This window comes from Loxodonta africana, chromosome 2, assembly GCF_030014295.1.
Source record: "Loxodonta africana isolate mLoxAfr1 chromosome 2, mLoxAfr1.hap2, whole genome shotgun sequence".
Taxonomy (NCBI): Eukaryota; Metazoa; Chordata; class Mammalia; order Proboscidea; family Elephantidae; genus Loxodonta; species Loxodonta africana.
Window position 1 is genome coordinate 216,102,340 of NC_087343.1, and position 213,854 is coordinate 216,316,193.

At 40.5% G+C, this 213,854-nt stretch overlaps 2 protein-coding genes across 5 annotated transcripts; one reads left to right on the forward strand and one right to left on the reverse strand.

Moving 5' to 3' along the window:
* Positions 1-11,396: 11,396 nt before the first annotated feature.
* Positions 11,397-27,213, reverse strand: PIGP (phosphatidylinositol glycan anchor biosynthesis class P). 4 transcript variants are annotated; one of them, XM_010598644.3, is made up of 5 exons: positions 27,099-27,213; positions 26,237-26,342; positions 20,218-20,290; positions 15,610-15,728; positions 11,397-14,268 (listed from the first exon to the last, which is right to left on the reverse strand). In XM_010598644.3, the coding sequence occupies exons 2-5, from the start codon at positions 26,316-26,318 to the stop codon at positions 14,138-14,140; spliced, it is 405 nt and encodes a 134-aa protein (XP_010596946.1). In that variant the 5' UTR covers positions 26,319-26,342; positions 27,099-27,213; the 3' UTR covers positions 11,397-14,137. The 4 variants fall into 4 exon arrangements, with proteins under 4 accessions (XP_010596946.1, XP_010596943.1, XP_010596945.1 ...); XM_010598641.3 differs by lacking the exon at positions 27,099-27,213 and adding an exon at positions 26,734-26,896; XM_010598643.3 differs by lacking the exon at positions 27,099-27,213 and adding an exon at positions 26,612-26,896.
* TTC3 (tetratricopeptide repeat domain 3) lies at positions 27,027-156,583 on the forward strand. Its single transcript, XM_023559091.2, has 46 exons — positions 27,027-27,130; positions 46,583-46,737; positions 47,133-47,175; positions 47,497-47,647; positions 48,147-48,234; positions 49,301-49,354; positions 53,154-53,274; positions 55,947-56,032; positions 57,333-57,427; positions 58,865-58,927; positions 63,496-63,550; positions 70,972-71,134; positions 72,221-72,269; positions 73,131-73,248; positions 74,390-74,486; positions 76,667-76,742; positions 79,962-80,037; positions 82,838-82,972; positions 83,637-83,717; positions 86,993-87,105; positions 91,264-91,384; positions 93,102-93,224; positions 94,313-94,414; positions 95,971-96,063; positions 96,716-96,780; positions 98,316-98,452; positions 99,559-99,885; positions 103,509-103,760; positions 106,809-106,855; positions 108,044-108,100; positions 109,508-109,587; positions 110,919-111,089; positions 121,152-122,202; positions 123,574-123,639; positions 125,607-125,756; positions 131,438-131,577; positions 136,532-136,600; positions 137,837-137,933; positions 144,121-144,221; positions 146,144-146,231; positions 146,826-146,915; positions 150,393-150,670; positions 152,388-152,505; positions 152,694-152,843; positions 153,256-153,348; positions 154,499-156,583. Exons 1-46 carry the CDS (start codon positions 27,082-27,084, stop codon positions 154,559-154,561), a joined length of 5,997 nt encoding a protein of 1,998 aa, XP_023414859.2. The 5' UTR covers positions 27,027-27,081; the 3' UTR covers positions 154,562-156,583.
* Positions 156,584-213,854: the final 57,271 nt, after the last annotated feature.

Genomic DNA, 213,854 nt, shown 5'->3' on the forward strand with positions numbered 1-213,854 from the left:
AATCTTTAAAGTGTTGAAGAGCAAAGATGTCACCCTGAAGACTAAGGTGTGCCTTACCCAAGCCATGGTATTTTCAATGGCATCATATGCATGTGAAAGCTGGACAATGAATAAGGAAGACCGAAGAAGAACTGATGCCTTTGAATTGTGGTGATGGCGAAGAATATTGAATATACCATGGACTGCCAAAAGAACGAACAAATCTGTCTTTGAAGAAGTACAACCAGAATGCTCCTTAGAAGTAAGGATGGCGAGACTGTGTCTTACATACTTTGGACATGTTGTCAGGAGGGATCAATCCCTGGAGAAGGACATCATGCTTGGCAGAGTACAGGGTCAGCGGGAAAGAGGAAGAGCCTCAACGAGATGGATTGACACAGTGGCTGCAACAATGGGCTCAAGCATAAGAACGATTGTGAGGATGGTGCAGGACCGGGCAGTGTTTCGTTCTGTTTTGCATAGGGTCACTATGAGTCGGGACCGACTTGAAGGTACCTAACAACAAATTTTGAATATAAATTTTTGTGTTAATGTCCAAATTCAAATCTAAATTTTGTTTGATAGATTTTACTTGCCTTATAAATTTTGTTTTCAATTATTCAAATTTATTTGCCATGATAGAACCAAATTTAAAAAGTGACATGATTTTATATCCAGGTAAGATGAAATGGCAACAACTAAGTGGAGCACAAAAAACAAAACCTCGCAGAAGATAAAAAGGATTTGTGAATCCCTAAAGACAATTCCAAAATTAACTTCCGTTATAAAATGTAATGAATCAGAAGAGACTTCTTCCACTGAATACTTGAATTTAATGAGTGCAAATTGTGGTAATAGTACCACTAGTGCTGACGTTACTAATAGCAATACGAATATAACAGAATTTTTCACAAATTCTGCATCAATTCCTTGCTGTCAAAAAAATTAATAATAGTGTAGAAAGTGCACCTATTTTAGAATCTGAAATTGTCACATCTGCAAACCCTGTAAATAACAGAAATACAGATCCTGCTTTGTGGAATAATGTTTCTACTAATGACGTAAATTATTGGATCAAAAGAGGGCCAAGTGATTGTCAGCATCACAGTGGGCCATCTGAAAATTCAGGTTGAAAATTTCTGGATGATAAACAAACAAGGTTCTGTAGCCAGAATATTTTTCTTGGGTGCAAAGCTAATGGTGAAAATTATAAAATGGAGCGGCTTCTGCATTCTCCATCGGTTGGCTCTGTAAAATGTTTTGTTTGCAAACCATTCAGTCCTAAATCATTTAATTCTCGATTTGCTACAGATGGACTTAGTGATTCATGCAACTCGAATATGATTGATAAGCATGAAAACAGTCCAATTCACAGAGACTGTACGCCGTCATATTCAAACTAAAGACATGGGTTTGTCTTAACTCATGAACTGGAAACACAAATTAATGGAAAATGTCAGTACTGGAAAGCCGTTTTGCAATGCGTTGTGGCTGTCATATTGCTGAACGTGGACTATCTTTTCGAGGAAGAAATGAAATGTTTGGGTCCCCATAAAATGGAAATTTTGGGAGTTTACTTGAACTTGTTGCTCAATTTGATCCATTTTTAGCAGGTCACATCTCAAAATATGATAACATAGGAAAGGACAACCATTGTATATGTCTAAAACAATGTGTGAAGAATTAATAAACTTAAGTGATAAAATTTGAGCAACTATTTTCAGTGAAATAAAAGTATAGGTTGATATTTCAGTTTGTCTGTAGATCCCACTCCTGAGCTTTCTCCTACAGATCAGCTAAGTATTGTTTTAAGATGCGTGTCTCCAATAGACAGAAAAGTGATTTATCACATTGACTAGCTTAAAAAGTCATACCGGTGAAGAAACGGCAGATCAAGTACTTCACTATTTTTGTGAAGTTTGCAAAGTGGATTTTTTGAAGTACAGGGGCCAGTTCTATGACAACGCTGCCAGTATGTCAGGGTGTTATAAAGGCACGCAACAGAAAACTTCAGAACAAATGAGTATGCCATTTTCATACCATATGCTGTAGGACATAGTGCAGTAGATTGTTGTCCAGAAGCAGTTGATTTTTTTTTCCTACTGTTCAGTTGCTCTACACATTTTTTTTTTTTTTTTGGCCACCTCTACTCACCGATGGGCAATTCTTAAAACATATTTAGGCAATGGTCCAAAAGGGAATTAAAATGTCTTTCTAATACACACTAAGAAGCACATGCTGTAGCAACAAGTGTAATCCTGAAATCATACACTCAGATTCTAGATGCCTTAGAAAATATTGCTAAAGGCTAGACACAAAAAGGAGATACCAAAAGAGAAACTCAATACATTGCCAACACAGTGGAAACCCTTGAGTATGCATTTATGTTGGTTATGCGGAATAATATATTGCAGCATTTTCATGGGCCCAGTCCAGCTTTCCAAGATTCAGAAGTAAATTTAAAGACATGCACAGACCTCTACCACTCATTAACAGAGTATTTACATCATTTAAGAGATTTTGAAAAATTTGAAAACACAACAAAACGACACTACCAAATACCAGTTATCAAGCAGTTCACTGTTACAGAAGCATCAGAGAAAAACAAGTAAATGCTAGAAGTGCTCCAGAAGTATCGCTGAAGGCCAGAGATCAATTTCGCATAACCAACTACACCATTATTGATGCACTTGAATCTTGCATGAAAAGAAGGGCGAAAGTGTATGAAGTTCTTTCAAACAGACTTTCCTTCTTTAATAATGTGGATATACCTGATGAAGAAGGCATGAAGGCATCCAGAAAATTAGTGCAGGCTTATCCCGATGACTTAAATACAGACCTTTATGGAGAAGTGTGACAATTTCATTCCTACATGAGAACTAAGTTTACAGATTCAAGAAAGACAAATATTACTCCTGTAGCCATGTATGATTCCATAATAGAAGATAAAATACGATGCGTATTTCCCAATGTTGAAATTGCTTTATGCATATTCCTAACTGTAATGATCACAAACTGCACAATAGAACACTCATTTTCATCCCTAAAGAGACTCAAAAACCCTCAGCGTACAACAGTGATTCAAGAAAGACTCAATTCATTATCCTTCTATATATGGAAGCTTGGTAGCTTAATTGTGATGAAATCACTGAAGAATTTTTAAGAGCAAATAATAGAAAGATGTTTTTAACTGTAACATGGTAGAGATGAAAGGTTTATCTAAAAAATAAAATATAGTAATTTGTTGTATTTTTTTCTGATCATTAGATTTTCTCTTATGACATCTTTTCATTTATAATTACAGCATTTATTATGAAACAGGCATAAAAATGAAGTATGAACCATTTAACAAAAAATCCATGAAAGTTGATTTTTTGTGGTGGGAGACCAACAGAATTTTACTTTGATTGTTGAAACAACTAAGTTCACCGACTCATTTTCTTTATTGTAGAATATGTGAAATATTCTTTTTGTAGAAAATGTGGCATATAGTAAAACTCTTAGCACCACTAAAAATTTTGTAATCTGGTTCACCTCATTCCGCTAAAATGGCAAATGCCACTATCTTGTTCAATCTCCAATATTATAGTCACATTTAAAAAGAAATTACATCAAGGATAGCTAAAACACACACACACAAGCTCGTGTGCACGTGCGCGCGCCCCAGGTGGTACAGTGGTTAAGCGTTGGGCTGCTATCCAAAATGTTGGCAGTGCAAATCCACCATCTGTTCCTTGGAAACCCTATGGGGTCAGTTCTACTCTGTCCTATAAGGTCGCTATGAGTCAGAATCAACTCGACAGCAATGGGTTTGGGTTTTTTTTTTTTTCGGTTTTTTATATATAATCAAATATCCCATTTAAACGCATAAGCAGAGAAGGCACCACAGATCATCAGTGTCTAGGGCCCTTACGTGCCTCAATCTGCATGCGTTAACAATACTTACCAGCATGAGTTATCAACACTCATCCAGTCAAAACAATCCAGCTTAGCATTAAGTGACCAACTTTCCCAAAAGGAAAATTAAATGTGATTAACCAATCAAAGCAAAGAGCAAGATACTCATCTAAGCTTTCAAAGGCCTTGTAACTGTGTAACCTCAACCTCCTCACCTTCTTCAATTTGAGGTGCTCTCTGTTTGAGAACAACTTCTCACTCAATAAAAAAAATAGACCCTGTTAACTCTAATTGACGTGTTAATTTTTTTTTTATTTCTTTTGACAGCAGGTTAACTTTCCAGGTATGATACAAACCCCATTTCATTTCTTTCCCCTCCCCCACTGATTTTTCATGGGCAATGTGGTTTTTTGTCTCTCATAGATTCTTCACAGAGCTATTATGAAGCAGCAGGGAAGAGCAATTTACATTTCAAATATCAGCGATAAGGCAGCCAAATAACGCCTAGACTGCCGTCCATCTTTAGAGCCAGAGCACAGGAGCTGAGAAGTTTTTGGCTGGAAAAGCCTTTGGATGCTGTTTACCTCTCTCCATGCTAACCTCTCCACTTGGGTTATTCACTCATTCAACAAATATTTATCAAGTGTTCTCCTGTGTACCAGGCACTGAGCCCAGCTTTGAGGATAAGGTGATAAACCCAGCAGGTCTCTTACAGCTTGTGCAAATGGGCAAATGTGAAATGATATTCTCTCCCTGTGGGTGCTGCCAGAGAGAAGGAAAGAACTCACTAATGGGGATCAAGCTTCCTCTGGAGAGCTGGAGAAGTCACTATGAAGGTACTGAAATCTGAAGGATTAAGTGAAGGGTGGGAGGAGGAGTAAAGGAGTTCAAGGCAGAAAAAACAGCACACATGGCCCCAAAGTGGGAAGAAGCAGGGCCATGGGATGATCTAAAAGAAGGACAGTGTGGCCCCGGCTCTGGGACAGAGGAGGTGCATTAGTCAGGGTTCTCCAGAGAAACAGAACCAATAGGACACACACATACAACTATAGAGAGAGATTTTTTTCTTAATTGGCTCACATGATTGTGGGAGCTGGCAAGTCCAAAAAATCTGTAGGGCCACTGGAAATTCCAACAGGCTTGTCAGAAATTAGTAGGCCAGGTGGCAGGCTGGAAACACCAGTAGGATGTCTATGTACAGCCTTGAAGCAGAATCGTTCTCCCTCAGGGAAACCAGTTTTTGCTCTTAAGGTCTTCAACTGATTGGATGAGGCCCACCCACATCATGGAGGGTAATCTCCCTTACTTAAGGTCATCTGATTTATATGCTAATCACATATAAACACTTTAGTAGATTGTGTTGGACCAAACAATTGGGCACCATAGCCCAGCCAAATTGACACAAAAAAATTAACCCTCCCAGAAGGGAACAGGAAGTGAAATGAGGCTGGAGAAGTGATAGGAGGTCAGAAAATAAGGGGCTTTTTAGGTCACCATGATCTCATCCTCATCTGCCTACTCTTCACTCGTACTCATCCATTATCCACCTTCCCTCTCTCAGACCATCATCACCTCTCTTCTCTAGAATCTTCCCTTGATTCTTTAAGTCACTCAGATTTAACGTAGCTTAAATAATGTTAAGTGCCAGGGCCCTACCCCAGATCTAACTTTCTTTATTCTGCCTACCCATCCAAGGACCATTGTTGACCTTGCCTATATCACCAGTCTCGTCCCACCTTCCTGCCTGACCCTGCCGCCCTCTGGATCTCCTTGAAATACGGCTTTGAGCTTCCCTGCTGTATAGAAGGTTCTTTCTTGAAAGCCAGAGTGAAATTCCATGACCCTTCCTTACTTCTCATCCTCTGCACGTTTTCTGTACCATTAACCATCTCTGCTTTCTTGTATGGAAACCCTGGTGGCGTAGTGGTTAAGTGCTACGACTGCTAACCAAGAGGTCGGCAGTTTAAATCCGCCAGGTGCTCCTTGGAAACTCTATGGGGCAGTTCTACTCTGTCCTCTAGGGTCGCTATGAGTAGGAATCGACTCGACGGCAGTAGGTTTGGGTCTTTTGGTTTTTGCTTTCTTGTATCTCTCTTTCCTTGGCTTCTCCAATAGTGAACAGTTCTGGTTCTCTGGTGCGTCTTTTCAATCTGCTGGTGTTCTCCCTCCTTCTGCCTCCCAAATTCCGTCTCAGTCCTCTCTCTCATGGCAAATGTATTAAACCAGTGGTTTTCAGCATTTTCTCCTAGGGCACAAGTCTCCCAATACCCAGTTCCTCATTTCAGCCACCTTCTGGATGGCCTACCATTAGCTTTGGCTTTCCAACCCACCTTCAGCCTCCTGAGCTTTACTGGTCTTCCCCTTACACTGCTTGCTTTGCATATATTCATCTTTCCATCTGGCAAACTCCCCCTCTGCCCCCTTTTCCACCTAGCTGTTACTTGGCTTTTAGGATTCTGGCAATGTATTACCTCATCGGTTATGCACCAGCAAGGGTAGCTGCTCTTGCTCGGTGTTCCACAGTGCTTAGAGTACTTCGCTGTTATTAAGTCCTAAGCCTGATGTCATAAATGCTCCATCGCCTGTCCCTTTCCCCAAATGAGCTGGGGGATATTTGAAAACAAGAATTCTGTCTTTCTCTCTGTGTCCCCCACCCCTGGAATATGGTTGATATTTGACGCTCAACTGATGTTTGTTGAATGAAAGCGTGTATACTTGGATGACTGCAATGAATAAGAGAGACGTTTATTGTTGGGAAGGCAGTGAGTCACCATGGTAACAGCATCGGCTCTGGAGTGACTCTGACGCTTGTAGGCAACATGACTTAGTGAGTTGCTTACTTTTCTTATGACTCCCCTGAAACTGGGCATCATACTCTCACCTATAAAGGGACTGTCTTAGTCATCTAGTGCTGCTGTAACAGAAGTACCACAAGTGGGTCCCTTTAACGGACAAAAATGTATTATCTCACCGTTGGAGGCTAGAGGACCAAATTCAGGGCTCCAGCTCTAGGGGAAGGCTCTCTTTGTTAGCTGTGGGGGAAAATCCTTCTCTTTCGGCTTCTCTTTGTTTCCTTGGAGATTTCAACGTGACATCAATTTTCCCCATTTGTGCTTCCTTGCTTCTGTGCCTAATCTGCTTTTTATATTGCAGGTGACTGGTTTAAAACATGAACTGGTGGCGCAGTGGTTAAGCACTCAGCTGCTAACTGAAAGGTCGGTGGTTGAAACCCACCAGCCACTCTGGGGGAGAAAGATGTGGTAGTCTGTTTCTGTAAAGATTACACCTTTGGAAATCCTGTGGGGCAGTTCTACTCTGTGCTATAGGGTCCTAGGAGTCAGAATCGACTTGATGGCAATGGGTTCACTTACATGGCCTCATTAACAGAAAACAGAAAACCCCATTCCCAAATAGGACTATATCCACAGGTATAGGGGTTAGAATTTACAGCACATATTTTTTTGGGACACCATTCAGCCCATAACAGGGACCTTGCAGGGATAAAGAGAAGGTAGAGTACTTAGTGGAGTGTCTGGCCCTCCTGTAATGCACTCATTAAATGAAAGCTTTATGTTTAACCACATCCAAGGACAGAACCAGAACAAGAAGCGTTCCCTCCAGGCTCTGGGACTCTCGGGGGCCACAGCAGGAGGATGGGAAAATTGTAAAATGGTTCCTGTAAAAAAGCCTTGGTTCCAGGAAGACTTTAGCATTTCTAGATGTTTTTCTTGTTCAGGAACACAATTATGTACGGTGGATGTGCAAAGAACAGTTGGTAAAAATAACGACCAACGGATATAGGGCAGATGTCAGTGTTGGGCCGGGGCCTTGGTCATTTCATCAAAAGGCATCTCCTCTGTGAGTCTTGGCACCCAGCTCTATGTAAGAAGCCCTCTGCTTTGTACAAAAGACCCAGCGTCCTATCTTTGGGGAGTTTAGACAAGAGACTAGTTACGATGGTGAGATTAGAGGAACCATATGCACGAAGAACCCTGACTGGATTTATGAATATGGTGGGACTACAGAAAAGGGAGGACTCCTGGTGGCACAGTGGTTAAACACTCGGCTACTAATGAAAAGGCTGGTGATTTGGACCCACCAGCTGCTCTGAGGAAGAAAGATGTAGCAGTCTGCTCCTGTAAGGACTTACAGCTTCAGAAACCCTGTGGCATGAGGTAGTGCAGTTAGAAGATATTTCTTTTTCCCTTCTTTCCTCCTGGTTTTCTTGCTTGCTTTCACATGATCATAAACCCTTGCCATCAAGTTGATTCTGACTCAGCGAGTGATAGGACAGAGCAGAACTTCCCGGTGGGGTTTCCAAAGTTGTAATCTTTAAAACAGCAGACAGCCACATCCTTCCCCTGCAGCGTGGCTGGTTTGAACCACTGACTTTTCTTAGCAGCCAGGTGCTTAACCACTATGCCAGCAGGGCTCTTTTGCTTTCATATAGGGATTGATTATCTAATTTAGTAGCAATTATGGCAGTGGGTGCCTCCAGGTCTGGGGTATTCAGTGGCACAGCCTTGTTGACGAGGACAGGGGCATTCCTTCTTTCTGCTGTGCCATCCTTAGCATGCTGCTTTCATCCTCAGGCTTGAGGGAATACTCTTTTTTGTTTTTTTTTAAAGATGAATTTTAAACTCCAGTTTGAAAGATGATGATTGTAGGAAGCTGGCTAATAGCCCCTCCAAAGATATCAGGTCCTAATCCCCAGAACCTATAAAGGGGACCTTATAAGGAAAAAGGGTCTTTGCAGGGTCTTGACTTGGAGGGACTGTCCAGGGTTATTGGGTGGGCCCTAAATCCAATCACAGGTTTCCAAAGGCAGAGGGAGATTTGACACATATAAAAGAGGCCACGTGACCACAGAGACCAGAATGATGCAGCCACAAGCCAAGTAAGGCCAGCAGCCATCAGAAGCTGGAAAATGCAAGGAACGGATTCTTCCCTGGATCTCCAGGAGTGTGCCCTGCTGACACCTTGATTTCCGTCCAGTGCATCTGATGTTGAACTTCTGGCCTCCAGAACTGTGAGGCAGTAAAGTTCTGGTGTTTTAAGCCACTAAGTTTGAGGCAAGGCCACAAGAAGCTACTACATGGAGGGACAAGAATTGGTGGACAAGGTTCCAGGACAGGGGCCACCTTGGGGAAAAGCCTGAGGTGTCGTAATGCTCACCATTGCTTCAGGGCCTACTGTGTGCCAAGCACCATTTTAACTATCTTATATGCTTTGTTTTCCGATAGCCTGTAAAATGGGTGTTTTTTTTTTTTTAATTAATATTTTAGTATGTTTAAGGTGAAAGTTTACATAGCATGTTAGGTTCCCAATTGACAATTTCTACACAAATTATTAGTTTGTGATATTGGTTACATTTTTCACAATGTGTCATCATTCTCATTCATTCCATTCTGGTTGTACCATTTCTAGTACTCTGGTTTCCCCGTCCCCTTAACTTCTCATCTTCACTTTCGAGTAGTTTTTGACCATTTGGTCTCCTATAGATGATTTTTCTTAAAGAAGCTCATTGCTCATGGGTGATATTCTTTATTTTATGAGCCAATCTGTTATTTAGCTGAAAGGTGACTTCAAGGGATAATTTTAAGTTTTAGAGTATTTCAGGGTGATAGTCTCTGTGAGTCTTCTAGTCTCAACCGGTCCAGTAATTCTGGACTTTTTAAGAATTTGAATTCTGTTCCATATTTCTCTCCTGTTCCATCAGGACCCATCTATTGTGGCTCTGATCAGAACGGCTGGTAGTGGTAGCTGGGTACCATCTAGTTCTTCTGTCTCAGGGTAAGTGAGGCTGTGGTTCGCATAAAATGGGTGTTATTTTACAGATGAAGAGGCTGAGGCTCAGAAAGGTTAAGGTACCTACCTAAGGTCACATTGTCAGGAAGTCGTGGGGCTGGGATTTTGGAAATTGAACATTTAAATGTGTATTTAATCACTATTTGTATTAAAAAAATATATACATATATATATAAACACACAAATATTTTTAGTATTCAAAATTATAAATTAAAACTACACACCATTACTTGGAAACCCTGGTGGCATAGTGGTTAAAAGCTACTGCTGCTAACCAACACGTTGGCAGCCCAAATCCACCTGGTGCTCCTTGGAAACCCTATGGGGCAGTTCTACTTGGTCCTATAGGGTTGCTATGAGTTGGATTTGACTTGGCTGCAACAAGCTTTTGTTTATCATTACTTACTATATATATATATATATTTTTTTTACTATATTAGCTATATTAGCAAAAGTGGGAAATACGGTGATTACTGCGCTGCCTTCTGACATCTTGCTCATTTTTTGCTACTATAGATTCACCAAGGAGTCCCCAGGTGGTGCGAACAGTTAATGCGCTTGGCTGCTAACAAAAAGGTTGGAGGTTCGAGTTCACCCAGAGACACCTCAGAAAAAAGCCCTGGCAATCTGCTTCTAAAACATCAGCCATTGAAAACCCCATTGAGCACAGTTCTACTCTGACACACATGAGGTCGCCATGAGTTGGAATTTACTCAAAGGCAACTTTTTAAAAAATTGATTCAGTGAAGAATACATACAATGTCTTCCATTCCCATCCCAGGAAGGACAGGCCAGCAGAGGGCTGAGGTTTCCCTTGGTGGGGCAGTATGTTTGTCTGTCTGTCTGGGGAGTATGGGAGTGGAGCGAGGACAGCAAACAGAACTTTTCATGTAGATAGGGGAGGATTTGTAGCATGCTGGGACTCAGGTAGCGATGAGGCAATGTGGGGGAGAGAATATCGGGTCCTTGTCCATGGGGCCCCATTCAGAGCTATCTCAAAATGCTGTTCTTTGAAAAATGAACGTTCATTATGCTAAGCCACTGAAGTTTTAGGAGGGTTGGTTTCAGTGGCATCACTCAGATTATTTTGATGTTAAAAGATGGGATAAGTCAATTTCCACCTCCTCCAAAGCAGCAAATAGCCCAATTGAGTTTAAACTCAGTGACTGAGAATCCCAGCAACTACCACAACTCAGATGGTATCCTGGTAAGACAAATCTAGAAGAATCTCCATTTCTTCTTGCTCTTCCTTTCCCCACATTCTATCAAGTCTGCACCATGGCTGTTGGCAAGTAAGGCGGGGTCTGTACTGTACAGCATAATGGATTCTGGGGACTACAGCATAATGGATTCTGGGGACAACAGCTGCAGGAGCTGACTTATTTGGGTTTTCTCAGTTCTGGGGGTATATAGGGCTGGTAACATGATATTCTTCTGTCCTACTGACTTTGAAAAAATGGGACACACAAGAAATTCTGGGTTGGATCAATTTGCTTAAGGAGAGTCCAGCAGCAGCTTCTTGAGGAATCCCTGGCTCCACCCCTGCATATGACTGAGACCCTTCTATGTAGAACATGACAAATTAAGAAAGCAGGGAGACAGAATTTTGGCTATGAATTCTGCTGGTGTGTAATTTAGATTTCATATTTGGACTTTTAATTCCTCCCTGGGAGCTTAATCACCAGAAGTGGATTTGTTAAAATTCGAAACACTTTTTTTTTATTACCGACATTTTTTATTTGGGCTCACTGGAAAACAGTCTTTCAAGCGTTTTTCATAAATTAGGACACACAGCAGGGAAATGCATTATACATCATGGCCCTGTAAACACACACATACACATACACCTGAAGAAAAAAAATCTTCCAAAATAAAAACATCTTTGCTTGTGTTCCTGACAACAGAGCCCATGACAAAAGGCTTGTGTGGAAGCAGCTCATTTGGAAAGCAACCCTAGGGAGCAGGCAGGGGAGCAGACCAGAGAAAGACAATACAGGCATGCATTACTGACTTCACGGTTGCCATGGTGACTGCAGCTCAATTCCACTAGGCCTTCAGAAGAGTTCATGAAGCACAGAACCGTCTGCTTGAGAGATGAAATGGGGACACAGTGATCCACTGACTCCTGCACCCATGGTGGGGTTTCGGGTGGCCCTATGGTATTAACTTCCCCTTCTTCCAGAGTGCACACATATGGGCCCCCGAGAGGCCGTGTCCTGTGGCACCTATGTAAATCTTCTCAAAGCTTGCATGGAACTTGCTGCGTCATCAGTGGCTGGAGTAAGAAAAGAAGCTGACAGGATCTGAAGTGATGCACAAGAGGTGTTCAACAAAAATACCCTTACCGAGTGCAGTGCAGTCTGATACAGTCTATTTCACCCTAGTTCACCACACACATACTGATGCTGGCTGAGGTCTGCTAACCAACAGTCCTTCTCAAAAGGTGGTGTGGAGACCCTTTCAGTGACTCTGCTCGGCCAAAACCATTTTTGTAGCAATTGTTGTTGTTAGGTGCCGCCCAGTCAGTTCCAACTCATAATGATCCCAGGTACATTAGAATGAAACATTGCCTGGTCCTGTGCCATTCTTACGATAGTCGTTACGCTTGAGCCCAGTGTTGTAGCCTCTGTGACAATGCATCTTGTTAAAGGTCATCCTCTCTTTCACTGACCCTCTACTCTATCCATAATTTATTATGATCCACACAGTTGAATCACTTTGCAGGGTCAATGAAACACAGGTAAACATCTTTCTAGTATTCTTTGCTTTTAGCCAGGATTCATCTGACATCAACAACGATTTCCCTGGTTCCACAGCCTCTTCTCAATCTGGCTTGAATTTCCGGCAGTTCCCCGTCGATGTACTGCTGTAACCACCTTTGAATGATCTTCAGCAAAATTTTACTTTTGTATGATATTGTTCTAAAATTTCCGCATTCTGCTGGATCACCTTCCTTTGGACAGGCATAAATATGGATCTCTTCCAGTTGGTTGGCCAGGTAGCTGTCTTCCAGATCTCCTGGCATGGGTTTTGACGTGGGTTGCTACAAGTCAAAAACTGACTTGACGGCACCTACCAACAGCAGCCCTACCTACCCTGCACAATCATATCCATCTACCCAGTCAGTTAGCTGTGTCTCCAACAAAGGCCCTAAAGCTATCCACTTCTCCACTGCTATGATTCTGGTCTAAGTTGCAATAATTTCTTGCCTGGACTAATGCAACAGACTCCTAACTGGTCTCCTTATTTCCACTTTTGCCCTATTCCCAAGCCTTGCTCCCAATCCATTCTCCACCCAGCAGCCCGAGTGCCCTTTTAAAAACAGAAATCAGGCTATGCCACTCCCTTCCTTAAGCCTCCCAACAGCTCTGAACCTAAAGTACTTCAAGCTCATCACACTTACACTTAAATCCAAATGTCCTATCCTGGCTTATCAAGCCTTCCTGACCCAGACCCTGCCCCTCTAGATCACCTCAGACCACATTCCTGACCCAGGCCCTCCCTCTCCAGGATCACCTCAGACCACATTCCTGCTCGCTCAGCATGCACTAGGCCCACCGCTAGCCTTCTCTCTGTTTCTAGGACACACCAAGTTCTTCCCCACCTCAAGGTCTTTGTCTGTTTGCTTCATACCAGTAGCTCAGCCTGCCCCTCTAATCTTTTATGACTGGCCGCCTTTTTTAGCTATTCAAATCTCAACCTAATGTCAAGTAGTAATCCCTTTATCTTCTAGAACATTGTGGTATTTTAACTCTCTGCAGAGCACTTATCACATATGATGTTTTCCTTGTTTATTTGCTTAGTCAGTCTCAACTTGCCTCTAAAATGTAAGCTCTTTGAGAATCTTGTCATTACTACATCCCCAGCGCCTAGAAAGATACCTGGCACAGAGAAGTGCTCAGTAAATAATTGTTTGTTTCTTTAAATATGAATCTCATGGCAAGGACAATAAATATTAAATGTACCTTTTCCTCACATTTGAGAGTTTGAATTCTGGCCCTCTAAAGGCAAACCTGGGGGCATAGTGGTTAAGTGCTACAGCTGCTAACCAAAAGGTCAGCAGTTCTAATCCACCAGGCACTCCTTGGAAACTCTAGGGGCAGTTCTACTCTGCCCTATAGGGTCGCTATGAGTCGGAATTGACTTGATGGCAGCGGGTTTGGTTTTTTTTGTTTTAAAGGCAAATAGGAGGAGGGATACCTTGCTTATACTGACATTTTATAAAAAATCTGGTGTATAGCAATGCAGTATTTTATGTATTCTGTTCATTAGTAACTAATATTTTAGAACATTTACAATATTAATGGAACTTAAAAAAATCTAAGAGAAGTTCAATTTACTTTTTTTCCATCTCAATACTGGTTATTAATAAGAGATAATTAAAATAATGGTCAGAACTAGTATGTTAAGAATTTATAAATAAATGCTTGGCATTAGTATGTCTGTATGCAGCTCAGTTTTTGGTGTAAAGTTCTTTGGCTGCAAGAAAGAACATTTGGTTTACTTCACTAATAGGAATATCTCTTAATGCTGGGATGGCTTCTTCTTGGTATTTCTTCTGCTGTTGGTTTTTAGCATAGTTATCTGCAAGAAGAGGACAAAAAACTTTGCTTAACGAAGTAACTCCTTCTACAGTCTCTGTGGTCCCTAGAGATCCACCATAGTTTACTAGGCTGACGTTTGGTTAATGACAAAGATTATGTTTAACATAACTAAATGAACATTTAAATTCTCTTTAGACGGAATGTCCTAATCAAAACAAAATAAATCCAGTCGGCAAAGTGGCTTTTCTTTGAATAAGGAATTAATATCTTATTCAACTGCACAATGACGATTGAAGTTCTATCTGCACAGCTCTCCTAAGGGCAGAATTATAACCAGACTCTGAAAATCTATTTCACTCAACACCCCGAAGGCTATTAAACCATTTGGCATAATCATTCATGCAAACTTAACAATTTTCCCTCTGTGCAAACTGTCTGTTTACTGTAATTTCAGTCAACAATGCAGAGAATATAGCAGGTTATCAGGAAAGAAATACTATAACTGATTTTCAAAATAGACTGCATAGTCTCACCAAAAAAAAAAAAAGTGTTCAAGTGTTGAAAAACTAAACCACTTCACTTCCTAGAATCTAAGTAAGCTCAGAAATCTTATTTTAATCTTTGTTGCTGTTGCTGTTTGGTGCTATGGAGTTGGTTCCGACTCATAGTGACCCTTTGTACAAGAACGAAACACTGCCAGGTCCTGCGCCAGCCTCACTTTAATCTTTAGACTTGAAATAAAAGAACTTAAAAAAAAAAAAAAAAACTACAAAAACTTGCCGTGGCTCTTCAACCCACTTAATTGGGATAAGGTGTACACAGTGATCCTGGGGAGGACATGCCCCCCTTACCCCAAATCCCTCCTCCCAAACAAGGTCTGCATGACCCTATTTGCCACCCCTTGATCCACAGTGAGAGCCCTGGAAGTGCAGTGGTTAAAGTGCTCAGCTGCTAAAAGAAAGGTCTGCTTCCATCAGATTACAGCCTTGGAAAACCCTAAGGGGCAAGTTCGACTCTGTCCAATGGGGGTCACTAAGAGTCAGAGTCAACTCGATGGCAATGGGTTGGGTTGAGTTTGGATCAACAGTTCCTATGTAGGAAAAAAGGAGTTTCTTTCAGGCAAGCTGCTGAAGAACAAATACTTGTGGTTTTTATGGGAAAATACACCTGTCAACTAGTGCTATAAACAGCATATTCATCAGAAGTTATTTCCATGTAAATATTTTCTCTCATATAACTTTGTATTTGTTTTTCGTAGATTCTTTTTACTGTGCCAATGACTGTTACCTATTACAGTCTATTAATCTCAGTTGCGTTTCTTGAGAAAAGTGCTAATACTCCACTCCTCCATCCCTAGCACTTTCCTTCCACATACACTCACCTGTGATCGTGTGAATGGAATCAAGTGGAGAGGTGCTCATCATGTTAACTCCAAATAAGAGTACATACCCGATTACTATTGTAATAAGGAGGTAGACAGGTAACGCGACTGCCCAGTATCTGTGGAAGAGAATATCATAGTAGGTAATAAAACCAAAAACCAAACCCATTTCTGACTCATAAGGACCCCATAGGACAGAGAAGAACTGCCTCATAGGGTTTCCAAGGCTGTAAATCTTTATGGAAGCAGCCTGCCACATCTTTTTCCCACTGAGTGGCTGGTGGGTTAGAACCAATGACCTTTCAGTTAGCACCGGAGTGCTTTAACCACTGTGCCACCAGAGCTCCTTACAGTAATAACAAAAAAAAAACCAAACTACTGCCATCATGTTGATTCTGACTCATAGCAACCCCACAAGGTTTTCAAGGCTGTAAATCTCTGCGGAAGCAGACTACCCCATCTTTCTCTTGCACAGCCACCAGTGGTTTCGAACCACCAACCTTTCAGTTAATAGTTGATTGCTTTAACCACTGTGCCAGCAGGGCTCCTTACAGTAAATAATAAACACCCTAAAAAGTTATAATTCTCAAGAGTCAGTCACAAAGCTAACATTCTAGCTTTTTAAAATAAAAGCTTTGTATGTTACATACACATATTACTTTAATTTTTATTAAAGCAATACATGAGAATATAACAAATAGTTCCACAAGCCTGACAGTGAAAACCTGTAGTCCTGTATTCCACCCATCCCTGTCCTGGCACCTCACTCCCTAAAAGCGAACACTTTCAACACCTTTGCTGTTTCTTCTGGTATTTACCTCCACATTTCTACATAACATGCCCCTATTATTATTTCTTGATTTTTTCCAATTTCAGACATTTTCTCTTCGTGGCCTAACATGGAGATGAGGGATTCAGCTCTTTTACTCTCTGCCCTCTCACATTCCTCCTATCCTCTTACTGTACTTACATCATAGTTTTTGGTTATGTCAGTTTTTTAAAATTATTGTGACTGTATAAACAATGTTTGCAACTGAGCACTTTAGTGTATATTTTCTTTTTTGTGCAACTATTTGTTTTTCTTGTAATTAGTCATTTCACCTTTTTTGTCTGTTTCCTTGGTTTCCCATGTACCTATCAGTACTGTATACTCAAATCCTGACAGGACTCTGAAATGCCAGGTTTTATTGGGTGCAGCCCTCCGGGAGCTCCTCTCCCTCCTGCTCCCATCTGGCCAGGTCATGTTCTCAGCAGGCTGCAGAGCCAACAGCCTAGAACTTCCTCCCTTGGCCTCTCTTCAGGGTTGGATCCCGTCTTCTTCTTTCTTGCTTTACCTCCTTGTTTCCATGGTGCGTATTCTCCAGGAACTTTCTCATAAAGTGTACACAGGAGGTAGATCATTTAGAACCATTTGTGTCTGAAAATGCTTTCATACTCCCCTTTTTTTTCTTCACTCTTTAATTTCAAATATTTTAGATTTAAAGAAGAGCTGCAAAGGTAGCACAGAGCATGACCATGTAGCTTTTACCCAGCTTCCCTGAGTGTTAACATCTCACATTTCTATGGTTCATTTACCAAAAGTGAGATTAACATTGGTACAACACTGTTAACCACAGGCTTTATTCAGATTTCACCAGGTTTTTACTCCCATTTTTCTGTTCTAGGGCCAATTTGGAGGCCTAGTGGTGCAACGGTTAAGCATTCAGCTGCTATCCAAAAGGTTGGCAGTTTCAATCTACCAGCTGCTCTTTGGAAACTCTATGGGCCAGTTCTACCCTGTTCTATAGGGTTGCTATGAGTCAGGATTGACTTGATGGCAATGGTTCTTTTTTTTTTTTTTTTAGAGCCAATTCAGGTATAAAATGATGCATTTCATCATGTTTACTTAGTCTCCTCCAGTCTGTGACAGTTTCTCAATCTTCCCTGGTCTTTCATGGTCTTAACACACTACTAAGGTATTTTGTAGAATATTCCATACCTAGAGTTATTAGGTTTTGGAGACGAACACCACAGAACTGAAGCACCCTTCTTACCACATCATACTGTGCGTGTGTGAGTTATCACTGTGACTTACTATTAGCAATGCTAACCTTGATCACTTGGTTAAGGCAGTGTCTGCCTGGCTTCTGTAAAGTTACTATTTTCTCCTTTCCTTAATCTGTTTATTAGAAGTGAGTTGCTAAATTGAGATCACTCTCAAGGGGAATTAAGGCACACTCCTAAAGGGAAAAGTATCAAAAAATTTATGGACAGATGTTAAAACTACCACAGTAATAAACAACTATCGTATGGGAGATATTTTGGGGCTATGCAACTGTTAAATATATCCTTGAAGTTTTACCCACTGATTTTGGCATTCATTAGTGGATTTTGCCTGTGGCCATTATTATTGTGGTATCTAAATGCTGATTTCCTATTTTCCTCATCACTTCTATATTTGAAATTCTTCTGTAAGGAAGATTTGTCCTTTCTCTCTGAATTATCTACTTGCTCATTTATTTATATCAGCATGAATCCGCAAACATTTATTCTTTGGGTTATACTCATACCATAGTCACTTACTTTGTTGCTCAAATTATTCCACCTTTGGCCATCAGAAGCTCTGTCAGGCTGGTTCTGTGATCTTTTGACATGCCCCAGCCTTTTTCTGTCTTGTCTTCTTTCCTGGGAGGGTAAGGGGCACTTTCTCACCTTCTGGCACTACCGGATGCTACAGGCTCATCTTTTATTTTCCCTACCCCAGTCCTTTTTTTTTTTTTTACCCCAGTCCTAGAAACAGCTAGAAACAGCCATTTCTCCAAGGAGCCTTAGTTCCTTTTATTGGAGAAGAGTTTATAGAAGTCATGACCTGAGTGCTAGGTGTGCTTCCTTCAGTCTTGACTGACAGTGCAGCTGTGTATGAATTATAGGCTGGGAATACTTCCTCTCTATTGCCTTTGTTCACCCAGTGTTGCTGTTGGGAAGGCCATTCTGACTCAGGACTGTATGTGACCTTCTGTGTTCTCAGGTGTACTGGAACTTTACGATGTGCCTTGGTGGGGGCCTTTAAACCATTTACGGAGTTTTAAAAATTACTCAGTGGGCCCTTTCTATCTGAAATCTCATGTGCAGGTCAAGGAAAATTTTTTGTATTTTTTTTTTAATAATTTCCTCCCTATTGTTTTCTCTTTCCGGAACTTCTAACAGAATTTTAGCGGTTATACTTTCACCTTTTCATTTCTTTCACTTTTGTTCTACCCTCTGGAAGATTACCCTTTAGTCTATTGTCCAACCTTTCCATTACATTTTTAATTTTAGCTATTATATTTGTAATTTCCAAATACCATATTTCCCTGAATATATATATATTTTTAAACAGCAGTCTGTGTCTGTTTCATAGTTACATCTTTTCTTATCTAAGGATTTTATGTTACTCAAATTACCTTCTGTTCCCTACATTACCTTCATTTTCTTCAAGTTCCTTTTTTTCTTTTGCCTTTCACGTTAGAGGCTTTCTTCTGACATCTGGTGAGTTATGGTTGTCGATGCGTATTTAGAACTGAAGTACTAACAAGCTAACTGGAAGCCCTGTGTATACGGAGGCAGGAGAGGCCAACTGGTGAGCCTCATTAGAGGACCTCCACATGTCAGAAACTACAGATCCTTTCTCTTGGGCTGGTCAGCTTCCTCAGGGAGAAGCCTCCGATCTTTTCCTGAGAGGAGTAGGGTGGTGTGAACTTGGTAACCACAAGCCTGGGAGCCTAGTAAAGAAAGGAGCTGGAGAATCTTCTCATTCAGCAATGCGGGCTTTCACTCATCCCCGTTTTCAGTTAGACACCTCATTTTTGTGCTCAGTTAGCCCTAATATCCCCAGGCTGGAGGCCTCATTATGTTTCTCTAGAGTGAAAACGTGTGTCTTCTGCCAGTGCAGAGGATGGTTCGCATCCTAGCTCTCAGGCCTTAGGGAGGGGGGTCTGAGGGTCTAACTGCTCCTTAAACAGTTTCAACGCAACCCAGAAATACCATGTTTAGAGATACCTGCTACCTCCAGTGCCTGAGCCTGTCTGTGTTCTAGGGTACAAATATTCTTGCTGGCTCCCCAATTTCACTGCAGTGGAAGAAGTGGAGACTAAGTCAGTTACCTCTCATGTACTTGCTCTTTACTTCCTAAAATCCACCTCTTACCTTCTATCTCTATCTCACTTTGTCCCTGTGGGTTTATACATTTTTCAATTTTTTTTTTTTCCTACAGAGTCATTTTGAAAACCCTGGTGGCATAGTGGTTAAGAGCTACAGCTACTAATCAAAAGGTCAGCAGTTCAAATCCACCAGGCACTCCTTGGAAACTCTATGGGGCAGTTCTACTCGGTCCTATAGGGTCGCTATGAGTCGGAATCGACTCGACGGCACTGGGTTTGGTTTTGGTTTTATAGTCATTTTAGTGAGATTTTGGGGGGAAATGGAGATAAACATATGTGTTCAGCCAATCACCTTTACTTACGGGTATATCAATAAATGACCTTTACAAAGTTTTCAATTTTTATATTGCTATTAATAGATCTTAAGAAAATATATTTAAGACTTAGACAGTCTTAAGGACATTTTATTTAAGAAACATATTAAACTTACTTTTGAGGCCAGTAGGTTAAGCCTAAGGAGTTTAGCCAAGATTCAGGAATAAAAGCCCATACAAGATATAGTACTGTAAAAGAGAGAAGAGGAAAAAAAAAAAAAAAAACAGTGAGAGAAGCATCAGCAAGGCATGCAACCAGTCCATCAAGGTTTAGATAAAAAGCTCCTCTGAACCTTTCTCTAATTTATTCAGAAATGATTTTTCCCTCCTTTCAGTTTTTCTAGCTCTTTATTTGTACCATCCTTATAAAACCACAACTACCTTGTATCAGTTATTATTCAAAAATATACATTAACTCTCACACTACATTTTAGGCAAGTTAAAGGCACAAGTCATGTCTTAGCAATTGCTGTAATTCCTATAAACCTAACAGTTTGCTTTATGCATAGCAAGTGTTCAACAGTTCACCCCCACCCCCACCCGAGAGAGATGGGAATAATTATGACATTTAGTTACTTAAAGGTCAATTTACCTACCCTTGGTCCAATACATTGCAATCTGAGTTTCTACCTTATCTCCCTGGATACAATCTCATTTCCCTTAATGCCAACGCTTTGTGGTACCCTTTGCTGTTTTTGAAGGAGCCCTGGTGGCGCAGTGATTAAAGGGCTCGGCTGCTAACCGAAAGGTCAGTGGTTCGAACCCACCAGTAGCTCTGCTGGGAGAAAGCTGTATGTCATGGATTGAATTGTGTCCCCCCAGAATATCTGTCAGTTTAGCTGGGCCATGATTCTCAGTATTGTGTGATTGCCCACCATCTTATTTGATTTTTCTATATGTTGCAAATCCTGTCACTATGATGTAATAACATGGATTAGTGGCAGTTATACTAGTAAGGTCTACAAGATTAGGTAGTGTCTTAAGCCAATCTCTTCCGAGATATAAAACAAAGAAGCAAGCAGAGAGACAGGGGAACCTTATATCACCAAGAAAGCAGTGCCGGGAGCAGGGTGCTTCCTTTAGACCTGAGATTCCTGCGCTGAGATGCTCCCAGACCAAGGGAAGACTGATGACAAGGACCTTCCTCCAGAGCTGACATAGAAAGACTTGCCCCGGAGCTAGCGCCTGAATTCAGACTTCTAGCCTATTGGACTGTGAGAGAATAAACTTCTCTTTGTTAAAGCCATCCATTTGTGGTATTTCTGTTAGAGCAGCACGAGATGACCAAGACAATGTAGCAGTCTACTTCAGTAAAGATTACAGCCTTGGAAACCCTACAGGGGCAGTTCTACTCTGTCCTATAGAGTCGCCATGTGTCGGAATCAACTCAACGGCAGTGGGTTTGGTTTGGTTTTTTGCTGTTGTCCCTGTGTAGTAACAGATGCCATCTGAGCACTCACTTCAGGCTAAGCACAGTTATAAGCACTTTACATGCATTATTTCCTTTAATCTTCAAACTGACGTATGTATACCATTTTTACAGATGAGGAAATGAAAAGGTTAGAAAGGTTAAATCGTCTGCCCAAGGTAAGCGGCAAAGACAGATTTCCAATTACTTAAATCAACGATGATGAAGTGTTGATTGTTTTTTTCTTGACAAATATGTAGTATAAAACTATGTCAGGACCTTGAGATACAATAATGAACTTGAAAGAGACAACCCCTGCCCTCCCTGAGCTTAAAATCTAGTGGAGAACAGAGTTGAGGAAATTGATATTGTCACTACACTATGATAACTGCTGATGACTGTGTGATAAAAGACGACACGGGAGCACAAGAGAAGAACCTTAGCCCAGACAGGCGCAGGTGGAAATTAAGGTGTGAAGGATGAGTAGGAGGTAAGCCAGATTAAAAACGTATATGGCTAGGGAGCCTGCAGATGACAGGAAGGGAAAATAGATGAAATGATGTTCCCTGCCATGATACAGAGAGAGAACATGAGGGATCTGAAGAGAGATTTGGTGTTTTTTTTTTTTTTTTTTTAGATGGTAGAGGCCAAGGGAAAGGGTGGCCAGGAACTGGCTTGAAGCATTAACATAGCTCTTAAAGTTAATGCAACACAATCATAATGAAACACTATAAATCCATAAGCAGAAGTGATTTATTAGTTTAATTAATGAAATGAATGATCATTTCTTGAACATCTACTACTATGTGCCAGACACTATGTAAGGCCAACGCAATAAAAAAAAAATTTTTTTTTTTTTTTTAAAAAACGTTATAGAGGAAACTAAAACAGTCCTTATTCTCAGGGAACTCACAAACTAGGGTGGGAGACAGAAACAAGCCAAGTGTAGTGGAAGGAACTTCACATGTAGTATCTTACTTAAGCCTCTCAAAACCCTTTTGAGGTGGGAGCTATTATTAGCCCTAATTCACAGATGAAGACCACTGAAGCTTGGGGAATGAAGTAACTTGCTCGAAGTCTCACAGTAAGAGCTACAAAGCTGCAGTGTGAACCCAAACAGTCTGTTCATACTACGCTACTCCCCAGGTAATCATAGACAAGTACAGTGACAAACCTACGTAAGGTATCATTAGAAGAGAGAAAAAAGTGACCTAACACAAATTGGGGAGATCAGGGAAGGCTTCCTGAAGATGATGCCTGAGCTGACTCAAAGGATGCGTGGAGGTAAGCTCCCATAAGGGAGGTCGCTATGCAAAGAGATAATGAAGATGGAAAGAACGTTCCCAGAAGCAAGACCATTAAGAAAAATACGGAGGTGACAAAAGAATGTCACGTATTTGGGGGAAACCATAAACAGTCATACACAGGTAGCTATGAGTCAGAACCAACTTGAAGGCACCTAACGACAACACGAGCAGTTCAGAGCTGCTGTGAGTACTGAGATATAAAAGTGCAAAAGTGGGCTACAGAGAGAGAGAGAACCATCCACACACCCACCAAAGAGGTTTTTTAAGCAGAGAAGTTCAGATTTGCCTCTGAGTGGGTTGCTCTGGTGGCTCTCTGGAGGATGTATTTGGTGGTAATAAAATCAGACAGTAAGAGGCCTACAGCAGATTCTGTGGCAGAAGCGAATGAATGAGTTATGGGCAGAAGGAAAAGGACAAATGGGGAATGACAGCCAGGTTTTCAGATTGGGTGACTCGTAATTTTAACACCAAAGAGAGTATCTGAGAAGTTATTCTCCATACAGCGTTGAATGATCTTCCAAAAATATTAAGTAAACCATATTCCTCAACTGTTCAAGCCCTTCAACGCCCTTACCCACTGCCGTTGAAAATCCAAGCTCTTTACCAAGGCCTACAAGGACTTGAATGATCTGGTTCCTGCCCACCTCTCCAATGTCCTTTCTAATCCTTGTGCACTATGCTCCAGCCACAGTGGTCTCCTTTCTGTTCTTCACACCTTTCCTCCTCAGGGCTACTGTGCTTGAAGTGCCATCTGCCTGGACCTGTCTGCTCCTCCCTTGGCTCTTTTCAATGCCTGGTCCCTTCTCTTTCAGGCAGCAGGGGCTCTCCCCGACCATTAGTCCCTCCATCTGCTGCCCCGCCCCCCACATTACTATCATTTCCCTCTATTTACTTCAAAGCCTTCATCACAATCTGCAATTACCTTGGTTGTTTTCAAATTAGTAAACATTTCAATGTAGACAGAGAATCATGTAATCCTCCTGTACCCAGCACCTAGTTTTATCGTAACTGCCCAGAGCTGGCTTCTGACCTCACTTTTTCAGGCTTCAACCTTCCTGTTATTCCTTGAACTCACAGGAATGTGTCTCCCTCTGGGCGTCGGCACTGGCTGTTCTCTCTCTGGGGTGCTCTTTCTCCAGAGAACCACCCACCTAGCTCCCTCACTTTTCATGTCTTTGCTTAAACCTAATCTCTCAGGTACATCCCAACTGCTCTATTCAAAATCACAAAGTTCTTCCACTCCTTATCCTTCGTCCTTAATTTCTCCCCAAAGGGCATGCTATCATCTGACATTGTGCACGTTTCACTTAATTTGTTCATTGCCTATGTGCCTCTACTAGAATGAAAACTGTATGAGACTAGGAAATATCTGCTTGTTTTGCTCCTCCCTGACTTATAATAGTGTCTGGCATATACTAAGCACTCAATAAATATTTACTAAATTAATTTTTGATTGTAGGTACTATTGAATTTAAGTATTAAAGTCATTGCTTTTATTTATTTGCATAGTTTCTAATCCTTCAAGTACTCTATAAACACTAGGATTACAAAACGATGTTAATAATAATAGCAGTGGCTAATATTTATTGAATACCTGTTGTATCCCAAGCATTGCTGTAAGTGCTTTATATAAATTACCCTGATTAATCCTCAAAACAGCCCTAAGAGACAGCAGAATGAAATGTTTTAGAGCAAATATTCTTAAACAGTGTATCTAGGTTCAAATTCCAGCTAGCTGTGTGACCTTGGTTAAGTTACTTAAACCCGCCTGTGTGCTTCAGTATCGTCACCTGGAAGGTGAGGACCATAACAACAGTATCTACCTCACAGGACCATTTGTGCGTATCAGGACTCACAAGGATTTGAATGATCTGGCTCCTGCCAGATCAACAAACATCGATCAATACACAGATCCAACAAACATTATCATCAGCACTTCCCACCCACTTCTACAGATAAGGAACCTGAAGGCTAAGACAGAGGTTAAGTGGCCCTAGATCACACAGCTAATCTGTGAAGGAGTAAGGATTTGAATTTAGTCATAATGAAAACCCTGTTGATCACAATGGCCTGATCCACAATCAATCATGGGATGGCCCAGGATCAGGCAGTGTTTCATTCCATTGCGCGTGGGGTCGCCGTGAGTCTGGGGCTCACTCGCCAGCAACTAACAATGATGTAACTTCTTCACTCCACAAACTCCCTTAGTCAACAGCTTGGCCATTAGGCCATCTCCAAGCTATACTGATGGTGCAAAGTGGGGTTTTTTTCAGTTAAGATTCCTCCGCACACACCCCTCCCCCCATCCCTCAGCTTTCAGGAAGTTCCAGCAAGTAGGATTAAGGTACCCAATTTTCTCCCTTTTGTTTCTCTCATAATTCCAAAATCCTTTTGGGGCAATATGGGGCCTACTGTGTGACTGGGCAAGGAGCCCTGGTGGCACAGTGGTTAAGTGCTTGGCTGCCAACTCAAGGGCCAGTGGTTCGAATCCACCAGCAGCTACAAGTAAGAAAGATGTAGCAGTCTGCTTCTGTAAAGATCTATAGCCTTGGAAACCCTATGGGGACAGTTCTACTCTGTCCTATAGGATCTCTACGGGTTAGAATCCACTCAATGGCAATGGGTTTGGTTTTTTGGTGTGACTGGGCATATTATGGAAACCCTGGCGGCATAGTGGTTAAGAGCTATAGCTGCTAACCGAAAGGCTGACAGCTCAAATCCACCAGGCGCTCCCTGGAAACCCTATGGGGCAGTTCTACTCTGTCCTATAGAGTCGCTATGAGTCAGAATCGACTCGACAGCAGTGGGTCTTGGGTTTGGGGTATGTCAGTGTCTCAGTGAGAGTCAGTTTCCTTATCTGTAAAATGGGACATTCTGCGGATTAAAGGGTCTATCTTTCAATGGGAGTTCTCTAGCTTAATTGCCATCACTCTCCAGTTCCTGCATGCTGCACTGGAGCCACACCAAACTACTCACTTTTCAACCTGGTTGTGCCTTCCTCCAAGCCCTTCACATTTCCTTCTCTCTTAATTATTCTTCTGTAATAAGTGTTGTGAATAAAGTCTCTGAGAGAAAGCCAATCTGATCTCCCAGTTTGATTTCAACGTCCCTCCACTGTTCTTCCATGATACTTACCACACTGAACATCTGGTCCAGAAGACCCTGACCTCCTTAAGGGCAAGAACCAGATTTTACACACTTTGCCATCATGTCTGGTGCTATATAAATATATGTGTTAAAATTAAAGCTCTTGGGCCAGCGTCTTACATATAAAACATCTTGAACAACGAATTCCCTTAAAAAGAAACATTGCTGTAAAGAATCACAGCTCCTGTGTATACATTCTAAAAAAAACCGCAACGTTTCCTTGTCCTCGACATCCAGAAAGGGTTCCTAGTCACTCATCAAGAATATACTTACTGAAGCCAAATTGGGAGCTTAAAAAAAGCACAAAGCCATAAATCGCTCTTTCTGGCAATGGTGACGGTGAATTTTCCACCATTTTGTCCCTGTGGCTTTAGACAATCTGTGGAAAAGAAGACAAGCCGTCAGCGATTTACACCCCTTTGCCCCTCCTGACTTTGCTTTGGGCAGAGCCCCCGCAGGGGTTTATTTCAGCGGAAACCACTGCAAACGGCCATCCTGCGCACACCCCAGCCCACGCCCGCGTGCACGCGCGCACACCTGCTGCGGGGGGCACGGCAGCGGAGGCACCTACGCCGCTCCAACCCCGCGAGCTTCGCCTGCGCAGGGGAAGGGGAAGGAAGAGCAGAGTGGGGTCCGCGAGGCGCCGACCTGGACGCGCGCGGCCTCCCAGGCCTGGGCCCTGCCCTCTGTTGGGGCTTGTTTCTCATTCGAGGCCTCACTCAAAAGCTGGGTGGGGTATGCCCTCGGCCAGCAGCCCTTCATGCGCTCACCCGGGCCCCTCCCGCCAACTCGGCCACCTCCGCGCCGAGTCTTCTGCGCAAGCGCCGACTAGGGAACGGCGGGGGGCGAGAGAGAGAAAATTGAGAGAAAGGAAAGGAGCGACGGCGCACTCCCGCCCACGCACGCGCGTACACTGCGACCCTCGCAGGGAGCGCGCGGAGGGTGGACGCATGCGCAGGGGCAGGCTAGGGCGCTCAGCTCGCGGCCGCGGAGGGAGGGGGCGGGCTGGCCCCACTGCGCATGTGTGTTCCCTTTCCACGTGACAAATCTGCCTCCCGCCCACCCCCCCGCTCCCGCCCGGCTGACGTGGAGGTCGGGTTGCTGCGGCGGCGGCGGTAATGGCTGAGGGAATTACCAGCGTCCGAGGCTCGCTGACAGCGGGCCCCGGTAAGTGCACCCTTGGCGCGCGGCAGGTCACGTGGTCCCGCTGCAGCCGAGACTCCCGGGGAAAGGGGGCCTTATCCTTCACAGCCCTTGCAGGAACGTGTGCTCGTTGCGGGGTGTCCCTCGCTGTGGTGCCCGCTGTGTGTCTGCGTGGGCCAGGGAACGGTCACGGGGTGTGTCTCCTTTGCCTGGTGTCCCCCTTCTGCAAGCGGGTGCCCCGCTGGGGGTCTGCGCGAGGGTGGGAGCGTTGCTTTTGCTTGCACATTCCTCTGCTGTCCGCGCGCGCCTCGTCTCCGATACCAGTTTGGGGCGGTGGCCGCCCCGGCCCGCTCTCGGGCACGCCCCCGGATCTGCCCCCGGACCCCCTTTGTGGACACCCTTTCTTTTCGCGGCTTCCGTGGGTGGCTCCCCCTTTGCGTCATTGCTCTTTTCTGGGGGTGCGCGTCCCCGCGCCTTGTGCGACGCGACCCCTTCTTGGAGCGATCTCAACCCTAGTGTGTTCCCGCGCGTGTGCGAGTTTTCCGTGACGAATGTTCGGGAACGTTGGTGCAAGCCCACCATCTGTGTGCTTCGACGTACCTGCCACCTGTTTTTGTGAGAACTGGCAGCGGAGTGCGGCGGTCGCCCCTCTCCAAGGAACGGACCAGGGGAAGTCTCTCCCCCCACACCCCCAAAGACTAACCGGGAGGACGGGAGCGGTTCGGGCCAGCTGCTCCGTGGTATTTGCAAAGTTAGGTGTGGCCTGTGGAGCCAGCCTTTCCCGGGAATAGAATTGGGGGACCACAACCGAGCAAGGCATAGGCGAATTTGGACTGGTACCATTGCGGCGGGCGTTTTCCAGAGGAACCCTAGTCACAGTCCTTCAAATTGCAAACCTCCCCCAGAATCCATGCATCCGCCAAACGGGCAATACCTTGTAGCCGACCCTGAGCGTTTTTGGTAACAGCTAACGGTTTAGTTAGGGTTCTATGGCTTTCACGTAAATCATCTCTTTTGCTTCTGCGCAGCGTGCAGGAGAGGGAAATAAAGTAGAAATCTGATAAATCTTACTCCTCCTTTGGGCGCAGTTTTCTCATAATTACTCGGCTCTGGTTAGGACATTTTTGATTGCAAGGAATTTGCATTTTATCTTAAGGAAAATGGACTTCATTATTAGAGTACACAGACAGGGCCAGAAAAGTCAAATGCATCAGGAACTTGACTACTACTCTTGCTCAAGGACTGTGTGCTCTGCGCTCAAGAGCTGCATTTGGTGTTTTTCTCTCGCCATCTGCTCCATTTTCTTATTCTTGCAAAGTTTTCTTTTTAATTTCTGGACTATTTGACGCATAAATTACGGGGAGGGGGGAGTCTACCCAATCCGTAATTCAGATTTTACAGGTGCTTAAAAAAAATTTTTTTTTTAATTGGAATATTTTGCCAAATTTACTTGAGATCCTTTGTTTTTTTTTTTTTTTTAATGAAATGTTGCCCATATGGGGGTGCTTCTCGTTTTTCCCCCTCCTTTCCTAGACAAAAGCCACTGTGTTCAGGTTTGTGTTTGTCATTCCCTTCGATCAGAGTGAATCCATAACCAATATATACTGGTGTGTGTTTTTAAACATTACATAATGGTATTAAACTACATGTACTTTTTTTTGCAACTTGCTATTTTTACTTTGTATCACATTTTGAGATTTATATACGAATAAATCAGATGATTTTGTTGTTTCTGGCTCATTCATTTAAATTACCGGTATAGAGTTCCATTGTATGAATATACCATAGTTCATTTATCCATTTATCTATGGATGGACTTTGAAGTTGTTCCCAGCTTTTTGCTCTTAAAAGCACTCTTGCAATAAACATCTTTTTACCTACCTGTCTGCTTGTACACGCATTTGAAAGCTTCTCTAGGAAATATATCTAGTAGTAGATCTGCTTTGATAGTAAGATACATGGATATCACAGATGCTCTCCAAGCGATTTACCAATTTTCACACTCCCTTGTTTTGAGTGAGAACACCTGTTTCTTGCTAACACTTCATGCTCTCCGACTTTCACGTTTTTTGCCTTCTCTGTAACTTCAGCTTGTTGTTTGGAGCCACGTTGGCTTCTGCTCGTGTCTCCGTCTACTGGTTCATCTCTCACAGCTAACTGGCTCAGTTTTTATCTCATTTGGTCCTCATAAGATTAATTCTAATGAACGTTTATCGTCTTCCTAGCGTGTATCAGTTCCTATGGTTGATGTAAAGACAGTAATTTCTGTGGTATATGTACCTTTTTAGTGTCCAGTGAGGAGATTTAATTAAACAAATTAATATAATGAATGGTTTATCTTAATCTTTTCGGTTATTTCAGTGTAATGTTTGATACATACATGATATATATAACTATGCAAAGCAGTAAAAAATGAGTCTACCACTCAGTCGAAAAATTAAAATTACCAGTATTGCATGTATTCATCTCCAGAGGTGACTATTATCCTGAATTTCATGTCATCACTTGGCTTTTCAAAAATAATTTTATCAGATATATATATATATATCTCTTGACAATGTATAGTTTCTATTGTTTTTGAGTTGGAAAAAAAAAAGGAATCCTACCAGATGTAGTTTTCTAGGACTTATTCACCATTATGATATTCTTGAATATAGATGTAAGTCCATAAATTTTCACTGCTGTATAATATTCCATGCGTGAATCTAACACAGTTATGCATTCTCTTGTTGATAGACATTTTCGTTGTTTCTAAAACGTACTGTTAATGAAGATTCTTGTGTGTATTTTTTGGTACACAGGTACAAGAATTTCTCTTAAGTTTTCACACTGGGGTTCATAACCCCCAGGGGAGTTAGGAAGATTTTTCCAAGGGGTGCTTGGGTACAAATGGTGTTAATGAATCAATTTCTAGATCCTTAATTTTTGTATGTATTCTTTTCTAGGAGCCCTGGCGGCACAGTTGTTAAGAGCTCGGCTGCTAGCCAAAAGGTCAGCAGTTCGAATCCGCCAGGCACTCCTTGAAAACCCTATGGGACAGTTCTCCTCTGCCCTGTAGGGTCGCAATGAGTTGAAATCGACTTGATGGCAACCGGTTTTGGGGGGTTCTTTTCTAAAATTGGTAATGCCTGAGCCTTATGGTACAGGTCACCTGCTAGTTCTCCTTTCTTATCTTCCCTTTCACAGTAGCCTTCCACTCCCCCACATGGAATGTTACCAGGGCATTGTTCCAGTCCAGGCATCTACCCCATTGTCTCAAGAGATGCTTTTCCAATAAGATTTCACTTTTTATAATTATCAACATATATAGTTATGATCAGCTGTATATTAATAATTATAATGACATATACTTGGAAGACTGATGTATCAGTTTTATTTGAAAATGTCACCATGATACTTCAGAAATTCATCCTTTACAGTTACTTAAACTTATACTGAAATCTTTTAAATGTCGTCTTGATGTGTGAAGGGGTTTGTAATTTTTAAAAGCTTTTGGGGGGAGTTTATGAGCCAAAAGAAATTGCTAGGTGGTGCAGACAGTTAATGTGCTTAGCTGTTTGTTAATTGAATGGTTGGCAATTCGAACCCACCCAGCAGCTCTGTGGAAGAAACACCTGGTGATCTGTTCCCATAAAGATTACAGCCTAGAAAAACCTCTGGGGCAGTTCTACTCTGTCACATGGGGTCATGGTGAGTTAAAATTGACTTGATGGTACCTAGCTGCAACATGCTGATACCACACTGGCTTAATCCTTATTAATGTTTTTAGCTTTATAAGAAATCTTGATATAGGGAGGGATTTGAGTTTCAGCTGTTCTTGAACTTTTGTTCTGTAAAACCTCAAAATCAGCTTGTCAGGTGACCTGAAAAACTGTTTGAGGTTTAATTTGAATTAGTTTGGGAGAGAATTGAGATTTTAAGACTTTGAGCCTTCTTGTCTTCTTTTAGGTTTTTAATTTCCTTTCATATGGTTTTGTGATCTTCTCTGCACAGATCTTCCACGTTTTTGTGATGTTGATATCTATGTATTTAACAGTTTTTGTTAAAATTGTTTTGTTTTAGATTTTATTTTCTGTTTGTTGTTTGTAAATAGAAATTGAATGGATTTTTAAAAATTTGATCTTGAGCCAGCCACTTGATAACTCTTATTTCTAATGTATTTTCTAGAATTCTTCTGGCTTTTCTATGTAGACAGTTATATCGTCTGCAAATAGTGACAGTTTGGGCTTTTCCTTTTTGTGTATTTTCCCTTTCTTAATATGCTGGCAGCACTTCTAGATCTGTGTTCATTAGAAGTGATTGTAATGGCCGTACATGTCTTGTTCCAGGTCTTAAAGTTAGTGTCTCCCCATTACGAATGACGTGTGCTGTGAGCTTTTGTAGATATCCTTCATTCAGATAGGAAGGACTTTGTTTGCAATTTTGTCATATGCTTTTCTGCACCTGTGGAGAATATCTTGTGGTTCTTCTCATTTAATCTGTTAAATGTTAAATTAAGATTTTTTAAAATTCTTAATTCACTCCTGCGTTCCTGAGATAACCCAGATTGGTCTTAATGGATTATCTTGATTGTGCAGTACTAGTTTGAGTTGCCTAATATTTTATTTAAGGTTTTTCATCTGTTCATGAATGTAATTGCCTGTCGTTTCTCTTTGTTAACTGTCATGTCTGATTTTGGCAGTAAAGTTAACACTGGCCTTCTATGGTGAGTGAGTTTGTCTTTATCTGTTGCCTGGGAGAGTTTGAATTGGAGTGGTTTGTTTCTTAACAGTTTGATGGAACTTGTACTGTAAAATCATCTGGGCCTAATGTTTTCTTTGCAAAGAATTGTAAATTACGAATAGTTTTTTTTGTTTTTTAATGGCTATGTGCGAAATCGACTCAATGGCAATGGGTTTGGTTTTTTTTCCCCCCAATGACTAATCATGTTGGGCATTTTTTCACATGCTTTTTGGCCAGTTATATATCCTCCTTGGTGAAATGTCTGTTTAAATCCTTTCCCTGTTCTTTTTTTGGGGGGGGCGGGGGTGTCTTTTTCTTGTTAAGTTACAGGTTTTTTTTTTTTTTTTTTAACATATTTTTGAGTATTAGACCCTTATCAGATACATGGTTCTCCAGAATTTTCTCCCAACTGTAGGTTGTCTCCTCACTTTGTTGATAAAGTTCTTTGAACAAAGTATTTGATTTTTGTGAGATCCTATTTATTTTATCCTTTGTTACTTGTACTTTTGGTGTCATAGCTGATAATTCATTGTTAAAAAGTAGGTCCTGTAGTCATATCTCTGTTTTCTTCTTACAGTTTTATGGTTTTAGCTCTCACGTTTAGGTCCTTGATCTTTTTTGAATTGATTTTTGTATATGGTGTGAGGCATGGATCCTGCTTCATTCATCTGCATGTGGAAATCCAGTTTTCCCAGCACCATTTATTAAAGGCACTCTTTTTTCCTCACTGAACGGACTTACCACCCTTGTCAAAAATCAGTTGAATGCAAATGTATGAGTTTATTTCTGGACTCTTCCATTGGTCTATATGTCTGTTGTTATACCAGTACCAGGCTGTTTTGATGACTGTAGCTTTGTAGTTTGTTTTGAAATTGGGAAGTGTGAATCCTCCTACTTTCTTCTTCTTGAAGATTGCTTTAGGTATTTTGGGTACCTTGCCCAGATTGCTTTGGGTAGTATTGACATCTATAAGGTAGTCTATACATTCGTTATAATTAAGCCTTCCAGCCCATGAATGTGGAATGTCCTTCCACTTATTTAGGTTGTCTTTAATTTCTTTTAGTAACGTTTTGTAGTTTTTAGTGTATAAGACTTCCATATTCCTGGTTAAATTTATTCTTAGCTGATTTGTTCTTCTAGGTGCTATTGTAAATGGTACTGCTTTCTTTATTTCTTTTTCAGTTTCCTCATTACTGATGTGTAGAAACCTGACTGATTATTGTGTGTTGTCCTTGTGTGCTGCCCCTTTGCTCAATTCATTTATTAGCTCTAATAGCTTTCTTGTGGAATCTTTGGGGATTTCTGTATATAGGATCATGTCATCTGTGAAAAGGGATAGTTTTGCTTCCTCCTTCCCAGTTGGGATACCATTTTTTTTTTTCTATTTCCATATTTTTGAAGTGTACAATTTAGTGCCATCAATTACATTAATCATGTTGTATAGCCATCACCCATAATCGTTGCCAAATTTCCTATCACCAAAAACAAATTCACTGTTTTCTGAACAGAGACTCACCCAGGTAACCATTAATAAACTTTGGTTTTTATACATTTGTCTGTTCTTATTATCGCATATAAGCGAGATCATACAATATTTGTCCTTTTCTGAGTGACTTCACTTAGCATAATCTTTTGAAGATTCATCTGCATTGAAGCATGTATCAGGACTTCATTTATCTGTGTGGCTGAGTAGGACTCCTTTGTGTGGTTATACCACATTTTGTTTACCCTTTCATCTGTTAACGGACACTTAAGTGTTTCCACCTTCTGGCTTTTGTGAACAGCTCAGCAGTGAACATTGGTGTACATGTATCTATTTGCATCAGTGCTTTCAAGTCTCTTGGGTATATGCCTAGGATTGGAATTGCTGGGTCATATGGTGGCGTAGTGGTTAAGTGCTGTGGCTGCTAACCAAAGGGTAGGCAGTTTGAATCTGCCAGGCACTCCTTGGAAACTCTTTGGGGCAGTTCTGCTCCGTCCTATAGGGTCGCTATGAGTTGGAATCGACTCGAGGGCACTGGGTTTTTGGTATGGTAGTCTATGTTTAAATTTTTGAGGAACCACCAAACTGCTTTCTACAGTGTCTGTACCATTTTGCAGTTCCACCAACGATGGATTGTTGTTGATGTTGTTAGCTGCCTTTGAGTGGGCCCCAATAAGGGTTCCAGTTTTTTCACATTCTTGTCAATGTTATTTATTTTCCTTTTTTTTTTTTTAGCCATCCTAGTGGGAGTGAAGTAGTATCATCGTGTTTTAATTTGTGTCTTTCTAATGGCTAATGGGAGCCCTGGTGGCACAGTAGTTAAGAGCTCAGGCTGCAACAAAAAGGTCAGCAGTTCGAATCCACCAGCCGCTCCGTAGAAGCCCTATGGAGCAGTTCTACTCTGTCCAACAGAGTTGCTGTGAGTTGAAATTGATGGCAGTGGGTTTTAACGGCTAATGATGTTTAGCATCTTTTTATTGACCATTTGAATATCCTCTTTGATGAAATGCCTGTTCCTTTGTCCATTTTTTAGATTGGGTGATTTATCTTTTCCTTGTTAAGTCAATCTCTCACACAAAAACTTTATATAAACCTTGCTACACACTACCAATTACTCTACCCCTCTAATGAGACAGCCTGCTCTTTCCCTCCACTCTCTCTTTTCGTGTCCATTTCGCCAGCTTCTAACCCCCTCCACCCTCTCATCTCCCCTCCAGGCAGGAGATGCCAACATAGTCTCAAGTGTCCACCTGATCCAAGAAACTCACCCCTCACCAGCATCCCTCTCCAACCCATTGTCCAGTCCAATCCATGTCTGAAGAGTTGGCTTCAGGAATGGTTCCTGTCCTGGGCCAACAGGTCTGGGGGCCATGACCACTGGGGTCCTTCTAGCCTCAGTCAGACCATTAAGTCTGGTCTTATGAGAATTTGGGTCCCTTTTTTTTTTTTTTAATATATTCTTTAAAAAAATTTTTTTTTATTATGCTTAAGTGAAAGTTTACAGTTCAAGTTAATTTGTCATACAAAAGTTTATATGCACATTGTTATGTGACCCTAGTTGATCTTCCTATAATATGACTGCACGGTCCTCCTTTCCACCTTATGTTTCCCGTGTCCATTCAACCAGCTTCTCTGCTTTTCTGCCTTCTCATCTCACTCTCACTTCCGGACAGGAGCTACTTACTTAGTCTCATGTATCTACTTGAGCTCAGAAGTGCAGCTCTTCACAAGTATCATTTTATGTCTTAAAGTCCAGTCTAATCTTTGAAGAGTTGACATGGGGAATGATTTTAGTTGTGGGCTAACAGAGAGTCCGAGGGCCGTGTCTTCTGGGATCCCTCCAGTCTCAGTGAGATCATGAAGTCTGGTCTTTTTACTAGAATTTGAGTTCTACGCCTCACTTTTCTCCTGGTCCATCAGGGACTCTGGAATGTGTTCCCTGTGAGGGTGGTCATTTGTGGTAGCCGGGCACCATCTAATTCTTCTGATCTCAGGCTGATGGAGTCTCGATTTATGTGGCCTGTCTTTTCACTTTTTTGATAAAGCTCTTTGATGAGCAAAAGTATTTAATTTTTTTGAGGTCCTGTTTATCTTTTTTGTCCTCTGCTTCTCATGGCTTTTGTTATATCCGATAATCCATGGTAAAAAAAAAAAAAAAAAAAACTAGGCCCTGCAGCCACACCCTTATATTTTCTTCTAAGAATTTCATGGTTTTAGTTTCCACATTTAGTTCTTTGATCCTATTTTGGTTTTTGTGTATGGTGTGAGGCATGGGTCCTGATTCATTCTTCTGCCTGTTGAAATTCAGTTTTCCCAGCACTGTTTATTGAGGAGACTCTTCCTTCCCCATTGAATGCATTAGCACCCTTGTCGAAAATTAGTTGACCGTAGATGTATAGGTTTATTTCTGGACTCATTTCTGTTCCACTGGTCTCTGTGTGTGTTATTATACCAGTACCAGACTGTTCTGATTATTATAGCTGTATAGTATGTTTTGGAAACACTGGTGGTGTAGTAGTTAATAGCTACGGCTGCTAACCAAAAAGGTCGGCAGTTTGAATCCACCAGGTGCTCCTTGGAAACCCTGTAGGGCAGTTCTACTCTGTCTTATGGGGTCGCTATGAGTCAGAATTGACTCAGTGGCAACAGGTTTCGTTTGGTTTTTTTGTATGTTTTGAGATCCGGAAGTGTGAGTCCTCCTGCTTTGTTTTTCTTCGAATTTGCTCTGTCTATTTGAGGCTTCTTATTGCGTGTAAAATTGAGGGTTGGTTTTTCTGTATCTGTAAAGAAGGCTGTTGGACTTTTGATTGGGATTGTGTTGAATCAATAAATGTTTTGTATGGTAATGTCATCTTAATGATACTGTCTTCCAATCCATGAATATGGAGTGTTTTTTATAATTTTCATTGTATAAGTCTTTCACATCCCTGATTAAATTTATTTCCAGGTGTTTCATTCTTTTAGATGCTATTGTAAATGGAATTGTTTTAATTTCCTTTTAAATTTCTCATTTCTGGTATATATAAACTTAACTCATCTATGTGTGTTGACCTTGTGGCCTGCGACTTCGCTGAAGTCCTCTATTAGCACTAAAAACTTCCTTATGGATTCTTTAGGATTTTCTATGTATAGGACCAAGTCAAGGAGCCCTGGTGTTGCAGCGGTTAAGCACTTGATGGTAACTGAAAGGTTGGCAGTTTGAACCCACCAGCGGCTCTGCAGGAGAAAAGACCTGGTGAGCTTCTCCCTAAAGATTATGGCCTACGAAAGTCTATGGGGCACTTCTACTCTGTCCTCTAAGGTTTCTATGACTTGGAATCGACTTGACAGCACACAACAACAGGATCATTTCATTTGCAAATAGGGATAATTTTACTTCCTGGTTCCCAATTTGGATTTTGTTTTTCCTGGCTTAATTGCTTTAGCTAGGACTTCTGGTAAACTGTTGAATAGCAGTGGAATGAGAGAGCATACTTGTCATGTTCCTGATCTTAATGGGAAAGCTCTCAGTCTTTCTGCATTGAGTATGATGTTAGCTGTGGGTTTTTCATAAATGATCTTTATTATATTAATTTTCCTTAGTGTTTTTAATTATGAAACAAAAAAACCCAGAACCAAACCCACTGCCGTCGGGTGGATTCCAACTCAGAGTAGAGTAGAACTGCCCCATAGGGTTTCCAAGGCTGTAAATCTTTACAGAAGCAGACTGCCACATCTTTCTGCCTTGAAATGCCTGGTGGGTTTTATCACGAAAGAGTGTTGAATTTTGTGCAGTGACTTTTCTGCATTGATTGAGACGATTATGTGGTTCTTATCTTACGTTTTATTAATCTGTTGTGTTACATTGATTTTCTCATGTTGAACCACCCTTGCGTTCCTGGGATAAACCCCTCTAGATCACAGGGTATATCCTTTCAATATGCTTTCGGATTTAGTTTGCTAGTATTTTGTGGAAGATTTTTGCATCTATATTCACAGGTGATATTGTCTGTAGTTTTCTTGTGCCTTTGTCTGCTTTTGGTATCAGGGTAATGCTTGCCCCATAGAATGAGGTAGGGGGAGTATTCCCTCCTTTTCTATTGGCTGCTAACCAGAAGGTCGGCAGTTCAAATCCACCAGCCGCTCCTTGGAAACCCTATGGGGCAGTTCTACTCTGTCCTGTAGGGTTGCTGTAAGTTGAAATCGACTTGATGGCAATGGGTTTGGCTTCCTATTTTTTGGAAAGGTTTAAGTAGAATTGTGGTCACTTCTAATATAAATGTTGGGTAGAATTCTCCTGTGCTGTTGTTGAGTGGAGTGTTCTGTATATGTCTGTTAGGTCAAGTTGACTAGTAAGTGATGTTCCCGCCTTTTGTTTATTGATCTCCTTTATACCTCTTTTTTTTTTTTAACCTCTTTCCATTATGGAAGATGGTGTATTAAAATCCCCGATTATTATTTTAGACCTTTCTCCTTTTAATTCTGTCAGTGTTTGCTTTATGTGTTTTGGGGCTCTGAGGTTAAGTGCATTTGTATTTATAATGTGTTGTATCTCCTTGTTGAATTGACCCTTGGCTTTATTGATTTTTTTCCCTTTTTTATTAATTTCATTCGTTTTACTTTTCTTGCATTCTTTGGTTATTTTTCTAACTTGAATTACATGCTGAACTTACGTATTTGCCGTCCTCCCTATTTCCTAATATCATTTAAAGCTATAAACTTCCTCAAAGCACTATTTTTGCTTTATGCCACATGATTTGTCAGTTTATAAACGTGGGTTAGGTTTTTAGTGTTTTCACTAACTTCCGAAATACTTTTAAGTTTCCATTTTGATTTCTTAACTTATGAGTTATTTAGACATTCTTAAAATGACCTTCTTTGTGTTGATTAATTTTCCTTGTGTTCTTAAATTTAAATACTTAAAATTTCTAAATGTGTTTTAAAGCTTTCACATGTTTCTCCAGTAAGATTATTTTCCTTTTGTTATTGATTTCTTAATTTTGTGTCAGAAAATGTGGTCTGTATTTTGTCTTTTAAAAAAATTGTGTTTGCCCTTGCTTCACGGCCTTGTACGTGGTGAATTACTGTAACTTCATGTGCACTTGTGAGGACTGCGTATTCATTAGCTGAAGCTTGTAAATTTTGTTAAGAAAGTCTTTATCTTCATTAATTTTTTGCTTGACCTGTTATTGAGAGAGAGGTGTTGAAATCGCCCACTGTTAGCTAACAGACTTCTTGTAGTTCTAACATTTTTGTTTTGATGTACTTTAAAACTATTAGGCCCATGGAAGCTAAAAATTATTTTCCTAGTGGACGGAGCCTTTTCTTCTATGTTGTGGCCCTCCTCTATCCCCAGTTTTACTTTTTGTCTTGGGGTCTGTTTTGTCTGATTTCACCTTTCATTGGATGGCATATATGTAATGTCCTTTTCCTTCCACCCTTTTTTTAAAAAATGTCTTTACGTTTTAGGTGTCACTTATGAAGAGCATATAATTGAATTGTTTTTTAATCCTCTCAGATAATATGTTTTTTAAGTGATAGGCCATTTAAATTTATTGTGATCACGTGTTTGCATTTGTTATTATCTTGTTGGGCTTTTTAAAATTTACTTTTCCCATTTTTTTCTTTGCTTTTTTCTCCTTTCATGTCCTTTTCTGAACTGAAATTTTCTTTTTTTCCCCATCCTAGTGATTTAGAAAGGAGCCTTGGTACCACAGTGGTTAAGCACTCAGCTGCTAATTGAAAGGCTGGCGGTTCCAACCCGCTAGTGGCTCCGCAGGAGAGAAGACCCAGCAGTCTGCTCCTGTAAGGACTATAGCCTATGGGGCAGTTCTACCCTGTCTTATAAGGTCGCTGTGAGCTGGCATTGACTCAAGGCCACATAACAACAACAGTGGTTCAGAATTTGTATGCCCTTGAACAGAGTGTAAAGTTTTATAGACAATGCAAGGACTTTAGAACAAATTACCTTTCGTCATCTTGTACAGATTTACATGCTGCTGTTGTTCCAGTATTTTAGTAATGTCTTTTTTCCCCCCCTCACACAAATTAGGCATTATTTTATATATGTTCATTTGAATTTCCTTAAATGTTTACGGTTTTATCTGTTCCCAGTTTCATCTTGTATCTTAGCCTTTCTGGGATGGCTTTTCTTCTGCCCGAAGTACATCCTTTATTTTTCTCTTATTCTTGAGAAATAATTTTGATGAGTGTACAGTTCTAGGTTGATAGCTTATTTTCTGTCAACCTGGTTAAGGTAGTATTCTACTGTTGCTCATGAGAAATTTGCTGCCAGTTTTATACATACGTCTTTGATAAAAGTTATGTTTTTCCTTTCCTGCATTGGATTTTCTGCCCTTGATGTCATTCACTTCACAGTCTAGATGGAGGTTACTTTTCATTTATCCCATTTTGGATACACGTATTTTCTGATGCTAAATTTTTTTCTTTAGTGAGGTCTAGAGGATTTTAGCCATATGCTCTTTAAATATTATCTCTTTGGTTTTCTGTACTCCCTTTTTCTGGAACTTAACTGGATGTACATGTATTAGATGGTTTCCAGATCACATACATTTGTTTCATGTTTCTCATCTCTCTGTGTTTACCAGATTTACAATGCTGGGTAATGTCACCAAGTATATCTTCTGGTTTACCATTTTTCTCTTCAGCTGTGCCTTATCTACTCTTTAATCCATCCACCTTTTTTTTTACTTTAACAATTCTCTTTCTAATTTCTGAAAGTTCCACCTGATTCTTTTTCAGATATACTCAGTCATTCTTCATGGTTTCATATTGCTTTTTCATTTTTGAGACTCTATAGCTATTCTGGGAAACCCTGGTGGTGTAGTGGTTAAGTGCCACGGCTGCTAACCAAAGGGTCGGCAGTTCGAATCCGCCAGGCGCTCCTTGGAAACTCTATGGGGCAGTTCTACTCTGCCCTGTAGGGTTGCTATGAGTCGGCATCGACTCGATGGCACTGGGTTTGGTTTTTTTTTTTTAATAGCTATTCTGTAGTCCGTATCCGGCAATTCTAATGTCTGATGTCCTTAGGGTGTCAAAATCTTGAGTTTTTTCTGTTTTCTCTCATTGTGTCTTGTCATCTCCTGTGCTTGGTGATCTTTGATTAGGAGCTTCTGTCTGACGGATCATTTTCTGTTGGACTTTTCAGAGTCTAATTCGGTGATGCTTTCCTTCTAAAAGGACATGTATCGCTTTGGTTGTACCCCAGGAACTTTAACCGGGGACCACTTTTCAGTTCCCTCGCTTTGTTTTTGGCACTGCTGCTTGGCAGTGCTACCCTTAGTGCTTGGCTGCCAATTTTGGTTTCTAGCTGCAAGTTTGTTGTTTTTGGGGGAAAGGGTGGCGTGAACTCTTGCCCTATTTCTTTGAACTCAGCAAAACAACAAAAAGTACTTAAAAAAAAAAATCTAGAATCCTTTTTTTTTTGCAGTGGTAGAGACCCCCAGAGTAATTTACCATTACTGATAGGAGCAGAAGTCTTTTATTTTAATATTTAGTTTTAGTGGTATGTTTATTTTAGTTTGTATGCCAAATGTGGAAATTATAGAACAATATCATTAATACCACACGCAAGCAAAATTTTGCTGAAGATCATTCAAAAACAGCTGCAGCAGTATATTGACGGAACTGCCAGAAATTCAGGCTGATTTCAGAAGAGGATGTGGAACCAGGGATATCATTGCTGATGTCAGATAGATCCTGGCTGAAAGCAGAGAATACCAGAAGGATGTTTCCCTCTGTTTTATTGACTATGCAGGGCATTCGGTTGTGTGGATCATCACAAATTATGGATAACATTGTGAAGAATGGGAATTCCAGAACACTTAATTGTGCTCATGAGGAACCTTTACATAGATCAAGAGGCAGTTGTTTGGACAGAACACTGGGATATTGATTGGTTTAAAGTCAGGACAGGTGTGCATCGGGGTTGTATTCTTTCACCATACCTATTCAGTCTGTATGCTGAGCAAATAATCCGAGAAGCTGGACTATATGAAGAAGAATGAGGCATCAGGATTGGAGGAAGACTCATTAACAACGTGCGTTATGCAGATGACACAACCTTGCTTGCTGAAAGTGAAGAGGACTTGAAGCACTTACTAATGAAGATCAAAGACCACAGCCTTCAGTATGGATTACACTTCAACATAAAGGAAAGAAAAATCCTCACAACTGGACCAGTGAACAACATCATGATAAATGGAGAAAGGATTGAAGTTGTCAAGAATTTCATTTTACTTGGATCCACAATCAACAGCCATGGAAGCAGCAGTCAAGAAATCAGAAGACGCATCGCATTGGGTAAATCTGCTGGAAAGGACCTCTTTAAAGTGTTGAAGAGCAAAGATGTCACCTTGAAGACTAAGGAGCGCCTGACCCAAGCCATGGTATTTTCAGTGGCATCATATGCATGTGAAAGCTGGACAATGAATAGGAAGACCGAAGAAGAATTGATGCCTTTGAATTGTGGTGTTGGCGAAGAATATTGAACATACCATGGACTGCCAAAAGAATGAACAAATCTGTCTTAGAAGATGTATAACCAGAATGCCCCTTAGAAGCAAGGATGGCGAGAGTGCATCTTAATACTTTGGACATGTTGTCAGGACGGATCATGCTTGGCAGAGTACAGGGTCAGTGGAAAAGAGGAGGACCCTCAACGAGGTGGATTGACACAGTGGCTGCAACAGTGAGCTGGAGCATAACAACGATTGTAAGGATGGCGTAGGACTAGGCAGTGTTTTGTTCTGTTGTGCATAGGGTTGCTATGAGTCGGAAGCGACTCGACAGCACCTAACAACAGCAACACGCCAGACATAGAATTTCTTGGTGCTATCAAATTTTCTACTAAAACATGTTTACTAAAGTTAAAAATTGAGTTAAAAAACAAGTAAATAGTAATACAGGTGGCAAGTGGATTTGGCAAAGTTTCTTTTTGTGTGTGTGTAAAAGATTGGGAAAATACTGAGCTGGCAAGTCAAGATGACTAGGGCACAATGTACTCTCTGGACCCTACAGCGGTAAACCCGTGGTGACCAGATGGTGAGAAGTCTGCTGTCAAAGAGATGTGCTCACAGTGCTGTGGATGATAGTGGGAAGATAGGATCTGCTTCGTGGAGTTGTATGTTAAGGAATGGCTGGCGTTAGGTGACTGCAGAATAAGGTTTGTTTAGGAATGACAAGCAGTTAGGCATGGCCGGCTTCTACCCAGTCGGGCCATGGGGTGACTGCAGATTATAGCAGAAGCAGGATCACAAAAGGCCCTTATATGCTGTACTAGGGAGTTGGGCCTTTATTTGAAAATGAAGGGACACTTTTGAATGATTTTAAGCAGTAGGGTGCCTTGATCAAAGTTGTGGAAGATGTCAGGATTCAAGGTAGGGAGACCAGTTAGGAGAATGCTTGTTAAATTAGTTCAGAAAAAAGAAAGATGAAAGTGCAGGTAAGGCAGTGGCACTGAGAACGAATAAATCTGCAAACCCAGGGCCCAAAAATAAGAATCAGTCTGTGTGTGCTAATTTTAGATTTGTTAGGGGAGTGGAAATGACAAGACTTAGTGATCTAGCGGGATAGGAACGTTGAAGGAGACTGGGGAGCCTAGATTGACCCCTCGATTGCTGGTTTGGGTAACCAGGTGGCTATCAGGGTATAGCCCTGATACCCTAATTGGGTAGCAGGACCAGTTACCTGATAAATAACACACAGAAAGAGGAAAGAACTTGGATTCATTTATTTTTGAGGAAAAAGAAAATACGTTTGTTTTAAACTAAATTGAATTTGAGGGACTTGTGGGACATTTCAGTTAAGATCTAGTAGCCATTGACAGGGCAGCTTTAGAAATTGGGAGATGCAGCCCAGCTTGGAGAGATGTGGGATTCATCAGCATTTTGAAGTTTAAGCTAGTGTTTCCTCTACAGTACGGTCTGAGAGAATTTAAAGTGGCACATAGAAAAATACTTTCAAAAATTATAATAGTTAGGAATTTAATGTGTGTGAAAAATACAAGTTGCACATCAAGCCCACAATAAGGACATGATCATTTGTGCCAAGGATAAGTGATAAAAAAGTGAACTTAATAAAAGAAATATTAAGCAAAATACATGTGGTACATGGAAATGCTAAAAATCATGGTGAAGCTATGCAGATAATATGCTAGCGCTGTTTTAAACCTTGGGGTGTGGTGGATAAAGGAACCTCTGGGTGGTGCAAACCAGTTAAGCATGCGACTGCTAACTGAAAGGTTGGTAGTTGGAGCCCACCCAGAGGTGGCACGGAAGAAAGGCTTGCTGATATACTTCCAAAAAATCAGCCATTAGAAAACCCTATGGAGTGCAGTTCCCTGCAACATATGGGATTGCCATGAGTTGGAATTGACTCAATGGCAACTGGTTTGGTTTTTTTTGGGGGGGGGGGGTGGTGGTAGATAAGGTCACCCAAGGAGAGAGTAAGAGTGAGAAGAAAAGAGAAATGACATTTGGGTGGCAGGGAATGGAGAAGAAAAGCCCATGAAGGAGACTTAGGAAGAGCACCCAGAAGAATAGGAGAACCAGAAGATGGTGTTTGGAGTCCAGATGAAGAGTTCTGAGGAGGAGGAAGTGGTCAGCAGTGTCAAGTAAGTTGTAAGCTGAAAAGTGCTATTTGGGTTTAGCAGTTAAAGTAGACGTTTAGCTGGAAGCATCCAGACAGTGGGTTTTTAACAATATTCATCTAATATTGTTACTAGTGATAGAAAAAAAAAAAAACTGTGATAGCTGGTATTTATAGCATTTCCTTTATGCTGTGTACTGCTTCAGGCACTTTGTGCATTAACTGATTAACAGAGTTACGTAGCTTGTCCAAGATCACACACTTAGGAAATGAGAGAGGCAGGATTCAGGCCCAGGCAGTCTGGTTCCAGAATCCATGCTTTTAACCACCATGCCACATTGCTTCTGTCATTAAGATAGAAAATAAAAACTACACAATGTCATAATTACAGCACATTTGGGATAGTGCGTGGTATTAGGAGTATCTGCCAGATTGTGAATGACCAGCAGGATGTCACAGTGGCTCATTCTAGTGGATATGAGCACACTAATTATATTGTAACTGATATTGTCATGGTGATATGTGGAATGTGAGGGTTCTTAACTTTCTGTAGTATTTATGTATAAAAAATGGAAGACAAATGAATTTCAAAGTATATGTGCATTTCTGAGGTAGCATATGTCCCATATTATGCCATACTTTGGATGCTAAAATGTCTCCCCCCCGCCCCCCGTTATTGTTAATTTTTGGATTTAAATTCTCTAAACTCTGGAAATATTGTTAATCCAGAATAGATCAAGTTCCAGACATTATCCACTTTATTATGGAAAATCATTAATGACCTTACTGAAAGCAGTTCCCCTGAATGGTAGAAGTGGAAACCAAATTGTCGGAAACTTAAAGTAAATGAAGACGCAGGATTCAAATGGGAGACAGAGAAGGGGTCTTGGTGAGGTTGGAGAGTGGGCGTAGTAGGAGATGGGGCAGACATGAACCAGAATCTCTTCTGACTGTGGTCAGAGAGGAGCTGCCCAGACCTAGTGATTTAAAAACTGGTTTAGACCTGGGGAGTTACCTGAGGTGTGGCGCAGTGCAATTCATTTTGGCTGAGGAGGTAGTTAAGCGACAAGGCTAATGTTCCGAAGGGGTCATCTACATGCAGCTGGGATGATGATGGAATTTGGAGGAGAGAGAGGAGCACTGTCAGCTAGTTGCCAGTGTTCTTAACCATGAGAATAACCAAGAGGTACATAGATGATAATGACAAGGAAAGGTAGATGTAGTGAAACAATGTTTGAGAGGTAGACTGGCATTGGAAGACCTGAGTTTGAACCCTTCCTAGCTTGGCAACTTGGAGCAAATTACTTAATGTAGTTAGGAAAACACTCTGTACAGCAGAGGCGGTGACGGTTGGACCTGCCAAGAAGAATGGCTCTGAGGATTAATGGGATAATTAATGTATGTAAAACACTTAGTACAATATGTGACAAATAGTACAAACAGTTTGCTAAGAAGGTTGTTAATTGTTCTTCACTTCTGATACTCTCAGGTTTTTATACAGCAAATTGGACATAATAAGAAAGATTAGTTAAATAGATTTGTATTTCAAGGTTTGATGCTGATGATCTATCTAGGAAAAAAGAAACTTGGCTTACCCTAACAATGGCGGAAAGTGAAAGGATATAACAAGTGGTATTAATCATGGTGCTGGTGGTGATAAGAAGGCCATTGCTTGGGCAAGAGTCAGAAGTTGTAAAATGCTGCATTTTTCAGTGATAATTTAGGTTTTGTAGCTATGCTTGCAGAGTTATAAAAATCTTTTATTGTTAAAATTCCTTCAGGGAAAAGCTTTGGTTTGAAACTCCAGCCCTAACTCCTTTCCCTCCATCGAAATCATTATTTTTAAAACTTGGCCTTTGATACTTGAGGGTTTTTTCTCCCCTGTGCAGTCTAGCAGAATTGATTATGCGCTGCAGTAATTGTGAGAGTGTTAGGAGGGTTTGTTTTAGGTTAGAAGGCTTGGATGCAGAATGGGGAGTTGTGAGATAGATAGACTCCCCCTTTACCATCCCAGCCCTGCCTGTTTGTACAAGACAGAAGGACACAGAGACGGATAGGAAGATATGAGCAACTGATAGGAAACGGTTTTCTAAGGGGTTAGGACTTAGGCCAAGAGGCTGAGAAGGTAGCAGAGCTTGTGGGCAGTGGGATGGCATATTTCACAGATTGCAATAAAAGCAGGTGTGGTAAGAGGACAGCAGTAGAAAGACGTTTTTTGTTTTTCCAGCAAACACTTATTTGAGAGCCTACCTTACGGGGCAGGTCTACTTCATCTCATGGGGTTGCTAGGAGTTGAAATCAGCTCAAGGGCACCTAAAACAGCCACCACCATGTGCTAGGTACTGTATTAAATAATAGCCAGGGATACACAGATGAACAAGATGTCCTTAATTATTTTTAATCTAAAAGGGATATTCAGACAGATAAATTCAGTGTAGGGATAATGAATGTGTGAACTAAAGAAAGAAACATTAAACTGATACTTGGAGAGAGTCAGCAGAAGAAGAGCAGCAGGGTGGGGATTAGAATCTTCTAGACCTCAGTGTTGTGATTGGAGTTATTTCCTTGGGGCGTAGGTCCCAGTATTTTCCTAATATACCGCAGAACACAGTGGTCAAGAAAACTGCTTCTCATATAGTCCCATAGAATTGAATTACTGATTTGGGTTTCTGTTGTTTTCTTAGGATCGGACACCATGGATGATTTAACCCTGGAAGAGCTCGCTATAGCGGATTGCGCCTTCTTAGAAGATGACTGTTACGTGGAGGACTGGGATTCTGCTCCGGAACCTATAACCCATAATTGTGTTCGTCTGACTCAAGTTTACAGTGATGGGGTGGTAAGTAGGTTTGCTAATTTATTTTTAGCAGTATCGTCTTAAAGTCTTTCTGGTTTAGATGTATGTGAGTAAGGATGTTTTGGGTACATAGGTTTTGTAGGGAGGTACACGTACTTTTGAAAAAGAGATTTCAGAAGGGACCGGCAGAGAATGCGTGATGGTAAAATCATTTGCCACCTGGAGATTAGAAAAGCTCTTGGCAGGAGCTGCAGAAACAAACTCGGGAAGCTCTGTGGAAAAGGCCTTTTAAAGACTGTTGGTTGAAGATATGTTCAAAGTGTATATGCAGCTATGCACTGAAATTTTTAATTTTGGTACCGATGGTCTCTTAGAGTGAAAATGAAGAACTATACTTTGGCATTTTACCAGAGACAAAATATTTTTCTTCTTTTTAGGGTATGCACTGTGATGATTATATCCAACGTGAGAAAAACTTGGGTAAGTTCTTTGGTATTTTAATGCTAAATGTTTGAAAGACTATACAGGGAGATTCACTATTCACATCAACATAACAGATTTGATACATATCTTTTTTTAATTTATTGTTTTTCCCTGAGAAACCAAAGCCATTCTTTGTTAAAGTTTAAGAGTTTTAGTCAACACTTTATGTACTTAATATTTAACAGGTTAAAGATACTTTCATCCTAGTCTGAGTATCGTGCCTTTCCACACCCATTTTTGCCTTTTCCCAATTAACAGTCTTGATTCATTCCAAAATGAGGTGAAAATATTAATTTAAAACTTTTTTTTTAATTTAAGAATTTGACATTTGCCGTATATGGTGTAGTAAACCAGTTTCTGTCCTGAAAGAGTACTGTGATGCCATTAAAGTGTTTATCTTCTGGCCACTTCTGTTTCAACGTCAGCATGGTTCTCTATTAACACGATTGCATCCTTGTGTGGAGGCCAAGTAAGTTACTATATGTTATTCATTTTGTATGAACAGTGACAAGCATGCTGCCTAGTACTGAGGAATGCCAAGTACAGTGGAAGGCTTATGTCTCATTCTGGTATACTGTTCAACTTGACTCTTGTTTAATAGATTGAGGTAGAAAAAGTAAGCACTTGGGACTTGAATATGAATGAATGATCATTACAACATTATAATGAATGAAATTCTGAATAGTATTAGATGGTAGTCTTGAAGCCGAGTCGGGAAAAATTAACATGCTATTTATAAATATTAAATAATAAATATTAGTACAGAAGAGGAATAAAGGAATAGTATTTTGTCTACTTAATAAAGAACTTATTACTACTTAGAGGGAAGAAATAGAGCACTTTATTTTTCTTCAGTATTTTAAATTGAGGTGTAACATAGTTAGAGATATCTAAATCTTAAGTGTAAATTTCAGTGAATTTTTATATATGAGATCCTAATCTTAAAAAAAAATTAATTTGTCTTTAAGTAATTCTCGTGCTTGTGAGTTAAGTTTGGCGAAATTACAACATATTGAGTTGATGGAAGATATCATGGATTTGGCAAAGAAAGTTGTGGTAAGTGATAGAATGCATTTTTTAAATTTCCTACGTAAAGAATATAAATATTTTTATGGTGTCAGGCTAATGTTACTAATTTGTAGCCGTTGACAGGTAATGCTTTTAGTTTTGGTTAAGCTGAGACTATCTGCTGTTGGAGTCCTTGGTGGTGCAAATGATTAACACGCTCAGCTGCTAACCGAAAGGTTAGTGGTTTGTGTCCACCCAGAGGGTTTGAGTCTACCAGAAGAAAGGCTTGGAGATCTATTTCTGAAGAATCAGCTATTGAAAACCCTGTGGATCACAGTTCTACTCTGACATACGTGGAGTTGCCATGAGTTGAAATTGACTGGATGGCAACTGGTTTATTCTGCTTACCATTCATGAGTTTGTGCTCAATATTCGGAATCACGTAGACAGCTGTTACTATAGTTCTGACATGACGTGAGGACCAGGACTGCTGCTTGTCGCAGAAGGATAACAAGTAGAATGTGTCACAGTCTATTACATGATTAAAGGGGATCAGAACGGTGGGTTCTGTTTCCTGACGTAAAAATACACACGTTCATCGCTACTGCAGTGGATATTTTGTCTTTGGGGTAAACTTTATCCTGTCAGTTTTAAGAAGGTTTCGATTGAGGGTTTTTGTTTTTTTTTCTTCTTCTTCTTGAAAGCCATTTGATAATTTTTATTATTTCAGTTGTTTATGGAGCCAAGTGATTTTCGTGGTACTGTTTTGATTGCAAACTTAAATTAAGAAAGGCATTCTGATGTTTATTTTCTGCTGATAATTCTTTGTAGTAACATATATCAGCCAGTGTACCTTTATAAAAAATCTAGGTGTAATGAACTTTAAAAATTAGTACATGTGAAAGTTACACTAAATGTTTTCATTATTAGAGCTCTTTATAAGACTTTTTCTCCATTCTTGTTTTAGGCCCTTAAGGGGTAAACTGGGCAAAAAAGTACTTGTGGGAAGATTACTATTTAAGTTATTCTAAAATACAGAAATTTTTTTCCACTAGAAAATTCAAGTATAATTGATTAAGGAAAAACATGTATCTTGTTCTGTTTTGTTTTGCAGAATGATTCCTTCTTTATTGGAAGCTTGCTGAGAATTGGTTACAAAATAGAAAATGTAAGTGTTAAATGCGGGAACCCCACTCACCCACTGTGAATAAACGACATTCATCTCACTGCTCATTTCCCCATTGAGTCCATATTTTATATGTAGTATTTGGCGGTTTTGATTTTTGTATCTTGCTCAAGCAGTCACCTGACTCTGGGGATATGAGTGATTTTCATTATTTTACATGTTGTTGTTGTTAGGTGCTGTTGAGTTGGTTCTGACTCGTAGCAACCATATGTACCATAGAACAAAACACTGCCCGGTCCTGCACCATCCTTAGAATCATTGTTAACACTTGAGCCCATTATTGCAGCCACTGTGTCAGTCCATCTTATCGAGGGTCTTACTGTTTTCCGCTGACCCTCTATTTTGCTAAGCATGATGTCTTTCTCCAGGGACTGATCCTTCCTGACACACATCCAAAGTATGTAAGATGCAGTGTCACCATCCTTGCTTCTAAGGAGCATTCTGGTTGTAACTTCTTCCAAGTCAGATTTATTCATTCTTTTGGCAGTCCAGGGTGTATTCAGTACTCTTCACCAGCACCATAATTCAGAGGCGTCAGTCTTCTTTGGACTTCCTTATTGATTGTCCGACTTTCACATACATGTGATGTGATTGAAAATACCATGGCTTGGGTCAGGTGCAACTTAGTCTTCAGGGTGACGTCTTTGCAGCAGATTTGCCCAAAGCAATGAGTATTTTGATTTCTTAACTGCTACTTCCATGGGTGTTGATTGTGGATCCAAGTAAAATTAAATCCTTGACAACTTCAGTCTTTTCTCTGCTTATCATGATGTGGCTTATTGGTCCAGCTGTGAGGATTTTTGTTTTCTTTATCTTGAGCTGTAATCCATACTGAAGGCTGTGGTCTTTGATCTTCATCAGGAAGTGCTTCGAGTCCTCTTCACTTTCAGCAAGCAAGGTTGTGTCATCTGCATAAGGTAGGTCATTAATGAGCCTTCCTCCAATCCTGATGCCCCGTTTTTCTTCATATAGTCCAGTTTCTTGGATTATTTGCTCAGCATACAGATTGAATAGGTATGGTGAAAGGATACAACTCCGATGCACACCTTTTCCTGACTTTAAACCACTCAGTATCTCCTTACTCTGTCCGAAAAACTGCCTCTTAATCTATGTACAGGTTCCTCATGAGCACAATTAAGTGTTCTGGAATTCCCTTTCTTCACAGCGTTATCTATAGTTTGTTATGATCCACACAGTCAAATGCCTTTGCATAGTCAATAAAACAGAGGGAAACATCCTTCTGGTATTCTCTGCTTTCAGCCAGGATCTATCTGACATCAGCAATGATATCCCTGATTCCACATCCTTTTCTGAATCTGGCCTAAATTTCTGGCAGTTCCCTGTCCATATACTGCTACAGCCACTTTTGAATGATCTTCAGCCAGATTTTGCTTGCATGTGATATTAATGATATTTTCGGTAATTTCTGTATTCAGCTGGATCACCTTTCCTGGGAATAGACATAAATATGGATCTCTTCCAGTCGGTTGGCCAGGTAGCTGTGTTCCAAATTTGTTGGCATAGACGAGTGAGCACTTCCAGTGCTGCATCCATTTGTTGAAACTTCTCAATTGATACTCCGTCAATTCCTGGAGCCTTGTTTATTGCCAGTGCCTTCAGAGCAGCTTGGACTTCTTCCTTCACTACCATTGGTTCCTGATCATATGCCTCCTCTTGAAATGGTTGAACATCGACTAATTCTTTTTGGTATAGGGACACTGTGTATTCCTTCCATCTTCTTTTGATGCTTCTTGCATCGTTTAATGTTTCCCCCATAGAATCCTTCACTATTGTAACTTGAGGCTTGAATTTTTTCTTCAGTTCTTTTCAGCTTGAGAAACACCAAGCATGTTCTTTCCTTTTGGTTTTCTATCTCCAGCTTTTTGCACATGTTGTTGTAATACTTTACTTTGTCTTCTTGAGCTTCCCTTTGAAACCTGTAGTTCTTTTACTTCATCATGTCTTCCTTTTGGTTTGGCTGCTCAACGTTGAGAGCAAGTTTCAGAGTTTCCTCTGACATCCATCGTGGTCTTTTCTTTCTTTTTAATGACCTCTTGCTTTCTTCATATATGATATTCTTGATGTCATTCCACAGCTCGTCTCGTCTTCAGTCATTCATGTTCAATGCATCAAATCTATTCTTGAGATGGTGGTTCTTTGGCTTTTGTGGACTTGCACTGGTTTTCTTCAATTTCAGCTTCAGCTTGCATATGAACAATTGATGGTCTGATCCACAGTTGGCCCCTGGCCTTGTTCTGCCTGATGATTGAGCTTTTCCATCACCTCTTTCCACAGATGTAGTCCATTTGATTTCTGTGTATGCCATCTGGCGAGGTCCACGTGTATAGTCATAGTTTATGTTGGTGAAAAAAGGTATTTGCAGTGAAGAAGTTGTTGATCTTGCAAAATTCTGTCATGCGATGTCAGGCATCATTTCTATCACCAAGGCCGTATTTTCCAACTACTGATCTTTCTTCTTTGTTTCCAACTTTCACCAGTAATTATCAAAGTATCCTGACTGCATGTTCTGTCAATTTCAGACTGCAAAAACTGGTAAAAATCTTCAGTTTCTTCATCTTTGGCCTTAGTGGTTGGTGCGTACATTTGAATAGTCAGGTTAACTGGTCTTCCTTGTAGGCGAATGGATATTATCCTATCACTGACAGCGTCCTTCAGGATAGATCTAGAAATGTTCTTTTTGATGATGAATGCAACACCTTTTCTTCTTCAAGTTGTTATTCCTGGCATAGTAGACCATATGATTGTCTGATTCAAAATGGCCAATATCAGTCCATTTCAGCTCACTAATGCCTACAATACCAATGTTTATGCATTCCCTTTCATTTTTTAAGATTTCCAGTTTTCCTAGATTTGTACTTTGTAATTCCAGGTTCTGATTTTTAATGGACGTTTGCAGCTGTTTCTTCTCATTTTGAGTCGTGCCATATCAGCAAATGAAGGTCCTGAAAGCTCTACTCTATCTACGTCACATATACGTAGTATCGTTTTGAGCAACTTTTGTACAAGTTCTTTTTTCTCTTTTAGATTACTTACCTGGTATAGGTTCCTCCAAATGAAATTATTAGGTCCCTGGTATGCACATTTTTTGATGACATAATTAGTGGTTAATTGCCAGATTAAACGATAAACCAATTTTTAATGCTACTGGTGACATAAACATCTACATGTTTCCCTTAAGCCTGATACCAATATTGGTAACTCAGGTACTTAATTTCTAAAGTTATTTCAGACATTCGAGGTGTCAGGAACATTTCTGTGAACTCCGATACTTCACGAAGGTTATTGCACACAGGGCCCGTTTACCCAGCCATGTCCTCTTATTTATCTCCTTATTCTCCTGTTTGTCACATACCATGTAAAACACACATTTCTTTTGGTGAACCTTCATCTGTACCTTGGGCTAGTTCTAAGGATGGAAGTTCTAGTTTAGATGAGAACTGAGAGCACCCCCCTCATCCCTCTTGTATTACTGCACTTCCCTGCTACCCAGGGCAGCCTCCGGTCAGGCCGTAGAGCTAAACTTTCAGGTCTGGAATCCGCATAGAAGCATCTTGAACTCTGATGGTGGCCTGAGGTCGCCTACAGCCTATGTGAGTCCATGGTACCTGTTAGCTTGTATGTTAATTTGGTTGTATATTGGAGTAATGAAAATGTGGGATTTGTACAAGTTTTGTATTATTGAATCTGCGCTACTATATAAAATAAGTTGCTGATGACAAATGACATTTAAAATCATTCTTTATCTCTGTTTTTAAAACAGAAAATCTTGGCAATTGAAGAGGCTGTGAATTGGTTAAAATTCGTAGGCGATATAACACTTCTGCCCAAATTAGGATCACTTGAAAATTGTTGGCCGATGTTAAGTATTTTCTTTACTGAATGTGAGTATAAGTGCTTTAAATTGTACTTGACTTAGTTTTTAAAAGACATTATTTGGGAAAAGGGAATGTGTAAATAATGTGATTTCTTATTTATTTTAGCATTTAAAAAAAGCTTTTGTTATATATACCTGAATAAGAAAACTTTAATTTTGTAGTTACCTTTATTCCATATTTGCTGTCCTAATGCTTTTTATGACATTATACCTTTAAAAAAATCCTACCAAATTGATGTCATATGCTATTATATATAACACCCAAGAAAGAGGCCACAGCTGGGGCTTACATATTCTCAGTCATAAGAGAAATGAGTAATAGATGCTAAGATTATAATATTTTTATTTTCCTGATGAATCTGTTATTTTTATGTATGATGAAACAGCCGTGTATGTATGTTTATATGGCATATATTTTACTTTGTAAAATGGTTTTCTTTGAAGTGTTTGAATGTTAGCAGTGTTTTTATAATGTATCAGTAGGAATCTTGGAACAGGAAATGTTTGGCTCTTTAGTAGAACATGACCAATAATCTGTCATCTCCACTGAAAGGAGAGCAGATTTTTATACTTTTTTTTTTTAATTTTAATGTTTTGTGTGTGTGCATTAAGTGAAAGTTTACAGTTCAGGTTAGTTTCTCATACAAAAATTTATACACATATTGTTATGTGACCCTAGTTGCTCTCCTTGTAATGTGACAGCACAGTCCTCCTTTCCACCCCGGATTTTCCATGTCCATTCAACCAGCTCCTGTCCCCTTCAGCCTTCTCATCTCGCCTCCGGACAGGAGCTGCCCATTTAGTCTCATGGATCTACTCGAACTAAGAACCACACTCTTCTTCAGGAATATCATTTTATGTCTTATAGTCCAGTCTATTCTTTGTCTGAAGAGTTGACTTTGGGAGTGGTTTTAGTTTTGGGCTAACAGCCTGGGGGCCGTGTCTTCCGGGGCCCCTCCAGTCTCAGTCAGACCATTAAATCTGGTCTTTTTACTGGAATTTGAGTTTTACACCCCACTTTTCTCCTGCTCTGTCAGGGACTCTCCGTTGTGTTCCCTGTCAGGGTGGTCATTGGTGTTAGCAGGGCACCGTGTAGTTCTTCTGGTCTCAGGTTGAGGTAGTCTCTGGTTTATGTGGCCCTTTCTGTCTCTCGGGCTCATATTTTCCTTGTGTCTTTGGTTTTTTTCATTCTCCTTTGCTCCAGGTAGGTTGGGACCAATTGATGCATCTTAGGTGGCGGCTCGTTAGCTTTTAAGACCCCAGATGCCACTCACCAAAGTGGGATGCAGAACATTTTCTTAATACACTGTGCTATGCCAATTGACCTAAATGTCCCCCAAAACCATGGTCCCCAGACCCCCGCCCTTCTCTGTCCTTTGAAGTTTTTGGTTGTGTTCAGGGAACTTCAGCTTTTGCTTTAGTTCAGTTATGCTGACTTCCCTTTCACCTGAGATAATTCTTGTCTACTATGAATACCCCTCTCCCACCTTCGCCACCCTCATAACCATCAAAGAGTGTTTTCTTCTGTATTTAAACCTTTTCTTGAGTTCTTATAATAGTGGTTTCATACAATATTTGTTTTTTTGTGACGGACGAATTTCACTCACATAATGCCTTCCAGATTCATCCATGTTAAGAGGTATTTCGTGGATTCATCGTTCTTTATCATTACATAGTATTCCATTGTGTGAATATACCGTAACTCGTTTATCCATTCATCCATTGACGGGCATCTAGGTTGTTTCCATCTTTTTGCTGTTGTGAACAGTGTTGCAGTGAACGTGGGTGTGCATATATCTGTTTGTGTAAAGGCTCTTATTTCTCTAGGATGTATTCCAAGGAGTGGGATTGCTGGATCGTATGGCAGTTCTATTTCTGGCTTTTAAAGGAAGTGCCAAATCGATTTCCAAAGTGGTTGTACCATTTTACGTTCCCACCAGCAGTGTATAAGTGTTCCAGTTTCTCCACAACCTCTCCAAGATTTATTAATTCTTGTTTTTTTTTTTTTTGTGAAAGCCATTCATGAATCTTAGATTTGAGGCATTTTTTTTTTGTCTTGGAAGTGAATGTGTTTGGCTAAACGTTTAGCTGTATTTTTGTTGCAATTAAATTTTTTTCCATTTTGTTAAATCTTTTTAATAGAACAGATTAAAGTACAGACAATAAGCCCTAGTAAACTTTTGACGTAAAGTTTGTTATCACCTGCTCCATTTTAATTAGTTCATTAGATTTTAGTATTTCAAATAACTTCTCGTTTTAACATTTCATTCCTGAGAGTCAAAATGTTGAATAGAGACATTTTAACTTCTTTGTTTTGTTATGTACATTTTAGAAAGTAGTTTTGCAGGTTCTTGTTTTCAGACATTTTTATTGTGCCTAGTTTTTTATTTTAGTGTATACATAGGTGCTCAATTATGTTTACTGAATTGACTTGAGTGAGTTATGAGCCCTATTTGGAATATGTTATGACAGCATTTGTTGTAACTACAACTAATGTAATTAAAAAAAAAATGTAATAATGAAGAAAAAAATTTTTTTTTTTAATGGCAGTGAACTTTATGGACTTGGAGTCACCTACTTACACTAAGAATTAGAACATTACCAATTTGGGCCTTTTTTTTTTAAAGAAATATTCTCTCTCTTTCTCTCTCCACCCTTCTCCCCAAACGTAAAATTTAGACAAGTATCACATAACTAAATTTGTAACGGAAGAGTACAATTTGCTTGAGGAATTTCAAACCGCAGATTGTCCAGACTGTACAGAGGTAAGAATAGATATTTACTTGTAAGTATATTTTAAGATTTACCTGTTAAACTTTTAATACTCAGAGGAAGTTAATAATAAAGCTGCTGTTTGACAACTTTTACAAAGAGCGACTGTAAAATTGAATAACATGTTTGAGGCACAATTTTTAATAAAGTTTGATTTGGAATGTATACTTTTATTTTTGGAAGAAGAAAAAATACTTTTAAGATCAGAATTTTCTACTGTTAGAAATTTTAGCACAGTTAATTGAAAATTGAAAGGATTTTTTTTAACTAAAAGGTTTTTAATGGAGGAAATATATTTTTTGTAACAGTTTTATTGAGATGTAATTGACATGCCATAGAATTCATTCACAGGAAATATGACTTTAATTTTAAAAAAGAGTTTAGGAAAACATTTAACATTCTATTGAAATCACTAACACCATGAGTATGATGATCTAGATAATGTATTTTAGAAGCTTTTTAAAAAATTCGAGTGTTTCAGAAAGTGAAAAGTTTTGGCTATATCTGTACCACCTCTCATACATATTCCTAACAGTTCATTCCTTAATTTACTTTTGCAGTTACTGTAAACAACATTGCCTGTGTCTTTTTCATTCATATATATTTAAGCATTCAGGTTTATTGACTACAGTAAGCCCCGAGTTAGACTTACACAGACTGTTCATACTTGCTCTTTAACGTTACGCAAATTCGCCTTCAGTTTGAAGGGCGTGAACCAACTCTTATTGTCAGCAAATGCTTCCTCCCACCCACCTTCACTTGCTGCACGTGCAGCTTTTAAATCATTGAAAAGGCTTCAAGCCTCTCTTGCACTAAAGTAAGGCTAAGTGAGAAGTGTATGCACCTGTTCTAACCTACCTACAAATTCTTAAAGACACACTTAGGAATGGATCTCGTTCTTAACACGGGGACTGCCTGTATGTCATATTTGCTAAACTAAAATTAAAATATTACCTCAAATGGACTTTTTTCTGTGCCATGTGGTAGGCTTAAGATAAACTTAAAGTGAGCCTTTCAAATATTGTGCAAAAGGGATAAATTGTGGGTAATTTTTCATAATGTGATGGTTTTGTTTACTTTTTAATGTTTTTACTAAGTTAGTGTTGAGTCATTAGAGACAAGTTTCTTCAAATATGTGTACCAAAATGGTATTCTGTCCTCATCTACGTAGTTACCTCCCAGTATATTTCTGTTATCAGAGACAGAAACTCAAGCCCATTTTTCATAGGTATTAGGGGTTCTTGATTGTCTTTGTAGTTAATTGATGGGTCTTCCTTCACCTTGGTTTTTCAGCAAGGAGAAATAATGAAAATAAAAGGAAATGAAGAATTTTGCAAAGAAAGATTTGATCTTGCTATTATCTATTACACCAGAGCCATCGAATATAGGTAAGAGCCAAATAGAAAAATGGTAATTCTTTTTATGTGGCAGGTCAAGTTAGAATGCTTGTCAAGAGAAGTAAAAGATGAGGAATTTGAGAATATCTTCAATTTGCTATGCAAAACAGATTTTCTTGTCTTTAGTCCTTAAGAAGTATTACAGATGGCCTGAGTATATGAACTTAATCAAGTAGTACTATTCAAGCAAATCAGGCAAAACTGGGAATTAAGTTCCAGCCTGACCCATTCTCTTTCAACCTTTCCAGTACAGAGTCATTTAAGAGGGAGCTGTTTAAGGATAATGGAATTGTTAGAATGCCTGTGCCCTCTCTACCTAGTCTTCTGTTGGCTCTGCTGCTAGAATTTTGTAGCATTCCGCCAAGTGTGCCTCAGACTGCTTCCACCACCAGTCTTAGCTGGACCACCTAATTTGGTGGCAGCCTTTAGGGTGCTCTATAGGGTCGCTATGAGTCGGAATCGACTCAGTGGCAGTGGTGGATATAGGCAGCTAAGGAGCCCTGGTGGTGCAGTGGTTAAGTGCTCGGCTGCTAACCGAAAGGTTGGTGGTTTGAACTCAGCAGCTACTCTATGGCAGAGAGATGTAGCAGTCTGCTTCCCTAAAGATTTACAGCCTTGGAAGCCCTATGGGGCAGTTCTACTCTGTCCTACAGGGTAGGTATGAGTTTGAATTGACTGCAGGGCAGTGGGGGGTTGTGTTTTTTTTTTTTTTCTCTGAATGGGCAGCTACTCTCCTACCTTGTCCTTCTCCGGAGGGAATGGGTGGATCACATTAGTATGCCACATCTGCAAGGCTGCTGCTGTGTCTTTCTAAGGAAAAGGTAGAAAAACCCACTGCGATCGAGTTGATTCCGACTCATAGTGACCCTATAGGACAGAGTAGAACTGCCCCGTAGGGTTTCCAAGGAGCATCTGGTGGATTCAAACTGAAGGAAAAGGTAGACGAAAGGGAAATTAAATTGTACCACACATAGATAGAAGTAAAAAGGACAGAATTTGAAATGAAGCTATTTAAATTGCTGTTGCCATTTGCAGGCTTCTGTTACCTGAGTTGTCAAGGTGGTATGGTCTTGTCTGCCAGTTACACTGTCCTTTACAGTTACAGTTAGTTACAGTTACAGTTACAGCATGCTTTGTAGTTTGCAAGGCTTTTTAGTGTGTCTCATTAGATCTGGCCCTGTGAGCTAGGCAGGGAAAGTAGAACTGTTTTCACTTTGAACATGGGGAAGCTTAGGTTGATTGGAACAAAGTTACTCAGGAAGAGAAGCAGCTGAGATTTAGCTGGTTAAGGCTCCAAATCCTATTTCTTTCTGCTCTGCTACACATACGTAAAGTTCTTGAAAAAATTTGTTGATGCCTTATGTTTTCTGTGTGAATTTTGTTTCACATGTAATGTGTTTTACTGACTATACACTGTTTCTTTTAAAGACCTGAGAATCATCTTCTTTATGGAAACCGAGCTCTTTGTTTTCTCCGTACTGGGCAGTTCAGGTAAGTTTCAAATCAGAGATGCTGGTTAGAGTACTTCAGTCACTGAATTACTTATGTTAAATACCCGTGGGGGGAATATTCCCGTTTCGCAGGCACGCGAGAAGATCTTTGCATAGTTCTTTCACAGAAATAGTTAAATGGTTAAAAGGGGTTTATACATACTACCAACAGTGACAGGAGCAGCTATGTCAAGTGTAACGCGTTAAGTGCTTTACATCTGTTATTTAATTCTCAGCACACTCTTAATAGGTAGCTAACGTTACTCTCCACATTTTACACATGAAGAAACACATACAGCTGGTACATGAGATGCCGAGATTTGAAAACAGGTCTTATCTGATGACGTCAAAGCCTGTGTTTTCAACACTTATAATACCTCCTTTTGTTGTATTAATTAATCGATCTAGCTCTGGAAGAAGCATCTTGGCTCTGTTCGTTTCCTCAAAATTAAATATCCTTCACAAGTGAAAGCAAATAAATTTAATGGTGTCAGTATGGGAGTAAAGTCATAATTAATTCTTAGTTCCTTATGTTGACTTAGAAGTAAGTGCTTATTAGTTGAGCAAGATAGTTGATACTGCATCATGATTCTACCGTCCCCTGAAAACCCGAACCCATTGCTGTCGAGTTGATTCCGACTCATAGCTACCCTGTATGAAGAGTAGAACTGCCCCATGGGGTTTCCAAGGAGCAGCTGGTGGATTCAAGCTGCCGGCCTTTTGGTTAGCAGCTGAGCTCTTAACCACTGCACCACCAGGGCACCTCATTGTCCTCTAGTTTTTAAATTTTAGGACATAAATTATAAATGTCAGTACTGAACACTGTAGCTTACTATGCTTAATTATGTCTTGCCTTACTTTAAGGAGGGTTTAGGAAAGCTTCAAAAATACATCCATACAGTCAAAGAATATTAAAAAGAAAAAAACTAAAAAACCTAATTAGAGTTGGGGGGCAGGGGATCATCAGAACAAAGCTTCTCAGGCATAAGGCCCTGCATAAGCTATTAAAATTATATTTTGTACTTGGTCTTGACCTTGCTGTTGCCCAAAAATAAAAAGGGGAAACTTGACAAGCTACATAATTCTCATTGTCCATAAAGAAAATATTGTTTAGGTGAAAACAGTATCTTCCCGGTGTTTAGTTCTAGAAGAAATTTCTTACATGGCTTACAAGTAACATTAATTGAGTGATGGGATAGAGAATAACCTCAGCAGCATTTCTGTTCGTAGCAAACAATTTTCTGAAAATGCAGTTTTGGGTTTCACCAATAAAGTGTTTTTTTTGTGTGTGTGCAGCTTTGTCATGAAAGTTGATGTGTGACAGTTGTTTTTCAGTGAAAGCACTTAAACGTTAGAATGAAGAAGGGTGGGGAGGGGGGTGATAGTATATTCCAAGCATGTAGAATTTAAAAATAACATTATGTTTTTCTTTTATTATAAACAGAACAGATTGTCGTGGTAGAAAATTTGGAAAATACAAGAGTTTAAAAGGAAGAAAATAAAAGTCACCAGTAATCCAACTACCTGGGAGAATACTGCCGTATTAACGTTATAGATGGTTTAAACTGTGGATAAACCAAGGCTATCTAGACTAGAGGAATGGATGGATTTGACACAGTCTTCCATCAGGGCCACTGGCCTCAACTGGTTCTGACAAGAAATGAACTGCAAAAGTTTTTTTAGGTTGTTGCCTCTGGCTAGGTGCATAATCGCAGATTTTCTATTCTGACTGAATGTTAATCTGCTATCAGGATCTGATGAGTAGGTTGTGAACTTGGTTAGTCATCTGTGAAAATTGAGGTGCCTATCTAAAACCTTGACTGGGTGGAAGGTCATCCACCTTCCAGAGGGAGTCCAAGAAGCTATGTGGCAAAACGAAGTTTCTGCTCTGTTTTATGAGGTTGAATGCTAGGTACACAAAGAGGATTGCCTTAAAACACTGGTGAATTAAAGTAGAAATACAGAAACCAGGTAGCCTAGTGAGGTAAAGATTAAGGACAGGGTGTCCTGTCTTCATGATGGTCTAGCCTGTGATTCAGCACCATCTAAGACTAAAGTGAGGAACATTTCATTGTTCATATGACTTGATCAGTAATGTAGGTCCAAATAGTCAATAAATCTTTATGAAAAAATGCTTATCCTGATAGGACATGGCGGACTGAAAACCCATCAGATTGACATTAAAAAGCCTCATAATACCAAGTGTTTGAGAGGATGTTGATCAAAGGAAAATTTCATATTTGGCTAGACAGAGGGCAAATTGATAAAGCTGCTGTGGAGAGCAATTTAGCTAGGTATAGATGTGCACACTCCACAGCCCACGTGTAGGCTCACACCCTCTAAACTCACAGATGTATACTGAAGAAGATAAAATACGAGCCTTCGTTACAGCATTGTGTTTAGGAGTAAAGAAGTGAAACCAATGTGCATCAGTGGGAGAATGGGTAAATAAGTTTCAATATATTCATACAGTGGAATTCTGTAGTTAAAATGAATGCAATGTTGAATAAAAAAGCAAGTTGCTGAATATGTACAGTATGATGTCATACATATGTTTCAAAACATGAAAATTTGTAATTAATACATAGAATGCACTAAAAATATTTAATTCTTGGTCATGTTAAACACCAGGGAAGTGGCTGTCTCTGGGGAGGAGAGAAGAGAAGGAATTGGAGGTAGAAGCAAGGGGGTGGTATACAGAGGATATCGACCATAAAGCCCTTTTGAAAAAAAGATCTGAAGTAAATATGGCAAAATGTTAAGATCTTGCTAAACTGATACCCGTGTGTTAATTATGCTGTTACTCTCTTTTTTTATATATACTTGATATATTTGATAAAAAGTGTAATTTAAAACATCATAAGAGGAAAGAAAAACAAAAGCAGATATGGGTTTGTCTTTTGTAGTAGGAAACTGTTTTGGATGGCTCTAATTTACTCATAAAAGAGCAGAGGTCATCTGCTGAGAAGGGAGGGGAGTTAAAAGTCTGAGGAGAGCAGACAACGTTTCAATTTGTTCTTTTAGGTAGAGAACGATTCGACCTAGAAGGATTGCTTGTCAATGTTGAAGGCCCCTTGGGATGATGTAATAATATTAGTGGTACTAGTGTGCTTTGCTGTGTAATTTCCTCCAGCAATACTTGGGCTTTTTAAATACAGGAGTGGAGAAAGCAGAAAGTAGGACTGATTGAGGGTTGGGGTTTTGCCATTAAAATAAGGTAAAGAAGTAAAAATAACAGTGAATATGAAGTGATGAACCAGCGAGTCTTATATAATTAGGGAAGTTAAAAAAAAAAAAAAAGTGGAAAAGCGAGTTGGGCATCCTGAAGACAGGAATAACTGAACAAGTAATAGGGAAGGAGGGATGCTCCAGGATGAGTGGAATGCTAGAATTTAGTGGTTTGAGTTTGAACAGTTTCAGGTGACGGTAAGTTCCAAACTGAGCAGAAGAGATCATTCAAGATAAGCCAGGAAACAGTAGATATTGGATATGTTACTAGTAGAAAGCTACCAAGTATACTCTCCCCATCATTGTCACTTATTCAGAAGAATACTGTCGCGGAGATGTGCAAATGCTGATGTGGGGTACAGGCTGGCTGAAAAAAAGCCACGCGCATAGATGCACAGATAAACGTAGACTTGCGCAGATACATAGGCAGTGCGGACATACGCAGATATATACGTCAGAGTTACAGGCATGCGCAGACACAAACGTGACAGCGCCAACGTAGAATGCCATATGCATATGTACGCAGACAAATGAAAACATTGTAGCAATGCATTGACGTGCGCAGACAACTGTAGACATACGCCATAGGCACAGGCATGCGCAAACGGAGGCAAACGCAGTAGGCGCAAGCATGCGCAGACAAAAGGAGGCGTACACCTTAGGCACAGGCATGCGCAGACCAATGCAGCCATACGCAATAGGCACAGGCCTGCGCAGACCAGTGTTGACATACGCCATAGGCACAGGCATGCGCAGTGTAACGTAGACATACGCAGTGCAGAAATGGGCGCGCATGCGTGTACTTAAGTAGACTTACGCAACGCGAAGTTGAACACAGATGTCCGCAGAGGTGCGGACATGCGCATATCAATGTAGACATCTGCAGAGGTGCAAACATGCGCAGACCAACGTAGACCTCCGCAGAGAAGCACATATACGCAGACTAGCACAGAAGAGCACACATGCAGAATGGTAAGCAATTCCTATTCTTTAATCGTCCTGTTGACATGCAAAAATGGTGCAAGAAAACATGAGAGTTGTGCATAGATCAGCATAGATAAGTGCAAGAAGTACTCCAAGAAGATTAAACGGCGTTATTCCCAGGTAGTTCTGATTATGATTCTGGGTGACTGATCTCTTCGTTTCACCTGCCTTTTTTTTTTCCTCCAAATTTTCTATGATGGACATATCTTGTATGAATTTTTAAAAATTAAGGTTTACTTGTATCTTGATGAGCTAATGTATCTGGATTTTTTTTTAGCTAAAAGTAGGTATAGAAGGTGTATTTATAGTGAAACAATGAAAATGTCAAAATATTCGTTTTTTTTTTTTTCTTTTTAGAAGTGCACTTGGTGATGGAAAGAGAGCCACTATTCTGAAAAGTACGTGGCCAAAGGTAGGTGTCTTACATAAAATCATATAATGAACAGGTAACACAGCAAATTTGTAAAAAATCTGTTTACTGGATGTATATCTGTGTTTAAAGATACTCAAAAAAATTATGCAGAGCTGAAGAGTATGAAAATACTCAGTTCCATGATCAGAAAGGATGTTCTTAGGGCAGTGAGAGGCTGGGAAGATAGGTAAACCATAGGAATATTTATGGTCTTCAGAGTAGCTTAGCAATTGGGATGTTGACATCTGTATATTTTGGATCAGTTAAAGACCTCAACGTGAAATATGAAACTTACAAACTTAAGTTATAGGAGACTCTCTTTATAACCGTGAGTAGGGAAGGATTTCTTAAATAAAACAATGCAGAAATTGGCAGTGAAAAAAAAAGGGCTGGTAAATTTCATTATGTCAAACATAAACTTCTGTTTTCTCTATCTAGAATGCTTTCCCCCAGAGCATTAGCTAGATCCCTTATTTCCTTTAATTCTTTCCATAAAATCATCTTCTTGTTGAAACCTTTCCGGGTCAGATTGCTAAAATGCAAAACTTAACCTTTTCCGGACCTCCCTATGCTCTTTCCCTAAATTTTTTTTCCCTTAGCACTTGTCACTATTTAAAATACTGTATACGTTGTTTATATTATCTTGTTTATTGTCTGTTCTCAAGTACCTCAAGGAGAGGGGTTTTATTTTGTGCTGCGTAGCAAACTGCTTGGCACATAGAAGGCACTTGTTCTTAAATACTTGTTGAGTTAGCGAATGAATAACTCAAATGTTAAACTGGAATTAAAATGAGTCCACTGGCTTGTCACCCTGAATAGATTTTTAAAAAGTGTTATATGAAAAAAAGCCATAAAAGCATTGCATAACCTGGGAGAATACCTATCAAATTCATGATCATGTTTGCTTTGGGGCAATGGGGGAGGGAGGAAGGAGATTGGAGAAGTTACAAAGGAGATTGCAACCATATTTGTATTCTTTCATTAAAAGAGAATCTAAAGCAAATAACACAAAATGTTAGCAGCTAATTCTGGGTTATGAGTATTGGGTATTTGTTATATTAGTCTTTGCATTTTTCTTAATCATAAAAATGTCCAAAATGTATTTGAAGTACAGTTTTAAATAAAACACAGAAAGACATTCCTGGCTTTACGTAATTTGTTTAAAAAAAAAAAAAAAAAAGAGTGAGTAGAATCATAGAATTTGAGAGTCTTGGGGAGTGTAATCTGATCCATCACTTCTATTACTGCTTTGCAGGTAGACTTCATTAGATTCATTGTAGAAGTTAATTATGTTTTGTTTAATGTTTTTAAAAAACTTAACTTTTCCTCTTTATTCTAAATAGCACGTCGTAAAAAACACAGCACAGAAAGGTAAAAAGTAAAAGGGAAAAACCTTGCGTGGGTACCTTTTTAAAAAGAAAATAGTTTTTTGCCCTTCCCCTAGAGGTTGTGATTCAGGTGACCTGGGAGTTTATCTAGTAGTCTGGAAATTATAAAATTCCCCAGGCAGATTTCTGAATCCAGATTTTGGAATTGTTTTTAAATGCCTCACTTTACAGCTGAAGAAATGGAGCCTCAGGTAGGTAACGTGACTTTTGCAAGGTTTCATTGCAAGCAAAATGCAAAACTGAATTGAGAATCCAGCACTGGATGAGGTTTCTGTTTGAGGGTGGTCGGCCTGCTGCCCCTTTCATTCTAAGTCATTTTTGTGCTCGAAGCAGAATATTTGCTGATCACTGAACCTGACATTTGGCAGGTGCTCTGTAAATATTTGTAGGATGAATGAGTGCTAGAATTCTAAATACTGAAACTCAGACCACAACACTGGTTTTCCAGAGGTATCTGCTGATATTTCAATCTGTAATGTGATCTGAATTGCGTTGTAGACTCTATGTAAAACGTTTATGCTCTGGCTTAGTTGCCTCATCACAGAATCTTCACTCATATTTTTAATTAGGTTATTCTGTGATGTGGCATATGATTATAAAAATATTCATGTACATGAAGACACAGCCACTAGTAGTGATAGAAAAAATTGTGGTGACTATACAATTAGGCCATGTTTCCTTTAGTTTTACCAGAAAGGAATATTCGTTGGAAGATAGTTTAAACTTCAGAAGTATACATACTAAAGTAAACTGTGCAAGGTGTTATAAGAAGTGTTCTACTTTAGAATAATTATGGACCTGATTCTATGGGTTTGTCCTTCTAGGATATAAGCCTGTGTATAAAAAGGCACTCGGTAAATGTCTGTTTTTCTTCTTTCCAGGTAGACAAGATTATCCTACACACGCTTTTAGGCTATAGAGAGGGTGACTCTTTGAGTCCTAAAGAGTGAGAATTTTTATGGTATAGTCAACAAATTTCTGCGTACCAGAGCCCTTTGGTGTATATTATGTAAGATACAAACTAATAGCGTCACAAACGTTCTTAAGCTTTTAACTTTGAGGGATATACTGCCGGCGGGTGGTTTTAGTATACAGAAATTTACTTTCTCATAGTTGGGGAGGCTAGAAATCTGAATTCTGGGTACCAGCTCTAGGATGAGGCTCTCGTTCACTCTGGGGAAAATCCTTGTCTCAGCTTCTCAAGTGTTCTTCTGGGTGTTCCTCAGTTTCTTAGTGATCTCCAGGTAGCATCTGGTTTCCCCTTTTGTGTTTGCTTGTCTCTGTCTATGCTGCTGGTTACATCACACCGGAGTGAAAAAAAAAAAAAAAATTTTTTTTTTTTTGGTTTAAAACCCACCCTACACTGATGTGGCCTAATTCACATAACAGAGAAAAACCCTATTCCCAAACGGGATTACTTCCACAGGTATAGGGGTTAGGATTCCAATACATATTTTGGGGGAGGAGGGGATACAATTCAGTCCTGTAAGTTATCTGCCTCCAAAGTACAAAGGTGGAGAAGAGGCACAAGGTTGACGCTCCCATTCCAAATGGGAAAAATCAAGGGTACAAAGCAAGTCCACAGTCCAGCAGAGTGAATTTCATTAACTCTCAAGGCTTGAAAATAATGCTCTGTTCTCAGGGACCATTTGGGCAATGGCTCTGCCCTCCAGGCTCTGGGCATCGGCCATGCTTTCTGGATTCTGGGTGGAGGCCCCTTAGCCCTGGGCATCAGCACCCCCTTCTGGCCCACTGGGACAACAGCCCTGCTCCCTTGGTTTTGGGTGGCCCCATTCTCCTGATACACCTGAGTGGTGACCCCAGTCCTTCAGCTCTGTGCAGCCCCATTCTCCTGGCCCATGGGCATGGCAGCTCTGCCCCTCAGTTTCCCTTCTCTTGGTGCACCTGAAAGTGAACCTCACCTTCCAGAACTAGGTATTGGAGACTGAGCTCTTTGAAACCTTGGGAGCTCTGGCTCCACGCTTTGAAATTGAGGGCTTGGCAGGCCTGCCCCAGTGCTCCTTCAGACAGTCCTGCTGCTCTCTGGGGTCACTCTCTTCATGTTAAAAAAGACTTTTACCACATAGTGGGGTCCCAATCTTGTATTCTTAAAATATTAGTATCTCTTAATTCTGATGGAAAGAGAACCCCTCTCAGTATCCCCATAGTAAATCTGAGCAGTCCTCAGACGGATCCTGACTGATCCTGTGTCCACCTGTGAATTGATTACTGTGAATGGGGAAAGGGTGTGTTTTGATTGGCCAGTCTCCTGGGTCACATCCATGCCCCCCACATCCATTGTCCAGGTGGAGCTCCGGAATTTAACTCCTGTCACTATTGTGAAGAGCAGAAGAATGGTGGTATCCAAAAGAAGGGGCGCTAGGCAGATAAGCAGAAAAGAACATCCATACGTTATACAGGATGCAATTGTGTCAAAGAGCAACACTTTATGTTGTTATTGGGTTCGAGAAACTTTCAGAGGTATCTTTAAGCTTCATTCAGATAACTTCAGCAAAGCGGTCTGGATAAAATCTTTTCTCAACCACCAGAAGTTATATTGGGTTTTATAGAGTTTAGAGAATAGGACCTAGTAAAATATGAGAAAAGTGAGGATGGAGTGGGGGAGAAAGAAGTACATAAAGCCTTCTTGGCAAATTTAGCAGGTATGCTTTATGAACTATCATTATTTCCTCCGTTAGCTGTGTTTTATTTTTCTATGCAGTTAACTAAACTTTGATATTGGTATATGCCTAGGGGAAAGGATTTTAGAAGCTAGAAATGGTCTTGCAGCATATCTGTACAGGCTCTTTATGTTCTTATGCCTTGCGTGTCAGGAAACACAGGCCACTTACCCTTTGAGGAAAACGTGATCTGAATTTGGATCTCTGACCTGAGCCTAGGTATTTAGCCTGGCTCCACAGCTCACAAGCGTGGGGTGGTGAGCTGGAGCAGAGTTGTGTACAGCACTGAGCCTGCACGAAGAAAGGCCCACGTGACTGTTTTTGGCTTTTTCTAGTCAAAGCTGATCTTTCTTAAAAGGATCGCTTACTTCTGACCTCATATTTTCTTCTTTTTGAAGAGGAGGCTTGTATTATTCTGATTGTCAGAGAATCAGAATGTTCTTTGTAAAATGGGCGGTAAAGGGGAAAGAGCTCTGGACTAGGAGACTTGAGGTCAGGTTTCTTGGTCTACCTCCACCCAGGTGCTATAGTAGGACAGTTTCTGACCTGTTGCACTTGTAAATCCCTCACAAGTGGAGGTGCTGTGCCTGAAATGGGAGTCTGGGTTGTGAGGAGTGGTTGCGTTAGCCCGAGGTTTGGTTGTATTGGTTTTCTAAATTAAAAACCTGCTGCTTGACAAATGCTACCTGACTTGCAGTAGATCAAGATTTCTAGTGTCCCTCCCAATTGTAAGAATATATATTTAGTATTCTATATTAAATAGAGATGAATATTTTTTCCACTTTACAATTATTTCAGAACTTCTATACTACACACCAAACACCTACACCCCCCATGCACATACAAGCCTAGATACTATAGCATTGTTATTGTTTGCATCATTTCAGTCGTATTCTGCACATTTGGTTGTGGCTTGGAGTCTCCAGAAGTATTTAAATAATGTTTATGGGAAAGATTACTACCCTTGTAATTATCGTTGCCTTCAGGATGATATAGTACGATGGTTAAAAGTAGACAAGAAGGAGTCGGATTTCCAGTCGTCAATCCCTGCTCAACTGCTGTGTGTTCTCAGGCAGGTACTTAACCACTCTAACCCTCATTCTCATTCTCTTTAAAATGAAAATAAAGCCCATCTCATAAAGTAGTTGTGAGGATTAGTTGAGAGAATTTATGCCAAAAATTTTATGTGCTGTTATTATGTTTATATAACATTTGCCCAATAAGATGGGCAAAACATCGTGGAGTGACACAGAGGCTGACATAACTGGTATTTCCTATTTGAGTTCATAGCGTTTGCCTCTATCATTTTCAAGAAGGAGAGACACAAGAATATTTACAGAGAAAAATACTTGTTTGATTTAATGTTTATAGTTTAGAGAAGTGACTATAATTTAGACAAAAAGATAATGCAACTTTGAAAACCATTTGTCTCAGCTCAGCTTATATATAAACTTTTTTTTAAAGTAGAAGAATACAATACCATACACACATAAATGGGATCTAAATCTAATTAATTCTCTTATTCCAGCAATTAATTTATAGGAATTACAGGGGGACAAGACAAACAACATAAAGGGCTGCAATGAGTATAATCCAGGCTGTGGGGAAATCTATAAGTAAACTACTTAGTTTTTTCAAGAGGAGGAAAGAATAATAAAAGAGACATATTAACCGATATTCACGTATGACCTTGTTTTGATCCTAATTCAGACAAACAAAAATATTGGTGTAAAATAAAACATAAGTGAGAAGCCATTGAAAATCTGAACGCTGACTAGATATTTCTGAATATTAAGCAATTCTTAGTTGGGATTTAGGTGTGCTAATGGTAATATATTTCAGCAAATATCTCCAACACATATTGAATGTTTTCTGAAAACATTCATTATGTGTTGGAGATATTTGCTGAAATATTTACAGATAAAATGTCTGTAAAATATTATAGAGGGCAGGGAGTGGGTAAAAGGTATGTATGGTTCATGACTGGCCATGAGTTGTCAATTGTTTATTAAGGCTGATGTATCCGTTACACAATTCTCTCTACTTTTGTGGATATTTGGAATTGTCTATGATAAGAAATGTTTTAAAATCTAAGGGAGAAATTAGTCAGTTGTAGAGTTGTACTAATGGTCTAGAAAATTAAATTCTTTATGAACTCTTTAAAAAAAAAAAAGTTGCTGCTCGATATAGAAGATTTCCCAAAGTTTATAAATGGAGCTAGCCAGGAATGTGATATTGTAGCAAAAACAAACAAAGAAAACCAGAAACCCCTGATCACTGTGATTAAGAGTAAATCCATGGTTTTCAGACCTTCAAAGCCAGGAACTACACTTAAGAGATAAAGTAATGAAAAGCCGAGCCAGGCTGGTTGGAGGGGAGGAATGGATGGGGAACCTAGCCAAGGTGCTTCCTAATCTCTTCAGGTGGTGGGTGAGGCCGCCCATGTTCTTCAGTGATGGTAGAAAACTACTGACAGGCTGGTGGTTCCTTCCACTTTAAAATTCTTTTGATTTCCAAAGCATAGGAAATGACAGAGACTTTTATTGCCGTAAAATATTTTGGAAAAAAAAAAAATTATTTCCAACGAAAGACTTGCAATTTATTTGACACAAAATGATATGTAAACTGTATGCTTTATTAGTAAAATATAACAAAGGTTGAATTCTTTGCTGGGGGGGAGGGTACCAGTACCAGAATCTAATAAGAAATATTAACGTCCAGTCAGTTGTGAGGAAACCATGGTGGTGTAGTGGTTAAGTACTACAGCCGCTAACCAAAGGGTCAGCAGTTTGAATCCGCCAGGTGCTCCTTGGAAACTGTATGGGGCAGTTCTACTCTGTCCTGTAGGGTCGCTATGAGTTGGAATCGACTCGACGACACTGGGTTTGGTTTTTTGGTTTTTTTGGTCAGTTGTGAAAAGTTATTTGTGTATTTATAACATCATTTAGCTCATTATGTAATTTTATTTCCTGAGAGGTATGAACATTTTTGGTATCCCTGGGGTGCAAATAGTTAATTTGCTTGGCTGCTAACTGAAAAGTCAGAGGTTGGGGTGGAGTCAGAGGCACCTGGGGAGGAAGGCCTGGCAATCTGCTTCTGTAGAGATCACAGCCAAGAAAACCCTGTGGAGCACAGCTCTACTCGGACACACATGGGGTCACCAGGAGTCCAAGTCTACTTGATGGCAACTGGGTTTTTTAAATTAACGTATTTAGTTTTTTAATTGATTGTGGCCTAATCTAACATTTTTAAGTAAATACTTGGTTTTTAAGCAAAATATTTTTTCCTTATTTATTTTTTTAATTTAAGCATATATTTGAGAAAAAAAATTAAATTTATCTTTTTGGAACAGGGTCACTATCGTTATTGTGATGCTCTTTCTTTGCTGGGGGAACATGAATGGGCCCTGAAAGCAAACATAAAAGCTCAAGAACTCTGTAAAAATGACGGTGAAGGATTAAAGGAGCTAATTGAGCAGCATATAAAGTTCCAAAAACAAATAGACGACCTACAAGGTATTTCACCTAAGATTCTTTTGGTTATAGTCAAATTCCCATTACAACTTTTAAAGATAGGTTTCTTGGATCAGTGGAGGACCATACTTATTTTGTTATATTGTCTTGGTCAAGTCACTTCAGTTTCCCATTTCTTTCTGTGTAGAATTCCATTAGTATTGTATTTTGTTCAGTAGTTATAAAATGATTTGTATTCTTTATTTGAAACAGACAGGAAGTTGTTATTTATTATTTTGTAGAAAAACTTGCCTTTCAAAAATATTGAGTAAAATATAAAATCTCTTAGCTTTTTGCAGCAAAATTATTTTTAAAATTTTCCTTCATCATTAAAATTGCGTTCATTATAAAGTATACACACACACACAGGAGTTCCTGGGCAGCGCAAATGGTTCAACCAACCGAAAGGTTGGCGGTTCATATCTACCCATAGGTGCCATGGAAGAGAGGCCTGGTGATCTTCTGAAAGGTCACAGCCATTGAAAACCCTATGGAGGGTAGTTTTACTCTCTGAAACCCGTGGGGTCACATGAGTTGGAATTGACTTGATGGCAACAGTTTTTTTGGAATATACATATATATATATATATAAATTCTATAAATACATATAACAGAAATGGGATGTGTAAGCTAGGAATTAAAGATTTTCATTCTGCTTTTATTTTCTCTCCTAAGCCATTTTGCTTTTTCTAATACCTGGAGTTCCCTTGCTCTGCATTTTCAGTATATGGGTCTTTCCTAATTTTCTATTAACTTGACTACTTAGTATTCTGGGGCTGAGCTGAGTGACTTTATTTCATTAGGAGATGTCCTCTAACGTAACATGATCACAAGCTTGTGAGCTCCTTGAAGATGGGTATCGTTGCTCTCATCTAGTCAATAGTCACACGTAGTAAGACATCAGGGTTCGTGCAACATTTTGTTGACACCATCCTAAAACTAAAAACATCTAGAAGTGTAAAATTGCTTGGGTTTGTTTATCTTTCGGTTCTCTAAATTTCATGTTTTTTACTGTCAGCTTAAAAGAAATTTGAAATCTTTTAATGTATATTTTCCCAACCCATTGATTACTGTGATTGATTTTTATAGGTCGAACACGAGGTAGGAGTCATTTTAAGAGAGCCTATTACGGTAACAGGTGAGTTAGTATCAGATCAATAGTTCCTACTTGGAGTGGCTCTGATCCCTGAATTTAAGAATCAAGTGTGTTTGACTCTTTAGTAGCTAACAACAGCCACAGTGAAATTGAGGAGGGAAGAGAGGTAGTTTTTTAGTGGTCACTCTTAAGATCAGGTGACTGCGAATTGTCAGATTTATTTTACCAAGTGTTTTACCGAATTGTTTACTTTCTCCCGTAACTTAGGAACTTGAACTGGTGGAATATGTATGTGTTAGAGATCAGTAGCCCAAGCGTGTGGGCAAAACGGGTGAAATGTTCATTGACTGGGACCACTTTTTTCCATGAGGGTCCTTGCATCAGAGGATAAGACAGCCTGGCCCTTTTACCTTTCACCTCTGACCTGGAAACATTTGCCTCCAGCCTCCTGCTATCTTTTCAAAGGTTAAGACACGTCCTTTTAGAAATAGCCAACAGATGGACATGAGTATGCTCACAAGGAAACAAATAGTATCCAGGGTTCTATATTTGCTTATTTGGCGATTAAAGTAGATTTTAAGCTTTTCCACGTGTCCATTTAGATGACTAGAATATTGAAGCTGTTAAATTTAAAATGGGGAGATTTAATTATTTTCCTATTAGAACCCAGAATAATTTTTTTGAATTGTTCTTCATCTATTTTAAGTGTTTGATAATGAGTTTTAAACAAAGTTTATATATGAAACCCAGTCTCAGAGGTGGAGTTTTTTTTTTAAGAACAACAAGGTCTCACTTTCAAGGAAAAAAAGGCTATATGTTGCTGCAGCCTGTTTGAAGGATCACTTTTTAAACACATGTATTAATCAGTAGGAAAAAAATGGTTATCCTTTTCTCCTCCCCTAGGGACTACATACCTTTATCAGCACCTTCATTTTGTGCTTCACTTAACTTTGTGGATCTTGAAAAAGACTCCACATACACTGTCTACGAAATGGCAAGTGGTGGTAGAAGGAACAGAAAGGTAAGCTCAGTTAAAAAAAAAAAAAAAAAAAAATTATTTCACGTATAGTTAGTCTCATATTTTTACAGTAATATTTTGGTGATAATGGAAACCAAGCATTTAGGTAACAAAAAAAACAAAACAAAACAAACAAAAAAACAAAACCCTCTTTTATATATTGATACCAAGAGAATAATTTTTTCTGTCTTTTAAATAGATAATCCAGCTACTTCTTAGAACTACAAAGATAATATTTCAGAGTCACAGAATTTCTTTTGAAGCACATTTATGTGTTTTCAAAGTATTTCTTCTAAACAAGCTTTTACCACAAAGATCATCCTCTTTTGTGTGTCCTCCCATTACCTGGTCCCAGCCAGAGAGTCACTTGGAAATGAGTGACAGAGGGATCTGAGGCCAAGGCTCTCCCAGTCCTGACAACGTTCTGGGTTTGTCTTTCCTCCTTTTTCCTTTTTGCAAGTGACTTGGCTACCTGGCACCGTACCGCCACCCACCTAACCCATGCTGTGCTGGCACTAACACGCCCCATCTCCCCTTCTGCCTGAGCTGTTTCTGCAGCCTTCGGGGCCTTAACAGAAGTGACTTGTGTGCTCAGTAGAGGCCTTGATCTGATGTATTCTTCAGGGCACCTAACTGCCTGAGGCCTAGCTCTGCGATGCCCTCTCACAGATGATCTGTATCTGGGTTTTCTCTAAGTTGTAGTATACTCAAAGCTCAGCAGGTATTGCCAGTGTCCACATTTATATTTCTCTCTAGCATTTGAGGGGACAAATGAAAATGGTGTTTGGGGCTGGGTGAATGGTGGGCATTGAAGAGAACATTTCCAGCCACCCATGTAGTTGGAATTTTATTGATAATTTTGAAAATCTCTAAGAAGCCGTACTCAGGGAGAGACGGATAGGGAAAATGTGATAGTATTAATTCAATACAAACACTTATTGAAAAACCACCATGTCAGGCATCATGCCAGGGGTTAGAAATAGAATTTGAAATTCAAGAACTTCTCATATCCTGCCATAATGCTTTATCATTATTAATCATTTTGCTTGTCTGTTTATTCATTGAGGATTAAGCAGCTTGGATAAATTCTGTTATGTTATTTAGCTATTGCATTAATTCTTCACTTTTTTTTTTAAATCTCTAGCTTTACTATCGTGGGCATAAGGGGGCAGGTGAGGCTTTGAAGGGAAATGATCTTGATGACAGTGAGGAGGCGTTTTATGAATATCACCTACCTTCGAGTAAGTTTTGTTTTCTTAGGTAAACTGTTCGCTAAGCTAATGTAGTGTTGCCTAAACTTGTGTGCCCTGAAATAAGCCTACTTTGCATAAGCCAGTGCCCTTGTTTTATAAGGCTTCTGTGTTGAGAAAACATGGCATGTTTTTTGAAATCTGTGCTCAGTCTCTTCATACTATTTAATAAATTTAATTTTCGAAATTCAGAGGAAAGGAAAGAGCAAAAATCCATACTCCGCCACCTGATTTCCTTTAGGACAGTGTTTCCCAACCTTTTGTTCATTACTGACCTCCCTGAGGAGACTTTTTAGACATTTTTTCCACATCTCCCCCCATGAAATTTTATTACCTTAATATACAGTTTAAGAGTCTCTGGGTGGCTCACTAGACTGTTAGCTGAGAAGTTGGTGATTCAGACACACCTAGAGGCACCTTGGAAGGCAAGTCTGGTGATCTGCTTCTAAAAGATCACAGCCTTGAAAACTCTATGGAGCAGTTCTGCTCTGATATAACATGGAATCCCAGTGAGTCACAAACAATACAATGGCAACTAACAGCAACAACAGTGATACAGTCATGCATCGTTTAACGTCCAGAGTTTAAAAGATACAGGTTTTCTTGATGACTCAAGATGGTGGTGGTTATGCACAACAGTTATTTATATCTTGCTTTCAGGTAGTATTCCTCAGAAGGTTGTTGAGGAGAGATTATTGACCTTGTCGTTAGCGACCCTGCTGTTCTCTCTTCCTTTCTCTTGTTTGTTGGTTTGTCTCTTTCCTTCTCAGTGTTTTTGCTTCTAGCGGCCGTTTTCTTTACCTGCTACCTGCAGTGCTATGTTCTCTCAGGCTCCAGTTCCATGTTTTGTGCTGTTTACTCCTGGGCCTTTCTGTTTCGTTAGCACGTTAGCAGACGTATAGAGAGGGGAAGCCTAGGAGGACGTCTTACTCAGTGTAACCTGAACAACACATGGAAATCTCTGAGCGTAAAACTTTTCTTTGAAAAGCAGTTTTAAATGTATTGCTTATGTTTAGGCCATTATTACCAGATAGCAAAAGTGCTAAGGAAAAAAATCTAGATACTGCCTGCCTTTCGACATCCACATTCAGGTGAAAAAATTGAGGTCCCAGGATTAGGGTTAAGTAGTTTTGGCCACAGTCAGCAGAAATCAAACTGGAACTCTTCTGCCTTTCCAGAGGCCATTTGGTTTCTGGGACCACCAAACCCACCTCAGGCTCTCATTCTCTCCGTAGTGTACAGGCTCAGACTCAGCTCTGTCCTTTCTTCCCAGACCTTCCACCAAATGCATCCTCCCTGTACAGCCTCACACACAGCCTTGAGCTTGTCACTCCTCTACCCAGACATATACAGTGGCTTCCTCCTGAAGCCAGGGGACTAAATATGAGCTCACAGGACCTGAAGCAAAGGGCCTGTAAACTTTCACTCCAGCCTACCTTTGCAGCCCTGTCCAACCTTCCACCCTTATGGATCTTCATATACTCTTGGGTTCTGACCATTCTCTCCAAATCCCATTTGTTGCTCAAAACCAAACACTTGTATATGCACCATCTCTACTAAGGCCTTTCCCAAGCACTTCTTAAATGATTTCTCCCTCCTGTGAGTTAGGAGAGCAATTACTAACTACGGACTTAATAGTAACAACACAGTGTCTTCTTTCTTCTTAATGGGTATTGTTTAATTACTAAAGTGACTTTTTTCTTCCATCTAGATTGTAAACTGAGAAGAGAAGCTATGGGCTCTATTTCTGTGTCTACTCCAAGTCTACTTTTCTTACCATTATAATAACTTACGTTTGTAATAATTTCATGGCATACATAGAAAAACACTACCAGTAATTTCTTTTGTGGCTTACTCATTTGTAGTTGCAGACACACAGTATTGCTTCCTTTACTTTCTTAGGAAACCCTGGTGCGTAGTGGTTAAGAGCTATGGCTGCTAACCAAAAGGCCAGCAGTTCGAATCCACCAGGTGCTCCTTGGAAACCCTGCGGGGGCAGTTCTGCTCTGTCCTATAGGGTTGCTATGAGTCGGAATCTACTCTACGGCAGTGGTTTTGGGTTTTTTTACTTTCTTATTCCAGTTTACTTATTTTTTGCTATTTTACTCTCAAGTTTGTGGTGTATAGTTTTTATATACAGATTTCAGGAACAAATGCTTTTGTTTTCATAGATAAGCCTCCAAGACACAGAGGAAGACATAGATCCAGAAACAACGAGGCAAAGGCGAGGTATGTTTTTTTCCTAAGGTATGTTTTGATTTGTTTTTGCCCTAATGTGCCTCTCCCAAGAAAAAAGAGAAAGAAAATCTCTTTTTCAAGTTTAGCTGCCTTTACATATGTGTGTTATGATGAGCACTGAAATCGCTTTCAAATATCAAAGGCATGTCTTCAGGGCAGGATCTTTGTTTTTTTTTTTTTTTTTTTGGCGAAAGGATTATTAATCCTGGGTATTAAACTGAATTCTCAAGGTCATATAATATGATATTTATCAGTATTAATTTTTTTATTCCAAAGTACATTCTTGTAGGAGGAAACTATTCAAAGAGGTAGAAGGTGAAAACGAAGCCTCGTTGTCTGCCTCAGACCATCTCCTCACCACCTCCCCTGGGAACTCACTGTAAATAACTTCTTGGCCACCTGGAAACTTCCTGTGCATACACAGGCATGGCTGTATGTCTAGTCAGAGGCCCTTTTGGGTAGTTATTATCAGAGGAAAACACTTGTTAATGTAACCACTTACCAATTGGTTCAACCAAACATCTCCTCCCCCAAATTAATAACTATTGCCAGCTGTCTTTATGGTTAATCTCCCACTGCGTACAATCATTCAGATGGTTGCAAAATGAAATTGTAAATCTTAAAATAGACAGAGTTTCATGAAGTTGACGAAAGTGGCTGAGAAGCCGCAAAGCCGTGTTTACCACAGTTAGACCAGTTGTCAGTTTTCTCTTTGTTTGTTAAGACTGATTACATGATAGTTGCTTCAAGGAGAATCATTTGAGTATCAAAGCATTAGGGGAGCCCTAAGGAAATGAATGAAGTCCTAATAATTTTCAGGGAGCCCTGGTGGCACAGTGGTTAAAGTGCTCAGCTGCAAATCGAAAAGTCTGCACTTACAATACACCAGCTGCTCCAGGAAAGGAAGACGGAGCAGTCTGCTTCTGTGACGACCATAACCTTGGAGACCCAGTGGGGCAGTTCTACTCTGTCCTATAGGGTCACTAGGAGTCAGGAATGACATGACGGCAGTGGTTTAATTGTTTTCAAAAATGACCGTTTTTTTTGTGCTGCTACAAATATTAATATAAGGTGAGGATATAGCATATTAGTTATTCTGTTATTTGGTAGAAACATCCTGAATCTTTCTCCTCCCACCCCAACCCCTGCCGAAGAAACCAAAACCCAATACAGGAGCAGTCTTTGAATGTATAGTTGTAATTTTAACTTCTTTTGTTAAAAATAAATCTATTTTCCTAATACTTTAAGTTTTCAAAATAAAGTCTCCCTATTTGCTAATGTCTTTTTTTTTTTTCTTTTTACCTAACGTGGTTATTATTGCACAATTTAGTCAGGCAACCACGTAAAGCACTCAGAGCCCTGGGACATATTAAATGCCCAATGCAGTGTAACTGTCCTTCTGTGACTGTCATTTTCATTGTTACTCGAACCATTCTAGCCCACAGCTTGGCTTAGTCCTTACACAATATCTTGGATATCTTCTCATATCGGACTGCAGAGACCTACTCCCTTCATTTTCATGGCTGCAGCATATTGCATACTACACATGTATTGTATTTTACCTACCAGTCCTCCGTTGTTGTATATGTGGGCGCTTTGTTCTTCTTTGCCTCCCTTCCTTCCCTACCTTGCCTAACAATAAGTAAGACAATACTTCAGCAAACATCCTTGCACATGTTCCTTAGTGTACTTGTCAGTGTATATTTAAAGGAAGTCCTAGATTGAATTGTGTGTTAAAGAGGATGTACAGTTTTAACTGATAGTATTGCCAAATGGTCTTCCCAGAAAGCTGACACTGTTCACACTCCTCTTGACCTGTAACAGGGCCTGAGTCTTCCTTATCTTCACCAACATTGGAGTCAGACTTTCTGACTTTTGCCTCTACTAGTTTAAATGGTTATATGTTATTACTAAGTTTTCCTGTGACATTGACCATCTTCTCCAGGTTTTTTGGACACATTTCTTGTTTCAGGACTATGTTGTTATTGATGACTGTAGGCCTGTAATAACTTGATCATCAGCATAAATCCCTCCTAATTGTTCTTTCTTTCTGAGTTATCTTTAGAATCCACTTATTTGGTCCCCCACCATCATTATTATATAGATATTTTTTATTGAAATTGCATCGACCTGGAGATTAATTTGGGGAGAATATTTCTGTTCAGGAACTTGTGTAACTCTCCCGTACTCAGGATTTAAAATGATCCTCAGTAGCTATTTTTTCCCATTTTTTTTTTTTATAATTTTTATTGTGCTTTAAGTGAAAGTTTACAGATCAAGTCAGTCTTGACACAGAAACCCATATACACCTTGCTACACACTCCCAATTACTCTACCCCTAATGAGACAGCCCACTCTCTCCCTCCACTCTGTCTTGTCATGTCCATTTTGCCAGCTTTTTTTTTAACCCCTTCCACCCTCTCATCTCCCCTCCAGGCAGGAGATGCCAATATAGTCTCAAGTGTCCACCTGATCCAAGAAGCTCACTCCTCACCAGCATCCCTTTCCAACCCATTGTCCAGTCCAATCCATGTCTGAAGAGTTGGCTTTGGGAATGGTTTCTGTCCTGGGGCAACAGAAGGTCTGGGGGCCATGACCACCAGGGTCCTTCTAGTCTCAGGCAGACCATTAAGTCTGGTCATATGAGAATTTGGGGTCTGCATCCCACTGCTCTCTTGCTCCCTTAGGAGTTCTCTGTTGTATTCCCTGTCAGGGCAGTCACTGGTTGTAGCCGGGCACCGTCTAGTTCTTCTGGTCTCAGGATGATGTAGTTTCTGGTTCATGTGGCCCTTTCTGTCTCTTGGGCTCATGATTGCCTTGTGCCCTTGGTGTTCTTCATTCTCCTTTGATCCAGGTGGGTTGAGACCAATTGATGCATCTTAGATGGCTGCTTGCTAGTGTTTAAGACCCCAGATGCCACTCTTCAAAGTGGGATGCAGAATGTTTTCTTAATAGATTTTATTATGCCAATTGACTTAGATGTCCCCTGAAACCATGGTCCCCAGACCCCTCCCCCTGCTGTGCTGGCCTTCGAAGCTTTTGGTTTATTCAGGAAACTTCTTTGGTTTTGGTTTAGTCCAATTGTGCTGACCTCCTCTGTATTGTGTGCTGTCTTTCCCTTCACCTAAAGTAGTTCTTATCTCTCAGTAGATATTTTTGTTTTATTTATATAAGACTGTTATGTTTTAAAATGAATTCAAAATGAACACTTTTCTTTTTTAATTCTAGTTCACAAGTGACCGTAGATTTGAAACGTATCTTGGAGAAACAATTTTCATCTAAATCTTCTAGAGCCTCACATCAGGTAATGGAAAAGGCGTTTTCCAGTGGAAAAGGCAAACTCTTGGAACAAAACATTTTTTCGTGTGTATTAACTTCTGATCATAGATGTCTCTAAGATTTATTTTTTTATAATTTTAGTTGTAGCCAAAAAAAAACCTAACCCGTTGCCGTCAAGTCAATTCCAACCTATAGCGACCCTATAGAACAGGGTAGAACTGCCCCATGGGGTTTCCAAGGAGCAGCCGGTGGATTTGAACTGCCAGCCTTTCGGTTAGCAGTCGAGCTCTTAACCACTGTGCAACCAGGGCTCCAATTATAATTATGCACCCGTTGCCTTTGAGTCGATTGTGACTCATAGTGACCCTATAGGACAGAGTAGAACTTCCCAATAAGGTTTTCAGGGAGTGGCTGGTGGATTCGAGCTGGTGACCTTTTGGTTAGCAGCCATAGCTATTAACCACTGTGCCATCAGGTCTCCAATTTAGGTTATAGGCATATTTAATATATATAAAAAAAAAAAAAAGCCCATTGCCGTCGAGTTGGTTATGACTGCTAAAAAAATCAAACTATCACTAATTTAAATATTAACTTGATAATTATTTTAGCCAGAAGTTTAGCTAATGGATAACACTGCAAAATTATTTGCTTCCCAAAGCTTTAATACTAATATTAAATTTAAAATTTAAATATTAATTTAAATATTAAATTTAAAATTTAATATTTTAAAAAAGATTTAAATAATTTAAAAGTTTACTTAAACACTCAAATTTCATTACCCCTCTAAAGTCATTAAAGAGCAAACTTTTTATTCTGAAAGATTTGACCTTAATCATATACCTCTGTATATAAAGTTCTTGCTGTGGTATTTAGTAAGTGATAAAAAGTATACGTTAATGTGGAACAGAATACTTGTTTGAAAATACATGGGTCATTTTCAAATTCAGTTTTTTAGGTTTATGTAACAGGTATTTCACAGAGGACTGTTGGAATAAAGCATGTTGCAAGCAGTTTACTAAAACAGATTTATACTCATTTGCATAAAAGCAGAGGAGCCCTGCTGCTTTTGCCCAGCTGCTAGCCGAAAGGTTGCCAGTTCAAACCCACCCAGAGGCTCGCAGGAGAAAGACCTGGGGATTTGCTTTTGTAAAGGTTACAGTCTAGAAAATCCTGTGGGGAAGTTCTACTCTGTCATGGGGTTGCTATGAGTTGGAATTGATTCAGCGGCACCTAACAGCAACAACAACCTGTTGGAGATTTTCAAATTATGTTTTATTACATTTGTTGACTCTAAAAACCACAAAGGACTTACACAGAAAAGACAGCCTGTGAAAATCAAAAAGTTATTAAATAAAAATGATGGTTATTTCTGAACCTTCATTTGTTCATTGAAAACGTTTTTATTGAGCCCTGATGACCATAAGAGAGACCAGGTATTCAGTGAACGGGATCCACCCTGTCTCGTGGGGCGTTCAGTACAGATCGTTTGTGTTGTATTGAGGGAATTTCCAGTGGGAACAAGAGGATATATGGACCTGCTTTCTGGTATACAAAGATCAAAATCAAATCGGTTGTCGGGATAACACGTCATCTTCTGTATCTTCAAAACCATACCTTAACAACATAAATGTGGCTATAATTGAGCTTTTTAAGTAGTACAACAAATACCAAGTTTTGATGAGAGCTGTTCTTTCCATGAGTATTCTGGGGAAAGTTCTCCTAGATTTTGATTCATTGAGTGGAAACCAGCAGAAAGCTTTTGTAACCCAAACTATTTTTCCTGCATTGTGTGGTGGAATCTTCGTTTTGGATCTTTATCGTTAGGAACGGTGAGCATGTCACACACACATTAATGGCGCACAACTGTATGGCAAGGGGTTTGGAAATCTAGGCTTAAATTATAGCCTTGCCTCTAGTCTTCCTGGAACTTTCATGACTTAAAGCTGTTGCTGTGTAGCTAAAATCTGAATTCAAATTATATGTGCACATCATGTATTCAAGTTTTAAAATTTTTCTCACTTTATTTAAGGGTGCATTGCAGCAATTTTGTTTTTATTTCCTGTGCTCCTTGTTTTGTCTTTCACCTGCTAACGTCGCTCCAGATATTTTTATCCTATTATATTCAATTACAAGTCAGGCAGGAGCAGAACTAAAGATTGAAATAACCATTCCCTGTTTAGAACTGAAGTTTGTTCCAGGGCATGATTGCAGTTGTTAAAGTCTGATAGTGATCAAGAAATCGATTCCGTGTTCTGAAGTGTGTGGTTATACTTGTCTCAGCCAAACAATTTACTTACCTAAATCGTGGCTAGTGTTCTTCCTATGCTGTTAAAAATTCAAAATACTGTCAGTTTAGTCTGGAGAAATGAACAAGACTTATTAGCACCAGATAATGTAGAATAAGCCACCCTTCCTTGTCACGGTCAACGGCGGAAGCATCGGAATCAAGACGCTGAAGCAATACCTTCTAATTTTCACTTCAGGATGCGTACAGAGAAAGGAATATAATGCATTAAAGGGCATTTCAAGTTTTATTTAGATATTTTATTATCAGTTAATCAAGTATTACTGCTCTGTGATGAACTTGGAGCCCTGGTGGCACAGTGGTTAAAAGCTTGGCTACTAACCAGGTCAGCAGTTTGAATCCACCAGCCACTTCTTGGAAACCCTACTGGGCAGTTTTCTGTTCTGTAGGGTTGCTACAATTTGGAATCAGCTCGACTGCAACAGGTTTGATTTTGTGGGTTTTGTGATGAACTTTGTCATCTTCAGTTTTAGACAGTATATAGATCCAGGTTACTGAAATAAGAACTTCTTTTTGGCAGGATTTTGTTACTTTAATGAAAATGATGAGAGGCCTAATTCAAGATGGTTACACAGCTTTGTCGGACCAGCGGTGTCACTGTGCTGTTCAGGCCTTTACACACTTGCTAAATGGTTTAGATCCTCAAAAGATAAAGGTAAAAGCGACGTATCATAACTTGCTCATCAGCACCAGTGCATCTCAGATGAATGTAGAAGGGAATCCAGGCTTTAACTCCATGGTGTTCACAGGCCTTAGAACGTGCTGAGATCAGCTGGGTCTAATCCAGATTGTGAGAAGCAGGTAGTGCTTCACTTCAGACTTCATGGTTACCTTCAATATGTGATCCATGTTTATACTCGGTCCTGGTAGTGTAATTTGTGTTCCTTCGCACTCCTGGCCTTTTCACTTACTGAAATTCTAAACCAAGGATTGGTTTAGGCACATGTTTGCATCCAGAAAGAAGTATTCGCTCAGTAAATAAATACACAAGGTTGTAAGACAGCAGATATCTTAATCTGCCACTAGTACCCACTTACACGCAAAATAATAAGATTTTATAAATTCTGATCTATTACGAGCCCTAGTTCCCCAAGGAATTACGAGGTAATTATTCTGTATTTTATTTAGATACTTGGTTACAGTATAACTATATCCCCCCCAAAACAAATTCTTCTAATTCTGTTGGTCCTTTAAACCAGTCAGTATTGAAAAGTGAGGTTTTTATTACACTTCTTTCTTGGTTATGACCGGAAGGTTGGTATAGTGCCAATTGGGCAGAATTGTGTACAGACTTTTAACTGGAGCATTTTTATTGACAGCAATTGAACCTGGCCATGATCAACTATGTCCTAGTGGTCTACGGGCTTGGCCTCTCTCTACTTGGAATAGGAAAGCCTGAGGTAAGATTGGTAACAGAGGTAGCAATTAAAATATAATTAGACATTGCCTTAAAAAGGCATTGCCTATACCTGTTGCTGTCGAGTCGATTCCGACACACAGCAACCCTATCGGGCAGGGTAGAACTGCCCCATAGGACTTCCAAGGAGCGACTGGTGGATTCGAACTGCCGATCTTTTGGTTAGCAGCCGAACTCTTAACCACTGCGCCTTTAGAAAATACATAAAAGTCGTTTTCCAATTTTGGCTCATTTTCTCCCCTGTACTTTTTTGACAATTTTATCTGAAGTAGCTAAGATTCATTTGTTTTGTTTTTAGAAAACTTAGTGTGTGTTCCTATTAGAAAAAGCCAGACAACCAGTAGGATTCTACTTTTTATTTGTGTAAAAGTGAAGGCTCTCTGCTCATGATAGATTTCAGAAACATACTGCTGAGGGAAAAGGGAAGTTGGAGGACGCAACAGACATTTTACCACTTAGGTATGATTTGGAAAGCCTACAGAAGAACACTACGATATATTGTTTATGGATATCTGTCCGCCTTGTTAAAGTATAAAAACATGGACGAGACCGACGTCAAATGTAAGATAATGGTTGCATTTAGGGGTGGAGGGAGAGAAATGGGCCTGGGAGGGTAGGAAAATAGACTTCAACTTTGTGTGTTATGCTGTTTTATTAAAAAAAAAAAAAACCAAGGCAAAGAATGCTAACGTCACCGTCTACTAGTTCTGAGTGGTGGGTATTTGGGTGCTTTATGATTTCTGGAGTGCGTAGCCTCCCCCAGCCCATGTATAGGTCTGGGCACACAGCTTCAATTACTCTGGTTTTGCCTTACTCTCCTGGAACTTTTACTTACCTGCACCTTCTGCATCGTAATTTCCTTTCCTGCTTTTGGATTTTCTGTAAATAATCAAATGGCTCTGGAATGGCCTCAGGTATAATAGATCCTTTCTACCAACCTAGGTTCCAAGCCTCCATGGCTAAATGAAGGCTTAACCCTAAATTGCTACATAATTAGGACAGGACCTACATTTTTTTTTTAATTGTGCTTTAAGTGAAAGTTTACAGCTCAAGTTAGTTTCTCATACAAAAATTTATACAAACATTATTATATGACCCTAGTTGCAAGCCCTGTAATATGTCAGCACACTCCTCCTTTCCACCTTGGATTGCCTGTGTCCATTCAACCAGCTCCTGTCCCTTTCTACCTTTTCAACTCGCCTCCAGACAGGAGCTGCCCATATAGTCTCATGTATCTACTTAAGCTAAGAAGCACACTCTTCAGGAGTATCCTTTTATGTCTTATAGTCTGGTCTAATCGTTGTCTGAAGAGTTGGCTTCGGGGATGATTTTAGTTCTGGGTTAACAGAGAATCCAGGGACCATGTCTTCTGGGGTACCTCCAGTCTCAGTCAGATCATTAAGTCTGGTCTTTATAATAGAAATTTGGTTCTCCACTCTACTTTTCTCCTGCTCTGTCAGGGACTCTATATTGTGTTTCCTGTCAGGGTGGTCATTGGTCGTGACCAGGCACCATCTAGTTCTTCTGGTCACTGGCTGATGGTGTCTCTGGTTTATATGGCCATATTTGTTGTTGGGCGAATATTTTTCTTGTGTCTTTGGTGGTCTTCATTCTCTTTTGCCCTGGGTGGGTTGGGACCAATTCATGCACCTTAGATGGCTGCTCGCTAGCTTTTAAGACCCCAGAGGATCTACGTCTTCTTTCCGTTCCCGTCTCTCCCAGCATTTCACAGTGCCTGAGTCTCAGCATGTGCTGTGCTTCCTTGTGCTCTATGTGACGGATGAATGTCTACCTATAAAGCTATCCAGCTCTATTTCTGATAGGTCACTGGGGACAGGGCTTCCTGATCTCATTTCCTTTATTCTTGACAGAACAGTATAATGCATATCTTACCATGCTTTGCCTCACCGGAATTGAAGAAATAATTTATTGTATTTGTGATTTACTGTAAAGTAGTGAGACTGGTCAAAAAGCAAATAGGCATGGTAGAGCTTAGACATTTAAATGAATCTCGTCATTTAGTGTAGGCACGGAAGGAAGCCATCATTTACTTCAATACAACCCTTGCTCGAAACGGTTTTTAGAATGCCTTCTTTGGAACTTCTCCCAAGCTACTCCTTCTTAACTGCGTCAGAGCTACTGTGTAGTGACATTTCCCTTTTGACCCACTGCAGGGTTACCAGTATTGCTTAGAGCTAAGCATCTTTTGGATTTCCCTTTATGCCCCTCCCCCAGCAAGAAAGAAACATTCAAAGCACAGAGGTTTCCCAGTGTCGAGAATGTTCAAAAGAAAAGTACTGTAAGCTCTGTAAAGCTTTTCCTGAAGAGCCGTTTTTAAGACAGCATTTTCAGAACTTTTTGGCAACATCATTGAAATAACGCCTGCCCTCCTAGGGAGCAGCACTTTAGTACATGTTATGGTGTGCTTGCACCTTCACACTTCTAGTTCTGTGGTAGAATTCCTGCTTTCCTTGCCAGAGACCCAGGTTCAATTCCCGGCCAATTCAGCACTTCAAGAACAGCAATCACCTGTCTGTTAGTGGAGGCCTGTGTGTTACTATGATGCCAAACATGTTTCAGCAGAGCTTCCTAAGACAGACCAGGAAGAAAGGCCTGGCAATCTATTGCCGAAAAATCAGCTGGTGAAAACCCTATGGATCACAACAGTCTGGTCCTGTTGTATTTTGGGTTACCATGAGTTGGGGCCAACTGAACAGCAGCTAACAACAGTATTAGCCAGGAGCCCTTGGACGGTGCACATGGTTAAAGTGCTAGGCTGCTAACAGAATGCTTGGCACTTTGAGTGTACCCAGAGACGTCATGGAAGAAAGGCCTGGCAATCTACACCTGAAAATCAGCAAGTGAAAACGCTATGGAGCACAGTTTTACGCCGACACACATGGGGTCGACACGAGTTGAAGTTGACTCAGCGGCAACTAGTACAGGTTTTACTGTTTACATACCGATCTCTCAATGTGTGCCAATGAATAAATGCTCAGTGGGTCGTTGTCTGATGTGTTCGGCTCCCACTGTTAATTCTCAAGCAGAAATTGTTTGGTTGTGTCCTTGACTATCCATATGATGAAAACTTATGTAATTGCTGAGAAAATGAAAAGCAGAAGGTATAATTTAACCGTAGGAATTTTGAGATGGACAGTTACTTTTAATGTTATACACGTTCAAATCAGCCTTTAAATAAAATGTGTTCCAGCATTTCTCTTTTTGTATAAATCATCATTTTTCTCATTGCTATTGAAGGAATTATCTGAAGCGGAAAACCAGTTCAGGCACATTCTTTCATCGTACCCTAATGAAGGACTTGATTGTCTGGCCTACTGTGGAATCGGAACCGTGTATTTGAAAAAAAACAGGCTAGTAGCAACCATACTCCTTTAAGATCTCGGGTGATAAATGATTTGAAGTCTAATATATGGTGATCCGTTTTCTGGAATTATTCTGATACCTTCTCTGTGGCACGCTATTGTCATTGTGGCTTTGTTTTGAAGGCGTGGCATTTCAATACCAATGTTAATTATTAAAATAGCCCAATCAGGTCAGCTTCTGGTGCTTTCTAATATCCAGTCTAACAAGAACATCAGTAATAAAATAACTTGACCCTTAATATTTTATATTTTAATATATGTTATCTGTAAATAGTGATAGAATTAATATAAATTAATACTTTAAAGTCTTACTATGTAATTTTTCAGTTAAATAACTATTTCCCGAAAAACGCTATATGAAAATGGTTTTAATAAGTAATGTATATTTGATTGCCAGCCAGTGCACTTCACATGCAGCAACCAACCCATCTGTCAGTGGAAGTTTGCCTGTTGCTATGATGCCGAACAGGTTTTAGTGGAGCTTCCAGACTAAGGGAGACTAGGAAGAAAGGCCTGGCAGCCTACTTCTAAAAATCAGCCAGTGAGCACCCTTGGATCACAGTGGTTTACTCCATTGTGCATGGGGTTGCCATGAGTTGGGATCCAACTTGATGACAGCTAACAACAACAAATATGTTTGAAAACATTATGGATTAGGAGTAAAAATCTTTTCTCTGAATTTCGATCATAGTTGAAATCCATACTCAAAGTTTAATATGTAACTGTTTTCTAAGTGTTTCATGTCTCTTAGCCTTGTCTCCCCAAATTGACTCTAATGATCCTTAGGGGGCAGGATTGTGTCTTGAACTTAAAAAAGAAAAAAATCTCCCCCTTTCTGCCTCTTACCCTTAATATAGTGGTGAGTATGTTAGATTACTTTATACAGAAATAATTAACTGATTGAACGTTACTCATAACTTTTATCGTCCTTTAATTTTCATCTAACTTTTTTTTTATTAACTTTTATTGAGCTTCAAGTGAACGTTTACAAATCAAGTCAAACTGTCACATACAAGTTTGTATATACCTTACTCCGTACTCCCACTTGCTCTCCCCCTAATGAGTCAGCCCTTTCAGTCTCTCCTTTCGTGACAATTTTGCCAGCTTCCAACTCTCTCTATCCTCCCATCCCCCCTCCAGACAAGAGATGCCAACACAGTCTCAAGTGTCCACCTGATACAAATAGCTCACTCTTCATCAGCATCTCTCTCCTACCCACTGTCCAGTCCCTTTCATGTCTGATGAGTTGTCTTCGGGAATGGTTCCTGTCCTGGGCCAACAGAAGGTTTGGGGACCATGACTGCTGGAATTCCTCTAGTCTCAGTCAGACCATTAAGTATGGTCTTTTTGTGAAAATTTGGGGTCTGCATCCCACTGATCTCCTGCTCCGTCAGGGGTTCTCTGTTGTGCTCCCTGTCAGGGCAGTCATCGATTGTGGCCGGGCACCAACTAGTTCTTCTGGTCTCAGGATGATGTGAGTCTCTGGTTCATGTGGCCCTTTCTGTCTCTTGGGCTCGTAGTTATCGTGTGACCTTGGTGTTCTTCATTCTTCTTTGCTCCAGGTGGGTTGAGACCAATTGATGCATCTTAGATGGCCGCTTGTTAGCATTTAAGACCCCAGACGCCACATTTCAAAGTGGGATGCAGAATGTTTTCCTAATAGAATTCTTTTGCCAATTGACTTAGAAGTCCCCTTAAACCATGGTCCCCAAACCCCCGCAGTCACTCCGCTGACCTTTGAAGCATTCAGTTTATCCCGGAAACTTCTTTGCTTTTGCTCCAGTCCAGTTGAGCTGACCTTCCATGTACTGAGTATTGTCCTTCCCTTCACCTAAAGCAGTTCTTATCTACTAAATAATCAGTAAATAACCCTCTCCCACCCTCCCTCCCTCCCCCCTCATAACCACAAAAGTATGTGTTCTTCTCAGTTTATACTATTTCTCAAGATCTTATAATAGTGGTCTTATACAATATTTGTCCTTTTGCCTCTGAATAATTTCGCTCAGCATAATGCCTTCCAGGTTCCTCCACGTTATGAAATGTTTCACAAATTCCCCACGGTCCTTTATCGATGCGTAGTATTCCATTGTGTGAATATACCACAATTTATTTAACCATTCATCCGTTGATGGACGCCTTGGTTGCTTCCAGCTTTTTGCTATTGTAAACAGAGCTGCAATAAACATGGGTGTGCATATATCTGTTTGTGCGAAGGCTCTTATTTCTCTAGAGTATATTGCGAGGAGTGGGATTTCTGGGTTGTATGGTAGTTCTATTTCTAACTGTTTAAGATATCGCCAGATAGATTTCCAAAGTGGTTGTACCATTTGACATTCCCACCAGCAGTGTATAAGAGTTCCAGTCTCTCCGCAGCCTCTCCAACATTTATTATTTTGTGTTTTTTGGATTAATGCCAGCCTTGTTGGAGTGAGATGGAATCTCATCGTAGTTTTAATTTGCATTTCTCTAATGGCTAATGATCGAGAGCATTTTCTCATGCATCTGTTAGCTGCCTGAATATCTTCTTTAGTGAAGTGCATGTTCATATCCTTTGCCCACTTCTTGATTGGGTTGTTTGTCTTTTTGTGGTTGAGTTTTGACAGAATCATATAGATTTTAGAGATCAGGCACTGGTCGGAGATGTCATAGCTGAAAATTCTTTTCCAGTCTGTAGGTGGTCTTTTTACTCTTTTGGTGAGGTCTTTAGATGTGCATAGGTGTTTGATTTTTAGGAGCTCCCAGTTATCTGGTTTCTCTTCGTCATTTTTGGTAGTGTTTTGTATTCTGTTTATGCCTTGTATTAGGGCTCCTAAGGTTGTCCCTATTTTTTCTTCCATGATCTTTATCGTTTTAGTCTTTTTGTTTATCATCTAACTTTTTAAGGGGAATTTTATAAGAGACCACTGATACTCTTGGGAACCCAGTCTTAGGGCATTTTTTGAATCTCCTTTATAGATTTTTAAAGATTGAAGAAAGTTTTCTTCTTTTTTATTTCCTGGAAGTTACTGTCTGGCCAGGCTGGACTGTATTAGGAATCAGGTAGACACGGGGAAGTGAAGATTTAGGATTCACCTTAATAGTGATAGTAAATGGAATCCAAGGCTTAGGGTAAATTGCTTAGAACACACCTGTTTGATAAAAGTTTAATGCAGTGGTCACATGCAGGTTTTCACAAGGTCTGGGAAAGTAATACCAATGTGTGAAGTAGGTCAGTGTCACACAAAGGGAGTCATGGGGATTGTGGTTCTTACCTCAAAAAGCATTTGTATTTAAATTTCCAAATAATGCATATGGGTTATACGGCTAATATGCTGATTTTGGCTGTTGTAATGTACAGTTTCTGATTAAAAGTCCTTGTCACCAGTGGATGGTGGTCTGGCTTTCTGCCGATGAATCTTTCTATCCCCATAGGCAAAAATAGATTTTGAAATTGGGAAATCATTTTAAGATTGGAGAGAGCAGGAAACCCTCTTCTCTAGACTGAAGAGCAGAACAAAAACTTGGTTATGATCCAGTGTTTTCATATTGTTGCGTGGACTGTGAAATATTGCAATTATTTTTTAAAGCCATGAATCAAGTCAGAATTAAAACATTTTATATTAACAGCTAAAACAATTTGACTTTGTTAGAATAGTTTACTGCGTTGTGGTTGAAGAAAGATATCCAGAATACGTGATCTTTTTAATTTTTTCAGTGGAATGTTTTGTACTATAGATGCCCTAATAGAATTAAGTTAAAAAAGTTTTTCCCATATTTATGATTAATTAATTGAAGTGGAGGGTTGTCATTTCTCTACAAGAACCTACTTAAATTAGCTTAGTATATGAAACAGATAAAAATGAAACAACCAAATTGTTGTTCAGTTTTCTGTTTTAATTGTTCACCTTTAAAAGGCCTGTGTGCCCCTCCCATAGGGGAACCGGTATCCAGGGCAGAGTTGGGTTTAATTTATATTACTTTTATAGCAAATAGCAATAATGGCTTTTTTTTTTTTTAAAGAAAATATGGGCTACTTCGAATATTTCTGTCCTGTTTTTTGTCAGACTTAAACTATTAAGCATAAAATCTCCGTAGGACTTTTGTTTCTGTGAATGAAAATATCATTTCACATCTTTAATACTTACTTTCTAATAATTCTGGCTTTAGATTTTCAGAAGCTCTTAACCACTTTCAGACAGCAAGAGAGGTCATTGGTAACCTTCCTGGAGTGTTAACTTGGCCCACAACTGATGTGATTATTGAAGAGACTGAGCCATCAAAAATAAGGGTAACTATTTGTGCAGCGTTTCTCACTAACTGTAAAAGCCCATCTGCATGAACTAACTAAGGTATCGGAAGACAGAGCCACCAGTACTCAATTGCCATCTCCCCACATGCATTTCCTGTTAGAGACTAATGAAAATCACTGGCATTAATGAGTGTTTCCTGTGTGCCAGGCAGGCACCTTTCATTCATCATTACATTTAATCCTTACGGCAGCTCTGTGAGATGGGTGGTATTCCCATTCCCATTTTACAGGTGAGGAAGATCAAGTTTAGCAAGGTGAAGTGGTGAGCTCAGGCTCAACAGCTAGGAAGTGGTGGAGCTGAGACTTGAGTCTAGACATTCTGGCTCAGCATGTGTTCTGAAGTGCTAGGAGTATTGTTTGTACTTAGAGAAAGGTGCATCATCACTGTTTGCTCAATTACTATAGTTACTTGAAGACCTGGAAGATAGGAATTTACGCCCATATCTGGGAGGCTGTGCCAGTTCTGGAGAAAAGTCTATTATGTGTGAATTTACTGGGATAGATTTTCCCTTGTAGGGAGCCCTGGCGTATACTCAAAATTTGCTTTTGATCAAAGCTTTTAAAAGCACAGAGCTCAGCCCTTACAACTTGATAATAAAAAAACACGTAATCCAATTAAAAAGTGGGCAACAGAGCTGAATAGATATTTCTGCAAAGAATATATGCAAATAGACAAAAAAACACATGTAAAGATGCTTAACATCATTAGCCATCAGGGGAACACAAATCAGGATCATTGGATTTTCCTCTTTTCATGCTAGGTTGAGATGGAGGCATAAACCAAAACCAAACTGGTTGGCGTGGAGTCAATTCCGACTCATAGCTACCCTGTAGGACAGAGTAGAACTGCCCCGTAGTGTTTCCAAAGAACAGCTGGTGGATTTGAACTGCTGACCTTTTGGTTAGCAGCTGAGCTCTTAACCACTGTGCCACTGAGGCTCCAAATGGAGGCATAACCCCCCGTCCCAAAAACAAACAAACAAACAAACACTGCAGTCGAGTCGTTTCCAACTCATAGTAACCGTGTAGGACAGAGTAGAACCTGCCCCATAGAGCTTCCAAGGAGCGCCCGGTAGATTCAAACCGCAGACCTTTGTTTAGCAGCTGTAGCTCTTAACCACTAGGCTACCAGGGCTTCCAAATGGAGGCGTAGGGAGCTATTAATAACAAAAAGCCAGCACTGGAAGCATAAAGTGAGGGGGCTTACATAGCAATAGACTGTCTCCCCAGGGAGTGAACAGGCACAGGTTCAGGGATGCAAGGAGGCGGATGAATGGGACTTCTAGGATCCTAGGTGATGTGAGGTTGAGAAAAGAGAATAGTAGCATCCTCAGAGCTGTCCTCAGGGTTATTCTCACTTATTTTTTCTGAATCCTTAAAGGAGGCTTCTGAGAGCTGTAAATTATAAAATGAGGTTAGATGATTTTAGCACAGGGCAAGATTTTAATTCTGACTCTAAAATCCTGAAAAAAAAGTTTTGTCCAGTCCTTCCTTTTTTCCTACCTCCCGACGTGTGTTCATATTGGCCTCTTCTTAAAAGGACTTTAAAAGTTGTATGTCGTTGGTTCTGGGCTAAAGAAATTGAGTCATTTTTAAGCTAAAAATACTTTGATGGCAAGAAGGTATTGAAATCACAAGCATTTTTATTAACTCATTAGTGTTGTAATAATATCATTTTTGCTTATTTTTGTTTTAGGAACTGTTAGAAAAATTTATTGAAGAGTGCGAGTTCCCTCCAGTGCCAGAGGGCATTTGTTCCTATCATGATCATTGTGGGGCACTCAAAATCCAGATATACATATCTGATCCAGACTTTAAGGTAACTGCTGAATGTACAGTGGGACATTGAATTGCAAGATCACGCCCTAAAATGGATTCAGAATGAATGCTGGAGTTGGAGGCCCCCAGTTCTCTGCTTACAGGCAGTTTTATATTTTCTTGTCCACTCCTTTCCTTTAGGTCTGCATCATCTATAGAATAAAGACCTTTTTTTTTTTTTAATTTTTATTGTGCTCTAAGTCAAAGTTTACAAATCAAGTCACCCTCTCATATAAAAATTTATATACACCTTGGTGTATACTCCTAGTTGCTCACCTCCTAATGAGACAGCTCACTCCTTCTCTCCACCCTCTATTTTCGAGTCCGTTCAGCCAGCTTCTGACCCCATCTACCCTCTCATCTCCCCTCCAGACAGGAGCTGCCCACATACTCTCATGTGTCTGCTTGATCCAAAAAGCTCACTTGTCATCAGTATCATTTTCTATCCTATAGTCAAGTCCAATCCCTGTCTGAAGAGTTGGCTTTGGGAATGGTTCCTGTCTTGGGCTAACAGAAGGTCTGGGGACCATGGCCTCCGGGGTCCTTCTAGTCTCAGACCATTAAGTCTGGTCTTTTTATGAGAATTTGAGGTCTGCATCCCACTGTTCTCCTGTTCCCTCAGAGATTCTCTGTTGTGTTCCTTGTAAGGGCAGTCATCGGTTGTAGCCAGGTACCATCTAGTTCTTCTGGTCTCAGGCTAATGTAGTCTCTGCTTTATGTGGCCCTTTCTGTCTCTTGGGCTCGTAATTACCTTGTGTGTAAAAACCTGATTTATTCAAGAAGATAGTACCCGCCTACTCTCTCACTCTCCCTGGTTGGTAGATCAGATGAAATCATGTTTATAAAATATTTGGTACATTGTGAAGAATAATGCAACTGTCAGCTGTGGAAATGACTGTATCAGTCAAGCTCTATGTCCCTGGCAGTAGACATTCTGGGGTCCAGAAGAATAGCACTCCCCCAGGAGGCAGTACAGTATCTAGCTATGCTGCCAGCTAAATGCAGACAGCCGCTCTTTGTATCTTAATATGGGTATGTTGTGTATGTGACATCTTTAAAGTGTGAATTAAAAATCTTTTGAAACCCCAGGGCTTTATACGAATCCTCTGTAGCCATATCTGTAAAATTGACTTTCACATTAACTGTTGGAAGAAGTTAAAAGCAACCAGCTACAATGATAAACCTGACAAGGTAAGACATAATATTGTCTGGATTTTTTAGTATACTTATTACGTGTTGATCTCCCCATCCCCCAAGAATCTTCAGAAAAAGAGTCTTAAGGGATTATAAATTTCTTCCTGAACATTGTAGACATATTTACAGAGTTTTAAATTAAAACTTAATAGTAAAGTGGAAAATAAAATTTCATGTTTATTAGATACAGTTGTAAAGGTGTAGCACCCATGGAGTCATTTAATAGATTGTTTATTGTTTAACCATCATTTAAACTATGTTTTGATCAAAAAGAAAAATTTAAATATCTGATTTTAAAATGTAAATCTTAAATTATGCACTGACAGTTTGAGCCCATCAGAGATCTTTCATTAAATCACGTTAAGGTTTTGATGTAGAATTAAAGTCTCAAAATGGATGTGGTAATTTGAGCTAAGAAATCAGCTTAAATTTTGTACTGCTACTTCTCGTTGAGGTTTCTCTTAATTACCAAGATAATGATGCTGATTGTATTAGCTATATTTACCTTGAGAGAAGATACAATTTTATAACATCTGCATTCATAGAATTTTCTATCTAAGCTATAGGCTATGGTACAGAAAAAGAAAATCTTTTTCTACATTGCAAAGGTTCATGTAGACCACTGTGCTTATTTGAAGTAAAACATAAGGTCGTTGTGCTGGATATCTGCTAGCAGTAAGAATTATTCAAGTTTGGTAGAGATAAATCCTTATATTTTCATATAGTTAACTGAAGATATGATGATAGGACCAGATTACTATTGCCATTGAGTCACTGCTGGTGTGTCTTTGTCTTACCTAAAGTGAGTTTCTCTAGCTGAGCACTCTCCCTTAGTGATCTAATCAGTGGTTTTTAAATACCCTCTGTAAATTAGTTGGAGCCTTGGTGGAGCAACTATTAAGTGTTACGGCTGCTAACTGAAAGGTCGGCAAGTTGAATCCACCAGCCGCTCCTTGGAAGCCCTGCGGGGGAGTTACTCTTTCCTGTTGGTCACTGTGAGTCGGAATTGACTCAGTGGCAATGGATTTGGTTTGGGTTTTGACAATTAGTCAGTTTTGCTAGGATATACTGAAGTAATACACAGCCCAAATATCTTAGTGGCTTGTAAGAAGAAAAGCTCATTTCTTGCTTGTATTACCTCTCCTGCAGTTGTGACTGCATTTGGGCTGTAGCAGCTCTATGCTCTGTGGCTCTGTTCTTTGTTTCTAAATCAAGGTGGAACAGTGGCCCTTTTCTGGAACGTGTTCTGTGGCAGACAGAAAAGGCAATGGCCAGTCCATGCAGTGTTTCTTAAAGGTTTTACTTAGACATGGTATACATCATGTCAGCCCACTTTACATTGGCCAAAGCAAATCACAGGGTCAGCCCTACACGGGAAGTGCATTCCCCCACAGGGAGACTCTGAAGGCCACATAGCAATCAGCAGGGACCTCTGTCACCTCCCTGAAGGAGCTTTTAGATCATGCTGTGACTGTGCCTGATGGTTAAAATGATGTACGTGTTTGGATATCTTCCCCCCGAGACATACCTTCTTCTTTTTTCAAACCATACAGGACTTTCTAAACGCAAGTTGTCTCACCCCTGACTGCCAAGGTATCATTTGTAAAATTACCGTCTTCAACAGTTACGGTGGTGTAAAGTGTGAAGTAAGTATCAAATACGAGGGAAATCGTACTAAATTGATAACCCAAATGCTTATAACTTGTAAAACATTTAGATTTGTGGAAGTTGTATGATTTGGGTCTTGTGTTTTCTCAGAAAAGAAATAGTTACTGAATGTAAGAAAATACAGCAAGTAATAGGAATTAGGAATGCCTTGCTGAAATGAAGCACTCCCACAGTCTTTTATTTCCTAATAGGAAAAGGAGGCTTTTTACTGTCTAGTTGTATTGTTTCTACTCTTTTTCAGTAACTTGGTTTTGTTACTCCCTAGTAAACTTTTGGGTATTGTAGAGGGTGTGGATTCTTAGGGAGAGGAAAGAGTGTCATGAAGGATTCCCTTCATTTTGTGGGACTGGCAGGAGTGAGTAGTTTTAATGAATCTTGTACCTGATCTTCTGCTTAGCCGCAATTATTTTTATTTTTTTGCTCCTTCCTAAAGTGTGTCTACTCTCTTATTCCTCTTTTCAGTAAATTGTTTTGCTAAAGCTTTCTGGGCTCTTTTGTCTGGGTCAGAATGTCATTGTTCTCTTGCAAATTGAACGTTGTGTGTGCTTTTGAAATACTGTTACTTGTGATGTTGTGCTTTATGTCATGGGTGTATGAGACAAATTTTGGATGTCTTTGTTTTATTTAAAGTTCGAACACAAGATCATAAAAGAAAGGGGTCCTTCAAGACCTATTCAGAAACAGAAGTGTTCTAGGTAAGATTTTTAACAATCAGTTTAATGATGTCTCTTAGAATATAATTCATTAAATGCAGGTTTCTAAATTAGGCTCCTTTTTAAATTGGCTTTACACATGTACGTACATACGTATGTCCAAAAAGTGGTTTTTAAGTGAATTTTACGAGTCTTAAAAACTAACCTAGAGTTATTAAATATTCAAAACTGGAATCAGAAGCATTATTTGGTAGTTGGATTTATAAGGAAAACCGTGACATTCAGTGCTGTGAAGTTACATGTTTTATGAATAGATTTCACATTTAGATAAAAATTATATACAGGCTGTCCCCGGGTTACAAAACTCCAACTTAAGGACAACTTGTACTTGCCCTTTAATGTTATATACAGCTGCCCTCGCTTTGAAATGATTGAACCAACGCCTGCCCTACTCACAACAAATTCTTCATTTCAGTCACCCTTACTTGCTACACATACAACTTTTAAATCATTGAAAAGGCTTCAAGTGTTTCTCAAACTAAAACCAAAAAACCAAACCCACTGCGGTCGTGTGGACTCCGACTCATAGCGACTCTGATTAACAGAGTAGAACTGCCCCCGTAGGGTTTCCAAGGAGCAGCTGGTGAATTTGAACTGCTGACCTTTGGGTTATCAGCCGGAGTTCTTAACCACTGTGCCACCAGGGCTCTGCTTCTTGCACTGAAGTTGGGCTAAATAAGAACCATATGCACTGGTTCTGAGTTACCCAGAAATTCGACTTAAAGACGTAGTTAGGACTGGATCTCGTTCATAACCCAGGGGCTGCCTGTACATAACTCTCAGCTTAATTCCACAAGTATTTTTCCTCTTTATCTCTGTTCAGCAGACATTTTGAATCAATGATCATTTGTTACTTTTGAAATACTCAGTTTACTCAGTTGAAATTATCATCATCTTTGTATTTTCTTGTTCAGATCAAATAATTCCAATCCTTTTTTCTTTTCTTTTTGGTCCTGCTTTTCTTTTTTGTTCTAAGCGGTGGTTTCTTTCTTTCTTTCTTTCCTTTTTTTTTTTTTTTATTTGTGACCAAGAAAAAGAAAAAGAAAAGATGAACAGAATTATTTGTTGAAGAGAATTCATTGTAATCAGATCATCCAAATTCTGATGTGGTGAGCCATTACGGGGATATGAAAATAACATTTTACTTACTATGAGTTTGTTTTTTGAAATGCATACTTACTGTATTATCTTTCAGAGAAACTTGTACTATTCATGTTTACTTTAAGCAATAACTTACTTATATGGAAATAACGTATGTACAGTCTGTATGTGCCATACCTAATTAGAAGTCACTCAGTGATTGAGGTTCTTGTTTTTATGAAACAAGTGCCCTTATCTTGCCTGAGTTGACCGATGATGTCAGCAGTTGTTGATGTTGAACAGAAGATGCAGGCCAAGTTGTAAGTAAAAAGGAAAACTTATACTGCTTGAAGAATGCTTTCTATAGTAGGCAAAGAAGAGTAGTCGATTGAGCTTATTACAAAGGTGAATTACCCCTAATCATAAATGTTTATCAGCCTAGAGAAGCTAAAAGAAAAAGAAGAGAGAAAAATGAAGAGGAAGAACCAAAAAGAAGAAGCAAAAAAATTAGCAAAAGAAAGACGGGAAGAGGACTTAAAAGAAAGTAAACCACCGAAAAAAGAAGAAAAGAAAGGTACGCAGAAGTTCCAGGCGTGATAAGAGTAATGTGTTCTTGTTTAAAAGTATGGATATAAATATTGGCATATCTGATTGGGCATCGTATTAATCGATATTGAATGGAAATTTAGATTTCAGCTTAGCTTGTTAATACTTTCACCGTGTTCTCTTACTCCCGGATGATGAGGGGGTTGGTATAAAGAGCACTGTTTTGGAAACAGTACTTAGGGATTCAAAGTGCTGCCCTGCCACTAACTCTGGGCAAATGCTTGCCTCAGTTTCCTCATCTCTGAAGTAAAGGTGGAAATAATAATATCCAGCCTGCATATTGTGTGTTTGAAGTGCCCTGTGAAATGAACTCTACTGTATGTGGTTTTAAGTCTCAAAATGTCGCTCAATTTGTTACAAATTGTTTAGAATAATGCTGAGTTCAGATTAAAAGGCAGTTCATAAAAGGCACCATAGAGATTACCCAGTCCGGCTCTCTGTTTTAAGCTCATCTTGTCTCCATTCTCTGATCAACATGGGAATGTCTGTCTCACTGGTTATTTTACTTCTTCCTGCGTACATAGTGGTCGGTGTCTTTGCCTTCAGTCTTGAGTTGAAGTAAGTTTTCCTCATTTTCTGCCATTGTTATTTTTCCAAAATGAAATATTTTACCACTTGCTGTCTTTATTTTTCACCTAGTCTTCCGTTAATGTTTAACAGATCAATCAAAATGATCTTCCCCATTGAATAATTTTTCCATGACTCTTTGTATCTTAACTTTTCATGCTTATCGACAAATCGTATTTATTGATGGTAGTTGGTGAGGCCAGGTTAGGAGTGTTGAGGGAAGTGACCTTATTTAAGAGGAGCTAAGTTTTTAGATGTTACATGATCAGTACAGAGTGAAGGATATAAGCATTTACTTTTTAATGGTCTGGCTTAATGTGAACTTTCATATTTTTTCAGAGGAATTTTTTAAGTATTTTATCTTCCTAATTAAAAATTCCTACAAAACCACATAAAGAATGGTGTCACTGAGTCATACATTATTATGTAATGGTCTGTTATTTCTAAGCTTCTGTCCTTGCCCATTGGTTCTGTGTCTCTCGTTCACTGACCACTGTTTATCCTTAGGAACTGTAGAATATGCTCAGCCTTCCCAGTTCCTTGATGACAGAATTCTGCAGTGCATAAAGCAGTACTCTGAGAAGATCAAATCCGGTATACCCAATACTTCCACGCTTATGAAAGAATTGCTTTCTTGGAAGGTTTTAAGCGTAGAAGACTACACAACGTGTTTTTCTAGCAGAAATTTTCTGAGCGAAGCCGTGGACTTTGTCATTCAGCACTTGATTAAAGAAAATAGTAGAGTGAAGACAAGAATATTTCTTCATGTTTTGAGCGAGCATAAGGAAATGGAGCCCCAAGTAGCCTCCTGGATCGAGAAACTCAATGGCTTTGGTATGTCTCCCTATTCTGGAAAGGCATGGTTAGTAGAAACGATGAATACCGGCCTCTGGATCCTTTTTATTTTCCTGTTGTTGGAGTCCCTGGGTGGTGCAAATGGTTAACACACTCAGCTGCTAACCAGAGGATTGGAGGTTCGAGAATCCCCCCAGAGGGGGCTTGAAAGAAAAAGCTGGCCATCTACTTCCAAAAAATCAGCCTTTGAAAATCCTGTGGAGCCCACTTCTACTCTGGCACACACGGGGTCACCTTGAGTTGAAATCGACTCAACAGCAGTTGGAAAAAAAAATCCTATCATTTATGACTTATTAAATGCAATATGGTTAAAAATACTGTTTACTCCCTGCTCACAATTTTTAGGTTAGACGATACACAGATAATAGTATACTTTTTCAAAAAGTGTAAACACAAGAAAGTTCAGTCAGTAAGAAAATCCAGACCTGTATTATGCTAAACTCTATGTAGATGTATGAACTGTGCGTATTTTAGGCAGTCTTATGTAAGTGTGGAAACCCTGGTGGTGTAGTGGTTCAGAGCTACCGCCGCTAACCAAAAGGTCAGCAGCTTGAGTTCACCACCTGCTCCCTGGAATCCCTATGGGGCAGTTGTACTTTGTCCTGTAGGGTCACTATGAGTCAGAGTCGACTCAACTGCAACGAGTTTGGTTTTTTGGTTTTATGTAAATGTACCCCTTGGAGTTTGCTGTCTGTTGGTGCCCTCTGCAATTGTGGCTGTTTAGAGAGAATAGAGAACCCAAAATTGAGATTATTAATGAAAACTTGAGAGCGGAGAGTGGGTGGGAACAATTGTTTAGAATCACCCAAGGCAAATCTGTGTGTAAGGATTAAGAGAAAAATACCCCAGGTTTGAGCTAGGCTTGTAGGTCACCAGATTATGAAACTGGTACTCTGATCTGACTTCTGTTTTGACTGGAAGAAGGGAAGGCTGAGGAAGACCCCCTAGCAGGCACTTTGCAGAAGGCCCCACGGACTGCAGAAGGCAGCCCCAGAGAGTCATTGGCTGTCACTAGACTCTGCTCTCTCTGGGCACCTGCCAGGGCCCTAATTATCTGGTGACCATGTGAGCAACTGGCCTAGTTCAGTAAACAGCTTTGTTGGCAGCTGGTGGACAAAAGACTGAAGGGAGACAGCAAGAGCAGACCTTTTCAACAGGATCCCTGAGAGGGGGCCTGCCAAGCCTCTGAGAGCCACCACCTCCTGCCTGAGATGTTACGGACATAGGGACTGTTGGAATTCTACGGCTTCACAGAGTAAATCTGTAAATTCCTGTCCGTAGAGACAAAAGCAAGATGGCAGCAAGCTTGCTGTAGATAGCTTAATGCTCCTGCTTTGAGCATAGGTCTCCATGGGCTTGTAGTCCCAGAAAATTACTCTTGTGTTGTAAACTTGTTGCTGGCATCTGTTAACAAAAAGATAAGTAGATAATAAAGTTATCTCTTGCTTTAATCTCTTTTGAAAGAAAAAACTGGAGGAGGAGGCGGCTTGTTTGGGTTTTGCCACGTGGGCAAGAGTGCCACCCAGTGTCCATTCCAGTAAACTGCAGTATTTAGCCATACATCTGGACAGAAAAATGTGTGTCTGTCCTGTTGATATAATTCATGTTTACTCTGAAAAGTAAAGGTATCAGTTTAATAAGTGTGTGGGGGTACTATTTAAAGTTGAAATTTCTATTTAAAACTTTTAAAATGAGTCCGAGCATTGTAATTAATAGGCTTTACTGTAGCCCAGTGTAAAGCTCACATTTATTACCTGATACCATGGAGTTGATTCCGACTCATAGTGACCCTAGAGGACAGAGTAAAACTGCCCCATAGGATTTCCAAGACTCTAATCTTTATGGAAGGAAATTGCCATGTCTTTCTCCTGCAGAGCCGCTGGTGGGGGCGAGCAGCTGACCTCTCAGTTAGCAGTTGAGCCCTGTGTCACCAGGGCTTCTTACTTGTGTATTAAAAGCAAGCAGTTTCCAATTCCTGGAATTTTACTTCCTTCTCACAAAGAGTCTATCCAGTGGAGTCACATCATATGCAAATTCAGCATGAGAGAGGTCAGCTGACATGCTCAGCAAAAAAGAAGAGCGAGTACTAGCAAGAGCACAAATTGCAGAAATGAGCATTTCAGTAGTGGGTGTGATCTGTCTGCCTCCCCCTAACATAGCACGTGTTCTGTTGTGAACCTTTTTGTTGCTCTTAGCTGCTGTTGAGTCCATTCCAACACACGGTGACTCTGTGTGTTACAGAGTAGAGCTACTCCATAGGGTTTTCTTGGCTGTATTCTTTATAGAAGCAGATCGCCAGGCCTGTTTTCCATGACACTGCTCACTGGGTTTGAACCTCTAACCTTTAGGTTGGCATTCAAGCGCAACCATTTGCACTACCCAGGGACCTGATGTGAGCCTTAGATGGGAGGTATGAGTGTGATATTTCTTCATCAGTGGTTCCCTAAAACCACCATTGTGGTTTATGAGTATTGTACTCGTAGGAGTATTTTATGTGGTGACTGATTCTGGTGTTCAGAGATACTAACTTTCACGCACCATGGCCTCTGAGTGCGAGCTAACGATTCCATCTGGAAGAAGGAGCTGTCCAAGGTAATTCTGACTCAGCAGTCTCTGCTTCACTTGCTGAGCTTAAGGCCCGTGTGAGAGGTGGCCATGCTGTATTAGAGGCGTGGTGGGGTGCTTGAGCAGAGCCAGCCTTTACTTGTTGGCAACTGATTAGGAGAAGCAGGAAGAGTGACTCCTTGATTTTTATGGAGGAGGGTGAGGAACAGTTGGTGGTAGGGAGGAACCTACCCAACTTCTTTTAAAGCTTTTACACATTTTGTTACTATGGAATATACATGGAAGACACCATAAACCTTTCCTACCAAACAACCAAACCAAACCCAGTGCCATCAAGTCGATTCCGACTCATAGCGACCCTATAGGACAGAGTAGAACTGCCCCATAGAGTTTCTAAGGAGCGCCTGGCGGATTCGAACTGCCGACCCATTGGTTAGCAGCCGCAGCACTTAACCACTACGCCACCAGGGTTTCCATAAACCTTGCCAAGTTTGTGTTAATTGGAGTGAAAGGCATTATAAATAGGGAAAAAGTTATTGTTATAGAGTATTTTTGAAGGACGTCCCTAGGTGGCGCAAACGGTTGGGTGGTTCGAACTCACCCAGCAGTCCTGTGGAGGCAAAGGCCTGGCAGTCTGCTTCTGTGGAGGTTACAGCCACGAAAACTGTACGTAGCACAGTTCTATTCTATAACACATTGGGCTGCCGTGAGCCAGAATCGAATCGATGGCAACTAACAATAACAATGTTATTAAAGGAATTTAATATGTTACTTTCATCTCTTAAAAAAAAAATTTTTTTTTTATAGTGATAGCATTATTCAGTTAATAGACAAGACTTAATTGTAATTAGCAAATCTGTTAACTAATGTTTAGAGTGCATAATAGCTTGAACAACTTTGTTCCAGGTATTTAAATGTTTTTCCTGAAAATGTAAGCCGACTATAATGGAACTGCTATTAAAAGCCGTGAAACTGAACGTGATTTTATAATCAATAATTTTTCTCTTCCTCTGACTTGGGTTTTGTTTTTATTGTAGGTTTGAGTGCCGTGGGACCTTTTCTTACTCGCTATGAGGCGTCTCTTAAGGACCTTGATTTTAACATTTTGAGTTCTCTCTGGAATGAGAAATATCGTCACAAACTAGGCTCTATAGAAGGAAAGAACTTTGAATATTTCCTTGAGCCGACATCATTGAAGGAAGCACGTTTCTTAATATGGCTGCTGGAAGACCACAGAGAGAAGTTTCCAACATTACATAGTGCTTTAGATGAATTCTTTGGTATATTGGGTACGTGGACCAAGTTTAGATTTATTTATATCTAGTCTTAGAAAGAAAAAAAGCTTTTGAAGGACTTAGCGTATTTAAATAGTTAATAAGGAAAATAGTAAAAAATTATATCTTATAGAGTTGGCTTATTTGGGGGGAGAAGTTAGTGGTTGAGAATAGTGATTTTTTGATGCGAAGCTTGTTTTACCATGTAAAGCTCTAAGTTTTGTAGAGATGTTCAGATGGGTACATTACACTAAGCACACACCATACTTTTCCCATCTTAGATATTTTCAGAGTCATGGCGAAGATTGCATATTAAATGGATGGCATTTATTAGCAGGTGGTTTGATTTTTGGCATTCAAGAAAACATCGGAATGTGGGAGGAGGTGGTATTTGCAGAACCTGGAACAGATGTGACATCTGTTTTAGTAGGAATAGTATAGAACTGGGAGTCAGGAGAAGTAGGCCTGTGGCTCAGTCTTCCCAAAGTCAACTCATTGAAAACTTTGCGTGTAGTCCTACTGCTTCAGGGCCCTGTGTAGGTGTTAACAGGGAATTCAGAAAAGCTTAAGATAGTCCTCAGGGAGCTTGTTTCTAGAAAAGGGAATAAGATGAATGCACAAATAATTGTAATATGGTGGAAACCTGAACAGGAAAGGACTAGAGACAGTGCTGAGTAAGGGGTTCAGAGGAAGGCCGGAGCCCTAGGCGCCTCCCTTCGGGAGAGGAGAGCTTTGCTGCAGGGTTAGAGGGTGGATGTCGGGGAGTAAAGAGGTCGGGTGGAGGGGAATCGTGGGCATGTTGGGGAAACGGCATGGAGTCCAGTTTGGCGGAGAATAAGATACAGTTTAAGAAAAAAAAAAACCTGCCATCGAGTCAATTCTGACTCATGGTAACCTCATCTGTTACAGGGTAGAATAGCTCCATAGGGTTTTCTTGGCTAAATAGCAGTTAATTCCTTAGCGTCTTTTAGCCTTAGTTTCCTTATCACTAAAATGAGAGGATTTTGACCAAATGGTCTTTTGACCTCACAATTCTAATATTCTTAGGTTCTGAATTAATTTTAATATCTTATATTTGGTACTACATCTATGTTTTATGATAACCCTTCCCCCTGCCCCTTGCCCTCAGCATTAGAATTCAGCTTAACTATTATCAGGAGTTGAAAAAAAAAAAAACCATTGCTGTCAAGTCGATTCCAACTCATAGCGACCCTATAGGACAGAGTAGAACTGCCCCATAGGGTTTCCAAGGAGCGCCTTTTGGTTAGCAGCCGTAGCAGTTAACAACTGCGCCACCAGGGTTTCCATTATCAGGAGTTAGACTTGTAAATTTTATGCTCCTTGTTTTAAAAGGTACGTTAAAAGGTCCAGCCATGACCCCAAGTGTCAACATTATAAACTTCAAGTGCAGTGTAAGGGACTGACAGTGACAAGCTTAGTAATGTCATGGTTCTCAGGAAAAAGCACACTCAACTATAGATGGCTTTATTTTTCCAGGATTCTGCTCCATGACTGGAAGGTGGCACACTACCTGGTAGCCTGACTTTATTGCCATCAGTTTGCGGCTGCTGGTAATAAAATGCTGTTCTGGGACTGAGCTTTCAAAACCCGATGCATGCTGGGATCACACAGCGGGAGAACTAAAAAGGACACAGTTTGCTCTGAGTGTGCACTCTGCCTGATACTTGTGCTCTATGCCTAAAGCACACAGTCCATCGGCTGTGACTGCTTCTCTGCTGTTAGCCATAGAGCCCGAAGCCACCAACCAAGTGACTGCCAGCCCTGCAGGTTTTCAAGTCCAGAGGCGTGCCTCCAAGCCCTGCCTCCCACCCTTACCCCAGATGTCTCAATTTATCTTTTCATTTAAAGGAAGGATTATATTTCTTAACACTTTTCAGAGTCCACTGATTTTATAAATAGGGGTGTTCAATAATGTCATCAGTGCTCTGATAATTGGGAGCCTGACCTCCCTTCTGAACGCCGGGTGCCTGTTCCCCTGTTGGCGTTTCTGTGTCACAACCAGCGGGCCCCTTAAACACAGCATGGCTAAACTCTCTTGATCAGAGACCTGTTTTGCCTAAATTTACCTCAGTTAATAGCATCTTTGTATATCTAGCTTTTAATAGGAAACCCTGGAATTAGTCTTGATTCCTCCTTGTTCCTGCTATACCAGTCTACATCTATCTAGGTTGTCACCAATCCAAGTAAGCTCTGTCTTTGATCTGTCCTTTTCTGTCCATGTCAACTGCTGTAGGCTAGAACCTTATTTATCTTTCCATGATTAGACTCTTGCAGTAGCCTCCAAACTGGCCTCCATGCTTCTAGATGCTCCCACTTCAAATCTTCCTCCTGTATTAACTGTTGTCAGCTCTTCTAGAACATCTGTCTGGTGCTCTAACTGCTCTGTTGGGGAAATGTTTACTTAGTTTTGCCTACACAGTAAATTCACGTCATCTCTCTAGGTTCATTCTCACTCTGTACCATCTGCCCTCTAGGTATATAATCTACTTCTTTCTGTGCCTAAACCTGCCTGTGCTTCCTGCCTCCTGCCTTTGCTCAAGCAGTGCCTTCAGACCCTGCCCACTCCTTTGCTTGCTCATTTCAAGTCAAACTCAAATGTCTTCTCCTCCCCAAAGTCCTCCCTGATCCCTCCCTGGGCCTTTTGCCCTTGAAGACTTTATTACCCCTTCCTTGTCTTTTCCATGTGTTTTACCATGGCACGCGGCACCCAGAGTTGTAGTTGCCTGCCTTTTTGTCTTCAGTCTGTTTTATGCATCTCTGTATTCCAGCACCTAGCATAATAGAGTTTGGCACATAGAAGGTGCTCAAATTATGCTACATTGGATTGAAATTTTTTTGGTTTTCTGTGGTTGGTTTCCCATGTAGTTACCCATCCTCCCATTCTTTCTTGGTTTCTAAATTAAGCATGTGTCAAAGCCAGATAGAAAGTAGAACATATTCTATGTTAGTAGTACCTGGGGTAGTTTTCCTGAAGGCTTTGGTGTATCGTGTGGCCCTGTGAATTTTTGGTTTCCTCATAAAATCCTCGGTGTCTTCCTACAGACAGCAGCTGCACTGTGCTGAGGAAACATGACAATGATGACTCGATGGTAAGTGATCTGATCAGTTCTAAAACCAAAAAAAAAAAAAAAAAAACATTGCCGTGGAGTTGATTCCGACTCATAGCAACCCTGTAGGACAGAGTAGAACTGCCCCAAAGGGTTTCCAAGGAGCAGCTGGTGGCTTCGAACTGCTGTCCTCTCGGTTAGCAGCTGTGGCACTTATCCACAGCGCCACCAAGGCTCCACGATCAATTCCAGAGCTGTGTTAAATGTTAAGGGAAGGGAGGAGGACCTGCATCAGTGTTTGTTTACATCATGTCTCAGAGCCAAACTTGGAGGACTTCTGGATAATGTAGACAGGTTCATTAGAAAGTTTAATCCCAACCTTCTTCTTGGAATTGGCACAATAATCACTCAATTCTGAGGCTTAAATTAGAACGATGCCCTAAACTCTTACACTAACTGTTAATATTGGAAACAGGAAAGGAAGAGTTCTTGAGTTATCGCCTTACATACAGCTGAAAAGCTGTCTTCCGTGATTAAAATGTTAACGTTTTGCTCAGTAAGGAAAACAAGGGGACTTTGAGTGGCTCCAGATTGAGTTGAAGTTAAAACAATCCCAGAGGTGTCTGTAGATCATAGTTGCCTTTGTCCTTTCTGGCAGTTCAGGACTTCTTCATTTTAGAAGAGTGATCAAATTGAGAAAAGAAAGGCATTGTGGCAGTTTTCAAAGAGAAAGATTTTCAGGATCAAGTCATCGTAACTGAAATTTTGTCTTAATCTGCTTTACCTCTTATTGCCCCTGTAAGCATGGAAGCACAGCTAGCATACTCTGGGAAGGTAAATTCTTCTCGGTTCACTGTATCTGCCCTAGCGTCTGGCCAGGTGCAGAATGCCTAGTAAAAAAAAAAAGGAGTATTGAAAAAGTGTCCTGTGTAATCAGAATTACTTTAAAGTCTGATTAGTTACTTAAAATTACATAAACCCTGTTGAAAATAAGTTGAAAATGTTGGAACAGTTCAGTTTGAGTTATAACTTATCATTAGACTTTTTCTTATTTTCTATAAATCATAACACTTGGGCTGAAACATCATAATGTTATTCTAATGAAAACATTTTATATACATATAACTTAAGACTAGTCTCTGGAAATCAGTATGGTTTCTTTATATTGAGCTTCAAAATGATGATGATGTTTGAATTTTCATTGATAATTGTTTTCTCATTTTTTTTTAGTACGTTTCTCCGAAGGCGAAAAACAAAGGCAAGAAAAAGAAGCCAAAAGATCTAAAGGTATGGAGTATTTTCTATATTAATTCTTGTCTAAACTCGCCAAAAAATTAATTGGCTATGTAAATTAGAATTAACCAATTCTTGGGATGTTTTGAAGCATTTTGTAGAGAGAGAATTTCTAGGCTTCAATCTACAGGTATTTTGGCAATCTTTTACATTTTAAGGGAATTTAAGGTTCATATAATATTTTTTTTTATAATATGTAAGTAACTCTTGGAAGAGACTTATTCTTTGTTGGCCTTTTTATTTTCTAGATATTTCCCAGTGAAAACATTACCATAATGTAGGATTCTATATGGGTGGTCATAGAGCCTAGTGGCCAAGAAGGCTTTGGCATCAGGCAGACCTGGGCTCATGTCTTGATTCTACAAGTTACTAACCGGGCCAGTTATTTGACTTTGCTGTGCTCTAGTATTCTCATCTGTATAACGGGAGTAATAATGATACATATTATTAATAACTAATATAGTTATTATGCTCTAAAACACGAGTTAGAATCGACTGGATGGCAGCTAGTTTGGTTTTTATTATCACTGTTACTAAACTGAATTTTTTAATAGTTTTTAGTATTCAGAAAGCTTTCATTGGGATTATTTCTATTGTTTAAAAGTTTATTACCTAAGCTATTCAAAATTAAATGATGAATAATAATTACCATAGCAGAATCTTCGAATTGATGGGACCCCTCTCCTTCCTTTCACCCAAGGCTCCACTCCAAGCCCATGAGTTAACTAAAAAAAAAAAAAAAATTTTTTTTTTTTTTTTTTTTAGGTGAGTACTTCATGGCTTATGTGGGGTGGGGAGGGGTTTGGTCAGTAGGAGAACCTGAGTGAGAAAGAGTGAGCAAGTATTAGGGAAAGATGAGAGCAGCTTATAAATTCCAGTAAAAGTTATCTTTCATTATTGACTGTATGTCTTTAGCTAAGGTGGGAGTTTGAGCCAAGTGACATTTAAATTGTTTTTGGAGTGTTGGAAGACACCCTAAATATTAACTTGGGCCTTTTAATGGTTGCTGACAGCGGCACCCAACATTATCAAATAATTGTTGAACCCTATATTACTGTGTGTTCCTGTTCATGAGGAAGTTTACATAGATCTTATATATTGAAGGAGCCCTGGTGGTATAGTGGTTAAGAGCTCGGCTGCTAACCGAAAGGTGGGCAGTTTGAATCTGCCAGCTGTTCCCTGGAGACCCTATGGGGCACTTCTAATCTGTCCTGTAGGGTTGCTATGAGTCACAAGTGACTTGAAGGCAATGGGTTTGATTTTTTTTTTTTTTTTTTGGTATGTATTGGGGAATTTACGTGCATAATTACATAAACGTTCATCGATTTTATTGGTAATTTTTATTTTTCATGGAATTTTAAGATAGAAAATCACTATCATTTTTTTTATCTTTTAAACCAGCCTATGTTAGTTGGGTCTGGAACACCTTCAATAAGACCAAGTGTTAAAAGTCAGACCGTCACTTCAAGCGATAAGAATAAGTAAGTACAGTTTTTAAATTTTTGCGTCATTTAATTGAAGGATTTTAATGTAGTAAGTGGCATTAATTTAATGCACTTTAAACTTGAGTTTTATTTCCCTAACTCCCATGTCTAAAGATGTGCATCTTTTCTGAGAGCCTGATGTGACTCCTCTCGGTTGAATTTATAGTGTGGCTTATAGATGGTAAGCCACACTATACAAACTGTTGTAAAGTCACAGGGCTGATGATATTCATTCAGTAAGTATATATTGAGAACCTACTATATGCAGGGCACTGTGGGAAAATCCTAGGAAAATGTCTAGAAAATATGAATTAAAATACTCCATGGGGGACGATTGTGTTGATAATTACTGGCATATTTGCTGTAATAGAGAGTAGGTGTTGTGGAAGCTACATACGTATGATGTTACAGCTGAACCTTAGATGTTTGTGATTTTCAGTGGCAACTGGTTGTGGAAACTGAGTTTTCAAGAAACAAATAGACATAAAAAAAAAACTAGCGAGTAGCAGTGATCTTTTTCTATTTTCCTTTATGACCAAGAGGCCAGAAGTATTTTTTCTTCTATTTCCTAAAACTTGCCATCATTTTCATAAATCCTTTAAATCTAGTAGTTGTATAGAGTTAAAACAATAATACATTATATCTAAATAATCTTATGTACCAGGCACTGTTCAAGGGCTTTACAAATATGAACTCATTTAATCCACCCATCTACCCTAGGAGGTAAGTACCTTGAGAGATAAAGTCCATTTTACAGATAAGGCACAGAGTACGTGAGTAACTTGCCCAAGGACACAAAGCTCCTAACATAGCAGAGCCAGGATTCAAAGCGGGCAGTCTGGTTTTAGAGCCCACATTCAAACTACTACTTTATTTTAGAGTGTTAGAATCTTACTCTTTTTTTTAATTTATTTTTTAAGTCTTTTTATTAAGCTCCTTTTAGCAGACTCAGTCTTCCTTTAACTTAAATTAATAGCAAGTATAATAAAATCTTACGTTTTTCTCTCAACTCCGACAAGCTACAATTACCACAACACATCAGTTTTTAAAACCAGGAGTTTTGTAAAACTTTGCTCTTGGTAGGAAGAATACATAGTTAATTAGAAGTGCTTACTCAGAACGTCCAGTATGATTTCTCTTGATTGTGGAAGGTTAACTTTTTTGCATTAAACTGTATGGTAAGTTTTTTGTTTTGTTTTTGCATCATAATCCTGAATAATAGTCAACCATCTTTGTGGTTTTGGGTTTTTTTTTTTTTCAGTTTAAGTATTCTTCTTCTGGTTCACGCAAAAGCTTATTACTCACAAAGTGGTGCTTTTCATCGACAGAGGCAGTTCAGAGTCCTCAGGCCCATTTGCAGTGCCTGAGCATCTTCGGAAAGACATAGAAGAATTTGAAGCTTACTACAAAAGACGGCAACAGCAAAAGAGAGAATATGCTGACCGGGATAAGAATATGGGCGAAACAGGCCCAAAGCAAAGACTTTCAACTCTATATGAGTAAGTAATTTAACATTCCTGCAATTATTCTATACCGAGGCTTCCGGTTAAAGATGTAAAGTTGCTTAATAGCCCTGGTGGCATAGTGGTTAAGAGCTCGGCACTAACCAAAAGATACGTAGTTCAAATCCACCAGCCATTCCTTGGAAACCCCATGGGGCAGTTCTGCTCTGTCCTGTAGGTCACCATGTGTCGGAATCGACTTGACGGCAGCAGATTTGGGTTTTTTTTTTTATATTAAAGGAATCATTTATAGACTCACAGCCCCTAGGGAAGGAAAGTATTTTTAGAGCTTTCACCACAGACTACACAAAGTTAATGGTGGATTATTCATTATTAATTTTAAAGTCCTCATTATTGGTTTTGTTAGTTTGAGCCAGGGCTTTGAACTGGTTCAGTTGAATCCCCTGCTGAGAATGTGCATTTCTGCTCCAGATGTACTGAATCAGAATCTACATTTTAACCAGCTCCCCAGGTGATGCTTATGCCAACAGCATTGGCATTGCCTGGAAGCTTGTTGGAAATGGAAATTCTCAGCAAACAAACAAAAGAACATAGCAAGGTGTGTATAAGTTTTGTATGAAACCCTGGTTTGAATTGCTAATATATTTTCTACTTCTAAAGCTGTCCTAGTATGTCCTGTTTGGACTGATAAGCAACAAAGTTTCCAGCCATGATGTTTTTATCATGCATTCCCAGGTGTGCGTTTGCTAAGGAGTAATATGGTTCTTTGATCTCACTGTCCATACAATGATGGGTGCAGTTGTTTGGAATCTGATAGCTCCAGTAATCAATAATGAACCTTAAGTGAACTGTTACCCTTATACTGGGGAAAGGATACCAGGAAACCATTATTCCTTCAGCTGTAGAACCCTGTACTCTGCATTATATTGGGGACTTGACTTCCTGACATTAATCTAATGAAAGGGAAACATACTTTTCTTTTTAAGTAACTTTGGGTGTAAGTTGGTTGAAAATGTGAATGTGAAGTTCAGCAATTAAGTCTTGAGTGGGGAGTATAAAATGGGTAAAGAGTTCAGGAAGATCTAGGAAACAGCTTACCATTTTGAGCTTGGCATTGATAAGTAGTGTACAAAACCAAAAAGAAACCAAACCCTTTGCCATCGACTTGATTCTGACTCATAGCGACCCGCTAGGACAGAATAGAACTGTCCCATAGGGTTTTCAAGATTGTAAATCTTTATGGAAGCAGACTGCCACATTTTATTCTCAAAGAACAGCTAGTGGGTTTGAACCACCTACTTTTTGGTTAGCAGCCAAGCAAGGCTTCTAGTAGTGCACAAGGCCTTTCTTAAAAAATTGAGGACTAAATCTGTAATAGGAAAGTAACTTAAAAGTTAGCTAGTCACAAGCAGCCATCTAAGATACATCAATTGGTCTCAACCCATCTGGAACAAAGGGGAATGAAGAACACCAAAGACACAAGGTAATTATGAGCTCAAGAGGGTCACATAAATCAGAGACTACATCAGCCTGAGACCAGAAGAACTAGATGGTGCCCTGCTACAACTGATGACTGCCCTGACAGGGAGCACAGCAGAGAGTCCCTGATGGAGTGGGATAACAGTAGGATGCAGATCTCAAATTCTTGCAAAAACACCAGACTTAATGGTTTGACTGAGACTAGAGGAACTCCAGAAGTCATGGTCCCTGGACCCTCTCTTAGCCCAAGACTGGAACTGTTCCCAAAGCCAGCTCTTCAGATAGAGATCGGACTGGACTATAAGACAGAAAATGATGCTGTTAAGGAGTGAGCTTCTTGGCTTAAGTAGACACATGAGACTATGTGGTCAACTCCTGTCTGGAGGCGAGATGAGAAGGAAGAGGGGAATACAGAGAGGAGAGGAGGAGTGTGCTGCCTCATTAGGGGCAGCTAGGAGTACATAGCAAGGTGTGTATAAGTTTTTATATGAGAGACTGACTTAATTTGTAAACTTGTGTGTAAAAGGACACACACAAAAAAAATGTTAGCTAGTCTCCTGAAAAATTCGTTACTCATCCGTAATTTTTTTCCTTTTTTTTTTTTAAATGTACTTTAGATGAAGGTTTATAGAACAAACTAGTTTCTCATTAAACAGTTAGTATACATTGTTTTATGACATTGGTTGACAACCCCATGACATGTCAACACTCTCCCTTCTCAACCTTGGGTTCCCTATTACCAGCTTTCCTGTCTGCACCTGCCTTACGGTCTTTGTCCCTGGGCTGGCTTGCCCCTTTAGTCTTGTTTTGTTTTATGGGCCTGTCCAATCTTTGGCTGAAGGGTGAACCTCAGGAGTGACTTCATTGCTGAGCTGATAGGGTGTCCGGGGACCATAACTCTTAGGGTTTCTCCAATCTTTGTCAGGCCAGTAAGTCTGGTCTTTCTTTTTGAGTTAGTATTTTGTTTTACTTTTTTTTTCCAGCTCTGTCATGGACTCTCTACTGTGATCCCTGTCAGAGCAGTCAGTGGTGGTAGCTGGGTACCGTCTAATTGTACTGGACTCAGTCTGGTGGAGGCCATGGTAGATATAGTCCATTAGTCCTTTGGACTAATCTTTCCCTTGTATCTTTAGTTTTCATGATTCTTCCTTGCTCCCAAATGGGTGAGACCAGTGGAGTAGCCTAGATGGCCACTCACAGGCTTTTAAGACCCCAGATGCTACTCACCAGAGTAGAATGTAGAACATTTTCTTTATAAACTATGTTATGCCAACTGAGCTAGATGGTCACTGAGACCATGGTCCCAACATCCCTCAGCCTAGCAGTTTGGTCCCTCAGGGAGTTTGGATGTCTCTATAGAGCTTCCATTACCTTGCCTTGTACAAGTTCTGCTGGCTTCCCCAGTATTGTGTACTGTCTTACCCTTCATCAGAGTTACCACTTACCTATTGTCTATTTAGTGTTTTTCCCTCCCCACCGCTTTCCTCCCTCTTAACCATCAAAAATTGTTTCTTTTTGTGTGTGAACCTTTTCAATACAGTAGTGGTCTCATACAATATCTGTCCTTTTGTGATTGACTTATTTCACTCAGCATAATGCCCTCCAGATTCATCCATGTTATGAGATGCTTCACAGATTCATCATTGTTCATCATTGTTGCATAATACTCCATTGTGTGTATGTACCACAGTTTGTTTATCCATTCGTCTGTTGATGGGCACCTAGGTCATTTACATCTTTCTGCTGTTGTGAACAATGCTGCAGTGAACACGAGTGTGCATATGTCTATTCTTGTGATTACTCTAATTTCTCTAGGATGTATTCCTAGGAGTGGGATTGCTGGATCATATGGTATTTCTATTTCTAGCTTTCTAAGGAAGCACCATATCATTTTCCAAAATGGTTGTACCATTCTGCGTTCCCACCAGCAATGCATGAGAGTTCTGATCTCCTCCACAGCATCTCCATCATTTGTTATTTCCTGGTTTTTTTTGATTTGTGCCAGTAATGCCCGGGGACGAGATGGTATCTCATTTGGTTTTGATTTGCTTTTCTCTAATGGCTTGTGATCCAGAGCATTTCCTCATGCGTCTGTTGGCCGCTTGAATGTCTTCTTTGGTGAAGCGTCTGTTCATTTCCTTTGCCCATTTTTTAATTGGATTATTTATCTTTTTGTTGTAGAGGTGTTGGATTTTCTTGTAGTAAATAGGTATTGCATTGTGTTTGTAAATTGCTTTGGGTAGAATTGTCATTTTCACAGTGTTGAGTCTACCTGATTTGTAATAGCCAAAAATATTTTCCTAGTCTGTAGGTTCTCTTTTTACTCTTTTGACGAGCATAAGTGTTCAGTTTTTAGAAGATTCCAGTTATCTAGCTTATCTTCTGGACTTTGTATGTTGTTGGTTGTGGTTTGTATCCTGTTAATGCCATGTATTAGGGCCTCTAGCGTTGATCCTATTTTTTCACCTATGAACTTCATAGTTTTTGGTTTTATATGTAGGTCTTTGATCCATTTTGAATTAGTTTTTGCATATGGTGTGAAGTATGGGTCCTGTTTCATTTTTTTGCAGATGGACATCCAGTTTTGCCAGCACCGTTTGTTAAAAAGACTGTCTTTTCCCTGTTTGATGGATTTCGGACCCTTGTCAAAGATCAGGTGACCATAGGTGGATGGATTTACATCTGGGTTCTCAATTCTGTTCCACTGGTCAATATATCTGTTGTACCAGTACAAGGCTGTTTTGACTACTGTAGCTGTTCTGAGGTCAGGTAGTGTGAGTCCACCTACTTTATTCTTCTTCTTCAGTAGTGCTTTACTTATCCGGGGCCTCTTCCCTTTCCATATAAAGTTAATGATAAGTTTTTCCATCTCTTTAAAGAATGTTGTTGGTATTTGGATAGGTATTGCATTGTATTTATAAATTGATTTGGGTAGAATTGTCATTTTCACAGTGTTGAGTCTACCTATCCATGAGCATGGTATGTTTTTCCATTTATGTAGATCTCTTTTGGTTTCTTGCAGTAGTATTTTGTAATTTTCTTTGTATAGGTCTTTTATATCCCTGGTTAAATTTATTCCCAAGTATTTTATTTTTTAGGGGCTATTTTTTTTTTTTTTTATAACTGGTATTATTTTCCTGATTTCCTTTTTATCGCTCTCTTTATTGGTGTGTAGGAATCCAACTAATTTTTGTATATTGATCTTCTATCCTGCTACTCTGCTGAATCTTTCTATTAGTTGCAGTAGTTTTCTTGTGGAATCTTTTGGGTTTTCTATGTATACTATCATAGCATCTGCAAATAGGGGCAGTTTAACTTCTTCGTTACCAATTTGGATGCCCTTTATTTATTTTCTTTTTTTTTAAAAAAATTTTTATTGTCCTTTAAGTGAAAGTTTACAAATCAAGTCAGTCTCTCATACAAAACCTTATATATACCTTGCTAAGTACTCCTAGTTGCTCCCCCTCAAGGAGACAGCACACTTCTTCTCTCCACCCTGTATTTCCGTGTCCATTCAGCCAGCTTCTATCTCCCTCGGCCTTCACATCTCACCTCCAGACAGGAGCTATACACATAGTCTCATGTGTCTACTTGATCCAAGAAGCTCACTCCTTACCAGCATCATTTTCTATCTAGTAGTCCAGTCCAATTCCTGTCTGAAGAGTCGGCTATGGGAATGGTTCCTGTCTTGGGCTAACAAGGTCTGGGGACTATGACCTCCAGCGTCCTTCTAGCCTCAGTCAGACCATTAAGTCTGGTCTTTTATGAGAATATGAGGCCTGCATCCCAGTGCTCTCCTGCTCCTTCAGGGATTCTCTGTTGTGTTCCCTGTCATGGCAGTCATCGATTGTAGCTGGCACCATCTAGCTCTTCTGGTCTCAGGCTAATGTAGTCTCTGATTTATGTGGCCTATTTATTCTGACTCTTGGGCTCATACTTACCTTGTATCTTTGGTGTTCTTCATTCTCCTTTGCTCCAGGTGGGTTGAGACCAATTGATGCATTTTAGATGGCTGCTTTCCAGCATTTAAGACTCCAGACGTCACTCTCCAAAATGAGATGCAGAATGTTTTCTTAATAGATTTTATTATGCCAGTTAATTTAGATGTCTCCTGAAACCATGGTCTCCGAACACCCTCCCCTGCAATGCTGGCCTTCGAAGCGTTCAGTTTATTCAGGAAACTTCTTCGCTTTTGGTTTAATCCAGTTGTGCTGACCTCTCCTGTATTGTGTGTTGTCCTTCCTTTCACCTTAATTAGTTTTTGTCTGCTATCTAATTAGTGAACCCCGCTCTGCCTCTCTCCCTCCCTCTCCCCTCCTGTAACCATCAAAGAATATTTTCTTCTCTGTTTAAACTATTTCTCGAATTCTTATAATAGTGGTCTCATACAATATTTGTCCTTTTGCAACTGACAAGTTTCATTCAGCATAATGCCTTCCAGATTCCTCCATGTTATGAAATGTTTCACAGATTTGTCATTGTTCTTTATCAATGTATAGTATTCCATTGTGTGAATATACCATAATTTATTTATCCATTCATCCGTTGATGGGCACCTTGGTTGCCTCCATCTTTTTGCTATTGTAAACAGTGCTGTAATGAACATGGGTGTGCACATATCTATTTGTGTGACGGCTCTTTTCTAGGATATATTCCAAGGAGTGAGATTGCTGGATCGTACGGTAGTTACTATTTCTAGCTTTTTAAGGAAGCACCAAATCGATGTCCAAAGTGGTTGTACCATTTTACATTCCCAACAGCAGTGTATAAGTGTTCCAGTCTCTCCACAACTTCTCCAACATTTATTATTTTGGATTGTTTTGGATTAATGCCAGCCTCGTTAGAATGAGATGGAATCTTATTGTAGTTTAGATATACATTTTTCTAATAGCTAATGATCTTGAGCATGTATCTATTAGCTACGTGACTGTTTTCTTTAGTGAAGTGTCTGTTCATATCCTTTGACCATTTTTTAATTGGGTTATTTGTCTTTTTGTAGTTGAGTTTTTGCAGCAACATGTAGATTTTAGAGATTAGCCGCTGATTGGAAATGCCATAGCTAAAAACTTTTTCCTAGTCTGTAGGTAATCTTTTTACTCTTTTAGTGAAGCCTATGGATGAGCATAGGTGTTTAACTTTTATTCCTAAGTATTTTATCTTCTTAGGGACTATTGTAAATGGTACTGATTTGGCATATTTCTTTTTCTTGCCTTATTGCTCTAGCTAGGACTTCCAGCACAATGTTAAATAGAAGTGGTGATAAAGGGCATCCTTGTCTTGGTAATGTTCTCAAGGGGAATGTTTTCAGCCTCTCTCTCCATGAAGAATGATATTGGCTGTTGGTTTTCCATAAATGCCCTTTAATATGTTTAGAAATTTCCCTTCTATACCTATTTTATTCAGAGTTTTTATCAGGAATGGGTGTTGGACTTTGTCGAATGCCATTTCTGCATCGATTGAGATGATACTGTAAGTTTTTTTTTCTTTCCTTTTATTTATGTGGTGGATTACATTGATTGATTTTCTGATGTTGAACCTTCCTTACATACCTGGTAGGAATCCTACTTGGTCATGGTGTGTTACTTTTTGAGGTAATGCTGAATTCTATTGGCTAGAGATATTAGTCTGTAATTTTTTTATTTTGTGGTGTCTTTGCCTGGTTTTGGTATCAGGGTTATGCTGGTACTCATCCATAATTTTGTCATTCCTTCTATTTTCCTCACATGCATCATTCCTTTCTAGTCTAGTTTTATACTTTTGCATCCCTCTTCATGGTTTTTCTTTACAGTTGAAGTGCTGAGCAAATCATATTTCTAGAGAACTCTATGGAAACAGCCATCAAACTACACTCGTACTTCTTCTTAAAATATGATAGACTTTGCTTCTAGCTTCCAAAACTGGAGCTGAAATGTGTAGTTTTCAGTAGCTTGCCTCTTAAAGAATTTATTACCATTGTATGTGAGAAGAAGTTAAGCAACTTCATGAGAAAAAAATAGTTTCATTTGTTTATATTTTGAAATAGAATTTTATAGTAAGAGAAAGCCAAGAAATTACACGAAGTTACCCCTCCAAACATAATTCCTTCTTTGAATTTTTGGAAGTAAATATGCAGTGGCTTAAGAATGATGGTTCCTTTTACTGGCCAATGGATGAAAGAAAGAAAAGTGAAACCAAACTTGTATATGAAAGCAGCATGGAGTAGAAGAAACATTGCACAGAAAATCAGGAATACTGTGATAACTGCTGCGGTTTAACCTTTTCTTTACTTAGTATTCTTGCCATAAAACACTGAGTTTTGAAGAAATTTTACCTGGGCTATTTTGGACCCAATAGTTTATCTTATAGAAACTACTTTTCAAAGGTACAAAAGTACCTTTACATTTCAGATAGCATTAATTATAAAAATCTTATTCATAATATGGTCATAGTACCATCTCTCTTTGAGTTAGTCAGCCTTTGTTAAGTTCAATTCCGGTTTTTGCTTGATACTATGAAAAATCCATTGCCAATTAGCCAGTGGAAAAACTAGAGTTCTTTTTCTTTGAAAAAATTTTTTCTGATTATAAAACTGTTAATACAGATTATTACGTAAATTAAAAAATAAAATATAAAGGAAGAATTATGCATAATTCTACCACTGAGGTATTGTTCTTCTCCGTTGCTGTCAATTCTGACTCATGGCAACCCCATGTGTAAAAGAGTAGAACTGCTCCGTAGGATTTTCTTCAGAATTGACTCAGTGGCCACGGATTTTTTTTTTTTTTTTTTTAAGTCTTAGCAGAAGCAGATTCCCAGGCCCTTTTCTTCATTGTACCACAGGGTAGGGTCGAACAGCCAACTTATAGGTTAGCAGTTGAGCGCAAACCATTTACCACCTAGGGACTTCACCAGGGCAACACCACAGTTACTTTTGGGTGTGTCTCTTTTCAGACTTTTTAAATGCGTGTGTGTAAAACATTTTTCTTAATTTACAAACCGTGATTTTACTATATGTTTGGTCTTGTCATTTGCCTTTTTCACCTAAACAAGCCCAGTATGTTTTTTTATATTCTTTAGAATCACAACATTTATTAGCTGCTTGGTAATCATCCCATGAGTCTTCATGATAATTTATGTTCCTGACTCCCTTTTGTTGTTAAATACCTCACTGCTGAATTACTGAGAGTAGTTTCCTTTCATGTGGTGTCTGGCTTTAGTTAGGACATTTTTAAGTATTTTAGTCCAAATAAAAAGCTTTGTTTTTCAATACTGCTCATTAGTATTCGTTATGGAGAGCAAAACTACACAGTCTTACAAATACTTCATCTTTTAAAGCACCAAGTCTGCATCCAGCATTCATTGATCAGCCTCCTCTTGCAGATGACAGCTCAGCACTGACTGGAAAGGGCTGTCTTGGGGGCCGCTGGTATAGCCAGTGTTACCTACATCAGTCCTCCCGGCCTCAGTTGTTACTGTTCCCGAGACTACGGTGCTTTATTTGTTTTTTAACCTTATCTTCCCTGGACCCCCTCTGCTTTCAAATGTCTCTTTAAAAGTGAAATTTGATGTAAAGCAAAGCCGTGTTAGACCTCCTAGCTCACAGAACAGCCTGTGTGCAGAGTTAGTTCCATGGGCTCACATCAGTCGCAGAAATTATTCTAAGTGAAAGCCATTCATCATAAAACACATGAAGAGAAATTGTTTGATTACTTTTAAGTAGAGCAGTCAGGCTGACACAGAGGAGTGGCATTTGGTCTCTGTGCCTCAGAATATTAATTGTTTACATAAAGGTTAATCATTTTAATTGTCATACCCATTTATTTGCAGCAGCTCTGCACAAATGTTGCTTTCTTTTACTTTAAAGAAGAGTTGTTTTGCCTCCCTTCTAAATAAGTTGCCCTCCTTGTTAATGTTAATTTACTTAGAAAGTCCCATAGAGACTTTTACCCTTGAAAAAGCCTTCTTAGTGGTACCTGGTCTGTCCCTCTTGCTAGTTATAGCACGGTTACAGACTGAATACAAAAATCAGGTAGAAAGAAGCCTCTTTGAGTCCAATGCAAGAATGGGAAAAGAAAACAGACCCAGAACTGGACTGAAAAAAGCCTGTCCAGAACGGGAGGCAGATTTGGGGATGGGCCCATTACTGTGGGTCTGGATCTTGATGAGACGATTACATGCAGTACCTATGGATCACTGCACATTCCTAAACGGAAGAGTTGTAATAGATTTAGATTCAATTTGATTTCATCTTCTCATTTGAGATTTGACTTCATCTTCTCATTTGCCATTCCTGTGACTTAAAATTTCCTTTTTCTTAGGTTTTCTGCTTATTCATTGCTTTTATAATTATGTTGTTGAAAGTTAAAAAAAAAAAAAAATAGCTTTTTATCCCCTTTTGTTTTCTTCCTAAAAATTTTAAAAGATTTTCTAAGGAGTAGATAAAATTTTGTTTATACTGTCATTAATTGTAGTTGACCTTACTCAGATATTTCATATGAGTACACCGTTTTTGTTGGGGAAAGGCTGAGATCAGTGAGAAGTGAAATAATATTTTGTTTTGGGAGAATAAACATTTCTTCCAAATAGATATGTACAAATAGTTCCTAATAGTAACTCATGTAATTATACATTTTTTTCAAGTTACTTCTCTCAGTATTTGGAGGACAACGGCCCCTTGGACGTGAGACACAGAGTATTCTCCGATGAGTATCGGTTTTACCCAGAAGAAACTCGACAGATAGTACAGAAGGCAGGAGGTCTGAAACAGTTTCTCCTGCGATGTCCTCGTTTCGTTGTGATTGACAACTGCATCGCACTGAGGACAGGCTCATCACGGAGCAAGGGGAAGAGAAAGAAGAAGGGCATTAAGGAAGAAGTAGACGAAATTTCAAGCATAGATGATAAGACCTATTTACCATTTTTTCTGCCTCTAAACCCAGACGCTAAGGAATTTATACCAGAGTCAGGTGTATCTTCAGCTCCAGTTTCTGAGAATATGGTGCCTGAACCAGCGTCTGCCGATTCTCCCAACTCAGCTTACGAAGATATGGAGCCCGAACTGGCCTCTGGCGGTGTTTCCATACCTGTTGCTGAGGATGGGGAGCCCAAATGGATCTTTTCTGATTCTCCCCAGCTAGTCTCTGAGAGTGCAGATCATGCTCTAGTCCCCTGTCATTCAGCCACACCAGTGTCTGAGGATGTGAACCCAACCTACTGGGGTCAACCCCAGATGGTCACAGGCTACTGCACATACCTTCCTTTCCAGGGCTTTGACATCACAAAGACACCACCAGCATTCGTAAATGTGCTGTCAGGTTTGCCACGGTACGCTGGTATATATACACCTTTGGGCACAATTTCTGAGTATCAGCTGCAAAACGCAATTCCAGTGGTAACATCTTTCATTGCCCACGATAGGCCAGACCCCAGTGCAGCTGCTTATTTTGAGGGTTATTGTGTGAATGCTGAGAGTGCTTCTGGTAGTCAGATCGCCTCCGAAACACAAGTCCTTCAGGGCTCTCTGGGAACATCACTGCAGTCACACAGCAGCCTGGGTGATGCTGATACAGCCCTCAAGGAGTCCGGCAGAAATGATGGTCACTATGGAAAGTCTGCCAGCAAGGGGGAAGGAGGCAGAATCAGGACGAGGGCAGCGACAGCTCACCCATCTACACAGATGGCTGCTGTGCAGGTAAGAGTTAAGTAGGAAAAATTCTTAATGCTGCACTGAAGTTTTTCTTTTCATCTTTCATTGCCATTATATTTAGTATCCTTAAAAACTACTAGCTTTGTAATGGTTACTGAACCTTTGTCTGAAGATGTTTTAAAAATATGAACCCTTTTGTGGGGCATGACAGGTAATCTTATCAGAAAGAAAAGTGGGATCCAGTAAATAATAATCTTCTTACTGGAGGAACCCTGAGACTGTTGCCCTAAGATGCCCTGACCTGGGAACTGAAGCTGCTCCCAGAGGTCACCTTTCAGACGAATAATAGATTGGCTTCTAAAATAAACACTATCACCCACGAATACTGGGCTCCCTTATATAATCAACTCTATGAAAGCAAACAGTCAACATTTACCCTAAAACAAAGATGAGAAGCTAAGGAGGGGCAGGCAAGCTAGATTAATGGAAACAGAACAAACATGCAGCAAGTGATGAGAATGTTGACACATTGCAAAAAATGTAACCAGTGCCATGGAACAATTTGTATAGGAATTGTTAAAGGGACCCTGATACGTAAACTTTTGCCTAAAACACGGTAAAATATTAAAAGATAATAATACTGTTCTTCTCTGCCCAAGTTCCACACCCATTGAGAAATAAGACAAAGGGGTCAGCAGATGGCGCTAAAACACCACCTGAGTCGTTAATAGAGGCGCGGTGGGGGATGTGGCGTGTATCTGTTGAAAAGTGCATGTCCTAACAGTGAACCCCACGTCACACACGCTTACCCACAGTTAGAGCGTGCTGGGAGTCTGCTCATAAGACTTAATTGCATGGAGGAGGAAGGGAAACCATTCCTCCGTGCAGGCAGCCAGCTCCCAAGAGGAAGAAAAAGGAAGAGCCTGGACTACACAGGCCTGTTTCTCCTACAAAGCAGGGGAGGGGTGAGGGAGTTAAAAGCCCCTGCGAGATGGAGGGAAACGTGAGGGATGGGTCTAAGACTTCCTTCCTCTCAAGCATAAGAATGAATTGAGGTTCTTCCATAGTTGCATTTGCCTTTACAGGGCCTAAATTCATTAAACCCTTTTCCTCCCTCCTCACTGACGTTTCCCATTTTCTAGGGAGCTTTGAAAAAGTATGCTGAAGAGTTACTGAATCAAAACTGTTTGGCGTCATACCGATTCTGATACTAAAATAAATTCTAGTAATAAAATATGCCTGACACAGATGTTTGTAGAAAGCATGGAACATGGTTTAAATTGGCCAAAAAAAAAAAGAATTCTAAATTTTAAATTTAATTTTAAAATGTTCTTACGTGATGGATTTATTTCACTAGAGCATTTATCAGAGACACACTGACATTCGGCCTGCATTTTTTGTTTGTGTGCCCCACAGGTGTCCTGTAGTGTAACAGACCAGGAGGTCAATACAGAGCCATATGGACGTTTTGAGGCAAGGCCGGTAAGTCAGAATTGTCATAAACTGTTTAAAGGTACAGGTGATGAACCAGAACTATTTTGGAGCCAGCTAATCCCATACAGAGTGATCATAGAATGAGCTTTAGAACAGAAAGGGAAAACTTGTTTTTATTGTCGAAATTTGGGAAGGGGCAGATGAAAAACGTAATTTTTTTCTAGCTTATTTATTTCAAAGTATAATGGCTTTACTGTTTTCACTGGTATAATGAGCATGTATTAATAAATAAGAGCTTATTCGTATGAATAACACAGGAAAGTATTACAAAGACCTTCACCACTTTAAGAATGGTTCAATTAGAAAATCTATTAATGTAATTTATTGGGTTAATATGTCATAAGAGAAAAATTATTTGATTAACTCCATAGTTGCTAAAAAGAATGTGTACCTGGAAAATCCAAAATGATCAACTGAAAACCTAGGCAAAGATGTAATAGAATTCAGAAAGGTGATTGATACAGTAAATAGAACTTCCATATACAACCAACAACCTGTTAGGAAGTATCTTAGAAGAAAAGATTCCACAATAAACTGCATGGCAAAAATGTGTGTGTTTATATACATATGTTGTTGTTAGGTGCTGTCAAGTTGGTTCCAACTCATAGCAACCCTGTGTACAACAGAACGAAACACTGCCGGTCCCGCACCATCCTCGCCATCATTGCCATGCTTGAGCTCATTGTTGCAGCCACTGTGTCAGTCTGTCTGTCTCGTTGAGGGTTTTCTACTTTTTTGCTGACTCGTTACCAACCATGATGTCTTTGTCCAGGGACTGGTCTCTCCTGATAACATGTCTAAAAATGAGACGAAGTCTCACGATCCAGTCCTCCCTACAGACACAAGTGTGACTGCTCATAGCCTGAGCAGTGTGAAACAGCATAGTTGCTGTTTTGTTTTTTTTTAAAAGCTGGTCCATGAGACAGTTATATAACTGAAAACAATTCACTGATAATATTTTAACTTGTCTTTTTGAAGTAATCTGCAGCTTTCCATTTGAAACACTTAAAATGAGGGCCAAAGTTAACATGTTCTGTTACTTGATGCTGCATGTGCACAATAATGTGTAGTTTTTTAAACCTAATAAACAGTTCTTAGGGTTAATTGTGGAGAATAACATTCAAATCAAACTGTTGTTCTAATACTGAACCCTCCCAATACCACTAAATATTCAGAAGTGAAGTTGGAGTTGGCAGTAAAAATACAGATTGAATTCCAATAATATGAATAATTGTACAGTCAGGTGCTGCATGACATCCATTCAGGCATGGTCCCCACCGCCTCCCAAGTTTGCCTTGTAGATGCACAACCACGGCAGTGCTGCTTTTCTGGGTGCAACGGGGCTCAGAGAGGCTGGAGCGGCCACGGGACGGAATTTCTGAGGCAGGGGAGAGGATGGGCCCCTGACCTTCCCTGAGGGGCTTGGTGAACAATGAAGGGCCAGCAGAGACACCAGGAGTACTACAAGTTCGTGCTGCTGCAGGTGCTCTGCTCTGGTGCTGCTGCTCATCCCCCCAAGGCTGGACAGAGGCAAAGACAGGGACAAGGACACCAGGTACTGCACAGGCCTCCAGGGCAGCCTGGGAGTGCAGAGCCTGGAGGCGGCGGCACGGTCCACTGCTGAAGAAGGCACGGGCAAGTCCCCTCGTCCCTTGGGCAACCTCGGTGATGCCGTCAGGGAGGCGGTGTGTATAGTATGGTGTTTGCACAACGTCCAAATCACATGACACCCTCTCTTAGACATTCAGCGACATGTGACTGTATTTAAACAACAGCTGACTTTGCTAACCAGTACTTAAAAAAAAGTACTTAGGGGTTTTTAATTCTTGGATTATTGTGACATTTCCCTTGTAAATTTTCATCTGCCTTTTATTTATCTTAAGAGAGCTCAGAACAAGATCAGAAAGAGGCATTTTTAACTATTTTTAATAGATAATTTTGTAATTTACTTTTAGGGGGATATTTCAAGGTTCGAAAAAGAATACAGAAAACTACAAGTGCAGCTTGAGGATGCATATGAAAAGTATGAAAAGACAAGATTCGATGGCTTAGCAGAGATCAGGGACCTGGAAGCAATGGTGAAAAGGAGCTCAGAACAATGCCAGGTAATCCTCTCTGAGACCTCTCTTCAACTGTGCATGGTATAATTAGGAGATACAAATATAATTGTGCTTGTTTAAGCCTCAATTAGCTGAACTTCTGCACTGTGGACTAAACAAAGGATTCTTTCTCAGTTTTGCCTATTTCAAGTTTCTCTGTCACATACTGAAGTGACAGGGCTGGTTTTTTGTTTTTGTTTTTTTGCTTTTTGAGGTGTTTCAGAACCTCTACAAGTTGCCTGATAAGAAAGCTAAAAGGGCTGTAAATCTGGGTTTCCATTCTCCTGTGTAATTCAGTTTACTTAGTTAACTAAGACTCTTTTATGGTAACTAGGCTCCTAGTTAAAGTCTTTATCTCGAGAGGCAGTGTGACATCCATCAGTGGCTCTGAGTGTGAGCTCTGGAGTCAGACTGGCTGGCTGGGTCCAAATCCAGGCTGGGTTCTGTTCTAGTTCCAATCTTGGGCAGGCTACTTCTCTGTGCTTTAATTTGTCACCTGGAAAACTAGGGTAATGATTTTTATTTTGTAAGGTTATCCTAAGGATTAAATAAGTTAACACTTACAAAGTACTCAGAACTGCCCTGGCACATAGTAAGAGCTCGGTGAGTATTGGCTGCCGCTGTTATTGTTACTGCTATTGTTTTCATCATCATCTTTATCTTTCTCGCAAGAAGTGTAAGAAGAACACACAAAGCTTAGGTATACTAGAGTTGTAGTCACCCAGAGCATCTCATTTGAATCTCCTGATCTTGAGTTCCATTAAGGTTGATTATCAGTTACATATAACTGACTTCGGAGTAATTATTGCCAAGGCCAGATTAAATTAATGGAAATAGAGAAGTTAGGAAATCATGGTCTCTTTTTCAAAAACATCTGCCTCTGTTCAGAGTGATAACAAAGGGTTATGAGTCCATTTAAGAAAGGAAGAATTTTTTCCAGAAATCTAGATCAGCGTATAAAGAGAAGAGAATTGGCTTAACAGGACCTTAATTAAGAAACCCATTTGTTAGGATTTAAATATATCCAAAAGGAAAAGGGTCAATTCACAAAAGTAACTGTGGAAACACTGCTCAGAACTTGCCTATACTCAGGATGGGACTGGGGAGATTTGAAGGCTGAGAAGAGTTGGATGGAAATAGAGACTTTCTACTCAGTTGCCTGGTTTGATGAGGACTCCTGGTTGGAAAAGGGAAAAAGAACAAAAATAAAACCCTACTTAGCACAATGACACATGGAACACAGGTTTGAATAAGCCACTTTCAGGGTTAAGCAAAATAAAATATTTTTATAAACTTTGTATTGGGAAAGTTCTGTTTTAATAAACCCAAATGGGATACCTGTGGTCACCTGGGAGTCCCTGGGTGGCGTAGACAGTTAAGTGCTCAACGGCTAGCTGAAAGATTAGCAGTTCGAACCCACCCAGAGGCACCTGACAATCTGCTTCTGAAATGTCAAAGCCTTAAAAGCCCGGTGGAGCACAGTTCTACTCTGCACACATGGTGTCGCCGTGAGTCGCAGTCAACTCGATGGCAACTAACGACGACTGGCCACCTGATTTAGTGGCAAGGGTGCTTTTGGGGACACAGTCACTTACAGTGGGCATCCAGCATGGGAGGTTTATTTCTGCCTGGCCAAGGCTTTTGCAGCTTTATAACTTGCTCATATGACCAGGCCCTTCATTTGTACAGTTGACTGAGAAGCCTATTGCAAACAAAGCCCCCAGGCAGGAGCCTGTAGGAGCAGGCTCCTGTTATACTTTCTGAACTTGGTAAGGCTCTGCGTCTAGTTTCATGCGGTGGTACTCAAGAGTGTAGTCATTGTGTGAAGGACAGCTGGTCCCCTGGATTACAGGCCTGTTAGGTTCTTAGACTTCCATGTAAAATGTATGCCTGTTTCCACTCAGGATAAATTGCTAATCTGAGTTCCTTAGGTTGGTGCCTACACAAGAGCAGATGAGATTTATCCATGGTCACTCCTTACTAGTTACAAACAATTATGGTCATAATTAGCTTGTGGAGAACCTTTGACAAACATAACAAACATTTTGGGGCTTTTATTGATTCTTTCTCAGACTCTGTAGATCACTGAGGTTTTGAGCTCACCAACTTTTACTTTGAAGTTACTTGATACGTTTGGATGTACTAGATGACGCCCTACACCCCATCCCTGCACCCTCTTCTGAGGAATGGAAAGATGGGCAAGCAGCAGAAAATAAGAAGCCAGGCATTAGGATCAGACTGCATGGCTTAACTCCCAGCACCACCACTCAATAGCAACTCATAGCGACTCCATATGACAGAGTAGAAGTGCCCCATAAAGTTGCCTAGGGTGTAACCTTTACAGAAGGAGCCCTGGTGGTGCAGTGGTTAAGCCCTTGGATGCTAACCGAAAGGTTGGTCGTTCAAACCCACTAGCCACTCCACAGGAGAAAGATGTGGCAGTCTGCTTCTGTAAAGATGACAGCATTGAAGATCCTAGGGGGCAGTTCTGTTCTGTCCTACAGGGTTGCTATGAATCGGAATCGACCACACAATAATGGATAATCTTTACAGATGGCAAAAATACTTACTTTGGAACAAAGTTGAGGTGTAAAGAAAAAAAGAGGTATGAAAATAAATTTTTTTCTGCTTGAAAAAAAGACCATCAGAAAGTGTTTATAATTAGGTCAGTAAACTGAGTATAGAAGCCTGTTGTTTCTTTCAATTTCTGGCGTTTGGAAGAGAAGGGCTCAGGAGATCATTGTGTTCTGTGCAGTCAGAGACAAGTTCTTAATAGCTGACAGGATTACCATTGTGAGGCAGCTAAGTCATTAAAGGATGGTTAGTGCAAATAGATGAACTCATGTAACTTCAGTGCTGAGCTATGAATAGGTAGTGTGTAATACTCTGTGCCTTTTGATACCTGAACTCCTTTAGGTACTTGTTGCCAAGTAGGTTCTTATGCCCCAGCATAACCTTGTAGTTGCACGTAATCTCCCGGCCAAAGGGTGAAGTCACTGGCTCAGAATAGAAGCCCCAGATAGGCAGAAACAAGGTTGACTTGGCTGCCAGCAGCAAGGCAGGCAGATCAGCATGGGCCATGGCAGTGGAACTGAACTAGAGAGGATGCAGGATTGTGTAAGTTGGTGGGCATGGCACTGAGCTCAGTCATAGGAATGACTCGACAAATTCGGGAGCGGCAAGGTTTCAGGCAAGGCAGGTGTGAGCAGGGCTGGTCCCCGTGCTCTTCTGCCTGAGAACAGTTCACCTGGGCATTTCAAATCTGGTAGGGCTCTGAAATCTTACAGTACTTTGACCGGTTAGCACATCTGCCTCCGAGGAACACTGAAAACCTTGGTGTCTAAAGCTAAAGAGGGAGAAATGTCCTCAAAGTCAGTGTAGCATTTGACACGACCATCGTGAGGGAGAAGGTGCCGCCTTGCTGTAGCCAAACTTTGTCCTCAGTGCTTTAGTCACTGGTCAACCTAACAGGAAGTTCAGGCTCCAGGGAACCTGTCAGGAGGTGAAACATTTAAAATTTCCCTAAAGCAAGTATGAAAAGTCAGGATTTCATTAAGCAGTCATTGGTATCAGTAGAATTTCAACCTGGAAAATACTTGTAGCTCGTTGTTTATTTTAAATATTGCTCTGGTTCTCTGATTAGTATTTAAATTAATTATTAGAAGTATTAATATGGAGACTGTTTTACTTACAAGACCAAACCCATTGCTGTAGAGTCCACTCTGGCTCCTAACGACCCTAGAGGACAGAGTATGACTGCGACATCTTTCTCCTGCAGAGAGGCTGGTGTATTCACACCACCTACTTTCTGGCTGAGTGCTTAACCACTGCACCACCAGGGCTTCTTGTTTTACTTAAAATGACTGATATTTACAAGTATGTGCCCCCACCCAAACCCTTGTTATCATTGAATGGGTGGTACTTTGAAAAGGACATGAAAACTTTTAAAGAATTTTGTTGGTTCGGAAGAAGTTTCCAAAAGCAGCAACTGGTAGAAGGAAATAGAGAGGGCTGGGTCTCAAGAGGTGTGGTGCCCAGCCTCCCAGAGGAAGGGTAAATAACACTGCCTTAAAACACCGTCCTTGTTTTCTCCTTGTCACAGAGCCTGAAATGCTGGCAGGTATCTCAAACCCAAATGCCTTCAATGGCCAGGCCATAGGCATTATGTACGTATTTTGAAAAGCAAACAGAAACTTGCCAAATAAATACGTATGCACACTGCCTCTATGTTAAAGACTCAAGCTCAAATTGAAGGGGGCCTTCCGAACGGCTTCCTATAATCAGGTACACTTGGTGACTAGAGACGTGAAGGCAAAGGGAGGAAGCCATTCTGAAGTATGGGCTCCTTGGGAATTGGGCATGCTCCCCCAGTTGCAATGCTTGAGTCAAGGGTCCAGTGAAATCTGAGGGTGTTGAGGGGGCACAGGTCCCCAGAGGATGGGACAGAGTGCAGAAAGGGAGATGCGAAGCAGCTAAGGATAGACATGCTTTGTTTCAAAACTGTGTGTCAGAGGAAATTCTTAATTTTCCTCCTCATCTTCCCTGAGCACGTATTTGCTCCCAGAACCCAGACGAAGACTCTTTCTTCTACGTTTCAGACGTATTCTAGCTAAATAGGCTCTCGTGGGTTTCAGACGTGGTTTTTTGTGGGGAAACGTATTCCAGGTTATAACATCTAACTTGTGAATGAACTTTTAGATTCTAATACATTAATAGGGTAGGAGCTGCCTGTGTTGGAAAAGAGTTAATTTGGGGGGTAAAACCACAACCGACTTGATGGTGTGCTATTTGGTGTAAGGTAAATAAAGTTTTGCCTATTAGAAGCACATATAATGTGTAAATAAGCATGGCTTACGATTATATCTTTCTTTAATTTGAATTCTTTAATACAGTCTTTTTTTTTTTTTTTCCTTTGATTTGTAGTCTTGAGAAACACTTGGAAATTTCTGCTCTGTCCCTGTCAAAAAATGATTGCAAGGTCAAAATCGAGTTCTTACATGTATTTTATTTTGTTTATTCATAGATTTACTTTATTTAAACATCCATATCTAGGCCAGTTTCCCCATCTCTTTTCCTCTGCTTGCCCCCCTCCCCCAACTTAGTGACCCACTGCCTTCAGGTCGATTTTGACTCATGGCGTCCAGGTGGCTTACAAGGCCCTACACAGCTTGCTCCCTAACAGCCTCATCTGCCATTCTTTCTGCCCTGTCTTCCATTCTTACACCTTGTGCTCCAGCCACATAGCACCTCTTGTCCAAACATACCTTACGCTTTTCTTCTACCTTGCTGTTCCCACTGCTTGGAACCCATTCTCCATGTGGCAGAGTCATCTTTGAAGACTGAGATCAAGTAAAAAAAAAAATTTTTTTTTTTTTAAGAAAATCACTGATTTGAGAAGCCCTTCCCAACTCCCAGGTGGTCTAACATTCCGTCTGTCTGTTCTTGTTTGTGGTCATGGCTGCCTCCCCTCCATGCTGATTCCTGAGGGCAGAGGCCATGTACTGGGTGTCTTTTATCCCAGACCTTAGCAGTGGGACCATAGCCTGGCCCAGAGTACAGCTCAGTAAGTGCTTCACTGAACTCAAGTCGTTTCATCTGTCAGAATTCTATCCGTTTAACCTTTCAAGCTTGTTTTCTTTTTTAGTAAATCTTGCCATTCATTTAAGTACTTTCTAAAATGTCTTCAGGCCTCAAAGACGGAATTAGAGTCATTCATCCAGGATTTGGAAAAAGAAACTAAAAAATGGCAACAGGAGAGAAAAGAAACTCAAGAAAAACTAAAAGCACTGAAGAAGAAAGTCAAAAGGCTTTCCAATGCCAGTGAAACGTAAGTAATAGTCAAAAGGCAACAGTTGTTATTGCTTTTAAGAAAAAGATTTTGGTTTTTTTTTTTTTTTTTGGTTATTTTAATATTTCTGATATTCATTTTCGAACTATATCAAGCAAAGTGAGAATCTACAGATAGTGTATATGATACTCCTTTCTTGCTGTTTTATCTCATTTTAAAACTCATCTTTTGGAGAATTGCCTCACCTGAAAAATTTTTCTAAACCTACTATGTTGTAAGATAAATTATATGAAAATTGGAATAGCATGGAACTGAGAATCAATAAGGACTGACTTCTTTCCAGTCCTAACACCACCCCTTCCTGTGAATGCTTCCCTTGACCCTCATTTTCTTTATCTGGAAAATGAGGGTTAGTCTGAGGTTCTTTTCAGAACTAAGATTCTGTGATGACTGGTTAACTTACAATTACGTTCATCCTGAATCTTTAAATTATTGAAGTTTGGTCCTATAGTGTGAAGGGTGTGGTACCTTCTACGGAACCTGGATATAATTGTCAAGTGGGCTGTCTTATTTATCTAGTGCTGCTATCACAGAAATACCACAAGTGTTTGGTGGGTGGGTGGCTTAACAAACAGAAATTTATTTTCTCACAGTTTAGGAGGCTAGAAGTCCGAATTCAGGGCACCAGCTCTAGGGAAAGGCTTTTCCTCTGTCAGCTCTGTGGGAAGCTCTTTGTCTCTTTTCAGCCTCTGTTCCTGGGTTCCTTGGAGATCTTCGTGTGGCGGCATCTGTCTTCCCCCACCTGTGCTTGCTTGCTTCTGTGCCTAATCTGCTCTTTTTATAACTCAGAACTGATTGGCTTAAAACACACCTACACTGATATGGCCTCATTAATAAAATAAAGAAACCCCTATTCCCAAATGGAATTAGATCCACAGGTATAGGGATTAGGATTTACAATGCATAATTTTGGGGGACACAGTTCAGCCCATAGCATTCCACTCGTATGCCCTCCAGAATTCATGTCCTTCCCGCATAGAAAACACATTCGCTCTGCCACGTCATCCTAAAGTCTTATCGCATTCCACTATCAGCTCTTTAAGTCCAGAATCTCATCTTCTGAATCATCTGAATCATCAACTCTAAGTCCAGAATCTCATCTTCTGAATCATCTGAATCATCAACTCTAAGTCCAGAATCTCATCTTCTGAATCATCTCAATCAAGTATGACTCTGGATATGTTCCATCCTGGGGTAACATTCCTCCCCTTCTATGAACCTGTAAAACCGGAATATAAGTTCTCTGCTTCCAAAGTACATTGGTGGGTTAGGCAACAAGGTAGATGTTTCCATTACAAATGGTAGAGATTGGAAGGAAAGAAGGACTCATGGGTACCAAACAAGTCTAAAACCCAGCAGAACAAATTGCATTAGCTCTCAAAGCTAAAATAACCCTCTGTTCTTTGGGACCATCTGGGTAATGGCCTGCCCTCCAGACTCTGGGCATTGGCCATGCTCTGCTGATTCTGGATGGAGGCCCTTCAGCCCTGGGCATCAGCCCCGCCTGCCTTCCAGGCCCACTGGGACAGCAACTCCCTGCCTGAGCTTTGGGTGGGCCACACTCTCCTAATCCATTTGAATGGCGACCCCACCCCCTCAGCAGGATGCCTCCGTTTTCCTGGTCCTTGGGTATGGCAGTTCCACCCCCTCAGCTTTGGGTGGCACCTCCATCCTCTTGGCCCACCTAAGTGGCAACTGCACACTCCAGAACCAAGGTGGTAGAGATATGACTCTTTGAAGCCTAGGAGGCAGTTTTCCCACCCTTTGAAATGGAGGCAGCCCTCCCCACCATGGTCCCTCCACCAGTTCTGCTGATCTCTGAACTGTTCCCAGGATGGTGCCTGCCATTTCTTTGAGGACATTGGATATTTGCAGCCAAGTCACTCCATTGGCCCATTTCCTGCCTGTAGAATTCCAGGAGGGAGGCACTTGCCTTCGTTTTGTACTGTCTCTGTCCCTTTCTGCTGCCGTGGCTGAGCAGATACATCAGTCACAGGCTTAATCTCTTGAGCAAAAGATTGAGCAGCCACACCATTGGTGAAAGTTTTTCTAGGACACTTTTCCTTAGTTTGTACAACATAGTTTTCCAAATCTTTTAAGTTCTGGTTTCATTTTGCACTGTTTATTTTTAAGTCTGTCTTTTTTCTCCTGCATTCTACTATAAGCAACAAAGAGAAGCCACACTGCCCATTTAAGATCTTGCTTAGTCATTTCCTCAGCCAAATATCCAAGTTGATCACTTACAAGTTCTGCGTTCCACCAAACATTTGAACATGATTCAGACAGGTTCTTTGCCACTGCATAAAAAGCATCACCCTTCCTCCATTGTCCAGTCACGTGTTCATCATTGCCTTTTAAAGCCTCACCAGAGCACATTTAATGTCCACATTTCTAGCAGCATTCTGTTCATGGCAATAGAAGCTCTCATCGCAGCTCTCAGTTCTTTCTGCACCCTCATCAGAATTGCCCTAAATGTCTGTCATTCTACCAACAGTCTCTTCAAGGCAAACTAGGTCCTTAGTATGAAGCACACCAAAATTCCTCCAGCTTTTACCATTACCCAATTGCAAAACCACGTCCACATTTTAGGTATCTGTTAGAGTGGCACCCCGCTCCCAGTACCAAATTCTGTCTTAGTCTCTGAGTGGTGCTACAACAAAAACATCCCAGGTTGGTGGCTTTAGCAAACAAATTTATTTTCTCACAGTTCAGGAGGCTAGAAGTCCGAATTCAGGGCACTGGCTCTAGGGAAAGGCTTTCTCTCTGTCGCTTTGGGGGAGCTCCTGTCTCTTTTCAGCCTCTGTTCCTGGGTTCCTTGGAGATCTTCGTGTGGCGGCATCTGTCTTCCCCCACCTGTGCTTGCTTGCTTCTGTGCCTAATCTGCTCTTTTTGTCTCTCTCATACCCTACACTGACTTGGCCTCATTAATAACAAACAAACCCCTATTCCTAAATGGGAATACGTCCATAGGCATAGGGGTTAGAATTTCCGACATGTATTGTTGGAGACACAATTCAATCCATAACATGGGCCGAGTTTGTTTTAAGATCTTCTGTGATCCATTCCTAACTCCCTCTCCCCTGAACAGTAATATGTTGTGTGATTCCTCTGCTGACCTGTATCAGTATCTACTGCTGCAATTAACTGCTGTTTTATTTACTCATGATCCTTCAATCTGGGCTCAGGTCGTCTGGGCAGTTCTGCTGGTCTTGCCAGTGGTCCCTCCTGTGGCTGCATTCACCTGGCGAGTGGGCCCAGCCGGGATGCTGGGGTGGCTGTGCCTGTGTTTCTCTCCATGTGGCCTCCAGATGTGACTTTTCTTTATATGGTCTCTCTATGTGGTCTCTGGCGTGATAGTCAGATTTCTTATGTGGCAGCTGTGGGCTCCCAAGAGCACAGATGGGAAAACGGCCAGGCCTTCTTAAGGTTCACACCCAGAACTGCACACATCACTTCTGCCACGTTCTGTTGCTTGAAACAAGTTGCAGCCCTGGCTCAACTTGAAGGGCTGGGAACTATACAAAGGCGTGGTTCGTTAGGGGCCCCAGGACCACACTCACCTTTCCAGGACATCGTGTTTTTTCCTTTCGCCGTGCCAAGTGATCAGTTGACTTTCACTCTGAGTCTTGTCAGGATTACATTTGGGGAACTTTCAGAAGGGTGAGGGAATACAAAACACCAGCTTAGTGTATTCACTCCCATGGCGTGTCATTTTGATTATGCTCTAAGTGGTTTAATTAATAGAACACAACTATGGAAACTACGTCTGTAAAGCTCCGCGCCTCTTAGTAGTTGCGCATGTCCAGGCTTAATCATTTTAAGTTACTAAAAAATGAAGGAATATTTATACTTATATATATTATATCCTCAATCCAGAAGAAAGAATTTCTTTTCTGTGCTAGCATAAAAATTAACCGTTTTTCTGAGGAATAAACTTTCATGATTTTTTTCACTTTATGAATGTATTTCTTTGCCTTTTTCTGTTACAATTTAAAGAGAAGCCATAGGCTTGTTTATAGTTTTTTCCACTTTCCAGATAAATGCTTTAGAGCTAAAGTTTTACATTTAGATTTTTAAGTAAAAGCTTAAAACATTTTGGATCTCTTTCTTAGAGAAGCACAGAAGATATGAGGATTGATTTCTTTGATGTTTCTACCCTTAGATCACACTTAGTATTCATTAAGAATGAATAGGACATAAAGAGTTCGTGATTGGTGGGATGATACAAAGCACAGGTAACTATGAAAGAAGGCAGAAATTCCATGAAAGAGCCACCCAGTATTGGATATTTAGAGGAGGGAGGAAGCGTTTTACAGAAGTTAAATGGCATTTAAACTTGTTCCTAAGTTGCCAGCAGTGGAAACTTAAGATTTGGGGCAAGCAAAGATGACTCTAAAAAGGCTTCCCGGGCTAGCGCAGAAGAAAAGACAGAGCCGGTCTCCTGTATGGGGTTGTTTAAGAGTCCGAGATCTAGGTACTTTGTTTTAAAATGTTCCCAGAGTTTGTGTGTGTGTTTTAAGTGGACTTTTTGTGTTTGAAAGACTAGAAAGCTATTTCCATTTTGAATGAGAACCACTGGTTATGCCAAAGATGGTCCCCCCAAATGCCTGTACTCCCTGTCTCGAGTTGTAACCATCTTGAGACACGTCCCGTGAAGAGGGCTGGGATAGGGTCGCTTACACTGTAAGCCTGTGACTTAGGGGGAGGAAAAAGGAGACGTGTCCTCCAGGTGTCAGGGAAACGTGCATGTGTATTCTGAGAAAATGACCCAGAAACCTTTGCCTATTTAGATAATACTAGAAATGAAGCAAAACGTAGAAACTTATAAAGCATTTAAGAATTGTTTGCATGGGTGTGGGTGGAATTCACTGTGGTATCATGTTTGAAACACTCTTTGAAATTTAATTAAAACTTGGTGATTATGGTTTTATAGGTGTACCCAGAAAAATGATGAAAAGGATGAGGAACATGGATTACACCTGGATGAGTCCCTTGAAATCAGGCAAATTAAGCTTAAATTAATTTTTAATATCTTACTATACTTTTAATACCATAGGCACCAGCACACTAGACTTCTCTCTATATAGATATATTGCTGCATTTCTGTTAATTTTAAATAATTATGTGGGCAAGTTTCTATCTTCTTTAAATATTTTTTATTTCATGAGGTTCCAGCTTTTATTTCACATTTTCTCAGTATAAAAAAGTCCGAACTTCTTATTGTCTATATTACTCCCTTTTATTTTTTCTTGAATTAACTTGAAACTAAAATGTGTTTTAAAAGCTTTTTTCTTTTCTGTTACTTGAAATTAGAGTCTCGCTCTGCAGTGGTAGTTTGTCGCATCTTGTTGCTCTACAACTGTAGGTTCATTCAAGAATTTTTACTATGAACCTATCATAAGTTTCAGTTTAACCTTCGTTAATGGAAATAACATGTTTTCACATACTGGTAACCAGTATATTCGGTGTTAAGCGGTTGTATTGTTTTTCTCACTCAATGTCGTCCCATGTAGGCATTTCCAGGGAGTGCCTGGGTGGTGCAAACAGTGAAACGGTCGAAAGATTGGCAGTTCAGATCCACCCAGAGACACCTCAGAAGACAGACCTGGTGATCTGCTTCTGCAAGGCCACAGCCTTGAAAACTCTATGGAGCAGTTCTACTCTGCACAGATGGGATTGCCATGAGTTGGAACAACTCGAGGGCAACTAACAACAACCATATACCCATTTCCGTTCACATCATGGCCCATGGCCTTCTTTTTTAACTACCTCTCTATTGAAGATTTTGTGGTATTTCCACTTTTTAGCTTTTTATAAAAGCGTTGCCATGAACAGCTTCGTAGAGGTTACTTTTTTCCTTTGGATTATTTCCTTGTAGTATAGCATCAAAGTAGAATTACTGGGTTAAAGGAGGAGGAGGGCTTATAAAGTTTGTTAATGTGGTCAGATGGCACTCTACCACCCTCACAAAGACACGCACCGGTACTGGGGCCTCGCCTGTCTCTCAGCATCCCCACCAGATTCTCACTTTCTTCTCTGATCACTGTTAGACCAAAGAGCGCTCGTGAGTCTGTGTGCTGTGGTAAACTATCAGGCACGGAGTTACTCCACCAGATGTTATGTAAGGCTTTGGGGGGCATGATTCCAAAGCCAGCCTGGCTTCAGCCTTTATGATCTCATGGGTTGAATTGTTTTTAAGAAGTTCTTCCCCCCCCCACCCCTTTTTTACTATTTGCAGAAATCCCCTTGCAAATGAGAAAGTGAAACTGGAAGAGCGTATAAAGAAAAGCAAAGAGAACTATGAAGAGGTCCATGAAAGAGCTGTGGCTGCAGAGGTGAGTCCCTGGCTGTGGTGCTCATGGCGCTTGGAGATTGACGGCGTTGCAGTATGTCCTGTGTTTGCTTTTGTGTTTTTTTAATTATTCCTGAGGTATCACAGCAGTGCTGAAGGCTGTGGAGGGTAAGGACTGTCTTTTCACCCATAACCTGGCTTCCCGAAACCACCACTCTTTTTCCTTGCCTAAATCTTTTTGGAGTCCCTGGGTAATGCAATGCTTAAGCACTTGACGGCCAGCTGAAAGGTGGCAATTTGAACCCCCCTGAAGTGCCGAGAAAGACAGGCCTGGTGATCTGTTTCCAAAAGGTCACAGCCTTGAAAACCTTATGGAGCACAGTTCTACTCTGATACACACGGGGTTGCCATGAGGTGGGGTCAACTTGACAGCAGCTAACAACAATGTACCTTTTTACTTTTTATCCTTACACTTAATGTTGTGACATAGATGTACTCATAGTGTGCATCAAATTTCATAACCCACTTTCCTTATTTAATGTAATTTAAACATTTAAAGATTTCTCGTGCTTTACACTTTGAATGGGTGCATCATATTCAGCAAGCTGTGTACCAGGAAGTAGCTAACCATAAAGCATATTTTTCAGTGCTTGAAAGTAATCTGCTTATTAAGAATATACTCTGCTTTCTCCTCACCCCCCGCCCCCCCTAAAAAAAGAATACATACCAATGTCAGTATACTATTTGAGAAACTACTGAGACAAAAATCAAAATAATGAGGTCTGGGTATGTTAAAATTAAACACATTTAGTCCTTGAAATGCGATTGTCTGTGTTACTCTAATTGAGAAGTAAATGTTATTTATTGGTATATGTGTCTTGAGTATTCTGGGAAAATAAAAGGCTTACTTTATGGAGTCCCATAAAACATGAGGCTTTTCTGTCACTTAATAAAGATTGACTATGCAGCTGCTTCTAAGGAGAGGAAGTGAAAAAAGAGCCAAAGTACTTATCTTAATGTCTTAGTGCTGCTACAACCGAAATACCATAAGTGGGTGGCTTTAACAAACAAATTTATTTTTTCATGGCCTAGGAGGCTAGGAGTCTGAATCCAGGGTGCTGGCTCTAGGCGAAGGCTTTTTCTCTCTGTTGGCTCTGAAGGAAGGTCTTTGTCTCGTCAGCTCCTGCTTCCTGGTTCCTTGGAGATCTCCATGTGTCTTAGAGCATCCATCTTACCCCATCTCTGTTCACTTTCGTACTTGTTTAATCTCCTTTCTATGTCAAAAGAGATTGACTCAAGACACACCCTACACTGATCCTGTCTCATTAACGTAACAAAGACAGCCCATTCCCAATTGGGATTATAACCACAGGCATACCAAAACCTGTTGCCATTGAGTAGATTCTGACTCATAGGGACCCTATAGGACAGAGTAGAACTGCTCCATAGAGTTTCCAAGGAGCGCCTGGTGGATTTGAACTGCAGACCTCTTGGTTAGCAGCCATAGCACTTAACCACTGTGCCACCAGGGTTTCCTTAACCACAGGCATAGAGGTTAATATTTACAACACACTTTTTTGGGGGACACAGTTGAATCCATAACATTCCAGCCTTTAGCCCCCCCCCAATTTCTGTCCTTGCCATATGCAAAACACATCCACCCCATCACATCGTCCCAAAAGTCTTAAATCAACTCCAAGTCCAGAATCTCGTCTTTTGTATCATTTAAATCAAATATGGGTGAGCCTTTAGGTGTATTCCATCCTGGGGCAAAATTTCTCTTCATCTGTGAACCTGTGAAATCTAGATTACAGGTTCTCTGTTTCCAAAGTAGAATGCTGGAACAGGTACAAGGTAGACATTTCCATTACAAATGAGAGAAATTGGAGGGAAAGAAGGGATAATGGAGCACCACGCAAGTTCAAAACTCAGAAACAGTTTACATTAGTTCTTGAGGCTTGAAAATAATCCTCTGTTAACCTGTTATTGGAGACCACCTGGACTACAGCCCTACCCTCTGCATCCTGGGTGGAAACCCCTCTACCCTGGGCTTCAGCTCTGCCTTTCAGGGCCACTGGGACAGCAACTCTGCTCCCTCCACTTTGGGCAGCCCCATTCTCCTGGTCCATCTGAGTGGAGACCCTGCCCCCTCCGTCCCAGCAGGTCAAGTTCTTCTGCCCCTTGGGCACGACAGCCCCACCCCCTCAGCTTTGGTGAGCAGCCCCATCCCCCTGGCACACCTTAATGGCAGCCCCACACTCTAGAACTGAGTTGGCAAAGATCCGACTCTGAATCCTAGGAGGCTGTGGTCCCACCCTTTGAAATCAAGAAAAACCTGCTACCCGTGCTCCCTCCAACATTTTTGCTCATCTCTGAGCTGCTCCAGGAATGGTACTTTTCTTGGAGGACAACAGATGTAGCTCCTTTGGCTTGTTCCCTGCCTGTAGACTTCAAGAGGCAGACAGCCTTCTTCCCTTTTGTTCTTTCTCTGTCCCCTTCAGTCTAAGCTGATGGATTTTCTCCTGTGGTAGTTCATTAGATCCATCAGTCACCGGTTTAATCTCTTTAACAAAAGATTGTGTAGCCACATCCTTGGTGAACATTCTAGAACACATGTCCTTAGTTTGTACAACAGAATTTTCTAAATCTTTAAATTCTGTTTTCATTTTGCACAGTTCATTTTTAAGTCCTTCTCTTTCACATTTTACTATCAGCAGTAAGGAGAAACCACGCAGCCCCTTTAAGATCTTGCTTAGAAATCTCCTCAGTCAGATGTCCAAGTTCATCACGTACAAGTTCTACCTTCCACAATGTATTTGAACATGATTCAGACAAGTTCTTTGCCACTGCATAAAAAGCATCACCCTTCCTCCATTGTCCGATCACATGTTCATCATTTTCTTTGAAAGCCTCACTAGAAGCACATTTAATACCCACATTTCTAGCAGCATTCTGTTGCTGGCACCATACATACGCACTCTCTTCTCTAAGACACTAGAGACTTTCTCTGTAGCTCTCCCCACTTCCTTCGGAGCCCTCACCAGAATCGCCTTTGGCATCCATAATTCTGCCAACAGCCTCTCCAAGGCAGTCAAGGCTTTTTCTGTTAGGCATCTTAAAACTCTCCCAGCCTCTACTCAATTCCAAAACCATTTCTACATTGTAGGTATTCGTAAGAGCAGTGCCCCCACTTCTTGGTACCAAATTCTGTCTTCCTTATCCAGTGCTGCTATACCAGAAATACCACAAGTGAATGGCTTTAACAAACAGAAATTTGTTTTCTCACAGTTGAGGAGGCTAGATGTCGAATTCAGGGTGCTGGCTCAAGGAGAAGGTACTCTCTCTGTGACGGCTCTGGAGACATGTCCTTGTCTCTTCTGCGCTTCTGTTCCTGGGCAGTCTTTATGTGACTTGGCATCTCTCTTTCCCCATCTCTGCTCACTGGCTTGCTTATTTAATCTCTCTTAAAAGGAAACCTTGGTGGCGTAGTGGTTAAATGCTACGGCTGCTAACCAAAGGGACAGCAGTTTGAATCCACCAGGCGCTCCTTGGAAACTCTATGGGGCAGTTCTACTCTGTCCTTTCGGGTTGCTATGAGTCGGAATCAACTTGACAGCACTGGGTTTGGTCTGGTTTTTTGGTTTATATCTCAAAAGAAATCGACTCAAGACACACCCCACACTAATTCTGTCTCACTAGCATAACAAAGATAACCCATGCCCAAACGGAATCATAAGCACAGACGTAGAGGTTAGGGTGTGTGTGCGCACATGCGTGCGTGCCCGCATGTTAGGTGAAAATTTACAGAGCAAATTAGATTCTCACTTGATAGTTTGTACATAAAGTATTTCACAGCCTTGGCTTCATTCCCCACAGTGGGTCAGCACTCTCCCCATTTCTGCCCTGGATTCCCCGTTTCCTTTCGTTCTGATTTTCTACCCCTTCCTGCCTTCTCGTCTTTGCTTTTGGGCAAATTCTGCCCTTTTGGTCTGTTATAATTGATTGTCCTAAGGATCACATTCCTCTTGGCTGTTAGTGTTTATTTTACGGGCTTGTCTGTTGTTTGGCCGGGAGGTTTTCTCCAGGAATGGCTTCAGTTCTGGTTCAGAAGGGTTTCTTACAGCCATAGTCTCAGGGGTTCCTCCAGTCTGTGTCAGACCAGTAAGTCTGGTCTTTTTTGTGAATTTTATTTTTTGTTCTACATTTTTCTCCTGCTCTCTCCAGGAGCAGACTGTGGTAATCCCAGTCACAGTGGTCGGTAGTGGTAGCCGGGCACCACCTAGTTCTTCTGGTCTTAGGGTTGTGTAGGCGTGGTTCATGTGGTCTGTTAGCCCTTTGGATTTATTGCTCCCTTGAGTCTTTGTGGTTTTTTTCTCCCCCCACTCTACTTTGCTCTGGACTGGAAGAGACCAATAGTTGTATCTTAGATGGCTGCTCGCAAGCTTTTAAAACCCCAGACTATACTCACCAAAGTAGGATGTAGGACTTTATCTTTAAGAGCTATGTTGTGCCAATTGATGTAGTTGCCCCCGAGTCTGTGGTTCTTTGCCCTTGAGCCTGGGAGCTTCATCCTGCGAGGTATTTGGTTATGTCTAAGAGATGTGTGCTCTGCAGTCTGTATTAACATATGAGGAGCAGCTATAGTCATGTATGTAGAAACCTCTACTGTCAAACCTGTGTCTGCCGGTAGGCGTGTTCTCTTCGCATATCTGTCTGTCCATCTGTAAATTATTGCTTGTTAACACTACTGAGAAGTTACGACTTACGACACATTTTGGGGGGACACAATTCAATCCGCAACACCTTGTCACTTTCAACTTCTCTTCCTTGGTGAGGTCCTAGCATCAGTCTCCCTATTGCTTCTGTGCCTAATTTACTGTCTTAGAAAGTGATTGACTAAAGACACACCCTGCACTGATAAGGCCTCATTAACACAACAAAGAAAACCCTTTGCCTGGATGGGGTTACAACCACATGTATGTTGCTGTTGTCAGTAGCCCTGGAGTCAGTTCCGACTCATCATGACCAACCCCGTGTGTACAGAGTTTCAGAAGCAGGCAGCCAGACCTATCTTCCGAGGCACCTCTGGGTGGGTTCAAACCACCAGCCTTTCAGCTAGGAGTTAAGTGCTTAACCATTTGCGCCACGCAGGGATTCCCAACCACATGTATATGGGTTAGGATGTACAGCACCATTCAGTCGTAACAGTACCAGTACGCTGTGGGTTATACACCTGCTTCTGTATTTGAGCTTGTTTTGGCTACCAATTGTGCCTGGAGGAAGGAGCCCTGGTGGCGCAGTGGTTAAAGCGATTGCCTGCTAACCAAAAGGTTGGCGGTTTTAAACCACCAGCTCTGTGGGAGAAAGATGTGGCAGTCTGCTTCCATAGAGATTTACACCCTTGGAAACTTTTTGGGGTCACAGTTGACTGGATGAGCAGTGGGTTTGGTTTGGTTTGGTTTTTGTGCCTGGACGGCCCTACCAAGGTGACTGATGCCTGGATTAAAACCAGGTCCTTCTATGTTTCCTGCAGTGATCTCACAATGGTGCTTAATTGGCTCGTGGGGAAACCAGAGATCTAGTGTTTTTTTAAAAATGTGCCCCAGAAACTGAAAGCTGAGAACCAGTACTGTGGGGTTTTAAATAGGGAGCAACCTTGGGGTTATCCTGTGGCCCCTGGCCTTCCACATGCCCTGGGCAGGACCATGGATACAGGCAGCTGGCCAAGCTCTGTGTTTGTCTGTAGCTGAAGCAGAGAGCCATGGGAAGGTTTCACATCTGAGAGAAATTACCGTTGAAGGACTTTTAGTGTCTTTTTGTTTTTCTGTTTTCAAATCCGAACGTTTCAATTAATGTTTACCTGGGAGCAATTACAACATAATCCAGTCAGGTAATTGTCATCTTAGGTCATTTAGGGAGTAACCTGAAACTGGTTTAGAATATTTACGTTTTAACCTTAAGAAAGGAGCACAGGTGGCTTAATGATTAAGCGCTTGCTGCTGACCAAAAGGTTGATGGTTCAAATCTACCTAGTGGTTCCAAGGGAAAAAGACCTGGTGATCTGCTCCCCTAAAGATTAAAGCCTAGAAAACCCCTGGGGACAGTTCTACTCTGTCGCATGGGCCAGCTATAAGTCAGAACTGACTTGACAATACCCAACAACAGCCCTTAACGTAGTTTCAGTTTTTTGCTTTTAAAATACTTAAAAATGTTTTCTGATTTAATGGCAGATATCTGTGCTTACATGCTGGAAGGACATCCACGTGTGGAAATTAGAGATCACGAAGGCACAAGGAGAAGCCTATGTTGACTGCCTGAAGATCAGACGCGGGTACTGTGTGGCCCCCCGTGTGTCTTGCCCACTGTATCGTTTAGTCAATAGAAGTGGTTGCTGATTTTAGAAAAATCATTGTATGTTAGACAGGACCATTTTATTTCTGACAGTTACACAATTGATACACGTTCAGAACAAATAAAAATTACCCATCATTTTAAATGGAGAGATAGCTAATATTGTGGAATAAACTTATTAAATATTTGAAAAAATAAAAATCTATGGATCATATATATTTTTCACTGAATAGCATGTAAGGAACTTTGATACGGATCATTCCATTTCTCCAACTTAATTGGGAAGGTTGAGCAGAATTCCAGCAGACAGATGTGCCCTGATTAGTCAGCCACCACTGGAGGGCTGGTGGGGTTGTTTGCAAATTTTGGTAACTATAAGCCGCCCTGCGGTGAGCAGCCCTATAGCTAAACACCTGTACACGTTACGTATTGTTTCTGTAAGATAAATTTCTGGATGAAGGTCACATTTTTAAGGTTTTTTAAACGTTTTGCCAAATTGTTTTCCATATTAACAGCCTTAATGGCAGAGTATGAGAATGTCACTATGAAGGATATTCATGTATGTGAATTTTTTTCACTCTATTTGATCTTTCCATTTTTGTTTGGTTTTTAGAATAAGGTTTACCTGGGAACCCTAAAGAATATTCTGCAGCCTAGCATTTAGCACTTTTTTCAGGGGATTGACTTTCCACCTGGCCTTTTTGTCATATTCCACACACAGGTTTTGGCTTTTTAATCCCAGGCTTTTTTCATCTAAGTGTTTTTGGATTCAGATTTCAAACCCTGGGTGTTGAGCCATGGATTGTACGGGTGATAGAAAAACAGTTTTAGTGTGTAGTCCTTTATTTCTTCATTTTCAAGAGTTCATCTTTTTCACATGAGAAAATGTTCCTGATTAAAGCTAAACTCATACGCTAGTTCAGATTACGGAACTAGTGGAGCTGTTCAATGCCTGTGTCGGGCGTTCCCCACAGAGCGTGTGTTGGGGCTCATCTGGGAAACAGTGCTCTCGGACCTCGTTCTGTCTGGATAGCATCAGCTTCTTCCCGTGAGGAAACCCCAGTAGTGTAGTGGTTAAGCGCTACGGCTGCTAACCAAAATATTGGCATTTCGAATCCACCAGGTGCTCCTTGGAAACTCTATGGGGCAGTTCTGCTCTGTCCTGTAGGGTCGCTATGAGTTGGAATCGACTGGATGGCAGTGGGTTAGTTCCTGCCCTGAGGTTTCCTAGCACACAGGGCTTCTTTCTGGAGGTGTTCTGCTAACTCTGCCCTATGCCACCAGAGGATAGCAAAAGGAGAAAAGAGGTTAAAAAGCCTATTCTGGCATCTCTTCAAGATGAAAACTGACTCTTCACAGATTGATAGTGTTATCTATCTTCCCAATTAGGAATTACAGACTCCCTGTTACTTTCAGTAAACAAGATTAATGAGTTGCTGAGATCATAAATTTATCTTAGTTCATATAATAAAGGCCTTGCTCTTTATTTTTGCACCGAAGTGGAGATTGGGGTTTTATTGGGATATTTTAAATGTTCTGGGCTACCATTCATTTTTTGTTTCGTTTTTAATCTAAAGGCAGTCTTTAGTGTTGAGCATGAAGGTGCCAAACAAAGAAGAGTCAAATTTTCAAATTTTTGGTTAGAAATTAAAATTCAGGAGAGCATTTGCTCTTTGCTCACCAGTTGTGGGGTTTTGGTCATATCAAAAATTAACATTTCCTAAAGTGGGGAGTTTGAAAGATATGAACTGTTTCTTTAAAACTGTTTTTCTTTTTAAAAAGTATCTTTTTAAAAGTATCTTTTTCCTGTTGAAGTGTTTGTTTTCATTTGCACTTATGTACTTTTAATGTTTAATTTCTGAAGTAGATATTAAGCAGTTTTATATTTTTATGCTTTTTCAGTGAGCATGAACCATCTCTAGTGGATGCTGTCTTGTATGAGTGGGAATCATATTTTGCTTCAGTTGAAGAAGAACTTGAAACTGTGGATGTAAGTTATAAAATATTTTACAATCTGTCAAGATATATATGGTGGTTTTAACTGTCAGGAGGCCACCAGTCGTCCTGAAATACGTTTCTTTTTGGAACTGTTAAGAACAATATATGTTTACTGTTGAAATTATTTAAGAATTTTTCATGAAAGTCATGATATTTTCTTGGTCAGGTAACTCTTGAACTATGCCCTTGATTGATAAGGGTAGAGAAGTTATGTTTGATAAACCTCTAGAGCCTTCTGATTAACAAGATCATATTTTCAACCCTGGTGGCGTAGTGGTTAGGTGCTACGGCTGCTAACCAAGAGGTCGGAGTTCGAATCTGCCAGGCACTCCTTGGAATCTCTATGGGGCGGTTCTGCGCTGTCCTTTACGGTCACTATGAGTTGGAATCGACTTGAACGGCAGTGGGTTTGGTTTTGGTATTTTGAACTTTATCTTAAAAGAAAGAAATGTTTTACTACTTTGCGTCTCAGCTGTGTTTCCTAAGCAGTTTTTGGCCATTTGTAATGTATAAAGAGAGAAAAAAAAGGATTAAGTGACAATGAAGGTTTTCCCTGGGAATTTAACACTTTCCCTTCTGCCTACAGGATCAGTTGGAAGAAAAAGTTAATGAAGTGAAAAGTGGTTCCTGGTTCGGTGAAATCACTAAAGTGCTTGCCCATCCGATCTTTGAAAAGGTAAGTCTGCCAGACTTCTTTTTTTTTTTTTTTTTCTTTTTGAAGGAAGGAAAACAAAATATAATGAACTGTGATTTCTTTTTTGACTGGCCAAAGTAGTCGGTTGCTATTGCTGTTGTTTTCTGGGAACGGGGATTTAATGGATTAATAATTGCCTTCGTGGTTTCATTATCTGTGCTACCGGTTGGCTTTTTAAGCTGCATAACATACTTACGTAAGTGGGAGATCAGCTGTCTGCATCTATGTGCAAGGACAGGATGGTGGGGAACAAGGCCCTGGTATTTGTTCCCATCACTTCATACTCCAGAGCCTGTCTTCTTTCTTTGCTGGGTGCTGGTATGTGTGTGTATGTGTGTTTTCCTCCATTTGAACTACTATTCCACGAGCTGCGATTTAGGTAGGCCCTCCTGACTACTGCCACCTCGGGTACAGCCTTCTTCCTAGACATACAGGGGCATAAGACCAGAATCTAAAAATTAAGATCTGTTTCCTCATCAGATACAGAATCAGAATTGCTATGCCTAGGACATAGAACGGCTTTGTGGGTCTGACAGATAATATTTTACTGCTAGTTTGAGGTATTTGATGAATATTTTAAATAACAGTGATTGCAAAAACTTTATCTTTTGCCAGACGCACTAGCCTGACAGAGACTGGAGAAGCCCGAGAGTATGGACCCCAGACACCCTTTTAGCTCAATAATGAAGTCACCCTTCAGCCAAAGATCAGACAGGCCCATAAAACAAAATGAGACTAAAGGGGCACACCAGTCCAGGGGCAAGGACAAAAAGGCAGGAGGGGACAGGAAAGCTGGTAATAGGGAACCCAAGGTCAAGAAAGAGAGTGTTGACATGTTGTGGGGTTGGCAACCAATGTAACAAAACAATATGTGTACCAATTGTTTAATGAGAAATTAGTTTGTTCTGTAAACCTTCATCTAAAGTACAAAAAGAGGGAAAAAAAACTTTTAAATATCCAACACAGTAAAGAAAAGCATTACTTATATTTCATGGCCTTTAAAATGTGGCAGAACCTAGTATCACTTTATCACATCCTAGAGTACATATTTCCTAGATTTCAACACAGAGTAGATGCTCAGTAAATACTAAATCAGAATGTATTAAGTACAGAGGAAATCAGACTGTAAGAATTTAAAGAAGGACTCTATTCAAGAGTTGAGTAGAGACAGGTTTCAGAACGGGTGCTACATTGGAATCTTCTAGTTCCTTAAGATCGAGCAAGCCTGTTTCTCTGGCACCTGATTTGCACCTTCCTGTTCCTGCCAGACGTCGGCCTGGGCTGCTGCTGAGCCTCGAACACAGTCCCCACTCTGCATTCTCCCTTCCTTTGGAAGCCTGTCTGGGTCTGCCCTCCCTCTGTGGCCCATGTGTTAGATATGTTCCGTCTCCCTCACTTAGACAGCAGACCCCTGCAGTCAGAAGCCTGACATCAAGCATCTTTTTCTCTCCAGTACCTTGCCCACTGAGCATTCAACAAGTATAGGAATTCATCTGCAAAAAAATTTTAAGTGGAAAAGTTGGGTCACCTTAAACTGAGTAACAAATAATGTTCTAATTAGAATTAAATTAAAAATCACTTCTCATTTACAGTTTTTTCCAAGTGCCTATAACACATTTGGAAAGAAAAAGCCTAGGACTTGAATAGAATATTTTCCTTTTAACTTATAATTCTAGAATTTTAATACCCAAAATCCTGGGGAACTTTTAGTGTGCCAGTAGCTTGAGTAATACGTGTGTCTGAAAACATTTACTTTGTGTTTCATTTCTTCCTCATTCATTCCTTGGGTATTCATTGGTGACCAGATGTGGCCTGTGCCTTCAAGGTGCGTATGGTCTTGGGAGAACACAGACTTTAAACTCACAATTACAAGCAAAGCGCAGTGAGGATTTTCAGAGGCGAACGGACTGCCATAGCAGCATGACATGACCTAGCACTCTGGGCCTCAGTGGTTCAGAGATCTGAAACAGGAAGGAGCCAGGGAGGGAGTAAGTGGGTGTGTATTTAAGGAGGAGTCGGGTGTCGTGGTGTTTGGAGGGTCCCGCGGTGTTCCACATGTTTGGAGGGTAGGAAACATGGTTCGTGGATCTAAAAGAAGTTGAGTGTGGCAAAGGGGGCCATAGTGAGGAAGGTGAGGAAGCGTACAAGGGGCCAGAACCAGGGAGCCTTTTCTATAGGCCGAGTTAAGCTTGGACTTTTCCTTATAGCATTAGGAAGCTACGATGGGTTTCAAGTAGGGATTGAGCTCAGATTTGTATTTTATGAAGATCGCCTTGACTGCAGTGTGGAGAATCGATGGGTAGGCCACCGGTGACTGCCAGCTGACCAGCTACAGCTCACAGGCATCGGCCATGTCCGGATAAGAGAGTGGCAGTGGGTGTGGAGAAGGAACAGATGTGCGAGTATTTAGGAAGTGCCGTGCAAAGAGCTATGCTGCTCGTGAGATTTGGGCACGGGGTGTGTACTTGTGAGGAGTTACAGCCGAATCCCAGCTTTGGCCCAGCGTGTCAGTGAGGTGGACACCAGAGACAGAGCAGGTGGAGAGGCAGTGCTGACACACTGGTTTTGGACACATTGACTTTGAGTTGCCTTGGAATCACCCAAGTGGATTTGCCCGTTAGGAAGCCTGGATGCACAGAATCATATCTCAGAAAAACATTCTAGACTGGGAACTTAAAGAAGTGGGCCTTGTTAGCAATGAGGCCATGAGGGAATGCCAGTGGCTTGGGTCGGGGAGGTACAGAATGAGGACCATCAAGGCCTGAGGTGTGGACTGAGGAGAAAGGACTGCCCAGGAGAGCTGAGAAGGCCTCCAGAGAGGTGAGCGGGAGGCCAGCAAGGTGGAGCGAGGGAAGAACATGCTCTGAATAAGAGAATATGACTGGCAGTGTTTAGGGCCCTCTTGGCCTAGTGGGGCAGAGATAGTTGGTGACCTTGACAAGGGCAGTTTGGGGAGTGCTGGGGCCACTGTTTTTGAGGATTGAGTCACAAAGTTTACCTGGGAAGGGGAGAAGTGCGATTGGGGGTAGCTGGAGGAGAGCAAGTAGGTAGGTAATACATAAGGCAGTATTTCACATTTTTCAGAGAAAATAATTATAGAGAGAATATTTAGAAATTAGAATCCTACCTTTGTCCTAACAAGCTATGATCAGTAATTTTTTCTAAATAAATATTTTATTTTATTGTAGTTCAGTTTTCTGTGCCTTTGCGCATACAGCTTATACCGGTAAACCCGCTGCCATTGAGTTGACTCCAACTCATGGCAACCCTGTGTGTGTCAGAGTACAGCTGTGCTCCACAGGGTTTCCAATGGCTGAGTCTTCAGAATATCACCAGGCCTTAGTCTTCCAAGCTTTGATTATAGTGGTGTTTCATAGTCTTTGTCCATTGGTGTTTCTGCTCGTAATTCAAGGCAAGCCCTCTCAAAATGGTGCCCCTGCTGTGGTTTGTCCCTCACAGTACCGACCTGAGTCTTCAGCCCCCAGTGGACAGCAGACAGAAGATCACAAGGATGCCAGTGCTTGCCCAGAGAACGCTCCTACAGAGGAGTCTGAAGTTGCCCGGCTGCTAGCGTGTGCCAAGAAGGCTGTCCAGGAAGCTCAGTCAAAGCAAAGCCCTGTGGCTGATCAGAAACCACCTTGTCCTCCAGGACGTGCCTCTCGTTCAAACCAGTCTCCAAAGAAGCCATTCAATAGTATCATCGAGCACCTGGCAGCGGTATTCCCGTGCTACAGCAGGTATGACACACCCGACCGAGCTGAGGTTTCCTGATCCGATAAACTCATGGCCAGTTAGGGGCTGAAATGGAAGGGACTGCGTAGTTATTTTATTTAGTCAGCTGCCACATTTCCTTTCTTTTTCGTAAACACAGAGGTGAGCATTTTCAAATAATGTTTTCAGTGTGCACATCTAGATTTTAAAAACTGAACCCTAATTAATTGACACTCGTCAGAACCCACGGCAGTTTGCTGAGATTTTGAGGAGATCGGCTAACACTCTCCAGCGCTGGTTGCTAGGGTGTCAGTAAATGGCTGCATCACAGTGGTTTCTTGTCATTTTGGGGGAAATCACATAGAGCAAGGATTGAAAAGCCTGGGCATTACCATTCCTACGTTAGGTGTGTGGCCTGTGAGGGTGGGAAGAGCTGCCTTTAAGAGAGTTGTAAATAGGGTTGGGAGAGTGGCAGGCCCTTCAGGAGTGTTTCAGCTGCACCCTCAGACCTCTGCTCTCCAAGTTGGTGTGAGGGGAATGAAGTGTTCCTTGTCACAGCCTGAGGGGAAGATGAGGCAGAGGAATGGCTGTTCGGGGGCAGCTCAGCAGAGGCATTCGTGCCCAGGAGTGACCCTGTGTTCCCCATGTTCTTTCTGACTCTGATCTGTTAACTATAGTCATTGAGCTCATACTTTTAAAACAAAGTTGTCTTAAAAACATGATTGGCCAGAATTCATGTTTTACACTTAATAGGTGGAGCCCTGGCCATTTGAAAATATCCTGCCAGCGTGTGGGCACATTTAGCCCTGCCTAAGTCTGGAAACTTTTAAGTCTGGAAACCCTGGTGGTGTAGTGGTTAAGTGCTACGGCTGCTGACTGAAAGGTCGGCAGTTGGAATCCACCAGGTGCTCCTTGGAAACTCTGTGGGGCAGTTCTACTCTGTCCTGTAGGGTCGCTATGAGTTGGAATCAACTCGATGGCAACAGGTTTGGTTTGTTTTTTTTTTTTAAGCTTGAGAAACATTTTAAGTTCTCTGAATAACCATTGTCATGCCATTTGTAAAAATACTCATGTTGTAATTACTAGAAGTACCCTAAAAGTAAAATTGTTTACAGTCTTAACTAAATCTGTCAGAGTTTAAGCAAGCAAATAGAAATGGCATCCTAATTTTCCACAAGTTAAGACATTTAGAGTCTTAGTGGTATGAATAAAAAGTACCTGTTGGTAACAGACAAGCCCTAGTCCGTGGCACTTGTGAAACTTTCAGGTTTTGAAAACCACGATGTTAGATTTTTCAAGAGAGGACGTCAACAAAACAAGCTTCCTCATGCGTAGAAAGAAATATCATTTCAAATTAGGAGCTGGCAGGTCCAATGGATCAGTGATTCTACATCAGGCTAGGACATAGCCAGTCTGTATGAAGTCAGTTTCCTAATTACGGGTGGCTGATTTTTTTTTTCATCCCAAATGGATCTAGCAGATTTCCTAGGTCCATTTACCTTGAAATTCTGCTGGAATAAATATTTAGAAATAAAATTGAAATTTTTCTAACTACTTGGGAAGATGATCCTGTTTTAAAATGGCTCTGCTTTTTTTAATGCGATTACTATTGTTGTATAGTCCAATTTGGTTTCTGTGTTTTGGGCTGTTTCTTTTAGCTGTTGGGTTAATACTGGCATGTCATGTTTCTCAGCAGCAGAAAACTGGATTTCCGTTGTCATTTGTCACCACTTTCCCTTTCAGCTCCGAGCTTGCTGGGTTTGTTAAAAAAGTGCGAACCAAGAGCTCACTTTTAGGACTGAGTATCGATGAAACTGTCAGGAGAGTGATAGAACACATCCTTGCTGAACAGAAGAAGAAGGTTGGTGTATCATCCAGATTCAGTAACACGTTCCGTTTTATCTTTATTTATTTGTAAAAGATGAGAATGGTTAAAAAAAAAAAAAACTTTAAACCAAAATGTAGAGAGCATTTTACTAAACACTGAAGATGGTCAAGCTTTTCAGTAACCGAACTTCGTGCTGTCCCCATCCCCTGTTGTCTTGGTAGCCAAATCCAGCATCAGATCAGAGGACCTCTGAGCCCAGCTGTGCTGCTGCTGCCGCCAGGCCCTCCGGGAGCCAGCCCTCAGCATCTGCCAGAGCAGCACCCAGAACCCAGGGCCAGAAACGAGAAGATGGGAGTGCCACCAGCATGACTGTATAGTTTTTCTTGTCTTTGTGCTTTGTTATTTTAATGAACAAGAAGGAAAAGAAGTTTTTCATCCAGGATTTAGGCCATTCTTTTCATGTCTAGACCTCATTTATTTGATCTTAAAATTAGCAACCGAAGTTAGAAGTAATTGAGTGTGGAGTGTGTCCAGTTAGAACACTAGTCAGCGAAAGGACGGGGTTTTTGGTCGCTGTGTGTTCTTCGAGCCCCACATGGAGAGAGGGGCACGTACCCAGGGCCCGGAGCCACTCTGACCATATCGTTTCCTTTCTGCTTAGCTGGATTTGGGAATAACTTGCCACCTTAGTGGCAAATGTTAGATGGCCACTTCTAGGAATAGCTCAAGTAGTAAAAAGACCTTAACTTATTCTTTATATTCAGATATGTTTTTTTTCCACAGGCATCAAGTACAAATTCCTGTGAAATATGCCATCAGGCTTTGAAGTCAAAAAGCACATGTGTGCTGAAGTGTGGGCATAAATTTCACTCATGGGTAAGAATTCTTTGTCCATCCTTACTTCCTGCAGGATGACTATGAAGTGTTTCGAAAATAAAAAAGGAATTTTTCTCTCTAGGCATTGACAGTACTTGTTTTTCCGAACCATTTTATTTGTAAACCTCCCTGTGTCATCGTTCAGTGTCTTTGCTTCCAGAGACAGGCGCTGTGGGGAGGAGGGGGACGCCTGGGCCCTGGGCCACGTGAAGGTCTGTGGAACGTCCTTTCTGCCCATCACGTCAGGGTAGAGAGAACATCGGCTCCAGGGATTGGATTGTAAAAGCAGTATTAATTCTTTGAAAGATGATGCCTTCCATACATGGATAAAGAGTACAACAGTTTGTCCGATTAGTGCAGTAAATTAATTAGGCTTAACATCTTAAAATGAGCCTTACGGGGTTCATTGTGCCTGACCCTGGAAGACCCAGGGTCTTGCCCTTCCAAGATTTGTGCTTAAGTGTTTTGGTGTTTGGGCATGCTTAACCATTCATTTTGTACCCTTGCAGCTGGTTAGAACATATCAGGTCTTGGGAAGGGATACACCCATCACTCACACTAGAAGGAATCATGCCAACAGCTATCAGAGTCTCCATCAGGTGTATCTCCTGTTGTCTTGGGGTCCTTTGGCTGGCTGCCCTCTCACACTTCCCACGCACACCTGGCTCCGTAGCCAGGGGCAGTTTGGAGACGCAGTGTGCAGAAAGCCATGAGCAAGGCCTATTGTGTGCAGGTGGATGGATGTGTAAGACCCAGGACCAGAACCAAGCAGAGGGAGGGCTAGGAATCAGGTGACTGTGTCCAAAGGCCAAGAAGATGCCGGCCTCTAGAAACCGGGGGGCAGCTGAGGCTGAAGAGCTAAGACAAGCTGGAGTGGGGTGGGGAGTGTAAGGCATCATCCTGAGGTCAGGCTGGAGGCGTGGAGATGTCGTGGGTCCAGTTCTCAGGCTGATTTGCTCCTGGAGCTTCGTCCACACTCCCAGCCTGAGCAGGCATTGAGGCCACTGGGCAGCTCCAGGCCCCATCAGACTTAGAGGTTAAGCGTTAGCCAGGCCTGCCAGAAGTTGCAGCAGCGAGGACAGTGGCACATGAGAGCAAAGATTCCATGTGGTCCTAGATGCCTCAATTGATTTCATTTCCTCCTTTTCAGTGCTTGAAGCAGTGGCTTAGAGGGCAGAGCACCTGCCCGGCCTGCTGTGGTCATGATCAGTGAAAAGAGCAGCCTGCGCTTTGTGGAAGAGGCACATCCAGCTAAAACCAACAGCTGCCCTCCTGCTAGTCACAGCTCACTACCAAGTGATCACCTGCCTGTGGAATTGGCAGGATAATCATACAAACATATGCGGACTTTCTTGTGTTGTGTGTCTCAGACCTGATACTCTTTTCAACAGTTAACATTGTTTCCCCCACTCTGATTCAGCATTTGGTACAATTGCATTCCTTATATGGTTGGTGCTGCTGCAGAGGGCTCTTTGGAGATGGGAGGCTCCTTTTAGAAAGTGTTGTCAGTGCCCCGAAGCAGTACGTGAATGCTAAGGGTTCTTCACCTGTTACAGTGCCCCAGGTCCTCTTTTGTGTTTGAAAAACCTACTCTAGTGGTTCCACAAGAGAAATGATACGGACTTTCTAAAATTTTTTCTAAGATTCGGTATACTGGAAACTATGCCTACATTTTCCCAAAGATTCTACATTTAAGAAAAGAGCTTAATGCTTTTTAATAACCGATAGTTAACGTTCAAATATTGACTGATTGAGACCAAAAGATTTGAATCTCCTTTTCTTAAAACTTAACGTGCTTTTGATTTTTCATTTCACTATTTTATTTATTCCGGTAGATTTGTGGAGCTGGTAGTGGTAGAGTGGTTAAAGCATTCTACTGCTAACCAAAAGGTCGGTGTTCAAATCCACCAGCTGCTCCTTGGAAACCCTATGGGGCAGTTCTACCCTGTCCTGTAGGGTCACTATGAGTCAGAATCGACTCGACGGCAACAGGGATTTGCAGAGTGTTTATTTCGCATCTTTTAAAAATATAATCTGGTCTTTTGTTAATTGAGTAAAAAAATACTTATTAGTATCAGCAAAAACCTTTTTTCCTCTAAAATTATGGCTGTTCATTATCCCAGCCCCACATTTGGGACTTGTGCACTGAACACGTTGATGTCACGAGCAGCACTTACCCTTTTTCGTGAGTTAGTTGATCAGCAGGTGTTTGGGCGTCTGGCCCAGCACCGCACACACAGCAAGCACCGTGGGGAGATGAAAGCAGCATCCTTCCCCTTCCTCTCCCACCACCAACAAAAGAAACTTGTGTAATTAGACAATCCCGAGTGTCCTTGTACAATCGTGCGGTGTTCGACATTTGTGTCAAGTGATGCATGCATTCGTACCGTGTCCCGAGAACAATGTAGCTGCGTTAGAAACTGTTAAAAAATTAGATGTTATTTCGTGACGTATTGTGGTGCGTATAGAAACGTGAATTCTTTACACATTCCATTTCTCTCAAATAAGAAGGATTAAAAAATGTCCTTCAGTGTGTTCTTTGTTCCAGTGGAAATCAGCAGACACACATTTGTGAGCCGATCTACTCACTGTGCTCTGCCTGTGTTCAACGTGAATTTTAATGTGTTTGTGACTTATCCGTGGACGCTCTCTTCTTATTTTGAAACAGGTTCTCCGTGTAGATCCTTAAAGCACTGTGGGCATTCGTATCATTGATAACTATTTTAGAATAGATTTTAGAATACTTGGGGACCAGTTTGTAGAAGCGGGTACAATGGAAAAGAAGAGCAGCGGTAGAGTCAAACAGTGTATTTTGTATAAAACTTGAAGTCATTTCTTGTGAACATGCCTTACACGTGTGTAGTAACATTCCAAATAAAGAGCATTCAAAAATAATAGCAGCTTATGGTTGTCTTTTTATCCATTCTTTCTCAGATAATTTATGAAATGCATTCTACTTGAAAATCCAGGCACATATTCAGGCTACCGTCGTAAAAAGTGACGTCATGTGGAAAGCAGAACCATGTTATGTCTGAGGAACCTGACTGGGGACTCAGGCCTTTTAGAACCTGGATTAAAACATTGTTTTCTCCCCCAAAAGGTTGCTAAATTCAAGTTCACCGTTCTCTAAGTTTCACTATTTGAATTTGTGAGTGGAAAGTTTATACAGGATGAGAGAGTATTTACTGTGTTAGGCTAAATTTTCATGTTGATCCGTGTGAGGTATTGAGTATGATCAACACCATCGATTTTCTCTGAGACACGTGGGTTCATGGCCTGCTGAGGCTGCTCAGTAGGGTTTCCCTTTTAGATAACCTTCTGGGCGTGCTGAGCACTAACAGATTATTGAAAAGAGTTAACCTTAAACAATTTTCTTTTTATTTCAGTCTATTCAAAGTATTGCCAGTAAATATTTTTAATCTGATAGCATGCAATTCAAAATAATTTATACTTTAGAGCAACAACTGTTCCAAAGAATTTAGATTTTTTTCCTGTTGAACTGCTTAATCTAGGTTATAAATAATGGATAACCCAATATGAAAGTGAAGTGGTACCCCAGCAGTACAAAATGTTAACTGCATTTTTAAGGTAATTTCAAAGATAGTGGAAGCCAGTGGGCAAAGTGATCAACACACCACAAAAATGAGGCAATAAACTGATTTTAACACTGTTTTAGATACTTTTTCAACCAGATGACTCTCTGAAGCAATGGGTTAAAAGAAACAGGTAAAAGATCAGCAAAAGTAGAAACTCCTTTATCAACATGAGGTACTTACTGATGACATTGATAAGGTTAAAGACAGGTGACTAGTTGGGTAGGTTTTGTCAGAATCAGGACCAAAATCATCTTCAGTATGACCCTTCTATGGAAAAAATAGGGAATAAATTTAGGTGTTTTAAACACCTGTGCAACAAACTTGATTTAAAGACTCACTGTAAAGAGACTTGGTCATCTGTTGGTCACGTGCCTTTTTGCTTTCTCCTCTTTGCTCTAACAAGGCTGACTAAGAGATGACGTTTCAACCTTCGTGTGGTCACATACCTTAAGTGCTTCTCTGAGAGGAATGCGTGAGGTCTGGTGGGAACCAGTGAAGGCCGGAAGCCATTCATTCAACAAATATCTATTGAGTACCTACTGTGTCCTAGGCACTGGGCAGCAGTGAGCAAGAGACTAGGACCCTGCCTATATGAAATTTGTCTTACAGTTGAATAATAAACAAATATGTTATTTCTGGTAGTGAGAAGGACTTTTAAGAAAAAGTAATAAAGGTCTATGGATAACAAATAACTTGCTTGTAAAGTACTTAGCACAGTGCCTAGCACATAACCCTTTGATAAATGAGAGCTAGTAGACATTACTCACATGAAGGACTTGGGAATTGCATAGGGAGGAAGTTTGGTGTTGCTGTATAAGAAAGGTTTTGTTAGATCAGGAAACGACGTTCCTTTGATACAGCCTAGACTGTGGGATATGATCAAGAGTGGTGAAAGGAGTAAGAAGAAATCAAATCACCTCAAAGTCATTTTGAAAAATAACAGCTTGGTTCCACAAAGTTGACTTTGGAGACATTGTGATTCTATAGCAAAGGATAATTTCACCTGCGGCTTCCTCAGGTTACCTGACTGAGTAGTTTTCAAGCAGCTTTTGGTCCACTTGGTGGATTTTCTAGAGCATTGGAGGGGCCTGGAAAAGGCTACTCACATTCTAGAAGGCATAAAATCCCACCTCCCCAGTTTGGAGTAAGAACTGTTCTCATTCACTACATCTCCAACTTATACTCTAACCGGTTTCCTCTTAAGAGGTGAAAGAAAGGGGCGGGGGAGGGTAGATATAGATAATCAACAAAAATGTGGAAAGTAAACAGCACTAGCAAACTAAAATCCTAATGAGACAACTATCCATAGAATATTACATTGAATTTAAGAAGTTTGGATATCTTTATGAAAAACATGAACCTTGACCTCTCCCCATACACAAACATCAATTCCAAATGGATTATTGTCCTCTGATTATGAAAACTAAAATGATAAATCTATAAGAAAATATTCCTGACCTTTGCAATAAGCAAAGATTTCTTGTTGTTGTTGTTAGGTGCCGTCAAGTCAGTTCCGACTCTCAGCGACCCTGCGCACAACAGAACAAAATACTGCCCGGGTCCTGCGCCATCCTCACAATCGTTACTATGCTTGAGCTCATTGTTGCAGCCACTGTGTCAATCCACCTCATTGAGGGTCTTCCTCCTTTCCACTGACCCTGTACTCTGCCAAGCATGATGTTCTTCTCCAGGGACTGATCCCTCCTGACAACATGTTCAAAGTATGTAAGACACAGTCTTACCATCCTTGCCTCTAAGGAGCATTCTGGCTGCACTTCTTCCAAGACAGATTTGTTCATTCTTTTGGCAGTCCATGGTGTATTCAATATTCTTCTCCAACATCACAATTCAAAGGCGTCAACTCTTCTTCGGTCTTCCTCATTCACTGTCCAGTTTTCACATGCATATGATGCCACTGAAAATACCATGGCTTGGGTCAGGCACACCTTAGTCTTCAGGGTGACATCTTTGCTCTTCAACACTTTGAAGAGGTCCTTTGCAGCAGATTTGCCCAATGCAATGCATCTTTTGATTTCTTGACTGCTGCTTCCATGGGCATTGATTGTGGATCCAAGTAAAATGAAATCCTTGACAACTTCAATCTTTTCTCCATTTATCATGATGTTGCTCGTTGGTCCAGTTGTGAGGGCTTTTCTTTTCTTTATGTTGAGGTGTAATCCATACTGAAGGCTGTGTGGTCTTTGATCTTCATTTGCCTCTTCACTTTCAGCAAGCAAGGTTGTGTCATCTGCATAATGCAGGTTGTTAATGAGCCTTCCTCCAATCTTGATGCCCTGTTCTTCTTCATATAGTCCAGCTTCTTGTATTATTTGTTCAGCATACAGATTAAATAGGTATGGTGAAAGAATACAACCCTGACGCACACCTTTCCTGACTTTAAACCAATCAGTGTCCCCTTGTTCTATTCCGAACAACTGGCTCCTGATCTATGTAAAGGTTCCCCATGAGCACAATTAAATGTTCTGGAATTCCCATTCTTCGCAGTGTTATCCATAGTTTGTTATGATCCACACAGTCGAATGCCTTTGCATAGTCAATAAAACAAGGTAAACATCCTTCTGGTATCCTCTGCTTTCAGCCACGATCCATCTGACATCACCAATGATATCCCTGGTTCCACGTCCTCTTCTGAAACCAGCCTGAATTTCTGGCAGTTCCCTGTTGATATACTGCTGCAGCCATTTTTGAATGATCTTCAGCAGAATTTTGCTTGCGTGTGATATTAATGACATTGTTCTATAATTTCCACATTCAGTTGGATCATCTTTCTTGGGAATAGGCATAAATATGGATCTCTTCCAATCAGTTGGCCAGGAAGCTATCTTCCATATTTCTTGGCATAGATGAGTGAGCACCTCCAGCGCTGCATCTGTTTGTTGAAACATCTCAATTTATATGCCATCAATTCCTGGAGCCTTTTTTTTTGCCAATGCCTTCAGAGCAGCTTGGACTTCTTCCTTCAGTGCCATCGGTTCCTGATCATATGTCACCTCTTGAAATGGTTGAGTATCGACCAATTCTTTTTGGTATAATGACTCTGTGTATTCCTTCCATCTTCTTTTGATGCTTCCTGCATCGTTTAATATTTTCCCCACGGAATCCTTCACTATTGCAACTCGAGGCTTGAATTTTTTCTTCAGTTCTTTCAGCTTGAGAAACGCCGAGCGTGTTCTTCCCTTTTGGTTTTCCATCTCCAGCTCTTTGCACATGTCATTATAATACTTTACTTTGTCTTCTTGAGAGGCCCTTTGAAATCTTCAGTTCTTTTACTTCATCAATTCTTCCTTTTGCTTTAGCTGCTCGATGCTCAAGAGCAAGTTTCAGAGTCTCCTCTGGCATCCATCTTGGTCTTTAGCTGCTCGATGCTCAAGAGCAAGTTTCAGAGTCTCCTCTGACATCCGCCTTGGTCTTTTCTTTCTTTCCTGTCTTTTCAGTAACCTCTTGCTTTCTTCATGGATGATGTCCTTGATGTCATTCCACAACTCGTCTGGTCCGCGGTCACTAGTGTTCAGTGCGTCAAATCTATTCTTCAGATGGTCTCTAAATTCAGGTGGGATATACTCAAGGTCATATTTTGGCTCTTATGGACTTGCTCTGATTTTCTTCAGTTTAAGCTTGAACTTGCATATGAGCAATTGATGGTCTGTTCCACAGTTGGCCCTTGGCTTTGTTCTGACTGATACTGAGCTTTTCCATCGTCTCTTTCCACAGATGTAGTCAATTTGATTTCTGTGTGTTCCATCTGGCAAGGTCCATGCGTATAGTTGCCATTTATGTTGGTGAAAGAAGGTATTTGCAATGAAGAAGTTGTTGGTCTTGCAGAATTCTATCATTTGATCTCCAGCATTGTTTCTATCACCAAGGCCATATTTTCCAACTACTGATCCTTCTTCTTTGTTTCCAACTTTCACATTCCAATTGCCAGTAATTATCAATGCATCTTGATTGCATGTTTGATCAATTTCAGACTGTAATAGCTGATAAAAATCTTCCATTTCTTAGAACACAAAAAGCACTAAACATGAGAATAAAAATGAATAAATTGGGTTTCATTGCAATTAAGAACTTATCTTTATCCAAAGTTACCATTGAGCTAGTGAAAAGCCAAGCCACAAAATGTAAGAAGATGATAGTTTAATACATGCTTTCAACAAAGGACTCCTCCAGAATATATAAAGATATGTATAAATAAGAAAAAGACAGTATTTTTAGAAATGGGCAAATGATTTGAGTAGGTAGTTCACAAATATCCCAATGGTCAGTAAAAAAAAAAAACCTGTTGCCATCTAGTCGATTATGATTCATAGTGACCCTATAAGACAGAGTAGGCCTGCCCCATAAGGCTTCCAAGGAGCAGCTGGTGGATTTGAATGGCTGACATTTTGGTTAGCAGCCATAGCACTTAACCACTGTGCCACCGTGGCTCCATATGGTCAATAGGCATCTTGAAAGCCTAGTGGCCAATAAGCATGATAAGTTATTCAACATCAACCAACAAGTAAATATAAAGACATCTGCCAGGATGGCTAAAACTTAGAAACACAATACCATGTGCTGGTGAGGATGTGGAGCAGCTGAAACACATATACCGCTGGTGAGAATGTAAATCAATATGACGACATTAACAGTATTTGCTAAAGCTAAACATAAACTTATGATACAACAATCCCACTCTTAACTACAGAAATGCATGCATTCGTACAAAGGTTTTCATACTGGCTTTATTCATAATGGCCCCAAACTAGAAAAACCCAAGTGGCCATCAACTGCAAATGATATATGGTATATTCTTACACTGAAATTCTCAGGAATGAAAATGAAGAAACTACCACTACACGCAGCATAGGTGGATCCCACAAACATAATGCTGAGCAAAAGAAGCCATGTAATTCCATTTATATGAAATTCAAGAACAGGCAAACTATAGTGGGAGAGGTCAGAATCAGGGTTACCTGAGGTGATACTATTGCAAGGAAGGGGCCCAGGGAGCCTGACGGGGCTCTGGAAATGTTCTGTACCTTGAGCTGAGTGGTGGTTATGTGAATGTATACATTTGGAAAAATTCATCGAAGTGTAAATTACAGAATGTACACACTTTTTTGCGCAGATAGTATTGCTTTCGGTAGAAATAAAAAAGCAAAGTATAAGTTAAAACGAGAAACCTGGGCCTGAGAGGCATAGTAAAGACTGATCCACAGGGGAAGGTCCCGTAGAGGCTTGTTACGTGCCTGTACACACAGCCCTTAGAACTGTTGGCTAGACAAGGGTTCACATCCATAGCCCAGAGCTGACCCAGACGCTCCACAGCAGAACAAGCGCTCCTTCCCAGGGCTGCAGCACCTGCGGCCTCCCAACACTGACAGCAGCCCACCTGCCATTCCTCAGGAAACTCGGGTAGTGAAGAATGTGAAACTGGTGCCAAACTTGGTGGTGTTGCTGAATTGAGGTGGCAGGTGGGGCGGGGGGAGGCCAAAGACCATGCCTTACTAGGAAGGTGTTGCAAGTTATCTTTGTATTAGCAAATAGGACTATCTGCCTTGCAAGGACCCAGTTTCATCATTCTTCATGGCATTGGTGAAAGTTTGGGGTGCTGGAGCCAGCTCATACTGGCTCACAAGAGGCAAGTGTTAAATTTTCAGAGATATTTGCAGGCTGGCTGTTTAACACAACCGTTATTAAGACTGGATTATATAAACTTAAAATTTTACATATATATCTATATATGTATATCACAGGGTAATTACTTCCTGATTATTTTACTACAGTTTATTATGATATATGCTCTTGTTCTAACGTGGTGGCTTGCATGGTGCTATGATGCTGGAAGCTATGCCTCTGGCATTTCAAATGCCAGCTGAATCACCCAAGGTGGACAGGTTTCAGCAGAGCTTCCAGACTAAGATTGGGAAGAAAGAATCTGGTGATCTACTTTTGAAAAAATTGGCCAGTGAAAACCTTATAAATACCAGTGGAACATTGTGTGATACAGTGAAGGAAGATGATCTCTCAGGTTGGAAGGCACTCAAAATACAACTGAGGAAGAGCTGCTTCCTCAAAATAGAGTCAACATTAATGCCATGGGTGGTGTAAAGCTTTTGGGACCTTCATTTGCTGGTATGGCAGGACCCAAAATGAGAAGAAACAACTGTAAACATCCATTAATAATTAGAATGTGGAATGTATGAAGTACGAGTCTAGGAAAACTAGAAGTTGTCAGAAATGAAATGGAATGGTTGAAGATCAATATCCTAGGCATTAATGAGCTGAAATGAACTGGTATTGGCCACTTCGAATCAGACAATCATCTGTCTATTATGCTGGCAGTGACAAATTGAAGAGGAATGGTAATACTTTCACTGTTAAAAAGAACATTTCAAGATCTATTCTGAAATACAATGCTGTCAGTAACAGGATAATATCCATCTGTCTACAAGAAAGACCAATTATTATGAATATTATTCAAATTTACGCACCAACCACTAATGCCAAAGATGAAGATACTGAAGATTTTTACCAACTTCAGCAGTCTGAAATTGATCAAACATGCAATCAAGATGCATTGATAATTACTAGTGATTGGAATATGAAAGTTGGAAACAAAAGAGGATCAGTAGTTGGAAAATATGGCCTTGGTAATAGAAACAATGCCAGAGATCACATGATAGATTTTGAAAAGAGCCCATGACCTATTTGTTGGAAATGCCTTTTTCAACAACATGAACAGCAACTATACACGTGGACCTTGCCAGATGGAATACACAGAAATCAAATCAACTGAACCTGTGGAAAGAGACAATGGAGAAGCTCAATAGCATCAGTCAAAACAAGGCCAAGGGCCTATATAGAACAATCAATTGCTCATATGCAAGTTCAAACTGAAGCTCAAGAAGATTAAAATAAGTCCATGAGAACCAAAGTATGACCTTGAGTATATTCCACCTGAGTTTAGAGACCATCTCAAGAATAGATTTGACACATTGAACACTAGTGACCAAAGACCAGGAGAGTTGTGAGATAACGTCAAGAACATGTATATGAAGAAAGCAAAAGGTCATTAAAAAGACAGAAAGAAAGAAAAGACCAAAATGGATGCCAGAAGAGACTCTGAAACTTGCTCTCAAACGAGGAGTAGCTAAAGCAAATAGAAGAAATGATGAAGTAAAAGAGCTTAACAGAAGAAGGCAGCTCAAGAAGACAAAGTAAAGGATTATAATGCTGTGTGCAAAAAACTTGGAGTTAAAAAACAAAAAGGGAAGTACATGCTCAGCATTTCTCAAGCTGAAAGAACTGAAGAAAAAATTCAAGCCTAGAGTTGCAATATTGAAGGATTCTATGGGGAAAATATTGAAGGACACAGGAAGCATCAAAAGAAGATAGAAGGAATACACAGAGCTACTATGCCAAAAAGAATTGGCTGATGTTCAACCATTTCAAGAGGCAGTATATTGTCTTAGGCTGGGTTCTCTAGAGAAGCAAAACCAGTAAAGCGTAAAAATATATATAAACCCACTGCCGTCGAGTCGATTCTGACTCATAGTGACCCTACAGGACAGAGTAGAACTGCCCCACAGAGTTTCCAAGGAGTGCCTGGCAGATTTGAACTGCCGACCTCTTGGGTAGCAGCCGTAGCACTTAACCACTATGCCACCAGGGTTTCCAAAAATATATATATAGAGAGATTTATATCAAGGAAATGGCTCACATGGTTGTAGAGGCTGGAACATCCCAAGTACTTGGATCAGGATAGAGGTTTCTCCTGATTCACATAGCTGCAGGAGCTGGTGAACCCAAGATCGGCAGGTTGGAGAGCAGGGCTCTAGCTCACAGCCTGTGAAGATCCATGAATCCCAAGATCGGCAGGCAAGACTGCGGGTAAACTGCTAGCTCAAGTCTCCAGACCCAGAGGTCAGACAAACTGGAGCCAGCTACAGGATCCAGTGCAGGCAAAAGCCAGAACATCTGCTTTTATTTGTATGCAGGCCACATGCCCAAGGAAGCTCCCTTTCAACTGATTGGCTACTCATGGCAGATCCCATCATGGGGGTGATCACATATCAAATCTCGACAAGGAAGTGATCACAACATCATACGGCTGCCAAAACACTGAGAATCATGGCCCAGCCAAGTTGACACACAATCTTAATCATCACAGTCCACCCCTTGTCAACTTGGCACCTGAACACATCTCTTTAAACCTTACATAATCTCTGAATAAAGACCATTATAGAGTCATACTGTTGTATAACATGATACAATGAGCACACATACAACCCAAAATACACTAGCCCTGTTTACATCATATATAAGTGAAGAAACCAAAATATTTGATGCACACATACAAAGCAAAAATACTCATAACAATTACAGTCTTTGTTTCTACAACTGTTACGTGGCTGAAACTGGTATTTAGTACTACTTTCTTCCATCACCTATTCCCTATTCCTTTGCCCTCAGCAAGCACCTTAGCTGGTCATGATTCTTTGCCTGGTGGAATGACCCAAACCTTCATTCCTGAAGGGTCTGGGGTATTAGTAGTCACGTCAGAATTGGGTTGCTGTAGTTTCCCACTGACCTTAATTACAGGCCATGGTAGTACTAAGAGATGCCCTAAGGGGTCTCCTGCATTCCAGACATACTCTTCTTTACCTCCATTACATAATATTAATCCTATTTTCTCTTGATAATCAGGATCAATCATACCAGCCTATATGGTAACTCCCTTCTTTGCCTGTTGATCCAGAGGCATAAGGAGCCCAGAATGACCAGGATGGCATTCTTAACTTCTAGCTCAATGGAATCAGTGATGTGTCTCCTGGTTGGAGCATTCCTCCCTTTGGAACTAAGAACTCTAAAACCACAGAGCATAGGGTCATGGAGACAGGAAGCTAAAATTTTGTGAGTGGATCACTAGGGGTGATAGTGAGTGGTGTCACTCCCATTTCCACCCTTAAGTCCTGGACCCATGAATCCTGGCTATGGGAGAAACAGCACCATATACTGGATGCTGGTTTAGAGCATATACAGCCTCCTGGAGAACATTGCCCCAACCCCGCGAGGTATTGCCACCTAGCTTGCACTGTAATTGTGTCTTTAGAAGGCCATTCCACCGTTCTATCAAGGTTGCTGCTTTAACACAATGGGCAACATGCTAAGACCGGTGAATTCCATGAGCATGGGCTCACTGCCACACTTCATTTGCTGCGGAGTGAGTCCTTTGCAAGGCAATGCTGTGGGGGATATCATTACGGTGGATAAGTCGTTCTTTCAGACCACGGATGGTAGTTTTGGCAGAAGCATTGTGTGCAGGGAAGGCAGATCCATATTCAGAGTAAGTGTATATTCCAGTAAGAACAAAACACTGCCCTTTCCATAAAGGAAGTGGTCCAATGTAATCAACTTGACAAGAGGTTGTGGGCTGATAATCTCGAGCGATGGTGCCATATCGGGGACCCAGTGTTGGTCTCTGTTTTGGGCAGATTGGGCACTCAGCAGGGGCTGTAGCCAAGTCAGTGTTTGTAAGTGGAAGTCCATAATGCTGAGCCCATGCATAACTTTCATCCCTGTCACCATGGCCACTTAATTCATGAGGCCATTGGGCAATAGCAGGAGTGGCTGGGGGAAGAGGATGACTGGTTTCCATAGAATACGTCATCCCATGCCAAGGAAACCCTGGTGGTGTAGCAGTTAAGTGCTATGGCTGCTCACCAAAGGGTTGGCAGTTCAAATCCACCAGACGCTCCTTGGAAACTCTATAGGGGCAGCTCTACCCTGTCCTACAGGGTTGCTATGAGTCGGAATCGACTCAACGGCACTGGGTTTTTTGGTTTGATATGCCAAGAAACATGGAAGACAGCTACCTGGCAAACCAACTGGTGTCCTTGTTTTTGTTAGGTGCCATCGAGTTTGTTCTGACTCATAGCGACCCTATGTACCACAGAATGAAACACTGCCCCGTCCTGCGCCATCCTTACAATCGTCATTATGCTTGTGTCCATTGTTGCAGCCACTGTATCAGTCCATCTTGTTAAGGGTCTTTCCCTTTTCCACTGACCCTGTACTTCACCAAGCATGATGTCTTTCTCCAGCGAATGATACCTCCTGACAACATGTCCATAGTAAGGTGCAATCTCGCCATCCTTGCTTCTAAGGAGCATTTTGGTTGTACTTCTTCCAAGACAGATTTGTTCATTCTTTTAGCAGTCCATGGTATATTCAATATTCTTCACCAACACCACAATTCAAAGGTGTCAATTCTTCTTTGGTCTTCCTTATTCATTGCTTATATATATATTCATTGTTTGGAAACCCTGGTGATGTAGTGGTTAAGTGTTACGGCTGCTAACCAAAAGGTCGGCAGTTCAAATCCACCAGGTGCTCCTTGGAAACCCTATGGGGCAGTTCTACTCTGTCCTATAGAGTCGCTATAGGTCGGATCGCCTCGATGGCAACGGGTTTGGGTTTTTTTTGGTTTATTCATTGTTTATCTTTCACATGCATACAATATGATTGAAAAAACCATGGCTTGGGTCAGATGCACCTTAGCCTTCTGGAGACGTCTTTGTTTTTCAACATTTTAAAGAGGTTCTTTGCAGCAGATTTACCCAGTGCAATGCATCTTTTGATTTCTTGACTGCTACTTCCATGGATGTTAATTGTGGATTCAAGCAAAATGAAATCCTTGACAAATTCAATCTTTTCTCCATTTATCATGATGTGGCTTATTGGTCCAGTTGTGAGGAATTTTGTTTTCTTTATGTTGAGGTATAATCCATACTGAAGGCTGTGGTCTGATCTTCATTAGTAAGTGCTTCAAGTCCTCTTCAATTTCAGCAAGCAAGTTTATGTCATCCGCATAACGCAGGTTGTTAATGTGTCTTCCTCCAATCCTGATGCCCTGTTCTTCTTCATATAGTCCAGCTTCTTGTATTATTTGCTCAGCATACAGATTGAATAGGTATAGTGAAAGGATAGAACCCTGATGCACAATTTTCCTGACTTTAAACCAATAAGTATCCCCTTGTTCTGGCCAAACAACTGTCCCTTGATCTATGCACAGGTTCCTCATGAGCACAATTAAGTGTTCTGGAATTCCCTTTCTTCACAATGTTATCCATAATTTGTTATGATCCACACAGTCGAATGCCTTTCCGTAGTCAATAAAACACAGGTAAACAACCTTCTGGTATTCTCTGCTTTCAGCCAGGATTTACGACATCAGCAGTGATATCCCTGGTTCCACGTCCTCTTCTAAATCTGGTCTGAATTTCTATCAGTTCCCTGTCAATATGCTGCTGCAGCCATTTTTGAATGATCTTCAGCAAAATTTTGCTTGCATGTGATTTTAATGATATTGTTCGCTAATTTCCGCATTTGGTTGGATCACCTTTCTTGGGAATAGGCATAAATATCAATCTCTTCCAGTCAGTTGCCCAGGTAGCTTTCTTCCAAATTTCTTGGCATAGACGAGTGAGCACTCCCAGTGTTGCATCCATTTGTTGAAACATCTCACCTGATACTCCATCAATTCCTGGAGTCTTTTTTTCACCAATGCCTTCAGTGCAGCTTGGACTTCTTCCTTTAGTACCATCAGTCCCTGATCATATGCTACATCTTGAAATGGTTGAATGTTGACTAATTCTTTTTGGTATAACGACTCTGTGTATTCCTTCCATCTTCTTTTGATGCTTCCTGCATCATTTAATATTTTCCCCATAGAATCCTTCATTATTGCAATTCAAAGCTTGACTCAAGGCATTGAACAGTAATGACTGAAGACCAGATAAGTTGTGGAATGACATCAAGGACATCACACATGGAGAAAGAGGTCATTGAAAAGAGAGGAAAGAAAGGAAAACCAAGATGAATGTCAGAGGAGACTGAAACTTGCTCTTGAAAGTCGAGCAGCTAAAGCAAAAGGAAGAAATGATGAAGTAAAAGAACTGAATGGATTTCAAAGGGCAGCTCGAGAAGACAAAGTATTATAATGACATGTGCAAAGAGCTGGAGATAGAAAACCAAAAGGGAAGAACTAGTTCAGCATTTCTCAAGCTGCAAGAACTGAAGAAAAAATTCAAGCCTAGAGTTGCAATAGTGAACCAACTGGTAGAGATTCATATTTCTCCCCATTTCAAAGTAAGGTGATCCAACAGATTGTGGAAATTAATGAACAATATCATTAATATCACACGCAAGTAAAATTTTGCTGAAGATAATTAAAAAACAGTTGCAGCAATACATTAACAGGAAACTGCCAGAAATGCAAGCCAAATTCAGAAGAGGACATGGAATGAGGAATATCATTGCTGATGTCGAATAGGTCTTGGCTGAAAGCACACCAGAAAGATATTTACCTGTGTTTTATTGACTATGCAAAGGCATTTGGCTATGTGGATCATAACAAATTATGGATAACATTGAGAAGGATGGGAATTCTAGAACACTTATTTGTGCTCATGAGGAACCTGTACATAAACCAAGGGGCAGTCATTTGAACAGAACAAAGGAATACTACATGGTTTAAAATGAGGAAAGATGTGTGTCACAGTTGTATTCTTTAACCATACCTATTCAATCTGAGAAACAAGTATATGAAGAAGAACACAGCATTAGGATTTGATGAAGACTCATTAACAATATGCAGATGACACAACCTTGCTTGCTGAAAGTAAAGAGGACTTGAAGCACTTACTGATGAAGATCAAAAACAACAGCCTTCAGTATGGATTATACCACAACATAAAGAAACTAAAAATCTTCACAATTGGACCAATAAGCAACAACGTGATAAATGGAAAAAAAGATTGAAATTTTCAAGAATTTCATTTTATTTGGATCCACAATCAAAGCTCTTGCTAGCAGCCAACAAGAAATCAAACAAAGGGGAGGTGGAGCCTCATGGCACTCTAGATAGGTGCATCATGTCATCTCTTTTCAGCAAAGACTCAATCCCCCCGCCCTTATTCCTTTTTTTTTTCTCCCTTCCACCTAGCCCTTACTTCAACTCTACCTGTTCCTGCTGAGGTATGCCATGCCACCTTGGCTACAGAGTCCTGGGCCTGTCACCAAGCCAGGTCTGCCCTGCCTCTACCTGTGGGCTTCAGCCATGACATTTTTTCTTCTCTCCTTTACTTCCCCCTCCCACCTAGCCCATTTCTCACCTCTACCCCTTCCTGCTGGGCCACACCTCACTGCTTTTGCTAGAGAGACACCAGCATGCTGCAAGCCCGGTTCCATCTGCCCCCACCTGCTTCTTCTGTGGCACCATTTTTTTCCTTTTCTCCCTCTTTCTTCCTTCTCTTTCTCCCTCTCACATAGCCCTGTATGCCACTTCTACCCCTTCCCACTGAACCTTGCCATACCTCCACTGGCCCACTGCTGCCCTGAGTCCCACCTGCCCCTACCTGCCAGCCCGTGCTGTGCCATTTTTTATTTTATTATTTTTTTCTTTCCTCCCACCTAACCCCATAAACCACCTCCCCACCTTCCTACCAGGCCACACCGCACTACTGTGGCTAGAGAGCCACCAGCCTGCCAATTTCTACCTCCCATGTAGCCTTGTACACCACCTCTCCCACTTCCTGCTAGCCCCCAGCTCTACCCTGCCCATCCACCAGCTATCCCCCCCTTTTTTTTTTTTTCATTTTTTTCTTTCTATTCCTTTTCTATTCTTTGTTCCCTGACCTAGCCACATATGCCACTCCTCCTTCCCACTGGTCCTCGCCGTGCTGCCCCTGCTCAGGTCTGCTGCTGCACCAGGCCCACACTGCCCCTCCCTTCCTAACACTTGAGCAGCTGCTGATTGGAAGGAAGTGAGTCTGTACCATTCCCTGTCCAACACCCTTGCCTACCTCGTGAGGGGCTGTGAATGCTCCCACACCCCTGGACCAACATCAGGAGGCAGGTAGAGCCCACCCAGTCTGCCCTCAGCTGCCTCACCCAAGCAGTGTACAGCAAAGTGGGCTCACCCTGCCTACTGCTGCCCTGCCCACCCAGACAAGGTGGTGAGCGCTATCATGCCTCAGATGAGCAAGCAGCAAAGCATGACTGGCCTGCCCAGCCGACATAACAAAACAAAGCAAGGAAGCAGGACAAAAAAAAGAACATATAATCAATAAATAACACCTTAATGACTCAGAGCCAGCAGACAATATCAAAATATACAAAAACTCAGGACAAGATGGGTCCAGCAAGTGACCAAAATAAAGAATCAGGTGACCTTCTGGTAGAAGAAAATGCAGTGTAACCAGTGTATCAAAAGATTAATACTTAGAGCTCTTGAAGAAATTAGGAAAAAGATCAAGGAAAACACAGACAAAACCAAGGAAAAAATAGACAAAATCATGGAAAACACAGACAAAACAAGAATTTAGGTAAATAATACAAGATCACAAAGTCAAAAAAAAATAAATAAACAATTAGAAATCACACAAAAATAGCAACTAGAAATCTAGAATATAAACAACAAAATTTCACAAATGGACAACTCACTAGAAGGTTTTAGGAATGAATTTGAAATAATAGAAGGCAGAATCAATGAGATTGAAGACAATATTGTGGATGCCACTTTGAGGAAAAATCAGAGAAAAGAATGAAGAAAACCTAAGAATTATGTGGGACACAATCAAGAGCAAAAATCTGTGCATGATCAGAGTTCCAGAACAGGGGAAGAAAATGGAAAACCCAGAAAAGATTGTTGAAGATTTGCTGGCAGAAAAATTCCCAAGTATCATGAAAGATGAAAAGCTGACTATCCAAGAAGCTCGATGAACCCCATATAGGATAGGCCCCAAAAGAAAAGTCACTTAGACATATCATAATCACACTAGCCAAAACCAAAGTCAAAGAAAGACTCTTGTGAGCAGCTTGAGAAAAACAAAAAGTCACTTACAAAGGGCAAAAAATAAGACTAAACTCTGATTACTCGGCAGAAGCTATGCAGGCAAGAAGACAATGGGAAGACACATACAAAACCTTGATAAGAAAAAAATGCCAACCAAGAATAATATATCTTGCAAAACTCTCTCTCAAATACAATGGTGAAATTAGGATATTTCTAGATAAACATAAATTAAGGAAATTTGTAAAAACCAAACCAAATATACAAGAAATATTAAAGTTAGGAACCAACAACATCAGACAACAACCAGAGTTTAAGATCCCAACCAGGTACCAACCTAGGTAAAGAACTCTCAATAATAAAACAAAGCTAAAAGACTTAATACAGGGAAACATAAACATTGATCTGTAAATGAGGACAAAGTCAAAACAATAAAAGGGGGTAATAAACTTTCAAATGGAGAGGAAGTCAAGGCATCATGAAGAAATAAAAGACTGCTTCAAACTTAGGAAGATAAGGGTAATTTCAAGGTAACCACAAAGAAAGTTAACAAACCCACTCATTAGAATAAAAAAGAAAAACATAAAGTCTCAGTAAACACAAAATCTATAATAACAAAAGAAAAGAAAATCCACAAACAAAAGGAACTCGCACATAAAAGTAAGAGGAACAAAGAAAACATCAGCACTACAAAAAAAAAAGCACAACAATATGACAGCAATAAACTCATACCTTTTGATAATCACGATGAATGTAAGTGGCTTAAATGCACCTGTAAAGAGACAGAGAACAGCAGAATGGATCAAAAAGCATGACCTGTCAATATGCTGTCTACAAGAGACACTACTTTGATGCAAAGACATAAATATATTAAATATCAAAGAATGGGAAAAAATATATCAAGCAAAGAGGAAAAAAAGAAAAAGTTCAGGAATGGCAAAACTATTCTCAGATAAAATAGACTTTTAGGTAAAATCATTCATAAAAGACAAGGAAGAACAATATATAATGATTAAAGGGATAATCCAAAAAGAAGACATAACCTTAAAAAATATCTACTTATGAACGACAGAGCTCCAAAATACAAAAAACAAACACTAATGGCACTGAAAAGAGAAATAGACAGTTCCACAGTAATACTAGGAGACTTCAACACACCACTCTCAGTAAAGGACAGAACATCTAGAAAGAAACTCGACAAAGATAAAGAAGATTCAAAGGCCAAAATCAACCAAATTCACCTCATAGACATATATAGAACACTCCACCCAACAGCACCAACGTATACGTTCTTTTCCAATACTCATGGAACATTCTCCAGATAGACCATGTTTTAGGCCACAAAGCAACCCTCAATAAAATCCAAAGTATCAAAATAATACAAAACATTCTATTTGATCACAATGCTGTAAAAGTACAAATCAAAGAAAAAAAAATCAAATACATGGAAACTGAATAGTAAAAAAAAAAAAAAAAAAAAATTTTTTTTTTTTTTTTTTTTACCGTGCTTAAAAACAATGGGGTAACAGATGAAATCAAAGAGGGAATTTAGAAAATTCCTAGAATTGAATGAGAATGAAAACACATCATACCAAAATCTTTGGGATGCAACAAAGGCAGTGCTCAGAGGACACATCAAAAAAGAATGGCCAAAATCGAAACGTTAGCCCTACAACTCAAACAAAAGGAAAAAGAACAGCAAAAGAAGCCCACAGACACCAGAAGAAAGGAAATAATAAAGATTAGAGCAAAATAAATGCAATAAAGAACAGAAAAACAACAGAAAGAATCAATAAGACCAAAAGTTGGTTTTTTGAAAAGATCAAAAAAGTTGACAAACCGTTGGCCAAAATGACAAAAGAAAAACAGGGGATGCAAATAACCCAAATAAGAAATGAGATGGGAAACATTACAACAGATCTAACTGAAACAAAAAAGAACATAACAGAATACTATGAAAAACTGTACTCTAACAAATTTGAGAACCTAGAGGAACTAGACAAATTTCTAGAAACACATTACCTACCTAAACTAACACAAGCTGAGAAAGAAAATCTGAACAGACCCATACCTACAGAAGAGATAGAAGAGGTAGTCAAAAAAAAAAACAAAACAAAAAAACCCACCCACCCAAAAAAAGAAGCCCTGGCCGGGATGGCTTCACTGGAGAATTTTACAAACATTTAGAGAAGAACTCACACCAGTACTACTCAAACTATTTCAGAGCATAGAAAAGGAAGGAATACTCTCAAATTCATTCTATGATGCCAGCATAACCCTGATACCAAAGCCAGGCAAAGACACCACAAAAAAAGAAAATTACAGACAAATATCTTTTATGAATATAGATGCAAAAACTCTCAACAAAATCCTAGCCAAAAGAATTTATCATCATCAAAAAAAAAAAATACACCACTACCAAGAGGGATTCATGCCAGGTATGCAAGGATGTTTCAACATTAGAAAATCAATCTACCCTAAAAATAGAACAAATAGATCAAAAGTCATGGTTTCAGGGGACATATAAGGCATAATAAAATCTATTAAAACATTCTGCATCCCGCTTTGGAGAGTGGGGTCTGGAGTCTTAAATGCCAGCAACCCACCTGGATCAAAGAAGAATGAAGAGCACCAAGACACATTGTAATTATGCGCCCAAGAGACAGAAAGGGCCACATAAACGAGAGATCACATCAGCCTGAGACCAGAAGAACTAGATGGTGCCCAGCTACAACCGATGACTGCCCTGACAGGGAACGCAACAGAGAATCCCTCAGGGAGCAGGAGAGCAGTGGGATGCAGACCTCAAATTCTCATAAAAAGACCAGACTTAATGGTCTGACTAAGACTAGAAGGACCCCGGTGGTCATGGTCCCCAGACCTTCTGATGGCCTAGGACAGGAACCATTCCTGAAGCCAACTGTTCAGACAGGGACTGACCTGGACAATGGGTTGGAGAGGGATGCTGGTGAGGAGTGAGCTTCTTGGATCAGGTGGACACTTGAGACTATGTTAGCATCTCCTGCCTGGAGGGGAGATGAGAGGGTAGAGGGGGTTAGAAAGTGGCGAAATGGACAGCGAAGTGGAGGGAGGGAGCGGGCTGTCTTATTAGGGGGAGAGTAATTGGGAATATGTAGCAAGGTGTATATAAGTTTTTGTGTGAGAGACTGACTTGATTTGTAAACTTTCACTTAAAGCACAATAAAAATTATATAAAAAAAGAACAAAAGGAGAGAATCATATGATCATCTCAACAGATGCAGAAAAGGCATTTGATAAAGTCCAACACTCCTTCCTGATTAAAAAAAAAGCAAAAACCTGTCAATAAAACAGGAATTGAAGGGAAATTCATCAATGTAATAAATGGCATCTACACAAAACCAACAGCCTCAAAACAGAGACGCTGAAAGCAGTCCTCCTGAGAATGGAAACAAGACAAGGATGCTCTTTATCACCACTGTTTAACATTGTGCTGCAAGTTCTAGCTAGAGCAACAAAGCAAGAAAAGGAAATAAAAGGCATCCAAGTTGCAAAGGATGAAGTAAAGCTATCCCTGTTCGCAGATGATATGATCTTATACATAAAAAACCCCAAAGATTCCACAAGAAAACTACTGAAACTGAAAGATTCAGCAGAGTAGTAGGATACAAAATCTACATTAAAAATCAGTTGGATTCCTGTATACCAACATAGAGAACTTTCAAAAGGAGATCAGGAAAACGATACCATTTATTTGTTGTTGTTGTTGTTGTTAGGTGCCATCGAGTCGATTCCGACTCTCAGCGACCCTACGCACAACAGAACGAAACACTGCCCGGTCCTGGGCCATCCTCACAATTGTTGTTATGCTTGAGCTCATCGTTGCAGCCACTGTGTCAATCCACCTCGTTGAGGGCCTTCCTCTTTTCCACTGACCCTGTACTCTGCCAAGCATGATGTTCTTCTCCAGGGACTGATCCCTCCTGACAACATGTTCAAAGTATGTAAGACGCAGTCTCGCCATCCTTGCTTCTAAGGAGCATTCTGGTTGTACTTCTTCTAAGACAGATTTGTTCGTTCTCTTGGCAGTCCATGGTATATTCAATATTCTTTGCCAAAACCACAATTCAAAGGCGTCAACTCTTCTTCGGTCTTCCTCATTCATTGTCCAGCTTTCACATGCATATGATGCTTTTGAAAATACCATGGCTTGGGTCAGGCACACCTTAGTCTTCAGGGTGACATCTTTGCTCTTCAACACTCTGAAGAGGTCCTTTGCAGCAGATTTACCCAGTGCAATGCATCTTTTGATTTCTTGACTGCGCTTCCATGGCTGTTGATTATAGATCCAAGTTAAATGAAATCCTTGACAACTTCAATCTTTTCTCCGTTTATCATGATGTTGGTCATTGGTCCAATTGTGAGGATTTTTGTTTTCTTTATGTTGAGGTGTAATCCATACTGAAGGCTGTGGTCTTTGATCTTCATTAGTAAGTGCTTCAAGTCCTCTTCACTTTCAGCAAGCAAGGTTGTGTCATCTGCATAACGCAGGTTGTTAATGAGTCTTCCTCCAATCTTGATGCCTCTTCTTCATATAGTCCAGCTTCTCAGATTATTTGTTCAGCACACAGATTAAATAGGTATGGTGAAAGAATACAACCCTGACGCACACCTTTCCTGACTTTCAACCAATCAGTATCCCCTTGTTGTGTCCGAACAACTGCCTCCTGATCAAGGTTCCCCATGAGCACAATTAAATGTTCTGGAATTCCCATTCTTCGCAGTGTTATCCACAGTTCGTTATGATCCACACAGTCGAATGCCTTTGCATAGTCAATAAAACACAGGTAAACATCCTTCCGGTATTCTCTGCTTTCAGCCACGATCCATCTGACATTACCAATGATATCCCTGGTTCCACGTCCTCTTCTGAAACCAGCCTGAATTTCTGGCAGTTTCCTGTCGATATACTGCTGCAGCCGTTTTTGAATGATCTTCAGCAGAATTTTGCTTCTGTGTGATATTAATGATATTGTTCTATAATTTCCACATTCGGTTGGATCACCTTTCTTGGGACTAGGCATAAATATGGATCTCTTCCAATCAGTTGGCCAGGAAGCTATCTTCCGTATTTCTTGGCATAGATGAGTGAGCACCTCCAGCGCTGCATCTGTTTGTTGAAACATCTCAATTGATATTCCATCAGATGTCTGTCAGTTTTTCGTACTGTGGGGGCTTGTGTGTTGCTGTGATGCTGGAAGTTATGACACCAGTATTCAGATACCAGCAGGGTCACCCATGGAGGACAGGATACCATTTATAATAGCCCCTAAAAAGATAAAACAAACAAACAAACAAAAAAACCCAAACCCAATGCCATCAGGTCAATTCCAACTCATAGTGACTCATAGCATAGAACTGTCCCATGCAGTTTCCTGGTGGATTTGAACTGCTGACCTTCTGAACCACTACACCACCAGGGTCTCTGAAATACTTAGGAATAAATCTAACCAGGGAAGGAAAAGACCTATACAAAGAAAACTACAAAACACTGTTGCAAGAAACCAAAAGAGACCTACATTAATGGAAAAACATGCCATGCTCATGGATAGGAACAGTCAACATTGTGAAAATGTCAATCCTACCCAAAGAAAACTACAGATGTAATGTAATCTTGATCCGAATACCAACAGCATTCTTTAACAAGATGGAAAAACTAATCACCAACTTTGAAGACAGAAAACAAAGTCGGAGGCCTCACACTACCTAATCTCAGAACTTACACTACAACCACAGTAGTCAAAACAGCCTGGTACTGGTACAATGACACATACATAGACCAGTGGAATAGAATCAAGAACCCAGACGTAAATCCATCCACTTATGGTCAGCTGATCTTTGACAAAGGACCAAAGTCCATTAAATGGGGAAAGGACAGCCTTTTTAACATATGATGCTGGCAAAACTGGATGTCCATCTGTACTAATGAGAAACAGGACCCAACCCTCACAACATATACAAATATTAACTCAAAATTGATGAAAGACCTAAATATAAAACCTAAAATGATAAAGATCATGGAAGAAAAAATAGGGAAAATACTAAGGGCCCTAATACATTGCATAAATTCAATACAAATCATAACTAACAATGCATAAACTCCAGAAGGCAAACAAGATAACTGGGAGCTCCTAAAAAGTAAACACTTACGTGTTACGAAGTAAAAAAAAAAAACTTCGCTGTAAGAGTAAAAAGAGAACCTACAGACTGGGAAAAAAAATTTTGGCTATGACATGTATGAAAAAGGTCTAATCTCTAAAATCTATAGAATACTTCAACACCTCAACAACTAAAAGACAAAGAACCCAATTGAAAAATGGGCTAAGGATATGAACAGACACTTTACCGAAGAAGACATTCGGGCAGCTAACAGACACATGAGGAAATGCTCATGGCCTATTGGAGAAATGTAAACCAAAACTACAATGAGATACTCTTACCCCAACATTACTGGCACTAAAAAAAAAAAAAAAAAAAAACAGAAAATAACAAATGTTGGAGAGGTTGTTTGGGTATTGGAACTCCTATGCACTGCTGGTGGGAATGTAAAATGATACAATCACTAAGATGAAGAGCAAAGACTAAAGCCTTCAGTATGGCTTAGACTTCAACATAAAGAAAACAAAATCCTCACAACTGGGCCAATAAGCAACATCATGATAAACAGAAAAAAAGATTGAAGTTGTCAAGGATTTTATTTTACTTGGATCCACAATCAACACCTGTGAAGCAGTAGTCAAGAAATCAAGTGACATACTGCATTGGGCAAATCTGCTGCAAAAGACGTCTTTAAAGTGTTAAAAAGCAAAGATATTACTTTTAGAACTAAGGCGCCCCTGGCCCAAGCCATGGTGTTTTCAATTGCCTCATATATATGTAAAAGCTGGACAACGAATAAGGAAGACCGAAGAAGAGTTGATGCCTTTGAATTGTGGCGTTGTTGAAGAATATTGAATATACCATTGACTGCCAGAAGAAACAAACCAATCTGTCTTGGAAGAAGTACAACCAGAATGCTCCTTAGAAGCAAGAATGTCGAGACTTTGTCTCACATACTTTGGACATGTTGCCAGGAGGGACCAGCCCCTGGAAAAGTACATCATGCTTGGTAAAGCGGAGGCTCAACAAGATGGATTGACACAGTGGCTGCCACAATGGGCTCAAGCATAGCAACGATCATGGGGATAGAGCAGGACCAGGCAGTGTTTCGTTCTGTTGTACATTGGCTCGCTATGAGTAGGAACCAACCCGACAACACCTAACAAAAACAACTGTTGAAAACTATATGGCACCTACTTAAAAATCTAGAAATAGAAATACTGTAAGATTCAGCATTCCCACTCCTAGAAATATACACAACAACAAATATAGCCTAGAGAAATAAGAGCTATTGAACAAATAGGCACATGCACGCTCATGTTAATTACAGCATTATTCACAATAGCAAAAAGACGGAAACAGCCTAAGTGCCCATCAACAGAAGAATGGATAAACAAATTATGTTACATACACACAATGGAACACTACACAACGATAAAGAACAATGATGAATCCTCAAAACATCTCACAACATGGATGAACCTGGAGAGCATTATGCCGAGTGAAGTAAGTCAATCACAAAAGGACAAATATTTATGAGACCACTACTGTAAAAACTCAAGAAAAGGTTTATATACAAAAAGAAACAATCTTTGATGGTTACAAGGGAGGGGGGGTGGAGGTGGAAAGACACTAACTAGACTATAGATAAAGTGATAACTTTGGTGAAGGGTAAGATAGTACACAATAGGGAAAAGCCAGCACAACTTGTCCAAGTCAAGGTCCTAGAAGCTCCATAGACACATCCAAACTCCCTGAGAGACCAGATTACTGGGCTGAGGGCACTGGGAACCATGGACTCAAGGAACATCTAGCTCAATTGGCATAACACAATTTATAAAGAAAATGTTCTATATTCTACTTTGGTGAGAAGTGTCTGGGATCTTAAAAGCTTGTGAGTGGCCATCTAAGATACTCCACTGGTCTCACACTGCCAGGAGCAAGGGATAATGAAGAAAAACAAAGACACAATGGAAAGATTAGTCCAAAGGACTAATGGACCACAACTACCACAGCCTCTACCAGACTAAGTCCAGCACAACTAGATGGTGCTGGCTACCACCACTGACTGCCTAGATTGAGATCACAGTACGGGGCCCTGAACAGAGCTGGAGAAAAAAGTAGATCAAAATTCTAACTCACACACACACACACACACACACACACAAAAGCCCAGAATTTCTGGTCTGACAAAGAAGGAGAAGCTCCTAGAGTATGGCCCCTGGACACACTTATAGCTCAGTAATGAAGTCACTCCTGAGGTTCACCTTTCAGCCAAAGATTAGACAGGCCCATAAAACAAAACAAGTTTAAACAGACACACCAGCCCAGGGACAAGGATGAGAAGGCAGGAGGAGACAGGAAAGCTGGTAATGGGGAACTCAAGGTTGAGAAGGAGAGAGTGTTGACATGTCGTGGGGTTGGCAACCAATGTCACAAAACAATATATGTATTAATTGTTTAATGAGAAACTTGTTTGCTTTGTAAACCTTCATTTAAAGTACAATAAAAGATTAAAAAAAAATTGTATGAGACCACTATTGTAAAAACCCAAGAAAATGTTTACAGGCAGAAAAAAAAAAAACCAATATTTGATGGTTACGAGGGAGGGGAGTGGCAGGGAAGGGAAAGCATAGACAAGTGTTAACTTTGCTGAAGGGAAAGACAACACATAACATAGGAGAAATCTGCACAGCTTGATCAAGGCAAAGTCATAGAAGCTTCCTAGACACATCTAAACACCTTGAGGGACTGAGTTACTGGGACTAAGGGCTGGGGACCAAAGTCTAGGAGGACATCTAGATCAACTGGCATAACATAGTTCATGAAGAAAATGTTCTACATCCGTAGTTTGCTGAGTAGAATCTGGGGTCTTAAAAAACTTCAAGCGGCCATCGAAGATACATCTATTGGTCCCATCATATTCGGAGCAAAGGAGAACGAAGAAAACCAAAGATACAAAGAAAATATTCGTTGAAAGGACTAATAGACCACATGAACCACCAGCCTGAGCCCAGAAGAACTAGATGATGCCCAGCTACCGCCACTGATGGCTCTGACAGGGATCACAATAGAGGGTCCTGGGAAGAGCAGGAGAAAAACATAGAAGAAAATTCAAATTCACAAAAAAAGACCAGACTTACTGGTCTGACGATGACTGGAGGACCCCCCAAGACTATGGTGCCTGGGCACCCTGTTGATTTAGAACTGAAGCCATTCCTGAAGTCCACCTTCCAGCCAAAGATTAAACAGGCCTCTAATACAAACAATAACACATGAGAGGAACATGTTTCTTAGTTCAATCAAATATATTAGGCCAAATGGGCAACACCCACCCAAAAGCAAATACGAGAAGGCAGGAAGGGACAGGAAAACTGGATGCATAGACCCTGAGAACCCAGGGTGGAAAGAGGAAGGGGGAGTGTGCTGACACATTGCAGGGACTGCAACTAATGTCACAAAACAACTTGTATATAAAATTTTTGAATGAAAAACTACTTTGTGCTGTAAACTTTCACTTAAAACACAATAAAATTTTTAAAGAGGAAAGAAAATTAGCTCCTCAGCATATAAAAATAACCAACCTCTGTTATAATTAGAGAAATATAAGTTAAAATTATAATGAAACACTATTTCTTGTCAGATTGGCAAATGTTAAATACATTTAAGGGCTTTCTGGCCAGGGAGTGTGGAAACGGGAACTTTTTTTTTTTTTTTTATTGTACTTTAAGTGAAAGTTTACAAATCAAGTCAGTTTCTCATACAAAAACTTATATACACCTTGCTGCTCTCCCTCTAATGAGACAGCACACTCCTCTCCGTCCTGTATTCCTGGGTCCATTCAGCCTGCTTCTGTCCCCCTCTGCCTTCTCATCTCCCCTCAAGACAGGAGCCACCCACATAACCTCTTGTGTCTACTTGAGCCAAGAAGCTCAGTCCTCACCAGTATCATTTTCTATCTTACAGCCCAGTCCAATTCCTGTCTGAAGAGTCAGCTTTGGGAATGGTTCTTGTCTTGGGCTAACAGAAGGTCTGGGGACCATGACCTCTGGGGTCCTTCTGGTCTCAGTCAGACCATCAAGTCTGGTCTTTTTATGAGAATTTGAGGTCTGCATCCCACTGTTCTCCTGCTCCCTCAGGGATTCTCTGTTGTGTTCCCTGTCAGGGCAGTCATCGGTTGTAGCTGGGCACCATCTAGTTATTCTGGTCTCAGGCTGATGTAGTCTCTGGTTTACGTGGCCCCTTCTGCCTCTTGGGCTCATGTTACCCTGTGTCTTTGGTGTTCTTCATTCTCCTTTGCTCCTGGTGGGTTGAGACCAATTGATGCGTCTTAGATGGCTGCTTGCTAGTATTTAAGACCCCAGATGCCACTCTCCAAAGTGGGATGCAGAATGTTTTCTTAATAGATTTTATTATGTGAATTGACTTAAATGTCCCCTGAAATCATGGTCCCCAAACCCTCGCTCCTGCTATGCTGGCCCTTCAAAGTGTTCAATTTATTCTGGAAACTTCTTTGCTTTTGGTTTAGCCCAGTTGTGCTGACCTGTCTGGTATTGCGTGTTGTCTTTCCCTTCACCTAAAATAGTTCTTATCTACTACTATCTAATTAGTGAAAACCCCTCTCCCTCCCACCCTCCCTCCCTCCCCACTCTCTTAACCAACAAAGAATATTTTCTTCTGTTTAAACTATTTCACAAATTCTTATAATAGTGATCTTATACAATATTTGTCCTTTTGCAACTGCCTAATTTCACTCAGCATAATGCCTTCCAGATTCCACCATGTTATGAAATGTTTCACGGTTTCATCATGGTTCTTTATCGATGTGTAGTATTCCATTCTGTGACTATACCATAATTTACTTATCCATTCCTCCGTTGATGGGCACCTTGGTTGCCTCCATCTTTTTGCTATTGTAAACAGTGCTGCAATGAACATGGGTGTGCATATATCTGTTTGTGTGATGGCTCCTCCCCAGGATATATTCCAAGGAGTGGGATTGCTGGATCGTATGGTAGTTCTATTTCTAGATTTTTAAGGAAGCGCCAAATTGATTTCAAAAGTGATTGTACCATTTTACATTCCCACCAGCAGTGTGTAAGCGTTCCAGTCTCTCCACAGCCTCTCCAACGTTTATTATTTTGTGTTTTTTGGTTTAATGCCAGCCTTGTTGGAGTGAGATGGAATTTCATTATAGTTTTGATTTGCATTTCTCTAATACCTAATGATCGTGAGCATTTCCTCATGTATCTGTTAGCTACCTGAATATCTTCTTTAGTGAAGTGTCTGTTCATATTTTGCCCATTTTTTAATTGGGTTATTTGTCTTTTTGTAGTTGAGTTTTTGCAGTATCATGTAGATTTTAGAGACTAGATGCTGACCAGAAATGTCATAGCTAAAAACTTTTTTCCAGTCTGTAGGTAATCTTTTTTCTCTTTTCGTGAAGTCTTTGGATGAGCATAGATGTTTGATTTTTAGGAGCTCCCAGTTATCTAGTTTCTCTTCTGAATTGTTAGTAATTTTTTGTATACTGTTTAGGCCATGTATTAGGGCTCCTAACATTGTCCCTATTTTTATTTCCATGATCTTTATAGTTTTAGATTTTATATTTAGGTCTTTGATTCATTTTGAGTTAGTTTTTGTACATGCCATGAGGTATGGGTCTTGTTTCATTTTTTTGCAGATGGATATCCATTTATGCCAGCACCATTTGTTAAAAGCACTGTCTTTTCCCCATTTAATGGACTTTGGGCCTTTGTCAAGTATCAGCCACTCATATGTGGATGGATTTATGTCTGGATTCTCAATTCTTTCCATTGGCCTATGTATCTGTTGTTGTACCAGTAGCAGGCTGTTTTGACTACTGTGGTGGTATAACAGGTTCTAAAACCCGGTAGAGTGAGGCCTTCCACTTTGTTCTTTTTCAGTAATGTCTTTACTTATCTGGGGTCTCTTTTCCTTCCATATGAAGTTGGTGATTTGCTTCTCCATCTCATTAAAAAAATGTCGTTGGAATTTGGATCCGAATTGTGTTGTATCTATAGACGGCTTTTGGTAGAATGGACATTTTTACTATGTTAAGTCTTCCTGTCCATGAGCAGCATATATTTTTCCACTTATGTAGGTCTCTTTTGGTTTCTTGTAGTAGTGTCTTGTAGTTTTCCTTGTATAGGTCTTTTACGTCTCTGGTAAGACTTATTCCTAAGTATTTTATCTTCTTGGAGGCTACTGTAAATGGTATTGATTTGGTGATTTCCTCTTTGATGTTCTTTTTGTTGGTGTAGAGGAATCCAACTGATTTTTGCATGTTTATCTTGTACCCCAATGCTCTGCTGAACTCTTCTATTAGTTTCAGTAGTTTTCTTGAGGATTCTTTAGGGTTTTCTGTGTATAAGATCATGTCATCTGCAAATAGAGATACTTTGACCTCTTCCTTACCAATCCTGATGCCCTTTATTTCTTTAGCTAGCCCAATTGCTCTGGCTAGGACCTCCAGCACAATGTTGAATAAGAGTGGTGATAAAGGGCATTCTTGTCTAGTTCCTGATCTCAACACGAATGCTTTCAGACTCTCTTCATTTAGGATGATGTTGGCTGTTGGCTTTGTTTAAATGCCCTTTATTAGGTTAAGGAATTTTCCTTCTATTCCTATTTTGCTGAGAGTTTTTTTTTATCACGAATAGGTGTTGAACTTTGTCAAATGCCTTTTCTGCATCAATTGATAAGATCATGTGGTTCTTGTCTTTTGTTTTATTTATACAATAAAAAACAATGGATAACATCAATTGCTTTTCTAATGTTGAACCATCCCTGCATACCTGGTATGCATCCTACTTGGTCTTGGTGAATTATTTTTATGATATGTGATTGAATTCTATCGGCTAGAATTTTGTTGAGGATTTTTGCATCTAAGTTCGTGAGGGATATAGGTCTCTAATTTTCTTTTTTTGTGGTGTTTTTACCTGGTTTTGGTATCAGGGATATGCTGGCTTCATAGAATGAGTTTGGGGGTATTCCGTTCTTTTCTATGCTCTGGAATACCTTTAGTAGTAGTGGTGTTAAGTCTTCTCTTGAAGTTTGGTAGAACTCTGCAGTGAAGCCATCAGGCCAGGGCTTTATTTTGTTGTTGTAGGGAGTTATTTAATTAACCTTTTCAATCTCTTCTTTTGTTATGGGTTTATTTAGTTGTTCTACCTCTGTTTGTGTTAGTTTAGGTAGGTAGTGTGTTTCTAGAAATTTCTCCATTTCTTCTAGGTTTTCAAATTTGTTAGAGTACAATTTTTGATAGTAATCTGATATGATTCTTTTAATTTCAGTTGGGTCTGTTGTACTATCGCCTATCTCATTCCTTATTTGGGTTATTTCTTCCTCTCCTGTTTTTCTTTTGTTAGTTTGGCCAATGGTTTATCAATTTTGTTAATTTTTTCAATAAACCAGCTTTTGGTCTTGTTAACTCTTTCAGTTGTTTTTTCTGTCCTTTATTTAATTTAATTCTGCTCTAATTTTTATTATTTGTTTTCTTCTGGTGCCTGATGGATTATTTTGTTGCTCTCTTTCTATTTGTTCAAGTTGTAGGGACAATTCTTTGATTTGGGCCCTTTCTTCTTTTTGGATGTGTGTATTTATTGATATAAATTGACCTCTGAGCACTGCTTTCACTGTGTCCCAAAGGTTCTGATAGGAAGTGTTTTCATTCTCATTAGATTCTATGAATTTCTTTATTCCACCCCTGATGTCTTCTGTAACCCAGTCCTTTTTGAGCAGGGTATTGTTCAGTTTCCAAGTGTTTGATTTCTCTTCGCTGCTTTTTCTGTTATTGACTTCTACTTTGATGGCCTTATGGTCAGAGAAGATGCTTTGTAATATTTCGATGTTTTGGATTCTGTTAAGGCTTGCTTTATAACCTAATATGTGGTCTGTTCTAGAGAATGTTCCATGTGTGTTGGAAAGGAAAGTATACTTGGCTGCTGTTGGGTGGAGTGTTCTGTATATGTCTATAAGGTCAAGTTGGTTGATTGTGGCATTTAGGTCTTCTGTGTCTTTATCGAGCTTCTTTCTAGATGTTCTGTCCTTCACCAAAAGCGGTGTGTTGAAGTCTACTATAATTGTGGAGCTGTCTATCTCACTTTTCAATGCTGTTAGAATTTGTTTTATGTATCTTGCAGCCCTGTCATTGGGTGCATAAATATTTAATATGGTTATATCCTCCTGGTATATTGTCCCTTTAATCACTATATAGTGTCCTTTGCGGTAGATTTAACTTTAAAGTCTATTTTGTCAGAAATTAATATTGCCATTCCTGCTCTTTCTTGATTGTTGTTTGCTTGATATATTTTTTTCCATCCTTTGAGTTCTAGTTTGTTTGTGTCTCTAAGTCTAAGGTATGTCTCTTGTAGGCAGCACATAGATGGATCGTGTTTTTTAAATCCACTCTCTTTTTATTGGTGCATTTAATCCATTTATATTCAGTATAATTATGGATAGGTATGAGTTTAATGCTGTCATTTTGATGTCTTTTTTTGTGTGTGTGTTGTTGGTGGTTTCTTTTTCCCACTTAATTTTTTGTGCTGAGTAGTTTATCTTTATATGTTATCTTTTGCTCTTATTTGTTGTAGTAGATTTTGTTTCTTCTGAGTCTGCATTTTTTTTCTCGCATTTTGTTTTGATGAGTAGAATTGTTAGTCTTCTTTGTGGTTACCTTAATATGCACCCCTACTTTTCTAAGTTTAAACCTTTTATTTCTTTATATCACCTTGTCTTCCTCTCCATTGAAAGGTCTGTGACTCCATTTCTTAGTCCTTCTTGGAAACAGGAACTTTTTACACTGATGGTGAGACTGTCAACTCACATAACATCTAGAGAGGATAATTTAGCAATATCTTTCAAATTTTTTGGTGCACATATCATTTTACCTACAATTCTAGGTAATTCATTTTAAAGTAGCCTGTTTGTCATACTGTGGTGGCTTGCATGTTGCAATGATGCTGGGAGCTACATCACTGGTATTTAACATACCAGCAGGATCACCCTTGGTGGACAGGTTTCAGCAGAGCTTTCAGACTAAGACAGGCCAGGAAGAAGACCTGGTGATCTACTTCCAAAAATTAGCCAATGAAAATCTTATGGATAACAACAGACTATTGCCTGATATAGTGCTGGAAGATAAGTCCTCTGGGTTAGAAGGCACTCAAAATACACAGTGGCCACAAAGATGGACTCAAGTATGCCAACGATCATGAAGAAGGTGCAGGATCAGGCAACATTTCATTCTGTTAACAAAAGGTCAACACCACAGCAACTAACAGCTAACAACAAAGCATGATCTCAAGAACAGTCTATGTCAGCTATCTTAAAAGAAATATCTTAAAGACAGTTTAATTTTCATTAATGTCATAGAAAGCCTCCAAAGACCTCCAATGCAGAGACATGAAGGAACATGACAGGATATTTTTAATTTATTTTTTCATACACAGAAAAAAGAAAACAAAAAACTAAGTCCTTATAACAAGAAATGTATTGGTTTCAAGAATAGAGATTTTAGGAAAGTTAGCTGAGAAAGCCAATTCTGCCAATTTAGATATTCTAATAGCCGAAGAAAACTAAGCTTGACTTTTGAGAGTCGTAAAACAGGATTTCAAACATGTCACAAACTGAAATATGGCATGTGACCGTTATCACAAATGTTTTAAGTTTCTTTCCTGAAATCTGCTTCTCTGCTTTTTTTTCTTCTTCCAAAAATACAGCCTAGTGAAGATGGTGACTAATAAGCTGAAACATTAAAAGCCCACCAATAGTCAATACAACAGATACATGTTTATGTGTGCTGCATATATTTTCAAATATAACATAAAGCTTATGGGGGCACAGTTATGGATACTTCCTAGACACAGCCAAACACCTCTTGGAATTAGTCTACTAGGTTTGAGGGCTTAGGACCATGCTCTTGTGGAGTGGCTTGGTCAATTGGCACAATATAGTCCATAAAGACAATGCTCTACATCCTAGTTTGGTGAGTAGTGTCTAGCGTCTTAAAAGCTTGCAAGTAACTATCTAAGATACAACTATTGGTCTCTACTTATCTGGAGCAAAAGAGAAGGAAGGAAACAAAAGACTCAAAGAAGAAATTAGTCTACAGAACCAATAGTCTACATGAACAACGACGTCACCTACCTTTGAGGCAGGAAGAACTAGATGGTGTCCAGCTACCACTGGACACCATCTAGTTCTTATCTTTCTGACCAGAGACTCAATAGATGGTCCCAGATAGAATTTGAGAAAAATGTAGAACAAAACGCAAATTCCTAATAAAAGGCCAGGTTTACTGGACCAGTACAGATGAACCCCCGAGACTATCACCCTGAGACACTTTTTAAACGTGGAACTCAAACTACTTCCAGAGGTCACCTTTTAGCCAAATGACATATTGGCCCATAAAATAAATAATATCATCCATGTGTACCGTTTGTTGCTGTTATTGTTAGGTGCTGTTGAGTCAGTTCTGACTCATAGACACCCTATGTACAACAGTGACTACTGTGTATCTAAAAATAATCATCTAAATGAAACCAAATGTTAAACATTTACCCTAGATCAAATATGAGACGACGAGGGGTAGGCAGGGAAGCTTGATTAATGGAAACAGAATAACCAGAATGGAAATAATGAGAATGCTGATATATTGTGAAAGATGTAACCAATCTCACTGAACAGTATGTATAAAAGTTGTTAAGTGGGAATCTAATTTTCTGTGTAAACTTTCACAAAAAACACAAATATTAAAAAAAAAAAGAGTCAATGCAATAGGTTATCTTACCAAAGTATGAAAAATTAAAAAAAAAAAAGCAATCAACTTACTGCATTGGAGAAATCTGCTGCAAAACAACTCTTTAAAGTGTTAAAAAAAAAAAAAAAAAAAAAGCAAAGATGTCACCTTAAGGACTAAGGTGTGCCTGACACATGGTATTTTCGATCACCTCAATGCGAAAGCTGGACAATAAATAAGGAAGATGGAAGAAGAATTGATGCCTTTGAGTTATGAAGTTGGTGAAGGATATTTAATATACCATGGACTGCCAGAAGAACAAACAAATCTGTCTTGAAAGAAGTACCTCCAGAGTGCTCCTTAGACGCGAGGACGGCGGGACTTCGTCTTACGTGGAAATCTTATCAGGAGGGACCAGTCCCTGGAGAAGGACCTCATGCTTGGTAAAGTAGTGGGCCAGCAAAAGAGAGGAAAACCCTTAATGAGATGAATTGACACTATGGCTGCAACGGTAGCCTCAAGCATAGCAACGATTGTGAGGATGACACAGGACTGGGCAGAGTTTCTTTCTGTTGTATATCGGGTCGCTATGAGTCAGAACCAATTTCACAGCACCTAACAAGAACAACAACACGGTCTTGAAGTTATTTACATATATTGTGTCTGCAGCAGTTCAGTAGTGGAATTCTCGCCTTCCATGCAGGAGACCTGGGTTTGATTTCTGGCCAATGCACCTCACGGGCAGCTACCATCTGTCTACCAGTGGAGGCTTGCATGTTGCTATGGTGCTGAACAGGTTTCAGCAGAGCTTCCAGACTAAGACAAACTGGGAAGAAAGGTCTGGCGATCTACTTCTGAAAATAAGCCAACGAAAACCCTGTGGATCATAACGGTCCATTTTGTGATCGATGATGGCAATAGCGCAGGACAGGACAGCATTTCGCTCTGTTGTGCATGGAGTCACCATGAGTCAGGGGCCAACTCCTTGATAACTAACAACAACAACAACATGGTGGCAATACTATACAATGGGATACGACGCATCTCTTCCCAACTGTACGTTCAGTGGTGTCAGGTTGGTCACTTGCAATCAGCCTGGTAGGAGCGGTTACACCACAGAAGTCGGCCGATGCTACATATGAATGCATTTTCTCCCGCTGGAGATCTGGTGAATGCTAGAATTCTTTCTGTAGGAGAAACAGCTGGTCTGGTGGCACTACAGGAGCCCTTTATGTCTTTCTCCTCTCACACTTTAATTGGTGAATAGAGGGCTGGAACAAATAGACCCTTCTGAGGTGATTTCTGCTGAATGAGCTCCTGCCCACTGCTCCAGCTGGCGAGGTCCTCACTCTGGCTGCCATTGGTGCCTTCTGGCCCCTGCTGAGCCCCATCCTGGGCTGTTCCCCTTTCACTGCCATCCTGGAAAGAGGATACACTTGCCGCTGCACCCTGGGCACACTGGCCCAAAAGTCTGCTGTCAAGTCACAGTCAGTAATTCCTTCTGAGCCATCCCAGAAGCAGCTTTGTTCCCCTGTCACACCTGGCCCTGGTGTAGGTCTTCCCCTTGTTGGTGAGGCCCTGCCACAGGATATAGGTAAATCCAGAGCAGGTGTGTTTCAAAAGGGCCAACAAGAAACAAGCCTAAGGACGACTACTCATCTTACCTCCAGCCTGGCTGGAGCCGTGCCAGTCCCGTGGCCTTGGCAAGAGAGCCTTCAAACTGAGCACTGGTGTTTATTCTCAGCACTGCTGTGGCAGGCAACTTCAAAGGGAAGATCTTGCTCTTTCTAACATGTGCTTCTGTGTTCAACAGAGGTGTCATTGTTTTCAGCAAACACAGTGGGACTCGAGTGAATAAATACTATTCTGTTTTTTCATTTTTTTCCTCCTCCATTTTTCAAGTTTTGTATGAAGGCACTCTGCCTAATTCCTTCAGCCCTTCACTTCAGCTTCTATTTATTTGGTGTGATCCAAAGGTCTTAATTTAGATCTCCCTGGCACCCGTTCCAAGAAATCTGTCACCGCTGGAGGCTGCATGTCCTGAAGCGGCACCCCATTCCAGCCTGGTGAACCAACAGTTCTGAAAAAGAAAGTAACTCAACAGATGGACATTGTGCTTCCAGACGACAGGGCTGCCCAGTGTCAGGAGCTCTCAGCTCTCACTGGGGCTGCGGCTGGGGCCACGTTGCCTTTGCTCCCAGTTTAAAAACTGCCACCACCTCTAAACTGGCTACACTCTTCCTTGTGGAGACAAGGGACATAGGATGCTGTTTTGAGGTCTTTGTGAGAGGGCAAGGTTTTGAACCTGTGTCTCCTTCCGGCCGCCAACCTCCCACCACTGTGGTCTAGTCCTTAGGGAAAAGGCCTGACATCCTCAACCTCATCCTCTCCACATTTGCTTCCAAAGGGAGCCTCTGTGCAACCCCTCTGTTCTCTCTGGGAATAGACATGTGACTCTGGCGGAATCAACTCCAACAACTCACTTGTTCATTTGTTTATTCATCAAATGTTTATTGAGTGCTGCCCAGTGCAGGCACTGTCCTTGGTGCTGGAGACGAGCAGGGAATGAAAACCAAAACCAAACTCTTTGCTGTCAATTTGATTCCTACTCATAGCGACCCTGTAGGACAGAGTAGACCTGCCCCATATGGTTTCCAAGGAGAGGCTGGTGGATTTGAACTGCCCACCTTTTGGTTAGCAGCCAAGTTCTTAACCACTTCACCACCAGAGCCACAGGGCCACAAGGAACAGAAGGGACAAAAGCCCCATCCCGTATTCTTAAATCAACCCCGAAAGTAAGACATACGGTATGTCAGTGGGGATCTGGAGAGAAATGAAGCTGGAAGGGGTAGTCGTTGTTATTGGCTGCTGTCAAGTTGGCCCCTGACTTGTGGCGACCCATGTGCAACAGAAGGAAATGCTGCTTGGTCCTGTGCCATCCCATGATTGGTTTCAGATTTGACCATTGTAAGCCATAGGGTTTTCATTGGCTGATTATTGAAAGTAGACCACCAGGTCTGTCTTAGTCTGGAAGCCCCACTGAAACCTGTTCAGCATCACAGCAACAGCCAAGCCTCCACTGACAGGTGGGTGGTAGCTGTGCAGGAGGTGAACTGGCTGGGAATCAAGCCCAGGTCTTCCACATCGAAGACGAGAATTCCACCACTGAACCAGGATATGAAGGAATGTGCACTGTGGGGAGGGTCACAATTGTAGAGGGTGAGGCCAGGGAAGACAGCACTGAGCCCAGGCCCAAAGGAGACAGGGCGGGAGCTGTGGAGGGCAGGGCACAGGGCGGCAGTCCAGCCAGATGGCAGCAAGAGTAAGGCCCTGCTCAGAAGCAAGGGGGGCACTGTTATCCCTGCATTGCTGGATTGTGGGGAGGTGAGGTTCCCCAGGGAGGGGCGGAGGGCACCTGGGGCGAGGTCAGCAGCCCTAGCCCAGCGATATGGAGGTATTTCAGTGTTTCAACTCATAGCGACCCTATAGGACAGAGTAGACCTGCCCCATATGGTTTCCAAGGAGAGGCTGGTGGATTTGAACTGCCCACCTTTTGGTTAGCAGCCAAGCTCTTAACCACTTCACCACCAGAGCCACAGGGCCACAAGAACAGAAGGGACAAAAGCCCCATCCCCTATTCTTAAATCAACCCTGAAAGTAAGACATACGGTATGTCAGTGGGGATCTGGAGAGAAATGAAGCTGGAACGGGTAGTGTGGCCTGCTGGCGAGCCCTGGTTAGGTACCAGCTCTGCTTGTGGGCTCTGATTCGGAGGACCCGGTCCCAGGGCCAGGCAGGAGAACACGTCCTGCGGTTTTACTAGTGTTATCCTATCAACCTCCTGACAGCCACCGCTTCCACCCCTGGTAGCCCCACCCACCCCTGTTCTGGCTTCCTGTCCTCTCCTTCAGTAGGTCTCCCCTGCAGGGCAGGGCGTGGTGGGCACACTGATCCTGAGCCTCTTCACCGCCCCCCTCCAGGTCACTGGCCTCATCCTCCCCTCCCCTGGTCTTGTAGTCCAACCCAGTCCTTCCAGCACCCCCAGTGCAGGCTAAGATGGCGCCCCTCCCCTTCTGTCCCCCTCTCTCTTGCTCAGAGGCCTGAAGTGGGGTGGTCTTTATCGGTCATTTTCCCTCTTCGAGCCTTGGTTTCCACATTCATAAAAAGCCGATTAAGGGAGCATGCCCTGCGTGTAGTAGCTGCTCAATAAACACTTAACAAAACAAATAAAAACCCAGCCTACAGGGTAAAAGCCACACACCACAAACTGGCAGTGGTGGCCTCCAAATCTGGTAACCGCCCCCCCAACTGTGTCTGACTTTCCTTGAAACCTGGCCCAGCCTCTGCCCCTCCCTGTCTCCCAACAAGTGTGGTAAGACCTCTGGCTACTACACTGAGTATTGACAAATGATCTGACATTTCTTTCCCAGCCACCTTATAGAGATTACTTTTACCCCCACCCCATCCCATTTTACAGATGAGGAAACAAACCTAAAAGGTTAAGGAACTTCTCCGAGTTCCCGCAACTGGAAAGCATCTGAGTCAGGATTTGCACCTGCTACCCCCACTCACTGGTGGCGCAGTGGTTAAGAGCTCGGCTGCTAACCAAAAAGTTGGCAGCTTGAATCCACCAGTCACTCCTTGGAAACCCTATGGGGCAGTTCTGTTCTGTCCCATAGGGTCTCTGTTAGAGTTGACTCGACAGCGATGGGTTTGGTTAAGCCTACTCTGCTCTAACCATTCACTGCTGACGGCTTCTTTCCCTGCAAGAAAGCCTGCTTGCCCCCCAAGGTACAGCTCAGCTCCCACCACCAACAAAACCTTCTCGGACTGTGTTGTTGTTGTTAGTTCTGAGTCAACCCTCAACTCCTGGCAACCCCAGGCACAACGGGATCAGACCATTGAGGTCCACAGGGTCTTCACTGGCTGAGTTTCGGACGTAGATCACCAGGCCTTTCTTCCTAGTCCATCTTAGTCCAAAAGCTCCACTGAAACCTGTTCGGTATCATAGCAACACCCAAGCCTCCCCTGGCAGACACATGGTGGCTACACACGCAGTGCATTGTCCCAGAATGGAACCCGGGTCTCCCGCAGAAGGCAAGAATTCTGCCACAAAACCACCAGTGGCCTCAACCAAACCCTTAGAAACCCCACATGACCTGCTCCCTACATGCTCCAGCCCCACCAGGCTGCAGTGGGAGTCCCTATCCTGTGACATCTTGAGGCCACTCCTGTGTGTTTGCCCCCACGGGAGAAGGACAACCAGTACTTCTCAAGCAAGACCTACAATGTACCTGCGTTTCTATTAAAAAAAAAAAAGTTCTTTCTCTGCTTTTTAAACACTTGTTCTATTCCAAATGCTTGTCAAGAATGTTTTCCTGAGGTACTCTGTTGTGTTAGTTGGGGTCAAGGGAGAGGCAGATGCCAAGATTAAATGTGCTCGGGTTTCATTAGGGGAAACGGCTGTGTGACAGAGAACAGGGCGGGGGCCAGGGAGGCTGTCAAATACAACATAAGCCTGACCCACACAAGGAGAGAGGACAGATGAGGGAAAGAATGCTGTAGGCTCTGGAAGGGTCTGTACAGCTGATGAGAACTCTGTCTCCCAGAAACAAGCCTGCTTCACCTGCCCACTGTCCTTGCCACACTGGGTCATTGTTTGGAGCAACCATAGGGGGCGTGGGCTCATGCAAACACTGGGATGGGTCTCAGAGCTAGGCCCCTGGCCAGTTCTGTACCCCATGGACATTCTCAGGCCATCACACTCGTAAGCTGCTGTCTTCCCCTCTGTAATTCCTGACCACTCGAGGACCCTGAGAAATGCTATTTGAATTTTTCCTATTTGAAGTAAGATTTGATTGTGGGACACCCAGGTTTACATTCTAGTTCTAAGATCCAACACTTTACAAAGAGGCCTTTATCCTTTATAAAAACAAACAGATAAGTTCCTTTTGCCATTATGCTAAGTGAAATAAGTCAGTCACAAAAGGATAACCATTGTATGATCCCACTTACATGAAATATCTTCAATAGACGAGTATATAGAGACCAAAAAGGAACACTGATGGCATGGTTTGAACCCACCCAGTGGGTCCGTTGGAGAAAAGGGCTGGCGATCTGTTCCTGTAAAGATTAACCAAGAAAACCCTATGGGCAGTTCTACTCTGTCACACGGGGTTGCTCTGAGTCAGAATCAACTGACAGCATGCAATAAACACCAACATATAGACCAAGGTCCCTGAGTGGCTCAAATGGTTTGCACTCAGCTGCTACCCAAAAGGTTGGTAGTTCAAACTCACCCAGCAGCTTCTCAGAAGAAAGGCCTGATGATCTGCCTCCGTAAAGATTACAGCCAAGAAAATCCTATGGGGCTCAGTTCTACTCTGTAACACACGGGGTCGCCGTGAGTCGGAATTACCTTGATGGCAATGAATTTTTGTTTTTATAGAGATTTAAGTTTATTAGTGGTTACTAGGGGAGGGTGGAGCCCTGGTGGGTCAGTGGTTAAGAGCTATGGTTGTTAACCAAAAGGTCGGCAGCTCCTTGGAAACTCTATGGGGCAGTTCAACTCTGTCCTACAGGGTCGCTACAAGTCGGAATCACTTGAGAGCAATGGGGTACCAGGGGCAGGTGGGTAGGAGGGGTAAAGGAGGCCTTGTTGCTTAAGGAACACTGAGCTTCTGTTAAGGGTGATGGAAATTTCTGGAAATGAATAGTGGAGATGGTTGAACAATGCAATGAACACAATGTCACTGAACTGTACACATGAAGAAAGTTACCATTTAAAGGGTAAATGTTTTGTTACATAAGTATTTATCATGCCCCAGAATATATACTGGGAAGCATGTCGACATTTTCACAAAGAAACAAGCAGGTTTTTCCCAAGAAACTCCTCACCCTCCGGGGGCCACCACAGAGCAGGAGCTGGGGGAGGGGGAGGCTGGCGGCAGAGCTCCTGGGTGCAGCCTGCAAGGCTGCAGAGCTTGTCTTCACCTTCCCGGCCCCTCCTGACCCCTCCAGCAGCTCTGCAAGCCAAGCTTCAGGGCTCCTGGCATCCAACAAAGCTCTGGAGCTCTAAGGCCTTGGTGGCAGTAAGGTTTCATAATTTGCTGGAATGACTCACCAAACTCATGGAAAGTGTTATACTTAACAATTACGGCTTTGTTAGAAAAGACACAAATCAGAATTAGCATGAAGAAGAGACATAGAGGGCGAGGTCTGGGAGGATTCCCAAGGCAAAGCATCCATGTTCGAAAGAGGGCGTGGCACCTCCTGAGTGCAGATGTCTCTCGTTGACCAGGGAGCTCTTTGGAGCTCAGTGTCCAGAGCTTTTAATGGGACCTCATTACATAGGCATGGTTGAGTGAGTGAAGCCTCCTCCTTGAGGTCAGCCAATATCAGGCCACAAGGTGGTCTTTCTGGCCTGACCAGCCCCCACCTAAGAGTCATCTTACTATAAGCTCTCAGGTATGGTCTGCAGACCTATAAATAAAAAAGTGCCTCAATTACTCAGGAAATTCCTAGGGTTGTCACTCAGGAACCAAGGACAAAGACTTGGGTAAACTATTTACCCCAGGCTTCATCCACAGACCAATGGCTCCCCCAGCAGGTAACATATCACTCCGTGGAGAGAACGTTGCCTACCTGTGATTGATGCTTAGATTCTTGCCTTGCATACAGGTCCATTCTACATCTGTTAATCTTGGCGAGACCTGACACCCATTTAGAAGAACTGGACAGGAGGGTTGACCCCTTAGATCACCAGGCTCTGCAGTGGGACAGACCCCTGCCCTGACTGGAAGCTTTGGGTCATGCGGAGCCAAGTGGGGAAGACAGCTCGGGGAAGTGGAGCAGGGCTCTGAAGATCTGCTGTCATGTGCTTTTTCTTTTGGGGATTGACCCTCCCCACCTCACATGGTGGTTTTGGTAAGGGTCACCCTGAAGCCCACCTTCCTGTCCTCCCTTCCAGGCAAGTGAACCAGTGATTGATCAATGCAGGATTCAGGAATAGTAAAGGAAGTCATTCAGGGTGAAGGCAAAATGATGCCGGTAGGAAACTCAGATCCTGACAAAGAAATGAAGAGCCCCAGAGATGGTAATATGTGGGTCAATATGAAAGATGATTCTTCTCATTGCTTAATGTATTTAAAAAATAATGGGATATTTAAAACAAAAATAATTACGTATTGTGGACTTTATAACATATGTAGAATTATATGTAGAATTAATTAAAATATATGACATCATAAAATATATATGAACACATAATAAATATTGCAATGGAAGAGGAGTATAAATAAAAATGCTGTTATTAGAAGGAGCCTCACTTTCTTTCATCTGAGCTCACGAGCTGGGAGAATGACCTTCAGTGGGGGGTTCTTGGGTGGAGGCAGCCCTAATGTCAGCACCCACAACCAAAGGCAAGCACTGCATGGTCAAGATTTCTTGAAATTTGGAAAGTCTCTTAAATCACGTATAATATCTGTATACAGTAGCTCTCATGAAGTGTACAGTTTGGGCCAGATCCTGGGAAGTCATACCCTTGACATCTAGGGAACCACTGTCATGGTGGGAGGGTGGGTGAAGGGTGATCCTAAAACGTTCTTTTCACCTGCAGGGTTTGTACCATTGTTTTTTGTTTGTTTTTCTACATTTTAACTTGTTATTATAGAAAATTCAAACATAAACAAAAAATAGAGAATAGTACAATGAACCCTCTGCATCCATCAACCCGATTTTTATACGTGTGCTTTCTTGTTTTATTTCTATCCCACTCACCTCTCCACATCTTCACCCCAGGATTTTGAAGCAAAATCCTAGACATTATATTTTACTTGTAAATATTTTTAATATGACTGCTTGTGGGCAGAGAAGCCATTGTCTTCAGAAACCTTGGTGTATTTGAACTGACAATTATTGTGTTGTGGCTCGGAATTCACCATTAAAAGGGTCACCTAAGCAAAGTTATGGAATTTATATGGTTATAAAAATGATTGTTGGCACATCCTATTTTATATATCTAAGTCAAATAATGGCACCAGATAAAATTATAGATAGGATTGAAAATTATATGTCATCCATTATCAAGTGTAATCAATAAACAATTTAATATCTTAAAATGTTTCAATCAGTATCTCTAAGAGATGGGGACACACACACAAACACACACACACACGGCCATTATTATACCTAAAAAAAAACCCCATTAATTCGTGACTAATATCAACTTGCCAGTGACTGTTCATACCATCAAGGTTGTTTTTTTTCCTCCCCCCTCTTTGAGCCAGAATCCAAATTAAGTCCATCTATTGCCCTGGTGGTGTAGTGGTTAAGCGCTAAGGCTGCTAACCAAGAGGTCAGCAGTTCGAATCCACCAGGCATTCCTTGGAAACTCTATGGGGCAGTTCTACTCTGTCCTACAGGGTCGCTATGAGTCAGAATCGAGTCAATGACAGTGGTTTTTTTTTTATTATTTTATTATTATAATAGATTTTACTACCCATCTGTCAGTTTGTTGTACTATGGTGGCTTGCGTGTTGTTATGATGCTGGAAGCTACGTCACTGGTATTTCAAATACCAGCAGGGTCACACATGGTAGACAGGTTTCAGTGGAGCTTCCAGACTAAGACAGGCTAAGAAGAAAGGCCTGGGGATCTACTTCAGAAAATAAGCCCATGAAAACCCTATGGGTCATGTGATGGTTAAGGTTGTGTGTCAACTTGGTTGAGCCATGATTCTGAAGGATGTGGCACTTATATGATGATGTAATTTGGCAGTTATGTAATGATGTAGTCATCCTCCATGATGTGATCTGATGTGATCAACCAATCAGTTGTAAGGAGAGTTTCCTTGGGGCCATGGCCTGCATCCAATTTGTATATGGATGTTCTAGCAAAGCTTGCTTGCTTGCTCTGGATCCTCCAACTGGCTCACCATCATCTCACCCCCCGTTGTTGGGACTTGAGTCAGTGGCCTGCCGTATTGCCTGCCAATCTTGGGATTTGTTAGTCTCTGTGGCCTGTGAGATAGCAGCCTGCTGTCTGACCTGCCAACCTTGGGTTCGTCAGCCCCTGCAGCTACGTGAGCCAGAAGAATCCTTCAGCCTGATGCCTAATCCATGGACTTGTGACTTCCCAGCCTCTACAACCATGTGAACCATTTCCTTAAGATAAATCTCTCTCTCTGTATATATATATATATACACACTTCAGTGGTTTTGATTCTCTAAAGAACCCAGCCTAAGATACTTGGTACCGAGAGTCGTTCTAGGGAAACAAAATCATAAGGATGAGTTTTCTAAATTGGTTCTCGTGTCTGACTAGTCTTAAGGGCACTGATTACTCTGCTTCCAGTAGTAAAGAGGGTGTTGCTAGTCCATTGCATGAGAGGGCGATATTAACATGCAAAATATCACCACCAATAGATCAAGTATTGGTGAGAAGTGAGGCTCTGGGTAATCGCATGTTCAATACTTTTCTGGAGTTTTGTCACAGTGAGAACTATAATGAAGCTGGCTGATTGGTCCTACTTTAGACAAAGTGATGAAAGAAAGGGATTAGTTCAGGGATTCAGAGTTATAGGTTAAGCACCGCATAAAAGACCTCAAATTTGCCACTTGTGCCCTGAAAGAAAGCTTTGTCTCTTTAGTAACAGAGCTGATATTGCTCAAAACCAAACCAGAGTCTTATGGTAAGAGTGGCTGAATTACAATGCCAATTGAATTCCCAACCTCAAATGGTGTCTAAAGTTAAAGTAAGCACATTGATTGGGAAGAAATCAGATCCTGAAAATTGGGATAGGAACTTATGGGCAAATAATCAAAAAGATGGGGACATTGAGCACCTAAATCCCATTGAATCACTCCTGCTAACAGAACCAGCCCTCTTAATCCCATCTAAAGAGATTACTCCATCTTTGTCTGCTAAGCCACCCTTCCCAGTAAAACCATTACCCCTCTACCCCCATCTGATGAGATTAACTCTGCTGTGTCTGAAGAAACTTTGTCTGAGATATCACCTGAGGAGGTGCCTGGTGCATTGTGTGGGGCATCGCCTGAGGCAGATGCCTTACAAGACCTTGCTGAATCCTCCCAGGATCCAGCACCAGCACCCATTTTTGCTTCTAGGCCTATAACTAGACTTAAGTCCCAGCGAGTCTCAAAAGGTGAATAATAGAGTGTGACCCAGGAAGAGGTACACTTGACTACAAAAGAGCTGCTTGACTTTTCTAATATGTATAAACAGAAACCTGGGGAATATGTATGGGGATGGCTATTAAGGGTGTGGGATAATAATGCAAGGAACATAGAGTTGGATCAGTCTGAGTTTATTGCTATAACTCCAGTAATCAGATTCTTCATTCAATGTTTCAGCTCAAAATGTTAGGAAGGGTCTAATAGTTTATTTGGTTGGTTTGCTGAAACATGGATTATGTGGTGGCCTACACTAAATCACATAGAAGTACCAGATTTACATTGGTATACTGTAGAAGACGGTATCTAAAGCCTTAGGGAAATTGGCATGTTAGAGTGGATTTATCAAGTTAGATAACAGAGCCACACATGGAGTGACCAGAGGACGCAACTTTACCAAACAGTAAGAAAAAATTTGTGAAGGGAGCCCCACAGTATCCTTGAAGACTGCTGTGACTGATATTTTATGTAAGTCAGGTTTGGTAGTGGAAACTGCCCTAACTGAAATAAGACACCTAACTACAATGGGGCTCATTGAAACCCATGGTGGTAGAGCCAAGTGGCGGCACTCAGTTGACAAAGACAGGGTGGCTGTGGTTACTGTAATGGAGAATGGGGTCAAAGCAGTAATCAAAATAGTTTGACTCATATGGACTTATGTCATCAACTACTTACTCATGGTGTCCCTAGAGGTGAAATAGATGGAAAATCTAATAAATATTTACTTAATCTGTACAAGCGGAAGAATTCTAGGTCAAGTGAATGGAAGTCTAACTCAAATCACCAGAATAGAGAATGACGGCCCCTCGATCAATTACCAAACTTGAATGAGTTTAAAGGCCCACAACCCCTTGAATGAAGAGGAGACTGGGTCCCTTTGAGGAAGTACCGCAAAATAATCAGACTTTTCAGGGATTAGTGGATACTGGCTCTGAACTGACACTAGTTCCAGGAGAACAAAATGTCGTTGTGACCCACCAGCCAAAGTGGGGGGCATATGGAGATCAGGTTATTAATGGAGTCTTAGTTCAAGGGGTCTCACCATGGGTCAAATGGGTCCCCAAACCCATCCTGTAGTAATTTCCCCAACTCCAGAATGTGTATTTGGAATGGATAAACTTGGCAATTGGCGGAATCCCCACACTGGATCTCTGACAAGTGGAGTAAGGGATATTATGGTAGGAAAAGACATGTGGAAGCCATTAGAATTGTCCATACCTTGGAAAATAGTAAACCAAAAGCAATACTGCATTTCTGGAGGGATTGCAGAGATTACTGTCACCATCAAGGACTTGAAGGATGAAGGGGTGGTGATTCCCAGTACATCCCCATTCATCTCTCCTATTTGGCCTGTGGAAAAAACAGATGGATACTAGAGAATGACAGTGGATGGTTGTAAACTTAACCAGATGTAACTCCAATTGCAGCTGCTCTTCCAAATGTGGTTTCATTGCTTGAGCCAACTAATGCATCTCCTGGGACTGGTATGCAGCTATTGATCTTGCCAATGTTTTTTTCTTGATTGTTGTTTTGAAGGATCACCAGAAGAAGCTGGCCTTCAGCTGGCACAGCCAGCAATACACCTTCACTGTCCTACCTCAGGGGTATAGCAACTCTCCAGCTGTATGTCATAATTTAGTCCACAGGGACCTTGATTACCTTTCCCTTACACAAGACGTCACATTGGTCCATTACGTTGATGACATTATGCTGATTGGACCCAGTAAGGAAGAACTGTCAATGACTATAGACTTTTCCTTTTGAGAAAAAAGTCTTTGGCTTATTAAGAAAAACAAAACCCAACGCCGTCAAGTCGATTCCAACTCATAGCGACCCTTATTATTATTAGTGGCCTTATTATTATTATTATATTATTATAATTGCTTATTATATTATATATTTATATTACATTATTATTATAATTACTTATTATTAGTGGGCCTTAATAGAGACCGAATACTTAACCATGGGCCACTGTCTTAGACACACGACCTTAACTATCACACAGTCCACCCCTTGTCAACTTGGCACATGTACACAGAAAAGGCAGGATAAATGCTGAATTTTTTGCTTTATTTAGCAATTTTCTAAACAATATGGGGTTTCCTTAGCATCTTCTAAAAATGATCAAATCATTCTTGTTTAGTATTATTATGAGTCTAAATATATTTGAGGGACGTCAATCTATTGCAGTTTTTATATGATTTATTGTCAAATTGTCCCTTATTGATGTTCCAATAGTAGGTGTCTATTCCATTCTCTTACAGTTTTTTCCTGAGCCCTTCTGAACATGGTCTAGATAGTTCTTGATAACTACTTTGCTTTCTAGTGTGGCAAGATGTTCCAGGCTCTTCTTATACCTTTCCTGCTCCAGTCCTTTCTTCCGGAAACCCTGGTGCCTTTTAGCAGGAAATGGTGTTTTAGACCACAATATGGCTGCTAGGGGTGCTCATTGCTACTGGGTTGATCATTGTTTCTAATCCTTTTCAGTGAAAGAGGTAAGCTGTGTTTGTTTGTTTGTGTTAAGCTAAACTACAACAGAGTTCATACTAATATTTCCAGTCCAAATTCAGGCCTAAAGGATTTTTAATTAACCTCATTAATCTTATATCTGTGGCTCCAAATCTTGGTTCTCCACAACACCAACATAGTCACCAATTAATTTTTGTCTCACAATACACTATAAAAGTTTCAGAATAACAATACCAATACTACCACCAATAATAGGATGATAAAAACCATTGGCTGACCACAGGTCACATGACCCCTCTCCAGCACTCGCTTTGACATCACAGAGGAGGATTCTCCAAAAACAGGCAGATGCCAGGAGGCCCAAAAATCAATGAAGGTCTTCTTTAGTAATTTCTAGTAGAAAAATGTAAACTACCCAACTGCCCAACAATAATTTAAATTATGTTATATGCATACAATGAAATAATAACCAATTGCCGTTGAGTCAACTCTGTCTCATGACAACACCATGTGTGTCAGAGTAGAGCTGTACTCCATTGGGTTTTCAATGGCTGAATTTTTTTTTGGAAGTAGATTTCCAGGTCTTTCTTCCAAAATGCATCTGGGTGGACTCAAACCTCCAACCTTTCAACTAGAGCCAAGTGCACTGGCTGTTTGCATCATCCAGGGATTCCAATGAAATATTAAGGAGACATTAAGCTTATATCTTCAAATTATTTCTAATGCAGTAGTGTGTAATATACAGTCTCATTTTTGTCCTGAGTCAGTGTAAAAGGCAAAAATCTGTGTGGCTGAAGTTATCTTTGAATATCTATGACTTCAATAAATCCACAGAGCCAGTTTTTCTTTCAGTTATGGGCTAAATCATTGTTTTTGTTTTGTTTGAACATCAACTTCTCAAAAAATAAACATGGTTAAAAGCATTTAATTACAACTTAATTATAATGCTGAATTTTAAAAGATTACAAGCACTTATCTAAATTCTTGTATGTATTGACATATAACCCTCACACAACTCTATGATTTCATACTGTTGTTATTCTCATTTTACAGACGAAGAAACTAAGGATTGGAGAGGTTGAGTAGTTTGGCCAAGGTCAGTAGTTGACCTGAGATTTCATCTTGGGCAGGGTAGATCTAGGATCCATGCCCTGTGCTGTATTATACTGTTTCCCAATTATAAAAGATACGTTTCTTTTTTTTTTGCACAGAAAAACCAAAGTGGCAACAAACATTAAAAAAAAGGAAAGAGGAAAATTTTTGTTGAAAGCTTAACCATAGTTATCTTCGAATTATAGGATTCCAGGCAATTTTTGTATCTTTTGACTTCTCATTTTGAATACAATTATCCACCAAATCCACTCAGAGGCTCCTTGGAAGAAAGGCCTGGCAATCTATTTCCAAAAGATCATAAACCTGTTGCCATCGGGTCGATTCCGACTCAAGCAATCTTTTTGAAAACGCTGTGGAGCGCAGTTCTACTCTGAAACACATGGGTCACCATGGCTTGGAATCGACTCAAGGGCAAAAAAAATTTTTTTTCATCATTTTCTTCACTACCTTCCCCTCTTCCACTTCCAAACTTATGACAAATATATGTTTACTTCTCTGCTGTCGAGACTGATAATACTTACTTTCTCTTCTGTTTCTCTGATTAGCTTTTCCATGCTTTACCCATTGATGATCTCAACAAAAAGCCATTGGCATTGGTTGTTATTACATTATTGGTTGCTGTTCAGTTGGTTCTGACTCATGGTGAACCTGTGTGTTACAGAATAGAAATGTTCCACAGGGTTTTCTTGGCTGTAATCTTAATAGAAGCAGACTGCCAGGCCTTTTCTTCCGAGGTACTGCTGGGTGGGTTTGAACTACCAACCTTTAGGTTGGCAGTCATGTGCAAACCATTTGTGCCACCTAGGTAAGACAATCTAAATATAGTTTATTGAAGACCATGTGGTGTCTCATGGTTACATGGCCTTCTCCATGGTTTTAGTACTGCAATCTTTGTGCCACTCATGTTGTTGTTGTTTAAGGAAACATATGCCTTCTTTGCCAAATTCCTAATACCTTCTTTTCCATTCTTATCCTATCGGTGGCTGGGAACCCACTTGGTTCTTCTTTTTGGAGCCCGCTGACTTCTACTCTAATTAGGACAGTATCTATTGCATTTGGAGTATGACTTACACAACCTTTAATTTTCACTGACATTTTTGCTTGCACCTCTTTCTTTTCATTTTCTCTTTCTTTGCTCCTCTTTTCTTTCATTACATGACTTTCATGGGCTCCTGTCCATCTTCCATCCTGGAATTCCCTTTATTGCTATCCTGGATTGGACTCATACCTTCCCCAAACTCCTTTTTTGTTTACAATCTTGTATTGCTGGAGTATCCAGTATCCAGTGTCTCCAAAAAGTAACAACACTGTGTAAGACAGCTGCAGTCCATAGGGAACCAACTGAAATACGGTAACTGGTGCTAAGCAATGGGTGTAGTGTCCAAGACTAGACTATATGAGCACTGTTCACAACAGCAAAAAGATGGAAACAACCTAGATGCCCATCAACAGACGAATGGATAAACAAATTATGGTATATTCACACAATGGAATACTATACAATGATAAAGAATAACAATGAATCCGAGAAACATCTTGCAACATGGATGAATCTGGAAGGAATTATGCTGAGTGAAATTAGTCACAAAAGGACAAATATTGTATGAGACCACTATTATAAGAACTCAAGAAAAGGTTTAAACACGGAAGAAAACATTCTTTGATGGTTACAAGGGTGGGGAGGGAAGGATAGGGGAATTCACTAACTAGATAGTAGACAAGAATCATCTTAGGTGAAGGGAAGGACAACACACAATACAGGGCAAGTAAGCACAACTGGACTAAACCAAAAGCTAAGAAGTTTTCTGAATACAACCAAACACTTCAAGGGACAGCGTAGCAGGAGCGGAGGTCTGGGGACCATGGTTTCAGGGAACATCTAGGTTAATTGGTGTAACAAAGTTTATTAAAATGTTCTGCATCCCATTTTGGTGAGTGGCATCTGGGATCTTAAAAGCAATTGAGTAGCCATCTGAGATGCATTAACTGGTCTCGACCCACCTGGAGCAAAGGAGAATGAAGAGCATCAAAGACACAAGGAAAATATGAGCTCAAGAGACAAAAGGGGCCACATAAACCAGACACTCCATCAGCCTGAGACCAGAAGAACTAGATGGTGCCCAGCTACCACCAATGACTGCCCTGACAGGGAACACAACAGAGAATCCCTGATGGAGCAGGAGAAAATTGGGGTGCTGAACTCAAATTCTAGTACAAGGACCAGACTTGATGGTCTGGCTGAGACCGGTGGAACCCCAGAAGGCATAGCCCCCGGACGCACTGTTAACCCAGAACTAAAACCATTTCTGAAGCCAACTCTTCAAAGAATAGACTGATGTTAAAATGATACTCATGAAGCATGTGTTTCTTAGTTCAAGTAGATACACGAGACTAAATGGGCACCTCCTGCCCGCAGGTGAGATAAGAAGGCAGAAAGGGATAGAAGCTGGTTGAATGGACATGGGAAAACCAGGGTGGAAAGGAGGAATGTGCAGTCACATTATAGGGATAGCAACTAGAGTCACATAACAATGTATGTATAAATTTTTGGATGAGAAACTAACTTGAGCTGTAACCTTTCACCTAAAACACACACACACACATACTCAAAAAAAGAGTAGACTGTACGGTCAATTTTTTAAAAAACTGTAGCCATTCTAGTGGGTATGTAGTGGTATCTCACTGGAATTTTAGTTGGCATTTTCTTAAGAACTAATGATGTTGATCACCTTTTCAAGTGCTTATTAGTCATCCATATATCTCTTTTCGTTGTTGAAACGTCTGTTTAAATCTTAGACTCACTTCTAAAAGTGTGCTATTTCTTCTTGGGATTGAGTTGTAACAGTTCTTTATATATTCTAGGTACAAATTCTTTGTTGGATACATACTTTGCTAATTTCTTTTCCCCTATTCTGTGGCTTGCTTTTCATTTTCTCAGCAGTCTTTTGAAGGATTTTTTTTTTTAATCTTGATGAATTTAAACGTACTAGTTTTTTTTCTTAATACTTTGTGCTTCCTTTTAAAAGAAATCTTTGCCAAATCATTCAAGGTCGATAAGATTTTCTCCTAGAAGTTTTATAGTTTTAACTCTTACATTTAGATCTATGATCCATTTTGAGTTAATTATAGTGTGTGGTATTTTATGAGGATTGAGGTTCACTCTTCTTTTGCATCTGTTATTTCAGCATTTTTTTTTTTTTTAAAGATTTTTCTTTTCTTGTTGAATTGCCTTGATAGATTTGTTGGAAATCAATTGTTCATATAACCGTGAATCTATTTCTGGACTCTCTATTCTGTTCTATTGACATGTTTTTCTATTTTTATGCCAATACTACAGCCTCTTAATTACTGTTCTTTTATAATAAGTCTCTAAATCAGGTAGTGTAAATCTTCCAACTTTTCTCTTCTTTTTCACAGTTTTGCTTAGTTATTCTGTTCATTTCCATATAAATGTCAGAATCAGCTTGTCAATTAAAAAAAAAGCTTGCTTGGATTTTGACAGAGATTACATTTGGTTTATAGATCAATCTGGGGAGAAATGACATCTTAATAATATTGAATCTTCTACTCCATGAATATGGTATATCTCTCCATTTATCTTCTTTAATTTCTTTTGGGAATGTTTTGTGGTTGTCAGTATACAGATCTTGCACATTTTTTGTCTAAGTTATCCCCAAGATTTTTCTATTTTTGATGCAATTGTAAGTAATATTTATTTTTACTTCAATTTCTGATTGTTCATCAGAACATTACTAATAAATAGAAATGCAATTGGGTTTATACATTTATTTTATATCCTCAAAATTTGCTAAGCATACTATAAATTCTAGTATCTTTTTTTATATTTTCTGTAGAATTTTTTACATGGATCATCATGTCATTTGAGGATAAAGACAGTTTTAATTCTTTCTTTCCAGTCTGTATGCCTTTTATTTTCTATCTTACTGAACTACATACAATGCATTAAAGTATGATGTTGAATAGAAGAGCTGACAGGAGCTAATCTTGCTTTATTACTCATCTTAGGCTGAAAATGTTCAGTATTTTACCATCAAGTATAATGTTAGCTTCAGGCTTTTCATAGATGACTTTTATCAAGTTGAGGAAGTCCTTTTATATTCCTATTTTGCTGAGAGTTTTTATCAGAAACCAGTGTTGGATTTTTCAAATGCTTTTCCTTCACCAGTTTGGAGAATCATATAGTTTTCCTTTCTTAGTCTGTTAATAGGGTAAACTACATTGGCTGATTTTCAAATGTTAAGCCAACATTATTTTTCTGGGATAAAGCCCACTTGGTAGTTCTTTTTGTATTATTGTTGAGTTCAATTTTCTAAAAAAATTTAAGAAGCTTTGCATCTATGGTCATGAGGAACATAGTCTGTATTATCTTTTCTTGTAATGTCTTTCTCTGGTTTTGGTAACAGGGTGATTTCGGTCTCATAGAGTGAGTTCAGAAGTATTACCTCTTCTTCAATTTTCTGAAAGAGTTTGTGTAGAATTTTTATTATTTCTCCCATAAGTTCTTGGTATAATTCATCAGTGAAGCCATCTGGGCACAGCAGTTATCCAGAGATAATTTTGTTTTGCTCTCATCTTTAATTTTTTTTTTTTAACTTTTTTCCTGAGTTGTAACTGAGTTTTGCAAACTCATTTTCACCTCATTCTTGGTTTATCCTTTTTTGTGGTAGAATACTTCTCCAATAGTCTTGTCATATTAAAAAGATGAAATTATGGCAGAGAACATAGGAATGACAACCTTCGAAATACCTGCTTTTTGCTTTCTCTCGCCCTCTTTCTTTTTAATAATATAATTTACAGGCTATGAACTGCACAGATGTTAAGTACAAGGTTTGATGAGCTTTGACAAATGCATTTACCCATATAAAACACAATCCTATCAAGATATAGAACATATTCGTTGCCCCAGAATATTTTCTCATGTCACTTCCCAGGAATTGCTACACTGCTCCCTTGAGGCAAAAAATGTTATAATTTTTATCTCTATAGACTATTTTTGCCTGTTCTAAATGAAATTATATAATATGTACTCTTTCCTAGTAGTATTTTTTGTAGATTCATTAGGATTCTCAAACTACGCAATTATGTGAATAATTACATGGATCGTGTGAATAAATAGAGTCTTAATCTTCATTTCCAATTTCTATACTTTTTTTTTTTCTCCTTTTTCTTCCTTTGTGTGCTGGATATTACCTCCCATCCAATGTTGAAAAGAAATGGTGAGAGAAGACATGCTTGTCTTGTTCCCTGTTTTAGGGGCAAAGTCTTCAGTCTTTAACCATCATTAAATGTGCCTCTTTATCTCTGGTAATGCTTCTTGTCTTGAAGTTTAATTTGCCTTATATAAATATAGTCATTCCAGCTTTTTTATGGTTAGTGTTAACATGGTATGTAAAGAATGTCTTGTAAATAGCTAAAGTTTGGTCTTGGTTTTTTATCCATTCTGACAATCTCTGCCTTGGACAGAGGTTTAAGATAATTATAATTTAATATATTTAACATAATACTTACATGTTGCTATTTGTATTTGGTTTAATCTTTCCTCCTTTCTTGCCTTCTTTTGGCCAACTGAGTACTTTTTTTGCAATTCCATGTTATATCTTTTACTGCTTTTTAAGAAACCCTTCTTTTTCAAAATAGGAATTGAAATATGCATCCCTAATGTATTACAGAAGCCCTGGTAGTGCAGTGGTTAAGAGTTCAGGCTGTTAACCAAAAGGTTGGCAGTTCAAATCTACCACCCACTCCTTGGAAACCCTTATGGAGCAGTTCTCAGAACTGACTCGAAGGCAATGTTTATTTTTATCTTTTTTTTTTTTTTTAACATATTACAGTTTATTTAAATTAATATTATAGCACTTTGCATATAAGACTCTCACAATATTTTTGTTTACAACTGCCCCATCCATTGTTGTGATGGTTAAGGTTATGTGTCAACTTGGCTAGGCCATGATTCTCAGTGGTTTAGCAAATGTTATGTAATCATCCTCCACTTTGTGATCTGATGTGAGCAGCCCATCAGTTGAAAGGGGAGTTTCCTTAGAGGTGTAGCCTGCATCCAATATATATACAGATTCTGTCAAAGCTCGCCCTCTCTGGATTCTGCATCTGACTCTCATCCTCTGATCTCCAGTTCTTGTGCGTGAGCCAGCAACCTGCCATCTGACCTGCCAATTTGGGGTTCATCAGCCTCTTCAAGCACATGAATCAGGAGAAGCCTCCAACCTGATGTCTGACCCATGGATTTGGGACTTGCCAGCCTGCACAGCTGGGTGAGCCATTTCCTTAAAATAAATCCCTCTGTCTATAAATATATGTATACACATATATATTATGTGTGTGTGTATATATGTACATATTTATATATAAACATACATATTATATATATAAATATAGTATATTTGTTGTTTTTAGGTGCCATCAAGCTGGTTTTGACTCATAGCGACCCTGTATACAACAGAATGAAACACTGCCTGGTCTTGTGTCATCCTCACAATAGTTACGCTTGAGCTCATTGTTGCACAACTGTGTCAATCCATCTCATTGAGGGTCTTCCTCTTTTTTGCTGACCCTCTACTTTCTTTACCAAGCATGATGTCCTTCTCCAGGGACTGGTCTCCCCTGCAATACGTTCAAAGTACGAGAGACAAAGTCTTGACATCCTTGCTTCCAAGGAGTATTCTGGCTGTACTTCTTCTAAGATAGATTTGTTTGTTCTTCTAGCAGTCCATGGCATATTCAATATTTTTCATGAACACTATAATTCAAAGGTGTCAATTCTTTGGTCTTCCTTATTCATTGTCCAGCTTTCATATGCATATGAGGTGATTGAAAATACCATGGCTTGGGTCAGGTGCACCCTAATACATAATTATTATTTTTGCTTTAAACAGTCCATTGCTTTTAAAGAAACTAAGCAATGAGAAGAATTATCTTTCACATTTACCCACATATTTACCATTTCTGAAACTTTTCATTTCTTTGTATAGATCTGAGTTTCCAGTTGGCATCATTTGCCTTCACACTTAATGGCTTTTAACTTAAAAAAAAAAATTTTTTTTTTTTAACATTCCTATAGTGCAGGTTTGTTAAAATCAACACAGCTTTTGATTATCTGAATGGGCCATTATTTTGCCTAGATTTTTGAAAGATAGTGTTTTAGATTGATTTTTTTTCTTTCAACATTTTGAAGATGTTGTTTTCTTTGAGCTTGTATTGTTCCTGATAAGAAAACAGTGCATATTCTTATCATGTTTTCCCATTTACAATGTGTCTTTTTTTCTCTGGGTGCTTTATGATTGTCTCTTTATCTCTGGTTTTCATTTATTTTACTATTTTCTGCTTAGGTGGGGTTGCTCGTGTTTATATTGTTAGAGGGGTGTTTAGACTCTTGGATATGTGGGTTGGTATTTTTCATTGGGGAAAAAGTTGGCTATTCTTTCTTCAAATATTTTTTGCTGCATCAAACTTTCTCTCCTGTCCTTTTGAGACTCCAAATATACGTATGTTAGACTAGTTATTATTGTCCCACAGGTCTGTGTTTCATTTTGGGTAGTTTCTATTCCTATGTCTTCAAGTTCAGTGATATTTTTTTCTCTCTTGTGTCTAATATGCTGTTAATGTACTATTAAATTTCCATTTAGTTTTTTTTTTATAGTTTCTGTTTTTCCACTGAGATTCCCTGTTTACTTATTATGTTCATCTTTTCCTTTAAAGTCTTAAATTTATAATAACTGTTTTAAAATTATTGTTTGCTAATTATAACATATGTGCCAACTCTGGGTTTATTTCCACTGATTTTTTTTCTCCTGGTATTTTGTCACATTTTCCTGTTTCGTCAATGTCTAGCTATTTTGAATTATATTCTGGATGTTGTGAATGCTCCATTATTGAGAATCTATATATATATATTTTTTGTCTTCCCTTAAAGTAGGTTCAGTTTTATTATGAAAGACAGTTAACTTGTTCATAGATCTTAACCTTCCAAGTCTTGTTAATATGCTTAGTGAGAGAAGGTTTAGAGTAGCCTTTACCCTGGGCCTTTCTAAGGTCTTAACTAAATGACTGGTATGTTAAGCAAGGTCTCTCCACAGTGGCGGTCATGTCTCCAATATTTCCCAGCATTGTGTGACTTCCAAAATTTCCATTCGTCTCACAGTCCCTCAGTAGCTGTTCTCTGCCAGACCTTGTGGAGTCTTGTCCTACGTATGCACAGCTTAGTAGATGACCAAGCCCAAGGCAATGTGTATGCAGATTTCTGGAGCTCCTTTTCTGTGCAAGCTTTCTCCTGCCATGCAGATTCCAGTCACTTCAGCAGTCCCTGAACTCCAATCTGTTTCTTCTTCCCAATGAGCAACAAGCTGCTGTTTCTTAGGGCTCTACTTCCTTCTGCCATGTTATTAAAAGTGTCCCCAACATGAACCAGAGACCTACATCATCCTGAGACCAGAAGAACTAGTTGGTGCCCGGCCACAATCGATGACTGCCCTGACAGGAGCACAACAGAGAACCCCTGAGGGAGCAGGAGATCAGTGGGATGCAGACCCCAAATTCTCATAAAAAGACCATACTTAATGGTCTGACTGAGACTAGAGGAATCCTGGCGGCCATGGTCCCCAAACCTTCTGTTGGCACAGGATGGGAACCATCCCCAAAGACAATTCATCAGACATGAAAGAGACTGGACAGTGGGTGGGACAGAGATGCTGATGAAGAGTGAGCTAATAATATCAGGTGGAATATTGAGATTGTGTTGGCATCTCCTGTCTGGAGGGGGATGGGAGGATAGAGAGAGTGGGAAGCTGGCAAAATTGTCACGAAAGGAGAGACTGGAAGGGCTGACTCATTAGGGGGAGAGCAAGTGGGAGTACGGAGTAAGATGTATGTAAACTTATACGTGACAGACTGACTTGAATTGTAAACGTTCACTTGAAGCTCAATAAAAGTTAAAAAAAAAAAAAAAAAAAGTGTCCCCAAGCAGAAAGCCATGATGAATGTGGAACTCACCTTATATGTTTCACTTTTCAGCAATCATAGCCCTATAGTGTTTTTTTTAATAATTTTTATTGTGCTTTAAGTGAAAGTTTACAAATCAAGTCAGTCTGTCACATATGAGCTTATATACACCTTACTACATACTCCCATTTACTCTCCCCCTAATGAGTTAGCCCGCTCCCTTCTTCCAGTCTCTCCTTTCGTGACTGTTTTGCGGGTTTCTAACCCTCTCTACCCTCCCATCAGCATCTCTCTCCAACCCATTGTCCAGTCCCTTCCAAGTCTGATGAGCAGTCTTCTGGAATGCTTCCTGTCCTGGGCCAACAGAAGGTTTGGGGACCATGACCACTGGGATTCTTCTAGTCTCAGTCAGACCATTAAGTCTGGTCTTTTTATGAGAATTTGTGGTCTGCATCCCACTGTTCTCCTGCTCCCGCAGGAGTTCTCTGTTGTGCTCCCTGTTAGGGCAGTCATCGGTTGTGGCTGAGCACCATCTACTTCTTCTGGTCTCAGGATGATGTAAGTCTCTAGTTCATGTGGCCCTTTCTGTCTTGGGCTCATAGTTATCGTGTGACCTTGATGTTCTTCATTTTCCTTTGATCCAGGTGGGTTGAGACCAATTGATGCATCTTAGATGGCCGCTTGTTAGCATTTAAGACCCCAGACGCCACATTTCAAAGTGGGATGCAGAATGTTTTCATAATAGAGATTATTATGCCAATTGACTTAGAAGTCCCCTTAAGCCATAGTCCCCAAACCCCCACTCCTGCTCCGCTGACCTTCGAAGCATTCAGTTTATCCCGGAAACTTCTTTGCTTTTGCTCCAGTCCAGTTGAGCTGACCTTCCGTGTACTGAGTATTGTCCTTCCCTTCACCTAAAGTAGTTCTTACCTACTAACTAATGAGTAAATAACCCTCTCCCACCCTCCCTCCCTCCCCTCATAACCACGAAAGTATGTGTTCTTCTCAGTTTATACTATTTCTCAAGATCTTATAATAGTGGTCTTATACAATATTTGTCCTTTTGCCTCTGACTAATTTTACTCAGCATAATGCCTTCCAGGTTCCTCCATGTTATGAAATGTTTCACAGATTCGTCACTGTTCTTTATCGATGCGTAGTATTCCATTGTGTGAATATACCACAATTTATTTAACCATTCATCCGTTGATGGACGCCTTGGTTGCTTCCAGCTTTTTGCTATTGTAAACAGAGCTGCAATAAACATGGGTGTGCATATATCTGTTTGTGTGAAGGCTCTTATTTCTCTAGGGTATATTCCGAGGAGTGGGATTTCTGGGTTGTATGGTAGTTCTATTTCTAACTGTTTAAGAAAACGCCAGATAGATTTCCAAAGTGGTTGT

What these genes read in the sequence shown, in the direction of transcription:
- PIGP (XM_010598644.3), bottom strand. Translation starts at nt 26,318, where the DNA reads ATGGTGGAAAATTCACCGTCACCATTGCCAGAAAGAGCGATTTATGGC. An exon ending in AAGCTCCCAATTTGGCTTCA is followed by an intron (nt 20,291 to 26,236) that starts GTAAGTATATTC and finishes TCTCTTTTACAG; the next exon opens with TACTATATCTTGTATGGGCT. An exon ending in TTCCATTCACACGATCACAG is followed by an intron (nt 14,269 to 15,609) that starts GTGAGTGTATGT and finishes CTCTTCTTGCAG; the next exon opens with ATAACTATGCTAAAAACCAA.
- TTC3 (XM_023559091.2), top strand. Translation starts at nt 27,082, where the DNA reads ATGGCTGAGGGAATTACCAGCGTCCGAGGCTCGCTGACAGCGGGCCCC. An exon ending in CTTCTAGAGCCTCACATCAG is followed by an intron (nt 80,038 to 82,837) that starts GTAATGGAAAAG and finishes TCTTTTTGGCAG; the next exon opens with GATTTTGTTACTTTAATGAA. An exon ending in TGCCTGAAGATCAGACGCGG is followed by an intron (nt 144,222 to 146,143) that starts GTACTGTGTGGC and finishes ATGCTTTTTCAG; the next exon opens with TGAGCATGAACCATCTCTAG.